General features: G+C 32.2%; 33 protein-coding genes, 6 long non-coding RNA genes and 2 pseudogenes across 52 annotated transcripts; 22 read left to right on the top strand and 19 right to left on the bottom strand.

The window, feature by feature from the left end:
• Positions 1 to 4,253: 4,253 nt before the first annotated feature.
• On the bottom strand, positions 4,254 to 7,483 carry LOC107361052 (uncharacterized). The gene is made up of 2 exons (XR_016201036.1): positions 5,875 to 7,483; positions 4,254 to 5,752 (listed from the first exon to the last, which is right to left on the bottom strand). It is a non-coding gene; the product is annotated as an uncharacterized LOC107361052 (long non-coding RNA).
• A 177-nt stretch (positions 7,484 to 7,660) lies between these two features.
• Positions 7,661 to 10,686, top strand: LOC107361051 (uncharacterized). 3 transcript variants are annotated; one of them, XR_001568442.3, is made up of 5 exons: positions 7,661 to 7,838; positions 8,065 to 8,195; positions 8,259 to 8,511; positions 9,088 to 9,513; positions 9,695 to 10,686. It is a non-coding gene; the product is annotated as an uncharacterized LOC107361051 (long non-coding RNA). The 3 variants fall into 3 exon arrangements; XR_003082041.2 differs by having other exon boundaries at positions 8,259 to 8,638; XR_003082040.2 differs by having other exon boundaries at positions 7,697 to 7,838; positions 8,259 to 8,531.
• Positions 10,687 to 76,039: 65,353 nt separating this feature from the next.
• On the bottom strand, positions 76,040 to 78,627 carry LOC107361046 (lamin). Its single transcript, XM_015927761.3, has 4 exons — positions 78,115 to 78,627; positions 76,779 to 78,039; positions 76,602 to 76,691; positions 76,040 to 76,332 (listed from the first exon to the last, which is right to left on the bottom strand). Exons 1-4 carry the CDS (start codon positions 78,486 to 78,488, stop codon positions 76,291 to 76,293), a joined length of 1,767 nt encoding a protein of 588 aa, XP_015783247.1. The 5' UTR covers positions 78,489 to 78,627; the 3' UTR covers positions 76,040 to 76,290.
• Positions 78,628 to 79,288: 661 nt separating this feature from the next.
• CalpC (calpain C) lies at positions 79,289 to 85,340 on the top strand. Of its 2 annotated transcripts, none has more exons than XM_015928159.3 (7): positions 79,289 to 80,249; positions 80,438 to 81,079; positions 82,601 to 83,098; positions 83,795 to 84,291; positions 84,382 to 84,498; positions 84,566 to 84,716; positions 84,783 to 85,340. In XM_015928159.3, the coding sequence occupies exons 2-7, from the start codon at positions 80,527 to 80,529 to the stop codon at positions 84,983 to 84,985; spliced, it is 2,019 nt and encodes a 672-aa protein (XP_015783645.1). In that variant the 5' UTR covers positions 79,289 to 80,249; positions 80,438 to 80,526; the 3' UTR covers positions 84,986 to 85,340. The 2 variants fall into 2 exon arrangements, with proteins under 2 accessions (XP_015783645.1, XP_089126410.1); XM_089270284.1 differs by having other exon boundaries at positions 79,425 to 79,554.
• Positions 80,395 to 82,602, bottom strand: LOC149094586 (uncharacterized). The gene is made up of 2 exons (XR_016201035.1): positions 81,488 to 82,602; positions 80,395 to 81,314 (listed from the first exon to the last, which is right to left on the bottom strand). It is a non-coding gene; the product is annotated as an uncharacterized LOC149094586 (long non-coding RNA).
• Positions 85,341 to 85,440: 100 nt separating the features above from the next.
• On the bottom strand, positions 85,441 to 87,264 carry LOC107361140 (peroxisomal reductase activating PPAR-gamma). The gene is made up of 4 exons (XM_015927890.2): positions 87,134 to 87,264; positions 86,851 to 87,016; positions 86,449 to 86,766; positions 85,441 to 86,179 (listed from the first exon to the last, which is right to left on the bottom strand). Exons 2-4 carry the CDS (start codon positions 87,005 to 87,007, stop codon positions 85,737 to 85,739), a joined length of 918 nt encoding a protein of 305 aa, XP_015783376.2. The 5' UTR covers positions 87,008 to 87,016; positions 87,134 to 87,264; the 3' UTR covers positions 85,441 to 85,736.
• Positions 87,265 to 89,631: 2,367 nt separating this feature from the next.
• LOC107361138 (uncharacterized) lies at positions 89,632 to 113,706 on the bottom strand. The gene is made up of 3 exons (XM_015927888.3): positions 107,594 to 113,706; positions 96,923 to 97,151; positions 89,632 to 90,400 (listed from the first exon to the last, which is right to left on the bottom strand). Exons 1-3 carry the CDS (start codon positions 112,148 to 112,150, stop codon positions 90,186 to 90,188), a joined length of 5,001 nt encoding a protein of 1,666 aa, XP_015783374.2. The 5' UTR covers positions 112,151 to 113,706; the 3' UTR covers positions 89,632 to 90,185.
• Positions 93,192 to 95,035, top strand: LOC107361139 (lambda-crystallin homolog). Its single transcript, XM_015927889.3, has 3 exons — positions 93,192 to 93,505; positions 93,577 to 93,811; positions 93,877 to 95,035. The coding sequence occupies exons 1-3, from the start codon at positions 93,471 to 93,473 to the stop codon at positions 94,546 to 94,548; spliced, it is 942 nt and encodes a 313-aa protein (XP_015783375.2). The 5' UTR covers positions 93,192 to 93,470; the 3' UTR covers positions 94,549 to 95,035.
• Positions 98,504 to 99,383, top strand: LOC107361141 (uncharacterized). Its single transcript, XM_015927891.3, has 2 exons — positions 98,504 to 98,582; positions 98,741 to 99,383. Exons 1-2 carry the CDS (start codon positions 98,565 to 98,567, stop codon positions 99,008 to 99,010), a joined length of 288 nt encoding a protein of 95 aa, XP_015783377.1. The 5' UTR covers positions 98,504 to 98,564; the 3' UTR covers positions 99,011 to 99,383.
• Positions 111,950 to 121,736, top strand: LOC107360998 (uncharacterized). Of its 4 annotated transcripts, none has more exons than XM_025160628.2 (6): positions 111,950 to 112,060; positions 119,544 to 119,603; positions 119,677 to 119,768; positions 120,311 to 120,584; positions 120,653 to 120,858; positions 121,255 to 121,736. In XM_025160628.2, coding segments are annotated over exons 1-6 (1,035 nt in total). In that variant the 5' UTR covers positions 111,950 to 112,059; the 3' UTR covers positions 121,657 to 121,736. The 4 variants fall into 4 exon arrangements, with proteins under 4 accessions (XP_025016396.1, XP_089126409.1, XP_025016397.1 ...); XM_089270283.1 differs by lacking the exon at positions 111,950 to 112,060 and adding an exon at positions 117,788 to 118,817 and having other exon boundaries at positions 121,165 to 121,275; XM_025160629.2 differs by lacking the exon at positions 111,950 to 112,060 and adding an exon at positions 117,817 to 118,817 and having other exon boundaries at positions 121,259 to 121,448.
• Positions 113,731 to 117,500, bottom strand: LOC107361357 (lysosomal alpha-glucosidase). Its single transcript, XM_015928177.3, has 7 exons — positions 117,076 to 117,500; positions 115,656 to 116,650; positions 115,137 to 115,561; positions 114,932 to 115,065; positions 114,759 to 114,863; positions 114,086 to 114,693; positions 113,731 to 114,008 (listed from the first exon to the last, which is right to left on the bottom strand). The coding sequence occupies exons 1-7, from the start codon at positions 117,491 to 117,493 to the stop codon at positions 113,790 to 113,792; spliced, it is 2,904 nt and encodes a 967-aa protein (XP_015783663.2). The 5' UTR covers positions 117,494 to 117,500; the 3' UTR covers positions 113,731 to 113,789.
• Positions 121,737 to 124,462: 2,726 nt separating the features above from the next.
• Positions 124,463 to 138,580, top strand: LOC107361010 (uncharacterized). Of its 2 annotated transcripts, XM_089266030.1 has the most exons (6): positions 124,531 to 124,700; positions 124,772 to 124,908; positions 124,972 to 124,987; positions 137,895 to 137,958; positions 138,086 to 138,184; positions 138,273 to 138,580. In XM_089266030.1, the coding sequence occupies exons 1-6, from the start codon at positions 124,599 to 124,601 to the stop codon at positions 138,389 to 138,391; spliced, it is 537 nt and encodes a 178-aa protein (XP_089122156.1). In that variant the 5' UTR covers positions 124,531 to 124,598; the 3' UTR covers positions 138,392 to 138,580. The 2 variants fall into 2 exon arrangements, with proteins under 2 accessions (XP_015783213.1, XP_089122156.1); XM_015927727.3 differs by lacking the exons at positions 137,895 to 137,958; positions 138,086 to 138,184; positions 138,273 to 138,580 and adding exons at positions 125,179 to 125,277; positions 125,367 to 125,779 and having other exon boundaries at positions 124,463 to 124,700; positions 124,972 to 125,051.
• LOC107361021 (uncharacterized) lies at positions 126,959 to 128,502 on the top strand. Its single transcript, XM_015927738.3, has 5 exons — positions 126,959 to 127,162; positions 127,264 to 127,381; positions 127,465 to 127,546; positions 127,655 to 127,868; positions 127,943 to 128,502. The coding sequence occupies exons 1-5, from the start codon at positions 127,084 to 127,086 to the stop codon at positions 128,128 to 128,130; spliced, it is 681 nt and encodes a 226-aa protein (XP_015783224.1). The 5' UTR covers positions 126,959 to 127,083; the 3' UTR covers positions 128,131 to 128,502.
• LOC107361474 (uncharacterized) lies at positions 129,642 to 134,608 on the top strand. 2 transcript variants are annotated; one of them, XM_089266027.1, is made up of 6 exons: positions 129,642 to 129,786; positions 131,567 to 131,626; positions 131,701 to 131,792; positions 132,252 to 132,531; positions 132,593 to 132,798; positions 134,020 to 134,608. In XM_089266027.1, exons 1-6 carry the CDS (start codon positions 129,699 to 129,701, stop codon positions 134,059 to 134,061), a joined length of 768 nt encoding a protein of 255 aa, XP_089122153.1. In that variant the 5' UTR covers positions 129,642 to 129,698; the 3' UTR covers positions 134,062 to 134,608. The 2 variants fall into 2 exon arrangements, with proteins under 2 accessions (XP_089122153.1, XP_015783796.2); XM_015928310.3 differs by having other exon boundaries at positions 134,016 to 134,608.
• Positions 138,581 to 140,297: 1,717 nt separating the features above from the next.
• Positions 140,298 to 141,935, top strand: LOC107360993 (legumain pseudogene; annotated as a pseudogene).
• Positions 141,936 to 143,410: 1,475 nt separating this feature from the next.
• LOC107361028 (cystatin-1-like) lies at positions 143,411 to 144,160 on the top strand. The gene is made up of 2 exons (XM_015927745.3): positions 143,411 to 143,791; positions 143,869 to 144,160. The coding sequence occupies exons 1-2, from the start codon at positions 143,480 to 143,482 to the stop codon at positions 143,959 to 143,961; spliced, it is 405 nt and encodes a 134-aa protein (XP_015783231.1). The 5' UTR covers positions 143,411 to 143,479; the 3' UTR covers positions 143,962 to 144,160.
• Positions 144,161 to 146,278: 2,118 nt separating this feature from the next.
• LOC107361014 (polyserase-2-like) lies at positions 146,279 to 147,442 on the top strand. Its single transcript, XM_015927731.3, has 4 exons — positions 146,279 to 146,449; positions 146,512 to 146,593; positions 146,672 to 147,015; positions 147,088 to 147,442. The coding sequence occupies exons 1-4, from the start codon at positions 146,389 to 146,391 to the stop codon at positions 147,339 to 147,341; spliced, it is 741 nt and encodes a 246-aa protein (XP_015783217.2). The 5' UTR covers positions 146,279 to 146,388; the 3' UTR covers positions 147,342 to 147,442.
• Positions 147,443 to 147,533: 91 nt separating this feature from the next.
• On the bottom strand, positions 147,534 to 148,615 carry LOC149094585 (L-cystatin-like). The gene is made up of 2 exons (XM_089270271.1): positions 148,242 to 148,615; positions 147,534 to 148,137 (listed from the first exon to the last, which is right to left on the bottom strand). Exons 1-2 carry the CDS (start codon positions 148,524 to 148,526, stop codon positions 148,045 to 148,047), a joined length of 378 nt encoding a protein of 125 aa, XP_089126397.1. The 5' UTR covers positions 148,527 to 148,615; the 3' UTR covers positions 147,534 to 148,044.
• A 1,082-nt stretch (positions 148,616 to 149,697) lies between these two features.
• On the bottom strand, positions 149,698 to 151,236 carry LOC149094584 (cathepsin B-like). Its single transcript, XM_089270154.1, has 4 exons — positions 150,883 to 151,236; positions 150,244 to 150,820; positions 150,033 to 150,161; positions 149,698 to 149,962 (listed from the first exon to the last, which is right to left on the bottom strand). The coding sequence occupies exons 1-4, from the start codon at positions 151,015 to 151,017 to the stop codon at positions 149,823 to 149,825; spliced, it is 981 nt and encodes a 326-aa protein (XP_089126280.1). The 5' UTR covers positions 151,018 to 151,236; the 3' UTR covers positions 149,698 to 149,822.
• Positions 151,237 to 153,383: 2,147 nt separating this feature from the next.
• LOC107361476 (cathepsin B-like) lies at positions 153,384 to 154,759 on the top strand (annotated as a pseudogene). The gene is made up of 4 exons (XR_016197955.1): positions 153,384 to 153,579; positions 153,640 to 154,216; positions 154,298 to 154,426; positions 154,501 to 154,759. The product of XR_016197955.1 is annotated as a cathepsin B-like (transcript).
• Positions 154,760 to 155,343: 584 nt separating this feature from the next.
• On the bottom strand, positions 155,344 to 156,396 carry LOC149094583 (uncharacterized). 2 transcript variants are annotated; one of them, XR_016197957.1, is made up of 3 exons: positions 156,255 to 156,396; positions 155,841 to 155,958; positions 155,344 to 155,480 (listed from the first exon to the last, which is right to left on the bottom strand). It is a non-coding gene; the product is annotated as an uncharacterized LOC149094583 (long non-coding RNA). The 2 variants fall into 2 exon arrangements; XR_016197956.1 differs by having other exon boundaries at positions 156,159 to 156,380.
• Positions 156,397 to 156,447: 51 nt separating this feature from the next.
• Positions 156,448 to 160,878, top strand: LOC107361428 (glucose dehydrogenase [FAD, quinone]-like). 3 transcript variants are annotated; one of them, XM_015928259.3, is made up of 3 exons: positions 156,448 to 156,811; positions 157,465 to 157,937; positions 158,706 to 160,878. In XM_015928259.3, exons 2-3 carry the CDS (start codon positions 157,802 to 157,804, stop codon positions 160,547 to 160,549), a joined length of 1,980 nt encoding a protein of 659 aa, XP_015783745.2. In that variant the 5' UTR covers positions 156,448 to 156,811; positions 157,465 to 157,801; the 3' UTR covers positions 160,550 to 160,878. The 3 variants fall into 3 exon arrangements, with proteins under 3 accessions (XP_015783745.2, XP_025016429.2, XP_015783746.2); XM_025160661.2 differs by having other exon boundaries at positions 157,370 to 157,937; XM_015928260.3 differs by having other exon boundaries at positions 156,464 to 156,811; positions 157,824 to 157,937.
• Positions 160,879 to 162,758: 1,880 nt separating this feature from the next.
• Positions 162,759 to 168,188, bottom strand: dtn (transmembrane protein 132C dtn). The gene has a single exon (XM_089266293.1). It carries the CDS (start codon positions 167,735 to 167,737, stop codon positions 163,748 to 163,750), a length of 3,990 nt encoding a protein of 1,329 aa, XP_089122419.1. The 5' UTR covers positions 167,738 to 168,188; the 3' UTR covers positions 162,759 to 163,747.
• A 924-nt stretch (positions 168,189 to 169,112) lies between these two features.
• Positions 169,113 to 171,893, bottom strand: LOC112538749 (XK-related protein 6-like). Its single transcript, XM_025160663.2, has one exon. It carries the CDS (start codon positions 171,548 to 171,550, stop codon positions 170,132 to 170,134), a length of 1,419 nt encoding a protein of 472 aa, XP_025016431.2. The 5' UTR covers positions 171,551 to 171,893; the 3' UTR covers positions 169,113 to 170,131.
• A 1,826-nt stretch (positions 171,894 to 173,719) lies between these two features.
• On the bottom strand, positions 173,720 to 174,480 carry LOC149094582 (uncharacterized). The gene is made up of 3 exons (XR_016197954.1): positions 174,404 to 174,480; positions 174,078 to 174,156; positions 173,720 to 173,993 (listed from the first exon to the last, which is right to left on the bottom strand). It is a non-coding gene; the product is annotated as an uncharacterized LOC149094582 (long non-coding RNA).
• A 2,737-nt stretch (positions 174,481 to 177,217) lies between these two features.
• LOC107361172 (XK-related protein 6) lies at positions 177,218 to 178,864 on the bottom strand. The gene has a single exon (XM_015927920.3). It carries the CDS (start codon positions 178,670 to 178,672, stop codon positions 177,515 to 177,517), a length of 1,158 nt encoding a protein of 385 aa, XP_015783406.1. The 5' UTR covers positions 178,673 to 178,864; the 3' UTR covers positions 177,218 to 177,514.
• An 8,361-nt stretch (positions 178,865 to 187,225) lies between these two features.
• LOC149094581 (protein kinase C-like 1B) lies at positions 187,226 to 188,573 on the top strand. Its single transcript, XM_089265876.1, has 4 exons — positions 187,226 to 187,386; positions 187,458 to 187,531; positions 187,649 to 187,784; positions 188,160 to 188,573. The coding sequence occupies exons 1-4, from the start codon at positions 187,260 to 187,262 to the stop codon at positions 188,225 to 188,227; spliced, it is 405 nt and encodes a 134-aa protein (XP_089122002.1). The 5' UTR covers positions 187,226 to 187,259; the 3' UTR covers positions 188,228 to 188,573.
• A 15,777-nt stretch (positions 188,574 to 204,350) lies between these two features.
• Positions 204,351 to 205,758, top strand: LOC107360957 (protein kinase C-like 1B). The gene is made up of 4 exons (XM_015927675.3): positions 204,351 to 204,571; positions 204,643 to 204,716; positions 204,834 to 204,969; positions 205,345 to 205,758. Exons 1-4 carry the CDS (start codon positions 204,445 to 204,447, stop codon positions 205,410 to 205,412), a joined length of 405 nt encoding a protein of 134 aa, XP_015783161.1. The 5' UTR covers positions 204,351 to 204,444; the 3' UTR covers positions 205,413 to 205,758.
• A 1,931-nt stretch (positions 205,759 to 207,689) lies between these two features.
• Positions 207,690 to 209,115, bottom strand: LOC107361423 (uncharacterized UDP-glucosyltransferase YdhE-like). The gene is made up of 2 exons (NM_001323116.1): positions 209,078 to 209,115; positions 207,690 to 208,968 (listed from the first exon to the last, which is right to left on the bottom strand). The coding sequence occupies exons 1-2, from the start codon at positions 209,113 to 209,115 to the stop codon at positions 207,690 to 207,692; spliced, it is 1,317 nt and encodes a 438-aa protein (NP_001310045.1).
• Positions 209,116 to 210,375: 1,260 nt separating this feature from the next.
• Positions 210,376 to 212,151, top strand: LOC107360956 (cytochrome P450 3A8-like). Its single transcript, XM_015927674.3, is given in 4 exon segments — positions 210,376 to 210,484; positions 210,544 to 210,687; positions 210,747 to 210,943; positions 210,946 to 212,151. Coding segments are annotated over 4 exon segments (1,470 nt in total). The 5' UTR covers positions 210,376 to 210,419; the 3' UTR covers positions 212,010 to 212,151.
• Positions 212,152 to 212,482: 331 nt separating this feature from the next.
• On the bottom strand, positions 212,483 to 214,208 carry LOC107360984 (uncharacterized). Its single transcript, XM_089266028.1, has 2 exons — positions 213,906 to 214,208; positions 212,483 to 213,795 (listed from the first exon to the last, which is right to left on the bottom strand). Exons 1-2 carry the CDS (start codon positions 213,941 to 213,943, stop codon positions 213,048 to 213,050), a joined length of 786 nt encoding a protein of 261 aa, XP_089122154.1. The 5' UTR covers positions 213,944 to 214,208; the 3' UTR covers positions 212,483 to 213,047.
• A 1,366-nt stretch (positions 214,209 to 215,574) lies between these two features.
• LOC107360960 (cytochrome P450 2J2-like) lies at positions 215,575 to 217,330 on the bottom strand. Its single transcript, XM_015927679.3, has one exon. The coding sequence runs from the start codon at positions 217,217 to 217,219 to the stop codon at positions 215,717 to 215,719; it is 1,503 nt and encodes a 500-aa protein (XP_015783165.1). The 5' UTR covers positions 217,220 to 217,330; the 3' UTR covers positions 215,575 to 215,716.
• A 3,147-nt stretch (positions 217,331 to 220,477) lies between these two features.
• On the top strand, positions 220,478 to 221,443 carry LOC149094580 (uncharacterized). Its single transcript, XM_089266031.1, has 4 exons — positions 220,478 to 220,534; positions 220,608 to 220,890; positions 220,954 to 221,183; positions 221,247 to 221,443. Exons 2-4 carry the CDS (start codon positions 220,707 to 220,709, stop codon positions 221,313 to 221,315), a joined length of 483 nt encoding a protein of 160 aa, XP_089122157.1. The 5' UTR covers positions 220,478 to 220,534; positions 220,608 to 220,706; the 3' UTR covers positions 221,316 to 221,443.
• A 1,109-nt stretch (positions 221,444 to 222,552) lies between these two features.
• LOC107361333 (calcium-dependent protein kinase C-like) lies at positions 222,553 to 224,424 on the top strand. The gene is made up of 4 exons (XM_015928149.3): positions 222,553 to 222,765; positions 222,838 to 222,911; positions 223,028 to 223,163; positions 224,105 to 224,424. Exons 1-4 carry the CDS (start codon positions 222,639 to 222,641, stop codon positions 224,170 to 224,172), a joined length of 405 nt encoding a protein of 134 aa, XP_015783635.1. The 5' UTR covers positions 222,553 to 222,638; the 3' UTR covers positions 224,173 to 224,424.
• A 1,398-nt stretch (positions 224,425 to 225,822) lies between these two features.
• On the bottom strand, positions 225,823 to 227,658 carry LOC107361334 (calcium-dependent protein kinase C-like). The gene is made up of 4 exons (XM_015928151.3): positions 227,444 to 227,658; positions 227,300 to 227,373; positions 226,502 to 226,625; positions 225,823 to 226,160 (listed from the first exon to the last, which is right to left on the bottom strand). Exons 1-4 carry the CDS (start codon positions 227,568 to 227,570, stop codon positions 226,105 to 226,107), a joined length of 381 nt encoding a protein of 126 aa, XP_015783637.1. The 5' UTR covers positions 227,571 to 227,658; the 3' UTR covers positions 225,823 to 226,104.
• A 2,904-nt stretch (positions 227,659 to 230,562) lies between these two features.
• On the top strand, positions 230,563 to 231,754 carry LOC107361332 (uncharacterized). The gene is made up of 2 exons (XM_089266029.1): positions 230,563 to 230,830; positions 231,095 to 231,754. The coding sequence occupies exons 1-2, from the start codon at positions 230,697 to 230,699 to the stop codon at positions 231,606 to 231,608; spliced, it is 648 nt and encodes a 215-aa protein (XP_089122155.1). The 5' UTR covers positions 230,563 to 230,696; the 3' UTR covers positions 231,609 to 231,754.
• Positions 231,755 to 231,998: 244 nt separating this feature from the next.
• LOC107361321 (uncharacterized) lies at positions 231,999 to 235,193 on the top strand. 2 transcript variants are annotated; one of them, XM_015928135.3, is made up of 5 exons: positions 231,999 to 232,364; positions 232,504 to 232,749; positions 232,836 to 232,955; positions 233,289 to 233,372; positions 234,039 to 235,193. In XM_015928135.3, exons 1-5 carry the CDS (start codon positions 232,338 to 232,340, stop codon positions 234,654 to 234,656), a joined length of 1,095 nt encoding a protein of 364 aa, XP_015783621.1. In that variant the 5' UTR covers positions 231,999 to 232,337; the 3' UTR covers positions 234,657 to 235,193. The 2 variants fall into 2 exon arrangements, with proteins under 2 accessions (XP_015783621.1, XP_015783622.1); XM_015928136.3 differs by lacking the exon at positions 233,289 to 233,372.
• A 680-nt stretch (positions 235,194 to 235,873) lies between these two features.
• LOC149094579 (otoferlin-like) lies at positions 235,874 to 237,122 on the bottom strand. Its single transcript, XM_089270247.1, has 3 exons — positions 236,808 to 237,122; positions 236,337 to 236,437; positions 235,874 to 236,258 (listed from the first exon to the last, which is right to left on the bottom strand). Exons 1-3 carry the CDS (start codon positions 237,120 to 237,122, stop codon positions 236,096 to 236,098), a joined length of 579 nt encoding a protein of 192 aa, XP_089126373.1. The 3' UTR covers positions 235,874 to 236,095.
• A 1,758-nt stretch (positions 237,123 to 238,880) lies between these two features.
• LOC107361322 (uncharacterized) lies at positions 238,881 to 240,950 on the top strand. Its single transcript, XM_015928137.3, has 4 exons — positions 238,881 to 239,019; positions 239,109 to 239,192; positions 239,276 to 240,314; positions 240,375 to 240,950. The coding sequence occupies exons 2-3, from the start codon at positions 239,115 to 239,117 to the stop codon at positions 240,044 to 240,046; spliced, it is 849 nt and encodes a 282-aa protein (XP_015783623.2). The 5' UTR covers positions 238,881 to 239,019; positions 239,109 to 239,114; the 3' UTR covers positions 240,047 to 240,314; positions 240,375 to 240,950.
• A 7,332-nt stretch (positions 240,951 to 248,282) lies between these two features.
• LOC112538729 (uncharacterized) lies at positions 248,283 to 249,828 on the top strand. The gene is made up of 2 exons (XM_089270081.1): positions 248,283 to 248,450; positions 249,533 to 249,828. Exons 1-2 carry the CDS (start codon positions 248,372 to 248,374, stop codon positions 249,811 to 249,813), a joined length of 360 nt encoding a protein of 119 aa, XP_089126207.1. The 5' UTR covers positions 248,283 to 248,371; the 3' UTR covers positions 249,814 to 249,828.
• A 476-nt stretch (positions 249,829 to 250,304) lies between these two features.
• On the bottom strand, positions 250,305 to 252,148 carry LOC107360980 (uncharacterized). Its single transcript, XR_001568424.3, has 2 exons — positions 251,389 to 252,148; positions 250,305 to 251,311 (listed from the first exon to the last, which is right to left on the bottom strand). It is a non-coding gene; the product is annotated as an uncharacterized LOC107360980 (long non-coding RNA).
• Positions 252,149 to 252,985: the final 837 nt, after the last annotated feature.

Below are 252,985 nucleotides of genomic sequence, written 5' to 3'. Positions count from 1 at the left end.
GTTGCAATTTATTCACAGTTTTTGCCTCTTTTTCAGCTTCTTTTATTTCAACCCAAACTTGCTCATTGCAACAATCACATTTGCTAATTGATTGAAGTAAAATGTTGATCACTATAATAGTGACAACACTGATCACGATTAATGTTGATTATTAGGTAAACAATGCTATTCCCTTTTCAAGGTAAAAATGAATCTCAGGGACAACAAGATAATGATAATGGTTGAAACAGAAATGATGATTATGAGGATGAGAAGAAAATGTTCATTTCTGTTATTTTCTTCACTTCTCTTCTCTTTTTCCCTTATACTTTAACCTTCTTTTTGGGCCATTACATGGTTTACCTTTCCTTTTCTTACCTTTACTTCTTATCCTTCTTGTTTCAACTCTCGAGTTACCTGTCAATCATTTAGATGTTGACTCCCTGCTGAGTCTTTTTTTATGGTGAAAAATTTTCATTCACCTTACGAGTCTCTTTACTTAACATTTAACTAACAAATTGGAGAGCAGAAAAATTCCAATGGTAAATTTGATTATCAATAATAATCACGATTCAAATCGTGATAAACGTTTCATGAGCTTAAAATGGTGAAAGCAAATGAAAAAAGTATCAATTTTAATTATCAAAGGAAAAATCAAAATGTTTACTTTTACAGACTAAATCAAAATGTATCGATGTTAACCTTTCAAGTCATCGGGTTATTTTGCATTATTATTGTGACAAATGATAGCACTTGAGACGCTAAAGATGAAAAGATAATGTCGATTCATTTGATTGCAACAAATTTTCATTTTACATCAAACCTTCCATCAACTTTCATTAGTCAATCTTGCTTCATTTAATGAACAAAAAATGCGTCATTTTCAGGGAAAAATTGAACTTGCAAACAACATCAAATGTTGCATCAAACTACATCGACTTTCAATTTTCAAGTAAAAAAAATCATCGGGTTATTTTGCATTATTACAAGAGATTGATAAACATTGCCAGGTTATTTCGGTTTCTTTAATGACCAAAGGCGATTTGATCTTAAACTTAGTTTTATCGTTTCTTGTTGAAGCTTTGCAGAGGTTTGATATGATTTGATTGGATTTAGACTTGGGATTCAAGTTATTTTGCTTTTTGAGACAAGGAACGGCACAACAATGTCGGTTGCTGAGGTTGAAGATGTAACCGAGAGTGAAGTGGATTCGGTTCACCAAAGCTTGTTTCATCATAAAGATACATGCATATCAACACGAAACATTTCAATCATTCATCAGGGGCTATCAAAACTCTTAATGGTGAACATGTTCCTAACCAGATAGATTAAGTTTTAACTTTGCATCTAAAGCAATCTATATCGTGATGATACCTAACAGACAATATATTCCGTCAGTAACCGAAAAACGAGCTTCTTTCGGTTCTTATTGATTGACTCGTGGCCTTTTCTTCGATCAGCCCTCTTCAAATTCAAAATAGAACTTTAGACTTTCGAAGAGCTCAGAGCCGAAGTAAGTAGACTTGCGTTAACTTTAATGATCAACACTTGAGTTCCTGTCGCCTGTTGATAAGGATTGGTTAAATGGTTTCATCAACTCTTTGTTCAAATGTTGGATTGATTGGACAACTAAAGCTGCTCTGAGTCTGATAAAGTTTCAATCAACATTGAAACAGATTTGGCTGTTGATCCAATTTATTAATAAACGCAGTAAATAACTGAACATTTATCATCTGGATGAGGAAAGGAGGATGAAGATTCTCCCACTTGCTCTCCCTATTAATCCATAAACATTAATGTTTACCTTTTACCATATTAAGGTGTGTTTGTGTTCTGTCAATTGATATTATCTTACCTTAATGATGATTGTACTTTAGGTAGCCTTAACTCATGACCAGTAGGAGAGCCCCTAGTAGACCAAGTCTTAGGTCACATTTCAAGTCAACTGTCCACCCACCTGAATGAACATCTGAGGTGCCCTTTTCATGATTAATTGGAAGACAAACAAAGAGGATAAAAAAGCTTTTGCCTGCTTGGTTTGCTTTTAATTAACAAATGAAATGTATAATAATCATTACAATAATGTTGTACTTTGATTTATGGGCAAAAATTTAAATGAATTTCAAATTATTCATAAGCAAACAAATGTGAAAAAACAAAAAGCACAACTTGAAGGAAAAATATTTCAAGGTTTCAATTGAACAACAACAAGCAAAAGTTGGGAGTGAAAGTTATCATTATTTTTTATTATTATTGTTATTACTCTTATTATGTTGTTTTTTTATTATCCTATTCACTAACCATTAATAGTAATATTATTGTTATTGTTATTGTTATCCATATGTATTTATGTATAGACTTGGTATTTGAATGGCATTGATTTACGGAAAGTGGTCAATGGTCAATTATATTGTTGCATCACAGGAAAGGTTAAAGTGAAAGAAGGCAAAAGTAAACTGAATATATTCATTATCAAATTTACTGATGGAGAGGGAAGATATTTAATAAAGATGGAGAGGAAAGAAAAAAAAAGTTGAAGATTTCAGTGAAAGATTGAAGATGAAAAAAAGACGAGGAGGTTATCATCATTAGAAGAGGGAAAATATCTTCACAGAAGGAGCCTTTCTGGATTGGGTTATCTTTTGCTTCTTCTTCAAGTCATATTCATTCTTTACATGGGTGAGGTACTGGTTATTTGATGAAGAAGATGTTAGATTGAAGACAAGACTGTGAAAAAATCCTTAGACTACTGCTGGTCGCACTTCATTAGTCTCTTTCCAGGGAATCTTTATTCATCATCATCTTCTTCACCATCATCTTAATCATCATCTCTTTGCATCTCTTCCAATGCAGTCACTGGTAGTATAGTGGTTAGCATCTTTCAATGCAATTGAACTCACATTTTCAGCCGCTTCTGATGCTTTACCATATCTTATCCTTGCCTTGGGCAACAATCATTAATTTCACTTCAACCTTTTTTTTCAAGAACAAGCAGAAAGAAAGATAACGAAAGAATCAAAGACAGATCAACATTTTGCTTCTTTTGGTTGTTCTTGAAAAATTGGCAAATAGGCGATACTCATAATGATAATACTGTGAGATGCTTTTATCATGATAACTTCATTGAGAAATGAACGCTAAAGAAACAAATAGACAACTAATATATGGTTAATTTATTTAATCCATTTATCAGTAATCATTTTCTTCCTTTCAACTTTCAACTATTTTAATCACTTGCTTATCATTACCATGATAATAATGATTAAATGGTTTAAATTTATCCAACATCTTGCAATAATCTCTGGCAGTATAGAGGTTAGCATCACACAAAATTCAATTGATACACTCAATGTTATTAACAAATTGCATATTTCAATTGATTAACTAAATCATTTGAGGAAAAAGAGAGTTGGAAAGAGGAAAGGTGGACAAATTCATTTGTCTCTTTCTTTAATGTTGTATATCAATTGCAATCAATTAAAGAGATGGGAGACTTTAATTAACTGCTTAATGATAACTTTGAGATATTAGATGCAGGCAAACCAGTGAATCAACAATTAACTTATTTCTTGACAGAGACAAGTTTCAGTTGCAATTTTATCTCTTCTTTGCTCGGCTGTTCAGACACACCTTAATCCCTTTAGGTTAACCTGATCATGTATTGAACTGATCAACACCAAGAACCATCAATTTGCAAGGTAAACCTGACAATGGACACAATTAATTGATCAAATTGAGTAGAAAGGGAGGAAAACAAAAAGCTGAGTTGAGACTGAATTATACTTGCATGTTTATCTCAACATCATTAATTGTCATCAAGGATCTTAATGAAGATGCAAGGTGTTGTTGATTGTGTTTCCAATTGTAATTGATTAACATGTTTGACAAGTTAACCAGTTGAAACCAGCAATGAAAAAAAACCAAGCAACAACAAAAAGGTAACTCACAGGCTATTAAATTACTTGATACACACCTTGAAAAGCGGATTCAAAATGAGAGTAAATTTTGTGATTTATCAATATTTACTATCAAATATTAATGATATGCAAAGGAACGAAAAAAATTGTTATTAAAAGTTAATTCCTTTTCCACTCCCAGCAATTGGTAAGAGCAGCAAAAATTAATAATCATGTTAATGTTGCGATTATTTTCAATGATAATATTGTTCAATGTTGAGGTAAACATAAACTCACTGTTGGTTATCATGACTGTTGCTAGATGTTGATCATCATCATCATAATACCTTCAATTGTTCAAAACCATAATAATCATCATTCAAGTTAACCATTTTTTTATTTATTCAACTTTATCAATTGTTATTAATTCAAAGCAAATTAGTACCAATTGAGCAAATAAAATGAAATGATTGGAAAGAAAACGTGATTTCTGGTGAATGGAAAGAAAAAATTTCTTCATTTTTTCTGCTTGTTGCTGGTGATCAACATGATTATGATGATGATAATGGTTATATTTATCTCACTCTTCATCCCTTTTCTGTAACCATCAATCTAAATGATTAGGTTTATCATCATTTGAATATTTGCAACCTTGACTTGCTATTTGATTGACAGGTTAAAAGGTATCACAGGTAAGCAAACAGAGGGTTGAAGGAACCTTTTAATGTCTTTGACAAACATCAGGATGCAAAATGATGAACCATTTTCTTCTCCACCAAATTTCCAAACTTTACTAATCACTTCTTCTAATTTCTTGTCTTTACAACAATGTAATCATTTACTTTGCTTATTAACCCTGGTTAATTAAGCCTTATGCCTAAATTAAGATTAAACATTGTCAATTAAAAGTTTAATCAAACAATAATATCAATGATAATGACAATAGAGTCTTATGTCTAAGTAAACAAGGAAAAAGTAAATTTAAGAATAGCTTGTGGCATCAATAAGATGATATTATTATATTATTACTATTATCATTATTATTGTTATGTCTTTTGGGTGAAACTAGGATGATAATGATGACAAAAGAAGAAGACAAGAAATTAGAGTTAATAAAGTAATTGTTGATGTAGAAATGAAAATATGCTCTGGGCTATTTTCCCTTTCATGATGATGATGATGATGATGATGATGATAAGAAATGATCTTGTGACCCTTTTTGTCTTCTTTTCTCCATCCCTTTCTTTTTTATTATAATTGTGAGTTTTCCTCATGGATCATGTTTATTCAAGTGGAAAGTTGGTTGTTAATATTTTCCATCCTCTTGTTACAGTTGCTGTTGTTGGTGAAATTGCAGTGGTGATGGTGATGATGATAGTGTGTCTGTGTTTAGAGATGTAAATTGTTGCATTTGTTTTGATAGTTTTGTGAATGATTTAGATTGATTTTTTACGGACTAACAAATCCAATTTGAATAATATGCTGTTGATGACTGAGAATCTCATTGAAACAGTGAATAACACAATTAAAGATGATAAGAAAGAGAATCAAAAGGATTTTCTCTTCAACTTTACGGGACATTTTTCGTTATCTTTCCTTTTTTCCCCTATTTTCTCATTATTAAACCATTTTTTTGAGTGATGATCAACCATGATTAAGATGAGGATGAGCAAAGGTGGGTAAGAGAGGCGTGGGCTGGATCAGTGTTGGATGCATTTGGCTGCGTTTTGAAGGGAGAATCAGGATGATCCGACTGATGATGATAATAGTTAATGATAATTTTTTGGTTGACAAAATGTTGTTTGCATAAAAAATGAGTATGAAATTGCTGGCAAAAGTGTGTGTGTGTGTGTGTGAGAGTGAATACAGCCATGAGTCTATGGAAGTGTGAGAGAGAGAAAAAGAGAAGAAAAGTTAATCATAAATTGTGTTCAGTTAGTTATTTGATAGTGTTTTTAATGGTAAACCACAAAATATTGAAAGATAACTTTCAACTTACACTTTTAGGCCTGGTGAAGTTGATAAAAAAAGGAGAAGACGGTGGAACAAAGAAGAAAAATTAGATCTTCTTTATTATCATTTCTCCTCATCGATTTCATTCCTCTTTCTCTTCATCATCTTTTTATGTTACTTTTGCCTTGTTGTGTTTAATATAAAGGGAAATGTATCACATTACAGTTAAATAGGAGATCAATAGGGATGAGGATTTTACCCATCGTTGAGCTAGAAAACGGTAAACGACGATGATACTGATTAAAGTGATAAAGTAAAAAAAAAGATGAAGTAAAGAAGTTTTCAACAAGAGCAACAAATACACATTTACCAACAAAAAAGGTCTAAAACTTGGTGATTGTATTTGGTAGGATGTATTTCTAGATTCGTTATTGTGAGTTAAACAAAAATCATTGATGCAATGAGGAGCAAAAAAATTGGGAAGGAATCAAACAAAAGATGATTTAAATTGTAACCTCAACTCTATTTAAAAGTAAAAGAGATGAAATTACGTTACGGAATAGTGACCAGGGGGTGAATCAATGACATATGGGAGGGAGGGTGGGTTAAGTAGGTGGGAAGATTAATGGATGGCAAAGAAGGACCAGAGATTATGCGAGATCAACGATCAAAAGAATTGGTTATAATCATTTTGATGTTTCATTATCCCTAACCAAACTCTAACAGAATACTATCAATTCCCCTCTTAATTTTAACTGTATTTTTTTGAAAAATAAGCTCCAAAAAAGAGGGGAAGCAAAAGTTAATGGTTTCAATTTTTTATAATGATTGGTGTTAAATTAACAAAGGCATATAATTTACATTATAACTTTGAAACCATTAGGTGTGGTGATGGTACAATCTCATTGAAAATTGGTAAAGCCAAAAAATGGGGCAATAATTATTGTAGCAAAGTTTCATTAATCAACGAGTGAATTTGATATTAACCTGTTTACACAATCCAAGTGAAAACAGTTTAATCAATAACAAGAGAAGCAAAAGTAACGAAAAAAAGAGAGAGAGGAAGAGAGAAAGACTGAACAATAGAGGAACAAAAATCAGGCTTTAACCATAAACTGGAAAACCAGATTGTCTCTGTGGAAAGATTAACTCTTTTGGAAAGAGATGATCGCATTGCAGCAACTCCATTGATCCTTAACTTTCAAAATTGAATCTCTCTCAATGGTTGATCATTAAGGCATTTATACCAGACATTCAGGACAATCAGGTCAATCAGAGATAACCAGAACAATGTTAACTGTAGCTTCTTTACCAAGTGAATTGGGTCCATTGACGAGGTATTAAACAGCATGTTCACCAGGATTCACATAATTGACCAGCAATTGAATAATATGGCTGATGAAATTAACCAACTAACATTAACCGTTGACCGAAAGATAATAAACATCACAAAATTAAATTAAAAACAATTCAAGGTAACAATTAAATTAATAGATTGAATGTAATGCGTAATAAAAACATAGCTTCCAACCGTTAATTTACAAAAGAGGGAAAAGTCATGTGATTGAATAAGAAAGGGAAAGGCTTAAGGTTACCAGATTTGTTTAAAAGGCGGTCAATTCAAAGAATAACCAGAAAAGCATAATTTGGTAAAAATGTGTTTAAAAATAACAAGATATTTGTTGTTGATTAAATTATTGTTTGTTATATTGTTTGTTTAGTTCAACTTTTTTTTGCTTCTTATCGGTTCAGCTTCATTTATTTGCGTTAATATCTGTTGATTCTTTTGGCACATTTGTTGTCACTTTGATGCTTTTCAACGCCTAACACAAAAGGCATAAAAGCATAAAATGGCAGCCATGTTGGCTTTCACTTGAAAGCAAAGCTTTAAGATCAATTGGCAATAAGGTCAAGGTGTTTCTTTTTTTTATGTTAGTTATTTGTTACCAAACCAACAAAACAAAATACTTTAACCCATTACTTGTTTCCTCTTTTTTTCTGGTTCCAAAGGTATGTTTATAAACACATGTACATTACATACATTTTTGATATATTATTTACAATTTGCCTTAAGACATTTACTTTAATGAAATATGCATTCCTGTAAACAGTGGCAAAAAAAGAGTAAATCTTGATGCATAATATTATATTTAATGCTTAATAGCAAACATATTAACCCCTTTTTTCAATCTCTTTTTTCCCGACCAATATTTACATTTTTAACCTTTTCTTCCAGATCAACCAATAGGGATTTAATTACCATTTAATCGATTGCAATTGACCATCATCCTATTCAACTGACCTTAACTTGAATCTTCTGCTGCCTTTTTTCATCACTTTACCTTTCTACTTATCCTCTTTTGTCAAGTAAGTAATTCTGTCTATTATTTTTTCTCCTTTTAATCTTTACAACCACTTCTTATCTTCTAGTTGTCTCTTTGGTCTTCATCATCTCTTCATACACATCAGCAGCAACATTAACCATTTTAATAGTGATTATCGTCAACAACAAAAATAAAGTCAACGATCCTTAAATATCTTTCCAATTTGGCTTCTCTTCACTAACAGCGAGGCAATTTAAAGCAATTTCCCAGTTTTTTATTTGAATGTAACTTTGGTGTAAACACTGTAAGAAAAATGAAAACATTTTTCTCCAACTTCTTTATCCATGGAAGATGAACAGGTACAAGATAAAGGGAAAAGGTGTGTGGGTCAATCTTGAAGCCCTTAAACCTCCTAAGACTCACCTTAACGTTAAAAATGACGGTGGTGGTGATGATCAAGAAGAGAAAAGAAGAAGAAGTAGAAAGGTAACTTTGAATAACATGTTTTATTTGGTTACTTATACAACAATCTATAAATCAAATGCAATTTCTTTATAACAAAAGGAATTGGGTTGAGCTAAAAAGGAGAAAAAGAAAGATGAAAAAAAACTCTCGTCATTCATAGAGACACATTATTATTCGGTGAAATGATTTTTTTCATCATCTTCAAGGAAACTTATTTTCTTATCATCATCATCATCATCATCATCATCCTTCGTTGTTGATGTCTTAAGAGTGTTGAGATTGGGAGGTAATCAGACGAAAGAAAATCCAAATGAAATATCAAAAGAAGAATGAAAAAATAACTGAAAACATTTAAGTTACCTTTCAAAAGTTGAGGTTAAAGTTGAGTATTAATAACCTCTCCAAGTTTTGGTCAACTTTTTGGTTTCCAACTTTTTTTTATAATCTAACAAAAGGAATTTCTTTTGCAGTTTCAAGAAAAGCAATAGAAAGCTATTGGCCAGCGGAAGAAAGCAAAGACTAACCCAAAATGGCCAATACTTTGACGGACAATACTAATCATTTTCAAACCAGAGAAATGTTGCTCAAATTGTGTCAAAGTTAATTTAAATGATGATTTGCTGTTGCTTTGGACAAAAATCGTAATGAAATTGAAATCAACTTACCCGATGGAATCGCTTTGTAGTTGACTTTTACCATAGATTGGGATAAACTGAGCGTTATCAGGAGACCATTAAAGATGGACAAAGCAAATGGAAAGTTGAAATTCATGTTTAAATCAATCCCTTTGGTCGCTTTTAAAACTGTCCTGTCACTTGTGATTAGCGTTTTTACTTTTTTTGCTGTGATCACTGATTTACCAGCCAAAGTAACAACAAAGTTTATCAATGTAAAAGGTAATTATTCATATTTTATAGTTGCTTGAATCCAAATTGCCAATTATTTTGATGAACAGTGAAAAAGATTAAGTTTTCAAGATTATTTTCATCGTCATAATCAATAAAACTGATTATCATTAAGCCTTTCAACCTTTTCTTTCTCTTTTTTTTGTATAATTTTCTTCTCTCGCTTTTACAGATTAACTGATTGTTAACCAAGTAACTTAAGGTCCAGTCAGCCGTATAATTTGATGTCCAAACTGGTTGACACGGGACAATAAACCTGTCAATCAATGAGCTTTTTATTTGTCACATGCACATTGATGATGTTTAACTAGATTTACTGTTGCATCTCAATTTTGGTATCATCAAAGATATCAAAATCATTCTCATCTTCATAAGGATCATCATCATCGCCATTATTGATCAAATGTTCATCTTGATGTTTCCCTTTAATTCACCAATCAAACCAATTTCATCGTCCACTGAATCCAAAATTAAGATTGTCTATTGTCTTAACCAGTCAAACCAATCTAGAAATAACAAGAGAAATGGAAGAAAGAAGAAAAAAGAACAAAGTTATCAATGATGAAAAGAATAACAATTATCATGAAAAATTGTTCACTTGACCATTCATCATGTAATCATGGACCCATTTGCATTACTAGACAAAATGCCCAGCCTAACAGATGATTGACCATTTGGAATGTGCAAAAGATGTAATTTTATTGGAACCATTGGAATCAAAATTAAACAAAATTGTTGGAAAATGGTGAAAAGGCAGAAAAAAGTGTTTGAAGTAACATGATATAAATCAGTTGTCAACGTTTTGTTTCAACGATTTTCTCACTCTCTTCCATCCCTCATCATCTTGATCTCATCTAGTTTAATCAGTTTCAACAATGCCTTTATTTGATTCAACAAATTATTTTTATTTTGACTGCAATGATAATAATAATAGTAATAATAACACATGAAATTACATTCAATTCACGTTTACACATTACTAAGTTACACTTGGCTAACAAACAGATAGCAAATGAATAATAATATTAATGGGAATGTTAATAATGATGATACAATTGTGTGTAATCAGTTTCTCCTTTTCTTGTTTAATAAGTTGCTCTCATATAAAATAAGGTGTTTTATAATAAATAAAAAAAAGAAAGTTATAACTCAAGAAACACAAAAGTGTCTTTTATTATAACTTTATTTTCACCTTTACCAGTTTATCAACTCACACACAGGTAACAATGAGCTCGTGAAAATAATTTATTATTATTGTCTTCACACTGAATAAGATGGCAAGGTTTTGTCATGAATTTTGTCTCTTTAACAGAAGCCAACAAATCGGAAGGATTTCACTTGTTCAACACTGCACTTGGATCATCTTCAGATTGAAAATTTCAAACTTGGAACAAGAAATGTTTTTAAAGATTCAAAAAGGATTGACGCAAAGATCGCTTCAAGTCATGGCAAGAATTTTATGGTTTTTGGAACCAAAAAAAGGAACCTTTTTCGAAGCTGAAATTTTCTTCTTTCCAGAAAACGTTTATTGAGTTGAGATTGAAGCAAATGTTATTTACAATCAATTGTCGAAGCTATATTTGATTAAAGTTAACGCTTTCAATGGTTAGTTTCAATTTATTAAGTTATCATCATTTCCGTTGCTATTAGAACCGTAATTATTATCATGATTATTGTGATTATTATTTATGAGAATGTAAAAATTCTGTAAACATATTATTGCATATTCTTTGGTTGATAATGATAATAGTAATAATAATGATTATAATAATAATAATAAATGAGCTTTATGTTGATTGTGAAAAAGGAAAAGGTAAAAGCTTCAGTAAACAGGTAAACATGATTCTTGATGAAGATATCATCTGCTAATGGAAAGTCAACCTATTATAATGATGATAATGAAGAGAGAAAAAAGGAAAAGAAGAAGAAGAAATATGATGATAATGATGAGAAGGAGACTGTGGTGTTGGAGCAAAGTGTGGCCAGAATAGTTTTTTTTTCATTCGCTGCGTTTTTCCTTACTGTGCCTAGAGGCCTTCGGGTGGGTTCAGAATATAATCGGTCTTGGGATCCATCTGCTTGGTAAGAGAGAGACTATTATGATGATGATGATGATGATGATGATACAGGCTATAGGAATGACAACTTCATCAACAGTTTACTTTGCCTTTATAACCACTTATCCACAATCTTTCTTAACCTATCATCATAACTTTCAAATAAGATGAAGAAGAAGACTAACCGGTCTTTCTCTTCGTTCTTTCTCTCTCTTTCATTGTTTCTCATCTTGTTTGGCCATTTTTTGCACTTATTAACCTTCATTTTCTCCTTCTTTATCATCGGTTTGGCCTTTCTTTCCATCCCAAGGAGGATCAATCTTCATCTTCATCATGACTTTACTTTTTTGTTTAAATTTATGCCTCCATCTGGTGGTACCCTTGAAACTCTTACCTTTGTTGCTCTCAACTAATCATATATTTTAAAATGTTTATTACATTCAAATCATTTTGCTTCGTCAAAATTGCTGTTAAAGCTTTAATTTTTCATGTCAAGTCAACGTAAATTTCAACGGAATTAACAGCTTGGTTTCGTTGAAAGTTAAACACTGAGTCAATGTCAATTCAGTTTAGTTTAACCACAGAAAGTGAATGCTAACCAGAAAGACTTCAGAAAACTACTTGAACTACTTCGGTCCGATTTTCAAGTAAAAACAAGACTTTGTTTCGGCTGATTATGGTTACTTTAAAGACCTAGTTCATTCACAAGACCCAGTCTCACCAAGTAAGAGTTAGAAGCTTACACATCGCTAGAAAATGCTCAAAACACAGTTGAACAACAAATTTCTCTGATAAATTTCTTTCGAGGTTTGGGTGAACCAACTCATTTCTGATTTATGAGTTGATTCGTTTGATTGTGGTTCATTGGCAGCTAGCGTCCTAAAGATTGATTGATTTATTTGACTCACTGTTAACCATTGAAACAACTAGTGCTAATAACCAAAAATATCAGTTGAAACTTCTTGCGGTTATCATCTACTGAGTTATGTAAAGTAGCACCAAAGACACATTTCAACCAGAAAAATCAAACCTAAATGAAAGTCAGTTGATTTTATCCAAAAATTTGACAAAATCTCTTCGATTCCCAGTCAAGATTCAATATTTTCATTCACAGCAAAATACAAAGCAATTCAAGACATTTTATCGCCTGCTGCTTTACATTCAATTTATCATTTATATTTTTGTCATTTAGTATTGAAGTTTCAAGTGTTGTCAATTCAAAGTCGATGTTGTTTTTGAATTGAAGCAATGCAAAATAATCTGATAATATCTTCATCAACTGAAATCTTAAATGGAAAAGTTTCAATTCAACTTTTCCTTCATGTTTCTTTTTTTCATTATAATCTGTTACTCACTTTATTAATCTATTTTTAATACTGAAACAAAGAAATGTGTTTCAAATGTGATTTACTTAAATTTCATTTTCATCCTTTCCATTGAATCAAAAGGCGAAACAAAAAGTTTTTCATTACCAGATTTTTCATTTTTCAATATGCTTTATTAGTTTAGCATCTTTATCATGATAGTTTCTCATCCTTTTTCATCATTTCTTTACTTTAATTTTGTTCACATTGGAAGCTTTATTTTTATTCACACAAAATACAAAATAACATAATGTCTAATAAAATATAATATTAGATTCGTTTCTCATTCAACTTTTTTTCTTCTTCCTTTTATTTCATCAATTCTTTTGTTCTCAAATTCAGTTTCGTATTTGCTTTTTTTCCATCACCCAAATTGAATCAAATTTTGTGTCAAAATGAACTGCGAAAAATGAAGAAAGTTAAACTCTGAAAGATAGAGAAAAGGTAAAAATGGTAAAAGAATGAAAAAAGAAGACAAAATGAATATGAAAAGAAGCTATTGTTATCAAGTTATCAGGTTGCCCTTCAGTCATGCTTATTATGCTAAACTATCCAAAACTAGGAACCAACAACAACAACAAAATAAACCTTTTTCTTCATCTTCATCTTCATCATCTTCTTTTTCCTGCCAAAGTCTATTTTATTGACAGTTTTTTTCTCTTCATCTTCTTTGTCTCCATTCAACTTGGGTTTCAACGTTTTTCGCATTTTCTTACCTTTTCTTTCCCATCAATTTCCTACAAATAGGCTTACAAAAGGTAACACTGATTTTACCTTGTCTTTACCAAGTCAACTTTACCTTTAACAGTTAACCTTTTCCCTTTCTCTATCCTCTGTCTGCGACAAAAAAAAAGAGGAAAGACAAGAAGAGAAGAGAGAAAGAAAAAAGAGATTTTCGTTCAATTTCCTCCACCTTATCATTCGCCATCTATTTTGTCAGTTAAACTAGTTTGCTTGTACAATGTGTACATTGGTGGCCAACCAGAGGACCTAAAGGTCGAAAGGTTGTAAGTCTTGTAAACTGGAATACAATAGGAGTGACTTTACACAGAGCGATTGTGTCCTGTCAAATCTGATCAACTTACAATTTGCATGGTGAATGCTGTTCAATCCATTGTAAGATATCGAGTCTTTCACACTCAAGTCCACCCCAACAGCCACAGTTAAACCCAAGCCAGTCAACTTGATCCCATCGGAGGTTAACCTCCTTCTGCCTCCTTTCATTGTCAACCAAAGGCACAATATATTTGATATTTACAAATGTATAAATAATGTGACAACAATGGAAACCAATGGAAGGAGCGTAAAGAAGTAAACCAAGCTCAAGAATTTTATTGTCAATATATTACTGATAATCTTACCTTTTTTTTGGCAAAAGAAGAAAAGTTTCTTATCTTTACTCTTTCATCATCTTTTACTTTCTTTTTTTTACTCTATTATTTACTCTTATCCTTCCTCAGAAGCAATAACAATAATAACAAGGAATGCTGGTGCAATTCATGGAAATGACCGAAAACCTTTGTTGATTGTAAAAAGGCAAAGAAGAGTTTGTTATTAAATTTGATTCTATCTCATGTGATATGATCAAGATTGCTATCAAATCCTATTTAGTCTCTTCAATCTGATCATCTTAAAGGTTAACAAGGCAACAAATGATCAACAGGAGTAAACAATAAGTTGATCTCAACTGTAAGATTAAAGGTTAAAGTACAAGATAACAAAGAAGAAGCAATAGAAAAAGGTAGAAAATTTGAAAACAAAATGTTGGCCAGCATGAACTAGAGGGTAATTCATGATGAATATCATGAAGAGAAGAAACTCATAACTTTCACTTGTTAATTTTCTCATCATTATCATTCTCCTTCTCATCAAAGTTTTTTCTTCTCATTTCTTTTATTCCTTCCCATTGATCAAGCTTACCTGATCAGGTAAACGATAATTTCCCTTCTCTCTCTCTCTCCTGGAGGTCTGACCAGTTTCACTTTGACCTCAATATTTAAATGACGAGAAATGAGAAGAAGCGAATAAAAGCGATTCCTAAAAAATTGTACTTTACACTTGGTCTAAGTAAACATCCATTAAAGTGTTAATCAGTAAAGGGATTGTTCATTTGATATGAAAATGCTGATCATTTATTGGCCTCACCTTTCCATCCTACACAGGTAAACTCATCACTAAATACATTTTTTTACCTTCTTCTTGTTGCAAATTCTTGTGAACAAAAGCGAATCAAAAGTTTCATTTGGAAACAATGAAAGTCTATGGTTATCATCATTCATCAGTAGGTGTACTTTATCATCATTTTCATCATCTTTTGTTTTCTTCGAGTTGATCTTTTCTTCTTTGACAGTAAAGGTAAACAGGTAAATAAAGATGATGAAAGTGTAGGAGGTAAACAGGGTTGAAATTGTTTAGATTATTTTGATACATGAAAAGATGTGAGAAGAAAAAAAATGATGGATAAAGGGCAAAGGCCATGGATAATGATAAAGTTGGATCAACAAAAGATGAACAGCAAATTATAGGTGTCATCGGAATCATTCATTTTATTCATTCATATATATCAATCAAATTGTTTGTCAACAAGGTTTGCGTTTTTTTCCTCTTCTTCTCATCGTTTGTGTTTGATGATGATAAGAGGAGTGAGAAGATGCTTTTTTTACTGTTGCTTTTGAATAATTTTGATGAAAGCAAAAAAAAAGTTAAACCATCAAGTCGATGAATTTTGTTGCGAGAAAAAAATGAAAACTTTTTTTTGCCATTTTGTGTCAGTCTTTTGTTTAGCATGGTTCATCGAGTTTACACATTTTTACAATTAAAATGTTCAATCAAATGTTATCAGTGTGTTATCATAGTGATTGGTCCTTGTTCACTCAGAAATTCATTGTAGAATGAAAATTTTGAGAGAAAAAAGGAAATTTCAAGGAAGCTTGACATTATGAAAATCAGATGGATTCATGATGAAAGAAAAAGATGAACGTCGATTTGAAATGAAATGAGAATTTAGATGATCAAAAAAGACATTTTTAGCAAGAAAAATTCTTGCACCTTTCGAGCTGACAAAGTTATCCAATTTCAAAGATAGAATAGCATTTTGGAAAAAAAGCTAAAAATCACGTTGCTTTAAAGTGACATTTGCAACTGAAAAGCACCAGAAAACTGTGAATAGCAAAGAATCGAAATCGAACAGATTAAATCTTTTCAAAGAAATTTTAGAATAAAATGAATTCGAAGATTGTGAATCGAAGGAAAACATTGAAATGTTTAAAATTAAACGAAAAACTTTCGTTGAATTCAATAGCATTCATTATTTCTGAGACTTTAAACATTTTCATCAACATTGCTCACAACATCAACTCTCTTTTCATGTTAAAAATGTCGAGCTTTTAGTGTTAAGATTAGGAAAATTTATGAAGATCTGACTTGGAAGAGCGAAATTTTGGCTTGAAATTCCAGGAAAAATGAATTGTTCGAAGTTGCAATAAATTCCAAAATCTGAATTTTCCGTTGGATATTCTTGAATTGTGATTTTGCGGATGAAACTTTGCAATATTCTCGATGATCCAATAAAGGTTCTGATTGAAAGATGAAGATTCTGATTGACACTTGGGTTATGAGAAAGATTTTGGATTAACTGTTGTTCCGGTAAGAAAATGATTCTTTTTTTTGATTAAATGGCTTTTCGCTGATGAAAATATATTGGATTAGAACGAAGCTGATTAAAAGTTGTTTTCTGTTCTCAACTTGCGTCCTTCCAAATGAAAATCACCATCGAAGTGATGAAAATTTCGATTCCCTTTTTATAGCCTAACCTACCTTCACCTTAACAGAATGAGTATTGAAATGTCAAAATTGTCAATTAACTTTGACATTAAATTAAATGTGATTCAATTTCATTTTCATCCATCTATTAACTCTCTTCTCCACCAACAAGAAAGGTAAATGTCAATTGATGATAAACTTCGTTATAATGTTCGAGTTAATCTTTACCTTTACTCAACTTGATTTCAACCATTCAACTTGATCATCTTTAAAACAGCCAATAATCTAATTTTACTTTTCAACTTTTCACTCAATTTAGCTGAACGAAACAAACTTGAAGAAGAAGAAAAAGTTTCAACTCACAATCTGAAAAGGTAAAAGCACCTTTAATCAAAAGTCTTGCAGTACTTATCAAAGAAAGCAAATGTCACTTGCAATTGTCGAGACAAAAAAGTAGTTTCTTAAGATTACATTTTCAAGAGAAAAGGAAAAGTTTTTTTTCTTCTCTCTACTTTTTCTGTCAAATTGATGATGATGATGATACAGAAACCATTAGGTCAAAACTGGACACAAGTAGCCCTAAGGGTGATCAAAGTATAAAGTCATTTTAGTCATCAACCTGAGTGAAAAGGATGACAATGATGAAGAGTAATTTCTCGTTTGGCTCATTTTCCTATTCATTGTCAACTTGTTTGAAGCTTTTCAAGTTGGCCAGTTTAAAGCCACACAGTCAATGAGGTTAATCATGATAATGATGGAAATGATTATGCTGTGTTCAAGTGATAATTTTCATTCCCTGATTAACATGAATGATGATGATGATGGAGGAGGAAAAGATGGTAAAGAATGTGCAGTGAAAATTGGCAAATTAATGGAACATTTGATTAGTTTGAATGAAAGATGAAGACAAGAAAATTGCATTTCGAGTTGTCATCTTTTCTCTTCTCTCTTTTTTTATTCCATCTTATTCAAGGTGAGAGAGTAAATAGCATTCATCATTTCTTTATTCACTCACCAAATCATCATGATGATCCTACAAGAACCTTACCAATCTATACTCTAATAGGACACTCAATGACTCAATTGATCTTCTTTTTTCAATTGGAATCCCGTGAAGAAAATTGTTCATCCTTATCATTGAAGATGATTAAGGTAAAAGCAAAGAGAGAGAGAGAGAAAAAACGTTTCTTTTTCTTCATCAGCCCAACTCTCATCTTCTTCCTCTGTTATCATCTTGAAGCTGGCAAGTTTACAAGGAACCAAAATTGGTATGTAAATGATTGAGAGTAAAAAGGATCCCCAAGGTGAATCCAAGAGGGCAACACACCTTATTACCTTAGAGTAAGATGAGCAATGAATAAGCCCTAAAGACACAGAGAAGTTAAAGTCCATGGAAGAAGATGATAATGAAGATAGTAAAGTTAAGACAGAGAGAAGAGAAGAAAAGAAGAAAAAAGTGCGAAAGTTTTCTTTCGCTTACAAGTAATGAAGATGAACAAGTTGGTGATGATGAGGATGAACATGATGAAGACCTTACCTAGGTGATTATAAATGTCTGACTGTTTATTACGGATCGGTTACATTATCATTTTGTTGACCAACTGAGGTCTGTTAATCAGGGTTTAACATGTTAATATTGTTAAACTTGAAAATCAACATTTTCTGGTAACAAACCAATTTAACCCAAGTTAACACTCCAAGCTCAACCTGACAGTGTGAGTGTAACAACATGAAAACAAATCAAATGATTGCCTTGGCTTGATGTTGCTCTGTCAATCTTTATACGCTTTAATAATTTACTTTTTTCTTAACTTTATTTTTTCGATTTACTTTCTTCCTTCTTATTATTATTGTTTGTTTCCATCATGTTGATTTGAGTTTCACTGGTTTCAACTGAAAAGGCGTGAAAAAAGCTCGTTACATGGACATCACACTGTGAGATTGATATTAATGGTCAACTTGTGAATTTAAACTTCACCATTGTCTATCCTATTATTACATTATCAGCTTGAAGTAAATTAACTTCTCGACATCAAGTTGAGGTTGAAAAATAGAGACAAATTGTCGATTATGATTATCATGATGATGATGAGAGGGAGGAAGATACTTACGCATAAATGCATAATTTATTAATGTTATTACATTCTAATTATAATTCATTCCCTTTAATCATTCTTCTCATCAGAATGCGTTGAGATTTAAGAACATGATTTACCGAGAAAGAAAAAGATGAGCTTCTAATAATTTGTTGATTAGTTTATTGTTGGTATTTTGTTTCTATTAATCTTTTACCTTTTCGTGATTTCACTTTGATTTGTATCAACTTTAATTGCAATTGTTTCAGCTAATAAAGTTATTAAACAATTTACATTTTAACTGTGATAACAATTTGGCAACAATTGTTTCAATTGTTCAACATTGAAAATTGTTCACTTTGCGTGACTCGACTAGTTTAACGTTGTTTCATTGTATTGGAAAAGATAAAAACTGAAATTCCTTTTTTTACGATTATTGGCAACAATCAATAGTGGACATTAAAGGTCTAATTAAGTTAATTAAAGTTAATAAACTGGGAAATGAAAGAGAGGAAAGAGTTTAATTAGAGAGAAGTAGGTTCTGATGAAAAGGAAAATGAAGTTTTGTTTTTCATTCGCCATTCCATTCAGTTTAATGATTATTATATGATTATTATTAGCCTGATTGGTGGGTTAAAACGGAAAAATGATTATATTATGTTGGTAATCACATTAATTAGTTGATGTAACCTATGAAAACATGAGTTGAACAATTTATGATTAAATAGTTTGCAAGTTTATCCCTTTTTGTTATGCACTTTAATAGTCTCATAATGGACATTTTAATGTTAGATTATGCCTTTACAAGATTAGGCTTTTTATGGTGTCATCAATAGCTTTTTTTACTTGTCATAATGAAACAGCTAATTGTTGATTTAGGCTTGGATTAGTTTTGATAATTATTGTTGTCAATGATTGTCATTTTATCGGGAAAGCTTTGTAGGATTCAACTAGAAATGTTGGTAGATATTTTCATGGGATTTGTAAGATTACATGTTAGCACTTTAAATTTGAACAAATATTCATTTAGTTGAAGATAAATGTTAGAGTCGGATTAGCTTGAGAAATTTAGCTTTTCATGGATTTATACAAGAATTATTTTATCATAAATGGAGTTTATCTTGAAAATGAATAGAAGAAGCTCAATAGTTAAGCTCAATTTATCATTTTAATAACTCGATATTACTAGACATGAAAGGTCGAAGGTGAATTGTCAAGTTTAATTAATAAAAGGGTTAGATGGTGATGTTAAGTTTCTTGCTTGTCTACGGATGCTAGCTTGAACCTTCATTCCTCTTTCCTGGTGGTTACATTCATAGTGTTTAGACAGAAAATTGCTCGATATTTGCTATCAATGCTCTTTACCGATTTCAGATTAAATCGATCTAGATTTTTACCTTGAAAAAATCAGGTGCAGGCTTCCAAAACCTCGCAATAAGTGACTTAAGCACAGACCAGTTTTGATCAGTTTTTCAACGTGAAGCAACCATACTTTTAGTACAAGTAACCGAATCTGTTATCACAGCAGTTTATAATTTATTGTTACAATGATGCGAAATAACCTGATGATGAAATGATCACTTAAAACGTTAAACTTAAAAGCTAACAGTTTGCTTTTGAACTTTGAGTCAAGTCTCTAAACAGTTGTGTTTTCGTATATTAAATGCTTATCAACAATCGTTACCAATCACCTCTGAGTCTCAACTCTTTGCAATATCAATAACATGACAAACTACTTTAAATTAATCACTTTTGTCATCCACTAATTGAGATGTTTATAAGGATCAAATCAACAGAGTGTTGGACCTTTCAAAGTAACGTTTGATTTATTTCCCGACTTGCAGTATTTACATCTATTGACGAAACACGGCAGCTGAATTTTGGTTAATAAACTTTTATAGCTAAGCCCACTTGGTGATAAACAGTTTAACAAAATGCATTACAGTTAAAAGCGGCTGTGCTATTAAGGTCAATCTTCGTAAAAAATTTATTCAACGCATCTTTAGTAGCATGTAACATCAACAGTTGCGTCTTTATAATGTTCATAGCTATCATCCATGCTACGCCTACGATAGTTTATAAGGTTAAATCATTGTTCATTACATTGTGACCTGAGCATTTCAATTGAAATTCATCAATAAATGTAAATAGCAATTGTGTGCAACTAAATTTTGAATAAATTATTTTTTCCACAGAAATTTTCTTTTCCTTCAACCAAATAACTTTTCCAGGTTAAAACACAATTCCCAATCTGGAGGCACATTTGAAGCCACAAGAAAAGTATCATCTTCAGTTTCACTGGAAATAATATATTGCTACATTAATTGAACAAAGTCTATCATGAAAAGGAAAATAACTTTCACTAATATCTTCTATTTTCTTCTCTCTTCCATCTTCTTGCCAACACCAACTTATCATCATTACGACTCTACTATCTTCATCATCTAGTCATCTTTAGCCTCACCGTTATACCCATTATCATTACTTTTCCGTGTGATCAAGTCCAATAAATAACAATCAAGTTAACCAACAACAACAAAAATAAAGCCATTATATTGTGATTACCATTTATCACAACTTTACCTTAAAGTTTCACGTAATTACCAATTAAATCAAATATTGATTCATGTTGATTAAATCAAATTGTTTCTCTTTACATTTCACTCTCTTCAATTCAAATAGTCCACAGATGTAAATGCAAGTTAATTAAAGTTGAAAATCATTGAATCGCCCTGAAAAAAAGAAACAAAATGAACTCAGTTGGTGGTGAAACCTGATTGTACAAAGCATTGGTCATTAAAGGTAAAAACTTGATTGTCAACTTTTCCAATGAAACCAACAACCAACTTTCGGTTGGAACGAAAAATAATTAAAAATTCTGTCCAATGTTCATTATTCTCTCATATCTTCATTTTTCATTTGATAAACATTATTACAATTATGATAATCATTGTTTGCTGTTTTCAGACTGTTTTGTATGGAAATGAAATAGTAATTTAAGTAAACCTCCACAAAATAAGACAAGTAGAAACAACTTATTAAAGTTGATTAAAATGATTATAATAATGTTATCCTAAATATCATTGTGAATACGATGTTGTTGATTAAACCCACCTTTTATCGCACCCAAATGTCATCGACTTTTTAGGTAAAGTTTAATCAGCAAAAGGCTATAATCTATGAGAATATAAATGCAACATTTATCCAACTTTTTTAATTCCACCTTTCAACAGTAATTATCTGGATAATGGAATGATGATTAGCATCGTTCGGTAACTTTAACAGTTATGAATGAAAAAAGTGCAAAAGTTGGGCCAAGACTCAAAGGGCGACCGATCAATTTGAACCATTAAAGGTTTGATCAACATCATTGGATTGTTTTGCATTATTGTAACAAAAAATGATAAGACTTTCATTATTGATAAATGATGAGCCAAGTTTACTTTAGTAGAGATTCAAGCTCGAAGTTTGCGGTTTCACTGTTCGCTTTGGCCACTAAAGTTTGTCTAATTGGTTTTATCCATCTTAGAAGTGAATCAAAGTCTAAATGATTCACTTGATTCCATTACGTGATGTAAATCGGGTTATTTTGTAGCATTATTGTGACAAGAAACCAAAATGTAAATATAAGCTTGAGGCCATCATTTTGACCGAATGTTACAACTACAATGAGTGACAAAAGTATAAGACCAGGAAACAAGAATATTTGGTACTCTATCGAGCCGGAATACTTGCAATCCCTTTTTGCTTCAATGAAAAATCGATTTCATGAATAAGACTAAATATTAAACATTAATAAGCCAAGTGGTCTTAAGATTCTGTCACAGATTTTTTATTTCTGATGTGACCTTTTTTGAATATTTTTTATTTTCAATTTTTGCTTGATGAAAAGATCATGAAAAATGGATTATTTGGACTCTTTCAGAACTTGCATCGCTTTTTATTGCATAAATATTTAAAAAAATCATGTGGTCTTATAATTTTGTCACTCACTCTAATATAAAGGGCGATTCAAGCTCACTCACTTCACGTTTAGTCCATTACATCAAATACTTTAAGGAATTGAATCTCTAGCCTAATTCAATCGCAAAAAGACTGTTTTGAAAACCAAGGGATTTGAATGGAATTGAATTTGGAGGAAAGCTTGAATCCGTGCGAAGAATGAGACTTTCCATTCGTAAAAGTCGACCGATTGGGAAAATTGCAGATCATCGGGTTAATTTGCATTATTATTGAGACAAGAAACCTAAATGTCAATACAAGCTTAAGTTGAAATGGATACTGACCATTTCAATTGGAATTGAATTTGAAAATTGCAGTTCTGATAAGGAAAGTGCTTTCATGTTGAGTCAACTTTCATCAAGATTTTAATTACTTTCCGTCTTGCTGTTCAACTAATTGGTTCTGTTAAGTAAAATTGTTCAAGATTAAAATCAGGGGAAAATTAAATGATTACAATCATATGGTAAATGTGGTTTACCATGAAAAAAGATAAGAATGAAAAGGCAAAGAAAAAAGTTGCTCAAACTTAATTTTAGGTTTAATAATTTCTCAATCATAAATTTAATGGTTAAACAATAGGATTGGCGGCCCCTTAATGGTTATCATAATAATAATGATAACATAAATAAAATAATAAAGATGATGATGAGGATGATGGTGAAGAAGAAGAAGAAGGTTGCCTTTGACTCTTCAATTGGCAAAAGAAGAACCGAACTTCACCTTAACACTCAATCAGGTGAGCATTAGAAGGTGCCCTGAGTGAGTGCCAAGGATTGGTTGTGCCATTCAGAAATGATGATGATGATGATTACTTGAAGAAGATGGAAAAGGAGAAGAGGGAGAACGAACGGGTGAGAATAGGAAAATTGGGAGAGAATTTTTTTCTTTCTCTTGGATCGTTCATTATAGCAAGTCACGAAGTTGATTGTACCTTTAGTTTCAGTTAAGGTGCGAGTCAACTTAGCCGTAAGGCATGATGAACAACTGAAAAACTAATGATGATGATGATGATGAGCGGGAGTTTGTTTAAACTTTTCTTCTTCTTCTTTCTTATTTTCTCTTGAAACTTGAAAATTATCAAGATAAAAGGTTGATTCATCAGTGTTTAAGCACGGTGTTGATGAAGTTGTCATTCCTTCGTGAGACTCTCCCTTCATTCCTGATCATCATCATCATTATCTTTCTCATCTCATTTTTTCTCCTTCTCCTCTTTTTCTATGGAAAAACATTCATCTTCTGAGAAAACTATTAACTAACCTGATTTACTTAATTAAAGGTATGCAAGTTAGTAAAATGTCATCACTATTATCACCCAAAGGGGAAACACTTGGATTCTGATAACACCAAAGGTTCACTTTACTCACCAAGTCAGTTGCTTTCCTCTTCACAAGTTTATCCATTAAATTGTGAGAAACTTTGCCCTCATTCATTGAAACATTTTGATTAATTTCAAACCAATTTATTAATAATCATTTTGAATGCAAAATCAAATCAGTTTTGATCACAACTTGAAACATTTCTTCACATTCAAATTATAAGAAAAAACATGATTGGCCATTATAATGTAATAATTATTGGTTAAACGTTTCCCTTTTAATTAAAGAGGAACCCAAAATTTGATGACTTAATTTAGAATTAAAAACTAGTCTCTGGTTGACTTGAGTCTAAGAAAAGGTTATCATTCGATTAACATAATCTTTTGGGTTTGCCGTTAATATTTTCAATGTTTATTATCCAATGAAACTTATCCCAACTCTAACCAGAATATTATAATGGCTGCCATTAAGCAACAATTAACAGTCTTTAACAAGTAAACAAGTGTCTTCATTTTAATCATGAATTCAACATTTAACTCAAGTGAATCCCATTCATTGGTCGAAGGATTCAGCCAAGCTCTATTAATAGTAACAGTTTCAGAACTGGGTGATAAAACATTCATAATAACTGCAATAATGGCAATGAAATATCCAAAACATTATATTCTTATTGGTGCATTATCGGCTGAATACATCATGGTAACATTTTCATGTAAGTATATTAATATTAATGCCAAGTAATGCTAATAATAATGTTAACTTGACATACTCAAGTATAGCAAGTTGGTGCAATAGAGAAGAAGGAAAAGGAAAAGAAGAAGAAGAAGAAAAAAACTTGAAAGTGACAAAGTTAACATGATAGTTATTGAGATAATAATCGGGCTAAAAAAACATGATGATTGTTCAGTGATGAATGAACATGTACATACCTTGTAAAAATAGTCAATGTTGATTCAGTAAAGGTTGAGAGAAGAAGAAGAAAAAGAAATGAAAAAGTGAACTTCTTTTTCCTTCCAATTTGCGTTGAGCTGAAATTAATTTGATGATAAATTATCTGAAACATGAAAAGCAATTGAAATTGCATTTAGAATGAGAAAAAAAAGAGATTTTGGTGTTTTTTTGTGCACAAATCGGAATTAATGATAATTTGTGGAATAATTTCAATTGGAATCATTTTTTTCTCCCTTTTCTGCATTTAAATATTATCCATAATAACTGGTAATAACTCATTGATAAATGCAAGGAAAAGTTGAGTAAATTCAGGGGAAAATGTTCAAGCTGTTATTTCATTTCAATCAATTCGTCTGAATTATTATCAGACTGGATTTAACAGGCTTACAGTTTGATATTGAAATTTTATTCAAATGAACAGTAAACTGAATGTTGCTTTCATGATGAATTGGATTGAAATGGAAAGAATACAAAATGACGATAATTTGAGTTAATCTTTTTTCTTCCTCTGATTAATCAGATTCCAAAGAAAATTGACCTTTTTTATTTATTTACCTTTTTGACATTTTCTGTCGTTTGAAAGGCAAACATTGGTAAAAGTCAAAAGGTGAAAATCATGATTAAATACTTTTCTTGTTTCATGATAAATGCATGATAATTTTGGTTTGTGTACTTGATTCAAATCTTTGATCAGACAGTAAAAGATGAACAGAAAATGGATAAACAGGAAAATGAATTCTCATGCAGATTCACAGAAGTCATCATCAATCTGTTCATCAATTTTGTTATCATGTTTTCTGTTTTTGTTTTTTTCTCTTCTTTTCCTTTTTCTTTTTCACTTTCTTCTTCTTCTTCCATGATAAATGATATTCTAATAATTGAGTATTCAACCAGTGCTTTTAGGCTTAGCAACTTCAATGGTTCCACAGACGATAATTCATTACATTTCCATTATCCTGTTCTTCATAATAGGAGTTACCATGATTTATGAAGGTACGAACTTGAGATGATTCTTATCATGATGAAAATCGTTTTCACCCCACTTTTCACCGTGCATTCTGTTCTCGGTGAGTCGCTTCAACTGAGAAAAGTTCATTTTTCAATTGATATTCTTTTTCACCTTTTTCCTTTGCAATTCTTTTCTTTTACTCGATACTTTTCTCGTTTTGTAAATCATTTGTTTAACCTTTATCCTTTGAACACTCAATGATAACATTTGTTTTCCAAGATGGATTATTTTCCATCATGTTTCATGTCAACCTTGCTCTGTTTTCTTGGTAACTTCAAAGACTTTCTGTTATTAATGGATTTTCACTTTTTGCTTGCAAATTTTCCGATTCTCTGATCATTCCATTTCAATCATTTCATCTCAACTTTTTGATTCTAAATTAATTTCTATTTAGCTTAAGGTTAATCTGTTTCATGGTTGTGTTTTTTCTTTGCTTTGCTCCAGATGAAAATGAAAAGAAAATATATTTATAATTTTTTCTTTTTTTCTTCTTCTTCTCTTCTCATTGGAAAACATGGCATTCCAGGAATAGCATGGAAAGACAATTCGGATCATAATGATAATATTATTAATAAAGATAATAATAGCAATGCTATTAATAATAGTAATAATAATGATAAGAATGATAATAATGTTGGAGTTTTGATGGAAAACAGATTGGCTTCAACTGCTGCTAATAATAATGCTCCTAATGAAACAAGGAAATTCTGGTTCAAGAATTCGATAGCAAAACATGAATCCTTCGTAATCATTGAAATGTTTACAATGGTTTTTATCGCTGAATGGGCAGATAAATCACAACTAGCGGTGATTATTTTAACGGCACAACAAGTAAGTTGGTTGAACATTTAAAATTAGTCAAATTGTTGTCACTCTTTAAGCAAAATCTCAGGTAAGTAAAGTGCATGATGAATTCAAAGTTTTCACTGAATGTCTCAAGGTGCAAAAGGCTTTAGTATTAGACTAAATTGTGCGATTGAAGTTTAACTTCAAATGATTTGATTTTTAATTCAAATTGACACAGAAAACTCAAAGTTAGAGTCATTGATAATTGTTGCTTCAAACTTTATTGAAGTCTGAGTTTGACTCAAAGCTCGATTTGTGTCACTACAAAAGTGATAAACATTATTGGATTATTTTTCATTATTGTAACAAAAACTGATAAGACTTGAGCAACATTATTGATGAATTGATGATTCAAGTTTAGCTTAAAGGTTCAAACTTAAGCTTACTTGAGCTTTACTGCTCCTTTTGATGACTGAAGTTTGTTTGGCTTTATCTGCTTAATTACATCCAATCTTATCTAACAAGTCAAAGTTCAACTGATTACTTTATTCATTATTAATTTGATAAGCATCATCGGGTTATTTCGCATTATTACTATGACAAGAAACTAGAGACTCGTGAATATTTGTTGACATTTTGTTAATATAATTTTATTAATAATTTGAATTTCTTGATGCAGATGAAACACTTGCAACCTAATCTAACCAAACCTAACCTAACTTAACCTAACTTTAACCGTTGGTAACATTACATTTTAATCTCTTCAAATCATAACACCAACAGAGTCACTGATTCATCTCGATTTATCGACTCGCTGGCAAGTTTTTACTTGCCATTAAAGTAAAGCAATAATCTAATTTATTTCTCTGTAAATTAATCTAGAATAAACTTGGCGTTGCTCTCGGTGCTTTTGTTGCTCAAACGTTTTGTATGATTGTTGCTGTTATTTCAGGTGCAATTATTTCCAATTACGTTTTACCCAAAACTGGTAATATTAATGGAAATTTAATAACAAGATGATAATTTTACTTTTATTTCTTCCTTTCTCTTCCTCTCCCAACAATAATAGCTTTAATTTTCGGAGGATTGACATTCATAGCATTTTCAATTTACACAACTTTAAGAGGAACCAATTAGTAGCAATCAATGATCAACTTTCATTTTGTCCAGAAACAAAAACAGAAAGTTATTAAACCATTAAAAAAATTGTCTCATCAATCAACCTTGACCTTAAGTTGACCAGCGAAAACCAGAAGACATCCATTTGAATGACCTTTACTAGATGGCGACACAATTAAAGACAAAAAATGTCACACTGATAATGATGAAACATTTTTTTTGCTTCTCAAGTTAAACTTGAATTCACTGTTTTTTCATCATTTGAGGCAAGAAGATGAAAAAAGGCAATCATTAATCAAGACAAGGTCAAGCCTACAACACATTCTTGAACAGTGTCAATTGAGGTTTTTCTGGTTGAGATTTTTATTGAAAAAAACAACTCCAAGTGATAACATCATTTACTATGTCAACTGATTTATTTTTTGTACTTTTTTTTGCTTACTTTTCCCTGATAAAGCTTCATGTTGGTTAACCAAGTTTAAGATTTATTTGTTGATCAGTTGAACAATTTCGTATCTTTACAGAACTTTTCAGTTTCTCACATTTTCTCGACTCTACTTTTTGGACAATCAATAAATCACTTTCAAAGTTATTCAATTGTTTTGCCTGAATGTGATGCAAGTCTTTTAATTTACTGATAAAAATCGGAAAACGGTTCAACTGATTAACTCTTGACAGCAAAAAAGTAGCAAAAAGATTCAATTTAAAACAATTCAATTTACTATTGAAATTTATTTCGCCAAACTCATTATCTGAAAAAGAAAGTTTCAACATTTAAATTTGATTCCTTTTTGTTCAATGTTTAAACCATTTCAACTGGCTTAAGGTTTGGATGGTTGGAATGATTATTGGAGAGAAAATGTTGAAAATGTTGTTGGCAAGAAGAGAAGATAAAAGTTCAACTGGAAACTCATGATTCTTGAGATTCGTCTTAATGTTCATCAATGGACATGTTATCCAGATAGACTCATCACTTAACAGAACCATATAATACTTTGATTGTTCAACAAGACAATGCCATTATTTGACCTTTTTATGTTTCTCATTTTACGATACTTTTTATCCTTTCTCCAACTCTCATCAACCTCTTAAAGAGTCTCTCAATGTGAATAACAAATATATTTGAAAACACCAACAAAAAAAATCAACTTCATCCTCTTTGAGCCATTATTTTTATTACTGGCTCATTAAAAACTTATAGAAACCTATTTGATGGCCTTTTTTGTTCACTTGTTTTTGGCCCATTCCATCATTTAACTTTAAATTGATGAAGAGAAACGAAAACTGCAAAGTTATTGCCATTATCTTATTCATCACCAGCTTTTGCTCATTTCATTGCCAACAATTTAATGATGATAATTATCTTGCAAAAATGATTCTGCAATTGTCGACAGATCTGTTGTTTTTTTCAACTCACATTTGCCGCCATCATTTCATTTTAATTTCAATTTTCACAAATCCCACCTATTTTAACACTTTCATCATGAAATTCATGTTGTTTCACAGCTCAGTGCCATTGGTTGTAAAAATTGACCTTTCAAATGATAAGATTCAGTAAGTTCAACTTTATATTGCAAGTCAATTTGGTTGAGCTACAGTCGCCCTCTATTGCTCGAAATATACACTAGCACGTGGTTAACATCTGATTCAGTTACAATTGCTCTTATCAACAAGTTTATCTTTATTGTAATTTCACATTGAAATATATGTAAGATTTTAAGGTCATTTAATAATATTTATTAATAATAATCATTTAGCGGACAATATTCCCATTGAATTAACTAAATTTAGTTAAACCAATAATTAAATAAATACTACGTCCAATCACTAGTTCCAGTCATTTCATGTTGCCACTTTGGAGTCATAATTACAACTCCACTCAATAATCCTTTAGTTAAAATAAAGAGTTAGTTTTGCCCTTCTGACCATTGTTAAGAATATGAAATAAGACAGGGAAATAGACAGAATAAAGAAAGAGGAGAATAATTTCGACCATTTCTCTTTCTCAATTTAAACACTTAATGTTTGAATGTTACATATATTCTGAAGATTGATAGAAAAAATTTATTGAATTCTTTCATTAGTGATTGACTCATCTACAGAGTCTGTAATTTTGAATCATTTAAAGGTTGGGTAAGAAAATTTTGATTTACACAAATCTAAATAATTTTGCAATGAAAATCAAAGATTGATGAAATTTGAATTTATTTGTTGATTAATTTTCAAAGAAATATCTATCTGATTTCTTTTGGAATCAGTAATTAAAAATTTCAAATCATTTGCTGAATTTTTATATATTTTTCAATCGAACATCTTTTTCAATGTAAACTATTCTACCGTCAACTTGCACTTGCAAGTTGAAAACACTAATAGATGCATCGATACCGATTTGTATAGTGCTCAAAACAAAAGGAGTAGCCCATGAGCACATATCATCATAGTACACGTATGGTTTTATAATTTGTTTATCGAGGTCAAATCGTTTATTACCATCTCCGATATAGCCTTCCACGTCTAGTTTACGAAACGAGCACCCAAATTGTAATACGATTCCATATTTGCTCGTCAGAGTTATAGTCAATTCATTTTTCATAATGTCTTTCCAATAATAAAGTCGATAAAGTATTTGTTTTTCGGTTTGGTCAAAAGCAAGCAGAAACGAATCATCGCCATGCACCTTATTACAGCACTTAACATATTGAGCGTGATAGATTGGAAGTTGACTAGTATCTCGAGCAACTGCGACTTCCCTTGAGTCGCTATGCAGTTTTACTGATTGTAAACTATCTTTCATCAGATCTATACCCAGAGGCCAGATGGAATCGCCAATATTGAAAGTCCAAGTACAGTTTAAAACATCATCCATGTAATCAGATGATCCAGTTGTTAAACTGTAGGCGCCTCGATCATACCTTGCTCCAGTTGACCCGTTAGACGATTTATAACAAGTGTATATATTTGAAGCAAAGCTTGGTTTGTCAATGCTCACTTTGATTGTTTTTGCGTCATCTGAGGCTACATTATAGCCTGTCAGGGTTATTTGAAGATAATCATATTTACCGAAGACTGGAATCACTGAGAATCGAGCTGTTACAAGATTATTTTCTGAGCAAACACCAGAACCATCATTTGATATACAATATGTTTTAGTTAAACACTCATCATTACATGAGTTTTTAGCTTCAACTTGAAAATTAATTAAGATGAAAATGAACAAAAACGAGAGACACATTTTAATCATTTTGCAAGAACTGAGAAGCTTTCTCACCTAGTCGACACTTTTATAGTCTTGGAATTGGCAAGCGAAAAATGGTAAAATTGAGGCGTAAATTTTCTCACATGTTCATCGATTTTATCGGCTATTTCTCTATTTTTCAATTACATTTATGATTTTGAATTATCATAGATGCTTAACGATTAAGCAGTGAATTGTCAATGTATTACAAATAATTCCGACTAAAATGTTTCTTGTTATTTATGTAACAATCTGTATCATTTCTGCGAAACCATCATGATCGTTAAATGATATGCTCTATCACATGAACAAAATTTCAATTCTATTGCAAAAACACAAAATTAACCAGAATTGTTGTGTTTCATTATAATTGTTTACCATCAATTGTATCATCATTAATGCTTTAAATGAAACAGTTTCTGAGTGGATGATCAAATTTCACGTTATATTTGACATGATATTGAATATAATCTTCAATTACTTCTCATGAAATTCACAAAAAACGCACTTATCTTTTTACCTTGTTCACTATTTATTATTCATTGTTTGAAATGTGTTATTGTTGACCGAGAGATTCATAGTAATTTATACAAAGCATTGTTTTTATCTTAGATTTTGTATTTCGATATTTAGATGATATTCTTCGATAAATTGAGTAAATGAAGAATTAAAAGTGATGATAAGCACATAAGCATCAGGAAATTAACAAGTTTCATGCAAAACATTCAATTCCTTGTTTTGTGCTGAACCATGTAAATGATCGCTACTCTCTTCCTTGTCTTTGCTTTCGCTTCTTCAGATTTTGGTAACTGTCCAGTCCCCCTGGTACTGAGATTAGCAAAGTAAGTTCATAATAACAAAATTTACGTAAATGCATAGATGTTTCATTGCTTAGTCGAAGGTAGTCGAACTTTTTTCAGAGCATCAAAGCCATGATTGAACTACAATTACGACAATTTCGGTAACATTGGCATTTAATTTACCCGCTCAGTTAACAATCAAACTAAAGAGCGTTTCAGCAATTTTTGTTAAAATCTGGCACAATATTAGAATATTTTTCAATACCATTCTCATGATTCATTTTCATTTGATTGTAAAAGCTAATTTCACCAACAATTTAAACAATATTACCATTAAATAATTCATACTATTTGCAACTCTTTTATGATTATTAGATAATTGGGTGCAAAATAAAATTAATACGATAATATCAAGTGAAACTCATTTATCTTTTTACAAATTACCATCAATTTTTATTTCATTTTCCTTGAATATCCATTCGTCCTTTTATTTCAATCTTTCACATTCAACTTAATGATTCAATTTATTTGCTCAACTACATTAACAAGACTAATTTCAAGATGAAAATGATGAAGAAAATGAAGTCAATATTAATGTAAACTGCAATAATATTGATAAAAGTAAACTTTTTAGAAAATGTGAATTTCTATTTGAAAAAGTCGTCTTTATCAACAGATAATTGATCAAATATTAACATGAAAAGATGGAAATGAAATTTTTGTTTCAAAATCTTTTCATTAAACCTTTTTATTCAAATGTTTATTCAATAAACTTCATAATGAATAAGCTTTGAAAATGTTTCCTATTAATCCAATTACCATGTTTTTGTTTAGAAAACTTTTTTTTAATTAAAAGTTAACCTTGATTGATGTGAATATTACTGACTAAGAATAAAAGAGAAGAAAAATTTTCTTTATCATTAATTCTCATCATGCTGAGCTGAGAAACTTACAGAATGGATGAAAAAAGACTGAAGAGAAAAGGTTGAAACTAAAGACAAATAATCAAGAAAGTTGTTCAATATTCATTCATTTTCATGTTTACCTGATTACCTTTGATTGAATCCAAATGTTAACCAATTTAGTAATTAATGACTTGTTAATAGATGGATTAATGTTCATTTTTTTCGACTTTGCTTTTTCTTCTCATGAAGAGAAAGAAAAATGGTGAAAATGATGAAGATTATTCATGGAATTTTCTTGTTCATTTTCTTGTTTATTATAACAGGGAATTTTAATTTAATAATATGATAATGATGCTCTGATTTCCGAGTGAATGAAAGATAAATCAAAAGTGTTTGACTTGAAGGTAACTCGAGTTTAGTCAGAGTCAACATTGAAACTTTTGAGTGTTAATCGATTCGATCATGATAAGAGTAAAAAAACGATTTAAACTCATTCAAGTGTAATTGAAACCTCATCAAGATTCGATTGTTGTCAAGTCTATCAATACATTTGACTGGTTCAACTTGCATCATCAACCGAACCATCAAGATTCCAAGATTTCTCATGAAACTTATCATGAATATTTCGTTACAAAATTAAACTCTTTTCGAGTTTTCATTTCAATTTGTTAACCACATTTGAGATGATTCAAGATAAAAATATTTCAATCAACGAACTAAGAAAAAGAACGAAATGAAGAAAAAAAAGAAAAATGAAAATACGATAATTTGGTTGTGAAAAAGAATATGAATGAAAGGAAGTTTTCTTCTGATCAGAATAAATAATTGAGGCTGAATTGAGGCTGAAAAAGTTCATGGAACCAGAAAAATGAATCATTTTCAGGGTTGAATAAACATTGAACAATTGTTTTCTTTTTGTTTTTACTGTTGATTCTGTTTGTATTTCAAATGTTTTCATTTCTTGTTCAACTCAGATTGACGATTGTGACAATTTGAAGCAAGAAATGTTCAGAATTTCAAATCTCGCTATTTTTATCAATTAAATATTTCTTTCTGGATAATAAAAGTTCGAAAAAAAATGTTCTTCATTTTGCATCTTTCATTAGCAATCAGAGTATATCATGATAAATGACTGGGAGTTTTTCTTCCTTCCATGAAATTAATAACTTGAATTGGAAACAGAATAAAGATTAACCAGATAATTTTACAAAAATTTCTCATTAATAAGATTCTTTCATTTCATGATAAACTGCAATAAAATGCTCTGGAAAATTGTTATCCACAGAAAAAAAGAAAAAATTTATTCTCTGTTTGAAAGAATAACTAATTTCGATTCTCTTTTCACTATAATTAAATTGAAATGAAACTTTTAATGATCTTGATTATTGAAACATTTCCATGTAAAGTTCAAATTTCATGATAAAAGTTTGATTGCAAAGTTGATCTCATTTACAAGAGAACTTTTCATGAATTCAATTCCAATTCATTAGTTGGGGAATATTCATGAATGCAATATTTCAGTTAAAACTCGATTCAATTTCGCAGTTGAATTTCAATACTTTTCTGATAATTCTTTTAATATGAATGATTAAGAGTTAATTTGATTTCCAATCAATCTAATTAAAACTTGTGATTCTTCATTTCGAGTTGAACTTTTTTCTCTCCTCGAGTTTTGCTGTTTTTGTCATTACGTTTAGTCAGAGTAAACATGTTGAATAATATTGTTATTTGATTGAACAATTGATTTATTTATGCAGATTTAGTGTGAAAAGTATCTTTATTTGTTCTCATCTCTATTGATTCGTTCCTATCAAAATAATCATCAAACTCATCTTCACCTTTTTTTTCTTCACTTCACTTTCCTCTTGCTTTTTCCATGAAACACCATCATCATCATTAACCGTTTCTCATGTTCACCATCATTTCCATCATCATGTTGATGATAACGATAATGAACGATCAACAGTGAGTCAATATTTGATTAGAGTAAATAAAAGTGAATGGAAAGAAGAGAAAACAAAGTGAAAAGAGAAAAGTGTGATTCAATGTTAATCAGTTTTAGAGACACAAGAGTGATTATCGTTGAAACAAATAATCAAGACTAATCAACATTTAATTATCATTCAATGTTAATGATTTTTTTCTTGAAGCAAGAAATGAAAACAACAACCTTAAATGCTCTTATAAAGTGAAAAGTTTGTTTTCTTCATGTCAGTCAATTTCAATCACAAAATTGAACAAAAATGAAGTATAACCAGCCCACTCTGCCTCAATAGTTTTGAGCCAGAATGCAAGTAGTTAAAGGTAAGCATGATCAATCGGAAAGTTTCTTGTTGTCTTTCTCAGAACTTTCGGGAAACAATAAATGAAACAACTGAGAGACAATCACTCAAATAAAGGCGCAAGGAGAAAAACGTCGATTCTAAAATTTTTCATTTTGAAACAATTTTTCGCATTTTGCATACCAGAACGATCGTCAGTAAAGGTTAGCACTCCAAGCATCTATTCAAAAGAAAACCGAAGAAAAGCTGTATATAATGAAAAAACGTTTTGAAATATCTCTATCGGTTCAAAAGTTATTCGCGAAAATATGCTAAAAATGACTTCTGCCACACCCGATATATTAAATACAATTATTCAGGAAGCCCACCAGACTATGCTGAGATTTAAACATACAATAATAGATTGAAGTGGATAAACATTGATAAGTTACACATTCATTGAAATGTTGATCAAGAAATGAACCGTGAAAATGATGTAAAATGCAACATTTATGAATTGAAAAATGTTTGCCATAAAAAATGTCAACTTGTTCATGAATACAGCTGAGAGAAGCTGAAAAGGAAGCAAATGTTCAATCTATAATGATAAGAGTAAAAAAGGACGCAAAGTGACCCAGGTAAAGTATATTAAAAGAAACATGATAATCTGATGAAAAATAAATTCATAAATTTTTGAAACCTTCATTTAAATACTAAAACAGATTCTTGAATAAAAAAGAGAAAAAGTTTTCCCAATTCCATCATGTAAGCCTACAGAAACAACGACGATATTAATAATGATAACTTTGAGCATAACATAAATAAAATTTGTTCAACATCATTGAAAAGCAATTTAATAAACCTTTCTTTTCGAACTCAATTTCTTTCTTCTTTTCCATCTGAACGAAAAGCAAAGAAAAGGCAAAAATTCATCGCTTAATTTCTTATTCATGAAGACAATAATCTTTGAAAGGAAAATGTTCAGACAAGAAAAGTAGAAGAAAAAATCTGCGAAATTGAAATGATAATACTTGCAATGCTCAGGTAAATACAGAGTAAATTCAAAGTCCAAATAATTTTCTCCATTTAATATTCAGTTCTGGGAATTGAGCGAAAGTTTGAGTCGTTATTTACATCAATTTCATAGCCACATCGAAGCGCATTCAATTAACCATTCTCAAAGTACAATTTTACCTTCATTTCGCTCTGTATTTGGACTTGAATTTAATGATCAAATATCAATCAGATTAAATGAAGTAAATGATTTTCAAATTGATGTGACTTTTAACGTTTAAACGAGTTTACCTCGAAATTTGTCTGGACATTTTTTCTCTCTCTTCTCATGAAATGATTTTGTTTCATGAAAAATGATTTCACTATTTACAGTTTTTCCTTACTCTCTTCAACTTGCTCTTGATATTATCTGAAAATTTTTCAACTCTAATAATGATAGTTTCACGATAAGTTTCAACTTTCAGATATAATAGTCTATCAAATTGTAGCGCTTTTATAAGATGAAAAAAAAAGCTTTACTTGCTTTTGTTTTCAAAGGAAGCAGAAAAAAAGATGAGTCGAAGAAGAAAAAATTTGCTAGAAAATGTTTTTTTTTTTTGCTTTTCTTTTTCTTGCTCAACGTCTTCATCAGTTTCATGAACTTTTCTCAACTGAACATCATTAAATTTAAAGCATTCCAATAACAAATGGTCAACTTGTTCATCGTTTAATACCACATATTCAACCATTTATCATGTTTCGAATCAACATTTCAATCTTTTCGCAAATCTCTAATTGTTCACTTTCGATCAGCTTGCGATAAACTCGAAAAATCTTTTTTTTTCGTCTCAAAATTTTTCTTTTCAATTTAGCCCCATTTCATCCAAACGAGTTGTTGAATCAATAAGTTTGAATAAACTTGAAACATTAATATTTCACGCTGATTCTAACTTGATTTGAATATCCTTTTGCTTTTTACCTTCAACTTCATGATAAAGATACAGATGAACATGATAAAACTGTTCAGCATGTAACAAGGTAAGAAAATTATTTCTTGTTGCAAGCCTTTCAAGATGCTTTTGCATGTTGAATTTTAAACCTTAAAAGCAAATTTAAAATGTTAATAAAGGTAAAAACGTTTTTCTCATTCAGATGATGAACCGAGTTCAAAATGAGTTTAAATTATTTTCGAATTTTTGATTTTCTTTTTTTCTCTTCTCCTTTCCAATCCAGAGCATTTCAATGTTATTCAAATTTTTAAAGTGAAATCTTTCTCTTTTACTTTACAAAGATTGAAATCAAAATTCTTGTTATGACAACGCATTAAATGCCAATTTGAATATCAAAATGTTTAGCCTTAGTTTTGCGTTTTCACTATACATGAAACTGATTAAAGCTAATTACAAATTTCGTCGAGATTAATTTTCATCTGAATTGGCAGAAAAAAAGTTAATCTTTTCAGTTCATTTTCAATTCTTTCATTTTTCATGTTATTAATAAACTCTTTTTTTCTCTCTCGAGTTTTAAAGGTTCAACGAAATTTTGAATCAACTTTCATCTCTTTCATGGGGCAAATTAATTATCATCAGGGAATCCAAATAATTTAATGTTCTTGTAACTTTATTGGATTAAAAAGTGAAACATGATAATTTTATTGTTAGGAAATTGAATTTTGGGCAGAAAAGTTTTACTCTTAAATGTTCATTACAAGACAATGGTGAATGGAAGGAAACATTCAACTAGAATAATGATATTGAAGTTGTAAAGTTGTTGATTTGTAAAAATGTTTTTTCTTCTGCTGTTCACAATAATTGAGCCTCAACATTTATTAAGAGAAACAAAAAAAGGTTCAGTTGGTAGGGAAAAAATTATCAATTGCAAAAGGAACCAAAAAGTTAGGAAGCTTATTTTATTTTTGGTCATCTTCAACTGGTCAATATAATTATAAAACTCAAGGTTGGCTGATCACAGAGTTGAAAATATAATAGCAACAACTCCCTCTAAATGAGAGTCGAGAGTTTACTCAAGCTAATAAAGCACATATTCGAGTATCCCACCAGCACACATCAGAGGGAAATTAATGGACATCGTCTTCATCATCTACAGCTTCATAATCTCCATCTTCCCTTTACTGACTAAATTGACCAAAATCCATGTAAACTTAACTAGGCCATAAGACACTAATTTTGATCCTAACAAGTCGCTCCTCTTCCGATCAAATAATGCATATTGAGGGCCTTTTATCGATCAAAATTTTTATTCCCTTCTTGTACATATTTTCCATATTTTCATCATTACATTTGATATCATCCTCATCATTAGCATCATCATCGTCTTCATCATCATTTCGCTCATTATTTTTTTCAAAATCCATGCAAGCATGACTAGGCCATAAGACTAATTTTTAACCTAATAAGTTACTCTTCTTCCCATCTACTAATGCGTATGACTCGACCTTTTCTCGATCAAACAATTATCATTCTGTTTTTACATAAGACTCATATTTTCATCATTATATTTGATAATATCATAATCTTCATCATCCTCATCATTGCGTTGATTGCATTATTCGAAATCCATGTAAACCTGGCTAGACCTTACATTAAGTTTGGACCTAAAAAATCATTCTTCCCATCAACTAATGCAGATCTTTTCTCGAGGAAACAATTTTCATTCCGTTCTTATAACTTGTTTTTGATCCTTACATTTTATACATTTTCAGGCATTAAAACTAGTCAGATAAGACTGTTAGTCATCTCTTTTCGAACCTAACAAATTTACCTTTTTACCCATAAAAAATGACCAAAACCCATCAAAGGTGCGCCTTTTGTCCTTTAAACAATATCCATTTGCAACTTGATTTTTGCCTGCATTCACATCATTTTCATCATCATCATTTTCTTAGCCCTTGTTATGCGACTTTAATGGTTTACTTGAATGGTAAAGAGGATCAAGACAATGTATGGTTATTTTAGTTGGTAAATTCAATGAGGCTTGGACAGCACACTGGGAGAGTTGAATAAGATGTGGATTGTGAGAAGTGAATTGGTAAGTTTATCATTTGGTAATATCATCATTGAAAAAGGAAAGAAAGACGCAAAAGAAGAAGAAAAGGTTTAATGATGAAAGGAAATATGATTCCAATTATGAAACACAATTTGGTCTTCCCTTTGCTTTCTCTTGATCAGTTTCTCTTTCATTGAGTTGACCCCGAAGGGTTTTCTGTACTCTCCGATTGATACCAATGATCACCTTCAGTAAATATTGTGACTCTAATGAAATGATATTGTTGTTATATGAACAGCCAATAATATTTCTCATGGTTAACCAACCAGATCAAACTTTTTTCTTCTCTGTGATCATCATCTTTCTACAAAAGCATCTTCATCCCCGATCATTGGTAACCAGCATTTGGGTTAACAGAGATCCAAGTCACCATGACTTTGCCCTTCATTTTGTGGATTATCATTATAATCATCATCCAATCTCCCCTCTCTCCTCGTCATTATTAACCCAAAATATCTTAATCACATTTTCACATTTTTCTCCGCTTCTCAATTCACCTTTTCATTTGTGGATATTATCACAGTTTTTACTCCCTTCGTTCATCTTTTATAATATTCACTTGGATAAACAATGTTTCAATCATTTTCTGTTTACTCTTCTTTACTCAATCTCTAAGTAACTGGATAACTCATTGAACCTGAAAAGGCACAAATTATAATTTATTATTATAATAAAGTGAATCAAAAGACGAGGAGAAGAAAAAAAATTGACAAAAGTCTTTTTCTTCTCACCCAATAGTACCAATTGTTTTCCAGTAATAATCATGAATTGACTTTTCATTCATCAACTTAACGATTCAACCAAATTCAATCAATCATCGATACTAAACGTTTAGTTATAATTAGTTACGATCTTTAAGTGACAAAATGATCGCTGTTTTCATGAGAATCCATTAAAGAACGATAAAAACTTCAACTTGCAAGTTGAGATAATGATTTAGAGAAAATTGTTTTTTCGATTTACGGTGAGAAGAATGTTCAATCTTTGAACTTTGGAGCGATTTTCTGATTTGCGTTTTTGAAAATTGAAAATTTGTTTTCGATCAGAAGTTTTCTCGAAGATGAGAAATCTCACTCAAATGTTTGATTCTTTTACCAATCCTTTAACTGATTGAATAATGATCAAGAGATTTGAACTGAATAACATTGAATCTAGCCTGAAGCTTTTTCGAACTAGATTGCAATAAAATAAAAATGACTTTTCCCAAACTCGAAAAGTTCAGAATCTATTTCCTTTTCACTCTTGTACACTTTCACAAACAACAACAAAGCCAACATCATTTTTATCACATCATCTTGATCATTCTCACCATCTTTAACATCAACATTAATGTTAAATGTTGTGTACAGTTTCATCATCATGCAAGATTACTTCGAGTTTCACAAATGAACAAAAATTTAATTCTCATCAACAACATTGAACAAATAATGAAACTAAAGTGAAAGAAGAGAGGGAAAACAGAGAAAAGAGCAAAAACGATTTTCTCGCCTAACAGTCGATTATTAATGGCAATTTTGGTTGACAGTTTCAACTTTACTTCCTGCTCATTGGGTTAAAGCTCATCCAATAACACGATAAACACTTCCAATTAATATGAAAACTTCAATCTCAAAACTCTCTAAACTGACAATCAACAGGCAATCAGAATCTTTTGACATTTGCAGGGAAGAAATGGAAAGATGGAAAAGTTGATAAAAGAGTCAAAAGTCACAGGTAAAAATGAGTTTCATCTTAACTGGCTTAGAAATATTCAATTCTGTAAATTGTTTGAAAGATTTTATCAACTCCAAGAACAAACATTTCAGACAAAACCTCGAAAGAATAGTTTTCAAGATTCGCTCTGAATGAAGGAAGAGTTTCAGATGAACCATCGTTCTGACGTTACTGTCGTTCCTAGTTCAGCATTTAGCCTCAGAACTTATCAGTCTCGAGTTCAATGGCAAAATCGGCAGTTTGTTGTATCCTTTCGAAGTTCGTGAAATTGATTTATAAACATTTGGTGCCATGCAAAAGATTGTGGTATTAATGAAGCCTTATGAATTGAAGAAGCTTTTGTTTTGACAAAAGGATGAAAAAGATTATCACTTTTATTATCAACTCAAGTTTCTTAAGGTTGCCAGTTGAAGCATCGATTTGAGGTGAAGCCATGTTGACCTCAGACATAATTTATTCAACTGTGAATAAGATGATGATGAGAAAAGTTTTGTTGTTATAACTTTCAATGTTCAACTTGAATGCTCAAAGAAAAATGATGAAAATAATTTCACTGTAAAACAAATGGAAAGCAAGAAGGAGAAGAGAAAAAAATAATAGGAAAAAGAAAATTTCTTTAGTCTTTTCATTTTCCTTCCTTCATCCCAACCATTTTACATCATCATCATCTTCTTCTTCTTGTTCTTCTTGCTCTTCCAAAGATGGATGACGAGTTGAGGGAAGATTAAACAGACGAAGAGAAAAAAAGTGAAGAGAAAAGAAGTAAAATCAATTTCAAGATGAACATTGAATTTGACATTATCAGTATCAAAATAAAGGCTTTTCAGTATTTCTTGCAACACAAACACAGATATTTATGTTGGCCTAGTGAGATTGTTCATGGATAACAATCTGATTACAATTGTGTTTTGTCAGTTCAATTGGTTCAACTTTCTTCTTCTTGTAAACACAGACAAATATAAATAGTCACCAAATGATGATATTAATGATAAATAAAATAACGAAAAAGTAAACTGAAGGAAGCTCTAAAAAAGAGACAAAAACGAAAGTAAAAAAAGGTAAAATATAAGCATAAATAGATACGAGAAAAGCAAACAGAAAAATAAGAAGATAAACACATTCTTGTTGGTAAACAGGGAATCCCTTGTTGTTATATTCAACTTGATTGAATATTGTATTCTGGTTTATGCAGTCGCTGGGTAAACACTTTTGACCACAAAAAGAGGTTCATTGTAATCTATCAGATTATCATTCATTACAAGTTATCCTTTTCATATTCAGTTGATGAAATTTTGCTTGCAATAAAATCCCTTCACTTTATAAGGTAAAGTAATAACGCAACAAGATAAACTGTCTAATCCAATCAAACCTGACTTGTGCAAACTTGCAGTTTAATCAATGAAAGTTGACCGTTTAAACTTAAAACTAACGAACAAGAATCTTGTTCGTTTCAATCATCCAACAACTTCATGAACATTCAGGTTCTCCAGTTTCTCGAGATTATCAAGATTTTGGTTTAATCTGAATTGATTTTGGCATTATTCTTGCAGCAAGAATGAGTGCTCTAAAGTTTCTTTGCGATTTGCAAGTAAAAGTAAAATAAGGAACTGATAGCTTGAAAGGCGAAGATTGAAAATTGGACGCAATAAACTTTCGATGTTCACAAATGTCTCTGCTGCCAAATGATTAGCAGTAAAACCGCTTATCCAAGTGATAGAAGTGACAAGAAGCAAACGTATTTAAATATGATATATTACAATAGCAACATTAGCGTTAATAACACTTAAAAACGGACAAGCATTGCATGCTAGCTACAATTAGAACTCAGAACAAAGATCAAGAGAAGTTTCGAGCATTACTATTCTTACCAGCTTGAACAATCCAGCTAGTAATTCTAACTGTTTCAAACGAAACGTTGAAAAGGTTGTCGAAGGAGTTGATCAACTTTTGAGTATTTAGAACAAAGAAACAATCTCGAAGAAAACGAATTCCAAGACTAAATGTTCTGAAAGGCGATTGCAAGCAAAGCAACTTTCAGTATTTTCCGTTACCAAGAATTGAGAAACTGAAAAATGGAGAAAGTCGACAGATTCTCATGTTTATACTTTCAAAGAATGAACTATTTAATTGTATAAGAATGAAAATTGTAAATAAAATATGAATAAAGGATTTTATAATAGAAGATATTATCTGTGAAAACATTGAAATGATCAAAACGATCGCAACTAATCTAAGATGAGACACAGAATAGCAAAGTTTTGGGATAACTTATTGCAAGCGAAATGCACTTTTGAAAGTTGTTTTAGTTGAATGAATTTTACAAAATAAAACCTGAAAACGATTAATATTTTTGGTTAGGGAATGTTTGAAAGGATGAAATCTCACCATCGACCTACAAATTAATCAATTGATGGTGATTTTTGATAAACTGTTTCAATAAAGGTTGATAACACTTTAGCCACCTGAAACCTCAAGTTTCTTGTTGGTTCAATTCATCAATTACAGATGTCAATTGTGATTGTAAAAACGGGAAAAGGAAAGCGAAAGGAAAACGAAAAGAGTGTTTTTATTAAATTATCATCATCATCATTATTAGTTATCTTGATAAATGACAAGTTTTTCAATTATACTTGACAGTAAACATTTTCACTCACTTTTCCTATTATTTATGTTACTCCAGCAAATTATTATCAAATATTATTTCACTGTTACCTGGAAATAAAAAAAAAGTTATTTACTATTTACTTTTATTCCGCATCTTTTCTCATCCCTTTACCTCAATCATAATTTACTAAATTGAATCAGTAAATGAGAATCATTGAACCATGTCATATTCAATTAGAACTATTTTTGATGAAAACTGATGGAAGAAGAAGAAGAAGAAGATGAAAGTAAATCAACAATTTCAATCAATCAAGAGAAGCAGCAAAATGTATTTCAATGTTTGATTGAAAAGTTGAAAGTAACATCAAAAGTAAACATTAACCAAATGAGATTAAAGTTTATTAAAAGGTAAAACAAGGATTATTAATCTCATAATGATGATCATGTAAGGTTTCAGGTTTGAATCACTAATAAAGATGTTGCCTTAAGGGTTCACAATTTGTCAGATTATTCTCAGATGATGATTGAAGAGAGAAAATATTATGTTTTTCGCTTCCCTGCTGGGAGTGAAAGTGCGATCATTGCGTGTTCTCATGTTCGCATGTCTTTTTTGTTTGGACAAAAAAATGTTTCATTTCGAGTTTCGAACAAAATCGATCTTGTTCATCTTTTACTTGGTTTCTTGTTCAATTGTTTCATTCATATGTTAAACTCAAAGGAATTGCATTCAAATTGTTGTCTCATTAATTAACTTGGTTAACAAGTTTTGACTTGTCAGTCTTTTCTTCGCCTTCTTTTGCTTTTCCATTTTAACGGTTTTTTTCGTCTCTATTTTTGTACTTTCTTTCTTCAGGGTGAAAGTCTGAGTTTATTTTAGCAAATGATACTGTCTAACGATGAGATTGGCACAAGAAAAGGTAAAGATAAACATGGCTTCGGGCATGAGTTTGGTTATGAATGATGATGCACAAGCAATTGGACAAAATGTCACAGATAACTGTGGTTTCCAAACAGAGAAAGAGAAACATTTATTGTTACATGATTATTCATTCATATCAATGATTCTTTTCAATAGACTGTTATTGTTGCACAGGGTTAAGAAACTGAATAAAATGATTTTCCATTTTCTATTCAATTGTTTTCTCCTTTAATCGTTTGTATAAATTATTGATATTATGTTTTGTCATGGAATAGTAAAGCAATATTTCATAAAAGATGATCTAAATGCTATTGAAGGTGTGAAACAATTGTTATGTTTTCATAGAAACATGTTTTTTGGCCATTTGAAGCATCTTTAAGCATAACAAATATGAAAACTGAAAGACTACATGAGCAAAGGCTTTAGCATGAGAAAACCCAAGATTGATTGGACTACATTGGAATAAAGTTATAAAGTCATTCCGATGAGCAATAGCAAGCAGATCAATCCACGAAGAAACTGATGATTGATCTTAATGAATGTCATGAATGCGTTCAAAGTAGAACTAAAGTTTTCAGTTGCGATCAATGTTACTCAGAAAGTGCTGAGCATAGCTTCAGTTTGACTGATTTACTGACCACTTTTGAACAGAGAATAAGCTTAATTGAAATTTGTTTACACGATAACTTAAAATGGATCAAATCGCATGAAAAGAATCTATTTAAACTCGAATTGATTAGCCATAGCTATTGATGAAAGTAAAGTTTATTATTTATTCCAACTATTTAACAAGCAAAGAACAGTTTTGCGAATTGATTAATATTGAATTTGATAGAATGCATTTTGCGAAAAACTGTTTGCATTTCAATGGAATCATGACATGTTTAAACTGTGGCCACATTTGTTTGCATTCATAAGTTGATACAAGAAATTATTCACAGTCGAATGAAAAGTCGGAAATAAAATGATTGGCAGAACAAATTATTTAGATGCTTTGAATGGACTAAATGAACCATTAATTGGGTTGATGGATAATTGGTCAGCCATCATTTCAATGAACAGTTGATGCAAGTCAAAGGGCAAAGCAACATAAAGTGTCAACTAAACAGAGATCAATTCGAGTCTAGTTTATTACCAAGTCAACATTTGAAACCTTTGCAATAAAATATGTCAATGCAAGTTATCAATTTTAACGAGAAGGAAACAATCGAAACAAAAAGGTAACGACTATTCGTTTCAAAAGGCATCTCTTTTGACTGGTAAATTAAATCCAGTTGACCATTTACCTGATGATATAACAATAACAATCTGTCAAACAACTGGAAAAAACATTGTAAACCAGGAAAAGAAGTAAACAGTTCACAAACAACCTCATTTCAACCTTTTATACGATCTGTTTGGTTAAACTGAAAACTTCAACTAATGAACATGAAGACAAACTAAACTCCCAACTGAGTAAAGTCTGAATATATTAATGTGAGTTCAACAACATTTGGTAAAAGTGTAAAAAAACAAATAAAAGACGAAAAAAAGGAAAAGAGTCGAAATGGTAAAAGGTGTTTCAATGAATAATTGAAGTTGAAAGGAAATTCATCAATAATTGAATGGAACCATTTTTATTCATTACCAAATGTCCGAACTTGGAATCAATTTTTCATTTGTTTAGTTAATCAATTGTCCAAGTCTTGAAGTCGTTTGATGATAATTTCAATGTTGACCTTAAAGCTGATCATGTGAAGGTGATGAAGTGAAACATTGAAATTGTCCGAGTAATAGAGTCCAGTTAATGATCAATTTCAATGTGAAGTGTTAATGTTTTAAGTTGCTTCTCATGTAATAGTTACTTTAATTTATCGCTCAATTCGTTTGCCATTCAATTGTTGATAAATCTAATGAACTGAATTTGCTTTACTTTCATTGCAACAATTCAATCATGATAACAGTTTCTTTATTTCTCTTTCGTCTGGATGATTCTATCAAGTGATGGAAACATGTGAAAAGAAGATGAAGAAAGATGTTGATGAGCGCGTTCAACCAAAATTCAAGTTGAATAAACTGACCATTCAAGTGAAAGTTCAGGAGCAACTTCAAGGGTCAACTGAAAACTGGAATTTCATGTTCAATCGAATGAAAGTTTATTAATTTTCTTCTTCAATCAGCATTTTCAACCTTCTTTTGATCTTTTTTCTTCTTCTCTAACAACTCGATTGAACATTAAATGATTGAACATTTGGATTCAAGATTTGCTAGAAATTAAAGTTTCATCTTTTCAGTTAAATTTACTTTTCCATTTGTTATTAATTTGAAATATTAATAACTAATACGCTTCAAGAAAGTATATTTATATTGATATAATATTAAAAGGGAAAATATATATTCTGATATTATTCTGATATAATAGTGAGGGAAGGCAAATCAAATGAAATGTTGACATATGATAATAAATAATAACTTGAATGTAAAGGGAAAAAATGAAGTTGAGTAAACAGAATATGAATTCACATTGTAAATCATATTGTTTACTTCATCAGTTCAGTTTTCTTTGCATTCATTTTCAGTTGTGTCGAAACTGTGTGTGTTGGGTGAAAATTTAACGTCTTAAATGGTTGAGGAGTGAAGAGGAATTGATTTGGACGCCTTTAGTTTGGATTTAATTTACTAATCAATTTTTGTTTTCATGTTTTACGATTTGTTTGTGTGTTTGGTTCAGGTTAAAAGAGTAATTTTACTCATTTGGATGTGAGTTGATTAGACTTGGTTCAACCTAGCAACTGATGTAATTCAATAACTATTTTTACTCATTGAACCCGAAGGCTAAAGTTTATTTCTGCTTCTCTTCTCTGGAGAACATTTTATTTCAACATTTTCCTGTTTCATGCACTTGAATTGGGTTTGGGTTAAATAGGGTTTAACAAGTCTTAAATGGTTAATCTTCTGGTTTCTTTCAACTTTGCTTTGCTTTTTTCATAACAATTGAAGGTAAAGATTCTTGAACCAAAGCTCAATGGCAGGTCAACATTCAAGGTTCAATTTAAAGTTAGATTTTCAGTCTAAATTGAAATGAATTGACAAAAGAAGGAATCAAGATCTTTTAATTTCTATTGCATTTCCATTGATTTGCAAATGAAAAGTACGAGTTGAGATTTGCAAAGATTCACAACCGAACCTGATGTTGTTAACCAACCTCAATCAAGTCCCATTCTCATCGAAACGTTATGATTTGTATTGATTGTTAATTCAACCAACATCATAGATGATTTAGTTGATTATTAGCTCATTTTAAGTCTTATTTAGATCGAGATAATTGTCATTAAATAGTGAAATGATTCCAATTGTAATTAAATTGCGAACTATCATTGTAATGACTTTTGAAGAGCAAAAGACTTGTCATAATTGTATGCAGAACTGAATGGAAATGAGATGAAATGGTCTGAACAGAAATGATGTAGTTTGAAGTAATATCATTAATGTTGTGCTGGTTTATTGTAACGGGAATTGGGTGAAAGATGGATAAATGAATAAGTAAAATACCTTTACATACCTTAAATAATATTATTATTCCCAGTGTTAATCAAGTTATCTCTTCTTTACCTTTCCTTTAGTTAAATGCAGCAATTCTGGTGGAAACAAGAAGCAAAGATGGATATAAAAGAAAGTAATATTATTAGTATTTTTAGTTGCATGAAATGCGTCAATTGTGTATCCACTTAGAAGATGGATAAGAATGTGTAATCATTAATATCACTTGGTGAACAAGGAATTATTCAATGATGAAATTCGCTAAATAACTTATTATCATTTTCCAGGTAACCTGTGATTATCAGACAAGATATTAATAACACCATTGAGGACGATAATATTCACGATAATCACAAGATTATCATGAAAAATTGATGACAGTTCAAATTCGCTCAACTGATCACTTTAAACACTTTCATTGTTTACTTGCATAAATTATAGCAAATGCTCAACAAAATATTGATATTCAATGAATCAGCAGAAAATGCATATTCATATTGAATCTAAATAATTCAATCAACATGAACATTGACAAGACAAAATTGCCTCTGAAATTTGCATCAACATGAGAAAGAAGATTCTGAATGCGATCAAAGTTTGAAGTTTTTCTTTTAGTCACTCTTCAAAGTGAAATACATCGATTCGAATCAACATCTCATAATAATCGAATCGCATCATTATAATTAGATCGCAGAATTATAATGCAAAATCGAAATGTAAACATCTTCTTTCACTCTGATTTTCAATGATTGGCTCAACATGATCATTTCTATCTAATGCAAAATATCGAACTTAAGTGCTTTTTATTGCGGAATGGAATGGAAATGAAAAATTTGCGAAAATTATTCTGTTAATGAGTCGACTATAAAAAAAGACAAGATTCACACTCGATTGTAAATGTTTAGTCTTTTCTAGATTATTTTAGACCAATCTTCTGTTCACAAAACTAAACAAAATAAAAATGATCGAAACCGATTTGATTGCTGATGAAATTTACAAAGTGAAATGAATCGATTCGAAATTTCATGATTTTCGAATTGCAATCATTCCATCTTCTAAGAATGCAAAATCGAAATGAAAAAATGTTCTCTGATTTTTGATAAATTCATTTTATTGTTGCAAAATAAAACAATACAAAACAAAATGAAATTACAAATTTCGAAATCTCTGCGTGATTGATTCGAAGATGAAATATTTTTAAAAAAGATTAAAATTTGAATGGAAAATCTGAGCCAATTCTAGATAACTCGAAAATAATGTTTCATCTTTAATTGGAAGACAAAACATGAAAATTGGAATGAACATGTGAATGAAGACAAGTCGAGCGATAAGTTTTACTTTCATTTGATTAGCAACATTTTCCAGTCAATTACGTTGGCAATAATTGATCTGTTGAAGAAGCTTCTTGTTATTCCGTTATCCTGACACTTTATTTACTCCTTTAAAGGAAACATTCACTCCCTTAACCCGTAAGGGAATTATTGCATTATGATAACAAAGATGAGATATTATTATAAATGATGTTAAAAGTTGAAGGAAAAGTTATCATGAAAACATTTAAAACAAGAAGAATGATGCAAAAAGAGTTTCACTTTTTTCTTCTTCTCTCTATTTGTATCTTGTTTCCTAATACAATTTCACGTTGTTTTACTATGAATATAATAATACATTTATTTTGCATTTTATTGTCTTGTCTCAAGCCTTATTACCTTTGTTCAACTGAATAACCTTAAAATGAAAATATCAAATATTGTTATGAAACCTTGAAAGTCTCATTTTTCAGAACAGCTAAAAGGGAATCAACAAAATTCTGTCAAAGTTTATCATTTTTTGTTTGAAAAAAAAGAAAAGTTCGATAATCACAAAGTTCCAATAAGAAGAGTTTCATTTGCATTTCGAAGAAAAAAATGAACAGTTTCATTGATTGACATTTAAAACTGTAATTAGTAAATGTTGTATGAAATTTAATCCTTAAGAAGGTGAATGTTTATTGAAATTTGCTCATTATTTCATGATAACAATGCTGATCTCGGCTGATTCTTTCCTCAACATTCTCATCTTTTTATCTCGAAAAACAAATTAAATCAGAACATGATAATAATTGAAGCTCATTTTTTTCTTCTTCTTCTCTTTGCTCTCTTTTTACAACTAATTAAGGTTTTGCTTTTCACGATAAAAAGCCAACAGAACCTTATTATTATCACTATTATGCTATTAGCCTGGGAGTGAAAGTTATTAACTTTTGAACAGCAAATTGATCTTTCAACTGACTGTTGCTTTATCTGAGGAAAAAGAGATTTAATCAGAATTTTGCATTTTTGTTTATTCTTTCCTCGTTTCATTCAATTTTCTTTGTTACAGATAAACTAGTCTTTTCTTTGTTTTCACCTTTTCACAGCTTTCTCCTTCTTCTCATCCTTTTAACCTGAAGTCAATATGGAAAAGGGTTTTTCGAAGAGTTTTCAGAATTTTTCCTGTTAATTGGAAACATGAACATTCTTGCGATTTCCTTCAATTTGTTTGCATAAAAAGTTCATAATTTGTGAAGTTAATGAGAAATTATCTTTTCTCTATTTACTCTTTTCAATGGACTGTTGATTCAAAGTCTGGGAATAACTTTAATCAGATGAGTCTTTGCATGATAAAGATAATTGCATTTCAAGTTGATTTTTTTCTCTTCTCTCCACTTTCATCTGATGAACTTTGAATTTTGAATAAAAATAATTGTATTCTCGGCTTATTATCACGATTATCACATGGGAAATCAAGTCAAGGGTTGATATGAGAAGGAAAATTTTCGAGATTTTCGATATTCTTTCATTTTCTGTGGATTGAAACAGTTTAATTTCAATCGCAAGATTAAAAAGGTTTACTGCAGGTTGATTGATGCACGAAATGGAAGTAAAATTTTCAAAACTGAAACTTTGATTGAAATTGAATTTTCACCGAAAAAAACCTTTTCTCTTTTTGTTAACCTTTTTTCATCTTCAAACATTACTTTTCATCTTTTAACATTGACCAAACAATAACCTCAAACAAAAAGCAGAATCGATCAAGATCAAGATAAACATAAAAATAGATTGAAAGAGAAGAAGAAAAGATTTTGTTTCTCTCTTCTTTTTGGCTCTGAAAAATGGATCCAAATTATTATTACAATTGGGAGTAAATTTCATGTTCAAAGTAACTCAGCATTTCGATGAAAGGCGAGAAGCTTCTCTCAATCATCATCTCTATCCTTCGTTTGTCTTTTGGCTTCTTTGCTTCATTCCAATTCTCAATGGACTCGAGACAAAATTTTCATTTCTCGTGAACTTTTCGACTTCTTTTCGGTGAAAAAAGAAAATGTTGAGAAAATATTTTGATCGCTTTTACTCGAGATAATCAGTGATCAACTTTTCAAAGTTCAATGCAAACGTGCAAACAATGGAAACTTATTTGCTCAATTGATTCAATTTCACTTTGATAAACAACCTTTCATTTGAATCAATTTATTTTCCACTTTGCTCTCATCATTCATTTTCACAAATTACATAAATCATAATCATTTCCTCTTCTCTTTTTCATGGAAACATTCAAATGTTTTTTTTGTTGAATCTTTTCTCTTCCCTTGGAATCGTGAAATGTTCACAAAAATGGTTTACTTTTACAGACTGAATCAAAATAAATAATAAATACAATTCAATTCCAGTGGTTCAATCGTAATCCTCTTCGTTAATCCAATGTGTCAACTTTGTTTGTTGTTTGGTTAATCAATGAAGGTAAAGTAGATTAACTTTCTATCTTTCTCTCTCTTTAATATCAATTCTGGTTAATACTATTATTAAAGTTGAGATTAAATGTTTCAAAAAAATATTATTATTCGCTTGACCAGTTATCCAATTTTGCTTTTAAACGCTAAGCCAACTTTTTTATCTTTTTGTCTCTTCATTCATTGTTATTATCAGATTTTGGAGTAAGCTTTTGAAAAATTTCAGACTTTATCTGTTTCTGGGAAAGAATGAAATTTTGTCGAAAAAAGTTGCAACTTTCCAGAAGCATTGGTAAACTGAGCTTTAATCTGACGCCAGAACTGAAATTCAATTTTCAAGGTTCGATTAGAGTTTCAATCGAGAAATTTCAAGTTTCACTTTAACCAGTCTGAAGTCAGAGTCAAAGATTTATGTGTTCGATGGATAAGTTTTTTTCTGTCAACGGAATCACAGGAAATGTTGGAAATGAAACATTTCAGCCCACAGAGGCTAGTGTCATGTCCAGGTCTGGTTTACATTGTTTCCATCTCTGGTCAATGATAAAAATAACTTTTTACTTCACAGAATGTCTCAGGACTTTTGGATTTCTCATTTCTTGTTTTATTGTTAACTAATGTTATTTTGAAAATAAACATCAGCAGAAAAGCGCTTGTTGTTATTTACAAAAATTGATTTTCTCAACGAATTTATTACATTCATCACACTTTAAAAGCATTTGGGCTGAATTCGGTCGCATCAACAGGTCCATAGTTTATATTCGCTAAAATATGCAAACACAAAGGCCAACTTCATGACAAGACAAGGGATAGTACTGTTGGAATCCAAAACATCTTACAATTGTTAGAATAATAATGGAAAGACGATGTAACCGATTTCACCCAAACACAGGTTTCCTCCTGTGATGCATAAAGCCAGTATATTGATGCACCTGTTACCGACTCGTGATTCCACCATGTTTCTATTCATAATGTTCGATGCAAGCATGTGTTACATGATCTAACTTCTTCGCAGTTTAGCATGAAAATAGTGTTAAGGGACATGTAGAAGCTCAGAAGATAAGGAAAATTATCTCAATGATCTGTCAAATTCTTCTAACGTTCGCTCAGAAACACGCTTGCGAATTCATAAATGAGATCAAAGATGTATTTGAGATCAGAACTGATAAATGAAACACCAATCATTCTGTTCGAATGCAACGCAATTCAAGAAGGAGACATCATATTGAAAGAAAGAATAGAATTCCAAACTTTATCTCCTGACTTTCTGGGAAAATCTTTCGAGATCTATGCTGTGCTTTGTTTTCCAAGTTCAAAACACTTTTGGACACCGTTCGATTCGATTTTCCATCTGAGAAAATTTTCAAGACAAAAACCCTTTTCCAATTTCACTTCATCTTTTCCCATTCTTGACTCGTTTGCAAAGCAACTTGTCGTACAACGTGACAATCTTTTGCATTAAGTGCAAATTGAAAGATAAAATGTTCACTTCTTTTATAACCACAGATCAGATAACAAATTTGATTCGATGAAATATAATATTATTCATATAATTGGCATGGAAAGAGAAAATAATTGATGTAAATGTGATTCTTTTATTCGCCAATGTTCAACTCTTGGCCATTGAATAAATTAATATCAGTTGATAAGTTGTCAGGATATTCCAATGTGAAATTCATTATCATTATTTACCTTCTTCATTTTTTTGCCTCCTTCAACCTCAACCTTATACCAACTAATAGTTTCGATATTTAATGAACACTAAAATCATCATGCAACACTCTGCTCCTGAAGTTTGAATCATTTGATGAAGAAGCGCAAAATTGTGGCCCAAAATGAAAAGTGAACAATCAAGATAAGTGGTTCTTCATTGTTAATAGTTGAGCTTTCATTTTTTGGTTCCTCTTATTTTCGTTTGTTACCGAAGAGAAAAGAAGGAGAAAAAAGAAGTACAAATGTTGATATTATATTTACACAAATGCACACACAGAATACTTGAATAGCCAATGATAATATCTTTTTGAGTTATGATAATTCAGCAAGAAAAGCAAAAAATGGATAACAAAATTCAATTAACCTTGAAATGCAACACTTGAAAAGATAAAAGAATCTCCAGAATATCAAGGAGAAGAAAAAAACTAATAAGAAAACGATATTAAATTAGGAAGAAAGAATATCACGAAAAGAAGAGGAAAAAAACCTAAAAATTGTGTGTAATTATCATTAATATATTTACTCAAACAATTTGTTCATTTGCATAACTTTTCTGTTCTTCATTTCACCATCATCTTAATAGCAATAAGGTTATCAAGTTTTAATCAGTGTCTAACAGAGTTATTTGGAAATGAAATGGAAAAGTTTTGCTCTCTATTCTCATTTTTATATTTGAAATGATATACAATAGTTATCTTCCATTTCAACTCCCAGTTGACTTTGGAGGGAAGATTATCAATATGTAAATGACAAAAAAGTATAAATAAATAAAAGTCTATAAACAGTATATTTGATGGAAAGGAATGGATAAAGAACAATGAAATTGATTCTGATAGAACTGAATATAAAAGGGAGAAAAACAAAGCTAAGAGTTAAATCACTGGGAGGTTATTTGCAGCAGCAAATGTTGCAACAATTGAAATTATGATAACTATAATAGGAGTCATGTTCGCGCAGCAATTGATAAAAAATATTATTCTTATTGAATAACAACCTCGTTTAAACACTATACTTAATCAGATTGGAAAGGTCAAAATTAGAAAGCACAAACAATGAAATTCTTGATAATGTTAATCAAAACAAGTTTGCAAGCTTCAGATCTTATCTAGATCAGTTTTTTTAATGATGAACTAAAATGAGATTCCAAAAGAGGAACCTTGTAACAGACATCAAACAGTCTGAAAATTTTCTAACTCTCAGCAAATAACCTCCAACTGTCGTTTAGAGGTCGAATAAAGAAGTGTCCTTGAATAAACTTGAGCGTTTCAACTTAAAGCTCTTCAATTTGTGGAACCTCATGGTTCGACTCTGAGATCTCTAACATCAACCGTTCGAAATTGAAAATCTGAAACATCTCATGTCTGAAAACCGTCGTAAAAGTTAGCTGAATAGCCCGGTACATTATCGTACGGTAATGTTGAGATTCCTTAAAATTTTAATTGAAAAATGGCGCTCGTTTATCAGAAAAGCATCCCCCAGTTGTTTCCTTTTCTTTTAACTGTTAAATTCCACCGTTTATGAGATTAGATTTTTAATGCCACATTGTCTTTCATAGTTAAAATTGACTATTCAAATTCCGAGTTAGAAATGCAAGTATTGTTAAATGGTTTGCCGAAAGTTTTCAATCTTGTAAGACAGCGTGTAGAAGTGTCTTATGCTATTTTACGGTATATAACTGACTGCTCTTGTGATAAACTTCACGAATCTGTGCTTACAAGTTTTAGAGTGAAATTATTACGTCTAGTTGAACTATTGAATTTAGACTTTTGCCGGTCATGTTGAAATATTCATACAATCAGATCAAAAGTATATCTGGAAAGATTAACAATATAAGTATCGAATGGAAAGATATGTAAACATTAATATCTTTTTTAGACTCTTATCGATTTGTTGTTACAAAAATAAAGCAAAATGAAACAGTTTGACTATTTAACTTGCACTGTTTAGGTAACCAACGGACATTGATTCATCATTCAAGTAAATAATTGAATAGCGACGAAAAAAGTGACTTCAAAGTAAAAATACAGATTTAACAACATGCTTATAAGTCAACATTGAGAGTAATCAGATTTAATGTTGACGTGTTGTTGAGAATGTCATTTATTTTGACATTTCATCTTGAAGTATCTGTACTTGAATCAGTCTCTAATTAATGATATTAGGGCAACAATAGCTCATGAGGGAGAGGAAAAAAAGGCAACAGAAAACAGTATCCTTAATCAACATGAACAACTGAAAATATCTGAAATGTTATCAAACATGAATAAAAGTTGCCAAATGGTGAAAAGGAATGAAAATATAAATCAGAAAAGGGCGAAAACTTTTTTTTATCTCAATAACATTTCCTTACTTTTGCCATTCAAATGATTCCAACATAACGTTATTCAAGTTTATTCAACTCTTTTAATACTTTTGCTTTTTCTCTTTCATCTTTCAGCTTTACTAATTAGCTGTAAATGCCTGAGCAACAGAATGAGAAGGAAAAAAAACTAACTGACTATTCGCTATTCAAATGATTGCCATTATTTCCTCTTATCATGAAAGTTTACTGGGAATAACAGGGAATGAGAATAAAAAGAAAACTTTGTTTAATTCTTTTTCCCTTTCTATTCATAACTTTTTTCTCTTCTTCTCATTGATTCATTCACCAAACAAAAATCTCTCCTTCTCATCATCATAATCATCATAATCATCATCATCCATAAAACTCTAGATAAGCTGCCAACCAATATTATTGTAATAATGATATTTGTTGTAAGCAAAAAGGTTAACTTTAAATTTCTTCATTTCTTGTTTCTTGAATTTTCCACTTTTTGCTAAAAAATTCTTTTCTTTTTTCAGGGAATAGATAAGACAGGAAAAGCAAAGATGATTCAATCTGATTCAAGAATCGAAATTATGATTTGATGAAAGACGAAAAAAGAACTTGGAAAGAATCTGAATCAATAAGGAATGGAAGAGGAAAAAAAGACTTTTCGTGGTTTCTCTTATTGATGTTGAGATGAAAAGAGAAAAAAGTAGCGAAAGAAAAATCGTTTTCTCATGTAAATTGAGTCCATTTCAGGGGAATCTTGCAATATATTCTTGCTTTTTGAACACTCACTTTACTCACACATTTATATATTAATCTGTTCAGTATCATTAAAGTAACAAAAAACTCAATGTGTTACCCATGTAAAAATGAAAAGTAAATCAGAATGAAAAAGAGAAAGAGAGAGAGAAAAAAGAAATTCTGAATATCAAGATTATTATTGAAATAATATCGATATAAATCTTTGCACCTGATTCTTTCCGTTTCAATCGATGAAACTGTTCAACTTATAATAGACTTGATATTGAAATGATTCAACTAGTTATTAGTTTTTGAGTTTCTTGGAAAATATTTATTTGTTCAGATTTTCTCTTTCAGTCAATTAATCTTTGTCAGGAAAAATAGAGTGAAAAATGATAAATGAAATATGAGTTTGTAATTGAAAGAAGCAAAAACACAAAAATTAAAGGGGAACATTGAACATGAATCGTACAAAACTGCATTGAATGTAAATGACTTTTTCATTTTCTGGCTGTTTGTGGTCATAACTCACTAATGGTTTGAGCTGAGAATCTCGGACTTAAATCAAAACTTCTTGTTCGAATTTTCAAGGCCAGTCGAAACAGACCTTTAACTGACATTCAAAGGCATCATGAAAATGGCAGCCTTTTGTTGTAGGGTTTAAATAAAATCGAGAATTAGTGAAACTTGAAAGCATAAATAACGTTCCTATCGAATGCGAAAGGACACTGCAAAACTGGAAATATGAATTATGAATAAAATTGACTTGTTAATGGTTCACCGCAAAAGCTATTCCATAAAATGACATTTCCGTGTCGTTTAGAGCACGAATCAACAAATGACATTGAATGACCTCGAGCCGAAGTGTAGATGCAACTTAAACTTAATAAGTTTCCCTACCCAAGTCTAAGCTCTCTAACATTAATAGTCCTCGAGTTGATACAAAAACTTGCTCAACACTCAACACTCATATCTTCTGCACTTGATGAGCTATCAACTTGTGATAAACATCAACCGATGTAATTTCAGAAAATGACCTTCGAATGTAATACAAAGGTCAAATAAACGAGTTACCTTGAATGGCCTTCAAAACTCAAACTTATTTTTGCAGTTCTCGCATGGTTTGCGACTGCATCATCATCATCGAGTTATGAAAACAGACATGAAATGAAAAAACGATCTCTTAATAAACTAATCATGAGAATAATCTCAACGTTTTTCATTTGATAATCAAATGAGATTAATTAGTTTTGATCAAGATTAAAGTACATAAATACACGATACTAAAAGGATGAATGATGAAGAGCCAGGAATGGACAAGTATTTGGTGAAAACAAGGGAAAAAAGGTAATAGAAAAAACGCAAACTTTTACTTTGATGGATTGACCTTAACATTTCTTTTTCTCTTCTTTTTTTCTTCTTCTAACCTTCCCTGTTAATCTGATGCTTCCACCTCAATAACACTCCCTGTTTATCAGATTTAATCTCAACTTTTCCCCTTTCCTTTGTGTTACAGTTACAGTTGTTATCTTTTACAAGTCAAGAGATGAGAAAAAGATTTTTTTCTCCTTCTTTTTCTCTCTTCCAATTTTCATCAGTTGAGGATAAATTGTCACGCAAAGAAGAAACACATTTACAGGAAAAGCCAAAAATTGTGACATTCTTTTCATTATTCAGAAGAATGGCAATTTTCAGAAGAAAAGGGCGAAAAAATGAAACAAAAGAACAAAGTGTGAAGTTATTCAATCTTATTCATCATGTAACATCAGATTCCACTTGAAATCTTATTTCAATTCATATTGAAATGTTTACCTGAAATAGTTCAACTTCCAATTTCACAGTTTCCACGAGATTCAACTTTTCCATTCTGTGTATCATGAAAGAAGTTTAAGAAGAGAAAAGAGTAAAAAACAAAAGTTGAACCTCACAAAAGGTGAATCAGATTCTATTTTTGGTTGAAAAAATCATGAAAACGAAAACTTTTCTTTTGTTTTTTCCTTTTCATCCAAAATTCTGTAAATTTGTATTAATATCATTTTCCTCTTGGAAAACACCAAATTCATCTTATTCTTTATTCCCATTCCAACTTATCTTCTCAGTTATTCATTATTATTTATTATCACTGGGAGTGAAAATCAGAAGATGGTAAAATTTGAAAATATTAAAGTCAATTTTGTTCACTTTTAATGTCTATTGATCGTCTCTTCATCTTTCACTGAAACTTTTTTTCTTCGCTCATCGATTTTGTTTTCATCATTTCCTTTTCACTTCAACATCTCACCTTGAGTAAGATGAATTAAAGAGGAAATTATCAAGCCTTGAGGTAAATTGTCAACAGAAAATGACCTGAAAAAAAGAAAATCTAAAGTTTATCGTTTTCATGGCAAACTATCAAAATGACATTTTGAAGAGTAAATGAAGTAAAGCAAGTCGACTCTTTTTCCTTGCAAATGTTATTAAATTGATTGACAGTAAATGATTGAAGATTAAGTGAAAGATAAAAGCAAAAGATTATCGGTAAATTAAGATGAATTAGCTGGAAACAATGGAAATGATATAATTCATGATAAGATAGAGAAAAGTTTTTTTCTCCTTCATTCATTCTGTGGTCAATAAATAGTCACTTTATTAACAGAATAACTTTGTTCTTCTTTTTACCATTACCATTGTTATTACCTTTAATCTGTATTTTTACTTTTCTTTTGCTTCATCATTTTTTATCTTGCTTGTCTTTCCCTTTACCATTCATTTCATTCAGCGGATTATCGCCAAATTTCATTGGTTAATTCCGTAAATCAGTGCAACATTAGATAAAGGATGATAAGAGATGAATTCAAGATGAATTTACTTTTCGTGTTTTCCCTTGTTTTCAATCTTGTCACACTTTGATTTATGAAACTACATTTCAGATAAGATTAACATTCTTAGTAAACTTTACGTTAAAATTGAAAAGTGAGGCTAAACTTTGTTGAAGGTTGATGCAGGATTGAGGTTCACTCACGGTTAAACAATAATCAGTTAAAGAGTCTGATTATGGATTGAATACAATTGTTGGAGAAGGAAAGTGGTTGAGCGGAAAAGGAAAGTCAAAGATGAAAGATAACTGAGGAGAGAAAATGATGACTTTTAGATGATGGAGATGTTTAGGTTGATGATGATGATGATGAGGAAAAAAGGACCCATGAAAAAGCTATTGTTTGGTTTGATGAGGAAGGGAAAATGAAATGATCATTAAGAGTTGGAAAGAAGGAAAAGGAAACAGAAAAGGAGAAAGTTATGTTTCTGATGATAATGATGATGGCGATGATGATGATGATGATGATGATTATCGAGAACAAAAAGCATGTAAAAGTATAGAATGTTTCATCATTTAGTAGACTGTATTAAGGTTGATTGTTGAGGTGGAAACTGATATTACAGTGTTTGGGCAATTCGGTTAAATTGGTTGAGGGTTGAAGATGAAAAGGAAAGGGAAAAAGGTTGGAAATTAACATTCAAAGTTGAATGAAAATTTGAAATCAATACAATCAATGGATAGACTTGTGAATAGTAAAGTGATTTCAACTCAGGTAAGGCAATGACAACTTTTATCCTTTGCTATTCTTACCTCATCTTCTGGTGCTACAAGTGAGGGACAAAAGATGATAAAGTTTACTTTTTTTTGTTCTTTTCACGATTTTCATCTGTTTTGCCAAGTGAAAAGATGAAAGGAGTAAAGTGTCACCTTTGATTGATTTAAAACTAATGATGGCCAAGATGAAAAAGAGATGAAAAGAGGTGAATGTTGATGTATTAAGTTATCTCATTGTGTCTCATCAGATTGACATACCTTGTCTCCAATCCTCAAAAGAGATTTGATTCTAGACAATCGACATACTCGACATTTCCATCTATCTTTGTATTCGATCAATATTTTGACACTTTTGTTTCTCACTCAATCAAACTGCAATCTCTTTATCAATTAGCCAATTGGCGAATTGATTCATCATTTGAAAATCTAAATCTAAATGTTGATGATAGAGTTGAGTTTAAAGGTTAGTCAATCTGATTGAATGCTTGAAGAGTCAATGTTTGTGGATAAAAAAAATGTTAATATTAATAAAAGGTAAATAGCCTAAAGACAGTGATCATGAATTGGTCAATAAAGTTGTTCCAATTTCTCTCATTCTAACCTCAACAATTGAACAATTTACCTCAGAATTTTTTCTTTTCCTTTTTCTTCTCTTTTCCAATTACGTTATTAATATCATGTAATTCAATTTCTTTGGCAACAACAATGTGAACCTCATTTTTACGTTACATCAATTAATACAGTTTTGTAAACCTTTTGCCTTGAAGCTTTTATCCAACAATATTGGGACTCAGGAAAAGGGACAGAAAATAATTAAAAAATGAATTTACCTTGAAGGTAACAAGCTCTTTGGTTGTTGAAACAATTACTTTTTAAACAGAAAATTGGGTTTTTCTTTGTTGTAATATCGATGAAAAGCTAAACATTTGTTAAATGATATTCAACTTGAACAGACAATTAAGTTGAATTTCATTTCAAATTGCTCAGCTAGTAATAAGATGATGATCAAGGTGAAACAAGGACCAAATTCAAGTAATCAAATGTGAACAAAAGGAAGAAAGGAGAAGACGAAAAGAATTGATTGCTGAGGTTGACTAAATTAGTAACTCTAATTGCCAATTAAATGGGGTTTTTTCAATGTGTAAGAGGATGAAGGAAGAATGAAGATGATGATGAAGGGGATGAGCATGAGGATGGAGAAGAATAAGAATAATAAGGCGAAAAGACAAAAGTGAAAAGGAAAATTACTTTTTCTCTTTTCTTTGACTTTTCTCTCTTTTTTTCTTGTTTCAAGAGTTTCTGTTGTTAAGTTAATTTGTAAATCAATTAGTAAATAAGTTTGCTCCAACAGTTTAGAGATTATTCATTTATCAATAAGTTATAATGACATTAACACCAAAAGTGGGTCCACAAAATGTTTATTATTGGATAAAAAATTTGGTTACCAACAAGGAAAACAAAACTGACCAAATGAAGGGAAAAAAGTTTTTCTTGTTAAACCAAAAAAGCCATGCTGGTCAACATTTAATTCAATCTGTTTGGTGATAGAATAGAGATGATTCAATGATTACCTGTTTGTTTTAACAATTGCAATTGTTGACTTTCTGTCTTTCTTTTCATCGATTCCAATCAGTTTGTAGACCTTGTTAGTCACTTGGTTGTTATGACTGATTGTTTCACTTGCGTAGCTTTGAAAAGGTTTTAAGATTAAACTCACAAGTCTGGCAGTCTTATTTTGATCATTGGATTATTTTGCATTATTATCGTTGCAAGCAAATAATAACACACAGAGTATAGATCAACCTACAATTTAATTTGTTTTGTGACAAGAGTTTACTCGATTCAAGGCATTTGAATTAAAATAATTTGAAGTCGCGTGGACTTGTTTACGATATCACAAAAGTCAAATTATTTCAAAAAGGTTTACTTTTGAGTAATCAGCAGGATGAATGTATATACAAGTTGAGCTCTCATTGAAACGATGAAAATAAAAGTTTTCGTGAATAAATCGCGTCAGTCCCGGCAAAATGCATTATTAATCCTGTATGTGCTATTACATTTTTGGTGCTGAAAGATAATCCAAAAAGCATTCGTGACCTATGGTGATGTAGAGCAAACAACAAAAATAGAAACCACTTGCTATGTCAGAAAATGGCCTTCAATTATCAATTAGACGTCAAATAACAGAATAATCGTAGCCCTTAAATAGTAGAAAATGAATGCTGTCCAACCTACCCATACTCGAATCCCAAGGATGTAACCTTTGAATCGAGAATATTTTTTGATACATTCGATTCAAAATCCTTCTCCTTTTTATTTAAATAGTAAACCAGTCAAGAATCAAGATAATTCAGAAGTTGCTTTCCGGAGAATGAAATCGTTTCATACATGTGTCCGGATTTCATAACGAGAGTAAATAAAAAACACAGAGTTCCAAAAAATCGAAACCATGACCGATCTGATTACAAGGCGCATACTTGAGCATGCCTAAGGATTCACGATAAACAGTGAGAAAACTTTAATGTTAAAATACTAGTGATGTTGACAAGACATAGTCTTCCTATTTGTGCATTAGCCGATGGAATATCCAGAATGCAAGCCGCTAGTCTGACTATTAAGTAATTTTTTGTCATAAGAGATAAACTATCATTCAGTATCTTAGAAAATTTTGTGTTTTGTCGCTTCCTTTTATCAAAATTAGGCTAAAAGATGATTATAAGTTATAAGTTATAACTTGACTAACTTGAAAAGTAAAGATAGAGAAAAACTAGAGAAATTTTCCTTTTCAATAATTTGCTGTTTTGTGTTCGGAGTTTAAAAATTGCTAAACAATTATTTATTTGGGAAAAATTAATATTATTGCCATTTTTGATTAATCAAACAATTTGATCAGTGTTTCATTCAATTTAATTTTAAGAGAATTAACTTGTAAAAGTTTGCAGATCATCAAAAATTTACATAAAACAAACAATCTGTATATGCACATCTGTGTATCGAGAAAAAGTATAAAAGTCGGGTTTTTAGACAGAAAGTATCAATCCAAGTTTCAAGTTTGACAAGTAAGTTAGTGATTCTTCAATATTATTTAATACACCCACTCATTCTACTAAAAACAACAAAAAATTCAGAATGCAATTGAGTAGAATTTTATGTATCTTTGTGACAGCAATCATTGCTATCTTTGGTAACATTACAGCTGACGTATCTCCAACTGATTCTGCCAATGAAGCAGCTAACACTGCTAAACTCGCGTCAGACGCTGCAGACAACACTGCTAAACTCGCGTCTAACGCTGCAGACAACACTGCTAAACTCGCATTCGACGCTGCAGCTAACGCTACTAAAATCGCAGCAGACGCTAGAGCTGGCACTGCTTAAATCACAGCTAGAGGCTAGACCAGTCTTCTATTGCCGTTTGATTCTTTGGATCTTTAATCAAACAATGCAAGTGACTGCTATAAAATGTAATCGTAAAATGTAATAGAATCTTTGTGAACATGAATTCATGTGCACAATAATTGTTTTCAAAATGAGAAATGTTAAAATTTGATCTAATAAAGTTTATTTATGAAACTTGAATTCTATTCTATTCTTAAAGTTTCTTGTTGAATTTGGAAGAAATTACTAACCTGAAATTGATTCACTTTTTCTGGAAAAATTTCATTTCTGCATTTAAACCTTTCCTTTCAATCATGAGATCACAAATTAAGGAACATGAGATTTAAATCCTTTTCAAAAATCCAGACTTCTTTTAACAAGCATCACTGTTTCTCATCATGTTTTCAGCCTATCATCATGATATCAATAATCTAACTTTATTCATGATTCTCATTATCTGATGCCGGTGAAGAATCATTTTGTTTTTTTCACTTTATTTTGCACGAAAAAGGTTGCTTCGAGAAAAAAGATTGTAATAAATTGGAATAAAATTGGAACACAAAATGTATCTGAAAGGTTGTTCAAGTTACCATGATACTAGAATGAAAAATGGACTTGACCAGTAGATAATAGGATGATAAGATGACCAAGTGTTGAGAAAATAATTGGCTTGAAAGAAGTAACAAGAAGTAGACAAAAAAGAAAGGATAAAAACAAATTCGTAGGAAGAGAAAAAACGACAAAATATTATCTTTCTTCGTCTTTCTGATAATGATGATGATAACGTTGAAGGGATGTGAAAGAGTAAAGATGATTTAACATTAATGATTATGAACCCAAACTGTGAAAACCCATAAAATGTGAATCCATCAAGAATGATGGTAAGTCCATCTTTTTTTGTCCATAAAAGACTAACTTTATCCGTTGAATAAAAAAGGCAAAATCAACATAACCATGTTTGTTCACTAAACCCAACTCTTTATCATGAAAAATCCTCTTGAACGATATTTTATATTCATCTTCTGTCTAATAGGATAAACAAGTTATTTTACCATTTTTTTGAAAATTGTCCTACAAATGTTAACATAAATTGATAATAAATTCATACTAATACAAATTGAGATAGTTGACAGTAGATGGTTGTTCAAAAAAAGTAGACAAAAAAGTAACCAGTAAAGGGATGATAACAAGCAGGGATGGTTCAATGAGTTGATGGGAAGACAGGTTTATCATACAAGACAGAGGCAACTCTCAGCATGGGCCTAGTCTACTTGCATTGAGTGAAAGTTGGATGAGTTTGTGAGGGAAAAAATGATGAGCAGATGAAGAAAAAAGATGATGATGAGGGATGAAGAGAGGAATAAAAATAGTAAATAGTCACGAACTCAAGTGACTAGAATCAACTAGATCGCATTAAATGAAAAAAACTATTAGTTTTTTAATTTCCCCTGCTCTCATCATCATACTCATCATGCATGTATTAATGTGTATCAAAATGATAACCAAGACTTAAGGCTAGTTAGGCTGAAGGTTGTAAGTGATCAACCTAGAAGAGTCACTGTCTTAGGATCAACAACATCAAATGAGGTACATAATGCGATCTTGTTCCCTTCATTTTCTATTCCACTTTGCATTTCAATTTCCACATCAACATCCAAATCATCATCAACCAAATTATCATCTCCATTATCGTTTTGATTCCATCTCCACTTTCACCCTAATATGCACCAGCAAGACTGACTAAAGATCATGAATCGACTTTAACTTTCTCATAAACAAAATACCAACCAAGACTTCCCAAGACTGGTTAGGCTTGAGTTCGAGCAAGGATCAACCTAGAAGAGCCACTTTCCCTGCATCAAGTTCAACATCAAATGGGCTACATAATGTGATGATGAACCTCATTCCGTTCATTATTTATTCCCTTTTTCATTTCAATTTCCACCATATGAATCATTATCACCAAGAACATTATCTTCTTCATTATCATCTTGAATTTTATTTCCAATTCTCGGTAATTTATCTACGGTTAAGACTGAATAAAAACCACGAATCGAAAAGGCTAAATATTTGTCTTTGGCCTCTTCACTTATCATTCTGTTGAGTACTTGCAATTTGAGCATTTTTCAATTTCAATCCATTGTTCACTTTTTACTCCCATCTCAACCATTCTTATCCTCCTACTCTCTTCTTTCCTCCGACAATCTCAGTTATTAAATTGATCTCAAGCGAGATTCTTAACCTTAATATTGAACAACCTTAGAAAAGATAAAATCAGCAATCAAACTTGTTCTTTTAAATCCAAGTTAAATTTTGTTTTCTGTTTCCTAATAAAACCGCTGATTGTGATTGTTTCATCAATAAATGATTTAACAAAACAAAGGCCAACAATTGAGTTAATCTGAACAATTCTGATATCTTTCTACTCGTTCCTTAATCAATATAATGCTTTTTTCACTCCAAGAAACGAAACTCCCAGAAAAAAATATTTCTAATCACAAATAACAAAATAATGAACAGTTTTTACCAGCAAAAAAAGCCAAAAAACCAAATATTCGATGATTTAGTAATAATTGGATAAAAAGAAAATTTTCATCTCAAATGAAGTTATCATGTTAGTTAATGAATAATATTTATATGAAGGAACAAAAAGTCTATCATTACTGGAAGAGCAATAAAAAAATTTAATAGTTTCTTTTTTTTCAACTTTGCAATAAATGTTATTGATATTTAGTTAAAAGGTATAAAAAAAGGATGATAAAGTTGATGATAATGATGATGATGATGAAAGCAGCAACAATTTTATTGTTATTTTATCTTTAAAAGATGATAATAATGACAGGGAATGAATTGGATAAGAGCAAAAAGAAGAGTAATTTTTTTGTTTAACATTTTGCTGTTGCTATTAAAATATAAATATTTCAGTTTCTTTACCTTTTCCAATGATAAATATTTAACCTGATAATATTATTTATACATAAATAAAGGTAAAATGAATGATTCTCAATGTTATCATTAGATTCTTGTTTCATCGTCATCATCATTGTCATGATTATCATCTTGAATGGATGTTACATGAATGTTAAATGGTAAAAGCAGAAAAGATGAATTGGATTAAATGGAAGGAATGAGGAAAAAAACGGAATTTCATTTTTGCCTTTCATTCTTTATTCCTTGATTATTAACTTATTAATCAAGATTAATGGAAGTGAAAATAATGATTGCAATTAGTTGATCAGAAAGTGTCTTGAATCGATTAAAGCTATAATTAATGTGAATTGATGAGAAAAGATAATCAAGATAATCCATTTGATTATTCACTTGCAAGATATTGATCACAATTGAGATTTTTTCAGTTCCAAAGGAAAGGGAAAGCAATTAAATGCAAATCAAAAGTAATCAAAAGAAATGAAAAGGTGATCAATTCGTTAATAAGCCTTTTAATCGAGTGATTAACTTTTGATTCAAACTCGAAAGATTTTAGGTGGAGAACAGGTTAAAGATAAGTTATTTGGAAAAATTTTTTGTTTCGCTTTTCAAGATTTTTTTGTGCTTTTAGTTTCAACAAATTGTTTGTGTTCTGCTAATTAGTTGATTAGATGAGTTTTTTGTCCCCTTGAAGCGCTATCAATGTTTTCAAGGGTTTTAATGAATCGGAAATGAACAATCGGAAGGAAACATTGAATTAAGTGGATCAACTCAATGTTTCAAAATGGCTACACAATGAGGTTCAACAAAATGCGCTTTTGTGCCAACTGAAGTTGAGTTCAAGTTAAATGATGAATAAAATGTTATAAAATGCACCAAAACGTGAAATGACCAGATGAAAAACGAAAGATGAAAATGAACCTTTCAACTAATCGTTGAATATTCCGTGAAATCGATAGTATAACCTTACAGTCGATACTTTCTTCTGCTCTCATCATAACCTTCATCAAAATGCCAACCAAGACTTGAGGCTTGAGGTCATGAATGATCAACCTAGAATAGTCACTTTCACAACATCAAATTCAACATTAAATGGGCTACATAATGTGATCTTCTTTCCTTCATTTATTCACTTTACATTTCAATTTCAACCAACCAAGTTACCATTATCATCATCATCAACATTATCGTCTTGATTTTTATCTCCCCTTTCACCCTAACCTTAACTTTGTCCGCCTAAAACTGACTAAAGATCATGAATCGACTTTTGCTTTCTCATAAAACAAAATGCCAACCAAGACTTTCCAAGACCTGTTAGGCTTGAGATTATGAATTATCAACTGAGAAGAGTCCCTTTCCCTGCATCAAGTTCAACATCAAATGGGCTTCATAATTACACACTTATATTGAGCCAAAACGCAAGTTTCACGAAAATGATTTTAATAATGAAAGTCAGCTTAATGAGTGCTAAAAGCTCACTGACAATCTACTATTAGATCAGGTTGACTTGCAAGGGAAAACATTAGCATTGGCTTACTGAGACAATCGATTGCTCCATTGTCAATAAATTGGCTCTTTGACTGTTGGGGTTTAATTCGAAGTGAAACTGTTTCGAAGTCAAAATCTCATAACATTTTCTTTAATGAAACTGAATGTTACTTCAATATTTCATTGAGTTTTTGTGTGCTTTTTTGCATTCCTAAACAGACTTTATAGCAGACTGAATATATTTTTTACTGGTTTGGAGATGAAACTCGTTCTTTTCAAGAATGACGAGTGATTCTATCAAAATGTTTTTTTTCATTAACTTCGATTCAACCAGTTCAATTGATAAATACATTCATGTTGAAGGAGAAGACAGGGACGTAAATAATGATGAACATGGTGATATTGAAGCTTGTGTTTGCCAAGGAAAATAATAAGTGAATCAGATTAATTGAAAAATGGTGTAAATGAAAATTCCCATTGGAAAATGTAGAAACAGGTTTCCCTTTTAACATGCTAATCAAAGTGACATTCAACTGAATACCTTGTTTATCTTATTACACCTTTTATCCTCTTCCATGATCATCCAGCGACTCACCAATTCCCAATCAATGACAGTAAACCACTTTTAAATCAACATACAAACTGGCTTCAATCCCTTTATTTTTCCCTTCATTACTCTTTCCATCAACATTGAGCAAATCAGGTAAACATGAGAAGAGATTAATCACGATTTACACAAAATTTTTGCTCATTTCTGGCAAACTTTTCCTTTCCATTATCACTATTAAACTGATTTATCGGATCAATTGTTGGTTGTTCAATCAATGAACGAAAAAAAGGAACAAAAATAATGATTCCTTTTTGAACTGTCCCAACTTCTTTTTGCCTTTCTCTTCTAATCTTTTCCCTCAAGCTCCATCTAAATAAAGCTTTAAAACTCAGTACTAAAATTTAGTACTAAAATCTAGCCCTGAAACTTAGTACTAGATTTAAGTACTAAAACTTAGTACTAAAATTTAGCTTTCAAATTGAGCTCTCACAATAAGTACTTAAAACCTATTTTCAATCTTCTTCTTCCTAATTAACTACCCTGGAGCCCAAATGGCTCTTACTCTACGAGGACCCAACTCAATTGTACCCAACGAGGACTCTTTGAGCCCTTAAAAGGTCAAACTGACCAATTGATCAAACAGAATGTGTTTTACTTTGTAACCATCTCATATTGGACTCTGCAATTAAACTCTTGTAGACGAAGTTTCTTTTTTACTTTCAATAAATTTTCTTTCTTCTTTAACTGAACTCTACAAAATTGGCGCAGTCGACAGGATTGCAGTATGTCCAACAAATTCAAATTTTACTTTGTGAAAGCTGAAAATCAGCAAATCAACCTCTTGAAATACAAACTAGCTACCGATGAAGAGTGGACCATGGTGGATGAACCACATCGCGGTGCTAGTTCTCATCAAACTTTGTTCTCCAAGCCCTCCGTAGCGTCCGCTTTGGAAAACTTTACTCATCATCGAACTTTAACAGTTCATTTAAGTGCTGAAGAATCATCTTCTTATGTCAACAATGACTATGGTAGTGTTCTCAGTGATGATACTGATGAAGCTACCGGTGCTCCATCAATTCAATCAACAACCACATCTCAAGATTCCTTAGTGTTACAGGCTGTCAGTGAAATGATAAAAGCCCAGCAAGAAATGTTCAACAATACTCTGCGTTGCTTCCAAGAATCTCTTCGACCTTTGGCTCATCAGAAAATTCATCGCATGGAAATTTCCAAATTTGATGGAAAAAGTGAGGACGCCAAAACTTGGATGTGTACCTATGAAAAAATGTGTGATCACAACAATTGGTTTGAAGACAAAGCCAAGATTAATGGTTTGAAATCTAATCTTGAAGGAAATGCTTTGAAATGGTTTAACAGCATGGTGCGCGATAATGTTAGTGAAGATTGGGAGCTTTGGAAAAATTCTTTCCTTCGATCATTTGGACATAATCGCGTTAGTTGTGCAAATCTTGCTTTAAAATGGGAATATCGCAGTGGTGACATTTTCGATTATTATTATGATAAGCAACGGCTTATTCAACTTGCCTTCCCAGAAATCGATGATTTCAACTTTGTAACTCTTGTACTCCTCGGACTACCAGATGAGATTCAAAACCAACTATCAACTCGTTCACTCGCAACCAAACAAGAATTACGAGACGCTTTGGAAACAATCAAACCATCACGTGTGGGTAAGTCTCAATCTTCTAATAGCAAGATCACATCAAAGCCCCCTTTCAAACACCAACACAATGTGAACAAAACAAAACCATCAACAGATGCATTTGTTTGTCAGGAAATGAATGATCGGGCTTCATTGGTTGCAATTAGTTCAGTTGATAATTCAAATGCAGAAATTAGTACTAAAAATCAGCACTCAAATCAAGTACTAGAAATTAGTACTAAAAATCAGTACTCAAATCAAGTACTAGAAATTAGTACTAAAAATCAGTACTCAAATCAAGCACTAGAATTTAGTACTAAAAATGAATGTTGTGAAAATCTATCTCTTTTTAACGCCAGAATTCGTGGTTTAGAGCCTAAGAACTTTGTAGTTGTTAATGGTAAATCTTATCAGTGTATTCTAGATTCAGGCTCTGACCAAAGCTATGTTAGGTCTTCCGTTGTTGTAGAAAATGGCTGGCCATACTCAGCTTACAAGCAATCTGCAAGGCAGATGAATGGAAGTACTTTTATTTCTGACGGTATTTGCGAAACAAATATCAGTCTTAATGGTCAATCATCTAAAATTAAATTATTGCTTCTTGACTCACTTCCTTTTCCAGTAGTTTTAGGACGTGATGATCTTTCACTTTTAGGAATAAAACTTTGTCAAGAAATTCCTCAAAATGCTTTCCTCTCTATTCCTCTCATTGATGATCATGATAAAGTCAAACAAATATTTCCAAATATTTGTTCAGACAAACTTCCAGACTCAAATAATTTCGTTGATTTCAAGCTTAAAGATTCTCATTCAATTGTTCGTCTTAAGCCATATTCAATGTCAAGCCATAAATTAAGCTATGCAAGAGAAAAGATAAAAGAGCTACTCAAACGAGGAATCATAACTAATTCTAACTCTAATTTTGCTTCTCCTGTTACGCTAGCACCAAAAGAAAATGGTGAGCTTAGATTTTGCATTGACTACAGGGAAATTAATAAACAAACTGAGTTAGATCCCTTTCCTTTCCCTCTTATCGATAACATTATATCCTTGTTTGGAGGATGCGAGTATTTCTCTAAAATAGATTTGAAAGATGGATTTTGGCAATTGCCTTTATCCCCTAACACACGCCAATACACAGCTTTTGTAACACCTTTTGGTCACTATGAATGGACTCGCCTTCCTTTTGGTTGGAAAAACAGTCCATCATTGTTTCAAAGACATATGAATAACATATTAGCTGACTTGCTAGAAACAGGAAAAGTTTGTGTTTATATAGACGATATTTGTATAGGTGCAAAATCTAAAGAGGAATGCTCAAATCTAACTTATCAAGTTTTGAACAAATTAAGTGAAGCTAACATGATAATAAATGTATCGAAATCTGAATTCTTGAAACCCTCAGTGAAGTTTCTGGGTAGAATTATTGATGGAAATACAAAAACAACTAAAGCTGAATCAATAGAAAAAGTGCGCAAAATGTCACCGCCACATGATTTACATTCTCTCAGACAATTTACCGGACTTACTGGTCACTTTCGTTGTTTTATTGAAAATTATGCATCCATAGTTAGACCTCTAGATAGATTGAAGAGGAAGAATGAACCATTCATTTGGAGTGAAGAGTGTCAAGAAGCCTTCGAAAAATTGAAAGTCATTATTACCTCTAATCCAATTTTAAATTTACCTGACTCAGAATTACCTTTTGAATTATGCACTGATGCGAGTGGTTTAGGTTCAGGTTCTGTACTTTATCAGCGAGATATCCGAAAGCCCAAGAATCAACAACTTAGAGTAATAGGATATCAATCCTACACATTTTCAAAACAAGAAATAAATTACTCTATTACTGAAAAGGAAGCTCTCGCAGTAATAAAAGCTGTTAAATACTTTAGATCATTTCTTGAAGGACGTTCTTTTGTGGTACACACTGATCATGCAGCTCTAGCATATCTAATGAATTTAAAAGAACCTAAAGGTCGACTAGCTCGATGGCAGCTATTTCTGATGTCCTACGACATAAAGATAGATCATAGACCAGGCAGATTACATTCAGATGCAGATGCGATATCAAGATTGTGTTTAGATGAGCCCGCTTATGCCTTTTTATCATCTAAACTAACAGACTTTAAAATAAGTACTAAAAATAAGAACTTAAAACAAGCACTAAAAACTAGTACTAAAAATGAGTACTTGAATTCAGCACTAAAAACTAGTACTAAAAATGAGTACTTAAATCCAGTACTGGAAATTAGTACTAAAAATGAGTGCTCAAATCAAGCTCTGCATTCTAGTACTGAAAATGGTAATAAAGTAGCATGTCTAGAAAAGACTCAGATTGCCAAAATTTTGAAAGCTTATCATGACGATAGGGACTCAGGTGGTCACGGTGGTTACTGGCGAACATACCATAAAATTAAAATGCGTTTCGCATGGCCAGGTATGAAAAGAGATATTTTAGAATACATTAAAACTTGCCATATTTGCCAACTGAACAAATCTAAACCAAAGTTTGATCCTCCTTTCCTTCCCAATCACTCAAAAATACCATTTCACACTGTTCATATTGATTTTGGTGAACTTGAAAAGAAATCAGACGTCAATAAAAAGACGAAATCATTTTTGCTATTAGTCGATGAGGCTACACGCATTGTTGCTGGTAAAGCCATGAAGGAATCAACTCAGGCTGTTTTAAACTTTCTCAATTCTTTTAGCAGAATAAACGACATAAAAGTCATTGTATCGGATAATGGAACAGCTTTCACTTCACGTGAAATGCAGAATTGGGCTAAAACAAGAGGAATAACTCTTAAGAATACTTCGCCTTATCATCCGGCAGCCAATGGATTAGTCGAAAGAAAGATGAGAGATGTCAAATCTTTTATTGGCCTCTACCGAGAATCCGGATTAGATTGGAAAAGCTTACTCGCATCAGCAATATGTTACTCTAACAGAAGCTATCACTCTGTAATTGGATGCACTCCTTGGTTCAAGTTGTATGGTGAAAGTCCATTGCTACCAGCAGATGAAAACTTTGGATTGAAGCATGATGATTTATCACCAGAAAAACGCAAAAGTGAAAACGAAATTTCTAAAATCCGTCAAAATAATGACAGAAGAAATTTCGGTGCTCTTAACCTCAAAGAAGGCGACAAAATCTTAGTTAAATTTGGATACCGTGGCAAAAAGCGAATTCAAAAAGGACCGTTTGTTGTTAATCAAGTAAAGAAATTCGGTAACAATCCTAAGACTGTAATTTACCTCGATGATCAAGGAAACAAGCAAGTCGCCCACGTATCTAACATTGCTATATACCACGAACGGACTCGTGAATTAAATCAGTAGGGGGAGATGAACTGTCCCAACTTCTTTTTGCCTTTCTCTTCTAATCTTTTCCCTCAAGCTCCATCTAAATAAAGCTTTAAAACTCAGTACTAAAATTTAGTACTAAAATCTAGCCCTGAAACTTAGTACTAGATTTAAGTACTAAAACTTAGTACTAAAATTTAGCTTTCAAATTGAGCTCTCACAATAAGTACTTAAAACCTATTTTCAATCTTCTTCTTCCTAATTAACTACCCTGGAGCCCAAATGGCTCTTACTCTACGAGGACCCAACTCAATTGTACCCAACGAGGACTCTTTGAGCCCTTAAAAGGTCAAACTGACCAATTGATCAAACAGAATGTGTTTTACTTTGTAACCATCTCATATTGGACTCTGCAATTAAACTCTTGTAGACGAAGTTTCTTTTTTACTTTCAATAAATTTTCTTTCTTCTTTAACTGAACTCTACACTTTTGGTTCAATGTTGTTACTTAGCTTACGGCAATTTTGGTAAATTAGTTTTTCAGATTTTTTTTTCATTCTTTTTCTGCTTTTCAATTTTTCTCACTTTTCTATTGATAATTTCATGGTGATAATAATTTGTGATTGCAAGTGTTTTTGTGACAGCAAATGTCGTTAAACAGTGGAAAGCAAAACTAAAACAAATGGATTGAATTGAGGAGAAAATGTTCAGAACGATAAACATGAGAAGAAAGGAAAATTGTCTTCCAATATCATCATCTTCATATGTTAATATCGTTTAAAGTAGTGAACAGTTTTTCAGTGAAAAGACTTTTCTTCATTTTTACCTTTTCTTTGCCAACAAGTAAATACTGTTTATGATTAAAGTGAAAAAACAACAATCAAGAATCCATTTTCAATGAATATCACTCTTTATCCTTCATCATTATCTCCATGTTAGTCTGAAACAGGAGAAGAAGAAAATTGTGTGAAACTTTTTAGATGAAGATTAATCCTCTTATATGCACTTCCTTTTTCCTCATCTTCATCATTCTCATTACAAGAGTTACTCATAAGTTACCGGTAAAAATGAGATAAATGTGTAGATATATTTAACAGGGAATTATGATGCCACTTGGAGTTGAAATGTTACAGAAAATTTTCTCCATTCATTTGGCGTTCGACTTTCTTTTAGCAAATATTCTCATGATTCAATTGTTAACAATTTGGCAATTGTGTGTTCTGGTTACCTTACATTTAGAGTTTAAAATTTCTGGTTCAATTTTTTACTTCGTGTTCAAACATATTTCGATTAATGTTTTGGCTTTTTTGTTGTTTTATTTTTTCTGTTGCTGTTTCTGGTGTAATACACAAACTTGCTGACAATTGATGTGAAACTGTCAGAAACAAGCATTCAGTTGACAAGATGTTGACAGTAAACAATAAATTTTCTCGGTAAGAAAATTATTCTAAGAAAAGTGTTCCAAGTGGTCAGTTTTGAGCTGAAATGAAACAAAATATCAAAAACAGCTTCTAATGCAGTTCTGTTTTCCTTGAATCATTTACTTCAATTTTTCATCATTTTCTTTATTCTCCAAGATTCATTTGGGTTTTACTTACCTTTAAACTGATGATGAGCTTACTGTTTAATCCACAAATAAATTGTCACTTGCACTAAACACACAATTGTTACAAATTGAAACACTTTTAGTTGATAATCAAAGGTTAAATACACTGCAAGTTTTAATAATCCAAATGTGTTTTCACGTAAAGTTTAAACGATCCACTCTTTGAGTGCAAGTCTTAAGAGACAATTATCGTGATGATTAACAATTTCCTCAATGATTATACAATTGTCACAATTGTCTGATACACAATTAAATATCTTTTTGTCTTTGTTTTCCTCGGTTACTGTTGATAAATTGGTGCCTTGTTATAACTTACTGATCAATGTTATCTCAGTAACTGGGAGTTTGAATGGATTTCATCATTTCCATGGAATGCGCCGAATCTTCTGTTGTCTCACTCACTCATCATCATCGTCATCATCATTGTCTTCTTTGCTTTTTTTAGTAGTTTTCTTGTTTCCTTTTTGCTGGATTAATTTCATGATTTAGTCAATGAAGATGCTGACCACTTTTCAGGTTTTTATTTTTCTATTCAACTTTTCCGTTGTTTTTTTTTGGGTATTCAATGTTATTAAGGTACAACTGTGAATTTAGGTGGATCAAGGGAAAGATAAAGATGATAAGAAAGAAAGAATTAACTAAATGTCTTTCTTAATCCTTGTCATTCCCTTAACAAACTTTGATCCTCTCGAGAGGCTTTACTTTCCCTATTCATGGCTAGTCTCAACTTTGTATACAGTTTCATTGATCAACACATCAAATTGCTTTTGTATCCTAATTTACAGGTAAAGGCCTCTTTTTTCTGTGTATTATCACCATCTTCAATTTGTCTTTCATCTCTCAACATCATCACCATCTTGATCTTCATCATCTTTATCCAGTCAATAATGAAACATTTACTTTTGGCTTAAGCTTGTTATTTTCAAGCTTTTCCCGTGTTTATATTGAAATTGTTTTTTTTCTGCGCAGTTTTGCTTTTCACAATTATTTTGATTAGCTTTTTTATTTTTGGGCAAAGTTAATCCCGTCCATTTAACATTTTACCCTTTGTTGGGTTAATTGAAAAATTGAAGATTTATTGCAATACAAATTCGAATCAAATTTAAATATAAGTGTCAATCTATTGAAAAGGCTTTGTTTTCGTGTTGTGTTGGTGCGAAGGTGAGACGGAAAAAAAGAGGAACATTTGAAGAGATGGTGAAAATAGTAAAAGCACTGGGTTCAATTTTTTATATGAAAAGATATGATGCTATGGATTAGTTGGGTAATTTCATGAGAAATGAAGCGATCCCAAAAAAATGGATGTCTACATCAGGATGCATTTCTCCTTATTATCTCCGCTATCAACCTGTAGGTAAAGAAAAGAGAATGGATATAAAAAGAAAGGTTAATGATGAGTTACAGATGGTCACAAATTATTGAAATGTACCAAAAATGGGCTTATTTTTTTACTAAAAGGTTTAGCTTTTTGTTTGAATAAAGCAACTTTCATTTAAATAAACTCTTTAAAAAGTGGGATTAGTGAAATTGAACTATTATTTACAGTTATAACCATTAGCTAATAGATTTATAAATTTCAAAATGATTAACTGTTCAACAAAGAAAATTTAAACTCACTTCAGAGTAGTTGTAATCCCCAAAAGAATCAGCAAGCCTCCGAAACTTATGAGATTTAATGACCTTGGTTGTGGATCGTATGGCAGCCTCCTATAGAAAGGTAAAATAACCAAATAAAGGGAACATTAATATCATATTAAAAGCTAATGACATGTTACGGAGTCACGCCCAACTTACCTCTCCATCAGGATTTAACAATGAGGTAGATATATCATCACCGGTTCCCCAATTGTTTTTCATCAATATATCTGATGGCGGGTTATGAGTCACTTTGCTATCAGAGCTCCAAACCGTTACTTCTGACCCGGCCTTGATAGTTGCGGTTCGAGGAAATTTGTAGGTGGTGACCACCTTTTCTCCAATTTTACGTTGCAATTGCCATCCGCTCAATGAGATGTCTTGGTCACTTTTATTGTGAAGCTTGACAAATTTTCCCTCTTGATCATAATCATTGATTTGAACTTCACCTCGACAGTCAGAGAAGGTTTTAAATTCAACTGTATTTTCATTGTCTTCAATGACAACCCGTTTGCGTTTTCTTGGCATGGCATAGACTCTGGGAGTTGCTAATCGGCCAGAGGTTGAGGAAGTTTCATCGGGTCCACCCTGACTCTTTCTAGGAGATAAGCTGAGTCGAGTTTCTTCTCCTTCCAACATTTTTCGATAGGCATTGATTTCGAGGTCCAAGGCAATTTTAAGATCCAATAAATCTTGATATTCTTTATGAATTTCTTTGAGATCATCTCTAAGTTTGCTCATTTCTTCATCCTTTTCCCGTAATGACAATGTTGCCCAGTTTCTTTCTTGCTCAATCAATTTTTCCAAGTCTTTGATACGAGACTTATATCCTTCATTGACTGCAGACAATTCTGAAACTTTAGCGGTAAGAGAGTCAACCTTATTTCTGAAAGTTTGCAAATCATTTTTGAGAGTAGTTTCTGAGCTGCTTTTACTAGTCAAACGCTTTTGTAGCTCTTTCAGTTGGGCTTCATAGGTTCGAGTTAACTCTTCACGGTTGAGACGAACTTGTTCCTCGCTTATCTGTCTCAATTCAGCAAGTTCATCAGCAAGTCTTTGCTCATACTGCTCTTTGATTTGCTCTTCAACAGCATGTTCAATTTGCGTTTCCCTCATGACTCTAGTTTCACTCAATTCTTGCTCATGTAAAGTTTCTTTGAAAATAAGCTCCTCCCGTAAACTTTGAATTTGATTTTCAAGGTTTACTCGAGAATATACTTCAGCCTCCAACTGTCGTTGGGCATCTTGAAGTTGTTTATTGGCCGATTGTAGATCATGGTTGAGCTCATTGATATTGTCTTCCAATCTTTTTCTCTCATTGTGAGATTGGTTAAGGCGAGATTTGGCATCATCCAACTGTGTCTCCAGTGATTCACATTTTTTCTGAACATTCAAGAACTCCTTTTGTTTTGCCTTGAGTCTAAAATTGAAACAAGGAGATGTGAAGAAGAGTTGATTAAATTTAAAAAAAACACTTAAAGATTGAGTAACTTACTTTTTATCAATCTCATCCTTTTCAGTTCTAAATCGGTTGGTATCCAATTCAAGTTTAGCTTTTTGAGTGGATACTTCGTCTAGAGCCAAACGAAGGTCTCTGATTTCTTTTTCGCAAACGGCTTTAGATTTATTAATTTCTCGTTGCCAACTTTCTTTCAGTGATTGTATCTCAGTGGCATAGTTGTTATTTTCATGCTGAAGTTCTCGGTTTCTTTGAATATATTGGGCAAGACGATCGTTTAAATTGGCAAGTTCATTTTTCTCTTGTTTTCTGGTCCTAATGGCAACACTAAGAGGGCTTGTCGCACGAGACTCAGATGAAGAAACCTCAACTATGGTAGTTGAACGCTTTGACTTTTCAGTTGAAGCCATGATTGGTGTTAAGTAGTATATAATTTCACAAATTCAATAGTAAAAAACTATATTTAATAATCAAACAACCAGAAATTAATATAAAACACCAAACAATTAAAGGGAGGCACCCACAAGTCTAACTTAAAACCAAATCGGAAACCTGAAAAGACCAGAAAAACCTCACTGCATTTTAAAAATGATTCTCTAAAGTGGTGACTTCACTCGGCGGTTAACAAAAGATTACCGGTATTTGTTATTGGTTACCTAAAAAACTAGCGGCAAATTTAAAATTACAGTTGAATAAACATTAAGCTTACTATTTTTAATTTACTTTAAACACGATTAGTTTACTTAAACCATTTACATTGATTGAATATTAATTAAATTTAGAGATAGAAAGCCACTTGAGTTAACAAAAAACAATTCAATGAGTAGCTTTCTGGAGCAAAAGATATCGCAAGCAAAAAAAAAGCTAAATCTAATGTAGTGACTAATTTAATGAGTACAGCTGTGTTTATTTCAATTGTTTATTTAACTGTTTTGATTAGTTTCATTATAAATTCCTTCTAAAATTGAATTACGATAAATATTCATAAGCCTCTACTTGAACATCAAACTGTCAAATTTTATCAACATCTGACATGGCCTTGTTTAAATGTAGCCATTGTTTTGAAAACAATGACCATTAGTTGCTGGTAAAGTGAATGTTGCCTACAAACCAAATTAACAATCAATGGAAATTGTTGAGTTGAAATAACGTCTAACAGTTGTGAAAATTGTTTGAAAAATGGCTAAATTGGGATATCGATATCACATGTGAAAGGTATCGATGTAACATTGTATAGCATTGCAATGATAAAATATGTAATATGAGCCATTGAATTGACGATCAACTTCTTCAACGTGATTCAAATTGATGAATAATCTACTTCAAGTGTTAACACAGTTAATTCTCGTTTCCCATCCTTAAATAATGTGTTATAATTACCAGTTGAACAAGAAAAACATGAAGTGTCCGTTAAGAAGTGCAGTAACAGTAAAGATGGACTTGATTTCTTTAAGGCCTCAACTTGTTTTTGAAGAAGTTATTTCTTTTTTTTTCTTCTCCTTTTTCTCGCTTATTATTATTTGTATCTTCCACAATCAACTTGTGATTAACTAATAGTGAATTGAGTGGAAGCAGTCAAAATAAATATATATAGAGATATATATATAATAAAAACAGGTCAACTTGTTCCCGGATAAGCAAAACCTATTCACGGTTGAAGAAGTCAACTTGCCCTTCAAGTTATATCATCTTCTTTCCTTTTTTTCACCAGTTTCTGCTGAACCTTCTTCTTCCTCTGAATAATTCTTAAATACCCAATTCTTCATCATCTTTTAGCCTGTCTCTCTCTCTCTCTCTCTTTCTTCCTCTTTCTTTCGCTCTTCTTTTTGTAAACCGACTTCTTCCAATCCCTCTTTCTGCTCTCCATTTACCTGGCAGAATGGCAACAAACATTCATACTGAGGGCCACTCTTTCGTCCCGGATCAATTCACTCCATGATCATCATCACCAAAACCATCATCATCATCATTTAGATTCCTTAGTCGTGTCTTCAGCTAGCCCTCAGAGTCCACTCTGACCCAACCTTCTTACTCGCTCTCACAACTCTTTACAAAAATATTTTGTTTACCGTTTATTTAATTAACCTTACCTAAAGAGACAAGTTACCTTCACATTTCACCTCAACTCCCACTGATTGTGTAAAAAGTGACTGATTATTCATTTTCTCAAAGTAATTTGTTTACATTTTTGTTCTCTCATTAAATCACCATCATCAGCACCATAATCTTCCCACTGATTGTTGACTACCCATTTACACTAATCTATTTTACTTATTGGTGCTACAACATTAAAGTGACAATTGATCAATCATAAACTTGTGATTTCTAATCCAACCAATTTATTGTTTTTGAATTTCAGCCATGAAAGATCAGAAGTAGTGCCATTAGCAGTTGAAACTTCTAGATAATTGTAAATTAATTTATCATCCATCAAAATATATCACAACAATGTTATCGTCCGATGATGAAAAGCTTCGCCGAAATTTACTCAAATCAGGCCAACTGTTTGAAGACCCTGATTTCCCTGCAACCCAATCATCTGTTTTTTACCACCAAACTCCACCATTTACGTTTACATGGAAACGTCCAAAGGAATTGACCAATTATCCAGTTTTCTTGGACGATGCAATTTTATTCAATTCCCACAACTTTTTTGATATTAATCCCGGTAAATTGGGTGATCGTTGGTTAGTCTCAACAATTGCCTCTTTAACCTTAACAAAAGGATTATTTTATCGCGTTGTACCAGCTGATCAATCATTCGATCCAGATAATTATTGTGGATTATTCAGATTTCGTCTCTGGTGGCATGATGAATGGAAAGAGGTTGTCATTGATGATCGTTTACCAACTGTAAATAATAAACTTGTTTTCATCCAATCAACTAAAGGTGATACTTTTTGGGCTTCGCTATTGGAAAAGGCTTATGCAAAGCTTCATGGTTCCTACGAAGCTCTCAAATATGGTTCAACCATTGAAGGATTATCTGATTTCACTGGAGGTTAGTTAATTTCAACCATTACTTCATAGTCATTCTACCCAGACAATTCGGGTTTATTTCCTTTTCCCTTCATTGTCTAGTCCATTTTCATTGAAAAAGAGTTGGTAATTATTTGACCACATCAACAATCAAGAAGCGTGGATCAAATTACTGTGATCATCATAGCTTGAAAATGTTCCAATTGAAAAAGCAGCATCAACATCAGAAAGTAAAACATCAGTTAACACGAAATTAGCTGCAAGAAAAAAATTGACAAGAAAAGCAAGTTAAGTAAAGTTTGCACTTTAAAATTATAGCTAAAGTTAATGGAAACGAAGAAGCACTCGAATATCTAATTAAAGAGTTAATAATACAATTATTTATAACAATTATCTGACAGTTAGCTGATCCTGCAAGATGTTTACTTACTTTGATAGACATTTAATTATTTAGATTAGAGATAATTTAAGAGCAAGATCAAATGCCATCCTGATGCCACAAATATAACACTTTAGCTCACATCAATAAGCAGCCTAAGGGTTCTAAAAAGGATTGAAATAATCTTTTAGCGATGAATGACAATGTTTTGTCATTTTGTTAGACATTAAAATTAATTAAGCAGATATGTGAGCAATTAAAATGTTTCGGATGTTCAAACATAAACCAAAACAAGTTGATAAAATAAATTACTATCAAGCTTTGGAACAGTGTCAAGTTGACTTGCTAATCACTTGTAATATTGAATCCAGCCATGAAAATATAGTTAGACGAGGTTGCTTCAACACTTGTTTAGTATGCATGTAAATCGCTAATCGATTAGTTAAGCGCAATTGGTAATTTTTATCATCTAATTTAGTAAACAGCTTATCGGTGAAAATCCGTGCGATTGATAATCGTCTATTGATTAGCGTCAAAAATTCAGGATTTCATGAGAATAGGTCCAACAGATAAATAAATTCCATCTTTATTAATGGCAAACACGAAAGGATGAAGCTTGTTATTTAGAGTTGGTTTCAATTCAATATTGAATTGAGTTTAATTTTGTTTGTTAATTCAGATTTGAGATCATTTTTGTGGATTGTAAATCTTTTCAAATCATCAGAGCTTCAGTGAAGATCCATTTTAGCTTCCATCATCATTAAAATTAGCTAAAGCCTCAGCTTCATCAGGAAATCAGGCAGTTTCTGGTTCATCAGAACAAATTTAAACAGGTACCATGACATAATAAAGTTTGGGTCAAAAGAGAAAAATTGAGTCTTTGTAAAGGCCATTATCAAATCCATGGGTTAGATCAGCACGAAACATTTACATTAAGATGTGAAGTTATAAAAGAAACAAACCAGAAATCAGGAGAAATGAGGTAATTTGAGGTTCTTTGAGACTGCTGGTTAAACCTGCTGACCAAATTGCTTCTGTTATTGTATTAAAACAGCAATCATGACTTGCTGGAATCTTGAAATTAATTTAACACTGAAATAATTTCTCATAATTTTCTCTCGCTTTAATGGGTCCAAAGTAACCAGTAACTTTTTTGCTTTACAGGTGTAGCTGAAAGTATTTCTTTGAGAGAGGAACCAACATCTTGTTCAACCTTGATAAACAAACTGCTCTCGATGACTTCAATAGTAACTGCTGTTGTTTCCAATGAAAATACTGCAATAACACCAATCAATGGAAGTCCAGTATCCAGCTCATATGAAAGGCTTGCCAATGGAATCTATTTAGCAACCAATTATCGGGTCATTGAAGTTCAAAGGTTAGATCATAAAGAATCTTGTCCAATATTGATTAAACTGAGGAATCCCCTGGGAACCAGTTCAGATTACATTGGCAGCTGGGGTAAAGATTCAATAGAATGGTCCAGATTAACAAATGATGAGAGGAAAACTCTATCTTGTGATGAGGGTGAATTTTGGATGTCCTATTATGATTTCATGAAAATCTTTACCTCACTTGAGGTGATCCATTTGGATGCAGAGACAAGTAAAGATGAACCAACGCTGAGGGGCAAATGTCCTTGGTGTATTAAATTTTGGCGAGGTAAGTTCAACATTATTGATAACAAGGCAAATAGCAGGGTTCATGGAGTGACTGGTTGATAACGAGTTTAATACTGGAAGCAATATCTCCATCCAGAAGTGAGACTTAATTAAAGATAATTAAGTGAAACACCAGCAAAATAAAAACAATGTACAGCTAAGGTAGCAAAGCTCCTGCCCACATTTAATGATCAACCTTTTCCAATATTTTGTTTCTGGTCAGTCCGAATTTTATAAATTGTTATTCAACAACAACAAAACAATTATCAGCTTTTGATCTCATTCAGCTTAGGTTAGTCTTTAGTCAAAGTTACACTTGAAAAATTTAATTAGATGCTAAAGGTGAGGCTTTTCACGATAAAATAGACTTGAAAAATCAGATAGGAGTAAATTTTAGACACTTGTGTGTATAAATGACTTAAGAAATAATTGTTGGATCTAAAACTGATTTAAGAGGTTCAAGAGGTTGATTAGAGACAATTAAATAAATCATTTAAAATCATTTATCACTGATTTTGCTTGAGTTTCATGCTTACGGTATTTTTCAAAAATAGCGCCTCAACTAAATGGCGGTTAATTGTGTTAATCATGCCATCTACTGTTTAATAATCTGAATATTGCATTTAAACTTTTTTTAACCATGAACTTGATAAAAGTAAATTAATTTTTCTTTTTATGAAATTATCTCTTTATCTAGGTATTTGGCGTAAAGGTGTAACTGCCGGTGGCTGCCGTAATCATGTACAGACCTTTCATACTAATCCTCAGCTTATGATAACTCTTAACAATCCTGATACTCTTGTCATTTGTTTAAATCAACATTCTGTCTTAGAGCCTAAAGTAATCGGATTTAGCCTCTATTCGTGTAGTAACATTGGCTATACAGGTGAAACTCGACTGGATAAAAGTTTTTTCAAGCGAAATCGTTCATTACACAATTCACTTTACACCAATACCAAGCAGATCTCATTGAGGTGCCAATTAGAAGAGGGTAAATTTGTGCTTATACCAACAAGCTTCGAACCAGGACAGGAAGGTCAATTTTCAATAAGAGTTTATTCGATCCATTCTATCAAATTATCATTTCTTGATTCATCACCTTCACTTATAAAATCACCCATAATCAAAGCTCCACCATCTTTTGACCTTAAATTTAGCCAATATGAAACCATGTTTCTACAACTTGCTGATGAGGTAACATTTTTTTTTCTTTAACAATCTAAAACAATTTACACTTGATTGTTCAAAATTTCTCATAAATCTCCTTTCATTACTTTAATTTAGCACAAAACCGTTAATGCATTCGAGTTACAGGAACTTCTTGAAAGCTGTTTACCCAATGATTATGTGAAAAGCTGTGCTACCTTGGAAGTTTGTAGACAAATTATAGCAACTTTAGACGTAAGTTCCTACTTGTAATTTTATCTTGCCTATTTAATTCATATTGTTTAATCTTACCATTTCACAGACAAGCAGCTCTTACGGCAGATTAAAGTTCACTGACTATAAGAACATTATGTGTTCTTTGCGATTCTGGCAAGCAATATTTAAAAATCACACCAAAGGTACTTCAGGTATTCTTAGAGCTGATAAATTGAAGGAGGCTTTACATGATGTCGGTATGTTAATTTAAAATTAAATTCATGTAAAGCTTTTCACTCATTATTGAACCTTTTTAATTTCAGGCTTTGAATTGAATGTGGAAATCCTTTCATACCTGGTTTTAAGATATATGAGGAAAGATGGAACCCTTAGATTCGGCGATTTTGTCCACAGTATACTTCATCTATGCATTGCGTTCACATTATTTGACAGAAAGGACCCAATGAAAACTGGAACAATCAAGATGAGCTTAACTGAATGGATCAAGGCATGTTTGCTGTCATGATTCAAAGACAATCTCAATTTATTATCCTTGTATCTCCGAAAAAGGTGAATGGTGAAACCATTTCGTTTAATTGTTGGCTCTTTGTAAGCTCAAAACCGATGCTGTGAGCTTTGTTAACTTGATTCTTGTAATCTCACTGAAAATGGTGTATATTATTTAAATTATTGAAGATATTAGTAACAATAACTTTATATCACATTTATAGATTATTTACTTACTCTTTTGTGTATAAATTGTAGTAAAAAAAGATTAATTTATCGCACAGAACGATTTGTTTGTTCAAGGAATTTGTAATTCATTATTGAAGCTATTTTTTTAAGCCGCAATAAAGTTGAATCTAATTTCGATTGAATCTTACACATAAAATCTCATTTATTAATAAATAGATAGATTTTAAATTTCACATTAATTCGACATGATTTTATTGTTAATCTTCATCAATTCAGAATATCATTGTAAATGAATTGAGCATTTTTATTGAATGTTATTTAATGTGTTATTTTATAACATTTTAAAAAGATTTATTATGTTTCTTAATTGAAGCAGTTATCATTGGGCTTTAAAACGATTGCATTGCAATCTATCAGACTTTCATAATATTTCTTAATTTCAAAATATTTTTACAATTCATAAATATATATTCCATTTGTTGCGCTAAAATGGACGGTTAATCAGTTAAAGCAAGTTAAAAAAATATTGAATAATATCTAAACCAACATTTGTATAACCTTTATAAATATACATTAAATATTTAAGCGAGTTTTTTGGCTCTTTTAGACATCAGAATGAAAAATAAACTAGGAAACAAGTAACGAAGTATTATGGCTAGTTTATGAGTAAATGTTGACAAGAATAATTCTTTCTTCTTCTGATATATTGCTAACGAGATTTCATCGGCAACAGTCTTTGGATCCATTCCTGATGCAGTTGTCTCATCTACTCGATTGTAAAGAGATCCATCGGATGAAAGTGCATTTAAAGATAAATTAGTTCTAATGTAACCAGGATTCACGGCTAGTACGTTGATACCTGGTTGGATGGAAGATAATTCAGCTCGAAGGCAATCCATGAAGGCTTGAAAGGCATGTTTGGAAGCTGAGTAGGCCGATCTATATGGTATACTTATTTGTGATTGAACACTGCCAATACCAACAATGGTTCCTTTACCAACCGCTAAAAAATGCTCTGTTATTGCTGAAAGATAAAATTAAATTTTAATTTTAAATTTTTCTAGAAATATTTCACTCAATACAATAGTATTTCTCTGTAGTAGTGCAATCAGAATAATTGATTTAGTTGAAATGAGGTGTGATCGACATAATATGATACTGAAATCAGTATACTTTAAAATTGCCTTGCAATTCATGTGAGGTCTATTTACAAACCTAATGATCTGAAAAAGCTAAATTAATGCACCGAAAAATCAAAGAAATACTAGACTATGAGTGAGTATGAAAGCTTACCTTTAATTACTTCAATTTGCCCAAAGTAATTTACTGCCATTAGGTTTTGATAAACCTTGATGTCGGTTGACATTATTGTTCCTCTATAGCCGATTCCAGCATTGTTGATCACAATATCAATTTTTCCATGTATGTTTATTGCTGACTCAGTGATTTGTCTAATATCATCAATTTTGGTCAAGTCTAATTTTAAAGATGTCGGTCGATATCCTTCTGGGTAAATCTCGACTAATTCATCACGAAGCTCATTAAGCCTCTCTATATCCCTTGCTGCAATGATTAGCTTAGCTCCAAATCTGTGTAAGACTCTAGTTAAAGCTTTAAAAGTAAAAGAACGATTGTATCAATGACTAATAATAATTAAAGATATTGTAAAACAGATTAAGACAAAATTAAACTTACCCTCTCCAAGGCCTGAAGAAGCTCCAGTAATAAATATTACTTGATTTTTGAAGCTATTTTTATACCTGAACTTGGTAATTTTCTGCATCAAGGCATAAATAAGCCAAGATATTGAAGAAACCGGTAGTAACCAATTTAATTGACATAATAATGACATTATAGTCACCTGAAAAATTACAGTTACCAGGTAAATGAAAGAAGATAAAATGAGTAAACTGTCAGACGAATAGTAAACATAAAATAGCTAGAATGTAAATCACGAGATATGATTTATTTTACATGCCTTTTGACTAATTGTTGTAGCGATTGCCGATTAGAGTTGATGGAAGAACATTGAAAAACAATAGTATCATCATCAGGACAGCTAAACACCTTTTAAGGTAAATTACTTTCAGAATGGGTAAAGTAGCAAAATGTCATCTTTGTTTACATGTTTGAGCAAAAACTAAACAGAACGAATCAGAACAGAATCGGAACAACAGATGGCGTCCCTGTTTCCCTTTAAATGGTCTCGAATTTCAGATTCAATTTAGTTTTTTAATGCTTACAATTTTTCAGCCAGTTGTTGATGGTTCTCGAGTTATTATGAAAACAGGTGCAAAGAAAGAATGCCTTGCATAGTGTAAGATTCGCCACTTAAGTTCTCAAAAATTAAACCTTATGAAGGCCGAAGAGTTTATCTCGATGCATTTAAAACCCAAAAATCAAAACATTTACTCAAAGATTTTCAGACATTTCAATTGATAGATTAATCTATCAATTGAAGGCGTCTTTTTAACAAATGATCAAATCACTTCACTTTTCTATCCAAGTTCAGAGCAAGATGAAATGATATAGTCACAGGGATTGCTGTTCCTTTACAGTTGCCAAAATAGAGAAGTATTACGATTTTAAAATTGTTTTGATCAACATCGAGATTGAAATTGCCTTCATTTTGAAAAAATGGCATTTCCAATAATCCAGATTCAAAAAACAGAATTTTCTCTATCTCAGAATCATTGAAATCTTAAACAATTTCATTGTTTTGCCATTTCACGCCGATTCGTTACCTAAAAATCTTTATTGAATAAAACACGCAACGTAAGGTAAACTCTGTAGACTAGAAGTCAGGGTTAAGTTAACAAAAAAAGTCACTTGGCTTAAGTTGCATGTTGACTGTAAACTGTGAAATGGATAAACCAGAGTTGACTGATCTGTTCGATTGGTTGTCATACAATTCTGATTGATTCAATGAGAGGACACAAGAACTGGTTAAAAATGCTCATCTATCAGCTGAAGGCGAACCATTTGTTGAACGAATCTAAGTTTCATAAAATCCAATGTTGGACTTATAAGGATTTGGAAAACTCTAATCAATTACAATCATTTGAATAAACAATAGGCAATCTAAAAGCATAATGAGGCACAAGTGATGAGATGAGCCTAAGTTCTGGAACAATCTCGGAAAGAAAACTGAAAAGAACTTTAATCATTTATTCAGATAACATTTACTTTCTTCTTCAAAGCTCCAATTCCGATTTCGCTGACCAATAAGGAATATAATAACTCACAGAACGAATCAAATCTAACCATTACAGCCACCATTGAGAAACTCAAGTTTAATTTATGATCTGACCATTAATCCAACTCCTTAAAAGATGTTGATTAAAATGATTCGCATCTAAAGTTGACCAAAAAGGGATCCGAAAAGGTAAAGCCAGTGAATCTCATCTAAACTTTCACCTTCTTTAAAATATTAATTCAATTCTCAACCTTACAAGTACTCTAATTGTTGAGAATGTGAATCAATTGGAAGCTTCCATTAACCAAATAATGTTGCATCTTTTAATCTAACCTGAAAACCCACCTTTTACTGGATCAACATGGAAAGTAATTAATCCTTTCCAAGTTAATCTTCAACCTTCACTTTTCAATAAACAAAATGAGGTTGATTAATCAAACCATATAATGTTCAAGTTGTGTCATCACTTAACATCTAGGATTTCATTGAGAATCCATTTAATCCAGTTTAATCAGAATAAATGATTGAAACATAAATGGCGTCTAATTAAATTGAACGCCTTCACAGTTTCAATTAAACCCATTTGGGTTACCGTAGCAAACTGTTTAAACAACAACAAAAACGCAAAGCCTACAAATGAACAAGTTAACTGTACAAATAAACCAGCAATTGTTTTTATTCACTCAGTCCAGTTGATGGAGCAAAGATGATAATGTAATAACAATTACAATCAACTTGACCCAACCACAAGTAAACATGAAAAAAGGCTGACAATCAGTGACTTTAAATACCAAACAATATGAATGGTTTGAGAGTAGCAATTGTTTCCAGTTTCATTTTTGTTTACATTGAAAATGGACAATAAAATGAAAGAAACAGTGATAAGTCAATAGCTATTAAAATGGACAAATGATTAACAAAACAACAATTAAAATGTTCATTTGTTGATCTATTCAATTAAATCCTTTCAATTGTTTAACAATTTTCATAATCAGGTTAAACTAAAAACACTGGAGACCCAAAAAATGGTTAAAGTCAAGTCTGGTTCTGGATCAAACCTTTGGTTAAAACTCTGGTAACCCAGAAAAGTAAAAAAGTCAACCAAAGTGAATCCGATTTTTCTGGTAAATACGGGTTCATCTTTATCGGAAAATAACCTCAAGTTTTACAATTAAAAGGTAAACAGATAATGTTTCGATTAAACATGATTATCATGTGAATTGTGGTGAAACTTTCCATTTCAATTTGTGGTTTTTGATATCAACTTGTAAACGATTACATTTGAAAATAAAAGGTTTACTTTGTTATCCATTGGTACAAGAGTGTTATTAATAGCGCACTTAAACATCCTTTTTTTAAATGGTGATCACATTAAATTTACAACAAATTGGTTCAGTGGTTTAATTAATTGTTACAAAACCTTATTTTTGCTTCATCTTTTTTTTTAAATCAATACATTAGTTTATCCATTCAACATTTGTAAGCAAAGTGTTTGGATAAAAGATTATTCAATCTTATACATTGAATTGTATCATTAAATCGACTAACATCAATGATTTTCACTTTTTTCCAGTTAACTCTTAATTTTAAATTATTTTTTTGTTACAATTGATAGTTAAATAGATTTCAAGAGAAAGTATAATTGAAGGATTGAAGGCGATAGATGAAAAAAGACGAATATAAAAGATATATTCAGTTCATTTTGCATTCATATTATGATGCTGGCTGGGATGAGAAGATAATGAGTTTTCATTGAAATTTGAGTTGACAAGTTGAAACTCTTTTCTGTTCATTGAAACATGTTTCACTTTTGTGTTCATCTTGCGTCTTTCAATCAGAACAGTAAATCAAGTGCAGTTGATGAGGTTGACCAAGAGCTTGTTTCACTGGGTTCAGCTGGCTTGAGCATATTGAACTTTCCACTTTCTTCATCTTCATCAGTCGATTTACAGATTTTATCATTTTCCTCTTTGATTACCCTGGAAACTCCTAATTGAAATGACGCTGATTCACCTGAAAGGAAAGTTGGTTTATACGAAGCAAGTCCACCTGAAAAGAAACAAAGAAAATGTTAAATTTATTTAAACAATTTAACGCAATTGCACAGAGTTAATTAACCAAAGTGAAACAATCAAAGTTTAAATTCATTTGACTTTAGCCTTGATTTGACCAAAAAAATCAAGACTCAAGGCTACTTTTTTGACGCCATATTCATCAAGATTCGCAATTTGATCCTCAAATTGCAAGTTATGAGTTAATTTTTTTACTTATTTTTCAAAACTACAAATGCTTATTCACATCTGAGGTAATAAAAAACGCCAGCACAAGGTGAACCTTGAAATGACCAGAGAAAAATGATTTGTGAATAAATGTAATCAATCAAAAAGTTGACTTTAGTCTTTACTCAAAGTCACCTACAGAATTAACTAATTGTACAATTTGTAATTCATACATTTTACTCGGTCAATAAGGTAAAACTTGAATAACAATGAAACTATTAATACACTTTTCTTGTCCCCTTCAAGGTAAGATTTTGAGGAATTAGATATTACAATGCAAATCGTTTGGAAAAGTAAACCAATTTTTTTGCTTTTCAAATGAAAAGATTATTTTTATGCCAATTCATGCTTTCAAATGCTGTTCATAAATTCAGTTCAAATAATCAAATAATAAATGAAAATTAAGAAGGAAAATGAAAACAGGTAAAAATGAGCCTAAAAAGCTAATAATATTACCAAAATAACCACCAAACCCAATTTTTTGTTTGTTACCTTTTTATTAAGGGAAAGTTTAAATTCTGTTTCTTTTCAACAAAGATCAGGTCGATTGGGAGTAAAAGGTAATAACATCAACAACGATAAGTAATAATGATGATAATGATAATAATAATCATAATAATCATAATGATAATACTGGTAATAATAATTATAGCCAAGAAAGGTCTATTGTGTGATCAACAAGGTCTTAATGGTGAAAGGCGTAATGATGTTGATGGATAAATGAGGATCATCATCATTCTATTAATTAGAAGCTTTTCATTTGTAAATATCATCAATAGTCAATTGTAATGATGATTAGCTGTTAATCAAACTTGATTGGGAACAAAATTATTGCCAAAATTGACTGAAAAGAAACTTAAAAATGATTCCAAGTTTAACGTCAATTTTTTTCATTATAATTGTACCACCGAATGAATGGTCGAGGGTTAAATTTTCAATTCTTGACCATTCATGGCTAATATGAGAATCAAAAGAAGCAAAATTAACATAAATTTCATTTAGATTGTTTGATTATCTCAAACTAGCTTATAATGCTTCTTCAACTTTCGATCAAATGATTGGAAAATTTGTCGATTACAATTTTAACCCAAACTAAATCAAGAATATGTTTAAAGATCAAATCGACTTAATAAACCTTATCAACCTTGTTATCGTTTATACATTTGTTTATGATGCTATCAGTTTCATGTAAACCCAAAACAACCCAAAGATTTATTTCAATTTTGAGTAAAATCTTGAAGCGAAGCCTTATTTTTTCACTTTTGGATCAACTCCAGTCATTGAATTACAATTGAGAGTTTTCTTGTTCTAATCACAATTTGTTTTTGTTAATAATAATGCAAATAAGCCGATGATGCACGTTAAACCTTGACTCAATCACTTGGTGCAAATGGACTTGGTTGAGTTTAAATGTCAAGCTTGGTCTGTCTGGTCATCGGAATGTGGCAAAGTTTGAACCGGTAAAACCGCTAATCGGTTAACGCATTTAAATAACTTGAAATTGAACAAATGAAACATTAGTTTTGACTAGAAAATGTTGCCTCATTTCAATTACATACAAAGCTTTTCAGTTGAATTAGAGCGAATCTAAGGTAATAAGGTTTTATTAACAATTTCATTCTATTCCTGGTTAGTAACCTCACACAATTCAATTACATTTTTCCTGTCATCATCATGATCATCCCACTTCATCTTCTATTCTCATCATAGTCAATATTTTTTCCCCTTTATATTTACAATTGTCTTCCTTTTCATTAATAAAAAAAATAATATAAATATAAAACCCGTTCATTGTTGAAACACGTCAAGTTCAACATTCTCACAATTTTAATAAATTTAACAGTTAATCAACAATTGTAAGTTTCAAAGGATAGAACTGAATAGACAAGAAGAAACAATTCATGTCAATGTTTACTCACCAATCGAGTATCAACACTGACAATGACATTTACCGCTTTAAATAGCTAAAATGATCTGAAAATGGACAATAAAAGTGTTTTCAATTCAATTATCATTCAACATTTCTCTGACAATGAACTTTGAATAAGTTTTCCCATTTTAGATGTAACTCTCAACCAATGTTGACAACTTGCAGCAATTGAGACTAGACATTGATATCAATTCATTTGAGATAAAATCATCAGAATCTTTGGCTCTCTTTTGCGATTTTTCAATTTTTCATATCAATGGAAAGACATGAGCTTCTGGAAGTGAATTTTGTGAATCTTCAAGATTCAGTTATTTTGTTTGTTGGATTGAATAGTGAAACAAGATGAAGATATTGAAATGAATCGAAATATTGATATCTTATGAAAATTGGCTTCAGTAACCTTTCATAATCCATTGTACTTCCAATAGCTAAAGTAAATTGAAAATCATAATTCAACATTATTTTCATGAGAAGCTGAACAGGCAATGGTTTGTAATTAGCAGTCGAAAGCTGGTTTTAACCTTGATCTATCATTTCAATTTTATTACACGTTGGCAACGTTGCTATGGTTAGAAGTGACAATCTGTTTGATTAACAATCTAGTTTATATTGCCAGTTAATCTTAAGTATCTTCACCATAAAAAGTTGTTTGTCCAACCTTTCTGTGTGAACATAAAATCGCTTTAAAATTGTAAAACATTTACTTTTAAAGTGTGCTTTGTTCAACAATTTTAAACCAGGCAAGATCAGCCATAAAAAGGAGATAATTAAATACTCAATTTGCTCATCTAATCAAATTAAGACTTGAATCTTCAACATTCATTGTGAACTTGATACATTTTTTCAGTTTTTAAGTTAAGGTTATTCAATTGAACAAGGATTCAAGCATCAAGAAGCTAATCAACTAGGAATGGCAAGTAAAGGTAAAGTTGCTGTTATTGGAAGGTGAGTATTGCTGAAATTACCGGTAAAAATGGAACCAAATGAGAATTTAATTTCAACCTTTTCATTCACAGCGGTCTTGTTGGTCAAAACTGGGCAATGATTTTTGCCTCAGTTGGCTATTCAGTTCAATTGTACGATGTGTCTGAGGATAAAATTAGTGGAGCTTTGGGTAAAATTAAGGAAACATTGAAGACCTACTCAGACAAGGGCATTTTAAGAGGTAATCTTGATTGGGAAAAGCAGTCACAATTGATTACGGGAACTTTGGATCTCGGTGAATGTCTTAAGGATGCCTTTTATGTTCAGGTAATGTTCATGTTCAACTTGTTATTGGAAACTGGTTTAACCATGTTTTTTGCTTTGACCAACAGGAATGTGTCTTTGAGGATATTTCGTTGAAGCAAAAGGTTTTCTCAGAGATCGACTCATTGGTAAGCGAGTCAACCATCATGGCAAGTTCAACGAGCAGGATTCCACCATCAGTCATCTTTGAAAAGTGTAAAAATCGATCCAATGGTTTAATCGTTCATCCCATAAACCCACCGTATTTCATTCCCTTGGTTGAGATCATAAAGAGTCCTTGGACCAGTGAAGAGGTTACCCTCAAAGCGCGCACTTTGATGGATGAGGTTGGACAGAAGCCGGTTGTTGCCAATAAAGAGGTTCTTGGTTTCATCGTCAATCGAATACAGTTTGCCATTTTTGCTGAATGTTATCGACTGATTGAGGACAAAGTAATCAGTCCAGAGGATGTTGAGACGGTCATGTCGGAAGGACTCGGTATGCGATATGCTTTTCTTGGTCCATGGGAAACAGCTCATCTCAATGCGGCCGGAGTTGAAGATTATTTCAAAAAGTTTGGTCCTGGAGTTGTTGATGTATTGAAGACTTTTGGTCCAAACCCAACTTCATTGGATGGTCAAGCTGCTCAGGATATAATTGAAGCGATCAATCGCAAGGTTCCTCTTGAACAACTTGAGGAGAGAAGAAAGTGGCGTGATAATATGTTAATTGCATTGTCTCAGGTTAAGAGACAATCTTAATCAACAATTTATCAAACTCATAAACAGAATAGCATTTCGAGAAAATTTAAATTCTTAATTTGAGAAAATTTCGCAAAATTGATATCAATATAAGCATCAGACTAACATTATTTTACAATTATTGATATTGATTGACTAAAATAAAATGAGAATCTGTTCACCTCATTCATTAATCAATTGGCGATTTGATTTTAAATTGTTATATACGGGTTGAACCTTAATTCCAGATTAAAGTTGTATTAATCAATATCAATTTGAGCTGAATTGCGTTCACTTGATTGATATTTAATGTTCATTTTTCAACTCATATCAAAGTTATTTACTAAATTTAGATTTGCGTTTTGGATCAACAATTAAATCCGTGAAGATTTTGTTTGCATCAATTTGTCTAAATCAATAAAATATGTAACCAGATTTGATTGTAAACTGTCTCGATTGAGATTTAAATTGCATTTGAATCAAATAAAAGTGGTTAATTCGATACTAATCACGATTATTGTTGATTGAGATTAAACAATTTATGAATTGTAATGAATAGTTATAATGAAAATGGGCAGTTTTAGTTGACTGTGTTCCTTACGATGTTACAGCTTGTTGTTGCTTCTGTTTTTCATGATGATGGTGATAAAAAAAGCGAAACAGATTAATGTATAACAATTGAATTAAGATTGAGTCAAGTTAAATGTGCAAAACTTCAATTGAATGAAACAGTTGTTAGTATGATGATGATGATGAAAAGCTAATAAACCAATTTAAACATTCATTAAATGATATCAACAGTTTACTGAACTGATTTGATTCACTTGCTTTTAAAATGGTTTTTGATATCAAACGATTGGCACAAACAGTTGCAAACATCTTCAAACATCTCTAAACAATTAATATTGGAAAGTTGATAAATGCATTTAGATGAGCATAAAATGATTAAACTGCAAACTTGGATCGAGTTGAATCAAGGAAATGACTAAGATTCCAATTAAAATGAACATGAATATGAAGATCCATCTAATCAAAGTGACTTCTTGGGAAGTCAAAATATCAGCAATCAATTATCATAATAAATGGATTGTTTTCAGTTGATGCAAAGTACAAAAAATTAAGATGAACATTTAAAACTGTTTCAACAGTAAAACCTAATGATGTTAGTTTTGAATTTAATTTTACCTTAAGATGAGATTAATGAGTCTAAACCATTCTCAAGACTCAGTTAATCATGGTGTCTAAATAGATCTTGTTAGTAGGCTAAAGTGTTGGACTTTACCTTTGGTAACTCAATTGTGGTTGGTTAACCTAAAGGCGAGCAAATTTTGCTTTTACTGTTGGTAAAGAAATGAGTTTAAAAATAACAACAATAAGGCAATTGATATTCCAGGCACAGTTTGACCTTTTTAAATTTCAACGACAACCTTACGTGATATTGCAATAGCTGGTTAGATTTGTGTGTGCTTCGAGTTATTACAAGTTGCTCATCATTATAGTGAATGAATCAAGATTAGGAGAGGAAGATGAGTGAGTCAACAGCCGCTGCTGCTTTGGCTTTTCAAGTTCAAAACTCCGTTGAAATTGTTGTTAAATATATAACAATAAATAGACGCTTTAATTGTACAGCGAAATGGTATCAAAGGAGGAAAAAAATTGTCAACTATTCAGATAAATAGGAAGTTAGATGAGCTTTGAAAGTTTATCACTTTTTTTTGCACCAGGAAAATATTACAAAACAAAACTGTTCAACTTCCACCTACTAAACAAGGTTGATGAAAAATTGAGTTGATTCAGATTATTCTTTTGTAATGATGGTAATGATGATTAAGGATAACTCTGTTGCCATGAATCTGTTTTTGTCTGCTTAAGGTGACCAGAAATGATACTTTTAATATTGAACAAAGCAACCAGAAAAAAGCAGACTTGAAATGCTTCCTCAAATTTTCATTTTACAAAAAAACTTGAGACTTGCATATAACCAGAAAATATTGTTAAACTAATGATTATCTTATTGTTATTAGCATCATTATTATCCTTATTATCATTAATAGCATTATAAGCCTCATGAAAAAATGGTAATAAAGGATTTGATATTGACTGAGAAAATATGCGAAAAATTCATTAATAATTGACTTTGTGGTTATTGTTGACGGAAATGTTCATGACTTTGGATTGAAAATCATTGAAAGTCTGAGTCTAAAGGGGAAAATGTATTTGATAAAAATGCTAATTTGTATTGAAATTATTTCGTTTCAAAGATTCTTCAAGATTTCAATAGAATCTTGAATATTGTGATTTTACTCTTTGTTCATTTAAATGTAGTCGTTAAGGATACTTTGATTGTCATTGGTTAACTAACTGAGTTTAAGTGTTAAGTAGAGTTAAAATTTACCAGAAAATGAACTTCCAAGTGTTGTGTTGTTTTTCAGACTTGATCCATTTGATTGTTGTTGTATCACAGATGATTCATCAGAACTGGTTGATGAAGTTGACTCACTTTTGATTGATGAATTGGATGAAGTTGATGAGATTGATGAAAAGCTCAATGGTTCATCAATAAATGATGCCTCGGATGGATATTCAAAAGTAGATGTTGCTTTATCATTGAATGTTAATGTCAACTGTAAAAGAGCAAAAAACGAATCGTTAGTAAGTTTCATAAAATAATTCAACATAAACTGATCACTCGACTACCGATTGAATGTTCATGTTAATAGTCGAGTTCAAATAAGAGTTCAAAGTTGCATCTAAAATGGCGCATAATTTAATATTCAAAATCTATTGTCATGAATAAACATGAATTTGACGAACTTTGAGCAATTTTCAGAATTGATTGATGGAAGTGATGAAAGGTGATAATCAATTTTTCCAGGTAAAATGAGTGAAACGAATGATGATGAAGCGATAGATCATCATGTAAATTTCATGTGACAATTTGCTTTGTAAACTTAATTCATTGACCTTGTTTCATTGGGTTAAATCATATGATTAACTTTAGTGATTTACTTTTTTTCTGTTAATTTAAATATTGAATTATCGGGTTACAAATTGTTGGTGATAATTAATTGTTGATTAACAAAATTGGTAATAATTTGAAAATTGATTTTAACTTTTGTTTTCTCTCTCAATCATTTATCACAAGTTTAATGTGAATTTAATGGTTAGTTTGGTTTAAACAAAATTAGTCGACAAAATTGTTGATAATGCTGTTCGGTAAAACCGTTTTTGGACCTTTAACGAACTCTACAAAATTGTGAATCAATTTAAATTAACCAAATTAAAGCGATTAATAAACGACTAGTTTAAATGTTTCACTCTGATTAACTTTGATTCATTCGCCTTCGACCTTATCAAGTGTACTTTTCAAACGCTTCAATGGATTTCATTCATTTGTCTATTTGTTTATCGTTTATAACCAGCATCTAAAATTAATAAATTATTCAACAATTTATAAATTGGATAAAGGGTAAAGATGATAAAGAGCAATTTGATTGCATTTTAAATGGATAAAATTGAATCGATTTAAAGACAATTTGAAAAGTTGGAAAAGACAATTGAATGACATTGAGAAATCATTAAAACTAGATTCACATCTAATCAAGGTGAATTTAAATGATGATGATTATCAAGATATTAATATAAATTGCAACTGTTAACTTTAAATTGTTAAATTGTCGTTGATCGTTCCAATCAAATAGACACGTTAAATTGTCGCCATTAATTTTGGGCGACGGAAAGAGTTTAAACTGACAAAAATTGTAGTTTAAATAATCAACTGGTTAGCAAAGCAATTGAGACAAAATCAAGACTTTTGTCTTTAATTGAAAATTTAGAGTTAAAATGATTAGCCGTAATAATTATGTCATGTCTAATCACTGTTAATAGTTTAATAATCTTGAAAAGGTTTGTCTGTCTGAATAATTAGTCGAGTATATAAACTGAAAATTTGATTCATTTTTGGCCAGAAAACTTTCAACAATCAACTAACAAACAACAACCAACAAGACAACAAAACAAAGACAAAACTCGCAAAAATGATTTCATTCAAATTGGTAAGCATCTTGACTCAACTTTTGTGGATTTATATTGTGACTTGACTTGTGATTTCATGTGGATATTAGTTAACTATTGTTGTATCAACTTGGATTTTATTTTCTGGTTCATTTCTGGTTCGTGTGTTTAAATTTTTGTTTTTTTTTCTTGTCAACAGATCCTTTGTATTGCTTTGATCGCAATGGCTTCAGCTCAAGACTATGATGGTGATAGCGGTGATTTTGACGGTGATGCTGGTGGACCTGATATGGGTGGATTCGACAGTGAGGCCGGTTTCACTGGTGGCATGAGTGGCTCATTTGGCGGTGACGCTGAGAGTGGAGCTTCCTTTGAAGGATCCCTTGGAGGTGGTGAGGCTGAAGAGTCACGGAAAGCTGCTGCTTCAGTTCCTTTAGTATACAAAATACTCGCTGCACCAAAAAACTAAACACAAATTAACTTAACTGAATCATCTCACAATCATTAGCAACTATCTTCCTACAATTAACGATTATCACTCATTAGCATTTTAATAAGTTTATAATCTGTCATAAATCAGCTCATAATCTGTTCATAATATGTTCATTGTCAATATCTTTTTGTTTTTAAAATGATCCTAATCTCGATTGATTAAAATCAATTTTTCCAAAAATTTATTATTGAATTAGATTTTTAAAAACAAAACAATTTTTTGGGTTTAAAAGGTAAAAAATTGAAAGAAATGAATGAAGCGAAAAAACAAAAGGATTAAATGTTGAAAAGCAATGAAAAGTAATAGCTTTTCAATGAATAAATTGCAATTTAAAGGTTTTCTTTTGAAACTTTTTCTTGATTCAGTTTTACTTTGTAAATCTATTCATTTGGTTTGTTTGCTTGTTTTGCTTTTGTGAGGATAAATTTGAATACAATAAGCCGAGATTATTCATTTAAGCAAATAGTAGCTTACCTGTTGATTGGTTAGGTAACTTGATAAATTGTTACCCGGAAGAAGATGATTGATGCTAAGTAAACTGAATTATGTTGAGATGAATTTTATGGTCCAATGAAACAAATATAATATTTCAAATCGTCAAGTTTGTATTCTGATTGATGATAATAATCATGTTAATAGTGCAAGAAGGAGAAAGAAAAATGGCGAAAAGAGTTTCTCACAAATGAATGCAAATTCAACGATTCATTTGGCAAAACTTTTTCTTGATATTAATGAAAAAAAGTGATTTTCTTGTTGCATTTCATTTCTACTGATCATCTAATTTCAATTTTGCTCAACTTGAATCGCGATGAATCAAGATAAATTTAGAAACATCAACACATCAAAATCTGGTCTTGGCGTTAATCTTTGATGTTAAGGTAAAGTGAACAACGATCAATGACCTACCTTTTTTTAAAGGTGCAAAAAAGGATGTGGGAAACAATCAATCAGAATTGATGAAATAATGGAATCAAGAATGTTGGTTAAGAATGGGAATGAAAAGTCTAAGAATAAACAGAAATGTGAATTTTCTCCATTTGAAACAATAACTACAATTGAAGTTGACTTTCACTTCATTAACCTGACCATCAAATGGATCACTGAAATGGTCAAACTCGATAAATAGTTGGTTTGTCAAAAGGTTAGGTAATGATCATCGAGTTAGGTTGAGCTAAAAATTGGATTCATTTTGAAAGCAAAGTAACAATGGAAGATGAAAATGTTTTCAATTTTTTTGGAGCAACATTTTTGCAACTATCAAACATTTAATAATCATTATTTTTATTTTTATCATTATCATGAAACACACACAAACAACCCACGTTTGTAAAGGTGAGTGTTTTTTGGTTAAAAGATAATCAAACAAAAGGCTAAAGTAATCAAAGTGATTATTCAGTGGACAGTGTCTTTTCATCGACAACAATATGATAATCATGATTACCTGAAACAAAAGTAAAAGTGCAAAAGGCAGAAAAAGAGATTCAGGGGGAATAAAAGCAGAATAATCTGCCAATTCAGTTGATATCAAGTTATTGATGTGATAAGCCAAAAGGCAAAGTCGCACAAAAAGGTTGCTCCAGCGTTTGACGCTTCATCAACATTGAAATTTGACCAACCTTAGCATTTGCTAAAAGGTTAACCAGAATAAATGATATTCAACTGTTTCAAGCTGAATAATTGAAATACAAAATGTTGCAACAAATGTTATTCAAAGTCAATTGCTCATCAAACTAAATAGTTTACTTGAAACTTTTATCAATTTGAGCAACAATAATCTGATGCTTTTTAAAGACAAGTTAGACTTTGAATGGAAAATGTTTGAAATAAATAATGAACAATTTATCAGAATCATGATTGTCAAAGTTGAAGCTAATTCATAAGCTGTTGGATATCGGAAAATTATCCCAACTTGGAAATGAAATATCAACTTGAATCATTTGACTAGCAAATTGTTTTAGGTTATCAATAACATACAATAACAAGTCAATGGTTTTTGCTTCTAAATGATTATCATTTTGAAGTTACTTTTTAATTGTTGGCTAATTGTTACATCTAGTTAAATCTAAATTCACGTTCTGATAGTAAAATCATGAAATGGGTTTACTTGGCAGATTCAAGGATTCATCAATCAAAGGCCATTTGACTGATGTTTGGAAGCTTGTGTTAAGTTATCACAAATTAGCACTCATCATGATCAACGAGCAACTTTTAATTCTGTTTTCATCCTGTGCTCATTTCAACCGGATAAATGATTGTTTCCACTCAAATTCAAGCTGATCATCATGTTTGATAAGATGTCTGGTAATCCGGTGCTCAATATAATTAAAAACTTGCAACTATGAGATTTTGTTTTTCAATGCGCCAACAATCATTTGATGAATATTGATGATAATGAATTGTATTATATTATTAGAAAAGGAAATGAATTTGTTGTTTTTATAAATTACTTTACATGTAATGTATACATTTCACCTCATAATATTGCGATATTAAATGTTATTTCATGTTAAACATGATTAACTCGAAACAATAAAAATTTCCAAATATGCTGTGATTACCAATGAATTTTCATATTAACTGACTCAAAGCAGAAGTGACTCACATGATCAAGGTTTGCCTTGCAATGGTTACAATTTATGGTTAAATAAAGATTGGAAAATAAATTTCCATTTTCTCGAAATGCAAAGTTTCAGATTTAGATTGTAACAATTCAAGGTTTACGATGTTTAAGCAAGGATCAATAGTCAACTATCATTAACCACAAATCGTCAAACAAAAGGTCCTCACGCGGCAAACACGTAGGTGTTCAACGTGTTGATGCAAATAACCAATCAAGTGAAATGTGCATTTCAAAGGTTTGACAATGAACATCTTTTTTTTGACAAAATTGTCTTTTACCTTTTGAACAAAAATAATGGCAAAAATCATAACCATGATAATGATTGCAAGACTCAAGTAACAGTTTTGAAGGTGAACCTTTAAGGTTTCGTAAAATGAAACCTTAAATGTTTAGATCAATAAGGATGAAGAGGCTGAGTTTCATTTATGCATATTATGATGAATAATGATGAGGATGTATGCGGATGAGGATGAGACTTGTATTAATTAACGGGTTATGATAGAGTTTCAGTGAAAAAGGATGTTGATTGTAATGATAAGTTTGTCTCAATAAAACAGGATTCGGGTTAAAGTTGTTTACCTTTTTTTCGCTTCTCTTTCCCAGCTCTTCTTCATTTACTTTGTTTCTCTACGGAAATTATGTTAATCATGATTGTGATGAGTTTTCATGATGATGATGATAACATGATGATCTTCATAATGGTGAGATGAGAGGGAACCAGAGACAAAATTACACTTTAATCAAGGTAAATATGGGAAACTGTTGCAAGGTTAACTAAATTATATTTAAGAAGTCAATGTTAATAATGATATTACATTGAGGAATTACTTGGATCACTGATTATTTCTCACGATCAACAATTTTGTCCATCATTTCATATTGTTGTTCAACAATTCTGGGTTAATAGCCCTTAACTTGCAACAACAGTTACAATTAATATGTTTATTAATTATCATTAGCATGGGAAATGCAGTTGATGTGATAAAGTTAATAAAAGAAAGCAATTAAAAGGTTTCAAAAGCACAAGTTCAACTCCATGTTAACATCTTTTTTTTAACTCGTCAGTTGAACGTTGAGATTTGTCCACTGAAAGCAAATTAATTTCATCGTCAAAGTGATTTTATTCAATTTTCGTAGTTAATGCAATTTGGTTCATTTGAAACTGTCACTTGGTTAACGTTGGCTGAGATAATTTAGTCAACTTCTAGCATCATTGAATTGATTTGGTTGATTAAAGTGAAATTACTTTTGAATTGCAATTAGACTGAGGTTTTGTCAAACATGGGTTGATTAGTGAAATAGTCAATACAATGGAAAAGGTGTTTTGTATAATTGAAATCATTGAATGAAACATTTTCTACCGTTTTGGGTTAATCAAGACCTTTGAGTTTGATTCTGAGACTCTCATGATTAAATTGAATAAAATGAGTTTCCAATAAAATTGCTGTTTCGTCAAAAATGATATTATCATTTTGTTGCTGTAATTGATCGTCAACTAATTGAAATAGCTATCAGTCTGGTGATAAAAATACTTGAGAATTGATTAAATGTGTTCAACATTAGTAATATTTCCTGATTCAGTTGATTCTCCAAATAATGTTAACACAATATGAAACTTTCATCTTTCAGGTAACAATCAATGAGGACAACGGTACAACCATTGAAACTATTCAAAAACAATAAACATTTGATTGGAAACACGCAATTAATACATTTGATGAAATTAATTTGATTTATTGTTGGAAAGTAAAAAATGGAAAAAAAGATTTCAACTCTTCTCAATCAATGAAAATCAAAGCCAACAAATGAATTACAATCAAGATACCAATCAAGTTATATTGCATGGTTACTGTACAATTGTTAATGAAAGGATAAAAAACTGAACAACTTTCATGATCAAGGTAACTGAATATTTAATGTTATTGTCAACCTGCAAATACCATCAAAGCAAGAAAAGTAAAGGAAGTGGAAACAAGGCAAGAAACTGAGTTTAGCGGTAAAATCCTTGGAAAATGGTGGAAATATTTTTCTTTAGTTTCTTCAGATTCTGAGGTCATCGAGTTAACCATAATGGTTACAATTAAAATGCAACTTTACAGTTGTTTTAAAAGAGCAACTTGCGTGATAATCAAGTTAAGGGTAAAATTTATAATTATCACAATTAACATAATAATCAAATATTGCTGCTAATTTAATACCAGATTATGTTCAATGGATTACGAGTTGTGATAAATAGTCATGATGATGGAAGTGATTACAAAAGGAAAATTGCAATTGAAACAATGAATGAATCAATTTTAAATCATCAAAATCGTGAAACGCGATTTAGACTTAAATGAGCAATTGATTAAACTTCATCAGATTATCAATTAAAGTTAATTCAAACAATGAGCAATGAATATTTTTACTTGCAATTGGCATAAAATGAACAGTTCATTTGATTGGAAATTTGACAGTTGATTTGGTTCTGGAATCAAAACAAACATTATTAATGATGGGAGTTTTTTTGCTTCAATTTGTTTACTTTGATGATTAAATAATTGAGTGAACTAATCAGAATAAGCAATCAATGATATCATCAAGTGTCACTCATTTGTAACAGAGATAAATTGTTTGCTTGAAAAGGAGATTTCAATTGATTCAGATAATGTGGTTGACGAACATGATGATGAAAGAGAAAGTTGAATGCGTTTTTTTTTCTTGCGCCACAAAAAAGGACAACAAATGATATTCAAGTTCAAGCAAGCCCTAAAGGGATGCAAAAAGCATGAACCGCAAAGTGAATGAAACCAGAAATGGTAAAAAAAGATGATTGAGAAGATGAAAGATGAAAAAAGGAAGCAACAGTCAAGTTTTGGTAATATTTCACTTTTTTGTGATATTTTTACAAATCGAGATCATCTCAGGTTCTTGTGGGATGAACTCGGCTTTAATTGAATTGTAACTGAATGATGGATTATTGTTGTGAATTTGTGTGTGAAAAATAATTTCATGTTAACACAAGTCTTTAGTGTTTTCAATCTTTAAGTTTCATCAGAAAATTTCAAACTATTTTAAATATTTCATGTTTTTGACCAGAGTTGGTCTTCAATATTTACTGTTGAAATGAGGTTACAATTGAAGGTTGGAAAAGAAAAGTAAATTTGAAACCAAAGTCAATCTTGATTCAGTTGTGATTTTGTGACATTGAAAGAGCCAAAATCAAAGTACTTTTTGCTGAAAATTATACTCTAGCCATGATGATGATAGAGGAAAAAAGGAAATCATCGATTAACAAATTCATTGGTCTATGCAACTCTAAGAACTCGTTTTTTTTGGAACATTTGGCTTTTTTGGAGAAAAACAAATTATCTTTAGTTGGTCTCTTCTTTTTCTCTGAGATTGATCAAAATTTCAGTCTGAAGTTTCGTCTTGAAAAGCTTTTTCAAATCATTTCAATGTGAAACATCAATTTAAAAGCAATTTTTCTCACTCCAATCAATGGGGAAATTTGTTGGCTAGTTATTAGTATTATGATTAAAGAGAAGCTCTTTTGGGTTGTTTAATTTATTCAATGAAGGAAACAAAATAGTTAGATTGAATCTGCGACTAGTTTGGAAAGGTAATATTATGTGAAACAATCAAAGGAAAGATAAAAGAAAACAAAAGACAGGTAAGGTTAGGTACCAGATGAAGAAGATGGAAAAAGATGGAGAACAGGCGAGATGAAAGAGAAGATGCAAAACCTGATTTGTATTTTTTTTGCTGCTCAAGTGCATGGAAGTTGTATAATCTCTGTTGACGTTACTCTTCAACCATAACCTTAAATCAAGAGGAAGAAGATGATGATGATGAAGATGCAAGATATCTTAACACGCTTCATGACTTTCTTTTTCATCATCTTGATTGGACCTTCTCATTTTAACGCACTTCTTTATTTGTCTATCAACCACCACAATCATCATCATTATCATCGTCATTCCCTCTTTGTACGGCAAAAATAATACAAAGACCATTAAGCCATTGACTGTTGATGCGAAGAAAAGTTTAACAATAATTCATTGGAAATTCAGTCGATAAACATTATTATTACCAAACAATTATTTGTTTTAACACTGAACACAGAACAATTTGAATAGCTCAGAGAATCAACTCCATAGAAGTCAAACTTTGGTGTTAACACGTTACTTGCTTGGGTGACTCTTGAATCTTGACTTCATTTTCACATTTTCACATTTTCAATTATCATTTTACCATTTCAATGAAATATCACAATAACTGGAAACATTAAATTTTTCATTAAAAATGTAAGCCTGAAAAGTTGAATGGTTTTCATTGAAATGGCAAGATCGAAGCCAGTGACCAAAAAGGCTTTTGGGTGAACTTGATTGTTGATTAAGTGAAACTAAAGCATTGTATTGATTAATAAATGGTTAACAATGAGATTGGTTAATTAAGTGAAGGGTTTACAGTTGTTGGAGGCTGTTAAATAGCAATAATTTAAAGTCAATTTATAAGGTAATTTTTTGTGCAAAGCAAAGTTAATTGTAACAGTTTTACTTGGCAACGATTTAAGACGCAACTATAAAAGGAAACGATGCATTAAACTTCCGCTTAAAACACTCCAACGAATCTTGAATTATGATTAATATTAACTCTTTTATTGTTCAACGTTATTATTGATAAATAGCTGATTTAAGGTGTAATGGTTAGAAATTTAAGTAACCATTAAACTTAAAGAATAATATTGATTGCATTATTTAAGGTGTTTAATTTAAAATCACAACTCTTCATGGAATCATAATCAATAATTAAGAGACTGTAATTACTGGTTATTGGTGTTTTTTCCTGAAAATAAAACTAAAAGATTTCAATCAATTGCTATCAGTTTATTGCTTCAATTGTAATTAAAGTTATCTGGAAATTATGGAAATTTTCATTCCTAGGAAATCGTTCATGAGTTGTCAGCTTACTTCTGTCATTATTTATAACAATTCGTGATTGATTCAAATTTAAGGTCAATCCTGGTTTTACAAGTTTGGTACAAGTTTGTATTTAAATTGTTCAAGTGAACATGTTGGTATCAAATTAAATGGCAGGTTAAACAATTACGAGACTGAGGACGGAAAAGGCAACAAAATTGATTGAATCACATGAAAATGGTTGGCAATAATTTGCTCTCATAGGTAAACCCTTTTTTACAATATTCATACAATGGTTAAGTGAAGACAATTTAAAGTTTAAAATTTGACTTTACCTTCAATATATCATTTTTGATTTGGTAAATTTAATTTTGCAATTTTTTTCCATCTTCTTCTCTAAATTGTAACTAATCAAAGAGATCGTGATTCTACGGTAAGATTGCCAGTAATGATTAATTTTCAAAGTTCACAGTAAACGGTGGTCTGATATGTTTCTATTCATGATTAACTTAATCACGATGAAATTTGTGAAAGGTGGTGAAAAGCAGACAACATTGGAAACCAGTGAATGGCAGAAATAAATTTCACTCCAACATTTTAAGCATCAAGATCATCTTTTTTCATCTTCTTCTTCATCATTATCTCAGTCTTGGCTTTTCTCAGTTTCATGAGAAACTTGAGAGGTTAAAATAAATTTAATGTGAAGCTTGATTCTAGTAAATATTTATGGAAAAATGCCTTTAAGGCAATCAATTGAGCCTGATGATTTAATTTGATTGCAAGAAGAAGAAGAAGAGAGAAGAAAAATTATCCTTCAATAAATGAACTCTCGATAATAACAAAACAAATGAATAATCAAGATTCTCTATTCAGTGAAACCTGATTTTCCTCCCAATAGAAGGGCAATTATGAACATTCAATCGGTATACAAACATTAATTAAAAATATAACTTTGTCAGAAGATGAAAATTAATTAATATTTGAGGTTTAATTTTTTTTTGTTTGCAAAAACCGGCAATGATATGATAAATGACATACCTTTTTATTACGTTTCACGAGCAATGATCCTCCATCAATGACTACATTTTCACCCTTGAATATAATTCCACTGGGCTGAGGAACTTCAGTTGATCCAGTGTAATTGAAGTCATCTTCATTATCATCTGACTTGGTTGTTGGTGGACGGACAACTGAAAAAGGTGGACTGTGGACGGCAACGTTTGCCTTGACATTTTTACCACGAAAGTCAAAGATCATGGTTGTTCCCGCGGTTGCTGGTGATTTGGTGGTTACAGAAGACGCAATTGGTGGAGATGTTGTTGATGAATAAGAGCGCGGCAATTTAGTGGATGATCCATTGGAAAGATTATCTTTATTGTTGCTGTTAAACGCTGCTTCTTTCGGTTTCTCATCAACTTCATTAATCCTTTTACTGGTAACTTGATTATCAGAGTTTATTTTATTCTTATCATTACATGTTACCCTAGATGGTAACTCGCTTTGATTATAATTTATATTGTGATTTGACTGATCCTTAATTATATTTGTGGTGGTTACACCCATTGAAGGAAATGATTTCTCATGTTTATTTGCTGCTGATTCACTTGATTCCTGAGGCAATGTTGATTTCTTGAGAGGTTTCCATCGATCTTCATGTGATTCTAATTGGATTGGTTTAATATTGGCAATTGGTTTATTTGTTAACATTGAGCTGGTTGATGTTGTTGTGGATGTTGTTGACACTGTTGTTGATGAAGTTGCTTTTTGATCTGTGATCATTTTACCACCATTCATTACAGTTTTATCAACCTCTTTACAATCCTCTTTGTTATTATCAAGTGAAGGCGAGAAATGGCCATTAATTTGGTATTCAGTTGAAGAAGAGATGATTGGACAGTCAACTGTATCACTGGCTGAATTGTCTTCAATAGATTTCTTGGAGACACCGGATAAAGGCGAGGGTGGGATGAAAGATGATGGTGATAGTAATGGTGAAGATGAAAGTGAGGATGATCTTGAGGTTGGTGATGATGGCTGTTCATCTGATTTGTTGATTAACTTTGGCTTTTGAGGTGAAGATGGCAATGGTTTACTTCGTACCAGATTATGCGATGAACCAGCCGCATTACCAGTTATCCTATCCTTTGATCCATTAATTGATTTGCCGTTGTTAATCTTGTTCTTGTTTGTTTCACTTGATACCAATTGTTGTTGCTTTCCCATAGGCTTTATGGCACTCAAATAGTTATTATTGACATTCACATGATTCAATTCACCATTTAAAGGTGATTTCTTGGTAATCAGGAAAGGTGGTTTCGGAGGAAGTGCAGGAGATGTAGGTGATGAGCTAGTTGTTGAACCATTAATCAATCGATTGTTATTGCTGTTATTGTTACTGTTTACTGTCACTTTATTCACTGTGTTGGTTATTTTCTTCTCGATGCTACTTAAAACTGGTGGTTTACGACGAATGGCACTGTTGGATGATCCATAGATTCCACCCTTTCGGTAAGCTTGACCATTGCGATTATCACTATCTTTATCATTGGGGGAACTTGAGTTACTCGAATCGTTCAGTTTTCCTGGACTTATGGCTGTTGTTGCTGTACTGGTTGGTGTTAGTGTTGCTGATGAAGGCGACATTGGTCCAGTTAAAGGAGTTGGTGAAACTGAATTGGTTTCAAAAATTTTCTTGTAATTCTTAACAGTATCCGGTTTAGGTAATTCATCTTGGACCAGTTTCCTGGGTCCATGATTAACAAGACCATTATTATTGTTGGTATTGTTAATTGTTGCAGATGCAATATGGTTATTGGTTAATCCTGGTGCAGTTACATCACCATTCATTTTCTTGTCCGAGGCTGAAATGGCAGATAACGGTGAGTAAATTGACGCTGATTTAGCCTTACATTCACTTGACGGTAAGACATCCGCAATATTATCGTCGTCCGAGGACATTTTTTTACAATTATTGGTGACTGTATCAACAAAATCTTGTTGCTTGGTCACAAGGTGGTTGCAAACTTGAGAGACACTGTTAACCTTGCTTGAGAAAACGTTGTTACTTGAATTAACACTGGCGGCAAGAGAAATATTATTATTATTAATGTTATTGTTGTTGTTGTTGGTTGATTGCCATCTCGATTGTTGATTTGAAAGTGGCGATAGCAAAGGTTCACAATTGTCAGATCCCGAGTTTGAGGTAGAGGTGGATGAAATGGTAGTATTAACAGTAGAGGCAGCAGTAGAAGTCAGGAAAGTTGAATTTAAATTTGAATTATTATTATTAACGGTATTATTAGCATTTGAATTGGTGAAAGTAGCTGATGATGATGTTGACGGTGCTGATTTACAGTTCCTTGATTCCAATAGAAGAGTTTCAACGCTTTGGGCTCTCTTCAACAGTCCATCACAATTATACCGATGATTGTGGTTATGGTAGATAGATGAATGTTGATTTAAATGATGGTAATGATTACCTTTAATTGGTTGTTGCTCGTATTTCCTATAGCTTCTCACTGATGATGATGATGATGATGATGTAAAACCATTTGGCGTCCGGGATGCTGTCAGGCAACCGTTGTTTCGATATTCTCCATGTAAAAGTTTCTCTGTTGAAGCAGTTGAAGTTACTGATTGAAATAACTTTCCATTAATCAAACCTCTGTTATTATTACTAATCACAACAGCAGCAGCACCACCACTACAATTGATATCGACATCATTAACAACACCATATTGGTTGTTACCTTTGGTATGATTAGATTGTTTAGAACAATGGTGAGAATTATGATTATTATTGTTGATATTTTGTTGCTGGTGATATTTAACATAAGTTGGACCTTTACGAATACCAAAATTGGATCCTTTACAAGTATGGTACAAAGGCGACGATGAAGGTGAATCTCTGTCGGCAAGGTTTTCCAAACTTGAACATCTTTTTACTACAGATCTATAGCCATTATTGCGAGATGTTTGGAGACTGTATTGCAAAAATTTGGACCTTAGTTTGTCAACAATACCGGGTCCATATTGAAGTTCATCGCCATGTGTATCATCGTTAGAACCAGATGGTGATGGTATGGCTCCTGATGATTCTGTTGTATTGCTTCCACTTGAATTTGATTCCAATGAGTAGCTATTTGCTGAGCTAGGACGGTCTTTGTGTAGATAAGAAACTGTATTCAAGGTTTTACCAATGGCCAATGGAAGATGGTGATTTGGATTGTGTGAATATGGATGATGTACATTTATATTTTCATAATGATGCCCATTGATATTATCTAGAAACATTGCCATCTCACGATTAGAATGATTGATAGTCATTTCCATGCCTTCACTATTAATTGAATGATTATCTGTTTCCGCAACCATCTTGGAAGATTTGTAACATTGGCTGTGTTGTTGGTGGTGGCGTTGGTATTTGTTTTTGTGTTTCTCTCTGTTGTTGTCTTCTACTGGATTAGATCTTGATAAAGATGGAGATGATTGTGTTGTTGAAGATGATGGAAGTTGAGTAGTTGGCTGTTGTTTCAACTTAAAATTTATATTGTGATGACGATCAGCGCTTTTAATTGTATTCTTTACCAGTTGACGGGTAAATACTTTCCTTTTATTGGCAACAATGCCGGAGAATAGAAACGAAGAATCATTATTGGATCCAACTGGAGAACACTTAACTAATTGATTAACGGTTAATTTATTGACATTCCTGGCTTCACCTTTAATACAATCACTTTTAACCACAAACGGAGAAGAAAAAGAAGATTTAGACTCAACAGATGATGGAAAAGAAGTATTGAGATTGGAAGAAGAGAAAGAAGCAGAAGTATGAAGGTTTAACCTATGATCACTATATCTTTTGGGTGTTTGTTGGAACTGACCACCGGTACAATCACAAGTATTTAGATTAACATTAGACAATTGTTGGTTGACTGTTGATTGTTGTTTATGATAAAGATGAAAATTAAATTGATTACAATTAATAAGTTGTCTTTTTAAAGTTGAAGAAGAAACAGAAGAAAACCGATGGTGGCAACCAGGAACACCAGAGCCAGTCAATGGGTAAACTGGTTGTTGATCTTTACATAAAACATGACAATAACAAGCAACTCTGGGTTGCTTAGGTTGCTGACTGGTTGTGTTGGATCTACTCTTGTGTTGTTTATGATGAACGGCTTCTTCTTCTTCTTTAAAGACGCTATCTTTAATTGTTGCTATTTCGCTAATAGTAAGGCCAACATCATCGCAATCATTACTCTCTCCTTTCCCCAGGTGAACACCCTCTTTCTCTCTTCTTGTCAAACCAGCTTTTATCAGCCTACCTCTATTCTCCCGAATCGACCAGAAACCAGACCTGATTCCATTCACCGTGTAACAACCAACCTCATCATCATTATCATCCACGGATTCTTTTTCTTCTTCTTTCACTTTACCTTCACCATCATCAGCTTTAACACCAGCTTTAGAACCAGCTTCAACTTTAGCTTCTTCGGGCAAATTATAGTAAGCTTCATCATCCGTTCCCTTTGACCGAATTGATGTAATTTTTGCAACTTGTTTACGGATGTCACTCTCTATAGGAATTACAATCATTTTGTTGGTAATCTGTTGATAGGACGTTGATTGTCACCAAAAACAAAACAAAAATACTTGAATAACACTCTCTACTAATGATAAAACCATAGGTTATCTGGTTCACTGATATTAACAAACCTCACCAAATCTCACCAAACCTCGCCATTACCAGATTTATTTTGATTGTCTCATTGGTCTGCTTATCACTTGTAAGCTTTCCTCGATCAGTTTGTTTACTTCTTCCTCTTTTTTTGCTTTGTTTTGCTGATTAACCTCTTCATCATCTTTTCTCTTTTCTCCTTTCTTCTCCCAATCCCCACAATAATTTTATCTGAATCATCATCCTCATTGTGAAGTTTCCATGATCGACCTCATTTATCGTTGAGTTTTATTGTTATCATTGATTACTGATGATTATCATTCTTGTCAATATGTACATTCACACCAACATAGAGAGAAGGAGAGAGAAAAAAAACAAAGTGAATCAAGATTCACATTTTCAGTTCGGTTGTATTACAAAATGAAGCGGCGAATGGAAAAGATTTGAAAAAAATAACGAATTAATATTATAGTTGTTTATAAAAAGACCGAAATCATTTTGTTGATTGTTACAAACGTTAACCGATTTGTGGGATAATTTTTAATACCAATTTTGATTCAACTCTCACAGTTTTATATAAAGTGAAAGTAAATGCCATAAAATTCATTCAAAATAACATTAAACTATGCAAAGATTAGCTTAATCACGTCACATTTTGAAAACAACTTCAATTCAATACCATTAATTGTGATCAATTTTATTAACCACGATTGGTTATGCTCGGTATCTAACTCAATTGTATGACCTGATTGTTGAACATTTATCTTTATCTTTCCAAATATCAGTATAAATCTCATCAGGTGACTGAGCTTTTCTCGTCTACAATTGTCTTCAACAATAAAAACATGAACGAATTAAAAGATTTAAGTATAATATCTAATGTGAATTAATAATCATTAGTAATTAGCGCTTGAATTATTTGTTCAATCAAATTTCAACACAAGTTCGAGGGTACTCATTCGCTAAGTTTGTATTCTTTCAACTCCAATTTAGCTTGAAATTGTTGTGATTCGATATCATGATTCCAACAATTCAGATCACCAAAAATTCCATCTTTATTAGATAAACTGTCCATAATATTATGAAGCTCAGTGCATTTTGTGGAATCAAATTTTGTACTCTTTCAGAGTTTGGTCAAAGAATCAATAGAGTTGACTAATCAGTTGATTACAAGTATCATTACTGATCTGAGTAAATGCAAACCCGAAAATATCAACAAATAGATGAACATAGTCATCTGCCTGAAAAACAATTTGATCAGACTTTGATTGTAGATGTTTTGAATTAAATTATCACACCTATTTAAAATGCATAAAGAGACCTAAATCTTATCTCAATCAAATTAAATAATGTATTTGAGTGTAAACCATTAATGAGATTAGTATGATTAGATTATCGGAAAATTCAATCCCGACGAGTTTGAATTAGCATTTGTTCAAGTAAAAATAAAAAACTGATTTTTAAGAATAATAGAAAAATGATTTGATTCGAAAAGATATAATAATTCAACTATTGGTCAATATTATCTTATAAGTTCTATAAGTTATCAACCAATTTTTAATAACTGAAGTCAATAGAAAATGATTGTAAAGAATTAAAGTCTTCAGGTAGCTCAATCGTGAGTATAGAATCGTCATGAGTAAAGCTGTCAGTGGATAAAGATTTTCCATTGAGATTTATCCTTTTAGGCTTTTCAGAGAGTCCCGAAATAGTAACACCTCCGATATTAAAATCATCAAATGTTGCCATATTCAAATAATTGCAGACGAGGTGATCCTAGAGATTCAAGATGAAAAAGAGGAAAATGAATTTCAAATTTATGAACTAATGAAATCAGCATATTTAGTACTTACTTTGTTAGCTTTACAATCTGCGTGAATGTAAATGCCACTTTCAATACTGTCAATTGATTTACCATCATCATGGTAAATTTCACCAACTGCATGTCCTGACTTGTCGAGATAGCCATTTAAATAGTATTTTTGTTTTCTGAGCTCAGTGGTTGTGTTTGCTGAAGATTGGTAAACAGGTACAATGGATCCTCCTCGCATAAAAAGACCAATTTTGTCATTATCAATTTGTATAGTCTTGCTTTCACCAGTACTGTTGAATGCCAGTTTTTTATCCTCAAAATTGTACCAAAGCTCATTTGGGAAGTAAGCATCAACTTGCGTTTTTTGAGGCTCCAGAACTGGAATAATGTACAAACTTGAACCCCAAAGGAAAGCGGTTTCAATTGAATAAGTATTTTTATCCAAAGGAAATTCGAAAAACAGCGATCTTACAACAGTATCTCCATTCATGTTAGCTTTAGCAAATAAGGTGTAAAGATATGGCAACATTTTATAACGAGCTTCTAAAGCATATTTAGCTGCAGCGACAACAGTTTCTCCTAAAATGGCTGGATCTTGCTCGAGTTTATTTTTATCATTATGGTTTCGTGAGAATGGGTAGAAAGCACCTAAACGGGAAAGAAATAATAAGTTGAATCAATCCAAGAAACATTCAAATTGATAAATCAATTACCTAAGGAAGACCATCTCATACAAAGTTCTACTTCAGTATTTCCAGAGAAACCACAGATGTCACTTCCAATCATTGGAATTCCATAAACATTGAACTCAAGCATATCTATAGAAAATAAAGTTAACCATGGATTAGTAAACTTGATAACTAAACAAGATTTTGATGAAAATTACTTGAGATTGAATATTTCATATGATCCCAAGATGATTCAATATCTCCAGACCAATGAGAAGCATAATGACCCTGCGATGGGTATGTTGAACGAGAAAGAATGAATGGCCGAGCTCCAAAAATATCGAGAGAAGCACTGTAAATTAAGAATAAGGAAATGAGAAATATTAATATTAGTACATGAAAGAGTAGCGAAAGACAACTTACTTATAAGTAACAACATTTTCGTATAGCCCGTAAAGACTATGAACATTGTAATGAATGCCAGCGTACTGTTTTGCATTCATACAAAGTGTTTTGGTTTTGAGATCAGTTCCACCCGGTACATAGGGAGGTTTTTCGTAAGGATCGTTCGGACATCCATCAATTTGACCATTGTAGAAGTTGGATGGTTCATTCATGTCAATCCAAATACCGTCAAAATCAATTTCCTTTCGCAAATTAACTAATTGGTTCTTCCAGTAATCAGTTGTAGCAGGATTAGTAAAATCAGGATAGACAGTGGACACAAGATTCCAAACCTTGCCGACAAAAATTTGATCGGTGCTATTTTTTACAAAAATATCAGCCTTAACTCCATCGTCATATGGCGGGTAAGTTCCAGCTGGCTCTGCAGCACTAACACCAGGATCCTAAATGAATGTAAAGATATGGACGAAAATGAAAAGTTACACCAATGAATGAAATGAGTTTTTTTCAAAATCAGTAGAAAATTAAGCTTCTTACCAAAATAATGACATAATGCATGTTCTTTGAATGTAGCTCTTTGACAAAATCGCCTAGACCGGCATAATTGACTTTATCATAAGTAAAATCGTTGAAACGGTCCATGTAATCAATATCATTCCACTGTGCTTCGATTGGAATTCCCACAGCTAAATTTCGTTCCAATGTTTCACGAGTTTTGTTCAAACTATCGTAACCGTAACGGCAAAGATGAAATCCGAAAGACCAGTAAGGTTGAAGTACGGGTCGACCGATAAGATTGATGTTCTGTCTAGCAACTTGTGATGCCGTTGGACCCAAGAAAAGGAAAAAGTCAAGAATACCACCAATAGTTCGATAGGTGATAGCTGGAGTAGATTGAGTTATAACATCCATAGCATTGCTATTAAGTAAAAATACTCCGTGAGCGTTCATTGAATCATCATCTTCAGGCATTATGTAAAATGGATAAGAACCATAGAGATTGACACCTTCTGTTGGACCAATATCACGGGCAAACATTGTATATCGATTCCAACCAGTCAAGTCTTTTTTGAAAGAAGCTTTATGTTCGCCAAGACCATAAAGATATTGAGAAGGAACACGGACTGACAATTGAATAAATTTATCAGAGTAAATTAAGGTTGAAAGATCAGCATTAAATATGACAGTTCCAGTTGATGTACGGCTGACCAGAAGTTTTCCATCCTGATTAATTGTAATTTTGTACAGAGTTGAGTTAAACTGCTCTGCTTCTGATACATTGAAAAAAGGCATTGGAACTTCAAAACGGTCCTTTTCAGCATCAACAAATCTAATTCGAAGCCTTTCATCATCGAGTCCAGTTATCTCAACGCTGACATTACTAATGTCTTGAGGGAAGCCAGAGGCGACTTTTCGAACAAGTTTGATCAATGCACTGTTTTTTTCTTGCTGCACATCAGCGATTTCATAGCCCTTGTAATCACTAGGATAGAAACATTGAGGTACATTGAGAGATTGCACATTACGTTTTTCTGGAAAAGAAGAGAAAGATCCATGAAAGAATTACAGTTTAAGATTTTTACATTAGAGCAAAATGAAGAGAATAATTTTATTGTTTTGTTATCTGAATTTGACAATTTTAAATTACTTAAATAGTGTTTTACAAGCATAAAATAAAATACTAATGCATGTTTTGACAGATCCAAAGCTTAAGCTTTATTAGAGTTTGGGTAAGTCATAAGAAGTCCTCGTCGGCTCAGACTAGAAACTAGCTGTCTAACGCTTTTAAAATCTGATCCTGGATTGAAAATTCATAAAAACACAAAACTGAAAGTCATATCAACTATATTTTAAGATAATATGGTGCTTCAATTACCACAAGAGAACATGAGAAATATGAGATATTCACCACAAGAAAACAAAAGCAAAGTTTATCGTATGATGTAATGATACTTACTTATTGTAACAGGAACCCAACAGCATCCTCTTGATTCACAAACTTGTTGGCTAACAGGTTCATCAGGATTACAATCAAATTTGTTTTCATCGGCCAAAGTACATTGTTTTGATGTTGAGTCAGTTTTACTAGGCGGAGGTGCCTTAAAAACTCCATTTGAATTTAAGCTTGAAGCGTAATAAGTTGCTATATAATGGGTTGAGTCGTCCCTTTGCCAATCGACAAAAGGCTTGTCAATTGTTGATTCTAACAACCGTTCATTGTACAAAACGTATCCAGTAATAATAGAAATGGTAACAAAATTCAAGAATAAAATTATTATTAAACATCGTCGTGAAGAAAAAACATTAGAAGAAGGTTCTTTACTGGGATATAAATAAGTTTGTGATTCACAACACTTTGGCTTCTTTTCTTGCATGTTTAAAGTTGTTCAATTGAATTATGGCATAGATTTGTCTCACTTTTAATAGCTTAGTTATAAATGATTAGGAACAAAATTCACCTGAATTGAGATCACTTGATCATCCAGTGTAATCATATCAATTATCACAGAAATTATCACAGACTTTTTCATTTACAGAGAGATCAAAGCCTCTGGTTCAGGGGCTCAGAACCAGAGGTAAAATTTTCCACTAGATGGTGTTTCTTAGTAAAAGCTGATTGGCTTAGAATTGTTAGGTCTAAGAGTTGCCATGGAAATTTTTGTTTCTCTTATTTTTAAATAAACCAATTCTCTGGAAAAAAGATCAGACTCTGATCATCAGAGTTTAAATGTAAAAGTGGTGACAGGTAATGAAGTCATGTTCAGCATCTATAAATCACGATGAAAGCATTCATTTTACCAATTTGATTTACTGTTCAAAATCGTCTGTTAGCTTCGAGGGGTTATGATTTCAAATAATCAATTATATGTTTCTTGTGATCTTCCCAGAATTACTGGGTGTATTTTCTGTGTCATTGTTACAGTGAGAAAAATGTTGAAATCGAATTGATAAAGTTATAAGTAACAAACGATGGAAAAAAGTGTTGCGGCGAAAACGTGCGAATACAAGAGAGAAGCAGAAGTATGGAATATCATTGCATAATATCATGGCATCTTGACGCAATATCTTTTGGGTATTTGTTGAAACTGACCAGTTGAATCAGTATTTAGATTATCATTAGATAGTTGGTTCATGGACTGCTGATAAAGATGAAAATGAAATTGTTTAAATGCAACAAGTTTACTTGTTACTTAAGACAGGCGAAAGGAACCAAAAACATCAGGGTTAGTGGGTTGTCTGGTAAATGCCTGTTTAATGGCATTTATTTTAAATTATCTTTCTTTTGAACATATCGATAATTGATTTTAGTCAGAGGCGATTTTCGACCCGCTCCTTTTCAAACTTCAAATTAAATTGTTGCATACAGCGACTTCATGTAAAACAAAATTAAAAATAGAAATGAAAATTATTCAGAATCTAACGATGAACCCTCAAAATTATCACAATCTACTGCTGACATCTATGTGAACTACAGGGGAAAACAATATTAAATGAATCCAACGATTATAATTGAGCAAATATTTTCACCATTAAATCTTTAACCATTTTACCATCTACAATCACCAGAATAAAGTTACAGCTGTAGTTAACATTACTGATTTTATTTAACAATGCTGATCAATGAACTTCCCGATGATTGTTTGCTCGCCATTTTTGGTTATATAAATAGTCTGAATGATTTAACAAACTGCTATAAAGGTAATTACCAAACATGTTTCTTTTGTAAATTATAAATCGTCCTCTTCAATTGGAAAGGTGTGTCTCGAAAAATTGACCCTTGTTAAATTGAAAATATGTATCAATTATATCTATTGCATGTATATTACTAGTACCAAGTTTGAGTCAGGGGTTATTGAAGCGATTGAGGATTTTTTTGTACCCTCGTAATATGTTAGTCTGAGCATAGCGAAGAATCTTCCCAAAGACTAAATAAAAAATCAGAGCTTATTAGGAGCAGATCTAACAGTATCATGGCCGGCTTGTGAGTAACCATTAAATTTGTTCAACTTTTGTGTGCAATTGTGACCGAACGCGGCATCCTAAACAACAGTTTTTCAATGCGTCTTTATGCGAATTAAGTTTATTTTGAATTTGACGAAGGTCTATTTTCTAGACACAAACCTTCAGCGATGGTCGCATTTTTTAAATCAACCTGAACGACAACTTACTGTATTGACCAGAGAGAGTCTTGCATTAGTCAACTAACTTTGAACACTGACTCAGAAATTCTGAGTATTATTATTAACATGAAAGTTGTATCTGAATGAAATAACTGTTGCTATCTTGCGATCATTACTCAATCATCTGACTGTTGTGGCGCAGTTTTTGAATATTTAAACAGATGTTAAGTCATGTGATGTTGGCTCTGAAGCAATTGAATAACAATTAAATTAATTTATCAATTCAATGACATTTTTATTGCAGTGTGCAACAAATGGAGCTATTTGATTGCTGAGAGAACTAAAAAAGTTAAATATTTGATGGGTAAGATTCAAGTTTCCATTAATGCTTATTCTCATTGTGATCAATATCTTAATCAAAGAAATTTATATTTCAGAGACTCGTGGTTATTCACTTGATTGCGTTTATTTTCAAGGAAGAGGTCAGATTGATGTATCCTGTCTGAGCAAATTATTTACAAATTTAATGGTTAATTGATATTATTGATCAAAGAATAAGAATCTTAGCGTCTTCTCTGATTATTTTGAAATTACCATGGTTCATGAAAAGATAGATTTCGATGAGAGCATTTCAATCAATTTTTCGTTCAGAGTTATAGATCAAAATATATCCAATTATTTAAAAAACCAATGTATGATGAACTTTAGGCATTTTTATGCATTTCCGTAAGTCTTTTTGCCATTTGTCAGAAAAGGCATAGCGATAGCCAAACCAGTATCAATCGCTAGAGAATAACAAATTATTATACATCGTAGAATAATCCTCTCATAGTCGCATTTAGGTTAAGGCCAAAAGTCGATATCGTTTTCTGTTGAGTGACAAAAAAGTATTTTATTTTTACAATCTTGATAGATTAAGCAATGCCAAATCTAAAAAACTTATTAAAATCAAAATCGAATCGGTCGGCCTCAAAATGGCTTGAAAATCGGCGAGGAGACAAATGCTCTATGTTCGCTCTCATCCTTTTCGATTTTTCATCAAATTTTAATTTTCTTATCTTTCCCACTTAGATTGTTGAATTGAACAATAGCTATTACGTAGGATCTGAAGAATTTGTTGCATTTGTACGAAATCAAGCATCTTTGAAAGGATTAATCTTAACCATTGATAAACCAGTAGAAAAATATCGTGATCAACTCGAAATGGTATCCTTTACTTATATTAGGCCAAACTTTCGATTAAATGGCTCCAGTATAAAACAATTGCACACCTGGCATTATCTGGATTTCAAAAGATATACTCATTATTTCCCAAATCTTGAAAAACTAAATATTATAGTAGATGGTAATTATGAAAATACATGTATATCGTTAAAAAATTTTTGCTAATGAAAATCTTTTGTTCATCCTTAGACAGTTACTATGACGGTCCAGCATTGGAAAAGCTTAAAATACTTGAAATATTTCCCCTTTCCCTCCTCAAAGACAGTTGTTATGCTTTCCAGTTCATGGATTCATGTCCAAATTTACAAAGTGCACATATGACCGTTCATACTAATGACTTTTTTGTTGACGAAACATTAAAACACAAATGTTTACGAGATTTAGTTATAATTTTTGTAAGTATTATTAATTTCTCTGTCAAAATTTCTCCACACTCAACGGCAAAGAGTAAAACAACTTATATTACAGTTATATTACTCTTTGCTCAACGGTCTATAATTTTTTTGTGAATCGCAAACGAAAGACCTGAATGTCGCCCCAAAAATGTACAAATTTTTCGAATTCACTCCGAAACTCACGACAAACCTAAACCCTTTTTTAAACATGTAAACAAACTGCTCAAAGGTTTAAGTTGTCTAGTTGAGTATTAATTTAATTTGAAAATATTTTCAGAATATCCAAATTTATTGGATCCATTTCAGATTAAAATCAACAAGATTAGGTTACGTCAAAATGAAAGGGTCGTCTGTTCAAAATTTATCCACATAAACTAATGGATTTTATATTGACAGTCAGCTGACCAAACCAACTGGAATAATTTGAAAAGATTGCTTATGAAATATCCAAATCTCAAACATCTTGCGCTGAGGACGAACCAGGACATGAAAGATGAACATATCGAGGAATTGGTTCGCATTTTACCCAATCTGGTTCTACTTGATGTTCGTGGATGTAATGGAGTCACTCAAAGTGCTTTTAATCATGTTCAAGATTATTGTAAACGATATGGAAGATCAACTAAATTTTACTTCAATGGGAATCAAAATGCAATCGAATCAGATTGGCCACATTTATCGTCTAAAGAAGAAAAAATTAGCCGTGGCTTTGATTTCATGAAACATTGCTTCCTTAAAAAATATCAGCAACTTCCATGTTTCTTGATTCCTGATGATTATTGGAACCCACATACTTAATTTATTTTTTAGCGAATGTGATTTATTGTCTAATCTAAAGAGATCTCTCTGTGACATAAAGCTCAGATCTTATTTTTAAATCCACTTTTCATGGAAAATGGTGCAATTTTTTACAATCAGAACAAGTATAAATGTATAGAACCTTCTTTAACAAATTAAGTTTCACATTAAAAATACATGTATGTATTACTGATGACTTGAATCAAGCCATTTGTGAACATGAAATCGATTAATTATAAATTAGAAATTATGAGAAGGCTCTGTTAATCCATAGTCTGGGATATGAGGATGTTGAGATTATCAGTTTTTTTGGCCGTGATGACATCTGACGAATATTTGAAGTCACCTATCGGTTCTTATGGACGATCGCAGCCTTGAAATACTGTAAAATATAATAATCGGTAAAAGAATGGGGATTTTAAGTGGTACCCTTGAGATATTGATGTTCTGAATGGGCTTTTTGAATAGTCAAATGTCTCACCCTGAAACACATCAAATTCAGTTTAAAATAGCCAACAATCAGGATTATTCATTATTTTAAATTTACCATGTGATTGTAAGCTCTGATATATTGAGTCATCGAGAGTTGGTTCATCAACAGAAACCGAACTCCATCCTATGGCAAAGACAACTCCAAAAAGACAAACTGCTTTTATGATGGATTTCATTTTGTATAGATTTCTTGAACGAGTGTTTAAAAGTCAATGAATAAAAGTAAACTGGTTCAATGTTGGATAGCAAGTGAATTTCAAGTGGAAGAGAGTCAATGTTTTATATTCAAAAGGAAGAAAAGATTTTATCACCCCTCAGTTTCACTGAATGATATTGAGCCTGGAAAAATTCAATTGCAATGATTGAATAGGAACAGACTGACGTGGAAATTGTAAACATGAATCGATGTGATGTTCAAAGATCAGCAGATAAATTTAGCTAATTGTTACGCAAAATTTTCTTTGTTTTTTCTTATTTTCCAACTAATTTGAAGCAATTCCTTTGTAAGGTCGATTATATTATCGCAAACAATCACCTATTTTTCAGGGAACTAACGAGGTGATAACTTTTTAACAAATGAATGACTAGCATTTAACTAGAAATGAATAAAGAAAAGAATGAAAGTTATAAAAATGCTGATCAATATTTCCATTTATGGCCTTGCTTGAAAAAAAAGATCTGTCTCTGAAAAGAACTGAAAAAGAACCAAAAAGAAACTGAAATGAGTTGGTAACTTTTCAACAGGTTAATGAATAATTGCGAATTAACTGGAAATGAACAAAGAGAAGAATCAAAGACCACAAAAATATGCTGGCAATAAGTCTAAATAAAAATAAGTTAGCAATACTTCGGCTGTGTCAAGTGTTAGGCTATTGACCAATTTTTGTTGAATTAATGAAACTTGAAAGCATTTCAATGTTTATTTTACGTCGTTTTAAGGTATCACCCACACCGCAGATCATGAGGAAACTTTACCAATAGAATCCTCGAGGGTTGAATTTTTCAGAAAGAAATTGTCCGCCATCTTTTGTATTTCCAAATCAGCTCAAATTGAAGCATCAATTTATTTGCATTTACATTTCAATAAGTGTATAAACATTTCGATTTGAAATTTTCTAAACAATATGATATTTCAGCGCTGCCAATTGGGTCATAGATCTTCTAGAAGATGATTTCAGATCAATATGCTTAAAAACTATTACAAATTATTATAATAACCGAGCTTGGTCTCGGTGGATGAATATTATTATTTGAACTTGGAACGACATCAACCAATAACAAATATTTAATTTGGTAGATCATATTGCTTATGGCATGTTAAAGCAAGTGATCCACGACACATCCATCCATCCATAGACATATCACCATGAATTCCAAAAAGTTATCAACTACAGTTGACAATATGGAATACAAAAGATGCTATTCTTGACGAAGGATCAATTATTTCAGGAGGAAAAATGTCTGATATTTACATCAAGGGTTGGATTCAAGATGCTAAGTTGGCGCAATCAACTGATGTACATTATCGCTCATTTACTGGTGATGGCGATTCCTGTTTAGATTTGATTTCCTTAACGCTGAGAATGTTATCATGGCTAGACATCGAGCTCGTTTGTATTCTCTTGATCCAACTCAGGGTGCATTGCCCTGTCGAATGGTTCTCCAAGTCTGAAGTTATTCATCTTCTGGTGATCCTTTGTAATCTTCATCTGAATCTATCGGAGTTTCCCAGAGGATCAAAATAGCTAGAGATTGTAATTTAGGTAATTTGCTGGATTTAAAGGAAACGAAAATTCAAAGACGGGATTAGGGAACAATATGAATAAAGGAAGGATTTAAAAAAGGCTCGAATCAATCTGTTTAAAGAGAGGAGAGTTCGAGGTTGGTGGCCTTTTCATGTAAAATTATCTGATGGTAAAGATTTATTAACAGTAAGTCAGCTTTTCGTCTATTTTCGCGTCCTTTGTTTCAATCTGGTAATTTTCAACAAGAGAAAGTGCCCAAATAATGCTGTCCAATGCAGTCCTATCATAATTTTCATTTTCTAACCTAAAAACACAAGATTAACTAGAATTCATTTGTTTCATTATAACTGTTTAACCAAGAATTGTACAGATTATTAATGAGATAGGTGAAATTATTTCTGACTAAATGATCAAATTCTAGTTAAATGAAGCATGATAAATACAATCTTCAAGCACTTCTCATGAAATCTGCAATTCACAAACTTATCTTTTTACTTTGATTTCATTATGTATTGTTTGAAAGGAGTTGATGAAATTATTCTTGATCATTAATTTTATAAGATTTTTTATTTCGATATTTAGATCATATTATTAGATAAACTGATGAAAAAATGTATATAAATTTATGACATTAAACACATTTACATCATTCAATCAACAAGTTTTAATGTAAAACATTTAATTTCTTCTTTTGTGCAAAAAACTATGAAAATGTTCGTCACTCTCTTCGTTGTCTTTGCTGTTGCTTCTTCAGCTCTTGGTGAATGTCCAGTTCCTCCAAATGTTCCTGGTGCTGATATTGGCAAAGTAAGTTTATAATGATTTAATGTGTTTACCCAATCCGTTTTACTTATCAATTTGGTGTTTGATTGATTTAGATTGCTGGTCGATGGTACAGAATTGGTGGAAAATCTATTATAACTGGTAACCCAAGAACTGATTTATACATTACAGATGATTTCATTCCTCTGGAGGATGGAAACTTCAATTATACAATCACTGAAGCTTATTCTGAGTAATTTAGCTGAATTGACTGATGTAAATGTGTTTTTAATGCGATTATTTATTCTTCGTCTAGAGATATAAAGTTTAGCGTATATAATTTGGCCGAACGCACTGATAGTCAAAATTCATTGAATGTCTACGATATTGAACGCAGTAAGTCATTTTTTCTTACTTTAATATTTTATGTGTCTTGTTTACTTGATTACTTGTTACCGATTAGTAAACAATCGATCAATATAAGAATGTTTTTTAAAAAATTTATCATTTTCTTTATTCACAGAGGTACCATATCACATGACCTACTATATAATCGATACTGATTACGATAACTATCTGGCTGCTTATGCTTGTTTAGAAACTCCTATTAGCACAAGCCCCGGTAAGAGTCGCTGAAACTTATTCACTAGATGTTTCTTCATGTAAATTGATTTTTATTGGTAATGATCCGGAATTTTTTTATTATCACAGTAACCAGCTTCATTTTATCCAGGACTAACAGTATGAGTGCTGCAAAATATGACGAACTGTCCAATTTGTTGGTTAATATATTCAAAAAATATAGCCCTGATTTTGACCCAGAGGACTAAATATTGTGGACTTAAGCAAACTTTTTTATGGAACACAAGGAATGGTTGCAACTACATCATGTAGTTAAGGTCAATTCTCTTGAAAGTAAAGATTCAAATTTTGCAATGGTCATTCTTCTGACAGTAAAATTTTGTAAGCTGACCTTTATGTTAGACAAAAATAAAAGATAAACTAAAATGAAGCAAATAATAACATTGAGCCATTAAGATAACTATGCACATTTTTGAAGCATAATGTAAAGGTTCAAGATTAAAGATTTACTTTACCTCGTGTATAATGTCATGGGGCTCTTATTCAGAATGCATTTGATTAACAGAGCGCGTATTAACTCGAACCAGAAAAATTTGTAAAAATCAAAATAATGGGCTAAGAAACAGAGAAAAAGTAGTGCAATGTAATTTCAAGTGGAAAAGAGTCAATGAGTGAGTTATATACACAAAAAGAAGGAGTGATTTCATCACAATCCAACTCCACTGAATGATACTGGAAGCTGAAAAAATTCAATTGCAATCGGGAATAGCAACAGACTTACGCGAAAATAGTAAACATGAATCGATATGATCGTCAAAGATCAGCAGATGAATTGCGCTAATTATTATTAAAATTTTCTCTTTTGTTTTTTGTTTTTTCCATTTAATTTAAAGCAATGATTTTGCCAGGTTGATTACCTTATCGAATCAATCGCCTATTTTCCAGGGAACTAACGAGTTGGTAACTTTCAAACAAATGAATATCTAAGATTTAACTAGAAATGAAAAAAGAGAAGAATAAAAGTTTATAAAAATGCGATCAATACATGTATTTCCATTTTTGGTGTTTTACCTGAAAGAAGGGATTTATCTTTCATAAGCAAGAGAAACACAATAAAATCAACTGATTCAGTTGAGTAGACCTATTGGCAACCGTTTTCAGGCGATAATAATTAATAATGATCGGAGCGAGTCTTACAATTTTAATACAATACAATTTTCAGCAAAAAGCAAAGAGATGCAAGGAAATATACATGTAGGACCCCATAAATCAGCATAATCAGGAAGATGAAGATATAGACAGGTATTTATCAAACTATCAATTGTTTGTGAATTATGTTTATTAGAAGCACGCAACAATTTGTACTATTATTGTACTTTTTCCATAAGTCCGCATAATAAGGAAAATGATGGAGACAAGATGAAAGTCAGTCAATTAAATGACACTAAAGATGCAACTGGTTAAAAGGGTCATTAATTTGGACTCCAGAAAAGGCAAGGTGAAGATATTTTTGGATGACCCTGTCTTTATTTTGTTTTGTCATCGCGATTGTTTAATTATGACATGTGGAAGTGTAGATATAAGTGGGTAAAACAAGAGTGGGCTAGTTAAGGTGAATTAATGGGATCGAGATGAGGACATTTTGGACGTCATCAAAATAATATTAATGAAATAGATGCAGGCTGTCCATTCAATCGCTAGATTGTACAAACAATTGACCATATTTGTTTATTAGACTCCTAAGAGCGATTTGATCAACATCTTTTCTCTAGTATTAAATATTTTTACACAATATATATATTGGTCAGTTATATCACAGCCAACAGTGTGTATCTTACCTTTAATCATGATTAGTCAAGTTAAAATTACAACTTTAGGAATTATCTTAGTGTCCATTATCCAAATTTGGCTTCCAAATGTAGCAGGTAAACAAATCTCTAAGTTTACTCTTAAATCTAATTTCTTTTAATCAGTGATTTGTAAAGTTAATTTTTTTACTTAATTTTTATTCCTATCGACTTCAAAGGTCATAAGATACATTTATCAGATGGTACACTTAAATTAATCATTCGTAGTTATGTAAACGATTTACTTACAAAATATCAGCCAGATCCAAATCTGCGATCCCATCTTCATAAAATGAGGTATGAAAATGTTCATGAAATTTTTGTTAAATTCTGGTTGTTATTCCTTCATCTTCTTTAATTAACTATAATTTAATTTACAGCTCTCATGTTGTTAATCATCCTGCATTGTATCAAAAACGTTTGTATATTGGATCTGAGCCTCCAACACATGATCCAGAAATAGTAAGTTAAATCCATTCATTTGATATAATTTTATTTTGGTGATATTTCCATTATTTACTTACTAAAGTTACTGCTGCATGCTTATTTTATTTGATTATTTACAATTAGGAAGATGATCAATCATCAATGATGGTGATGAAACGAAAAGTACCTAAAGAAGAAACTCCAACCGAACAGTTTCCATCTGAAGAAATATGTCCGACTAATAGACAATGGGAACAAATCAACAAGACTCATGATTTATATGATAATGAAGTTGAAGTTATTCAAGAAGAAGGAATGACTCAATTTATTTATACATATCGGTGTTCATCTAATAAAGGTAATTGTTACATATAAACAGTTAACATAACATCATTTAAGGCTTAATATGAATGAATTTGTTTGATATTTTAGCCTCATCGTGTGTTGGTATATCGCCATTGTACAATAGCGAATGTACAGAGCGTAATGGATGGGTTTACATGTTGCACAAGAAGCCTGGTGATGAAGCACCTCAATGGGGTTATGTTGCCGCTCCACATCATTGTGCTTGTAAAATACAACCCAAACTGGAAGTAACTGTACCATCAAGTGAACGTTGAAGTCTTTAATCATTGAATCAATTGTTCCAACTCAGTCTTGCTTCGATTCATCATCATTCTCAAATATATTTGATTCAATTCATCTGAATGATGCTGAATGATCATACATCTGAACTATACATCATTATTCTGGAGCTGAGACTCGGAAATTTTGCACAATTGAAACCAAATAAAAAAACAACTCAATTAAAGCCAAAGTTGCACCTGGACATATCCTTTTGCCTCCACTAAACGTCATGAAATTTTGTGATTTTACTACTTTTGTCCCATTTGTTTTGTTGTAATCAGAGCTGAATCGGGCAGCCAAGGAAACTAAAGAAGTTATTGAAGGCATAAATAAAAATTTATTGAAGTATTCAATATTTTCACTGACTTGCTTCGTATTGTGTATCATTTCAATCGCAATGGGATCATTATATTCAAATCGATGTCCAAACATAAGGATTGAGACGTTATTTGCAACACTCAATCCAATGAACTCATTGAAATCAACTTTTGCACCATGAGTTGATTTTATAGATTCAATAAAAAACCAATCTCTTCTTTGATCTTGCCTTCGAGTGTACTTTTTCCAAGACCAACATTGCGAAGTATTGTCAGAGCAACTCGTCTCTGCAGTCTCCAAGGTTCACCAGACATATCAAGAAATGAAGGTTCAAATTCTGGAATGAAAGATGTATTCGGACAAGCCAATTCATTCTTAAAAGCTTCTTCAATGGCTTTCACCTCATTGATCACAACCACATCGAATTGACCACATTTAAAGCTGAAAACTGATCCATAATTTTTAGCCAGTTCAGTCAGATGAATATAAGCAAATGAGTTCAGTTTCACTTGACTGTTTTATTGTCATTTCAACTGATTTTCAAATTATTATTAGATATCTTTTTCTTATTTAATCTGTGCACTTGCATTTGACGAGAAGCGATTGGATTAGCAAAATATTTCAAATGAAGATAATGATGAGTTCATTTATGATGCACTTCCTTTCAATTATCAGTACATCTGATATGTATACCAGGCGTTTTTTTCATTTCACGCCTGTTTGCGGTCATAACTCACGAGCCAAAGGTCATAGAACTTGCTTGTTAGTTTAATATCACAAAACAAATAGCGAAACCATTGATTGTTTAATATGCAGCAATTATTTGTACATGATTCTCCCAGGAATCTGAGTTAATAGAAAGCTGAATTATTTTTGGCTGCAGTCAAATCATGGTCATCATTTGATCGTAGAATTTCTTTGTCACCATTTTGTCTTAATGCTGAAAAAGGCATTTTTCTTAAATTATAATATATTTTTTAAAATGATAAACTTTCATATAAAATCAAAATTACAGATTGAAATGAAAATTATCCAGAATCTGACGAGAAGATGAATCCTTGAAATTACCCCAATCTACTGCTGACATCTATGTGAACTACAGAGGAAAACAATCTTGAATGAATCTAACGCTTTTAATCAAGCAAATCTAGTGATTTACCATTGAATCTTTTGCCATTTTAACATCTATAATCACCAGAATCAAGTGAAAATTTTAGTTAACATTACATTATTTTATTGAACAATGTTCATCAATGAACTTCCCGATGATTGTTTGCTCGCCATTTTTGGTTATATAAATAGCCTGTATGATTTAATAAACTGCTATAAAGGTAATTACCAAACCTGTTTCTTTTGTATATTATAAATCGTCCTCTGCCATTGGAAATGGCGTGTCTCTAGAAATTGACCCTCGTCAAATTGAAAATATGTCTCAATTATATCTATTATATTAACAAGTTTGAACGTACGGTTAGTGGTTCCTGAGACGATTGGGGATTTTTTGTATCCTCATTATATCTAACAAGTATTGCAAGTCTGAGCATAGACAAAAAAGCAAAACCTATCAGAAGCCGATCTAACAGTATCATGGCCGATTTGTGAGAAACCATCAAAATTTGTTTCAATTTTTAGGGGCAATTGTGACCGAACACGGCATCCTAAGCAACAGTTTCCAATGCGTCTTTCAAAAATTAAATCTATTTTCAATTTGACGAAAGTCTATTTTCTAGACACAAACCTGTTTGCGATGGTCGTAATTTTTAAATCACCTAATTGAGGATTTGCTGAAGTGACCAGAAAAAGTCTCGCTTAAGTCAATTAGCTATACCGACTTCTGACTCGAATCTCTGAGTTTATTATAAAAGTTGTATCTGACAAAGTTGTGAATCAAAGAGTAATAGTTGTTTTACTCTTTGGTGTGAATGAAACATTTATCTTGTGATCATTACTCAATCATCTGACTGTTTTGGCGCAGTTTTTGAATATTTGACAGATATTAAGTCATGTTATGTTGGTTCTGAAGCAAAGAGTAAAGGAAGAAGAGACAGCAATTCAATACAAAGTCTGAACCAAAATTTTTTTTGGTGTCAGAAGATGGCGCGAGAAAGAGACTCTTTCTTTTTACTTTCTTTACATATTTTTCACTCTCTTTTTCTCTTTCTTTTCTCTTTCTTTTCATCATCAAAAATTAAATTAAAACAATAAATGTCAACATTAGAAAAGGCTTTTTTGACAACTTTTCAATGTTTTCAATGTCATTTTAATTGATTTTAATGATTTTGATGCTATGATTTCTTATTTAATGATATATTTGTGATAATTGTGACAGAAGAATGTCTTTATAGCTAACAAAATCTAAATTGATCAAGCAAAAGTCTATCAAAAAGTTTTCATAGTCAATCAATTAAGGTTTACGACTAGTTTGGTTACTCTGCTAATAAATGAATATAAACTAGAATAAATTCTGAATTCATTGATTTTACGGGAATTCACCTTCACATAAAGCAAATGGTGAATGAATTGTCGTTAGTATAATGTTGGACATATCTATCGGTTAACGAATTTACCATTAAATTATGAATCTAACAGCTGTAAAGAATAAATTCAGAATTTATTGGCAGGGAAAGTTTATCGTAACCAAAATATTACCGAAACCTTAACACAATGACTATGAAAACGTTTTGATAGACTTTTGCTTGATCAATTTAGACTTTACTAGTTGAAATGGCATTTTTTCTGTTAAATCGTCATAAATTTGTCATTAATAAGAAATCTAAGCATCAAATCATCAAAATCAATTAAAAAAACATTAAAAACATTGAAAAACAATCAAAAAAGCTTTTTCCAAAGTTTATATCAATTGCATTACAATTGTAATTAAATTTTTAATTAAAAAAAGAAATAGAAAAGAAAGAGAAAAAGAGAGTGAAAAATATGTAAAGAAAGTAAAAAGAAAGAGTCTCTTTCTTGCGCCATCTTCTGACACCAAAAAAAAATTTTGGTTCAGACTTACTATTGAATTGCTCTCTCTTCTTCCTTTACTCTTTGTTCTGAAGGCAATTATTAATAAATAATTAGAAAAATAATTTATTGATTCAATTTTTATTGCAGTGTGCAACAAATGGAGCTATTTAATTGCTGAGAGAACTAAAAAAGTTAAATATTTGATGGGTAAGATTCAAGTTTCATTTAATGCTTATTCTCATTGTGATCAATATCTTAATCAAAGAAATTTATATTTTCAGAGGAACCAGATTATTCATCTGGCTCTGTTTATTATCAAGGATATGGTCGAATTGATGCAACCTGTCCAAGTGAATTATTCACAAATTTAATGGTTGGTTGATATTAATAATATAAGGATGAGAATCAAATTTGCCTCTTTTCCGATTATTTTGAAACTACTACATGAAAAGATAGATGAAAGCATTTCAATGATTCAATCAATTCGGGTTCATTGATCAAAAGATATCGAAAATCAAGAAAAAAATACTTAAAAGTCAGAAAAATTTTCCCAATCGTTAAAAAATTTAATGTATGATGCAAAATCGAATAAGTGGTTCGGTCTCGAAATGGCTTTAAAGTTTTTTCGATTGTTTTTCAATATCTCCTGATGTCTATAAGTCTGATCTAAAAATCTTTTTGGACAATATTGTAGACCCGAGTGTCCTCTATCAACACACAAATTTTCATAAAAATCGGCGAGGAGACAAATGCTCTAAAAAATCCGCTCTCATCATTTTCCTTTTGGATTTTTCATTCAATATTAATTTTCTTATGCATCTTTTCCTCTTAGATTGTTGAATTGAACATTAGATGGGAAACGTACTTAGGATCTGAAGAATTTGTTGCATTTGTACGAAATCAAGCATCTTTGAAAGGATTAATCTATTCCATTGATGAACCAATAGAAAAATATTGTGATCAACTCGAAATGCTATCCTTTAATTATATCTGGCCAGACTTTCGACTAAATGGTTCCAGTATAAAACAATTGCACACTTGGAATTATCAGGATTTCAAGAAATATACTTATTATTTCCCAAATCTTGAAAGACTAAATATTATAGTAACTGGTAAGCATGAAAATATTTCGCCAAAAATTTTTGCTTATGGAGATCTCTTGTTTATCCACAGACAGTTACTATGACGGTCCAGCATTGAAAAAGCTCAAAATACTTGAAATGTGCTTCTACTCTAATCGTCCAGACAATTGTTATGGGTTCCAGTTCATGGATTCATGTCCAAATTTACAAAGTGCACATATGACCGTCAATACTAATGGCTTGTTTGTTGATGAAAAATTAAAACACAAATGTTTACAAGATTTAGTTATACGTTTTGTAAGTATTCATTAATCTTCGATAATATTATTTACGTTTTGGTGATCTGTCAAAATTTCTCCGCACTCAATGGGTCTATATTTTTTTGTGAATCGCAAACTAAAGGTCTTTGTCTGAATGCCGCCCAAAGATCTACAAATTTTTAGAACTCAACTCCGAAATTCAGGAAAAGCTGATGAAATAGAAAAGAAAAAGGGAAGAAACCTAAAAGACAGAAAAATTGAATTTTTCATTATTTTGTACCTTTCATTAAATAATGACTGTAGCCTGACCATTTTTTTGTGCTTTCATAAGCTTCTTAAGACTATCTAATGAATAAGATTTAGTATTTTCAACAATACCTTTGCTGGTTTTGACAATTTACCGAGTTGACACTATTATTCATTCATAGCAATGTAATTACAGTTGTTCACCACTCTTTCAACCCGAATCTCGCCTTTCATTTGCAATTGTTACAAGTTTTTTAAACATGTAAACAAACTGCTCAAAAGTGTCTCTGAGTTATCTAGTTAAGTATTCAATTTGAAAACATTTTCGGAATATCCAAAGGAGGGTCTCTCATTTTTTTCACTTTTTTATCCTTTTGAGTTAAGATTTCAACTCTTTTTTGGATATAGATTTAGTAATGAGGATTACAAAAATCTTGACCATTTTTTTCTGAGATCATCGGTTTTCGAGATTTTAATATGCTTATCTTAATAGATAATTGAAATTTTTCCGATCATAATTGTGGACAATTATGAGCTCTTTATTATAACAAAGCAAGAGAGTGATCTTTTAAGAGCTGGCCTAAACTCACGGTTTTGTTTGAATTTTCTTCGAACTTGAATATCTCAGCCTACCTAGTGAAAAGAAAACTTTTTATAGCATTGATCAATTGTCCTAAATGTGTTCTACAAAAATCTCAAATATGATAATAAAATATGCTACAATATGGCCTACATCAGACTCGAAAGTTGCGCACTTTGACCTTAAAAATCTCGAAAACCGATGATCTCAGAAAAAAATGGTCAAGATTTTTGTAATCCTCATTACTAAATCTATATCCAAAAAAGAGTTGAAATCTTAACTCAAAAGAAACAAAAAAGTGAAAAAAATGAGAGACCCTCCTTTACTCAATCCATTTTAGATTAAAATGAACAAGACTAGGTTACGTCAAGGCCATCTTTTCAAAATTTAACCACATAAACTAATTGATTTTACATGTATATTGACAGTTAGATTTTGACTCAACCAACTGGAATAATTTGCGAAGATTGTTGAGGAAATATCCGAATCTCAAACATCTTTCGTTGAGGACGAACCGAGACATGAAAGATGAACATATCGAGGAATTGTTTCACATTTTACCCAAACTGGTTCTACTTGATGTTTCTGGATGTGATGGAGTCACTCAAAGGGCTGCTGATTATGTAAAAGATCATTGTGAACGGAATGGAAGATCAACTAAATTTTACTTCAATGAGAATCAAAATGCAATCGAATCAGATTGGCCTCACTTATCGTCTAAAAAAGAAAAAATTAGTCGTGGCTATGATTTCATGAAACATTGCTTCCTTAAAAAATATCAGGAACTTCCATGTTTCTTGATTCCTGATGATTATTGAAAACCGCATATTATTATTTTTTTAGCGATGTGATTTATTGTCTAATCTAAAGAGATCTCTCTGTGACCAAAACTTCAGATCTTATTTTTAAATCCATTTTGCATGGGAAATGGTGCAATTTTTTACAATCAGAACAAGAATAAATGTATAGAATCTTCTTTGACAAATTAAGTTTCACATTAAAAATTATGAGTCACATAATATGTATCACTGATGACGAGTCAAGCCATTTGTGAGCATGAAATTATGAAAAGGTTCTGTTTAATCATAGTCTGAGGATGTTGTAATTATCAGTTTGTTTTGACCGCGATTACATCTGACAAACATTCGAAGTCACTTATCGGTTCTTATGCATGATTTCCCACTTAAAATACTGTAAAATATAATAATTAATAAAAGAATGGTGATTTTAAGCGCTAATGGTTATAGTGTATAGATTGATAACAAATTAGTAATGATTGCGATTTCATTGAAATCACTTCAATATTTGGTTCTGAGTAAAGAGATTGTTTGGTCAACATTTGTTAGTTTTCCTTTAAAGTGTGAAAATTGAGTTTTACTGGTTTTTTCACCATTCGAAGGAAGATATAGTTTACTTCGGCAGATATTTCTTTCCCTTCTGGAGCTGAGACTCGGAAATTTCAAATCGATGTCCAAACATAAGGATTGAGACGTTATTTGCAACACTCGATCCAATGAACTCATTAAAATCAACTTTTGTACCATGAATCGATTTTAGAGATTCGATAAAAAAATCAATCTCTTCTTTGATCTTGTCTTCGAGTGTACTTTTCCCAAGACCAACATTGCGAAGTATTGTCAGAGCAACTCGTCTCTGCTGTCTCCAAGGTTCACCAGACATATCAAGAAATGAAGGTTCAAATCGAGAAGCATATTAAGTTCAGTTGTACTTGACTGTTTTATCGTCATTGCAACTGATTTCCAAATTATTATTAGCAGGGCTTTTCATTTTCTATGCAAGTCTATCTTTCGGTTATCAGCATAAAGATTATGCACTGCAATGAAATTTTTGGTTTACATAAAATGAATTAATCTTGCATAAAAGATCTTAAAGAATCATAAAAAAGTTTAAATCAAAACAAAACAAACATTCCTTTTCCTTTTCATTTTCATCTAATGATGAGCAAAGTCTTTAAATGACCGATTTTGACCAATAAAAATGAGATTTTCAATTTTTACTGAACAATTTTTGTTGAAGCAATCTTAGTGAATGATGAGAAATTCAATTCAATGCATAATTTGATGATGGAAAAACTAAATTTTTTGCAATTTCTGGGCTTCTAATTTTGAATTGATTCCTTTATAAGGCTTTGATTTGATTGTTTAATTCTCATTTACATTTTACCTATTTTGTTATTTGTTTCATTGCAATTTTCATTAAAATATTAAAATGGATGAAACTGATGATCAACTAATTGCAAGATTGAAAACTTACATTGCAAAGTTTGGTGAAGCTTTTTGTTTGATTGGCCAAAGTGTCAAATGTGTTTTTTGTAATAAGTTATTGAACATTAGTCGACCTTTCCAATTGTCTCAACATATCAAAACTGCGACTCATCAACGTGCTCTTTATGCTACTAATGCATTGAATTCAGATGAAATTGACCCTTCATCTGAACAGTTTCAATTCAATAAGGATTTATTCAATGCCCTGATTTCTGCTGATATTGCTCCATATAAAATTAACAATGAAATTTTTCGTAATTTCATGACTAAATGGACTGGTAAAACCTTACCATCTGAATCATCATTACGACGGCAACTCAATACTGAGTTTAATATGAACCTTGCCAAAGTTGTTGAACATTTTAGAGGAAGCAAAATTTGGGTTTCAATCGATGAAACGCAGGATCTAATAATTTATAATAAGGAAAAGACATCTAATAATTTATTAGATGTCTTTTCTTATTTAATCTGTGCACTTGCCTTTGACGAGAAGCGATTGGATTAGCAAAATATTTCAAATCAAGATGATGATGAGTTTATTTATGATGCACTTCCTTTCAATTATCAGTACATCTGATATGTATACCAGGCATTTTTTCATTTTACGCCTGTTTGCGGTCATAACTTCCGAGCCAAAGGTCATAGATACTTGCTAATTGGTATGATATCATAAAACAAATACCAAAAACATTGATTGTTCAATAGGATTGTGCAATAAAATGGTCTTTTTACTTGTTTTTCATGTCGTCAATGTTAAATTTAGTGAAATTCCCCGGTCAATTCTTAGTTAAAATTAGTGAAAAAACAATAATTGGATTAGTAGCTTAAGTTAAAGTTTTACAATTGTTTGCTCTAGTGGTCAAATGAGTCCAAACTCAGTTGAATCATCAACAGAAACCGAACTTCATCCTTCTTCTATGTCAAAGGCAAATCCAAAAAGACAAGCTGCTATAATGATGGATTTCATTTTGCATAGATTTCTTAAACCAGTGTTTAAAAGTTAGCGAATAAAAGTAAACTGGTTCAATGTTGAATTAGAAGTGAATTTCAAGGGGAAAAGAGTCAATGTTTAATACTCAAAAAGAAGAAGTGATTTTATCCCTCCTCAGTTTCACTCGATGATACCGAACCTGAAAAAATTCAATTGCGATAATTGAATAGCAACAGACGAGCTGAAAATAATTACTAATATTATTAATATAACTAATTTGAAGCAATGTCTTTGCCAGGTTGATTATATTATCACAAACAATCACCTATTTTTCAGGGAACTAACGAGGTGATAACTTTTTAACAAATGAATGACTAGGATTTAACTAGAAATGAATAAAAAGAAGAATCAAAGTTATAAAAATGCTGATAAATATTTCCATTTATGGGCCTTTCTTGAAAAAGATCTGTCTATGAAAAGAACTGAAAAAGAACCAAAAAGAAACTGAAACGAGGTGTTAACTTTTCAACAGATTAATGGCTGATTGTGAATTAACTGGAAATGAAGAAGAGAAGAATCAAAAACCACAAATACAATAAGCTGGCAATAAGTTGAAAAAAATAAGTTAGCAATACTTGGTTTGTGTCAAGTGTAAGGCTATTTTGTTGAATTAATTGAACTTGAAATGATTTCAATTTTTATTTTATGTATTACTTTACGGTAATACTTTTACGGTATCACCCACATTACAGGTCATTGTGAAACTTTATCAATAGAATCCTTGAGGGCTGAATATGTCAGAAAAAAATTGTCTGAATCTTTTGTTTTTTCAAATCAACTCAAATTGAAGCATCAATTTATTTGCGTCCTTTGTTTCAATCTGGTGATTTTCAACAAGAGAAAGTTCCCAAATAATGCTGTCGTATGCAGTCTTATTGCGCACAGTAACTAGTTATTAGATGAAATTCAATTTCTCGGATCGAGCTCATAACCAGTGAATCTTTATCATTGCAACTCGATGCATCGGCTCTTGTAGCTTTATTGTATTTAAACATGCACAGGCTGCAGCATTCACGCGATCATGATTTAGCATGTATTATACAGCCGAACGCACTGATAGTCAAAATTCATTGAATGTCTACGATATTGAACGCAGTAAGTCATTCTTTCTTACTTTAATTACATTAAGTTTCTTGTTTACTTGGCACTTTACCGATAAGTTAAACAATTGATCAATTTATGAATGTTTTTCAAAAAATTAATTATTCCCTATAATTCACAGTGGTACCATATCACATGACCTACTATATAATCGATACTGATTACGATAACTATCTGGTTGCTTATGCCTGTTTAGAAACTCCTATTAGCAACAGCCCCGGTAAGTATCTCTCAAGCTTATTAACTAGATGTTGCTTCATGTAAATTGATTTTTATTGATAATAATTCGAAATTTCTTATCATCACAGTAACCAGCCTCATTTTATCCAGGACTAACAGTATGAGTACTGGAAAATATGACGAACTGTCCAATTTGTTGGTTGATATATTAAAAAAATATAAACCTGATTTTGACCCAGAAGACTAATTACTGTGGACTTAAGCAAACTTTTTTATGGAACACAAGGAATGGTTGCAACTACATCATGACGTTATGGTCAATTCTCTTGAAAGTAACGATTCAAATTTTGTATTGGTCATTCTTCTGCCAATAAAATTTGTAAGATGACCTTTATGTTAGGCAAAAATAAAAGATGAACTAAAATGCAGTAAATAATAGCATTAAGCCTTTAAGGTAACTTTAAGACATTTTTGAAGCATAATGTAAAGGTTCAAGATTGAAAATTTACCTCGTGTGATGACCTAATGTCATGACGCTCTTATTCATTACATGAAGATTGAGAATGCATTTGATTAACAGAACTATTAAGTATTAACTTGAACCAGAAAAATTTGTAAAAATCGAAATAATGAACAGAGAAACAGAGAAAAGGTAGTGCAATCGAATTTGAAGTAAAAAGAGTCAATGTTATACAAAAATAAGAAGTGATTTCATCACAATCAAATTCCACTGAATGATACTGAAAAAAGTTACTAGTTTTAAGGATAAATAAATTTGTCTCCAAACTGTTCTGCCTTTAAGATCTCAAGAACGGCTGAGACAATCTAACCATATTTATATAAGGCCATTTCGAAGATCATTGTTATCTTTCATTATGTCAAGTGATTATCCGAAAATTTCTGAGAAAAATAAAGATAACTGAATGGTTTCAACAAACTGATAAAGGTGAATGCTTTATTAGGCGTTTGATTAAATAATATCTGTAATGGTTACTTCACAATTCAATGTTTAATTTGGATGATATAAAATTACTGAGAATTAAATACAATCAATATTGTTACGGTCAAACAATAGTATCAATGAATCTCTTGAAGAGGATGATATTTTGGGTAAAGGTGACAAAGTTGAATAGTTAATAGAGGAAAGCCATTCTATCTAACCAGCCATTTACAGAGCATTTTAATGTTGTCTACTTGTTGGTTTCATAACTCAATATATGGTTATATCAATTGTTTTCAATTAGCAAAATTATCATCATAAACAATTCTTGGAATACAAATTGTAATAAATGATTATTCGGAATTTTGTGGAGGAGAATATCTCAGATTATTGATGATTTTCACTATGTAAAGTATTTCATTTCGATCATTATCATTATTATTACAATTTTACTACTCTGAAGTAACAATAAATCGACTCAACATGAATTCAAAAATGTTATTTGCTTTTGTTTTAGCTGTTAACATCTGTGTCATCACTGTAACTGCTGAAGGTAAAGTTGTCGCCCAAGTTTTATTGTTTTCTGAGTCTCAAGAATTAATTGAATAATTAAAAATTACCAATACTCAGAGTTAATGAAACAGCCAAATACTCATCTCAACTCAACATTCGATTTATGGTGTTTCCCTTTCCCCAGATTATTTCCTTTTTCAGCAAGAACCCCGAAAATGTAAATGATTATTATCTTTAGTATTATTTCTTTCTTATCTTTATAAATTTTCAGTTAAATCTTGTCATTCATTTGTTTGAAAGTTACCACCTCGTTAGTTCTCTGGAAAAAAGGTGATTGCTTTCGATATGGTAACCAACTTGGCAAAGTTACTAAAAATTAGTTGTAAAAAAAACATGAAAATTTCCAATAAAAATTAGCTAAGTTAATCTGCTGATCCCTGAATATCATAGCGAATCATTTTCACGTTGGTCTGTTGCTTAATACCTCATTTCCATTGATTTTTTCCCAGCTTCCAGTATGATTAGGGAAACTTGCTTTTGATTTGGATTTGATTGATTGTGAAAAGAAATTATCGATAAATCATAATCAACAGCAGCCACTATTTTTATTCAAAATACAATCAATTCATTAGAAACTTATCATGACAATAAATTTCATTCGATAATAATGGGCTTTCTGTTTATAGTACATTTTCATAACATACAGTAAGATCAGTGTGAAGATTCAGACTGTATGATTCGATAAGCTATGAAATTCAATATAAAAAATGGCACAGATTCACTAATTCAATCAATTTGTTCATCAAACAGTTTCAAACGCCAGACCTGAATAATGTTTCCATTTTTAACCATTTTCCCAATACTTTTCACTCTTTCAGCTTCAACTCCTTTGGCTGAATTGTTGAGTTCTAAGTCGAATGCTGATTACAGTATCCAAGCTGTCCTGGTTGCTGGGTCAAATGAATACTTCAATTATCGTCATCAAGCCGATGTTTGCCATGCTTATCAAGTCTTGAGGAATCATGGAGTTCCTGCTGAAAACATTATTGTCATGATGTACGATGATATTGCCAATAACTCTGAGAATCCTTACCCTGGTAAAATATTCAATGCTCCTAATGGCTCTGATGTCTATGCTGGTGTATCAAAAGATTATACTGGTGAAGAAGTAACTCCTGAAAACTTCCTTGGTGTACTCAAAGGGGACAAAGCGCTTGCTGCCAAGGGCAAGAAAGTACTCACTTCTGGACCCAATGACCATGTTTTCATTTATTTCTCGGATCACGGAGGCACTGGCCTTGTTGCTTTCCCAAATGATACACTTTCATCAGATGATTTGAACAAAGCTTTAGTTTACATGCATGACCATGAAATGTACGGTAAACTTACATTTTACTTGGAAGCTTGTGAGTCTGGTTCAATGTTTGAAAACATTTTACCTGATAATATAAACATTTATGCTACTACTGCTTCCTCTTCTGAAGAATCAAGCTATGCATGTTATTGTGATGCGCCTAAATTTGGTACCTGTCTTGGCGATGAATATTCAGTTGCTTGGCTTGAAGACTCTGACTCTCATGACCTAACCAAAGAAACCTTGGCACAACAATTTCAAGATGTAGTGAAACAAACTACACAATCAACTCCACAACAATTTGGTCAAAAGTCTCTGGCTAGTCTAGAAGTTGGTCAATTCCAGGGTGTAAAGGCTTCGAGAAAGATCTACGCTGTAAGACACTCAAGTGATTCCGTAAACGCCAGAGATGTACCTTTAGTGATGCTTGACCGTAAAATAATATCTACAAATGATGCCGCTGAAGCTGCTGTTCTTGAAAAAAAATTACAAACTTTGATTGCTGGTCGAAGATTCCTTGAAGTAAGCATTAAGAAGATCATCTCTCAACTTTGTTCCAATGGTTATTGCTCAGATGCCCAACAAGTTCTGTCCACTCGACGACCATTATTTAATCATGCAACATACTCAAAAGTAACCAAAAAGTTCCAGTCAAGTTGCCTTAACTTGGGTATTCACGCTCATGGAATGAAATTCATGTATGCTTTTGCCAATATTGTTGAATCCAACAAATTTACTGAATCAACATTGAACCGTTTCCTGAAGGATTTGGAAAGAGCTTGTAATGATCACATTGTTTATCATGGATTCAAAGCTATTATCTAAGTCTATCTGAGATAAATGAATTAATAATGAGAGGCAATGGAGTGAACATTTAACAAAATCTATTTTTTGCTATCATGTTTCGGTGAGAGTAAAAATATCAAAATGTTTAAATGTTAACGTTCATTTTTATAACTAACGTAAGTCTTATTAAAAACATTTCAATTACTATTGACAATCAAGATTAATATTCACAAATTGAGTATCTAAAATCTTTCATACAAAAGTTATTGACAATTAAAACAATCGGGTAAGAAGCTTTGATAGCTATACCACACATGTTGCTACGTCTGCACAATCTGAAGTATTAATAACAATATGCCCGAACTGTTCTTGACAATCCAAGATGAAGTATCGTTTTGAAACCAGCTACGACATGAAATTTTTTAGTTTCTTCGGTCATTGGAAAAGTTCTTTTATAAACTTAAAATATTTTTTCAATTTGTCCTTTGTTCAGTAAATCTACAGAAAGATGACGATCTCAGGTTGACGTGGTTTTACATTGGTTTGAAATGCAACCGATATTTCCCATTCAGTAAAAAATTGATGAACTGATCGACCCTTCCGTTTTCCCAAAATATTAACGCCAGTAAGAACCATGGCCTATTATCACATTATCTTTGAGTGTTTGTTGCGACTGACCACCGGTTCGATCACCAACCGGTTGCTGGTTGTTGGAACCAACTGGTTCACGGACCGTTGTTTCTGATAAAGATGAATTGTTCATAAAGTTCATTTGTTACTGAAAAAACGGAAGGAATAGGAGAAAACTGTTGCAATTATAACAGGAACACCAGAGTCAACCAATGGTTATCTGGTAAATGCCTATTTAATGCTTACAGCTTGATTTGAACGAACCACAGGTTGCATCCAATAGTATTGCATATAAAAATTAGCTAATTCAAATTCAAACTACCCATAATTTGACCTTATCATAGTCTAAGGAAGGAATAGAAGGAATAAAATTAACTTATTGATAACTGTACATAAAGTGGGTGAATTCATTGTTGGCTAGACGTAATGTCAAGGTTTACTTACCGTATATTTAATATTTTTTCACTCTTTCAGTTTCTGTATATGTGAAAGTCACAAGTTTTGTCCAGAAACTATTAACTCAGAATTAAAGATGTCAAGAAGAGAAATCAAAGCAATTGTAAACTATTCAAAAATTTATTATCAAATTAAAGAATCAAGTCGACTCTACAATTTACATGAATGTCTGGCTCTAATGTGTCTTAGCGTACAAGAATTTTGTTTGAACTTCTTTGCTCAAAATATCCCAAATCTAATCAGATGACCAACAATTAATCATAAATTTCCCTGAAAACTTGGTTATAGCTCGACTCAAGTGAACCAGTTGAGTTTATTGTGTTTCTCTCTCTCAGAGATAAATCACTTTTCCCAGGTGTTAAGTAAGAAATGGAAATATGGATCAGCATTTTTGACACTTTTATTCTTCTCTCTGTTCATTTCTAGTTAATACACAATCATTTCTTTGTTGAAAAGTTACGTCAGTTCCGCGAAAAACAGGTGATTGTTTTCGATATGACAATCAATCTGGAGTGAAATCGGCTCGTGATTGACGGCTAAATGGGCTTCATTTGTGTATATAACATTGACTCTTTTCCATTAGGAACTCACATCTATTCAAACACTGAACCAGTTAATCTTGGCCTTTTACAATCGTTCAAGTAAGTCCCTGCAAAATGAAATTCCTCATGATAGCAGTTTGTCTTTTCGGAGCTGCTTGGAGCGCCGTGCCGTTCGAGCCAATTGAAGGAGCATGGAGCTCAAATTCTGTTGACGACCCACTTGTTGCTGAGTTGGCTGCTAAAGGTCTTGATTATGAAAACCGTTACGGCAACAGTTTTTATTACAAGAAACTGATTACCATTAAAGAAGCTAGAATTCAAGCTGCCAAGCCATATGGAGTAAATCATGAAGTTAAACTCTTGATTGGCCAGACTGACTGTGCTAAATGGAATGTCAATGCTACTTCATGTGAAGTGTCTCCTAATGTAAGTTTTAACTTCAGAGATAAACTCTTTGAAAATAATAGATTAATCTGATTCCTTGTGTCTTTCATTTTATACAGGCAATCCCTGAATTATGTACCTATGTTACCTGGGTATCACCAGATTTACATTGGAGAGAACTCACCCAAGCCTCTTGTGAATCTGCTGAATAATCTGACAGACAAACGAACTCTTCAACCGTTGCTTGTTTAAAAAATAAATTTCCCAGAAGTTCAGGTCAATGAAGCTATGGATGCTCTTGAAAACACAGCTAATCGACACTGAGTTTCTTTCTAACTATCTATTGTTTTGCCCATTCCTTTTATTTGACAAGATTAAAAGTAAAATTAATATCTAATTTTATTATTGCAATACTTTCAAGTTGAATTCATTTTGAAGAATCGGCAAATACCTAAATATTTGAAAAGAGCGTTAGTTCTTTGATGCAATAAGCAAAGGTGGAATGAAAATCCAATGCGGGTCCAATTAGAGGCAAAAGAACTCCGGTTAAGAAAAGAATTCTGATTAATTTGTCCAGAATAAGTCCAAAAAGGAAACTTGCGTTGCTTGTTACATTAAAAGTTAATCTATGCAAATACAATATATAAATTAAATGTATCAAAACTTTGCGTCAAGATTGTGGGCAAACTGAGTGGGTTCTATGAAAAATTGCATGAAAGACCTTATTCAACTACAACCTACTATATCGAGTTTAAAATGAAAACCATTTTTTTCTTTGATCAGCGATTTTTGATTTATTTGAGGCAATTTATGACCGAGCCATGGTGACAATTTTTTCAAGCTTTGTTAATCGGTAGATCTCAATAAGATCTAGCGAATGGTATATTGAAATCTACTTGTTCTAAATCTACTAGTTTCCTCTTGAAACTCAAATTCCTGAGAAAATCGTGTTCAGAGTGGTGCGGAGAAACAATTCTTATCCAAAATCATTGTGGAGGGAAGCAAATCGTTTTTTCAGTTTAATAAATTTATGGGTTTTTGAATGATTTTTATGTGATAAAACTTCGACTATCGAGTTAAAAGTTGCGACCTGATGACCTTTTAGAGACATAAGAACTCAATCATTAAATCGGATAGGAATGAACATCTTATAACTTAGTAGAGCTGACGAAACACCAATAAGCATACAGATGATTCGCAGTTTATCGTTGATGAATTTTTGTGTTTAACTGTAAAGTAGTAACTTCTAGAAAATGAAAAATCTGTTTCCAGCTGTCTCAAATCAATCATTCGTATTATTGAGCGAATCTTCAAGTGCATGAATTTTGATCCAAATCATTTGTCATGACTTCTGAAAATGAAAATAAACGCAAGAAATTATACAATTGAATTTGTCAATCAAATCATTATTGATTCACTTCCAGTAATTGTTCCTAAACAGTTGAGCCATTTGAAGGTTGTACGACATAACAATGATACGTTCATCAGATAAGTTAAACAAGATCAATTAACCAACTCTAGTTAATTCCAAGATTTCTCTCAAAAAATTGAACGCAACTAACAAACAGACTGAACTTAAAGGCACCATATCAATAAAGTTGTTATTTAACCAAAAAATATAACCATGAAAAACTGACCTTTGTTAATTTTAAAATAATTTTCTAGGAGACATCAAAAGTTCCGGAAGGTTTCACGTTCAGTCACAATCGTGCTCTAAAGTTAAGACGTTTTTTCAATGAACTCGCAAAGGAAACTCAATAGAAGCTGAAATTTTTTAGGATGATTAGACTTATTTCTTGATTCCTTCTATTGAATGACGAGAGAAATTTGCTTTATAAAACTTGGATCACACATGACTGTTAGGTTACTTAACTTAACCGATATTGGATGAGATTTGTGTCAATCAAATGTTTTTAATTAATGTCCATGTGTTTGCTATGTAAAAAAACAATGTAAAGAAATTCCCTTTATTCACTAATAAAATTTCAGTTGCAAAGGCCAATCTAGCTTGCCATATCTCTTTTTGGATCAGAAACATGTCTACAGTGCGCATTTAACAGTTAAGCTCGATCTTGTGATCTTAAAACTTTCTCGATGATTGAATGATCTCATTTAACTACTTCGCTAATTTTTGATGCTATCCAATATAATCCAAACAAGAGAGAAATAAACGATTAAACAAACAAATCTGCATCTCCAAAAGAAAATCGTTTTTGCAATTTTCAAATTTATCCTGAAAAATTTCATTCTTTTGTTGAATTTGCAGATGATGATGTTGATAATGATGAGATTGACAGTTGAATGGGTAAAATATGCATCTAAATTTGATTCGTCACATTTCTTTTTGTTAGCATTTGAGTGATTTGAAAAAGTCAATACAAAGTCTCCTTCAATTTGTAATGAAATGTTTATCAAAATTGTCAATCTTAATTGAAATTAAAGAATAAAGGGAATTCCCTTGCATTGTTACTTTACATAGCAAACACATGGACACTAATTAAGAATCATCTGTTTCCGACCGATCTTGACTATAAAAGAATCAACTATCACCAAATCTTAATCACTCTGGCAAAAGTAAAGGTATTATCAACAGTTCGATCTCAAGTACCAATAAAAATCCTAATCACTCAACTGTTACAATGAGTTTAACTTTGTTTGCTTCCATTTTGGCCCTTTTGATCAATCAGTCCTTCGCATGTGGTAAGTCACTGAAACAATTAAGCTAATGATAATATTGAAAATTAACTCATGATTTTGTACAGACTGTGGTCAGGCAATTGATTACATAGTGATGGACAGATCAAAAGGCTTGTTGACTCGGTTCCCTTGGTATGTGGTTATTGAGTAAGTATGACAATTTATATTTTACTCATTTTACTTTATTCACTTAATTTTATCGTGATTCTTTTCATTCGTTCTCAGAAATAAAAGTCAAAAACCTTGTGGTGCTTCATTGATTGATGATCAACATGTCGCTGTTGCTGCTCATTGCCTATCTGGTTCAAATGAAGCTTCACTCAGAGCTCGCTTGAACGATAACTCGACAAAATCAATCTCATCCGTTTGGATTGATGAGCGATATAACAACAAGACTGGTGCCTATGATTTTGCTGTATTGACTTTGGCTTCTCCAGTTGGCTCTCAATTTAAACCAATTTGCTTACGAGATTCAACTCGAGTGCCAACGCCTCCAATTCACCTTGTTAGTCCCAAAGCTGATAAAAATGTTGAAGGTTTCCCTTATAACTATCTTTATAACCATCCAGGTAAGTTGATTGAAAATAAAATTTCTGTTGCTTCATTTTTAATAATTGTTGATAAATGCATTTTCAATTCAGGTTCCAAGTGCCCTTCTCCTGCTACCCAGACTCATTTATGCATCATGAATCCTACTAAACTAGATAATACATGTTCTGAGGGACCATACATGGGTTATGAATCAAATGCAAGATTTTACCTTACTGGAGTTACTTCTCGTTGTTTTTCTACTGGAATGCCAGATCTATTCACTGATGTTAGTTTATACAAAAAACAGATTCGAAAATTGGCTCCAAAAGGTTGCTGGAAAGACACATGGGACTGGAGTCGATAATTTCAGCTTCATAAAATCAATTCTTTCGAAATTATGAGTAACATTAAGTTACTAAGTCTGAAAAAAATTGTTTCTTTTTGAATAAATGACTGCATATACGATATTTATTGAATGCAGATTGAGATTGAAACCAATCAGCTAAACAAGAAAGTCTGTGATAAAAATTTTCTTTAATGATTTCAGAGAAAAGAAAGAAAAATCTAATCACACCTGAAATTCTCTATGCTTACAACTCATCCATTAAAATGGTTCGGAGGGGATAAGAACAGGGCAATAATCACTTTATAGTTTTCGCTTCGCTCAGACAATTAATTGGGTTTGTGGGTTGTAGAGATGAACGGGTCTCACCAAAAAACCAAAATGACCAAAATATACCAAAACAAGGTAAATCTTTCGATTTAAGATTTGGGACTTTAAGGGCTTTGTAGGGACACAAAAACTGAGTCCATTAGTGCTATCAAAAAATTTCTGTGATGGACAGTTTTCGAGAAAATTGAAGTTGAAGTTGCAACCACGATAGCCTGTTGAACACTTATTTAACCAGATTTTTTCATCAAAATCATGTTATTTCACGAGTTTTATCGATAAAAAATGGTTTCAGACCTATTCTAAAACACTATTCTAATAACATGATTTTGATCAAAACATTGAAATTTGATTTTTTTAAACAGGAAACGGTTGAAGAGTTCATTTGTCTGTCTGATTATGAATCAGAAGCACAAGAGACTCGGATGATTTCTGCCTTGACAGATCCTGGTTGAGCCCAGAAAACATAGGTGCATAATTCAGGGATTACCTGTATAAAATGATTAGATAATTAATAAATTAATAATAATTAGATAAATTTACAATTTTCAAAGGGTTAATCTTTGTAGACATAAATCAAAAGGGAAAACTTACATCAGCAGAGACTTGACACGAAGCAGCATCGGCATCAGATTTAACACAATCAGTCTTTCCAATCATGAATTTAACTTCATAATTGACAATGACAATTTGACTTTTAGCTTCTTTAATGGTGATCAGTTTCTTGTAATACAAACTGTCGGCATTCGTGTTGTGATGTTCAACAGCTTTAGCAGCCAAGCGAGTAACAGTTGGATCGTCAACAGAAATTGAACTCCAGCCTCCTTCCATGGCAAAGACAGCTCCGAAAAGACAAACTGCAATTATGATGAATTTCATTTTGTAGGGAATTATTTGAAAAAGTGTAAATGGCTAAAGTTAACTGGTTCAGTGTTTGAATAGATGTGAATTTAAAGGGGAAACGAGTCAATGTTATTATACAGGGTGTAAATGTCAAATACGCGGTTTTGAATCGCTTATAACTTTTTTGTCCTTTGTCCGATTTCGAAATTTTTTTCGATTAAATGTAGTCAAATAGTAAAAATTTTGTTCATGATAGTTCGTAAATTTATATGATTACCTTTAGGCTGAGAAATTTCGCCCCAAAGTCGAAAAAGTTGATTTTTGCCGAAAACCACTAGAAAAATAGTCAAATTTTCACAATTTCATGAAAATTTTTGACCTAAAAGATTAAACAGAAAATTATCTATCGAATACTCTCCACTTTGTAGTTGTACGATTATGACTTGGAAAAATATCGAATCTTGAAGGTAGGCAAAACGCGCATTAAACATTCGCATTTTATTTTGGATTGGTCTAAATTTCTAATCATCGTATTTACGCCTGAAAAACCTAATCATTCGCTATTTTCAGGATAAGACTTGACTGATTTTTTAGTTTTTCTATCTTGAATCAGAGCATAAAAAGTTTTTAAATTAGACTATTTTCGGAGCGAAAATCAACTTTTTCGACTTTGGGGCGAAATTTCTCGGCCCAAAGGTAATCATATAAATTCACGAACTATCATGAACAAAATTTTTACTATTTGACTACATTTAATCGAAAAAAATTTCGAAATCGGACAAAGGACAAAAAAGTTATAAGCGATTCAAAACCGCGTATTTGACATTTACACCCTGTATAAACAGAAAGGAGGAGTGACTTTATCACAATCCAATTTCAATAATACTGGAAGCTGGAAGAATGCAATAGAAATGCGATGATAGCAGAACAAAATGAAAATCGCCAACATTAACATATTAATATATCATGTTCAAAGGTCAGTAGATCAATTGTGCTGATTGTTTCTAAAAATTTTCATTTCTTTTTTCTTTTTCCAACTAATTTGAAGCACCTTAGGTGCTTACAATACTAAAATCTTTAATCCAATTCTACTTTTGTAACCAATTATCCTTATACGATCTAACTAGGAATCAATGAAAAGGTTGATTCGCCAAAATTAGAAAGATTAGTTGAAAGTGTAAATTATTTTTAAAATTCTAGTATTGCATAACATGTAAATCAATTTATTTATCTCAATATCAATTACTACTGCATAAATACATCAATCTTGAATAAGATCTTCAAGAACCACTCCAAGTTGTTCATAAATGCTGTAGTTGGAAGACCAGAAGATCATTTAGCCAAGTAGAACAGTTGACCGTGAACATATGATTTGGGAATGTCTTGTTCGTTGTTTACGGGCTCCAATGAAGGGGAAATCGGAGCGGGTGCGCGACCTAATTGTTTTTTTCCTCGTTGGTATTTGAAGAAACCTGAAATGGCAAACAAACACGTTTGAATATTATTTTATGCAATTAAGTAAAATGAAGAGACTAAACTAACCTTCTTCACCCCATTCAGTTCCCCATGAATTAGTTGCCAAAAAGTAATCGACACCGTTTTCAGTTCCCCAACCGATTACTTTAACATTTTGAACTCCCAAACGGTTGTTTGAGAGACGTCTGTATACACCTGAAAATAAAATAATAACATTAGTAAACTAAGCTTCAGATAATAACTTTTGGCCTTTTGCTTAATAGATATTCAATTTTACCTGATTTGTAGCTGGGTAAATCTGTATAAACTTCCATGTAAGCCGATATCGGCCCATTCAGCATTAGGTAGCTCATCATTTTACTTTCAAAATCAAAGCCCTCATTGGTTACTTTGAAATATCTGCTTAGTTTGATTTCGTTTGGTTGACATTCTTGTGAAAAGGGTAAGCAGTTTGATTCCTCAACTGATTCAACTGTGAAGATTCCATTTTCAGCCCAATATTTTAAAGCTTGACCAATGTTTGCACTGTTATTAAAGCTGTTCGAACCAACATTCCATCTAGCCATTTTCTCTACGGTAGCTTCGACATCAATCTGAACACCATATTTGATGCAAAGGCGATCAGCAATTGTACCAACAGCCGTGTAGATCCATGAAGGATAACCTTTTGTTTGGTCATAGATCTTACCAATTGAAGTACAGTTAGGCCAAGCTTCACGAGCATCGAAGTTAACCGCAAATTTTGTCATTGGGTAAACGTTAGTTTGAGCATCAAGAGTGTAATTTAAATCGTTTAGAGTGGAAACCAAATCATTCATTCGGACTGAACTTGATCCATTGAAGTTTTTCCCTGCCTAATGAGATGATATATTGCAAATATTGAGATTTGTTATTAAATAAAATACCTTCCATTTACCTTCCATGTTGCGTCTGCAGCGTTGACTATGTTTATGATTTCATCTGATAATGGTTCCACATTGCTAGGCAAAAGATTGTACTTGTCAGCATTAACGGAATAAACAAAAAGAGTAACAATTAAAAAGAGTCGCATCTTCAAAGTTTATACGAAGTGTCGGTTCAGTGAAAGTGGAGATAACTTTGAATTATTGAAAATACTATCAATTGACAGAACCACAGCACTGTTTCAGCTTGAAGTGAATTAAAGTAAAAGTAATATTAACCGTTTTCGAACGAAAGCACAAGGAAATGATGAATAAACTTTATGAAGATGCTCGCTTTATAAAGGAGCAATTAATAAATTGTCAGCGAATAATCAATGTCAATCAATTGAACCCAAAAACATCAGTTCAACCAATTCTCATCAAATATGCCAAATGAACAATGGACAATCTTCATTAAATACTTAATTGACATTTGAATAGTCGAAACAGGATCTTATTATTACAGATATTTATCACATGGAACCATCATATGCAACCTGCTCGTTTAAGGTAACTTTTCACGACAATAAGAAGATGCATTTGATTTTATGCTAAATCGATGACAGATAAATCCTTTTTGACGGCGTAATAAATCTTGGCCACACGACTGCTATGAAGCAAAATTACTAGGCTGCGACCAAGAGAATAGTAGATCTTTTGAGCTTTTGCGTTTGAATGGTTCAAGTATTAATCGATGACAGAATTTCAAAGCTTGGCTTAGCTTCGAAACAAAATATCCTGAACACAAACTTTTCTGGTATAAACAGTCGCATAAACAAAATCATATAAAATAGTATTTGTAAAAATACAATTGATAGATTGTATGAAAGTCCGAAATAGATTAACTTGCTAAAGTTGACTTGCTTTTTTGCCCCTCTTTTTGCAAATTTGCTATCAATTCCATTAACAATAGCCAAATCTTAAATCGCTTCCACAGATCAACTGAATGACCATAAAAGCGAGTCCTTAAGTGATCTCTGCACCTCAACCTAATAATTTCACAGCTTCATAGCAATTGTATGATGACCGAGCTTGATCAACATCATCAACAAAGATTTAATTGTCATATATTTAGTATAAAATCAAAAACACCTTCTTACTGATGCACAAAGTTACCTTGAACGAGCAGGTTAAATGTGATATTAACTGTCAATACGATTGAAAAACAATGAGTATTCACATTGACATGTTGAGATTGACTTGCAAAATAACTTTTTTCGGTTGAATAACAGAAAATGAATTTCGCATCTTTGAAGACATCGAATTCAATTCAGCAAAACCTTTTCTTAATCCATGCTTGCAACGAAACGTCTAGTTTTTAACGAATAACTTATAATATGATCCTTTGAAATGGCACAGCTATGCTATTATATCTTATATAATACTTCAATTCAAATCTTATTATTTAATGGACAAAGGCGTCAAAATTTGATTTTACCTTTCGTAAAAAACCACATAAATTCCATTTATTTCCAATTAAAAAAAGAGTTTTCAAAAAAGGACTTAAATTTCGATACATTTCAATAGATTTTTCCCAAATAAAAGACCAGAACTTCATCAACAGAAGAAAAGTAGCCTTCTGCTCTTTTTATTTGGGAATAATCTTTTGAAATGTTCGAAATCTAAGTCCTTTTTTGAAAAACCTTATTTCGATTCGCGAAAAAAATTATTTTTTTATCGAATGTCCGTGAAATACGGTGCCAATTTTGACCTGAACCTTTCGATCGATTAATGTTGAGTTATATTAGGTGAATTACATATTTTAGAAAAAATTTTAGGCCAAATTTACCCATTTTTCGAATCTTCAGATCCCTGGTATTAAATTCAAAATATATGGTTTTTTACGAAAGGTAAAATCAGATTACGACGCCTTTGTTCATTTAAGGCCATAACTTGAAAAATTTTGCCCAAATTAATTAATTTTTTCACAGCACATTCTTGGCAAGTTCAGCTTTATTTTGGTGATTGAATGGTGCCTGTAAGTCTAGTCTAACTGCCGCAATTTAATTTTGCCAAATTAGTCCAAAACATTACTGTTGATACCTTATACAAAACAAAAAGCTCAAAAATTTGCTATTTTCTGCACCTCGACCTAATAATTTCACAGGTTTATAGCAATCGTGTAATGACCAAGCTTGATCAAAATCATCAACAAAGATTTAATTGTCATATATTCAGCATAAAATTAAATTCACCTTTTGATTTTGGCATGAAGTTACCTTGGACGAGCAAATTACATATGATATTAGTTTAATGTGATAAACATCTGTAATAATAAGATCCTGTTTCGACTATTCAAATGTCAATTAAGTAAAGAATCTGATCAAGATGCTCTATTGTGAATTTGGCATATTTAATGAGAATTGATTAAACTGGTGTTTTGGGGTTCGATTGATTGACATTGATGATTTACTGACAACTATCCATTTCTCCTTTATAAGCCGCGAATCTTCATCAAGCTTATTCATCATTTCTTTGTGCTTTCGTTCGAAAACGTTTAATATTACTTTTGCTCTAATTCACTGGAAACTGAAACAGTTAAAATGAAACTCTTTTTGATCGTTACTCTTTTTATTTATTCCGTTAATGCTGACGAGTATCTATCTTATGAAGTAGAACCATTCACAGATGAAATCGTTAATGGAATCAACGCTTTGAACACAACTTGGAAGGTAAATATTATATTCAATCTGTTTTATTTTACAGTAAACTTCAATATTTAATCATATTAGGCTGGTAAAAATTTCAATGGAAGTTCAGTCCAAATAGATACCCTGGTTCCCACTCATGAGAAACTTTGGTCTTATCCTAGAGATTTTCCTATTAGAAAGTATGGATCGTGCAAACTTCCCGTGAACTTCGATGCTCGTGTAGCTTGGCCTAACTGTACTTCAATTGGTAAGATCTATGACCAAACAAAAGGTTACCCTTCATGGATCTACACGGCTGTTGGTACAATTGCTGATCGCCTTTGCACCAAACATGGTGTTCAGATTGATGTTAAAGCTACAGTCGAGCATATGGTCAAAACAAATGTTGACTTCAAAAACTATTATAACAGTGCAAACATTGGTCAAGCTTTAAAATATTGGGCTAAAAATGGAATCTTCACAGTTGAATCAGTAAAAGAGTCAAGTTGCTTACCCTTATCACAAAAATGCCAATCAAATGAAATCAAATTAGACAAATATTTTAAAGTTACCAATGAGGTCTTAAAATATGAAAGTGAAGTAATGAAATCCATAAAGCTGTAGGGGCCGGTATCTGCTTACATGGAAGTTTATGCAGATTTTCTCAGCTACGTATCAGGTAAAATCAATATTCATTAATTGAAAGGCCAAAAGATATTAGCTGGATCTTTATTTAATAATGAAATAATTTTATTTTCAGGTGTTTACAAACGTTATTCTGAAAACTATGTTGGATATCATAATATAAAAATTATCGGTTGGGGAACGGAAAATGGTGTCGATTATTTGTTGGCAACTAATTCATGGGGAACTGAATGGGGTGAAGAAGGTTAGTTTTGATTGTCTCTTTATTTTCCCTCGTTACATAAAATATAATTCGAATATGTTGCTTTCTGGTTGCAGGTTTCTTTAAACTAAAACGAAATGCACAACAACTGGGTTTCGGAACCAATCCGATTTCCACTTCGTTAATGCCTGTAGACAACGAAAAAGATATTCCTAGATCATATGTTCACGGTCAACTGTTTTACTTGGCTAAATGATCTTCTGGTCTTCCAACTATAACATTGATGAAAAACTTGGAGCAGATACTGAAAAGCATCTCAAAGTTCAATGTATTTATGTAATAGTAATTGATATTGAATAAAAAATTTGCATTTGATCTAATATTGAATTTAAAAATCATTTTCATTCTCATTTTCAACTTAACCTTTTTGGTTTTGATTAAAACTAAAATGTAATGTAGCAAAAACTTTCAACTTTTTGATTCCCAATTAGATTAAGTGACGATGAGCTTAAATGGTTACAAAGTCTAATCCAAAAGCGAGCAACAGGAACACCAGAGTCAACCAATGGGTTAACTGGTAAATGCCTGTTTAATGCTTACAACTTGCTTTGAACGAACCACAGGTTGCGTCCAATTGTATTGCCTATAAAAATTAGCTAATCCAAATTCAAGCTACCCATAATTTTACCTTATCATAGTCTAGAAGGAATAAAATTAACTTATTAATAACTATACATAAAGTGGGAGAATACATTGTTGGCTAGACGTAATTTCAAACTTAACTTACCGTTTTATATAATTTGAGTGCCATTTAAATACAAAATGAAGCCATGAGTAGTTGAAAAACTTGGTTTTGTTTGTAAATATTGACAATTTATCTTGACTTGGCTATTTACTCGAGCTTAAAGCTTTTTCAAGTTTACTCCAAAATTGACCATTTATATCTGGTCCACACAAATATCAATAAATTAATGGAATCTAAACAGAAATCACTAAAAAAGGCATCTTTTGATGATCCAAAGTCAGGTATTTTCCAATGAATAATGATTTATGAAACCGTTTCCAAGAATTATTTTATCTTCCTTTAACCTGAAAACTGTTGTTTTGTGAAAAAATAATGAGAAAGAAAATGAGTAAAAAAGTTGAGTGGTCAGTTTGCATGATCAGTACATTGATTATTGTCAATTATATTTACATCTATTCACCATCAATCATCATCAACATCAACATCAATTTCATCTTTTTTGTTTTATTTATCCGGAAAAAAGGTCAAATTGTCGATGAATTAACTTTACCATCTTCACTTTCAACTGTTAAATGTCAAAATTTAGTTCTTCTTTTGAATATAATGTTGCCGTTAACAGCATTTTATTTTATTTGTTTATCTCGTTGAAATTGCTTAATTCACGGATAGATGAGCTAATTTAAGGTGAAAATCATTTATTGATGAGCTTACCTGTTTTTGATCAAGTTGATCAATTGTCTTCCAAACGATTAAACACAATAAAGATGGACACATGAAAACAAACCACTAAAAGCAACCCCGATGTGAAAAGGCAAACCAAAAAAGCACTCTGAACCAATTTATATTTTAATTATTGAAGTAAAATTAACTTTATCATGATCACAATTATTACCATTACTAATGTTATTGGAAATTCACAATTTATTAATAAGCTAATCTCATTGATTGGTTTATTTCAATTAACATAAATACATTTTGATTTTGAATGTAAAACATTTTTATTTTACGTTCTTGTCTTTTAACCCTTACCTTGTTCAATCTAACAATAGTTGATTAACCTTCACTCTTTAACTTACTTTTGACCTCAATCAATTTAATAATAATAATGGTAATAATGATAATTACAATTTAGGTTAGTTAATTTATATATTTGAAGGTAAAAGTTGTAACATTAATCAGTTAAAATAATGTATTAATACTAAATATAATTAACAGTATAAAAGGAAAGTGAATCCGTTAAAGTAAGATTGTAAAAATTTAAAAAAAAATGCGTTTGATTTAGATACAGATATCAAGTCATGAATCCATCAAGATCATTAAATAGATACTTTGAATATGAAGCGCCAATCAAAAGATTCAAATTACCAGATTTTACCAGATTTTATAAGACTGATTGTAATTGTATTTCATCAATAATAGGAACCAATTGTTGCTGCTGTTAACCGTTATCATCAATATTATTAATTAGTTACAATCCAAATAATAACGTGACTGTAAATTTTTACCAGTTATAAATATCCCAACACAGGACATAGGAAAACAACAACAACAGCAACTACAAATGATTGTGATGATGGGTCAATAGTAATGATGATGGGTCAATAGTAATGATGATTATACTAATAGTAATGATTTTAAAGAGGTGAAACTGTTTATCTATTTGAAATTGAAACCGTATCAAGGTGAGTAGTAATCAAATGTTATAATGAAGGTAGAAAAATGAAAATTAAGAAGAAGAAGAAGAAGAAGAAACAGATTGGGTTCTATTGACCCTTCACGATTAACTTGAATTATCAAAACAAAATAGAGATAAATTTGTAATAATATAAATGATAGTTTAGACAGAAGCAAGTAAGAGGAAAGAGAGAGGAGAGAGAGGAAAACAGAAGCCCTGAGGTTAATCAGTTTCCATCAAGATTCCGATTTCTTTCATCATCCTCATCTTTAACGGTATTTTGTACTTCAAATAACTTTCCAAATCCAATTCATTGATAAACCGCTTCTCCCTGTTTACCTGGTGACCTCCTCTTCCTATCATCATCATCATCTTCACCATTATTATCATCCTAACTTGGTAATGTTATCTGAGTCTCAAGGACTGCAAAGTTGAATGAGGAGGTGAGAGTGGAAGACTTTCTCTTGTCCATCTTTGTCTTCACAAACTTCACACTAACCATCTTTACCTTTATCCTTTTCATCATTGCATTCATCTTCATCTTTTTTATTCATCATCTTCATAGTCTGTAAAATACTTTTGTCTTCCATTGAGAAGTAAAAAAAAGTTATTCTTGGTCGTCCAACCATTCCAATGTTATCCTTTTTCACATTATCACAGTCAAGTCGTCTTCAACATTGACAATAACAATAACTATCTTAATCATTGGAGCTGCCAAACCGTTATAATCAACCATCCTCAATGGTTAACCTTAAATCCTGGATTAAATTTGTTCATGTTTCTACAGATTATTGCAAGTTGTTTGGTTAATCAATGAATCCAACGATATTTTACCGCTGTTCATTAAATCAATACTTTTACTTGTGTTTTTAGTCAAAGAAGCAACTTACACTGGAAATCATTTGATTTGAACTTTTCTTTGTTTCAACCGATTTACGTCGGATTTTTAGTTTTTGTTTTTTACTTTTTGTTTTTTTTATGGTCAATACTCAATATCATGTTTGATCATCATCATATAGTTGCCATTTTACCGGCTTTAATACCCTCAACGGTTATGTTTTGGCTTCACATGTGGCAAAGATCAATGCCATTCACCACGGAGGTTTTTCAAAAGGAGTATGATTATATTATTGGTAAGTGTTTACATTTTACATTTAAATGCTTTTATTAGCTTAAAATTGACATTAATCAGATTATTTGTATTCAGAAGTTATATCCATCAATCTTGATAAATGTATTAGCAATAGTAATAGTTGAATGAAACAATCCGTTTAAAAATTTTGAATGATGTCTAATTTCACGTCAGTCTAAAATGTTTCAATTTGAAACTGTTTATGCAGCCAATTGACATTGAAAATTCAAAATGAAATTTTCAGAACAAGAACGAATTATTCTTGTCAAGTTTTACTCATAAACTAGCCATAACACCTCGTTACTTGTTTCCTAGTTTATTTTTCATTCTAATGTCTAAGAGATTCAAGAGACTCATTATCATTTCAAGTCCAATTGTAACTGCTCCGACAATTAAGAAGCTTGATAACCTTTATAAAAATGTTATAACATAACCATAAAATGCAAAGTGTTTGCAATTGCTATAAATCTTGGAATGTAAAGATGCAAACCTGCCAAAAATGAAAATGATGAAGATGAGTACAGCAATTGGAATTGTAAAATAATGAAAATTCATTTATTAGTATTTTTCAATATTATGTGATAAAGTAAATCATGCTGTAACAGTTGAAAACTACAGATATTGATGTAACTCGATTGTTGGTTAATTGCTGTAGTTTCAACTTTACCAAATATCTGCAAATTGCAAGCTTACTTTTTCTCAAATGTTTTCTTGATTCTTTAATTTATAAATTGAAATTATTATTAACTCTACTTAACTTTAAATTTAGTTGGCGCTGGTTCAGCTGGAGCAGTTGTGGCCAGTAGACTTTCAGAAGATCCAAAGGTTCGTGTTTTACTGTTAGAAGCCGGTGGCTATGAGACATTTCAAAGTGAGATTCCAATGTTGGCTGCTCGTTTACAATTAAGTGAATGGGATTGGCAATATAAAACGGTTCCTCAAAAATATGCTTGTCAAGGCATGAAAAATCACGTCTCAAACTGGCCTCGAGGTAAAGTACTTGGAGGTTGTTCAACTCTCAATTATATGCTTTACATTCGAGGTAATGCTCGTGACTATGATCTTTGGGAAAGTCTCGGTAATCCAGGATGGGGTTGGTCCGATGTTTTTTATTATTTTGTCAAATCAGAGGACAATCGAGATCCTGATATAATTAAAAATGGTTATCATGGAACCGGTGGCAGGTTAACAGTGTCAACACCTCATTATACTACACCTATTGCTGGTGCTTTTCTTGAAGCTGGTAAAAACTTTGGTTATCCCAATCTTGACCTTAACGGACCTCAACAAACTGGGTTTGCTGTTCCCCAAGGAACCATTCGACGAGGTGCTCGATGCTCAACAGCCAAAGCTTACCTTCGTGATACAGCAGGTCGACCTAACCTAGATACAGTAGTTTATGCTCAAGTTACTCGAGTCTTATTTAATGCTGATAAACATGCCATTGGAGTGACCTTTGACAAAGGTGGATCTCGGCATGCAGTTTATGCTAGACGTGAAGTGATTCTCTCAGCTGGTGCCATTGGATCTCCTCATCTCCTTATGCTCTCAGGTATTGGTCCAAGAGATCATCTTGAATCACTTGGAATCCCCGTTGTTCATGATTCTCCTGGTGTTGGTCAAAACTTACAAGATCACATTGGAGCCGGTGGATTGAGTTTTCTAACTGATGCTCCAGTCACCGTGGTTCAACCTCGAGTTTTCGTTGCCAAATCTTTCACTCAATGGTCAACGCTAGGTATTGGTCCATTAACTATGCTTGGTGGTCTCGATGGTCTCGGATTTATCAACACAAAATATGCCAACAAATCAGATGACTGGCCAGATGTTGAGATTCATTTCATCCCTTCATGTCCTTCATCTGATGGTGGTGAATCAGTTCGTAAAAACATGAACCTTAAAGATGAGCTTTTCTTACAAGTTTATGGACCCAATCTATATAAAGATGCTTACTCTTACTATCCAGTTCTCCTCCGACCACGATCAGTCGGTTACATGAAATTGCGTTCTGCAAATCCCTACGACCATCCAATTATTGACCCAAAGTACTTGTCTGATCCTTACGATGTTGCAGTTCTCGTTGATTCCCTCAAAATATCAACAGCAATGGCCTTATCACCAGCCTTTGATAAATTCAAACCCAGAGTTTGGCCACAAGCATGGTACGGCTGTGAGAAACATAAACCTTATTCAGACCCATTTTTTGAATGTATAACCAGATCATTTACCGCAACAATCTATCATCCAGTTGGTACAGCCAAAATGGGTCCAGCCGATGATCCTCTGGCTGTAGTTGATCCTGAATTGAGAGTTCACGGAGTAAAGAGATTAAGAGTCATCGATGGATCAATAATGCCTAAAATTGTTTCTGGTAATACAAATGCTCCTATTATAATGATTGGAGAGAAAGGAGCTGATCTGATTAAGGGTATAAGAGGACCGCCACCAGTTAAACCTGGAAAAGTGCCGATTCCTAAATATCTTCAAGATAATGGCCATGGATCTATTAATACAGCGGCTGGACCATTATCTCAAATAGGAAAGCTGTTCAATAAATTTGGTGTGAGAAGTCTAACGAGAAGAATTGGCTTAACAAATTGGATTAATGGATAATTTACGTTAATTTGTTTCTTTTAATTTCCATCTTCACTACTGATTCAATTGTAAACCTTAATTTGGTTCAATTTGGACCAGTTAAAGTTGAATTGTTTCAAGCCCAATATTTTGTGTCCAAATTTAAATTTAAAAATCAAAAGACTCAATTTGTAAGTATTTTAAAATTATTACTTATTAATTATTATTGATGCTCAAAGTTTTAACTTGTTTCACGGTGATCAATCTAATGGCCAACAGTTGATCATTTATTCAAATTAATTTAATGTACAAACTTACCTTCTATCCTTTTTTTACCAAAAAAATTAAAGACTTGTTTTTAAACTTGATTTTCAAATGAAAAAATCTTCAACAAAAAGGTCGTAATTAATTCAAAGGCAAACTAAAATCATATTCATCTCTATTAATACTACCGTTAATCAGATGATAAATTAACTAATTTGTTTGCTGCTTTTAAATTCAATTGACTAATCCCATACAGTCTTGAAAATAAGTAACCACTAAATTAAAATGAACCAAAAAATAACCTTAAGGTTTCAGGTAATCAATCAATTTTAAATGACTATTACGTTAAACAATCAGATGTAAAATGCGACAAAAGCTGGTTAATGAAGCAATTTATTGAAGCTGACGGATAAATCATAAATGATTGATCTATAATTTATATGAGATTAAATTGGACATGATATCAAGATTCAGAGAGAAATGAAAATCTCATAAAGCTTCCAGTCAAAGTTGATCAAATTGAATGGCAGATGATTAACAGCTTAATCAGTTTCCAGATGAAAATAATTTAACCTGGAAACAACCTTTCAGTGTTTTAAAGTTCAATGTTATCAAAGTAAGAAAGGGTGAAAAAAGGTGGCGAAAGTAAAAACGGAAAAAAAGTGAAGTCAAATAACACGTTTTTTTGGTTACTTTTTCATAACCACTTATATTTAGCAGCTTTTTTCACTGTAATAACGTAAGCGTTTTAATTTTTTATGTTACATACAAAAAACGGTTAATGGCGTTCAACAGATAAACTGATAAACACCCGAACTATGATTTAGTTGAATCACTTGTGATGATTGCTGATGGACAAGAAAAGAAGCTGATGATTCAAGATGATGATCATGTTACTGTTTGCTGCTATTGATGATGATGATGATAGTGTTTAGATGTTGTCGGTCAATGAGGATAACGGGGTACCCGTGATGATTGGGGTCAATGGGCCAAGTATTAGTTCTAATTCTTTGGTAATATAAATAAACACACAAATAAACAAGTCTATTTAAAATGAATACTTGATAAGTTGTTTACAAGCTTAAGGGTAACCCTCAGGATTGCCTTCTACCTGTATCTCTCTATCAATCTACCTTTCAATTGCGCCTTTTTGAAACATCTTTTTACACTAATAATATTTCTGGGTTTTACCTTGCCTTTGTTGACTTCAATAACAATGATTAGAGTTAAATTAAATGCAATATTAGCTGTAATATTAGCTGTATTAACATCAATAATCAAATATATCAATCAACTTTTAGGTGAAATATCAGATGTAATGTGAGTTTGTAAATGTAATGATATCTTCACTTTATTTTTAGTCTACAAGTATCATTATATTCATTATCACTAGTAAATGGAAGAAAAGTATGGACGATTAAGTGTTGGAAGCTGGATGTGACTATTGTATCATTCAAACTCTGTAATGAATTGAAAAATGCCAAAGCTTTCATCAGTTTCTTTGTAACTGTTTTTCAGTTTACAAGTGGCTTTTTCAATCGAAAGTGCATTTTTTGAAATTAATGACTCTATTCATTTCACCAGCAGCAAAGTGACCTTCTGATCTTTTAAAACTAAGGAATAAACTCTTAAAATATTTGAAATCGAAGTCATTTTTTTCAGTATTTTATTTTAATTCACGAGAATCTTTTTAATTCATAATTCCTCATTTTATTGAGAAGTGTATCTGCACTTTAACGCGTTAAATGGTGCTTTAAGTCTAATCAAACTGTCTCAATTCAATTTTAAAAGATTATGACTGACCATAACTTTTGAGTAGTTGATCAAACTATATTACAATCAACATTCATGACTTGAATTATCTTGATATGCGCTTTTCCTAATGGGAAGTTGAGAAATTTAAACGCGATGAAACTTGCTACTTGGGAAATTGTATCAGCAATTGAAAGCCAAGCTAAGGTACAATAACATTTCAGATTTGATGTTCGCTTTTTATACACGTTGTTTTTATTCAAAATTACACGAGTCTAGATAATTTGGATAGAAATTAAAGAGTTTTAAATTAAATGATAATTTCAAAGCATGATAATTGACATGATAATTTTGGTTTCCTTGAAGGGAGTAAAGAAACAACAGAATTGTGGGAGTGATATATAAAGGTTAAACAGTCAAGTGAGTAAAAAATGAAATTAAATCTGCAGATATTGAGACGATATATACATTTGAAAATTTAATTTAAATTATGACCAAGGTAAATCTGTTTCGCACCAAGTCTCTTCTAATACGATAATCTACAGAGAGAAAGAGTTTAGTAAATATCTAAAAGTTAGCGAAACAATGAGGAAGAATAGTGTATTAGGAAGATAAACGAGGGAAAGAGAGAGAGAATTTTTCAAGCTCACTTAATGTTTGACTGAGTATGTTAAGTATTTCATTTAGTTTGAATGAAGATCTTTTTCGATCAATAATCAAGCTTTAAGTAAAGTGAAAGGAAGGTGGAGTTAATCTTTATGCACTAAATAACTCGTGTGGGAAATCAGTTTCCACCCTGAAAATATTCAATCCATGATTTAATTGTCCATCAACATTGTGATACTTTGTTAAACAGATGCAAACGGTGACGCCAAAAAGGTGAAAGGTTGAACCAAATTGATTGAATAACGATTGGGTGAAATCAAAGTGAGATTGTTGGTATCGGAACTGGTCCATGATTTTGTTTCAAGTTGAATCATTTTGAAATCCTTAATTTAAATATAATTGATTAATCTAGAAATGAGAAAGGCTTTACAATCGTTCAAACTATGGTTGGTGTTAGGATTAAGAAATGGGATCGTGAATTGATTGGTAATATGGCTTTCAATTTTTCACCTCTCAATCACGCAAATCCGATAGATTGATCAAAAGATGAGATTTTTGCAGATCAGGATAATGAGATGAGGATAATGAGATGAAGGAGAAAAGGATTGCAATTTATTATGCACTTGATTCTTTGAGATTTTGAAAGTATTCCATCAGTTGATTATAATTCATATCTTTGGTGACTTTATCTAGTTTATCTTGAGTCATCTCAGTTAATGCCGAGCTTGGATTGACAATGATTGAGTGGTTAACCTCTTTATTATATTTCCTATGATCTTTGGTATTCTTGAAACAGGTTGGGTTCATCTGTTCATTATCATTATTAATATTGCTCGTTGTAGATGATATTACCGGGCGTTTAGGTTTTGATGGCACCGTTCTGTGAGGAGGCAGTGGAGGTTTTTTGGTAGTTCGTGAAGTTACTGAATGAGGTGGAACAGGCGGTGGTCGAGGAGATTGAGATGAAAATGAAGATGAGGATGATGAAGAGTCAGCCACTTGGTCACAGCGAATGGATCGAGTGAGACGAGGAGGTATATGTGGAGGTTTATGATTTGGTATGATAATTGGTGCACAAGTGTCAAACAGAGGCTCCTTTTGTGGTGGTGTGATATGATGAGATGTTGGAGGGCCTTTAGTTCGTCGTGCTGGAACTGGAGGTGGAATTTGGTTTGATGTTGATGGAATTATTGGAGATAATGATCGATAAAATCTCTCAATTTCCATATTGATACCAAAAGGTGTTGAAGGTTTAGGTGTTGCCTCGTTTTCAAGACAAACCTCGTCAACTGGATTTGTTGTGATTCGTATACTTATTTCCGAACCTGGATGTGATATTGTGCTCATTCGATTTGAATCATTTTCTTTAGTTACATTAAGGTGATGGTTCTCAGGGTTTTTCAGGTCATTCAATGAAATCAATCCCTGAGAGGCTTCACTATCATTTTTAGTTGAGGATGGTGGTGAGCTGCGTTGAAGAGTTGCTTTACCTAACCAAATCCAATCATTAGCATTAGCAACAACCTTTTGATTTGATGATGATCCATGATGACCCATGGGTAAGGGTAATGTAGCAACCATCAGGTCAGATGTTTGTTTGCCTTTGATTCGGAAAACTAAACAGGAAATAATAAAAAGAGATACAGCTAAAGTGAAAACACCCAACATTGAGTACATTCCGACTTCTAGTGGAGTCAATTCACCGGTATTTATGGCACGATTGGAGCGAGCTTCAATTGAAGGAGCGTTGGGATGACTTTCGATGATGTTTGAGTGACCATATGCTATTGAAGAGTCTTCATCGTCAGGATGGTTGGGATGAAATGAATTTTGGTTGCGATTAACCAAAATGCCATTATATTTACGGAAATCAGCATCATTTTGAAGATGAACTGAAGGTAAGTTAAGGTCAACATTGGCATTTATGTAGCTCATAGCTAAAGGTTGAGTAAGTTTTCTTTGACACTGGTCTGAAACTTCCAGAGAAACGTGAAGTTGAGAATTACCTTGGCCTATGACAATCACTCTAGGGTAGGGTTGACCAATTAACGGAGCATAAGCTATGCCACCATTATCAAGTGTATTAATTGATAATTGATAATCAGAGTCATTTATATCAGCAAGAGATGTAACTGTATCATCAGAAAAATGTACTTTTATATTCAATAAGCCTTCTTGGTATTGATTAACCAGTTTACTTGAAATGTTTGCAGTGATCTTCCAAACATTGGTTAAACTACTTTCAGGTGTAATAGACAGGGACAAACCAGTAACCAAATTGACTTCCAATTGTGTAATCATTTCTTTATCATTACCAACATGGATTTCTGTTGAACCTAAAATTTGATTCGTGATGGGAGAAACAATTTGAATTTCGGTGCGTCCAGATGAAATGCCTTCAATTATGTTGCTTCGAATAATTGCGACACGGCTATCGGTAACACGTAAAAATGGTGTGACTAATTTCGTAACTTGAGCTAACACTTTACGATTTAATAAATAAGATTCACGGCCTGAGTTGTGATCCGTGCTGAAAAATCGACTGAATACTTGGATGTAAGCTTGTTGATGCCGTAATCTGCATCCAATATCATTATCAGTTGAACTATAATCAATTTTATCATTTGGTGAATTTTTTGCAGAAGATCGTCTTGATTTATGATTACTGTGACCGTAAATGCTATTTTGATTGTGATATGAACGACGCCCCTCTCTTTTCAAATGAGGTATCTTCCATCCTTTAATTTGACTCAATTTGCTATCTGAAACTCGAACTTCTAAAGGTAGTTTAGGCATCCAAACGACAAAATTGGCTTGACCTGTGTATGTTCCGTATTTAATCGAGATGGTTGCGTTTGAAGAACCACGTATTTCTGAACCATCAAGGTAAATTGAGGTACATGAGGGCGATACTTTGAGAACTGATTCATCAGTTGAGGTACAGCTTGCTTGAAGAGTAACATCACCAATTCGCCCTGCTTGGGATACTGCAAATACTCTTAAAGATTGAGCAACCTGTTTACCAGTTAAAATTGCAGTATTAATCATTGAAAGACTTTGAGTTATACCAATGACAGCTTGAATGTCATCCTTTTGAATATCCAAAATTGATGAAAGTTTAGAGGTGTCTCGTTCACTGTCCTTTCTGGATGTAGAAGAGGATGAATCTAAAGTTGCTGAGTCGAATCCAATATCAGTAACATACTCAAGCTGCCAAACAATTCGACCATTATCATTGAAATCAACATTCTCATTGACTTGTATAAGCCATGAATAAATTTCTTGAGAGAGTAAAAGATGCATCCCAGGATCTCCTGATTGTAAATCTTCAGAATCCATTAGATCATCTTTCAATTTAGCTGTAACGGTAGCAAGAGTTTGCTTACTGTTTAATTCAACTGATATTTTCCAAGGAGAAACAGGTGAAGGTTGAACACCTAGAATACGAAGACCACTTTTCACTCGGGCTCTCAATCGAAAAGCAGTCATTGGATAGTTTGGGTTATAACGAAAACAAACAGGTATGTATATTTTGTTGTTGGGATAGGTTATTTGCTGGGGAATCAGAATGCGTACAATATCATCGTTGGTAACCTCTTCGTAGCCGCCGGTAAAAGGAGAAAGAGTAACTATCCCAAGATGAGTGAAGGCATCGGTAAGGCTTTTAAGTCTTTTGATGTTATCGTTGAGAAGAGAGCCATTCTCAGTACATTGGTAGGTATGAAAAGTTTTATAATCAACAGATACTAGAGCTGGTTTCCTTGATTTAGGTGATGCTGAATCCAATTCTACCGGAGGCCACCAATAAGCAGGTAATGTAATCTCAACTAAACATGCTCCTTCCCGGTTATTAATTGGTGTACAAGATCCAATAAGGTTATCTCCATCTTTTGAGACTGATACAAATATACAGGGTGAGGCTTCGTTTGAAGGATTGCCTCCATGATTGACACCTTCACCGGAATTATTGCTTTTGCTATTGCTGTTACTGCCAGTTTCATCCTTTGTTGGTGAGGTTACAGTAGGTGAAGAATGAATTACAGCATGAGTTGTATAGAATAGCACTCTGATAACCGGACTGTTCCGATTAACTTGAGGTGTAATCAAATAGGCTATAGAATGTTTACCATGAGCTGGATTTATTTCGACTAGAGTTGAATCAGTGATTTTCTCACGAAGGGAAGCTCCATTCATGAAATTCTTAGGAAAAGCTTTGTTAGACTTATTTAATCCATTCGTTTTCAACTGGTTTTTGAGGTATGAATAAGTATCATGTGGTCCGACGTAAGGAAATACGGTCTCGGTAGTTGTTATAGTGCCAAAACTTGCCTTGACACTAATTGGTTGTGACGAAGAAAATGACGAATAGTAAGTAGTGATTGAGTTCGATGAAGAGATAGATGATAAGGAATCATTTTTATGACGATCAATGAGATTGACAGCCCCTGAGGTTACAGAGGCTGGCAACAGAAAGAGACCATTTTCAATATCACCAGCAACATCAATATCTATGGACTGTCCCGAGAAGAGAGATTGTCCTTGATGATTAACAAGAATGGCCTGAAGAAGAGCTGCTAAGAAGCAAAAGGATATGACAAAGCTCATACTTGTTCATTGGATTAAATCCTCTTGTTCAATCGTTTCATCACATTTGTTTACACTTTGAATTCCTTGATGATGCACCTTGTAAACAAAAAATTATGTCTACTTTAAGAGCAGGTGGTTACGTTGTGGATAGTTGAAAGGTTTTAAGAGACTAAAGACAGATTCAATAGGATGTCACATGAAATAGAAAATGAAAAACTCATTGATTAAAAAGTTAAATGATGGATACATGATAGTCAAAAAAATGAAAAACAAGCAGATGAGGAAAGAGGAGACAAGTGAATAAGAATGTTGATAAACAACTGTCAAAACAGCTTTAGATAACTTGTCAACAGAAAATGATGATATTGATACTATTGTATCAAAATGATTATGCTAATAAAAGGATAATCAAGTTATAACTTGTAATCAACTGGATCAAGTGAAAAGAAACCATAACCATAATTTGGGTCAATTACAGTGGAGTACCAGATAGTGTCAGTACCAGATAATGTCAGTAGATTATTCAATAGCCCCTCAAACCCTTTGTTTACATTCCCTATAAGGAAAGTTTTAATTGAAATTATAAAGAAATTATCAAAAAAGTTGAATATTTCTGAAAATTCAACTCAACTAACGATCCTCAGCACAATGACATTAATTTGTTAGACTTTTCCAGCAACTAACTTTAATTTTATTATTCATTGTAATTAATTTTAAAATTTAGCTCGATTAATAGACTTGCTGTGCATATAAGCTATTTCCAGTTACTGACAGTATCTGGTACTCCACTGTAATTTCAGTTTAACTGCGAAGCTTCTCCCTTTCTCTTTTCCTTTCTTTTTCCAGTAAGAAAGATCTTTTAAAGAACAGATCCACCTAAGGATCAGATACTTACCAATATCACTCATTCAAATTCAAACTTTTACAGATTTTAGATGAACAAACATCAGATTTTATATTAACCAATAACAGTTGGGTGAGAAATCAGATGTAATGAAGATTTAAGCTTATTAATCTATGAAATCTAAGTTCGGCAATCAAGTTTTTGTGTAAAATGTAATATCAACACACATTTGTGGTCTTAAGTATCGTTATACTCATTATTATTGGAAATGTTTCTTTAGCTCCAATCACTTGTTTTAATGTCATTAGTATTCTGTTGTTATTTACTGGTGCAATTTTAATTTACCTTGATTAACAATATATTTGAGTTAATATATTCATCTGTTGAGTTACATTTTTTACAACCAATTGTAACTTTAAAGTTCTCAAGATTGGTTAACTAAAGTCAATGAGTCCAAACTTCAGACTAATTTACCAGAAATCTCAAAATCTTAACACTATTAAACTAATTTTGGATGATGGTTAAACACTGAATAATGTAGAAAAGTTGTTCATCTTTTTCATCATTTTTATTCGATTGTTCTTTTATATAATTGTAAAATTATAGTTGATCTGAACTTGTTGGATATGCTAAAAAGTAAGGTGATATACAGGATGCCAATTGATTAGCATATTTGTCAACATGTCCAAGAATTATTAATAAGGAGGTAATTTTGAATGGAAACTTAAATAACAATTAAATGGACAAAATTTCTAATTTATATTGGCATGATGAATTTTTAGCGATTTAAGCGACGATTGTGATGATAATGATGATTTTCATGATGTCTCGAGGCAATTATTACTTTAATCTTTTATTCACTTTTTTATTTGCTCCAAATATTTTGTTTGATGACTTCCATGCTTGAAATTGAATTCAAGGATATTAATACACAGATTTTTTCCATGATTCAATTAATTGCCATCGGAATATTATGATAAATCATCTTAACATTAAGATATCAGGCTTGATGACGATAAGTATTAATATGTAGCTGTGCTTGAATTTGGTGCGATGCTGCTTTACAATTGTTGTAGTGATGAAGTTAGTTTGACTGGTTAACTAATATCGTTCAACTAAAGTATTGATGCTTCAAATAGTGTTTGTGACAATTGTGTGATGAGAAATTTGTAATTTGGTAGATTGTGAATTATCCATCAGAATCAAAGAGCCAATAATAATCATCATTATTACCAAAATTCTTTCATCCTTCATGTGTATTGCTCGATATAAAATCAAATATAAACATAATTCAGATACGTCATGATTCTGCTTCTTTCCCAATAATTTTGAACCATTGTTTAAATAAGTCATGTGGACCAATGAGTGTTTTTACCATGTTTATTAGATGGTAATCCTTTGAGTTGATAGACATCTGTTGATTCAATGGTTTGTCATGGTAAAAATAATTTTTGAGACCAATAAGTATGTGATGTATTTTTGATTAGGAACGTCAAAATAGTGTTGAACGTTGAGTTAAAATTATCTTTGTCTTTGTTTTAAATTTTAAAATTATAAATTAAGTAATGTCAAACACAAGTTCCTTTGGAAGTACTCGAGTCATCTTTATCGTTCGGCTGTTGATGTAAGTTAATTATTGATTCTTTTGTTTTATTTAGTTTATTATCACTATATGTAGAAGAGCAAGCAATGGGCACAGCAGGTCTTGGATGTAAAACACGTCCTTGCGTTGTCCATAAGCCATTATGAATTTGTCTTTTATAACCCCCTCTTCGGGCATGCTTTTGACGGTCAGTTTCATCTTGGTCCGTTTCTCGGTTACGACACACTTTAATACTTTCAGAAGGATGATACAAAAGATAGTAAGCTACCATGAAAAGAAGACCAATAAAGAAGCTCATGTAGTGACCCACAAAGGCTGGTATACGATACCAAAGATGTGGTTCAGCTTTGGTAAACCATAGAGTCATAAGAAGAGTATTTTCACAAAACATAAAGGTATAATAAATAGCGTAGCGATAACGAGTTGGACTATCCACCGGGTTAAAGTAACAGAAAATATACATAACGGCAAGAACAGCATTGTAACCCAATTCTTCGCAACGATTTTCGCAAAATGATGTTTTCATTGAAACAATCCATGCAAACATGATGATACAATGAACGCCACAAACAATACTGATGTACCAGTTATAGATGGCTGCGAATAATGCTAAAGCTAATACTCGAGCTGCGATCACATAGAACCTCCAAAGGAATTGAACAGCAATACCTTGCCATGTGAGGGAAACTTTATTTGGTAAGGAAAGTCTTAAAGAGCGTTGGTAAGACACCAAAGACCAGGAAAGAGAGACAAGCGATGCTAAACAGGCAGCTATTTGAGTGAATAACATGAAATGGTCATCTCCATAGGGTGATTTAAGAACGGCAAGTATATATATTTGTAATACCAATTGAGGTGCTGCTTCCATAAAACATTCAAATAACCTTAACATTGTTGCATCTGTGTCTTCATAAACCATATAATGGTAGTATTTTTTCTGCTCCAAAGTATCTTTGTTCTGGAGAAATTTGATGCCATAAATAAGTGAATCAATATATCTTAAAATTGGTCCCAATTGTAGGAGGAGAAAAATAACTCTTAGAGTCCATTGGGCAGTGGAAACTTTCGGAGACCCTTCTTCACGAGCATCCAAAACATACCAACGTAAACTTATGCCGGTCATCACCAGAGTTGGAATCAATATGAAAGTTAATGTTAAGCCAAAATACCAATAATCTTTATTTGAATAATGAATGACAGCAACTGCAATATCAGTTCCAATGTCAAAAAGGAAACTTCCAATGGAAAACAGTATGGCCAAAGCATCAAGCCAGGTAAATTTCATGTCAGCTGGAAGAGCATCAACCTTGTCATATCCATCTTCGGTTAAAGACAATTTGTGACTTGAAATTAAAGACGGTAAACAATCAACATCTTCACTCATAGTTGACCGGATGATTTAAACAAGATGAAAATTAATAAAAAATAAACGATTGAATTTATAACTTCAAAATAATAGTCAACACTGAATGGTTAAACAAAAAACAACAAAATGAAATAAACAGTAAAACTGATTCAACATATGATTTTGTTATAACTCAAACATATCAAGATGATGGTTAATATTAATCATCTTTCCATAAATTGACACAAAGATGACATGAGAAATTCAAATTTGAACCATACAAATTAAAAAATTACATTATATAAAAACACTAATATTTAAATACAAATAATAAACAAAATCAACAAGCTTCACTGTTTACTTATCATTGCTAGACTTTGTCTCTGTCTTCAAGAAATCTTGAAATAACCTTCACTTGTTATTTTCACTAACCAGAGACAGAGCAAATTACGTGTAAATAAGCAAGTTTCTTCAATCGCTAACCTAGATTTGTCTTAATATTAGGAACACATTTTTCAATAAAATAAATTTATTGTCCAATTTAAATAAAATTCAGGGAAATAGACAAATCGTAATCAATTTAAAATAACAATTAACCTTGTTGTTTGTCTCTTTATTAGCTAAAATATGTTATTAATCTGATCAACGTCAATGATTTCCCAGATTTAATCCGATGTTGACGACCAGAAACTGAAATATTCAGTAATATAAATATTTGAATTCAGCCAGATCCTTGACATTCACCCAAAGTTAACCCAGACACATGAATACTTTTCAAGACTAATTCCTTAACACTTTGATGCAGTCAATCCATCACATCATCTAATACCACGCTTTGGAAGCTCATCAGTTATCAATCCTGAATCGATGATACACTGCTTGTCAAAAGTATAAGGCCACATGGATTTCTTCGGATTTTCGGAATTCTAAGTAATCCTTTGAACTTTTTCTGATTGGATTATCTTAAGCATAGTGCGGCATGTATATTTGTATGATTGAAGTTGATTTCAGACTCAAAAGATGTATTAGGTATTCAGAAAATTCGGTTTTATTCAGTTAACCTCAACTGATAATTTTCGCGTTAAGTGCAGCTACCAGTGTAATCAATTTATAACATAACCTGTAAAATTTAAATTACAAAAATTACTCTAGACTATCGGCTGCCTAACGCAATTGATTTTTTTCAAATTTTTATCGTTTTGATTGATTATTTGTTGATTTCATTAAATGTTGACCACTGAGAGAATTGAAGCTCAATTTTCAATGATCAGGAAAAATTCTAAGTGAAACTTGACTTCATAAAACCGAAACTTATCAAATCCCGAAAAATCAATATTATTAACCTAATTAATGTAGCTGTCACTAGCTAATAAATCTGAATTTTTGCTCGGTCTTTTTCAATGATGATTCTTATGACTCCAACTTAATTTTGGTAGAATAGGTTCTGAGCTAATTCTTTAAATAATGAAAATCCTTCTAACGCGTCAGATGATTTTTGTTTAAGTAACCATTTACCTTTATAAATCAATAATCAAATCTGACAGCGTAAGTAATACAATGATAAAAATCTTTAATTTTCAATAAATTTTTAAACTTGATTTTCAAATGAAAAAATCTACAACAAAAAGGTCGTTATTAATTCAAAGGCAAACTAAAATCATATTCATCTCTATTAATACCACCGTTAATCAGATGATAAATTATGGTCCAACTAGTCAAAGTTAATCAAATTGAATGGCAGATTATCAACACCAAATGTGGGAAAAGCTGGCTAAAGAAGCAATTCATTGAAACTGATAGATAATAAACACTCAAATATTAGTTAATGATTTTGCTGAAGCGTTAAAGCAAATATTCAAAAGGCAACAAACAGAGAAGGTTATTGGAATGAATTCTGTTTCAATTTCAATTATTTTGGTGTAGAGTCACTCGGAATGAGGTTCAAAAGATGTGCGACTTGCGTTTCTCCTATTATCTTAGTCCTTTGTGTCGGCAAATACAGCAAAAGAGAATGTCGAAAGTGTCAATCGACATGAAGTTATAATAGAAACATGGAAGTAACATAAACATGTGTTATAATTTTGACGTCTATGTGGCAACAAAAGAGGCATATATTAATTGCTCAGTCTTTGCCCGTAAAACGATACTGTTAACCTTTTCACGAAGAAATTAAAGTTTGTAAATATATTAATAATATACGTACTTATATTAAGGATCGATATTTTGCATTTATTTCAATTTAATATCTTGTAATTACAGAAATTGATTTTCTGATAACAATTATTGTAATTTCCAAGATGTTGGCCATTCCTTCATGGTGTTGAGGTTGGTGTAACTGTGGTTGGTTCTTTTGAGGCTATACATTGGTTCCGAATGCATTTTCCTCCTTGACAAGGGCAAGCTGCTCCGCATAAACCACCAATACTTTGCGGGGGAAGACAAGACCCGATAACATTTAAATTGGTTGTTTCCAAAGGACCGCCTAATTCAAAAGAAAGTTAAGTTTAGTGTTTCATTGGCGTCAATTGAAAGATATTAATCTTTGTGTGAAAAGGATTTTACTTACCGAAAAAACAGCAATTCGATGCACAATCGATGCTAAAACGACAAAACGGTGGATCCCTGGATTCATATCTGGAAAGGAGCTAATTCAATGAAAAAAAGCATTTTTACTTTGATCTATTAATATATTAAACCTGAAAAATGGCAATTAAAAGTTTTAAAAAGTTTCTAATAAGGGGTAAAAGATTTTGTTGAAATTGATTACTTCAATAATATATTAGGTTATATTATAGAATCCGTTACTGTGTAAAACTGTGTTAAGACACAAACTGATAATACAACAAAATCTTTTTCTTAATGAATTTTTATTCATATTTTACTGATACTTACGAGGATGAAGGTTAACAAAAGGAGATGAATTGAAACAGATTTCATTTTTTTGATAGTTGTTCGGTTCGATATAAACTATTTTGTGATAAACTATTGTCTCGATCATCCCTTTAAATACTGAAGATTGTTAATTTTTCACAACCTGTTCAAAGATGCGCTGTACCTTCTGAGCTGGAACATTTAGTTCAAAGATAAATACTGGGTAAAGATAAGTAAAGGGTGGAACAAAGGTAGGATGCACATGCATAGACTTTCAGAAAACTTTGTTATTGTCTATTGATTGAACTTTTTCTAAAAATTTTGTCTTGAGTCATGGTTAAATTTTACTCAATTAAAATCACTTCACAAATGATAGAAATTTCTTTTATTAATCGAAGCTGAATATTTCTCAAAACGTTTGTGCTTTCTGGATTTTTCAATTCATAATAATTTTTCGATTTAATTCAAATTTTTGTGTTGGTACTTTTGAATCACCCTTTCCAACAGACTATGTTAACTAAACAAGTTTCTCAACACCTAAAAGGTGATATGCAAATTCATCTCGTCAAGACTAGATCAAACAAAAATGAAACTAATATTCTTGATTCAACTAAGATACAGATCATTTGATCTCAATTATTTCCAATCAGACGAAATGAGATTAAACAGTAACAAAAAACGATTTTCATGAACAGAATTATTACTCAATTATTACAGATTTGTGCCAGAAAAAATGAACTAATGGCGCTTTTCAATGAGTAATGATAAGATACGTGGAGCTCTCTCTTTGTTTGATTTCTAGTTTTCTATTAGAGATAAAGGAGGACCTGCAAATGAATAGGGAAAATCTCCTCTTAGAATATTTTTAAGAAATGAACTTTTTTAAATGTAATTTTTTATGCTGATTCCGAATATTTGTTTCGTTTTTTGAAAAAACAACGCATTCGGAAGAAAAGTTCATATTATGATTCGAGAGTTGCATTTTTTAGCACGTTAAAACAGGACGCTAAGCCAGTCGATTCTATTCGTGATCTATGTTATCAAGGGTACTGAATAATATAGTGAAGGTTTGATCACTGAGAAAATCGCCAAACAGGGTCAAAATTGCAAAAAACAGATTAAAATATCGATTTATTAGTAACCTTTTAAGCATGATGAAGATGGCGTCTAAACCAGCTAAATGTTGACATAATCAATGTAATCAAGTATGCTGAATAATATAGTGAAGGTTTAATTCCTGAAAAAATAGCCAAACAGGGTTAAAATTGTAAAAAACTGAATTTGAACAGGGATTTATAAGCGTCTTTTTGAAAACAATGGTGAAGCCGTCTAAACCAGCTAAGTCTTGGCATAATCAATGTAACAGAGTATTCTTAATAATCTAGTGGTGATTGAAGCTTTGAAAAAATAGCCAAACACATTGAAAATTTCAGAAAACTGGATTTCGGTAAATTCTGCTAAATGTCAATGCAACACCCTGTTTGGCTATTTTTTCAGGTCCCAAACCATCGCCATATTATTTGCTATGCTCGATTACATTGATTATACCAAGACTTAGCTGGTTTAGACGGCATCTTCATTATTTTCAAAAGACGCTCATTAATCCCTGTTCAAATTCAGATTTTACAATTTTAACCCTGTTTGGCTATTTTTTCAGGAACCAAACCTTCACTATATTATTCAGCATACTTGATTACATTGATTATGTCAACATTTAGCTGGTTTAGACGCCATCTTAATTATGTTTAAAAGGTCACTAATATTATGTGATATTTAAATATTTTAGCCAATATCTCAAAAACTATGCTTGCTATAAAAAAATAGATTTGATTTATGAAATCAACATTAAATTTTGTGTCAGAAAAGTAACATTTAAAAAAAATCGAAAACAGGCGATTTTGCAGGTCCTCCTTTGCATTTTATTTGTTTTAAATGTAGTAAACTCCTTTTAATTGAACAGAATCTACTGAATTCACAATAGAAATTGAACAAAATTTTTGTTTTTGTTTTTGAAATGATGGGGCTAAATCTTGTTGTTCTGGTTATAGCTTGAATTTATATTTAAAAGTTTTATCCAAAATATTATGTTCAGCCTTTGATCACAATTAGAATCACTTCACAAATGATCAAAATTTCTTTTATTAATCGAAGCTGAAAATTTCTCAAAACGTTTATGCTTTCTGGATTTTTCAATTAATAATAGTTTTTCGATTAACTTCAAATTTTTGTGTTCTTACTCTCGTACTATTGTGAATTCAGTAGATTCTGTTCAATTAAAAGGAGTTTACTACATTTAAAACAAATAAAATGCAAATTTATCTCTAATAGAAAACTAGAAATCAAACAAAGAGAGAGCTCCACGTATCTTATCATTACTCATTGAAAAGCGCCATTAGTTCATTTTTTCTGGCACAAATCTGTAATAATTGAGTAATAATTCTGTTCATGAAAATCGTTTTTTGTTACTGTTTAATCTCATTTCGTCTGATTGGAAATAATTGAGATCAAATGATCTGTATCTTAGTTGAATCAAGAATATTAGTTTCATTTTTGTTTGATCTAGTCTTGACGAGATGAATTTGCATATCACCTTTTAGGTGTTGAGAAACTTGTTTAGTTAACATAGTCTGTTGTAAAGGGTGATTCAAAAGTACCAACACAAAAATTTGAAGGAAATGAATTAAACGAGAGTTTGCACAGCATTAAACGAATAAACAAAATTTTAACACAAAATACAACATTAGATCGTATTATTGATAACTAACGTAATTTAATTTCGCTCTAATACATACCAGAAATTAGCATAGAAATAGTTATAAATTCGATTCAATTGGATGCGATGTATCAACATATTTTTATTGAGCAAAATGAAAACTGATGAATGAAATAGAACTATTTCAAACTACAATTATCGTTATCAATGGTTACCGCAACAGTATAATGACAAGAATAACTTATATCAATGTTATCTGGTGATAAGAGAAGCTATTAGTAATAGCTTCTGTTATTCACTCGAGCTACAATATTCAACTCAGTCCTTTTCGTGGTTGATTCTCTACATCAAAGAGAGTTTTTTCAATTGCCTGAGTCTTCGATACGCTCAGTCTTTGGGCTGTTGACGGTCAGTTGAATCTAGATTTCTAGGGTACAACTTTTAGAAGGATGATACACGAGATAATAAACTAACATATATAGAAGACCAATGAAGAAGCTCATGTAGTGACCCACAAAGGCTGGTATACGATACCAAAGATGTGGTTCAGCTTTGGTAAACCATAGAGTCATAAGAAGAGTATTTTCACAAAACATAAAAGTATAATAAATAGCGTAGCGATAACGAGTTGGACTATCCACCGGGTTAAAGTAACAGAAAATATACATAACGGCAAGAACAGCATTGTAACCCAATTCTTCGCAACGATTTTCGCAAAATGATGTTTTCATTGAAACAATCCATGCAAACATGATGATACAATGAACGCCACAAACAATACTGATGTACCAGTTATAGATGGCTGCGAATAATGCTAAAGCTAATACTCGAGCTGCGATCACAGAGAATCTCCATAGGAATTGAACAGCAATACCTTGCCATGTGAGGGAAACTTTATTTGGTAAGGAAAGTCTTAAAGAGCGTTGGTAAGACACCAAAGACCAGGAAAGAGAGACAAGCGATGCTAAACAGGAATTTATCTGAGTGAATAACATGAAACGGTTATCTCCATAGAGTGGATTTTGTAAGGCAAGTATATATATTTGTAACACCAATTGAGGTGCTGATCCCATTAAACATCCAAAAAACCTTAATTTGTTTGCAATTGTGTCAGCATAAACCACAAACGTGTAACATTCTTTCTTCTCTGAAGTGTCTTTTGCGATGATAAAGTAGATTGTAAGAAAAATTGACTCAAGATATCTTGAAAATAGTCCCAATCGTTGGAGGATAAAAATTAATTTTAAATTTTTGTATTGGACAATTTCCTGTTTACGAGCATCCAAAACATACCAACGCCAACTTATGCCGGTCATCACCAGAGTTGGAATCAATATGAAAGTTAATGTTAAACCAAAATACCAATAATCTTTATTTGAATAATGAAAGACAGCAACTGCAATATTATATCCAATGTCGTATACGTAAATGCTGAGGGAAATAAATGGGAGAAAAGCATGAAGCCATGTAATTTTCATATAGGCTGGAAGAGCATCAACCTTATCATGTCCATTCTCGGTTAGAGACAATTTACGACTCGAAGTTGCAGAAGGTAAACAATCAACATCTTCACTCATGATTAACAGGAGAAACTAAACAAGATGAAAATTAATCAAAAATAAACAATTTAATTTAAAACTTGAAAAGCAACAGAAATTAAATTAACAACTTATTTAACACATGATTTTGGGGTAAGGCATGGTTAAGCAAAGAGTAAAGGAAGTAACTGTAATGTGGTTGATCGTCCGAGGATGGATCCGATCCTCAAGAAGATACAAAATGTATCTATCTTCAAAAGGGTAAAGCACCTTTAGTAAAGATAACCGAGAACCTGTCAACTCATTTACTTATCTTACAAGTCTCAGCTAGCTGAGTTGATCCTCGATCTGATCAAGAAAATCCCTTCTAATTGGCTAAATGTTTAACACTCACTAATTTATCTAAAATAACTATCAAAATGCATCATAAGTGAATCGTAAATGAATTGAATAGGAATTGCAGTTTGCAAAGCATTAAACAACATTACAGAATCATATAAACAACAGTAACTTTTGTTACTCAAAGTTTTGTCAAGAGTTTTTATGTTATTTTATTCGGTGACTTCGTCAAAATTTTTCGTATCAATCTGAATTATTGCTCAATTCTTTCTTTTTCAATGACGATTCTTATGACTCCGAAACTTTTCAAACGACCTTAATTGTGGTAGAATAGGTTATGAGCTAATTCTTTAAATAATGAAAATCCTTCTAACACGTCAGATGATTTTTGTTTATGTAACCATTTACCTTTATAAATCAATAATCAAATTTGACAGCCTAAGTAGTACAATGATAAAAATCTTTATAACTCTTTTTTAGGATCTTGACTCACCTAAAATTTAGTTATATTATAGCCCACAGTAAAATCTAATGATTGGTCAAGAATGATGATTTTAATTGCTACCATTCTCGAAATTTTTGTGCTCAAAATTTCAAGCCAATAGCCAAAATCAAGAGGACTGTCGATGAATTGAAAAAATTACAATAATTATAAGTTTAATAAGTTAATAATAAGTTTCAGCTCTAACTCTTACGCCAACTCAACAGACTAGGTTTAACCGAAGATCGAACTGATATGTTCGACATAAACAGAAAATTTTCAATAACATTCAAATTCATTTTTTTCCTTACAAGCTAACAAAATTCCAACTCTTAGCTCGAAAGTCAAATTTTTTACAATTACTCCTTAGCCTAAAACCGTGAACCCGGGAACTGATCGGAAACATATTGAAAAAATTTCCAAAATTGTAAATACGTTTGAACCGATGCAATTAGATGAAAATGAATATGATTTAGTTCAATTGAATTCATTTAAATTTGCTCCATTAAGTAGTTCAGATATCGAAGGAACTTTTTCTCAATATAAAACTATCCTCAGACCAAACAGATTAAACTTTACTGACGAAAACCTGAAAATGTATTTGATAATCCATTGCAATAAATCACAATTTTGAAATTGCTAAAAACTATTGAATTATTAAGCTTTCATCAAACAAATAAATTAAGTATATTTAACCAACGATTGTGAGGTGATATGATGGTTAGATGCACGAGGGCGAAGCCCGAGTGTATTCACTATCATATCACCGAGCAAGAGTATTAAACTATTTAGAATCATAGTTTAATTTAATTTAATGATAACTTTGAGTAAAATGTCTCCCGGGTTCACTAAAAGGCCAAAATTTCACCAAAGGAGGATGTCAAAAGTTGCCTATTTTCAGATCACTTTCAAAACACTTTTTTCTTGTGTATTTTTTTGTGCTGTTTCTAAAAATATAAATCATAGATCCAAGGTACCATTCTTGAGATATTCACGAAAAAAACAAATAAAATTGAGGATGAAGAAAGGGTAGAGATTTGCTAGAAGAAGTCAGTGATTCACAATTATTTTTTCATAGCATTGTAACAAAATGATGCAAAACTCATATTTAACATTTTTTGTGGAAGAAAAAAGTAAGAAGTAAGTCAATCATCACAAGAACTCACTTAATAGCGTTAAGACGTATATTAGTCCAACTTCCAGTTCTTTGCACATCATGAAACTTTTGTGGTATACATAATGAGCAATGCTGAATTCATAAATGAAATAATCTCAAATCTAAAATGGGGCAAAGCTAGTCATATATTGGAAAAACTGTCTGAATCGTGTTTTGGACTTATTCAGTTCATGATCCAGGTCTTTGCACCTCATGAAACTTATACGGTATACATAATAGCCGGTGCTGATTACATATATGAAATAATCTTGCATCTAAAATGGGGCAAAGCTAGTCATATATTGGAAAAACTCGTCAAAACACGACCTAGATATTTTTGCCTCATTCGAGATTCAATATTGATGCATATAATCAATCAACATCGGCTATTATGTATACCATAAAAGTTTCATTTGGTGCAACCTTTCGGATAATGGACTAAAAAGGCCAAAACGCGATTTTTCAAGGTTTATCAATGTATGACTAGTTTTGCCCCATTTTAGATTCAGAATTGCTTCATATATGTAATCAGCATTGGCTACAATGTATACCGTATAAGTTTCATGAGGTGCAAAGACCTGGATCATGAACTAAATAAGTCCAAAACACGATTCAGACAGTTTTTCCAATATATGACTAGCTTTGCCCCATTTTAGATTTGAGATTATTTTATTTATGAATTCAGCATTGCTCATTATGTATACCACAAAAGTTTCATGATGTGCAAAGAACTGGAAGTTGGACTAATATACGTCTTAACGCTATTAAGTGAGTTCTTGTGATGATTGACTTACTTCTTACTTTTTTCTTCCACAAAAAATGTTAAATATGAGTTTTGCATCATTTTGTTACAATGCTATGAAAAAATAATTGTGAATCACTGACTTCTTCTAGCAAATCTCTACCCTTTCTTCATCCTCAATTTTATTTGTTTTTTTTCGTGAATATCTCAAGAATGGTACCTTGGATCAAAATATGATTTATATTTTTAGAAACAGCACAAAAAAATACACAAGAAAAAAGTGTTTTGAAAGTGATCTGAAAATAGGCAACTTTTGACATCCTCCTTTGGTGAAATTTTGGCCTTTTAGTGAACCCGGGAGACATTTTACTCAAAGTTATCATTAAATTAAATTAAACTATGATTCTAAATAGTTTAATAACGATGAAACAAACGAAGAGTTGATTTGATAGCACCACTAGATGGCTGGAGCTGTTATGATCTTGAAGGCTGAGTTTCCAAAAGCTGTTTATTAAGCAATAAAAGTTGAGCAGACAGTTAAGTTATCTTCTGCAAGTTTTACACATTCACTTAAATAGCTTACTTCAATATAATACAGTAATTTATTCATTAACGTGTGACCGTTCACAACTGTTAACAGTCAAAAGAGGAAGATTTAACTTACTTTTCTATGGAGATGAACCAAAAGTGAAAAGTAAGAGAGAAAGGGGAGGGATCTTACTATTCTAAAACCTCTCGGTTTCGAGTGAAGAGTAAGAAGGAGAGAGGGCAGCACAAGGGATTGAAGAGGCAAAGTTGAAAGTTGAAGTCAAACTTTATTGATAATGTTAGAGAAAAGTTCGGAGTATATATGTCTCCCATGGGACATAGAGATGTCAGGGTACAAATGGTTTAGTTAAATTCAGCATAAAAAATAATCATTATAAACATATAAATATCATGGGTAAAATAAGCGTAGTTAAAAGTACAATATTTCGCGTTTACATTTACCGCTAGGGTTACCTGCTTTTGATTGGAAAGATACATTTGTAATGCATTAAGTTATATTGAAAAAGCCCTAGTGGCGAAGGTTGAAAGAGAGAGAGTCATATGTTTTAAGTTTGTGCTTTGGTTTTGTTTTTATTCCAAGTTAATTATCATCACATTCGCCCACTGTAATTTGAGTTTGTTGTCTATCAACAAACTGCTTGAGCTGGGATGAATGAGCTTGAATTGGTGTTCCTGAAAGTGATTCCGAGATGATGTAGGTTACGTCCGTGATCTTCTTGATGACATAGTATGGACCTGTATACTTAGCTGTGACTTTAGTTTTGGATGGATGGTTAAATGGTACTTCCTTGAGTACTTTGGATCCAATCTCAAAGTTTGCGACGGGATGTTTAGCGTCATGTCTTTGTTTCCTTCTTTCTTGTTCCGTACGTGTCCTGGTCCGGGCTAATTCTCGTGCTTCCTGGAGATTGTTGGTTTGACCGGAGAAAGTCGGAGTTGGATCGGTTCCAAAGAAGAGATATGCAGGAGCATAACCAGTGATATCGTGTGGAGTGTTGTTGTAATCTGTGACAATCTTTGGTAAGAGCGTTGTCCATTTACGATGAGGATGATCTTGTAAAGCAGCTCTTACTTTGACCATCAAAGTTCCATTGATACGTTCGACAATACCGTTGGTTTGTGGATGATATGGAGTACTAAAGATATGCTTTATGTTGTGGCGTTTGAAAGCTTGTTTCAAGACTGTACTTTGGAAATTCTTGTGACAGTCAGTTAGAATAGCTTTGATACGAATACCAGCTTGGATAAGTTTGTCCAAGAGGGTTACTATGGATGCTGATGTGTTGGTGGTTGTGGGAAAGGCCCAAACATAACGTGAAAAGTGGTCTATGAAGACTTGAATGTACTTATGTCGAGTACTACCAGCTGCAGGTCCCATGACTATAGTATCGAGGCCGACGAGATCACCAGGTTCGAGATCAACTGAAGGGAGGATCATTTGACCAATACTTGGACGATGGGTTTGCTTGACAAGCTGGCATGAACGGCATGAATCGACATAAGCTTTGATGTCTGAGATCATATGAGGCCACCAATAGAAACGAGTAATAAGTTTTACAGTCTTGTTTTTCCCAGGGTGACTGTAATCGTCGTGAAAATGCTGCAAGACTTTATTACGGAGTGTTGGTGGAATGATTGCTCGAGTGGAACCACGAGTTTTCACGGTGACGATGCCATCCACTTTGAAAGATTGTTGGATATGAGAGAAGTCAGTGGTGGCTTGATGTTGTTTGATTTCATCAGCATCGATGAGGAAAGTAACTGGGGCTCTTGATAAGGCATCAACGTGTTGTTGAGAGACGCCAGCTCGATGAAATAGCTCATAGGATCGAGTAGAGAGCTTGATACTCCAGCGATAGAGTCTTCCTTTGGGTTTCTTGAGCGTGAGGAGCCATTTCAATGCACTATGATCGGTGATGACTTTGAATGGTAGGCTGAGATAAGCTTCGAAGTGATCCACAGCTTCTACAACTGCGAGGCATTCAAGTTCAAATGCGGTATAGTTGCCTTGGTGTTCGTTGAGTGCTTTGGAAAAATAAGCGATTGGATGTTCAAGACCATGTTTGTCGGTTTGAACTAGCGTAGCTCCAATACCAATCTTTGAAGCGTCAGTGTAAAGGGTACACGGTTCATCTTTGTTGTAAATAGCGAGAACTGGTTCATTGATTAACTTGTTTTTGAGGATTTGAAAAGCGGTTTGATGTTCATCCTTCCAGTGGAAAGCGATGTTTTTACAAAGGAGTCTGGTTAATGGTTTAGAGATGGTTGAGAACTTGTCTATGAAGCGACGGTAATAGTTTGCAAGTCCTAAGAATTGACGAACTTCCTTGACATTACTTGGAACAGGGAAATGTTCAACAGCTTTGACCTTTTGTTTGGATGGTCTAACCCCTTCTTCACTGATGATGTATCCAAGATAGTCAACTTCATTTTGCGCGAAGTTGCACTTAGACAGCTTCAGTTTGATGTTGTTATCCTTGCAAAGAGTGAAGATCTTCTCTAAGAGTTGAAGATGTTCAGAGAAGGTTTTGCTGTAAATGATGATGTCGTCTAAGTAATTTATTGCGCCGTTGTAGAGTAGAGAACCAAGTACTCTTTGGAGAATTCTTTGAAAAGTTGCTGGGGCGTTTTTAAGACCAAATGGCATGACGAGCCATTCATAGTGTCCTTCATGAGTTACGAAAGCAGTTTTCTCGATGCTTTCTGGGTCCATCTCAATATGCCAATATCCCCATTTGACGTCAAGTGTCGAGAAGTACTTACTACCTTGAAGACGATCAATGACATCATTGATCCGTGGCAGCGGCATCTTGTCATCTATGGTGAGGGCATTGAGACGACGGAAATCTATGCAAAGTCGTGTACCACCATCTTTCTTTGGTACACATGTGACTGGGAAGGCCCAAGGACTTTCACTATCACGAACCAATCCTTTTTCTTTGTATTCCTTGACTTGACGACTTATTTCATCAAGTTCGGCTTGAGGACGACGATAGGCTCTAAGTTGAATTGGAGGATGGTTTATAGTGGTTATCCGATGTTTGGCAACAGTGATGCGGCCAATGTCTGTTTCATTTTGGGCGAAGGCAGATTTATGTTTTTCGATGAGAGCGGCAAGTTGATCTTTCTCATGTGTCTCTCCTAACAGGGTTACTAATTCTTGAGTCTCTGGAGATCGAATACTGACAGTCTTATCTTCTAGGTTAAGGTGAAGACCGAATTCGATACTGGTGTTGAGACCGATTAAGATTGGATAGCGGAAGTTGGAGATTATGTGATACTTGATCGTCTTGGTTGTTTTGTGGATGGTAGTTGAGGCGAGAGTGTATCCAACACTCTTTGTTGAACCTTCTAATTGGTTGATGGTTATCTGTTGTTTATTGTTGATAGGAAGGTTGAGTCTTCTACATGTCTTTAGACTCATTATACTGATTGTACTACCGGTGTCAATGAAGGCTTCGACGGAAATACCTTCGATTGTTAGCGGGATATCGATGAATTTCAGTATTGGGGATATGTTTTTAGCGAAACATACGTCTCCGTGGTCATCTGGATGGAGTTCTTCCTCGGCAGTGTGGGTCGATGGTCGAGGTTGACTGGTTTGAGAACGATTAGGACATTCACGATGCCAATGGTTTTCCTTTTTACCAAGTCTTTCACAGTACCTACAGACTGGAGGACGGCGTTCAGCAGATTGACGAGGGCGGCTATTGTTATGTGGAGGTGCGGCGACCAATGTTTTAGCAGCGGGTTTCTTTGGTTGTTGCTTTGTTAGGAATTTTTCCTTTTGTTTGTAACGCATTTCGGTTTCAGTGGCTATTTCGAGCCAATCAGAGAGTGTACGAGGGCGTCCAGAGCTCATATGGAGAGTCCAAGCAAAGGGTAAACCAGAAGTTAGTTGAGAGATGACTTGATGTTCAGCCAATTTTGCTTCACGGAGGAGTTTTATCTTGCGGCGATAATACTCAGTCACTGTCTCTGTACGCTCAAGACGGATACGTTGAGCTTCGAGAAGTGGGTCCTTAAATTCAGAACCGAAGCGAGTGATCATTAAAGATTTGACAGCGTTCCAATCAACATGCTCTTCAGATGCGATTTCCTCGGCGTACCAACTTAGAGCTTCTTTGTCTAGGCTGTAGACTAAGTCTCTGATAAGGGTGTATGGATCGTTGGTGTTGATATGTCTTTCGTACAGGACTAACCAAGTTTGGATGCGGATGCCAGATGGTTCGCCCGTGTAACATTTGAGAACCTTCTTCTGTGGTAAGGTTATGTACTGCGTTGGTTGGTCGATAGTCGTGTCTAGTTGTGATGTAGTGGATAAACGGTTCCTATTTTGGTCTTGGAATCGAACTGCTGGTGTAGGCGGGAGGTATGGATTACGGATTAATGTTGGTAGACGACCATTTGGTTGGTTACCCAAGGGTGGATGGGTTGGTTGATTTGGATTTGTGATTGGGTTCGAGTCGAGGTTGTCTCTTTGGGCATCTGGATCTGTGGATATTTGATCAGAGAGGTTAGTATCCATATGATCATATGCCATTTTGTTCTCGGCTAAAGTTAAATGTTACCAGGTTAAATTAGACCACTAGATGGAGCAGAAGGACCAGCGGGAGTTTCAACAGCTTGAACTTGAGGAGTTATCAAAGAACGGAGGAAGCTGGGTCGGCAAACTGGTTTTAGGGGGGTTCTGTTCCACCAAAGGACAATTAGGCTGGAAAAGTCGGCTGATAGATGGAGACAAGAGATACGTCTGATGAAAAACAGGAGAAGAGATCCTGTCGACTGCGCCAAATGTGACCGTTCACAACTGTTAACAGTCAAAAGAGGAAGATTTAACTTACTTTTCTATGGAGATGAACCAAAAGTGAAAAGTAAGAGAGAAAGGGGAGGGATCTTACTATTCTAAAACCTCTCGGTTTCGAGTGAAGAGTAAGAAGGAGAGAGGGCAGCACAAGGGATTGAAGAGGCAAAGTTGAAAGTTGAAGTCAAACTTTATTGATAATGTTAGAGAAAAGTTCGGAGTATATATGTCTCCCATGGGACATAGAGATGTCAGGGTACAAATGGTTTAGTTAAATTCAGCATAAAAAATAATCATTATAAACATATAAATATCATGGGTAAAATAAGCGTAGTTAAAAGTACAATATTTCGCGTTTACATTTACCGCTAGGGTTACCTGCTTTTGATTGGAAAGATACATTTGTAATGCATTAAGTTATATTGAAAAAGCCCTAGTGGCGAAGGTTGAAAGAGAGAGAGTCATATGTTTTAAGTTTGTGCTTTGGTTTTGTTTTTATTCCAAGTTAATTATCATCACAAACGAACAAGTGTTTGTCTAATAGTCAAGTTAATCATGCCAAGTAAAATCCATTCAGTTGCTGGTCATCAATTTAAAGCTACTTTGCTGATTTCACCAACTTACTGTTGCCATTGTGATGGATTCATTTTCGGTCTTGGTAAACAAGGATATCAATGTAAAGGTAAGATATTGGGATAAATTAATCTAATTAATAAGTGAATTTATTAATTTTTATATTTTTTTCAATTAAAGGCTGTGTCCGTTTTGTACACAAAAGATGTCACAATGCTGTGAAAAATCAATGTGAATTTGGAGAAACTAATCAGGTAAATTGAATTCCTAACATCAAATGTTTATTTTTTACATGACAAGTTTTTTGTGAGTTTATCATCTGAAAATTGATCTTTTATAACAATAATAATAAGATTAATTATCTTAACCAGGATTTGCCTAATGAGGATCAACAAGATGCTGGTGAATCTCATACATTGAAAGTTCGCACCTACTATTCACCAACTTTCTGTAATCATTGTGGTTCCCTATTGACTGGAATTATCCAGCAAGGCCTCAAATGCAAAGGTAAGCTACCATCAAAAACTGTTTGTAAATAAATCGGAAAAAGATGGTTGACAGATGAAATAGCTCTTATCTAATATTTTTAAACTAGCTTGGCGTCAGTGAAAGTATTACGTCAGATAATTGAACAAATTGAAGACAGAAGTTCTGTCAGAGCAGCCATAACTACAAGTTATACGCATGATTCCGTCCTACCAACAATATCTCTCTAAATAAAATATCCTGTTCATCAACAAGTAAACAGTTCAAGGACTTATTTCGTGACTTTGCTTACAACTTGTTTAGCTTTGAAAGAATTGATAAAAAAGAAATTGAAATTGGCTCCATTAAACTTGTTTGGAGATTCATGCTAATTTTCCTTCATCTTATTTCTTTCAGATTGTGGGAAAAATGTTCACAGAAAATGCAGCAAATATTTTTCCATGAAATGTGAACATAATGCTTGATATTGCTGGCTACTTCAACGCTGTTTATGTATGGCCAATTTGCGCTGAAAAAAACCTTTATTCATTGTGTCATCAATTGGTGTCAAACTTTTCTTTTCAAAGTATTCAGATAAAAATCAGTATCAACACATTATATTGTTTAGAAATTGAATTAAACGAGAGTTTGCACAGCATTAAACGAATCTCCATTGCAGAATTGGAACGTATAATAACAATATTAAATCAATGTAATTTTCAAAAATTAAGCGTTTAAATTTTCGAAAGAGAAATGGTCCAAATCATTCTCCTCTTTCTTTATTCTGTCTATTTCCCTGTCTTAACAAATAAAATTTCTTATTCTCAACAATGGTCAGAAGGGTAAAACAAACTCTTAGTTTAACAAATTGATTATTAAGGGGAGTGCAAATTATGACTGCAAAGTGATAACTTGAAAAATGAATGGAAATGGTGCTTCTCGTCAATTGGACGATTAATTAATCATTATTTAACTAAATGTTAGTTAATTCAATGGGAAATATTGCCCATCAAATGATTATTATTATTAAATGTTATAAAATGGTTCAGAATGTTACATCTAAATAATTAACGTAATTTAATTTCCACTCTTACATATTAGAGATTCCCATGGAAATATAATAGCTTAAAATAACAATTTAATTGAATTGGGTGTATTAACATATTTTTATTGAACAAAATAATAACTTATGAACGAAATGAACTATTTCCAACTACAAGTACTGTTATCAATGGTGACTGCACCAAGTATAATGGCAAGAATAAAGATAACTTGAACTTATATTAATGTTATCTTGTTGCAAGAGAAGCTATTATAATGATGAAGATTGACGATAATGATTAACAAAATAGTAAAAACGATTTTTATCAGCAACTCTCCAATTGAATCAGATTGAATATTCCTAAATTTTTTATTCTGAACTTGGAGACGATTTAAAAAGTTATTTGCTCGTCTTGCAAATATATTTAAATTAACTCTTTACTTAACTCGAATCAAGCCGAAAGCAGTAAATGAATAATTTGTGAGATAATAGTTAATAGTTTTATTTTGATTTTGTACAATTAAATGCGATAATTATCAAGGCAAAAAAATTAAGTTTACATTTCTGAAAGCTCTGCGAATTGTCTATCATCAAATTAACTCACATTATTCGTTATTACTCAGACCAACATATTAATTTTCATTAATTCTTCCACTTCTCAAAAAATAATGAAAAAATACAAGGCCAGAATTTTCATTTAAACTATTGCGTCTGGTTATTTTTCAAATTTTTCAATTTGTTTTTCAATCATTTTGATGGCTTCAGTTAGACTCTTTGAATTTCTCATCTTTTGTGAAATGGCTTTGATTCTATTCTTCAAATCTTGGTCCTTAATTGCTTTCTCAATACAATCAAGAAGATGCTCTTCCTCAATTTCATATGAATTGACACGGAAACCAATATTTTTATCAACAACTCACAGCAATAAATCACAATTTTGAAATTGCTAAAAACTATTGAATTATTAAGCTTTCATCAAACAAATAAATTAAGTATATTTAAACCACTACGTTTAGGGTAACCAGTATTTAATCAAATGGTTATATTGTATAATCTGACGCTATTTTGAAATTGGTTAACTTGATGGTTAACTAACACTGTTAACTAAATATGCACAGTTTGGTCTAAGACAGAGATAAAGAGAGTGATTAGACCTGATAAAAAAAGTCAAAATGAAAAATGAAAATGATAAGAAACCTAAAATGAAAATAGGAAAACCCATTGAAAGCAATGGAAAATCAAGACAAAAATGTGTCTTGAAAATTAAAAAAAAGTGTTGAGATTAGATTACATAGTGGTTTAAATCAGTTAAACCACAATATCTCGAAGCTATGAGATAAAACACTCGGGCTTCGCCCTCGTAGTTTATATCTCATAACTTCTCGATGCAGTGGTTTAACTATCACTTAACCAACGATTGTGAGGTGATATGATGGTTAGATGCACGAGGGCGAAGCCCGAGTGTATTCACTATCATATCACCGAGCAAGAGTATTAAACTATTTAGAATCATAGTTTAATTTAATTTAATGATAACTTTGAGTAAAATGTCTCCCGGGTTCACTAAAAGGCCAAAATTTCACCAAAGGAGGATGTCAAAAGTTGCCTATTTTCAGATCACTTTCAAAACACTTTTTTCTTGTGTATTTTTTTGTGCTGTTTCTAAAAATATAAATCATAGATCCAAGGTACCATTCTTGAGATATTCACGAAAAAAACAAATAAAATTGAGGATGAAGAAAGGGTAGAGATTGCTAGAAGAAGTCAGTGATTCACAATTATTTTTTCATAGCATTGTAACAAAATGATGCAAAACTCATATTTAACATTTTTTGTGGAAGAAAAAAGTAAGAAGTAAGTCAATCATCACAAGAACTCACTTAATAGCGTTAAGACGTATATTAGTCCAACTTCCAGTTCTTTGCACATTGTAACACACCCTTATATTTTACATTAATTAGATAAAATATGTCTTGAATGTCTACACCCTTATCGATCCAAGCAAATGTACGATCGATAAGGGTGAATTGTAAAGGAATAAATGAAAAGGCTGAAGAATAATAAAAGTTAGTTCAGTTAGGAACTCTCATGAAGCAAGTTAAATTTTCTTCATTTGGTGCCCCAAGTGAGGCCGATGTTTAGAGGCCCAAACTTTTTTCCTTTGCAACAATTTCATCTAAAATATAACAAATTACAATATGTGGAACAACAATAATTATTCTTATTGTGTATCAACTTACTAGTCATCATTTAATTATCATAACTTAAAAATTTTGGTTTTTTGTGATTGAAATACAATTTACAAGTGACTAACTACAGTGTCCAACATACAGTGAATCGAAAGATAGTTTAAAATTTCTTTCATTGACAATCATCATATTTACATCATATTTACAATCATATTACCACCATATTAACAATCATATTTACACCATATTGACAATCATATTTACACCATATTGACAATCATATTTACACCATATTGACAATCATATTTACACCATATTGACATTCAATCATCGTGTGAATCACAATATTTTCCCTTTTTCTTCAAAAATAAATAAGTAAAAACTTTTCTCATTATACTAGTTATTATTGAGACAACACAATTGTCCTTACATTTTGATCGAATATTACCTATACCAAAATTAATAAATGTTTCGAATTCTGTGAGTGCACAAGTAATTTCAATTAAACGTTATCTAATCTTGCCAAAGTGAACTCTAAATGTGAAAAGTGATGTTGTTTTGGTCGCAGCTTTAAATAATCATCGCTATAACTGTTGCAATTAAACAAAGAAGAATTATTGAACGGTACCCAATGGCATGAAACCAAGAGTTGTTTTGGTGTATAACAAGCAAAACCTTCAATAAAGTCACCATCGTTTTCTCTTAAATCTATCTGTCATATATGTGTAAAATTATCAAATCTCTGAACGTTAATCATTCATCCAATCGATCTTCATCACCAACATAATCATCATCATCAATCCATATTCTCCTTATATCCTAGCCTTACATTCACTTGAATTAAGTAAGTAATATAACAAATTTTAGATAAAACGCATGTTAGATTATTTGGAATCTGTAAAAAAAAAATATATTATAAATAGATAGCACCTAATTACTAGTACCTAATCTAAAATATATCATTCTGGCTAGTCGGATAAATACTTTTACGCTCAAATTAATACCTATATTTGTCTTCATTAATTTTTTCAAAGTGTATTGATTCATGGTTTAAGGACTTTTAGTTCGCCATCTTTCATACACTTCCAATCGATATTCCTAATTAACCTCCAAATAATCTCATCTTAATATCTGAACAACTGTATCGATTCATGGTTTAAGAGCTTCCAGCTCGCCATCTTTCATACATTTCCAATCTATATTCCCAATTTACCTAAAACTATTTTATCTTAGTACCTAAATTGTATCGATTCATGGTTTAAGAACTTTCAGTTCGCCATCTTTCATACATTTCACAATCTATATTCCTAATTTGCCTGATAATAATTCCATCTTAATACCTAAATTGTATCGATTCATGGTTTAAGAGCTTTCAGTTCGCCATCTTTCATACATTTCGATTAATTCACTATTGAAATTCTAATTCTAATTAATTCTAAAACTTATCAATTGATTACATTTATTACTTGCATCATTGAGAATATATACATTTACTTAAACGAATTCTTGATTTAATTCTGAATAGCCCTGTACAATTACGATTAACCGAAGATAATCTTTACGTATCCAAGATATAAAAACAATTAACCAATAATCTAGCTAATTATCGATAAAATATTTGGATCTAATCCTAATACCACTTACAAAAAAAAAATCAATAAAAATAATTTGTGTGCTTGTCTAAATAAATCAAGTTTAAAGAGATAAATTAAATCTAACAAAATCACATAAGTCAACTTTTGAAGATTGATCATTACCTAAATAAATTAATTCTACATATAGACTACACCCAGACTAACAAAATTAAATTCTTCACAAAAAAATTACATCTAAATTAATAGATTGCAGCTAATATCATAATAGCTAATAGATTACTTTCAGAAGAACCGCACCTCACTTAATTAGATTTATAAGAGTATTGTTGCTAAATCTTGAACTATTACATACAAGAAGGAAGATTACAATTTAATCAGATAAAAAGCAATCCCTTAGATAAAACTTTTCACACCTATTTCGTGATCAAGATAAATCAAATATTTTAATCAAAAATCCACAATCTTGCGTGCTTGCTAATAGTTTAATTATAAAAATTACAAAAAAAACACTTTACTTATTAATTGATGAATTGGTTTTTCTATTGTTATCTTTTCAACTTAATTTTCCTTGAATTCTGTAATAACCTCATCAATTACATAAGGCGTTGGTTTCTAGAAGAGTTTATTCTGTCGACAGTTTGTTTCTTGACACTGATAACATTCATCACTATTATAATAGTAAAAGTAAATATCATTAACTAAATTCATATGTCACAAATAAATTACAATCTATTTGATGTAGTGCAGGGTAAACCCTAAAATATTGAAAAACAAATCTTTTGTTGTGAATCATTAATTTAATGCATCATCGCATGCAAGATATAAATTAAATGACTAAACCTAATCAAAATATAAAGATTAAAGCAATAAGTACTGCATTAAGAATCCACCCTTGGTTTGTTAACCATCAACCGATAGTAATGTTTTATCATCACGCTGACAAGACAGTAATAGATTATGGTCTTATATGTTTCGAATCAAACGACACAATTAGACGTAGAAATTAGAAAAAGCTATCAATCTTAAAAACATATTAATAAATACATAATAAATAATACTAAAATGGCTCAGCCTAATGTGACAAGTAATGAGGAAACTCGTACCAATAACTTAGTGCCACCCCTTACTACAGCTAATGTTACCTTTCCGAATGTTCCAGTCAATATCAACTTCTTCTCGGGTGACGATGATGAAAATGTTATTGATTGGTTCGATTCATTTGAGTTTGCAGCTGCAGCTTTAGGCTGGTCAAAAACAGATATGTTTAATGTACTCCCAGCTTATTTGCAGGGCACTGCTAGAAGGTGGTATTATGCCATAACTTCACCTATACCTAATGTAGCTAATGTACCTGATACACAAAACGGTATGGTGGCGCCATCACAAAATTCACCCCAAGATTATCATGATCTTAAAACTAGAATGATTGCAGATTTGTGTCCTGCAGACTACAGGTCTTACCTTTCACAGGAACTTTACAAATCTAAACAAAAGATTGGTCAATCAGCCATCGCTTTCATTTACGAAATTCATGAATTATGCAGAAGAATTCATGAACAGACACCTGAAGTTTTTATCATTAGCATGATAAAAGAGAAATTGTTACCACAAATTAAATACGGGATTGCTCTCCAAAACCCGAAAACTTTGCATGAACTGGTTGAAGCGGCTAGATTGGCTGAACGAGCCATGCATAGTTGCTCAACACCGTTCGATGCACCCAGTAAAGAAGTAACTCAACTGCAAACACAAGTACAACAAATGAAGGAAAAATTAGAATCTCTCAAGAGATGTAATATTTGTAAGAGATTAGGGCATACTGAAGAAAGATGCTATTTTGCTAAAAAACCTGAAAACGAAATAAGTCAAAATAATTATGGCAATCGTAATCAAGGGTTAAATAATTATCAGACTACTAGTTATAATCCAAACATGGCACAATATAACCAGGACTATCAACGAGTGATTTCACAAGCCAATCAAAATTATCAGACAGCGGCCAGAAACTTTATTCCAGGTAATCCAGGTGTTAGTAATCAAACTTTTGCAAAGCGAACTTTCCCTAGAAATAATGCTGATCCTGATAATTGGAGAAATCGACCTTCAATATCTATTAAAGAACCTGAAGTTAAAATGGATCCACCTAAAGGCTCTGAATACAAAAGTAAAACAAAGGAGAGATCCCCCTCACCTAAACGTAGAGGTAGACCACCTAGTAAAGACAGAGGTAGAGGTCGAGGTCGTGGTAAAGCTCCACAAGTAAGAATTACTACTTATCGAGACGATAAATCTGAAGAAGAGGTAGACTCTGACTATTGCATTGAATCAGATGAAGCTACATTTGTTAATCCGGTTGTTCACCTTCTCAACCAAAATCTTATTCAACAATTTGTAAAAGTTAATGGCTGCAAAGTAGATTCAATGCTAGATACAGGATCAGAAATATCTCTCATTACTAAAGACTTAGTCCATGAACTTAACCTAAATGTGAGTAAATATAAAGGTCCTACACCATTTGCTGCAAATAATAAGCCATTACCAATTTTGAGAAAACTGAAAGTCCAGTTAAAAATTACAGACGGCCGCAAAATAGCTATAATAGATACAAAGATGCAAGTAGTAAATAACTTGCCACGCAAATTCAAAGTCCTAATAGGACAAGATTTACTGACGAGAGCCCAAGTAAACATTGATTGTGCAAATAGAAAGATAAAAATAGGTAGAGTAGAACCAGTTGTGGAAATAGTTACTACCGAAGAAGAGTCATCAGACAGTGAACCAATAGTAGATACTTCAACTGAATCTGAGGATCTAAATGACTTACTAAACGACTTGAATGATTTCGTGTCTTCTGATGTAGATCAGTTACCAGAATTGACCGAAGATGTCGAATTAGAAATTGAACCGATCACAACATTTGTTGACAAATCAAAAATTCCAGAATTAGAATTAAATATTGAGAAAGATGTTCCAGGTGGTGTAGAGCAAGCATTGTATCAATTATGCAATAACTATAGAGAAGTTTTTGCTGTTACACCACAAGAATTAGGTAGAACCAATCTTTTCATGCATCGAATTGAGACAGGTCACCATGCCCCGATCTCACAGTCTCCCTACTCGCAAAGTGCACAGAAAAGGGAGATAACGAAACAAATTATTAATGAACTCTTAAGAGATGGTATTATAGTCGACTCTTTTTCCCCCTGGTGTTCACCAGTTGTTCTAGTGAGCAAAAAGACAGGTGATTGGAGAATGTGTGTTGATTATCGTAAATTAAATGCTATAACTGTAAAAGACTCATATCCAATTCCAAATATAAATGTTTCACTGAATGCTTTGCAAGGTTCTGAATATTTTAGTCTTTTAGATCTAAGATCAGGTTATCATCAAGTAGAACTTGCACCTGAGGACAGACAAAAAAGTGCTTTTGTGACTAGTTTTGGCATGTACGAGTATGTAACAATGCCCTTTGGACTTTGTAATGCACCCGCAACCTTCCAAAGACTGATGAACTGTTGTCTTGGAGGACTTAAGTACAAGTGTTGTCTTGTATACATAGAAGACATAATAGTTTTTAGCAAAACAATTAAAGAACATTTAGAACGATTAGAAGCTGTCTTTGATAGTTTGCGAAGAGCTGGTTTGACTTTAAAACCAGATAAATGTTTTTTCTTTAAAAAGAAAATTTTGTATCTTGGACACATTATTAGTGCAGCTGGCCAAGAGCCCGATCCAGAAAAAATCAGAGCAGTAAAAAATTTCCCTGTCCCTGTTACTTTGAAAGATATTAGAGCTTTCGTCGCTCTTTGCTCTTATTATAGCAAATTTATCAAGGATTTTGCTAAAATTGCACAACCACTAACCCAATTAACGAAGAAGGAAGTTCCTTTTATTTGGGGACCAACTCAAATAGAAGCTTTTGAATACCTGAAAAATTGTCTAGTCAAAGCACCTGTTTTGGCGCATTATAATCACATGTTAGAAACACAGTTGAGAACAGATGCTTCTGATATAGGTTTAGGAGCGATTCTGCTACAAAAACACGAAAATAAATTGAAACCTGTCGCTTTTGCAAGTAGACAAATAAGAGGTGCAGAAATTAACTATCCTATTTCGGACAAGGAATGTCTTGCTATAATCTATGCTTTTGAGAAGTTTAGACATTATCTCGAAGGCATCACATTCGAAGTTGTAACTGATCATTGTGCATTATGCTTCTTAAAATCCAAAACTAAACTACCCCCAAGACTAATGCGTTATGCCATGACGCTACAAGCTTTCGAATTTAAAATAACTTATAAATCTGGGAAAATACACGCCGATGCCGATTGTTTAAGTCGCTATCCGACCAATGATCCTCAGTTCAACAAAATAGATGATGATGATAAAGAACAAGGCGATGATATTTTCGCACTTTTAATTAGTGAACAGGATGAGGAAAATATTAACCTTATCGAGGAACAGAGAAATGACCCAACAACACAAGCTTAAATACAACAACTAAATGATATTGACAAATTAGAACCTAGAGTAAAAAATAGAATTATTCGTAGTTTTAGAATAAAAGATGGAATTCTTGAGAAAAAGATCGTAACAGATATAGGGACTAACTGGGTTCCAGTTTTACCTGCACCTTTAGTCAAAAAGGTTTTACAATCTTATCATAATGACGCTACTTCAGGTCATTGTGGTCTCTACCAGACATACGCAAAGCTTAAGACTAAGCATTATTGGGCAAGAATGACTAAAGATATTGCTAAGTACATTAACTCTTGTGCGGAAAGCCAACTTAAGAAAAAAGGGATAGGGAACGCAGTTCCACCATTAAAACCAATCTATGTCACAGTTCCATTTGAGAAAGTTGGCATTGACATTCTTGGCCCTTTGCCTCCTTCTTCAGGAAAGGAATACATCATTGTGGCCACTGATTATTTTACTCGGTGGGTAGAGATGAAAGCTTTAGCAAAGAAGGATGCAATCAGCACTGCAAAATTTTTAATTGAAAACATTTTATCACGCCACGGTTGTCCTAAAACGATCGTTAGTGACCAAGGACGTAATTTTATTGCAGACACAATAAAAGAAATTGCAGATTTCATGAACACAAAATGGCAACTGTCAACTACCTATCATCCTCCGACTAACAAATTGACAGAAAGAGTGAATCGAACGATTGTTCAGATGTTATCTCATTACTGTCAAGAAACCAATCGTTTGAGATGGACTCAGATACTACCATTGATAAATTTAGCTTACAATAGCGCCGCAAATCAGAGTACCCAGTACTCACCATTTTATCTTTTATATGGTAGAGAGCCCAACTTACCAATAGATCTAAAACTAAACCCAGAAAATAAAGAAGTCAATTTCACTGAATATGTAGAGTTCATCAATAATGAATGGGCATCAGTGAAAGAATTAGCAAGAATAAATTCAGATGAATCAAAGGAAAAGCAAACTAAGAATTATGAAAAAAGACACAGACTTAGGACCTTCAATGTAGGAGATCTAGTATTGTATGAAAAACAAGTGCGAAACAATAAGTTAGAATCAAAATATGAAGGCCCATTTAAAATTATAGAGAACATAGGAGAAACTACCTATCTTTTACAGCAGGACGAAGGTTACGAACCCAAACGAGTACATGGATCCCAGATCAAACCATATATTGTTAAGGAGACTAGATCTTCTTCTGGTGGTCAAAAGACTAGTAAATTATCAACTAGTTTACTGTTTTTACTTTTCCTGCCTTTAATGACAAATATTTGTGAATCAATCAACATTGCTGACTCACTAATATGGAAATCTACTCATAATAAATACTTGAGAGGGTATATTCGAGTCAACCATACCATTGCTCTTGTAAATCCATGCAAGAAAATTCCTGAATATGAAAGTTACTTTGACGAAGTGAATATTGATTGGAAAGACACTCAAAATAATGCAACAGACTGTGAAATAGTGTGGGAAACTAAACCACGTTACATTTGGGATAGTTCACCACTAACTATGGGAGCTTCACTTAAACCACTTAAAACTTATCGAGGCTGTAAAGAATTCATCAAAAAGGGAAATCGTACTCAATGTTATAATAAAGCGGATGAGATTTGCTTTCAATATACGCATGTGAATGATATTTTCTACATCGCAAGACAAACTTGTTTAAAATACATCAAAGAAAAGATGCAAACAGTTGAAAAGCTATGTAGTCAAAATGAAGTTTCGTCGAGACACAAAAGAGACGGTGGTTTGATGGCCGTGATTTTTATCTCTTCTATCATGATTGTTGGTACAAGTGCATTGATCAATAGCTTCAGTGGAGGTTCAAAAACAGTAGATCAGATTACCAACGATGCTCTCACCGAAATCTCAAATGCTCTTAAGGCGCATCAAGCAAAAATGATGCATATGTCAAGCGAATTAGCAGACTTAAAGATAAGAGTCGCCCAGCTAGAGCATAGTGCCTACGAGAATTCATTCCGAGCAGCTGACATATCCTTTCAAGTGAATAGATTAATCTCAGTCATGCAAGAAACTATTAAGGCCATTCAGACGAATAAAACTATTCCGATTTCAACGTTTGACTTTTTCAACGTTACTTTGCCATGTGGAAAAACATGCCTATTGACGAAAGTGTCAGATGCAAAATGTCGAGTTATTAAGAAAGAAAATCAAACATCAGAAGAGACTTATTTGCAATTCACATTTAGAGTTGCAAAAATAGCCACTGATTTGATTGTTAAGAAAGCAGACCCGTTCACGTTACTTGAGAAAAATAATGGTTCAGTATGTTTGTTGAAGTACAAAGGACCTCAGTATGTCACTGTTAATTTAACTTCAAAAGAAATGTGTAGTATTGAAGCGGACGAATTAAAAGAAGAATACTTAATTCACTTCCCCAATTATTGTGACGTATCGAAAGGAGTGGAACTCTGGGAGAAGGAGAACTGTATTGAAGCAACTAAATTCAAAATAAGGAAACCCCAGATTAAGATTGTTAATGATTATTATTATGTCTATTGTGTTGGTCATAATTTGACTCAATATGGAAGTACTGGGCCGTGTTCGAATGAGATTACTAAAGTTTCAATGGATCAGAACTTTTCCATCGATGGTCAACTTTATCCATTTAGTGAGCTTGCCACGTTGGAACATTTTGAAATGACACCTATTTCTAATTTGATTAACTGGAAGTTAACAAATATTAGACCGGTTGTCGAGGAAAAACCCTATGATCTTGGACTGTTGGAAGAACTGATAATACAACATAAAACAGAAATTCAACGCGATGAATCATGGTTATCTTGGATTAAAAGAAGCCTAATAACAGTTTTATTGGGTGTCATAACCGTATGCATAATGCTACTAATAATATCGAAGTTGTTCAACACGATATTATTTTGCATTAAAAAACCCGTTATAGCAGTAAATATGGTTCCAGATTCGAACTAACAAGATTATAAAACGCAGTTAGCACCTATATCGATTCCACTGAGCTCTCTGTATTAGTTGAATAATGAGCTCTTTGCTGTTATACTATAATATTAATTATAACTTAGACCTAATGGATTTAGCATCTAATTTAGATTACATTAGCTGTTATTCAAATATCTAATTATATTATAAATTCTATCCAAATCTAGATTATTCGACATGTATCAAGATCGTCTACGACCACGACAACAAAGTCCAGTATTTGTTGACCTAAGTTCAGATCCAGATCCAGGTCCAGTTCCATCCACCTCCCGTGATAATCCAGATCCAGCTCCATCCACCTCCCGTCATAATTCAGATCCAGTCCCATCCACTTCTCGTTACAATCCGATGGATTGGCAAGGTCACGCTATTGGTAGAGGTAGACGTATTAATGTTAGAAATACTTCTTCCAATCGAAATTCTGGTCCGCTTCCATCCACTTCTCGCTTCAATTCATCGAACTGGCAAAGAAGATTTCATCGTGGGCTGAATTGGTCTAATTGGAATCCTCCAACTTCCGACGCTAACACTGACTCCGACACTGAGGCTGACGCTGACATTGACGCATTGTACAATAGACCACCAACACCACCAAATCCAGCAATATTATCCATTATGGAACAAGCTCCTGAACCTCAAGTTATGAGAGATTTTGTAGATTCAGAAGCATACAAGGACTTCACTTGCATCATATGCTCAGAATTAATTTCCGATCATTCTAGTGACCATACCTGTAACTTTTGTAGAGTTTGCATGTGCCCCAATACCTGCTTAAGGGCTTATAATCTTACCAAAAAGGCTGGTGAAAAGTTTAAGCCATGTCCGAATTGTAGGAAGCCACTTAGATGTATACAGAGGCCCAAGTCGGGTCCTAGATCAATAGCCGAATGGAATAAATTAAAAGTATATTGTGGATTCCCTACATGTAGAGAAATCATAGACAACGAAAAGTTCGATTCACACACAAATACTTGTCCCCATAATGTTAAAAATTGCACGAGATGCACTTCCAAAAATTGGAATCAAGAAATACATTCAAGTTATTGCATGGAGGAACTCATTTCTAACCAAGCAGAGCTTAAATCTAAAGATGAAGAAATTAAAAAATTAACTTTAGAAAATACCCTCAGAAAACAAATTACAGCAGGAGCAGAAACAAGGATAAAAGAATTAGAAAATAAAGTAATTCAATTAGAATTAGCCAGACCACATAGTGATTCCATGATACCAATACCATCTACATCCAATCCCATGAACAGTGTTAATAACCCGCATGGAAAGTACACTAAATTTACCATTAAATATCTAGATAAAACATTTCAAATTAATAACCTGTCCTTACTTCAGTCCGGTGCAGTTTTGAGACAAAAGATCGAGGAAACTATTGGTTGTAAAGTTGGTGCGATCTTGAGGTTAGACCATACTCTGTTAGATGATACTAAATTCCTCAGACAGCACCAATATTGTTTTAAACCAACTGTTATTACCGTATTACCTATAGATATCCCTGTAAACCAAAAGTCAAAAATTAAGCTAAATATTCTAGGTATTGAATCATCTGAATAATATTGTAACTGAACATTGGTTGTTCAGAATGGCGGCTGGTATATTGTATTAGATCCTTAGAACATAGTTTTATTCCTAAAAATTGTAATACTATAAATGTAACTCTATTGAACATAATGATAATTGTAATTCCCTTATCCTAAATCCAATTAACAAAACCTCTTTATCTTACAATAAAGGCCCCGAGATGAATGACAAATCTTACAAGGCATTCATTCCATTCTGCAGCCGAAGTAGACAAAGCGTAATATTCTGGCAATATATAATACATTATGCTAGTGACTTGGGTTTCAAAAATACAGTTTGGGACGGAACCATCCAGTATGTTGGCATTATTGGAGGTGCCTCCTATTCCTTCTGTTGTCCTTTTCAAGGTGGACTCAAGAAAATTTCTTATGAAGAATTTGCAGATAATGCGGACTACGCTGCTTTAGGACTCTTTGTCAGTATGGACCATGCAATCGACGGCTCATTCCATGATGCTAATGAGTCTGCATTTGTCTCAGTCGGTCAAATCCCAATGCCAAGTTAGACATGCACATGTCGAGCCCGAGTATGATTATCTTGAAGATTGTAGCGATCCACCAGAACCTTATGATTTTGCTTTCGTCGATGTTGTTCCTTTCTCTCCGGTCAGCAGATTTGAAAAATCTTGGATACAGTCTTCCATGACGAAAATTCCTTGCCATAGAGGTACTCCAATAGATCATACCCAAAAACAGTTTATCTTGGCCAGCGATGCAAAGATAAGCGAGTTCTATAAACACTACTCCGAACTTGCTCGTACTGCTCTCTCAATTCCCCCTTTGGATTTCGAAAAATATCCCACAAGATTTGAACTAGATGATAGTCCATTTAATCGTCTTCGTAGTCAATTTGTAATCATTTGTAAATGGTGTTGCGAAGAGTACGACACTAAATACGACTGTATATCAATCCACAAGTCCGATTACAAGGGATGTTGTAAGAAATTTCGACCAGATAATCCAACAAAAAATAAAGGATGCTGTCTTGGTCCTCCCCTAACAGAGGCAGAAACTTATCAACCTGAATTCTGCACAGTTGGACCTAATTGTTGTCGCAATTGTGGAAGCGAAGGTCCTACAAGTTTAAATAAAATCATAATCCGTAGCAAAGCTTCTGAAGGTGAAATTTCATACACTGTAGGAGCAGAAATAAACTCCCCTCTCATAGAACTCGAAGGATGGCATTTATCTTCAAAAATTAGAAACAATCCACAAACAATAGATTAACATTCCAAGACCCCACGCTATCATTGTAACTGAACAGTGGCTGTTCAGAATGGCGGCCGGTATATGTAACACACCCTTATATTTTACATTAATTAGATAAAATATGTCTTGAATGTCTACACCCTTATCGATCCAAGCAAATGTACGATCGATAAGGGTGAATTGTAAAGGAATAAATGAAAAGGCTGAAGAATAATAAAAGTTAGTTCAGTTAGGAACTCTCATGAAGCAAGTTAAATTTTCTTCACACATCATGAAACTTTTGTGGTATACATAATGAGCAATGCTGAATTCATAAATAAAATAATCTCAAATCTAAAATGGGGCAAAGCTAGTCATATATTGGAAAAACTGTCTGAATCGTGTTTTGGACTTATTTAGTTCATGATCCAGGTCTTTGCACCTCATGAAACTTATACAGTATACATAATAGCCGGTGCTGATTACATATATGAAATAATCTTGCATCTAAAATGGGGCAAAGCTAGTCATATATTGGAAAAACTCGTCAAAACACGACCTAGATATTTTTGCCTCATTCGAGATTCAATATTGATGCATATAATCAATCAACATCGGCTATTATGTATACCATAAAAGTTTCATTTGGTGCAACCTTTCGGATAATGGACTAAAAAGGCCAAAACGCGATTTTTCAAGGTTTATCAATGTATGACTAGTTTTGCCCCATTTTAGATTCAGAATTGCTTCATATATGTAATCAGCATTGGCTACAATGTATACCGTATAAGTTTCATGAGGTGCAAAGACCTGGATCATGAACTAAATAAGTCCAAAACACGATTCAGACAGTTTTTCCAATATATGACTAGCTTTGCCCCATTTTAGATTTGAGATTATTTTATTTATGAATTCAGCATTGCTCATTATGTATACCACAAAAGTTTCATGATGTGCAAAGAACTGGAAGTTGGACTAATATACGTCTTAACGCTATTAAGTGAGTTCTTGTGATGATTGACTTACTTCTTACTTTTTTCTTCCACAAAAAATGTTAAATATGAGTTTTGCATCATTTTGTTACAATGCTATGAAAAAATAATTGTGAATCACTGACTTCTTCTAGCAAATCTCTACCCTTTCTTCATCCTCAATTTTATTTGTTTTTTTTCGTGAATATCTCAAGAATGGTACCTTGGATCAAAATATGATTTATATTTTTAGAAACAGCACAAAAAAATACACAAGAAAAAAGTGTTTTGAAAGTGATCTGAAAATAGGCAACTTTTGACATCCTCCTTTGGTGAAATTTTGGCCTTTTAGTGAACCCGGGAGACATTTTACTCAAAGTTATCATTAAATTAAATTAAACTATGATTCTAAATAGTTTAATAACGATGAAACAAACGAAGAGTTGATTTGATAGCACCACTAGATGGCTGGAGCTGTTATGATCTTGAAGGCTGAGTTTCCAAAAGCTGTTTATTAAGCAATAAAAGTTGAGCAGACAGTTAAGTTATCTTCTGCAAGTTTTACACATTCACTTAAATAGCTTACTTCAATATAATACAGTAATTTATTCATTAACGAACAAGTGTTTGTCTAATAGTCAAGTTAATCATGCCAAGTAAAATCCATTCAGTTGCTGGTCATCAATTTAAAGCTACTTTGCTGATTTCACCAACTTACTGTTGCCATTGTGATGGATTCATTTTCGGTCTTGGTAAACAAGGATATCAATGTAAAGGTAAGATATTGGGATAAATTAATCTAATTAATAAGTGAATTTATTAATTTTTATATTTTTTTCAATTAAAGGCTGTGTCCGTTTTGTACACAAAAGATGTCACAATGCTGTGAAAAATCAATGTGAATTTGGAGAAACTAATCAGGTAAATTGAATTCCTAACATCAAATGTTTATTTTTTACATGACAAGTTTTTTGTGAGTTTATCATCTGAAAATTGATCTTTTATAACAATAATAATAAGATTAATTATCTTAACCAGGATTTGCCTAATGAGGATCAACAAGATGCTGGTGAATCTCATACATTGAAAGTTCGCACCTACTATTCACCAACTTTCTGTAATCATTGTGGTTCCCTATTGACTGGAATTATCCAGCAAGGCCTCAAATGCAAAGGTAAGCTACCATCAAAAACTGTTTGTAAATAAATCGGAAAAAGATGGTTGACAGATGAAATAGCTCTTATCTAATATTTTTAAACTAGCTTGGCGTCAGTGAAAGTATTACGTCAGATAATTGAACAAATTGAAGACAGAAGTTCTGTCAGAGCAGCCATAACTACAAGTTATACGCATGATTCCGTCCTACCAACAATATCTCTCTAAATAAAATATCCTGTTCATCAACAAGTAAACAGTTCAAGGACTTATTTCGTGACTTTGCTTACAACTTGTTTAGCTTTGAAAGAATTGATAAAAAAGAAATTGAAATTGGCTCCATTAAACTTGTTTGGAGATTCATGCTAATTTTCCTTCATCTTATTTCTTTCAGATTGTGGGAAAAATGTTCACAGAAAATGCAGCAAATATTTTTCCATGAAATGTGAACATAATGCTTGATATTGCTGGCTACTTCAACGCTGTTTATGTATGGCCAATTTGCGCTGAAAAAAACCTTTATTCATTGTGTCATCAATTGGTGTCAAACTTTTCTTTTCAAAGTATTCAGATAAAAATCAGTATCAACACATTATATTGTTTAGAAATTGAATTAAACGAGAGTTTGCACAGCATTAAACGAATCTCCATTGCAGAATTGGAACGTATAATAACAATATTAAATCAATGTAATTTTCAAAAATTAAGCGTTTAAATTTTCGAAAGAGAAATGGTCCAAATCATTCTCCTCTTTCTTTATTCTGTCTATTTCCCTGTCTTAACAAATAAAATTTCTTATTCTCAACAATGGTCAGAAGGGTAAAACAAACTCTTAGTTTAACAAATTGATTATTAAGGGGAGTGCAAATTATGACTGCAAAGTGATAACTTGAAAAATGAATGGAAATGGTGCTTCTCGTCAATTGGACGATTAATTAATCATTATTTAACTAAATGTTAGTTAATTCAATGGGAAATATTGCCCATCAAATGATTATTATTATTAAATGTTATAAAATGGTTCAGAATGTTACATCTAAATAATTAACGTAATTTAATTTCCACTCTTACATATTAGAGATTCCCATGGAAATATAATAGCTTAAAATAACAATTTAATTGAATTGGGTGTATTAACATATTTTTATTGAACAAAATAATAACTTATGAACGAAATGAACTATTTCCAACTACAAGTACTGTTATCAATGGTGACTGCACCAAGTATAATGGCAAGAATAAAGATAACTTGAACTTATATTAATGTTATCTTGTTGCAAGAGAAGCTATTATAACCCTCCGTTGCTACTCTTAGACTTTTTTGTCCAAAATAATTTTTGAATGTTAATAAAATCAAAACCTTATGAGTTAGAAACTTTTGACTCCGGAACATTGTCAATCATAGATATGAGTGTGTACATCTCGAAAACAAAGAGTATGGACATTATAGTTTACCTGTAATATTGATATAAAGAGTGACTAGCACGGTCAAAGACAAAAAAGTCACAAGAGTAGCTTTGCGTAAATGCACTGCCAAAGCTACGGAGCAATAAAATTCTCTTTTATTTTTTTGACCACTTTATTGCTTTTTTGTAACAACTCACAAAAAGAGTCATCAATAGCTTATACAAGCCTTTCCGTAAGAAAAAGCGAAGATAATTAGCAAAGAGAGGGCAAAGGTCAAATCAACTTTTTTGGTTTTATGATGGTAACAACTATCTCAGTTTTTGATTTTGAAAATTTTGAGATCGGGCTGAATATGTTTTACGAGAAAGAAGCATTTGAATTGAATGTAAAATCAATGAAGATACCAATATAGTTTTATCAATAAAAGCAATTAAAGTCAAAGGTGCATTAAATAATGAACAACCATTGATCAAAATTTATTAAATGTCACTAACTTTTGATTATGGATTTCAATAGATTAAAATATGCTCTAGAAGATACATTTAGTGGCATCTCAATATCTATTGCGGTTTTTTGATACGAAAATGAGAAAATTCTAGGATTAAAATGAGTTAGACTGCCATAGCAAGATTTCAAGCAAAACTCAAAATTTCAATAGATTTGAGAAAAGTCAAAAAAGTCAAAAAAGTCAAACATAAGACACAGAAACCAAAAAAGCAATAAAAAAGAGAACTGACAAAATTTTGGTCAAAAGTTAGGGTCAGGGTCAACGCTACCCCCATTTTACAACTTTTGCCTCTCATTTACTTCTTACTGCTGTTAAGGCTACGGACAGTTTTGTCCAAAGAGTAGCATATTTGTGACTTTTTTTAAGAGTAGCAACGGAGGGATAATGATGAAGATTGACGATAATGATTAACAAAATAGTAAAAACGATTTTTATCAGCAACTCTCCAATTGAATCAGATTGAATATTCCTAAATTTTTTATTCTGAACTTGGAGACGATTTAAAAAGTTATTTGCTCGTCTTGCAAATATATTTAAATTAACTCTTTACTTAACTCGAATCAAGCCGAAAGCAGTAAATGAATAATTTGTGAGATAATAGTTAATAGTTTTATTTTGATTTTGTACAATTAAATGCGATAATTATCAAGGCAAAAAAATTAAGTTTACATTTCTGAAAGCTCTGCGAATTGTCTATCATCAAATTAACTCACATTATTCGTTATTACTCAGACCAACATATTAATTTTCATTAATTCTTCCACTTCTCAAAAAATAATGAAAAAATACAAGGCCAGAATTTTCATTTAAACTATTGCGTCTGGTTATTTTTCAAATTTTTCAATTTGTTTTTCAATCATTTTGATGGCTTCAGTTAGACTCTTTGAATTTCTCATCTTTTGTGAAATGGCTTTGATTCTATTCTTCAAATCTTGGTCCTTAATTGCTTTCTCAATACAATCAAGAAGATGCTCTTCCTCAATTTCATATGAATTGACACGGAAACCAATATTTTTATCAACAACTCGTTGTGCATTATCATATTGGTCACCAAAGTAGGGAATGACAATCATGGGTTTTCCATAATAAAGTGTTTCCATAAAAGTATTGTTACCTCCGTGAGTTATCACCAGATCAACCTGTTCAATTATCTTGATTTGATTAACATAATTTTCACCCCACATGTTGTCAGCTAATTCAAGTGCATCACCTCGAGGTCCTTTAGAGACGATAAATCTATGTGGCGATTTGGCTAGAATAGCAATCAGCTTTTTCATCATGGATGTATCAACAGATGCTAATGTTCCTAACGAAAAGTAGATTAGTTTACCTGGTTTATCTTGTAGTTTTTCTGGTATTACGAATTCGGTATCAACATCTGGCTTACGAACCCAACAATCAATTCTATGCCAATTAGGTCGGATTGGAGCACATTCAGTAAAGTCCAAATCAGCAGGATAATGGTAAAAACCAAAAGACTGTACCTTACCAAGAAACTCTTCTATATCAAATGCATCAGGATCGAATTCCGGGAATCCCATGGCTTCCGAAATATGACTGGGCATCTTGAATAGCATTGCATTGGCTTTGTTAAAAACATCTTTGAACTCGCTCCATTTAGATTTATCACTGTTCACTGAATATCCAGAGCTGCATGGAGGACCGGATGGATACAATACTAGTGGAGCGGTTGAGATAAGCGGAAAACAAGGGATCAAATGGTTGTACAGGTTGAGTATTGGACCTGGCATGTCAGCAATAATGGCATCGAACTCGTTGATTCTTTCAGTTATGATTTTATTCAAAGGCTCAAAGAAGGCCATCATTTGAGCACCAGTATCCCCAAGACCTGCATCAGCAAACTTGGCCATTTCACGGAGACATTCCAATGGCTCTTTACGAAATTTATCGGCAAAGGTTTCAATTAAATTGATCATTAGTTGCTCTACATTAGCATCAACAAAATCTTCACCAAAAGGAATGAATGACACTCCTCTCTTTTCAGCTAAAGATCTGTACCTCTCACGATGAGTGAACCAAACTTCATGACCGGCAGCTTTTAGAGCTTCAGCAAATCCCAAAATTGAATGCACATGTCCAGAGCTAAAAAAGAGGCGAAATAAAAATCTATTAGTACATTGAATACTATCGAGTTTTATGCAACAATTAATGAAAGTTGACTGAAAATCAAATGATTACTGGCAATACTTACGCATCCAATGCAATGGCTAAGAAACGATAAGTTGGCATTTCAAGTTGTAAATGAATCAGTTTCACAGGGTTTTTGAATCGTTGGTGAATGTTTGTTATGAATTAATGAGCTGTAAAGAGTGAAGCTTAAATAGTTTTAACACTTTTCATTGAAGAACTGATTTTGCGCGTTTATCCTTCACTTTCATTTCTTTTTGCCGCAATCATGTGAGATTAATTTGAACGATTACGCTTTAGATCCGGGAATAGTAAGAGAGATAAGAGTCTCGTTGAGAAAAGTATACATTACACTACCTTATCTTAATACATTAATAAACTTACACAGATAAAGTTTGAGGGGTTCGAATAAAAATACTTTTGAAATGGAATCAGTAGATGAGATTAGATTCCCTAGTTTTCACCGTTCATCAATTGAACCGGATCTATATTGGACAAAATAACGAATAATCACATGATTTAATAACTTCAGATGATTAAATGGATTCTGATCAAATGATTGTTCACAAAGCATATCTATTTGCAATACTTAATTCATTGAGCATCAAGGTTAGCCAATTCATAATCATGTCATGATACTATGATAATATCTAGATTAAATTTAAGCTATTTCAAGAGAGCCTCATTATCTCAGCCTTTTCTGACATGTCATAGCCTTGAAAGCAAAGTCTACAAAGGTGTTTCTCAATATTTACAACTGACCCACTGACTACGTCGACTAACTTTGGCAACTTTCTTTTGCTCATCTCTCTATCAAATTTCGGGGGTTCCACTCGTCACTTTAATTTCAACATTGCATCCTGATTTCGAAGAGTGAATGCAATCGGAAACTCTGAGCGTATCTTTCAACCCATCAACTCATTATTTTACATTTAGGTTCAATCGGTTAAGAAATTTCAAGGTAAACAAGGAAAAGCTTTTCACAAGAAATCTATTAATAACATTCATCTCTCTTTTTCTGGTTTCAGTTGAAATGGTATTATGGTATTATTTGCATACGATAGTAAACATCCTGATCACTATCATATCTGTGATGCAATTGTTCATGCTGGATAATGTTTTCATTTCGCTTATCATGCTCATTTGAACATTGCTTTCAACATACTCGTATCTTGTATCACTTAATACCTTGAAGTCTGGTCCCCGAAGGAGTATGATAGAGAAGATCCTGATCGTTATCGACTGCTATTTCATTCGCCCTTGAACCTATCGTAACATGTGAATTGGATTCCAATCTTTACCCCTTTGAACCTATTCGCTTAATAAATAGAACTAATAACAGTTTATGCTTCCATTCAACCTTAGACCTTCCATAGCAAACACATTTTCCTCTCTTGGACCTCAAAATGTTTGACTTATTAAATCAATGGTTTGTAGTTGCTTTAATTAGTGTCATAAGCTGGATATTCATGTAAGTATGCTTTTTTATTGACAACTTTCATTTTTGATAATAACATTCTTTATTGATAGTTACACCAAGAAAAATCACTCGTACTGGGAAAAACAAGGTGTTAAAGGGCCGAAACCCCTTTTCCTTATTGGAAACACTGCATTTTCAAAGTCAATAACGGACGACTTGGTCGATAATTATACTAAATATGGGAAAATTTACGGGTAAATATACAATGAAAACAAATTCCTTTCAATATGTTTATTTTTTTGTTGGTATCCAGGACTTATCAAGGAACCAGCCCTCATCTGCATGTAGGGGAACCTGAACTTATCCGGCAAATATGTTACAAAGATTTTCACATTTTCCCTCAAGGATTTGAGCAGAACATTCTTGGTTCAATCGAGCGCAATTTTTTGACCGCCTTGTATGGAGAGAAGTGGAAGCGTATGAGAAGCACATTGTCACCTACTTTTACCACTGAAAGATGAAGAAAATGTTTGAGTTGATTAAAATTTGTAACCAAGAAGCTCAAAAAAAACTGGTTAAATTGACTTCTTCAAAGGAACCCGATTTTGATCCCAAATATTTCTGGGGTCGATACAATTTGGACGTCATAACCAAGTGCTTTTTTGCTACGAGTTTTGATGTTTACAACAGTTCAGATGATGAAGTATTACGACATTTCGTGAAAGCATTTGAACCCAATTGGATTAAAATTGTGTTTCTGGTGACAGCGCCTAAATGGTTCCTTAGGATGATTAAAATGAGTGGAGGTTCAGCCGAGAGTCTGAATTATCTTAAACAATTGGCTCTTCCAATAATTGAACAGCGTAAAAAAGGCAACAATAAAGGGAATGACTTTCTTCAGCTATTGATTGACGCTGAAGTTGTGAGTAAAGAAGGGGAAGAGCTCAAAGGAGAAGCTAAAAAATTGTCTTCAGATGAAATTATCAGCTCAACTATTATCTTTCTTTTAGCTGGATATGAGACGACATCAACCCTGTTGACTTGGGCTTGTTATAGACTCTCTACCAATCCAGATATTCAAGAAAAATTGCATCAAGAGGTTTCACAGGCCAACATTGAAGATTATGAAGTTTTACAAGATCTTCCCTACTTGGAGGCTGTTATTTCGGAAACTCTAAGAATCGATCCTCCAATTTTATTATTTCAACGTGTCTCTCATTCTGATTATGTTTTACCAGGCACAGAAATTAAGATTAAAAAAGGAACCGTAGTTACTTTCCCAGTTTATGCTATGCATCATGATCCAGAAAATTATCCTGACCCAGAAGTTTTTGATCCAAATAGATTTTTGGAAGGTTCACCGAAACCATTTACATTCTTACCATTTGGTGCTGGACCTCGAACCTGTATCGGAATGAGGTTTGCTCTGATTAATGCAAAGCTTTCACTGGCATCGTTAGTTCGTAACTATCAGCTGTTCCCTAATGATAAGACTCCAAGTGAAATTGAACACGTTACAGGGACATTCATAAAGACAGCCAAGACGTTGACATTGGGCATCAAACCAAGATATTGAATCATTTACAGTTTGGTATTTTTTTGTGTAAAACTTTCACAAAACTAGCCAACATTGAAAGCTTCATTCATTAAAATTTTGTTTACAATCAGAAATTCAAAAATAAATACAAAAATATGATTATTAAACATTTTATTGTCAATGATACAAGAAGAAATGTTGAATTGAGGAAATTAAGACTTATAGTTTACGAGATCTGAGAGGAATTTTGTGTGCGAAGTGGTTAAAAACGAAGTCGTAATAATCGCGAAAGTTTGAAATTGAAAAGGAAAATTCATGTTATGTTTGGGAACTTGAATAAAATAACTAATAAAGGCATAAATCAATAAAGTTTACATTCCTCGAAGCGCTTCGCGCTAAACTCCATTTCACACCAAATACACTTACATGTGATGTTAATATTTGCACTAGATTATTGCTTTTCATAAATCTTTCACTTCTCAAACCAAAATAAAATTAATACAAGTCCAGAATGATAATTGAAACAATTTTAATATCGATTATTCTGTTTAGTTATTTTTGAAACTTTTCAATGTGTGTTTCAATCGTTTTTATGGCCTCATTTAGACTCTTTGAATTTCTCATCTTTTGAGAAATCGCTTTGATTCTATTCTTCAATTCTTGGTCATTAACTGCTTTTTCAATGCAATCGAGAAGATAATCTTCCTTAATTTCGTATGGATTGATACGGAAACCAATCTTCTTATCAACAACTCGCTGTGCATTATCATATTGATCATAAAAATAGGGAATGACAATCATGGGTTTTCCATAATAAAGTGTTTTCATAAACGTATTGTTACCTCCATGAGTTATCACCAGATCAACCTGTTCAATTATCTTGATTTGATTGACATAATTTTCACCCCACATGTTGTCAGCCAATTCAAGTGCATCACCTCGAGGTCCTTTAGAGACGATAAATTTGTGCGGTGATTTGGCTAGAACCACAATCAGCTTTTTCATCACAGGTATATCAGCAGAGCCTAATGTTCCCAACGAAAAGTAGACTAGTTTACCTGGTTTATTTTGTAATCTTTATGGTATAACGAATTCGGTATCGAAATCTGGCTTACGAATCCAACAATCGATTCTATGCCACTTAGGTCGGATTGGAGCACATTCAGTATAGTCCAAATCAGCAGGATAATGGTAAAAGCCAAAAGATTGTACACTACTTGAGTACTTTCCCAGGTCAAATTCATCAGCATTGAATTCCGGAACTCTCATGGCTTCCGACAGTTGACTTGGCAATTTGAGAAATATCGAATTAGCTCTGTTGGAAACATCTTTGAACTGGCTCCATTTAGATTTATCACTGTTGACTGAATAACCAGAGCTACATGGAGGACCAGATGGGTACAATACCAGTGGGTTTGTAGAGACGAGTGGAAAGCAAGGGATCAAATGGTAGTACATGCGAAGTAATGGACCTGGAAAGTCTGAAATAATTGCATCGAACTCGTTGCTTCTCTCAGTTATTATTTTGTTCAAAGGCTCAAAGAAGGCCATAAATTGAGCTTCTGCATCTTCAAGCCCTAGACCAGCAAACTTGGCCATTTCAAGAAAACATTCCATTGGATCTTTACGAAATTTATCGGCAAATTCATCAATCAATTTAATCATTAGCTCTTCTCCATCAGCATCAACCATTTGCAATGGAATGAATGATACTCCTATCTTTTCAGCTAAATGTCTGTACTTCTCACGATGAGTGAAACACACTTCATGACCAGCAGCCTTTAGAGCTTTAGCAAATCCCAAAATTGAATGCACATGTCCAGAGCTAAAAAAAGAAGCGAAATAAAAATCTATAAGTACATTGGATACTATCGAGTTTTATGCAACAATCAATGAAAGTTGACTGAAAATCAAATGATTGCTGGCAATACTTACGCATCCAATGCAATGGCTAAGAAACGATAAGTTGGCATTTCAAGTTGTAAGCGAATCAGTTTCACAGGGTTTTTGAATCGTTGGTTTGTTATGAATTAATGAGCTGAAAAGAGTGAAGCTTAAATAGTTTTAACACTTTTCATTGAAGAAATGATTTGCGTAACTATGATACTTTTTGCTTTTCGCCTCAATCATGTGAGATTGATTTCAATGATTGCGCTTTAGATCCGGGAATGGTAAAGAATCATTGAAAGAGGTAACATTACATTATCTCAATACAATAATACAGAGATGTAAACTTAAATAGATAAAGTTTGAGGGACTCGAATAGTGGTACTTTGGAAATGGAATCACTGAATGAGATTAGATTCACTTCTTTCACTGTCCCTCAATTGAACCGGATCCATGTTGGCCGAAATAGAAGAATAATTACTTGACATAATAACTTCTAACTTTTCCTCCTATCCAACTTTAATACAGTAATACTTTAATAATGTATTTGGCAATAAAAAGACACAATCAACGCAATTTACAAATGGGCAAAAACTAATTTCTTTCGGATTGAGACTCTATGGGTTTGTAGGGACATGCAAAATGAATCAATTCGTGTGATTCAAAGATTTCTTTGATAAACAGTTCTCGAGAAAATTGGGTTCGAAGTTGAAACTTGCAAAGCTTTTTGTACAATTATGGAAGCATACTTTTTCATGAAACTCATAGTACTGATGTAACTTTTAATGACCAACCAGGAAATGTATTTATTCTGAGAAATAGAATTTTAATATTTTCAGTTAAAACGACCGCATTCAGTGACTGTGAGAATAAGCAAGCTGAAACTTATTATTTGTACATATTATAAAAACTGTTTTTTCTTATCATAGATTTAATAATTTTATCGACTTAACAACAGTTCTCTTGATTTTGGCCATTGGCCTTAAAACTTTAAGCCTCAATATTTCGAGAATGGTATCACCTACAATCAGCATTTTTATACCAATTCAATTCTCTACTAACTAATAATTAAATCAACTTTCCATTAGCGCATTTGGGTTATGATGTTCGGAATTGGGTCGTTTTAACTGAAAATCGAAAATCAAATTGAAAAGAAGCTGAACCCAGAACTAATTCATGATTGCAAGCAATTGTGAAATCGACTCTTCACGCTTCAACTATTAAATTCTCATTGACAATATCCTGTTCATCAACAAGCAAACATCTCAAGGACTTGAATTATTGAGTTAAATGAGTGAAGCTCAAATAGCTTTCCTTTTAATCAAAGAAACCATTTTGTGCAGTTATTATTCATTTTCTTTCTTGTTGCCTCGATCATGTGAGATTAATTTCGATGATCATGCTTTGGATCCGGGAATGGTGAAGATCTATTGAGAATTACATTGCCTTATTTTAATACATTGATTAACTTACAGAGATGCAGGGGGTTAGGTTAGGTTAGGTTAGGTTAGGTTAGGTTCGATTAGTGATGCTTTTGGGATGGAATCACTATCAATAGACGAGATTAGACTCACTAGTTTTCAATGTTGATCCATTGTACCGGATCGATGTTATGCAAAATAACGGAATAATCTTGCCAGGTAAATGGTTTGCCATTGATTGCAATTATGAATCAAAAGCACTTTAGATTGAAACAAAATGAACAATAACAAACCAGTGAAAAGTATATAAAGAATCTTATTTTATTACAATATATTATTAGACGGCATTAGATTAGCGTTGGCATAAACCTCCAGCGTCTTAACGAGGATTATTTCATTTATTATTTACAATAATAGAGCTCTTTTCAGGCAAATAATTCAATCAATATTTTTAAAAATAAAATCGGGTAGAATTTTTGGTCTTATAAGGAATTTTTGCACCCTTTCTAATGAAATATCTTTCCCTGTTTCAGCTGATATCTCAAATGGCTGTAAAATTGAAACAAGATACAAGAATAACTGAAGATAAGCAAAACTCTCTCCAGGACAAACTCTTTTTCCACCACTGAATGAAACCAAATAAGGTGGTTTAATGGCTTTAGATTTATCTTCATTGAGGAACCGTTCAGGCTTGAATAGCTCAGGATTATCCCATAAATTTGGATCATGATGGACTGACCAGAAGTTAAATGTAACAAGGCTGTCTTTAGGTATTGAATATTCTCCCACTTTGGTATCTTCAGTTGCTCTTCTCAATAAATTAAGTGGAACCAACGAATTGAATCGCAGGGATTCGTAAAGGAAGGCCATTGTGAAGGGCATTTCTTTTCGGTCCACATTTTCAGGTTGTCTATTTAATCCAATCGTCTGTTTGATTTCATCGCGTATCCTTTCCTGGTATTCAGGGTATTTAACTAGATATATCATAATCCATTCGAGTGTATTTGCAATTGTGTCAGAGCCAGCACCGTAAAACGTAGCTGCATTTCGTTTCAGAGTATTTATATTGAAGGTTGAATCCTTTTCGTTCTGTCTTTTGGACATTTCATTGAGGAATCCATCGATGTAATCATTTATTTCATAACCATTGTTATCCTTTTTACGGTGCTCATCAATCTCATCATCCAAATGAGATTCAAATTTTTTGAATAGTTCCTTAAAATTTGATAAACTGAAAAGGTTTAATTTGATTATTAAACTTACGATGGTCGGCAGGAATGCGGCTACATTAAAATATCGCAGCGTATCATTCGTTAGGACGCGCAACTTTTCCAAAACAAGAATAACAGGATCATCATAAGCGTATTTGTGTCCAAATATGAGCGTTGATATATTGTTTGATACACTCAAGGATAGTTTATTAGATATTGATATTGGTTCGCCTTCATAAGATTTGATTACTTCAATGAATGATTTAATTTCGTCGCTAATCGAATCTTCCATTTCACTTTTTCCTAAACCAACATCTCGAAGTGTAGTTAAAGCAATTCGTCTCTGTTGCTTCCAAGGTTCACCTGACATTTCGGCAAATGAGCTGTGTTCCATTACACCTGGTATAAAAGTCGCTTTAGGTCGACCAAGTAAGTGTTCATTCGCCAAAGCTTCTTTAATAAACTTCCATTGGTTAATAACAATAACGTCAAACTGGCCACACTTGAAACTGAAAACTGGTCCATATTTTGCAGCCAACTGTGTCACATGGTTATACTCATCTTGTCTAATGAAAGGTAAGTAGCCAACAAAGGGTAGTCCCCATGGTCCAGGAGGCAATTTACGGACTCTTTGCACAAATTTGATAACATAATTGCCCAAGAATAGAGCCACTAATCCATAGAAAAATTTAATTAAAAACGAATTTACTTTAGAAAAAGTGGAAAACATTTAACTTATGAGAGACTAACGCATCTCTAGTGATTGTAATTGTTTTCATAACAAGTTTTTATATCTTACTCGATAAATACAGTAAATCTCGGTCAAAGAGTAAAGGAAGAAGAGAGAGATCTCCTATGGACAAGCTGAAGGCAAGCTTGGCGCACCTCCGATGGTGGCGTACCAGTCAGTCTCTTTCTTTTTTCTCTTACTTTTTCTTGAGGTTTCCTCTTTCTTTTCAATTTTATTCTCTTACTTTTTCTCTTTCTTTTCTCTTTCTTTTTGAAACAATTTTATTAAGTTTCTCAATGCGAATCAAGTTAAATTAATTGTTTTTTAAGTTTAATAATGATTTTTTAATCACTTTTACATCATATTTACAATTTTTAATGCACTTTTGGTTAACTTATTCAGTAAAATGAATTTTTGATTGGGAATTCTGAAGCAATTTTACTAAGCAAGAACATAATTCGAACTAATAAATGATAATCCCATTCATATGAGGATTGAATGGATTGAATATATGTCAATTAGCAACTAGTTAATAAGAAATAAGGTTTTTATTCAAACTACATAAGATATAATCAACGTATGATTGATGTCTACTATTGAGCTCATTTTTGGGCTTATTCGAAAAACTAAATTATCATATTTACCATACTCAGTTTATCCAGAAAATTACGAAGTACATGATGAAGTTCTTGAAAAATCAAAAACAGTGAGGTTAAATTGTCAATGAAAGATGTTTTATCCGAATTTGATAGCATTCAATACTAATTCTTCATGTTAATCAATTGAATTAATAAATAAATGAAAGTATCAACCACATTATTCATTATTCAATATTCATTGTCAGATTAATTCATATTCAATATTGATACATTGCTTTAAAGTTACTGAAAATGCAATTCATTTTATGTTCAAATATAATAAAAATGCATAAATAATCATTATTAAACCATTAAACAACAAATAAACAATTAATTAAACTTAAGTCTTTTGCAGCAAACTTAGAAAAATTGCTTAAAAAAGTTAGAGAAAAGTAAGAGAAAAGTAAGAGGAAAAGAAAGAGAAAAAATGAAAAAGAAAGTAAAAAGAAAGAGCTCTTACTTCTGGCGCCCCCAATAGAGTCGCTTCTCAACAATTAAAAAATTGTATTGAGAGGAGTCTCTTCTCCTCTACTCTTTGATCTCGGTTAAAAGCTCCATCTAACGTTAATTAGATTGAGATAACGCTTATCACTAGAGCCAAACGTAGTCAGAAGTCAATTGTTGCCTTTCAAAAAATAGTCATTAAAACAACTCCTTCTGTTGAAATCTTATGCTACTTGAACCCACATTTTGCTACGAGTTTTGATGTTCACAACAGTTCAGATGATGAAATATAACGACATTTCGTGAAAGCATTTGAACCCAATTGGCTTAAATTTTAATTCTGGTGACAGCACCTAAATGGTTCCTTAGGATGATTAAAATAAGTGGAGGCTCAGCTATTATCTTTCTTATAGCTGAGACGACATCAACACTATTGACTTGGGCTTGTTATGAGACTCGCTACCAAACCAGATATTCAAGAAAAATTGCATCAAGAGGTTTCACAGGCCAACATTGAAGATTAATTTGTTTGCAATGACATGAATTTAGTACAATCATTGAATTAAACAGAAAGGAAAGGACAGACAGAACAAAATGACCGGAGTGATGATTCCTTCCTTTACTCTGTGATACCCATACTATTTAATTCTGGAAACAAAAATTTTCTTCTACAGATAGGACAAGAACAAGAACATTTCTTCCCACTTTTGGACGGAATCAAGGCTGTCTCAGCTCCAACAAAAGTTTTAAAAACGATAAACTTAATCAAGCATTGTTGACCCTGTGGCCTCAGCCTGAAAACCATAAGTCAAAAATTAACTTATGGATGCAACTAGTGAATCAAGCATATTTCAAATCTTTATTGCATTAATGAAATTATTGAATTAAGTCTTTTTTGACTCAGTCATATATTAATATCAAACATGTAATAAGATACTTTCGCTGATTACCCTTTAGATCCGGGAATAGTAAAGAAGCACTGAAAAAAGTAAACATTACATTGCCTCATCTTAACACATTGATTTTCAGAGATAAAGTTTGAGGGGTTCGAATAGTGATACTTTTGAAATGGAATCATTATCAATGGATGAGATTAGATTCATTAGCTTTCACTGTTGATCAACTGTACTGGATTGATGTTGTGCAAAATAACACAATAATCACTTGACTTATTAATAACTTCAGAAGATTAAATGCTTCAATGTGTTTCATTGTTTAATTCACAACAAACTTTCATCACTAAACGAGTGTTTTATATTTTGCTTTTTATAATTTCAAGCTTTGTTTTTGATTTCATTGTGTCATTGTCTTTTGAAGTTGCTTAAATGAATATCGATAAATTGCCTGATGACTGCTTATTATACATTTTCAATCTTTTCTATGAATTTAAGACTCTTCTGAATAGCTTTCGAGGTGAGTATAGTTTAGAGTTGTTCCGAAATATCATTATGCTTAAAAAATGGTTGCAGTCCTTGTATTTTGAAAACCCTATTAAGTGTCTTTTATACATCAACAGTCTATCAAAGATGGAAACAGTTCGAAAGATAACACAATGTTAAATACTTAAAAAGTAAGTTTAGATTTAATGCCAACACAACATTATTATGTCAATATAAACCAAGAAGGATGACAGCAATAAATACCTGAATTTTCAATCAAAATGCGGATAAGAATGGTTATCCTGCCGGTACGATATTTCGAGTCAATACTTTTTATTTTATTAATTCCAGAACGAATAACTACTTTTTTCGACAATTTCACCCAACTTTTTTTAGAATCAGAGATATTCGATGCTAGATTTTTTACTTCGACCTTTTCAGCGCAACACAACACTCAGAACCTCTCAATAGAACGAGTTTGGCGCAAATTTTGACATTTTTCCTCTTTTCTAACTAATGTGAGGCCATTTTCCGCAACCAGTAAAAATAAAGTAAAAATTAGCTTTGAGTAATGCACTATTTTTCCCATAGGGTGAAATTCCTCTTTTTGAGAGCGAATCGCGTTTGGCCTTATTTAGCATGTTTACTTCACGAAATTAAGTCTAATTTTGGTATTTAATTAAACAGCAGAGTGCAGTCTTTCATTTTATAACTTTGTTTTTACAATATCCCTGTTAAAAACCGTTAATTTTTGCATTTGAATCTATTAACACTTATTCTTAGGAACCCTTTATTACAGGAATGAGGACCGATTAGAGCGATTTGAAATATCAAAATGGTTCCCTAAACTGAAGGTTGGTTCATTGGATGAGGGTCGATGTAAATGAAGACAAAGGATTAGTTTTTAGTGAATGAATTTAATTTAAGATTCTAGACGGGCGTGGACACCTTCGATTGGATGCCCTTTCTGATTTGCCAGTCAAAGGATTGCTAACAAGTTGCGGCTATGGAGCAGTGACGGATTACATGACATTGGATATTCCATTCATTGAAATGTTAGCTGATTCAGATTTTTATGATTATTTTGCAAATGATGTACAAGGACCAACGCTAAAACAGTTATTCATTTCCGATTCCAATGTTTCAAAGTTTGCCAGTTATGCTAAATATTTTCCAAATTTAAGGCGACTTCATATCCAGGATTTTCCTTGTAAGTCATTCTTTTATTTTTATTGTGAGATACGCTATAATATTCGTATGTACATTCGAACAGTGTACCCTTTCGAAGACAAATTATATACCGGACCTGTTCTTGAAAAGCTAGAGATTTTGGAGATTTGTTTCCATGCACAAGCGGAAGTATTAGATCATTATCATGGCTTCAGCCTTGCAGATCATTGTCCAATTTTGAAAAGTGCCTTTCATTTTATACAAACTGGTGAACAATTTTTTGTCAACACTGGAATCAAAAATCATTTCTTAAAAGATTTAATTATCGAATTTGTTAGTATTTCTTTTAAAACTCACATTTTACATAATTTAGTGTTTCTTTTCGTAATATTGCAGGATAAAGGTCAAGATTGGTCAGTTATAAATATTGAGCAAGTATCCAAATTTGAAGCATTTAGCTATTAGAAAAGGCAAGAGCATATCTGATGAGATTATTCCTGAACTTTTGGGACTACTTCCTCGTATTATTCTTATTGACATTAGAAACTCAAAAATAATAACGCAAAAGTCGACTGATTATATTGATTGGTACTGCAGACAACATAATCGTTCAATTTCATTCTATTACAAAAATAGACCTAAAATATCAAAGAAATGGCCTCATTTATCAACCAAACGCGTTTTTATTGGTCGAGGATTTGATTTCATGAAATACTGTTTTCTCAGACGTTTAAATGAACTGCCACCTTTACTTGATCCTGAGGAATCAATCACGTCTATCGAGATGCTACCTACCTGTCTGGATTACATCGCGAAAATTGATGTGAAAAATTTGCATTTACGGTTCAATTTCAGCTATTGGAGTACATAAGTTATTTGAATTAACAACATCTAGTTTTTTGATTACCAAAGATCGAAATAAGATTTAACTACAGTTATAATATTCAAGAAAACTCCTATTAATGGACCGACTTCATCGTGTTCCTGATTTTCATCGATGTAACCATGTAGATCCAAAAAGGCTGTTGAAGTAATTTCAATTTACGGTTCAAGGTTCATCTGAAGCAATAAAATCAGACTCAAATTTTACTTCTTTTATTATGCTATTATAGTATCCGAATCATTAGCCGATTCCAATGGTGCATCATTAAAAATGAATTTATGATACTTGAACAGATGAAAATGCATTCGCTTTAACATTGGATAATAGCAATTCAATTCATCTAATTTTCAAGTTAACAATGCCAAGTCAATATTAAATTGTTCATCAAAAACAGTTTTATCTGAAAATAAATCCGAAAATTGAAAATTGAAAGTTGAAAGATGACAGATGAAAAACAACGTTTGAAGATGTTTTCAAACTAAGGTGGCGCAAGAGATTGCGCCAGTAAATTGACTGAAATGAAGCTGAGTCTATGACTACATCATGTGAGAATGAATCAATCCCACAGACAAAATACTGTTAATCAACAAGTAAAAAGCTCAAGGACTTAGGTTGACTTCATAGAGAGCAATTCGCACCATTTTGTGAGTTCTGTTGCTTGTTATTGCTTGGAATTTTACTCAAAATTTCATGTAATTGAATTATGTAACGTGACTCCAAATGATTTAATAACCATATAACAGTTGGTGCCTAATTAAGGAGGAGTTAAGGCTGTTTATAAAATAAAGTAATAAAATTTGAGCAGACAGTTGAACTATCTTCTTCAAGTTTTACACATTCATTTAAATAACTTACTGTAATTTACTTATTAAGGAACAAGAGTCTGTCTAATTGTCAAGTTAATCATGCCAAGTAAAATTCATTCAGTTGCTGGTCATCAATTTAAAGCTACTTTGCTTACTTCACCAACTTTCTGCTCCCATTGTGATGGATTCATTTTTGGTTTTGGGAAACAAGGATATCAATGTAAAGGTAAGATATTGAAATGAATCAATTCAATTTATAAGTGAATTTAATAATTTTTTATATTTCTTGCAATTTAAGGCTGCGTCTGTGTTGTACACAAAAGATGTCACAATGCTGTGAAAAATCAATGTAAAGTTGGAGAAAATGATCAGGTAAATTGAATTCTGAACATCAAATGTTCAGTTTATTGTATAATATATGACAAGTTTCTTGTGATCAGAAAATTGATCTTATACAACATTACTATTGTCTTTATCATCTGTATCAGGATTTGCTTAATGAGGATCAACAAGATGTTGGTGAATCTCATACATTTGAAGTTCGCACCTACTTGTCACCAACCTTCTGTAATCATTGTGGTTCAATATTGACTGGACTTGTCCATCAAGGCCTCAAATGCAAAGGTAAGTTGCCATCAAAAACAGTTTCACTTTAAAAATAAATCCAAAAATAGATAGTTGACAGATGAAATAGCTCTTATCTAATATCTGTAAACCAGCTCGGCATCAGTGGAAGGATTACGTCAGTAGATTATGTAACCTGTGGTGAAAAATTATGTTACAAATATTTTGATTGGAATTTATATTAAGTTTTATAGCTAAAAGCCTGAAATTTTCAGGAAATAGGGATCAGATTTGCGTCAATACTGGATTTAAATCTGAGATCGATCCGTATTATGGTTCAAAAGTTATCCAACATTTACGATTTTCGGAAATGATCGAAAATGCTCGTAAAATTCAACAAAAATTTCCAATAATTTTTCAAACTTACCCTGCGGGGCGTTTTAAAAGCATGAAGTTCTAAAATTAACAAAAATTGAAACTTTAAGGGTCGATCAAATAATTGTGTTAATTTTGGTCGATTTGTCATTCAGAATTCCGAGCAATTAACAAAAGAATGAAAAATAATCTCAAAAAATTCAATGCTAGCTATTTTGAAAGCCTCATGGTTAAGCTCAAATTTCAAATGAACGAGGCGGATTAGAAAGGATTATCTTACATACGAAAGAGCCTCTGATCCCTGGCTATCAATAGAGACCAACTTTGAAAATATTGATCAATTATATATTAAATAAACAAAGAATGAACAATTTGTAACATAATTTTTAACCACAGGTTAAATTGAAGTTCTGCCAGAACAGCCATAATTACATAATATACGCATGATTTAATCTCAACTGTAATATACAGTTCATAAAAAAAATAACAGCTCAAGGACTAAAATTTTGACTATTTTTACAACTTGCTAAGTTTTGAAAGAATTGATAAGAAATAAATTGAGCATTTGCTGTTCCATTGAGCTTGTTTAGAGATTCAGCTAATTTTCCTTTTTCTTATTTTTTCAGATTGTGGGGTGAATGTTCACAGAAAATGCAGCAAATATTTTCCCGTGAAATGTGAACATAATGCTTGATATTTCTGGCTACTTCAATGTGGTTTGTTAATGGCCAATTTGCGATATAAAACCTTTATAAATTATGCTGCATAAATGGTCAACCAATAATCCTCAATCAAAATTTTCTTTTGGATGTATTCAGAGAAAAATCAGTAAAACAGATTATACTGTTGGAAAATTGCATTTAACATTGATTTGTGCCATGTTACAAGAATTATCATTGAATTGTATTAATCGACTATTGATAAAAATAAAATTGCTTCAAGATAACTTCACAAAATACAATCTACTTTTTTGTATCAACACCTTTAACTAATCTTGAACTTGAAAAATCTCAGATCGTGAAATAATCGTGAAAAAATTTTGCTTTTGAAATTATTCGAATAAATATTAGTTTATCCTGTTTGCATAGCCTGAAAAGACTCTCCAGTGCAGAATTATAACAAAAAATAACATTAGATTTAATTAACTGACGTAATTTAATTTCCGCGCTGACAATACATACTGGGTGACAATTAAATGGTTAATTAAAGTAAGAGGCTGTAAAAATCGTATTTTCTATTCGATTTTCACCAAATTTTCAGGAATTGAAATTAAGCAAAAAGGAATTTAATTGGTCAAATTTTCCAAGTTGAAACCTTTACGAGCGACAACATGATGCAATAGGGGCTACAATGGGGATTTTTTTCACGGGGCTATTTCAACAATAACGTCTAGTGAAATAGATCAAATTCAATAGAGGAGTTCAAATTTTTTATCAGATAGCAAATCCGATGCATAACCGATGAGATGTGAATGAAAACGCGTTTCAGCACTTCAATTCAGATTCTAGCAAATTATTAATACTTCACAGATAGTGTCATGTGATAGCCCGTCAAATTTTGATCAATTGAATTCCTTTTGCCTTAATTTTAATTCTCAAAATTTGGTGAAAATCGAATAATAAATACGATTTTTACAGCCTCTTACTTTAGTTAACCATTTAATTGTCACCCAGTACCAGAAATTACCATAGAAATATCCTAAAATAACAACTTAACTGAATTCGCTGTACCAACATATTTTTATTGAACAAAATAAAACATGACAAGTCCATGTTTATCAATATTTCTTCACTTGTCCAGAATGGAATAGGTAGCATCTGATTTCGAATTCTGGAAAGGTGAGCTTTTTATCCTTTTGTGGCAGCGATCTCAAAATAAGCAGTGAACTTGCCAGGATTCCAATTCGAATTCAATCTATTGCAGAAATCTTGTATTGCACGCAAATATCGAGGTGCATGCAGGTTGTGACATTAGTGCATGATCAAAATTGTCAAAAAATGAGATTTTTCAGGTTTGTCGACAACAATCTACCTTCCGCGACAACGACAGTTAAAAGTTAAGTCAAAAGTTAGCAAACTCATAGACTATTCAACTTCAGAATCACTAGAAAAATTTGGATGGTATTCCGTAAGGTACTGCCAGTGCATTTACATTTCGCATTTCACGAATACCGAGCCCCTATAACCACGACGCAATACTTTACAACTTTATTTGTGTTCCAGTGTAATAATTTTAACATATTAAATTATTTTATTGATCACTCTTTGATTTTAAAGCTCTTTCCAATCATATTAGGTATTAGGTATGTACATTGTGATACGTTGTGATAATACCTAAAGAAGAATAAAGAATATATTGAGCTTTAATCTATTAATAGAATAATTTTCATGATGACCATAATCAAAATAAAATAAGAATTAACAATTTAAATCGATCAACTTTTTACCAATTGGGTTGAACATGATTTAATATTATTATCATATGGCTATTTTCAAACTAAAATTTCGATCAAGGAATTCATTTTTTCGAAGATTTAAATAAATTTTCGAAATTATTAGTTGATAGTTGGTTAACCGTCTGCAGTTAATAATAAAGGTTTGACAAGCCAGCAATATAAAGCATTATGTCAACATTTTATGGGAAAATATTTTCTGCCTTTTCTGCGAACATTTGCCCCACAATCTGGAAAAATAAGAAAAAGGAAAATTAGCTGAGTCTCTAAACAAGTTCTATGGAATAGCAAAAACCTCAAATTTCTTTCTTGTAAATTCTTTCAAATTCACAGAATAAGTTTTGGGTTGTTACTTGGTGAACAGGATATTATCGGTGGTACTGAACTACTTGTTTATTGTGTAGTAATTGGCGATCTGAAAGCAACTTGCGTCTTCAATGCGCTCAATCTACTGTTTTAATCTTTTCATTCACACCAGGCATTGTTTTCATGCGGATAAGAGTTATTTCATCGGTCAACTTTCAATTCTGGAATTTATTTTTCAATCTTACTGTTCTTGATGGAAAATTACCTTTGCATTTGAAGCCTTGATGAACAATTCCGCCCAATATTGAACCACAATTACAGACAATTGGTAACATGTAGGTGCGAGTATGAGATTTACCAATATCTTGTTGATCCTCATTAGGCAAATCCTGGCAAAGATAATTAAGCATATTATTAGGTTGTCCGGGCCAAAGTGGCGAAAGTTTGACCAAGATATTTTTGAATAGGAATTTCGTAGCTAACTCAAATTTCAGAATTTTATTAACAAATACCACAAAATTAATTTTGTGAAATTTCAGGCTGAAATTAACAATAATTAAAAAGTAATTAGAAAATTAGTGAAAAAATCAAAAATTGAAAATTTCACCTCATTGATCGAGTCTGTAGACTAAACCTCAAATGATAGATGCACGAAATTAACCCAAATTATTTGCCTAGCCTTCTTTCATCGAATTGTAATTTAATTTTCTCAACAAAACCAAACACTTTTATTTAATCATCAAAAAATATCAAAAATAGTAGACCCTTTGATTTTTTGGTATTTTCGTCAGCATAAAAAACGAATTTTTGATTTAAATTGTTCTAATTTTTTAACCAAATCATATAATTCTATTCTGTTAATTGTAAAATAATTAGCTATTCAGCTATCACTAACCGGAAATTAAGGAAAAAAATCATACCAATGCGAAATTAACAAAAATTTAGTTCCGCCATTTTTGCCCGGACAACCTAATAGTAATGTGTTTTCCGGTCATACACTCGCGAAACTTGTAATATTATACATCAATAAAAATAAACATTTAATGCTAGGAATTCAATTTACCTGATTAGTTTCTCCAAATTTACATCGACTTTTCACAGCAATGTGACACCTTTTGTGTACAACACAGAAACAACCTTCAATGAAAAGAAATAAAAAATTATTAAATTCACTTATAAAATGAATTTATTAATTCCCATATCTTACCTTTACATTGATATCCTTGTTTCCCAAGACCATAAATGAATCCATGACAATGAGAACAGAAGGTTGGTGAAGTAAGCAAAGTAGCTTTAAATTGATGACCAGCAACTGAATGAATTTTACTTGGCATGATTAACTTGACAATTAGATAGACCCTTGTTTGTTAATAAAGTGAATTACAATAGATTGAAAGGTTGTGTAAAACTAGAATAAGATGTGATTTGAAGCAGGAGCAACTGTCTGCTCAACTTTTATTGCTTAATAAACAGCTTTTGCAGACTCTGATTTCAGACTATAACAGGCTCAGCCATCTAGTGATGTTACAGTAAGAGCTGATATAATGAAACTCTCTTGGAATAGCTTAAATTTAGTCTAGATAATATCATGACATGATAATTGGCTAACCTTGATGCTCACTTGGTGAAGTTTATTGCGTTGTTATCAAATCACACATTGAATCCTATTTTATCGTCTGCAGTTATTAAATAATAGGATTATTCGTTATTTCGTCCAATATAGATCCGGTTCATTTAATTAACGGTGAAAACTAGTGAATCTCATCTCATCTATTGATTCCATTTCAAAAGTATTATTATTCGAACTTTATCTCTTTAGCTTTATCAATGTATTAAGATAAGGCAAAGTAATTACACTTTTCTAAACGAGTCTTTTCCATTCCCGGATCTAAAGTGTAATCATTGAAACCAATCTCTCATAATTGAGACAAAAAGAAAAAGGATTATAATCATGCAAAATCAGTTCGTCAATAAAACTATATGAGTTTCACTTCTTTCAGCTCATAGCTTCAACATCAACAACTCGACTATCCTGGGAAAGCAACTAATCGTTTCTTAGCCATTGCATTGGATGCGTAAGTAGTGCCAGTAATCACCAACTGCTTGAGTCTATTGTTTGCTTTCATTGATCGTTGCATAAACCTTTACATCTTTACTTCTTTTTTTCAGCTCTGGACATATGCATTCGATTTTGGGATTTCTGAGACTCTAATGGCTGCCGGTCATCAAGTGTATCCGGCTCATCGTGAACGGTACAGTTCTTTAGCTGAAAAAGGAGGAGTATCATTCATTCCGTTAGATGGAGATTTATTGCTGCTAGTATAGAGGAACTAATGATTATGTTTATTGATTGGCGTCACAACAGGCAAAATCTGTCACTGTCCTTTTGTCAATGATTTTTCATCAGAGAAACTTACCAACATAACTTATGCCGGTCATCACCAGAGTTGGAATCAATATGAAACTCATTTTCAAAATAACTAAATTCATAAATGTGGTCTCGAACTCGGGACAGGCCAGCGTTATCTCAACTCTACCCTTAACCCGCTGCTTTACACCAAATAATGCAAAAAATGACAACATCATCTATATAATAATACCACGCTTTGGAAGCTCATCAGTTATCAATCCTGAATCGGTGATATTTGGTATTCAAGAAAATTCGGTTTTATGCAGTTAAGTTCAACTGATAATTTTCGCGTTAAGTGCAGCTACCAGTGTAATCAATTTATAACATAACCTGTAAAATTGAAATTACAAAAATTACAATGTAATAACAGATACTCTAGACTATCGACTGCCAAATGGACTTGATTTTTTCAAATTTTTATCGTTTTGATTGATTATTTGTTGATTTCATTAAATGTTGATCACCAAGAAAATTATATCAAATTAAAGCTGAATTTTAACACATTAGGAAAAATCATAAGTTGAACTCAACTGCATAAAAACCGAACCTTATCAATTCCTGAAAAATCAATATTTCTAACCTTATTGATTGTCTCTTCATTTGCTTGTTAATCTGATCAACCTCAATGATTTCCCAGATTTGACCTGATGTTGATGACCAGAAACTGGGAAATCAACCAACATAAATATCCAGATCAGCCAGATCATTGACATTCACCTAAAGTTAATGGACAAATTAATTAAATTTACTGGTCAATCCATGTTAATTTCAGCATCGGGAATGGCATGGCTGCAACCAGCTGTTAATAGCCAATGATTTCAGGCACCTATTGACATTTAAAAATATGAAAGATTAATTGATTGATCAATAGTAGATGCAAATTGCATCAAAATTTATCAAAACTGTTTGCATAATAATAATCAATGAAACTGCCAATATTTGGTAATTTGCTTGTTTGCTTACTCAATTAACTGAATTTGAAAGTTATAACACTAATGTATTGCTGTTGATCAATAGTCTGACATTAGTAAAGGAGGTTTGATGTTATTAATTAAAACTACACTTAGAAGAGGATCAAATAGCTGTTGAAAGTGGATAATTAGCAATTTTCAATGCAATCAATAATGTTCAATAGCTTAAGCGCAAACAGATACAAGGACGGTAAAGAAAGGGTGAAAATGATTCAATGAAGAGTCAATTCAAGGTTAAGATGATTAATAGTGTTAAATTTGAATAGTACAAACTTTACTACATAACTCAACACGTAACTAAACTGTTTGCTTAACAATTAACCTGGTAATGACATTTACCTTGGTAATAACAATAACAAAATAATAAAAATAATAATACTGTTGATACTTGATGAAAAAAAACTGGAACTCATTTGAACATCGAAAGGAAAATTGATATTTCCTTTAACCTTTTTCTTCTTCTTCTTCCAATCATCACCTTATTTATCAACTTAACTCTCCCACCTTCATTGCTAGGCTCAAAATAAACTACCAGCAACAAAAAAGTTGTTTGTTGAACAAGAACCAGAAAAGAGCAAAACCCAAAATAAAACCAGAATTTATCGATAAATTTGGTCAGCTCAAAATGATTATTTCCAGGGTTAGATAAAATTAGAATAACTTACCCAGTAGATTCACTCAGATTTATAGTCGCCAGTTGTTCATTTTGATTAGTTCATTGTCCACTTGGTTAAGATTTAAGATCATTCAATCAAACGTCTGAAAATGTTTCAAATCAACATTTGTTTGCAGCCTTTAACAATAAACCTGTCGTCTTCATTTGAAGTATTATAAAATGTTTGAAAAAAGTGTTCTTTGTTACAAAGTGAACTCTGACATCAAAGATTAACTGATAAGATAGTAGCATTGGCAACCGATGTAACAAACTTAACCAAAGAGTAAAGTAAGCTACTCTTTGAAACTTGACGCAACTTTGTGTCTCTGATTCAACCAACACTCATCATAATCATCGAAATTTTTAACCGTTTTTGTACAAAAATTGATCGACTGTTCAGCTGTTTTGCTATGTTTAAATAACCATGATTGGTGGAGCGTTTGCATTGAAACGTAAACGTAAACGTGAATTGGAAGAAAAGCGAAATGGATCGGTTCAGGATTCAATTTTACCTGGTATTTTATCGTTTGGTCAACAATTTTATCCATCTGAAAACAGGTTAGAATCTGCCATTGTTTATTATGATAATCGCGGCATTGACAGTGCAAATTGTCGACGCAGAGAGGTTGGCAAAAACAACCGAGACTATGGATTAACCGTTGTGGCAATTTTCATTCTTGGAGCTGGCTTGTTGATTTTGCTGATCAGTTCAATCCTTTCTGGTTCTGTGACAACACCGATAACAACCATTGGTCTGACTTTAACTTCATTTGGCCTCTTCATTTTCATCATCAAATGTTTACTTTCCTCTTTTCTCGACAGACCAACTCACCAAAAGCTAAGTCCAGAGCAAAGTGAGGACGATTTGCACAAACCATCATCACCTTCATGGATTCAGATTCCCATCAACAGTGATTTACAGCATGAAAATTACAATCACCGTCACCACCAACATCATCATCATCACCTTCATCATAATCAAGTTCATAAACATGATAAAAATGGAAATGCAAAGCATAGTAAAGAGCCGAAATATCAATTGAGTGGAAGATTGACTGAGACCATGTCATCAATAATCCTCGACCCAAGCAAACTTAACAAGCAATCGCCAGGTTTAAATGCTGAGCAACCACCCTTTTTAATTAATCAACAATTAATTACTTCCCTGGCATCCTCTATTGATTCAACTTGTGAGGAGAATTATCATGATTCAGTTAATAAAAATTTGTCTCTCGGTGAATTGAAACAGACTGGTTCAGATGATATAAAACAAAGATCGAACAATACTTCGCCATCTTTCCAGCTTTTAACCCCAATCTCAATCAACGATGTTTAATTAAGAACTGTACATTAGATTTTAATCATGAAATGTGCCAACAAATATTTTCTTTAATTATAATGGTATAATTTTTTTGTTTTTAATACCGTGTGATTTGCCCAAGGATGAAATTATCTCAATAAAATCAACTTTTAGCGTTGCAATCTATGTCCTAATTTATTGAATCTCTCATGCATAATAAGAGATCATGGTTTAATTGATTTATTGAAATCTTAAAGACCATCTTAATTAAAATTTTAAATTTGTATCCTCTAGATGGCAGTGTTCAATTTCATTTAATTTCAAGTTAAAATGTGAAAATCTGACGAAAAGTAAATGCCACCAGATGGAGACGGTAAAAAATTGTACATAAGTTATTTGATGATTACAAGCAAGTTAGCTTACATAAGTTAGAGTTAAGAGGATGTTCTTTTTCTTTATTAAATCATTTTGGTCAACTATTAGTTGGCTTGATTTGGGTGTTTTGGCTAATATTTAAGCTTTTGTAGCTGTTTCGTTTTGTCATCTGGTCATATTGTTCATCATAAAGTGATCCACACTGGATTAACCGTTAATTATGTTCTCGTCACTCTAAATCAACATAAATATTGAATATTGACTATTAGATATTGCCTTGTGTTCAAACGGAAATATTCTTTAAATTTTTTACTGTGTTTTTCCTTCAAAGTTTATTTTCACCGCTCTCTCCTCTTTCTTCTAGCCAGACTTATTTTAAAATTTAACATCATGAATGACCAGGTTAATGATCAAAAAGTAAGTATCAATCATAATCTTATGAATATCGTTTATTAGCTGATCCCTTTTTTATATTTGTAATGTGAATCTTTGTTATTTTTACCGTTATGAAAAAAGCCTTGCAACTAATTGAATATCTCATTGTATCTTTTGATAGCCTGGAGATCACAGCTACCAGGAAAGGAATGGAGACCAATTTCACGAATCTCAGCAAAATGGTACAGAGCAACTATTCCCACAAATTTCGGAAACTCACGACGATCAACTTATTGACCAAAATCAATCAAAATCCGAAGAAGAACAACAAATATCACGCCAACAGTCATCTCAATTATCCTCATCATCTTCACCAATCTCATCATCAAGCACCGAGCAAAATAATACTAATCACCATTTTGCTCCAGTAAGTAGACTGTCATAGTTAATTATTATCAGTCTAACAACGACTCGAATCAAATGTCTAATGTTTATCTCTCTTTAAATTTTCAGAGAGCAAAACTTTTCGTAGGCCGTTTACCTGAAAACTGCTCCTCTAAGCATCTTGAAGATTTATTTTGCAAATACGGAACCGTAACTGAATGTGATGTTGTCGGTAGATACGGGTTTGTGGTAAGTATCCTCATGACAGGCTGTCAAATAACTTTCTTACACCCCCTCTCCTTCTCTCACTTTATGCATCAAATGTCACGCCTGTTTTTGGAACATTTTCTTCCTTCGAGAAATTCGTTTCCTCCATCTTATTTTCCCTTGAACCTCTCGTAATCATGAATCAGATTGATCACTTGATTTTCTCACCGTTTTTCTTTCCTTTCTCTTGCCTTCTATTTTCCCATTTTGAACCTTACCACTCTCTTATTTTTCTCTTTCGCTGAAAAAAACCCATTGCTGCTTTACCACCAACATCAAAAAACATCATCATCATTTTTGCACTGATGTTTAAAGCATATGAGCAAGCCTGAGGAAGCTGAAGAGTGTGTCAAAAAACTGAACAGATATTCTTTCATGGGATCCTTATTAACTGTGGAGGTACAAATTGTTTTTCTTTTTCATTTACATATTTCTTTCACTCTTAACGCCAAGAGAATTACTAGAATACTCCCTCTACCACTGAAAAACCACTACGCCACCATCATCATCCTCTTCACCTAATCACTCTTTCTTATCCTTTAATGAGATTATCCGATATTTGAACAAAAATTCACCGTCTTAATATGCGTATTTGATTACCCGGAAAGATATTTTCATCTTAGCGTTACCAAAAAATTATAAAAATGTCTATTCCCTCCTCACATTGGCATAAATCTGACCGTTAGAAAGGTTTGCGCCAAAAATAGACAAAAAAAGCTTGTTTACACCAATTCGTCCTAACATTTATCTTCTTCATCCATGGTCCCCTCCTCCGCAACAAACTAGAAAAAAATATATAACAGGGGGAAAGAAAGGTGTCGTATTTCCTCTTTACTTTCTCATCGTCTCTTTCATTTTTATCTTCTTAAATCATCCTTTTGCATTTTTCTATCTTCATCACTTTTTTTGCTCCTTCAACTTATATTTAAATACTTATTTCCCCCTTTTTTCTGGTTGCGTTGTGAAAAGAAGAGTGACTTACTTGATTAGTTTTCTCTAATATGTTTTTACTCTCCTAACCAATGCTTTATCCACTTCTTCTCTCCCTCCTTTTGCTATTTTTAGTTCTCCACGAGCAAAGTTCATCCTGAACCGGGAACATTAGGCCGAGCCAAAGGTATTTCTCGCATGAGTAAAGGTATCCGACCTCGAATCCATAATCACACTCCGTACCACCGTGAGCTTTACAATAACCATAGAGCAAGTGTCGGTCCACCACATTCAGTACCATTGCCACCACCGCATTCACATCCAGCACCAGTTGCACCACCTGGACGCTTATATGTAGGCTATTCTCAACCTTACTGCCCAGATAGTTATAGACCCTATGAAAGAGATATCTATTATGATTCAGATTATTATGGTAGAGACAGAGAGCGACATTACCCACCTATTGACCACAGAGCAACCGGAGTGGGTGGAAGTGTAACAGCAAATTATGATTTCGACAGTAGAGGATATTCACCACCTCCACCATCTCCCCTTGGACATCATCCAACCCCACATCATGCGCCTTATCCTATTTACTCTAGTCATCGAAGTTTACCAATTCGAGCTTATGAACGACCAGTAATCGACGAATCAATGCCCATGTATTCCGCCAGAGGCTCACCGATGACAACTCATAAGTGTCATTATCATAAATGTCATTATGATATGCACGTTAAACCATATCTAAATTGAAAACAAATTTTCACGAATAAATCACCAAACAAATGATAAGTATTTCATATCTGCCGATAAATGTCGCACAAACTACTGCTCGACGAAAAAAATGTAATTTATTTCATCGAATCAGCAAAACGAAATTGCATCTCACCAAGTCATTTTTTCAATCATAGTGTCAATCAACAAACCCTGTTAGATTGAATGTCATTAGTTAACTTTCAACAATTTACACAAACCCATTTAATTCTTGTGTATATCCTTCTCACCAAAATAATGCCAATCAATCAAGGTTTATTTTCTTTCTTCTACTCTTTCTCCTAAATCAACTCAACTTAAATGTTGACACTAATTCACCATGATTGTGATGAATCTCAATGGTTCCACCTCAATATAAACTTATAAATATATAAATACCGTTATATACAAATTAATATATATGCAAAAACAAAATTAACAGTTGTAAATGTAAGATCAATAATCACTGTCAGATCTTACTTTTTCAATTTACTTATTGGATAAATTTTCATTAAATATTTAATTAATGAGTAAAAAGCAATTCTTTTCTGTAAGCCTTCAAATTTTATTGTTTTGGGATTCTTCCAGAAGTTAACATTTTCTAGGTGACAAAGAAGTTGATTTTTTCAAAACAACAATCAACACATTCTCCAACAATTTATTCATATCAACATAATATGAATTTAATTGAGATTGACAACTTGACTCACATTTAGACTCTAATGAAAAAGTAATCCAAAACAATCAGACAAATTACTAATTAAACACAATCCTGTCATGAGATTATTAACCTCGAAATTATGACTGATAGAACTGTAATCAAATCAAACTATTTCTCTAATAGCCAATTTCGATGATTATGAGCTATTAACGACCTCCTGTCTCTTATTCAAAGAACTGTCTGAATTTTATTATAATGATTCCCTTAAAGTGCTTAACTTGAATGTTTATTTTCAAATAATTAGACAAGTTTTGACAATTTGATTTACAATTTTCAAAATGAGATCATTTCTGTTTATTGCAATTGTGACTATTGAAAGTGTTTTGAGAGATTATCATGAGGAAATCTGAATGTTTATTTGTTCTGTTCGGCTGCAAATAATTACAATGGGAATGATTACATTTCGTCTGTTTATGAAGTTAATTTTGATCATTGAGCATGTAAAAGTTGTAAAGGTTAAGCAAGCAATTTTTCCGTTAAATGATGATTTATGAAATTCAAGTTATTGAGCATTTATTTTTAGTCTAGCAGATAATCACTCATCTTATGTTTGAGTTAATTGAAAACGGCAATTCCATTGAATAGATGGAATTTTACAGAAAACTTCTTTACAGGAAAAAAAATGAGAAATAAATTCTTTCTAATTTTCTCTGTTAATTGCTCATCCATTATGAAACGGTTATTTATTGAAGATAAACGTGCAAATATCAAGCTCCGATTATTTTCTTAACAGTTTAACCAGGTGTAGAATAGAAGAAAAGAATAAGAATAAGAAAAGCGAAATGAGCATTTTACAAATGAACCATTTCTTGCGAGACCAAACAACATAACGAAATGATTTCCATGGATTAGACAGGCAAAAGAATGAATTTTCAGAACGTCTGTGAATAGATTAAGAGAGTAATTAATTAAAGTCAAAATAAGATCAATCAACACTTGAGTTGAACAGCAATACTTACTGAGGTTTATCAAGTGGATGAGGAGCTTCACGAGCTAATCCTACGGGATTAACATCAGCTTCTTCGCTGGTTAACAGTTCAAATTCAGCTTCCATTTTACCCTGAAAAAGGCAGAAAAATAGAGAGGTTAATAAATCATTGATCGATATAACATGAAGATTCACCAAATTGCCAAAAACCACAAAAACATCATTAGCTTTCAAAGTGTTTCTGAAAACGCTTAAAGAATGATTACAATCCATTAATAGTGAGGTAGAAAATAGCAGCTGAAGTATCGATAGTAATTTGAATGTTGTCAAAATGAAACAAAAAATCTATAAACATTGAGTAAAAAATTGTCAAAATTTAGTGTTAACTCTTCATCACATAATGTTGACAATTTGCAGATAAACAAATAACGATTAATTTTCAATTATTGTAATATACTTGGCAATAACAAATGAACAGAAAACAGACGAAAAGCTGACTTACTGTCAATTCATCTTTACCATCAGATAATTTTGCATAAAAAGGCCACCAACCTCGAACTCTCTTCTCTTTAAACAGATTGATTCGAGCCTTTTTTAAATCCTTTTGAAGTTCCGTTTCCTTTGACTCAAGCAAATTACCTAAATTACAATCTCTAGCTGTTCTTGATCCTCTGGGAAACTCCAATAGATTTAGATGAAGATACCCTAACAAATGATCACCAGAAGATGAATAACTCCAGACTTCCAGATTCAATCGACATGGCAATTTCACTTGAGTTGGATTAAGAGAATAAAAACGATCTCGATGTCTAGCCATGATAACACCATGATTGAAGGAAATCAAATCTAAACAGGAATCGCCAATTGAAATTGCCTTCACTAGTGAATGAGCGATAATGTACATCAGTTGATTGCGCCAACTTCGCATCTTGAATCCAACCCTTGATGTAAATATCAGACATTTTTTCTCCTGAAATACCTCGTGGTGATATATCCAGTGGACCAGGTCGGGGATCACTTGCTCTAAACAAGTCAACCCACATTTCAAGTTTTCCTTGAGCAACACCTGGTTTATCTGGTCGACATAGGGAACGAGTTTCAATATGTTCAGGGACAAGTTTGTAACCAAAAATTTCTCTCCGTGAATTAAGTACTCCTCATGCTAATTGTTCATCTTTATGAGGAATGTCATTTGAAGCTTGTTGATCATCTTGTTTACGAGTAAACAACACTTTACCAATCTTTATGTGCTTCTTTGCTATCACAAGATTAGTTATTTTCAAGTCACGACTTAATCTCGATAGTATTTGACTTTGTTCCAGTGATTCACGCAATTTACCTGGGCCAAAGTATTAATCAATGAATGAGTATAAATATTTGACATATTTACAAGTATTTCAAGTAACCTGATATTTGGTATGATCTCGATAAGCCACATGATGCTCTGTAAATGGAATAAAATCTATCTTCGAGATCAATTTTTGTCCGCCCAATCAGTTGACCAGATGAGAAAACATCGCGATCTTTCTTTGTTATCGTCAGTGTGGATTCATGAGGAAAAGTTGCTTCGAACTCATACAATCGTCCAAGTATTGGATCCAAAGAATTGGCCACAAATTTATCGAAATCGTTTATCTTTTTTGAACCAAGATTCAGGGTAAGATAAAGATCAGCTTTTTATTTGCATTTTGAGGCACAACATCATAAACACGCACGATATAAACACGAACAAGAACCTTTATCGGATCATTGTTAGTTAAATGTTCAACCAGTTGACATCTGTTTTTCCAAGGATACCACTGAGAGAAAAAATCTATTAGAATCTAATATTCGGAAAAATAGCATTTATATTGAACTCATCGTCGCTGATCAACAATTTTTGTGAGATGATATTACCTGTATAATCTGAAATCTCCTTTAAATATTCCCTTGCTGTTAAAGGAACCATAAACAACTTTACTTTTAATCTTCCCTTTTCTAGGAGTAATAATGGCTTCAGGTTGATTCCGTGCTGATTGAAATTTTTATGGATAATGGTGGACAGTAAAATTCTTGATCAGGCAAACTCAGTTCAATCTCTTTTTGAAAATTGGGAAAATTAGGATTCTTGGAGTAATTGGAGATAGCAGATGACGATATTATGATGCCACGAACCTCTAATTGGCTTTAGGTTTATCAACAGACAAAAATTTAACTCGTCCTAAATTGCGTACGCCCCAGAAGATTACTTGTAATTTATATTTAGGCAAGGCGGCCTTATCTATGGAGGAATTGAGATTATCTCAGTATTGCCACCAACATTGACAGAACCAGACGGGATCTTGGATAATCCTCTGTGCTATCGGTTTCACTGATTTGAATCGACTCAAGAGCCATCAGCAATTGTCCACCTTCATGGCCATTCAACCAAACATCATACCAATTAAGTCTAGGATATTTGTAGATTTTATCAGAAAATCGTACATAGTCAAAGGTTACTCGACCAATGAAGTCATCTCCACCAATGATATCACGATCATAAACTTCGACGAGAGCAGTTAATCCATCAGCTTTGATATCATCTCTAGAACCAATTAAACTTATTTGAGGTGCTATAATTAATTGGTCGCAACATATTTTTATTTTTCAAATTGACCCCCAGCTTTGTGCGCATCATCATCAAACTTATCATTACAAAATCATTATTTCATCAGCCATTTCAAAGTGCCACAATTGTAAAGTTGTCGTTTAATTACTTCTAAAGTTTAGTTCAATTTTATTATCTTGTAATTACTTTTCGATTCTTTTACTGTTCCAATCTCAGGTCAATATGGCGCGAATTAATACCAGCCAGAATCTGAGAATCATCAAAAGAGAAGATGCAAGTTCATCTTCTTATTCCTCTCAAGTAAGCCTTCATGCCTTATTGCATTTCTCAATATTTAGTATTTAATTTTTAATAATTTACTTGTTTTTCAATTTTTAATTTAGCGATCGAAACGTCCACGATTGGGTGCATTCGAGGTTGGAAAAGTACCCTCACAACGAGGACCATCATTTATCGAGTCTCCAACATCAGCAGTTCAAACTCCAACAACTGTTTCAGTACCTTCAGTACAACAAGGGCTATCATCTTCGGTTCATGAGGAAAGGGCAACAAATATTGGAACATCCATGGGTCGCGAATCACCTCGATCATTGGCATCAACAACCGTGCTTCATGGAGAAGTGATGCGTGAATACGGTGAAAATGAGCTTCTTGGTTTTTCACTCGACCAATCTTCTCTTTTCATCCAAATTATTAGCCTTTTAAATGGCAAAGTATTTGAAACTTTCCGAAATATGGAAAATGGCTTCATAACTCTCCAGAAAGTATGGAGCTTCGCAAAATATCACATTATCAAAACTGAACATGGTTACAGCCAATATTTTACCAACAAATCTGAATTTCCTGCCGCAGATACTGAAATCGAAGATGAGTTAAAAAGAAACATTGTTTGTGTTGAGCAATCCATCCGTTGTGCCTATCCAGGATGCATGTGCAAAGGAAAGATTTGGCCATCTCGAAATGCTGCACAACAACATTTACAAAATCTTAATGTTATTTATTTTTGTGCTGCGTGTGGACAAAATTTCAATGCTCGAACCACGGCTCTTTCGCACCACAGAACAAATTGTAGCATTTTAAAAAATGAAGGCTTAGAATATGTGAAAATGTTAAAATTAATGGAAAAAAAACTTAAAAAACCAATCAAAAACTAAGTGATGACGAAAAAGACATTGATGATGATGATTCCGCCCAAGATGCTGCCGCTGAAATGAATTATTCGGATTTTGAGTCACCAATCTCATTTGATGAATTTTTAAAATATTGTTTGCAGTTGGGGATAGCTCGAAAAGTGCTCGAGCCAGAGACAACAATCGAATCCATAAAACAAAAAACTTCTCTTGAAGAGAAATACATTCTTTTATCATTTTTGAAAACTTTCCAGGACTTGGTCCTTAATCAAAGAAATTTAAAAATTAAACCGTAAGTTATCCGTATTATTATAACAATAATACTAATCATAATTCTTACCGTTTTTTACAGGACCTCAAAAGACTACAAAATATTTTATTCAAAAAAATACGCATTCCAAATAGTGGAAAGATTGAGTGCCACACCAATATCTCAATGGGACCTGGATTGGATTACTGGCAAGTCCCTGCGAAAACTAGAAATTGATGAGCAAATAGATCGTTTCTATTGTATTTATCCGATTTGCCCATGTGGTGGAAAATTCTATTCAATTACTTTTCATGACATAATTCGCCATATTCAAATCAGAAACTTCACCTTGGTTTGTCTTGTTTGTCATCACGCCTTCAACAAGCAAAAACAACTCGATGAACACTACACACTAGATTGCGAACTTCCGTTAGCAATGCAGCCGGAAACACTGAAAAATGAATATCTGGCCGCTTACAGAAAAAAGCACAACTTGTAATAATTTGACATTTATCTATTTATTATTTTTTTACTTATCATTCATTTTGATTGTTTAACAAACCCCATCCCAAATACGGCATCTTGACAGTACTGTCAAGTTGCCGTATTTCTTTTTACTTAAATGATTACATTTATTCTGTTCTTAGTTCATAATAAAAGAAATTAATTAGTAAAGAACTTATCGCAACTGTTCAGGATAATTTAACCTAAAAAGTACTGCAATAAAGTTCATGGTAATAATGCGTTTCTGGTCACTTTTGGCCAGTCGAAGTGTCTAAAGCATAAAGTCCAAAAACGAGACTTGGATCTTTTGTTACACCAAAAGTTAGTTAAATAAAAGCAATTCATGGCTATTAATAGTTTTGATCACAGATCTTGATTACCTGTGCCCAAATTAAAACTCTTCTGAACATTCAACTACATGAATCAGATTACTGTTTTTCCAATGCAATATGGGAGTTTCAAACGTAAATTAGATTTGATTCATTAAACAATAGCCGATAAAATCAATCAATATTTTATCAATATCGATCAATTTTGCATCATTTATTAGTCAATTCAAAAGCTTTAAAATCGTCAAACTAGGTGAGAAAACTTGTCAGTTCTTGCGAAATGATTAAAATGTATTCCTCGTTTTTGTTCATTTTCATCTTAATTAATTTTCAAGTTGAAGCTAAAAACTCATGTAATGATGAGTGTTCAACTAAAAAGTATTGTATATCAAGTGATGGTTCTGGTGTTTGCTCAAACAATAATTTGGCAACAGCTAAATTCGCAGTGGTTCCAGACTTTGGTACTTATGATTATCTCCAATTAACCCTGACAGGCTATAATGTAACATCAGATGCCGAAAAAACAATCACATTGAGCTTTGATCGATTTGGCTCTCCCATAAATAGATACACTTGTTATAAATCGTCTAATGGGTCATTTGGTGCAAGGTTTGATCGAAGTTCCCTCAGTTTAACAACTGGATCATCTTATTACACGGATGGTATTTTAAACTGTACTTGGACTTTCAATCGTTATGATCTTATCTGGCCAATGGGTGTAGATCTGTTTAAAGATGACATAACACAATCAATATCGCTCTATCACGACTCACAGAAAGTTTTAGTTGCTCCAAACATTACCCAACTCCCAATCTATCACGCTCAATATCTCAAGTGCTGCAATAAGGTTCATGGTAATGGTGCCTTTTCGCTCACTTTTGACCAAACTGATAAACAAATACGTTATCGACTTTACAATTGGGAATACATTAAAGAAATGACTATAACTCTAACGCGACAAGATGGAATCGGATTGAAATTTGTAGTTCATCTTTATGAAAATGTAATATATGCCTACATTATCAATGTCTATCAATATAACAATGACCAACTCATGAAACCATTCGTGCACGCGGGCGAAATGTGTTCATGGACTACTCCTCTTATTATGGGCGATACATCGATCAGTTTTGATGCATCTACCAGTGTCTTTGACCTACAAGTTGAAGTTAACGATGTCATAGTTTACGATGAAAAAGGTGTTGAATTGAAAAGTTAATAAAATTTACAACGAAATCAAATCAATGTTTATACGAAAACTTAATCAAGAAATAAATTGAACTTTTATTATTATAATTTTGGCTTTTCATTTCATTATTATTAGTGAGAGAGATCTGTATGTCTCAAGATTTGCATTAAGATCCAACCTTAAAATGAATCATAATCATGAAAATAAATCTAGGCCATTCGATATTCGTTTGGTTCCTTTTTATTGAAAAATTATTGGTGTTGATTAATTTCATCTCATTTTTCATATATTTTAAGATTCATGATGAATAAACAGGAGTTTAAAGGACAATATACTCTATTAAGTAGATATAGATAAAGGATTAACTTACCAATCCTTCAGTTCGTAATACTTGTCAGTATTTATGATGTTGATCATGGATAAAATCAAAGGGATACTTTGATAATAAGTTGAATCATTATTATTAATTAATTATTTACGTTAATGTTTCATCTATCAGAATGAACATTAACCCTTTGAAACCATATGTAATAATAAGATATGAATAGCTATAAAAATCAGAATCATTGACCCTTTTCAATAAATTCATATTATTGAACAATGATATTAAAGATACACGGAGATCAATTGAGTTTTATACTTTGAGTTTGACTTGCAAATATTGTCTTTGTAAGTTTCTATGAATTCCGGTGGATCATCTGGGACTACCGCTACTAGTGACTCCTTCGACCAGCTCTGCTAAGAGCTTGCCTGCTTCAAAACAAACAAAAAATACAAGCTCGTCAGTGATTTGAGGTTTCGATTGAATAACTAGGAAAGCAAAGAAGTGTCAAGTTATTGACTGATTTTCTGAAATTGGTTGAACTCTGAAGCATTCCAATAATGAAATTACACATTTGTTTTTCTTTCAATATTCTTTGATAACGGACATACGAAAATCAATGGATAGTTGAAAGAAACGCAGTGTCGATTAGATGTGTGTTTTTCAATAGCATCTATATCTTCATCAACGAAGATTCCTTGGAAATTTATGTTTAAAAACAAAAATCTTGAAGAAGTCTTTGTCTTTGAATGGTAATCAGTTTCTTGTAATACAGACTGTCGACATTCTTGTTGTGGTGCTCAACACTTTAGCAGCCAACAGAGTAACAGTTGAATCGTCAACAGGAATTGAATCCCATCTTCTTACAAGAACCTCCGAAAAGAAAACTGCTTTTATGATGGATTGAATTTTGTAACGATTTCTTTGAACGAGTATTTAAGACCAAAGTGAAAATTGTAAAAATGAATCGATATGATGTCCAAAGATCAATGTAGAGTTCAGTTACAGAAAAGTATTTTTTATGAAAGAAAGAAAAGAAGAAAACTTACAAAACTTAGAAACTTTGTTAATCTAAAAGTTTTTATAATTGCAGACTCCGAATCGAGGTGGCCATGAAAAAAACACATTCTTATTAACCAACTGGTCAGTTTGACCTTTGAAGACTCATAGAGTCTTCGTTGAGTTCAGTTACCTTGGGTCCTCGTATGAGTTATTTGGGCTCAAGGGTGGATAATCAGAAATAAAAGTATGGATGAGGGTTCTAAGTTCTCATTCTGAGAGCTTTATTTGAGTACTAAATTTGTGTACTGATGAGTACTAATTTTTAGTAAGGTATGACCGATAAAGTTTGTCACTAATTTTTTAGAATTGAATTGCGTCAGTTAGACTAGACTTACAGGCACCATTTAACCGTTGAAATAAAGGTACACTTCTCAAGCACATTTTGTGCAAAAATGAATTAATTTTGACCATAAATTGCCAAGTTATGACCTTAAATGGACAAAGGCGTCAAAATCTGATTTTAACTTTACCCAAAAACCATAAATTTTTCAACTTCATACTAGGGCTTCGAAGAATGGAAAAATGGTGCAATTTGGCCTCAAAGTTATTGAAAAAGATGTAGTTCTCTTAATATAACCCAACATAGATCAATTGAAAGGTCCAGGCCATCGCCAAAACTAAATTTCATGGACATTCGGTAAAAAAAAACGGGTTGTCAAGCTTTTTTAAAAAGACTTTTTAAAAAATGACCTCGATTTCGAATATTTCGAGCAATATTTTGAAATAAAAATGCCATAAGGTCAACTTACTGTTGTCTATGAGATGCTGATGTTTTTATTTCAAAATATTGCTCGAAATATTCGAAATCGAGGTCATTTTTTAAAAAGTCTTTTTAAAAAAGCTTGACAACCCGTTTTTTTTTACCGAATGTCCATGAAATTTAGTTTTGGCGATGGCCTGGACCTTTCAATTGATCTATGTTGGGTTATATTAAGAGAACTACATCTTTTTCAATAACTTTGAGGCCAAATTGCACCATTTTTCCATTCTTCGAAGCCCTAGTATGAAGTTGAAAAATTTATGGTTTTTGGGTAAAGTTAAAATCAGATTTTGACGCCTTTGTCCATTTAAGGTCATAACTTGGCAATTTATGGTCAAAATTAATTCATTTTTGCACAAAATGTGCTTGAGAAGTGTACCTTTATTTCAACGGTTAAATGGTGCCTGTAAGTCTAGTCTAACTGACGCAATTCAATTCTAAAAAATTAGTGACAAACTTTATCGGTCATACCTTACTAGGTTTATTGATTATCTCATCGAAAACAATCACTTTTTTACAGGGAACAAACGAGGTGATAACTCGTCAACAAATGAATAACTGATTGCGAATTAACAAGATATGAACAAAGAGAAGAATTGAAATTCACAAGGCTGATCAATATTTCCATTGGTTCTTATCTGGAAAAGGGATTTATCTCTGAAAAGAACTGAAGCAGAACTAAAAAGAACCAAAAGTAACTAGTTAATTCTTTGATGAAGATTATCAGTTAGTACAAAATATCATTTACTGATTATATTGGCGCCGATGGAATAACATTAATTGTTAATATAATAGAAAACGTTTGCTGAAAAAGATTTGAAATGTAGCGAAATCTCTTTAATCAAAAATAGTATCAATATGATATTCAACTCATGACAGTCAATTTCGTTTGAAAAGACCCAAATTCAATTTTTCAATGTCAATAGTCGAAAAATTATTCATAAAGAAATCGTAATTTACAAATTGTCAAAGTGAGCTATCATAATGGATGTCTTATTGCATTTATTTTCAGCGAAAACGAAATCGATGATTGTATTCTGGATAATCGGAGAAGTTGTTTGACTGATTTAAATGGCTCTTGGCGACTAAACGATTTAAATAATGTTGAACTGAATTTGTCAGATGAAGAGACTCTGTTCAAAATGATGAGCTACAACATCGTTAAAGAATTGAAGATCAACAAATCAAATAAGGAAGAAAATGACGAAAATATAACTCTAAATGCAGCCGAGATACTAAAGTCAGCTCTTAAATTGTCTAATAGGAAGAATGATCATTTTGATGATATAAATGGTCTTGATAACCAAGAAAAGGTTAGTCCATTTCTATGTAAACTCAAGTATCGAGTACATCAAAGCATTAGTTATAGCAATAGATGGGTTGTTTGTGTCTTTTTAGCAGCAACAAAGACTTTAGGTTTACCTGAAAACAACACATTAACACAATTGTGTTCACTTTCAACACAAATGCAGAATTTATACACAAAGTGATACAAATTGACACAAAAAACGGGTAAAAATAGATTTCATTCAAATTTTGGCTTTGTAGGTTTGTAGGGACATGAAAACAGATCCTTTTGATGCGCTTTAAAAGTTTCGCTCATCAATAGTTTTCAAGAAAATCAAGTTCGAAGTTGAAACTTTGTCCGCTTTTTGTACAATTATGGAAGCAAATTTTTCATAAAATTTCATTTACCTGATGCGAATTTAAATAAGCAATTAGAAAATGGACTTTACTAAATGAAATAAAACTTTAATTTTCCGTAAAATCGATAAGTTCGATTTCTAATTAAAGCGACTTATTTCTTTGACCATGTAAGTTAGAGTACTGAAACTTGGTATTCGCTCATAAAATTTGTCATTAAATATCATGAGTTGAACGATTTTTTCAATGCATTGGTAGTTCTCATGATTTTGACCATTGGCCTTAAAATTTTGAACCTCAATATTTCGCGAATGGCATTACCTACAGTTATCGTTCTCAGACCAAACATTAGGTATTATGGCAGGCTATACAATAATGTGACTGAATGTCGAAGAAATCAAAGCTAAGCCATTGAAAATGAATATTATTACTGCTCATAAGTAAATATTTATCTTTATTAATCTGGTTTAAAATCTGACAATCCAGGTAATGAGTTTCCAGGTATCCAGTTTCTTGAACTACCTGATAGCATCAAAATATCATAGCCCATAATAAGATCTAATGTTCAGTCTGAGAATGATAACTGTAGGTGGTGTCATTCGCGAAATATTTAGGTTCAAATTTTTAAGGCCAATGGTGAAAATCATGAGAACTGACAATAAATTGAAAAAATTGTTTGACTCATGATGTTCAATGACAAATTTTATGAGCGAATACTAAGCTTCAGTGCTCTAACTTACACGGTCAAAGAAATAAGTCGCTTTAATTAGAAATCGAACTTATCGATTTTACGGAAAATTAAAGTTTTATTTCATTTAGTAAAGTCCATTTTCTAATTATCCATTAAAATTCACATCAGGGAAATCAAGTTTCATATTAAAATTTGCCTCCATGATTGTACAAAAAGCGATACAAGTTTCAACTTCGAACTTGATTTTATCGAAAGTTATTGCTGAGAGAAACTTTTAAACCACATAAAAGGGATCGGTTTTCATGTCCCTACAAACCTACAGAGTCTAAATATGAATGAAACTTATTTTTACCCGTTTTTTCGTGTCAATTTGTATCATTTTATGCATAAATGTTACTATTGTGTTAAATGTTTCTTTTTGCTAACAACCCAATACAAAACTAGGTATCTGAAGCTAGGAAAGGTTTACAATATTGAAATAGCGTTGATTCAATGTAGTATCTTTAAGGCTAACCATGTAGATTGGCCACTAGGGCCACTAGTTTGGTCGGCCAGTCTATTTTGTTTCCGAATCATGCGATTCCTTCCAGTCTAAACTATTTGATTTTTAACTGTTTTGTCTTCAGGTTAAATTGTTACCAGTTAAGTTGCGCGAAATGATTGATAATATGTTAGCAAAGCAGGCCAATATATCAGATGTTTCGGATATCGATGAGAAGGAAATACAAACGATTTATACTAAATGACAATTAAAATTAATTTAGTTACAATTAAATTTTTGGGACTTTCAAGGGAACTCATTATACTTTCTAATAAACTGTTATCAAAGTTGATCAATCTAATTTACTCTCTTCATTCATTCAGTAACTTGTAACAGTCCATTTTTCATGACTAATTAAAAGACAGACATTTGAAACAAAAATGAGTTTACACTCACAACTTGGCAATATAATAATAGTCTGATTTGCTCAAGAAAGGATTTCCGATCGATTGTGCATTTAAAATACTTTCCTATTGACTGTTTAACAATCAGCGATTCGCAAATTAATGAGATTAGATCGGCTGTCGATGAGATTGTGTTGCAGCAAAAGTTGATTGACCATGATATACCTTATTCGTGTACCTTGAGCAAATTATCGAGAGACTGGTTCGAAAGGGAATCCATTTTGTTGACATTAATCAAATTTACGAGTTAACCAAAGTACACATTAGTGATGTCAAGGCAATAGACGTTCGTCAAGCGATCCTCCAATTTTATCATCTTTCAGGACGTCTCTACCTTTTCAAGTCAAGCTATTCGACCTCAAATGACATGCTAATTGTTTTGGATCCCGTTTGGTTCGCCAATTGTTTCTATCAATTGTGTCAAGTTGCCTCGTCCTATGATTCAGTTGATTGTGGACGATTGTCTGGTATCTTGACTGATGATACAATTACCCAAGCATGGATGGAATACATGATGGAAGGAATACATTTTAACTGTAGTATTATACATTCGAGTCATCATAGCTTGTTTAACTCCTCATTATGCTTCTTCAAGGATTTGTGCACGTGAAGTTACTCTTGCCGATGTCCTGAGGAAGCCCATTTTACCAGTAATGCTTGAACCAACTCCTTGGCCACCTCCAGGACCAATGGCTGTAGTTATGAGCTCTCTTGTTTTCGTCGATTTGTGCGGTATGTAACGAGCTACTCTTTCCCGTCTTGATAATGCAGTGAGATCTTTGCATCAGTAAATCAATAAAAAGTACTAAAGCAATAATTTCAATTAAACGAATTGCATTTGTACACTTTTATTGAATATAAATATTTCTATTAGTACAAGCTTAAAGTAATAGCTCTAGTAATAGTTAATGAGTTTACACTTGCAACTTTGCAATATAATAATAGTCTGTTGAGTGATTTATTTGTTCAAATATTGTCATTTTCCGAAAATTGTTGTTTCTTTCAAATATTCAACAAATTATGGACGAATCTAAAAATGCAACCTAATTTAATTCATCGGATTGTAATGGCTGTTGTTGATCGTCAAGAAAATTGTCCTTTCCTAGACTACAGTACATGTAGATAACTGTTTCATCGCTTTTCGGATTCATTGTGAATCCATTTTGTTGACTTTAATCAAATTTACGAGTTAACCAAAGGACACATTGGTGGTGTTAAGTCAATGGACGTTCTTCAAGCAATCCTTCAATTTTACCATCTCTCAGGACGTCTCTACCTTTTCAAGTCAAGCTATTCGAACTCAAACGACATGCTAATTGTTTTGGTGAACTCGATTACATCCGATTTCAATATTTTAGATAAACCTAAATTTTATTTATGATTCTATTTTTTCAATGTTACTAAGTCGAAAAATGATTTATAAAGAAATCGTGCATGATTTGTCCGAGAATATTTTCCTGTTTTGCATATTATGCATTATATTAAATAATAATAATACATAAACCCAATAACGCCTGAAATTTAACTTTGTTGTTTTTGCTGTCTCTTAGCTTCTGCCATTATTGCTTGTTTAACTCCTCGTTATGCTTCTTCAAGGATCTGCGCGCGTAAAGTGACTCTTGCCGATGTCCTAAGAAAACCCATTTTACCAGTAATGCTTGAACCAACTCCTTGGCCACCTCCAGGGCCTCCTTATTGAATAAAAATAAGTCTATTAACAGTAGTTAGTACAAGTGTTTATTGTGAAAATTAAAGGAGTTTTATCAAAAGTTTATTTTGATTTGAAAGTAAAATATTTATTTTGTTTTTTCTAGGTGTTGGTGGTCATGGAGGGATTGGTAAAAGTGGTGATTCTGAAACTCGATTTCGTGATATCCTTAACACCATTTCTCGATGCATTGCTGGTAATCCTGATGCAGCGATTCCTTCTCGTAATCAAACTTTACAACATCTATTCTACCCAAGATCAGGCGACCCAAGGCTCAGTTTAACTACAATTACACCCGATTTGAGGTCAGATAGCCCACCTTTGCCACAAGAAAGACCCACAACTTCGGGTGAAGCAGAAGAGGTAATTTTAAATGAAATTAGTTAAACATTTAATAGACAAATTCATTTTTCATTTCATTCCCGATAGTTGATTATTATGCCATGGAAAGAGCGGTCGAACAAGTCGGTCGTTTCTCGGTCTTACAAATAATCCAAACAATAACAACAATAGGATAACAAACTGTTCAATTTGTAATAGCGTTTAAATAATGTTCATTCAATTTTGTAAACAAAAATGCCATCCATGCCAAAATTGAAAGCCATCAACCTTTCAGTTATTAATGAAATTTTTATTTGTTAAAATCTATACCAACAGATGGAGTAATATCTCAGAGCAAGATGAATGATCAAGTTTGCTGATGAATTCATTGTTTTGTACATTGTATTGTACATGTTTTGCCTTACGCGAAGTTGTTGTATTTTTCTGATCTTATAATCAACATTACTTCTTCATTCTTGAATAGATAAATTGAAGTCGTTTATACGAAATGTAACCGCATTTGTAACCCATTTTTAGACTCTATTGGTGTCTCTCGATACTTTTCAATACATTTAATTAAAAAGTTGTATTAAAATAAGCTTGGAATTAAAATAATACTTGGTTAATCGTCTTCGCGTCTCAAGTGCATTTAGTCTGAACATTGATTCGTACAATGAAGAAACATTAAGAAGATTAACTGTTTCATCACTTGTAGACGAGGAAATCTGTGAAGGTTGAGTCAAGAAAAGTTCTGAAACTGATGTGATGACAGGAAAGTAAATCAGCAATTTGAAATAACCCAAAGAATGCTGAATTGGATGTAAAGAGATAAAACAAAACAACTTTTTGATCAAGGAAAAGGTTGATACAGCAAACAAAAAGTTGTCATTAACATTCACATAGACGTGAGGCAAGCAAGAAAAGCAAGAAAAGACGAAAGGAAAAAACAAGGTAAAAACGTATTTCTAATCAACGTACAAGTATTATAATTTGACGAAATCAAAATCAAAATAACTCTTTTTTTGGGTTTAGGAAAATCTTGCACTTTATTTCCAAACTAGAGACATTCCATTGGAATTTAACGTAAATTGTTGCAATACGAAAGTTAATTGACTCAATGATGTCAGTTAAATAGCTGTAAAGTTCACTTATTACCTACGGCTGTTTACCCAATGAATTAACCACTAGCCTCTGTAAATGTTTTTTTAGCAACAGTTTTTTGTTACTTTTTCATTTCGTCATTCAGATATTCATAAATAGATTGAACCACCAAAAGGCAAATCTATTTATACATGTTTAGGAATGGAGTTGAAATCGGCATTCTATTGCTTCACAGCGAAGATCCATTGTTATTTGGATATTGTTGTCCATAATGGCACCAATTGTAAATAGTCTTCGAGTTGTTGGTTATCGTCTTCATCTTGTAATTGATCCTATCCAAATCATGATCAACACGATTATTTAAATGAACAAGATTGGTATCTAACTGATTTGGTTCCGGTTTTTTGTTACCACCATTCAACATGCAAAGTGAATATCAATATGCAGTCAACCAAATTAATACCTGGAAAGCACATCAAGAAAAGATGAAAAAAATGAAAAATCAAAATGTAAACAAGTTAAAAATCATTTCCCCATTACCTGATTACCTTCAACTGATTATCATCTTTGGTAATTAAGATTATCCGGTCTGATTAGATGTAAAATTTTAAAAGAAAGATGGTTAACCCCTTTTGAGGATCCATTAATAAACATCTGATTTGTTGCTGTTACTCATTTCCAGCAAGTAACATTTGTCTTCTCGTCCTTGACCTTGTTCAATTTGGTTGATTATCAGTTTGATGATTGATCAATTAAACACTAATCTATTGACAGTTAAATTAACAGGTAATCGTGTTAATAAACCTGTAAACACAAAAAGAAACGATAAGATAAAACACAGAACAAAAGGATTCATTGAATGAATCAACGTTGGTTACAGCTGAGCAAAGAAACCGCTCTTTTCAATAACTCACTGTGACTCATTTCCAATGGCGCAATTATTTAATTGTCGTCTTGTTTTAATCTTTAATCACTATTGTGACTCTCATTATAAGCTGTTTAACATTGAAACAATTAATGTGTCAGTGTAAGATGGTAACACAATTTATTATTTTAACACTCATATTTCCTGGTATTTAGCGTTGTAATGGATTACAATAGCTTCACAACAGATAGCATTTTACAGCAAGAATTTATATTCAGTTGACTGTTTAGACCAAACATTGAAATTATTGCGTTTCATCATCACAAACATGATATGATGATCAATAACAAGAGTTGAAACCATCATGGAAGCTGAAAGTTGAAGCTGAAAGGTCAAGAAATCAGCAAAAGGAGGAAAAGCTTAAAACTCTTTAGGTCAAGCTAACTTTCATTTTCATGAGATTACAAACAAACAAACAAGCTACAAATTTTCAATGCAATTAACCTGTAATCCAAACTAATTAAATGTTTTCTCCTTTCTATTTCCACTGTCTATTTAGACCTTAATAATAACCTTTACAATGACCTTTACAAAGTGTTTTCAAAATGAACCATTCACTATCTGAAATCCGAATAAATCTAAATGTAAGGTTTGAAGAGCTAAATTAAACCTTAATCAATATGATTTTAGCAAGAAAATTAACATTATTTGATGAATTTAGATTTAATGTTTAACTTTGAAAAACACAGTTTCATTGATTTCATGAAATCACCTGAATTTAACCCAAAGATTGAATGAAAAAAACCGTTTTAATTGTTGACAGAAAAAAAGGATTACACCGAATTTAGTAATCAATATTGAAATTGTTGATTTAATTGATGCTAAAATAGCAGTTATGACGCTTTGATTACTGTAACTCGAAGGGACAATTTAACGATTCTTGCTATTTTAATGTTGATGATTGATGAAGAACCTGAAATGTCCAGAAAAAGAGCAACATTTTTCGTTACTTCAATGCTGTAATCATTTGAATCGGGAAATGTGATTAAAATGGGCAAAGTTAACAATTTAACTTCCTTTGATTAACTGACTGACAAGATTGCATTATTGTTATTTCAATGAAAATATAAACATTATTTTACCTGGAAATGAAAGTTAAAAATGAAAGTTTAAAATACTTTTAGGCTGATCATGATGATGATATGGAAAGGCTTGAGGCTTGAAGGATGAGGAAGAGATGAAGATGAATATTAACATTAATGATGATGTTAC

This window comes from Tetranychus urticae, chromosome 1 (assembly GCF_039701765.1).
Source record: "Tetranychus urticae isolate SD_2017Ah chromosome 1, NJAU_TeUrti_SD_1.0, whole genome shotgun sequence".
In the NCBI taxonomy this organism is placed as follows: Eukaryota; Metazoa; Arthropoda; class Arachnida; order Trombidiformes; family Tetranychidae; genus Tetranychus; species Tetranychus urticae.
Note: the sequence above shows the minus strand (reverse complement) of the source record. Positions and strands in the feature narration are given on the sequence as shown.

Bases quoted from the DNA above. Each gene is read 5' to 3' on its own strand.
- LOC107361046 (XM_015927761.3), bottom strand. From the start codon at position 78,488: ATGGCTTCAACTGAAAAGTCAAAGCGTTCAACTACCATAGTTGAGGTT. The intron at 76,692-76,778 runs GTAAGTTGGGCG...ACCTTTCTATAG, and splicing joins TGTTAAATCCTGATGGAGAG to GAGGCTGCCATACGATCCAC. The intron at 76,333-76,601 runs GTGAGTTTAAAT...CTTTACCTACAG, and splicing joins GGGATTACAACTACTCTGAA to GTTGATAGCGGAGATAATAA.
- CalpC (XM_015928159.3), top strand. From the start codon at position 80,527: ATGTTATCGTCCGATGATGAAAAGCTTCGCCGAAATTTACTCAAATCA. The intron at 81,080-82,600 runs GTTAGTTAATTT...TTTGCTTTACAG, and splicing joins ATTATCTGATTTCACTGGAG to GTGTAGCTGAAAGTATTTCT. The intron at 84,292-84,381 runs GTAACATTTTTT...ACTTTAATTTAG, and splicing joins TTCTACAACTTGCTGATGAG to CACAAAACCGTTAATGCATT.
- LOC107361140 (XM_015927890.2), bottom strand. From the start codon at position 87,007: ATGTCATTATTATGTCAATTAAATTGGTTACTACCGGTTTCTTCAATA. The intron at 86,767-86,850 runs GTAAGTTTAATT...TTACTTTTAAAG, and splicing joins TTCTTCAGGCCTTGGAGAGG to CTTTAACTAGAGTCTTACAC. The intron at 86,180-86,448 runs GTAAGCTTTCAT...TTTATCTTTCAG, and splicing joins GCAAATTGAAGTAATTAAAG to CAATAACAGAGCATTTTTTA.
- LOC107361139 (XM_015927889.3), top strand. From the start codon at position 93,471: ATGGCAAGTAAAGGTAAAGTTGCTGTTATTGGAAG. The intron at 93,506-93,576 runs GTGAGTATTGCT...TTTCATTCACAG, and splicing joins AAAGTTGCTGTTATTGGAAG to CGGTCTTGTTGGTCAAAACT. The intron at 93,812-93,876 runs GTAATGTTCATG...TTTGACCAACAG, and splicing joins AGGATGCCTTTTATGTTCAG to GAATGTGTCTTTGAGGATAT.
- LOC107361138 (XM_015927888.3), bottom strand. From the start codon at position 112,150: ATGATTGTAATTCCTATAGAGAGTGACATCCGTAAACAAGTTGCAAAA. The intron at 97,152-107,593 runs GTATGTCATTTA...GCTCTTTTACAG, and splicing joins TCGTGAAACGTAATAAAAAG to TTGACATTAACATTCAATGA. The intron at 90,401-96,922 runs GTAAATTTTAAC...GTTTCTTTTCAG, and splicing joins ACTTGGAAGTTCATTTTCTG to GTGGACTTGCTTCGTATAAA.
- LOC107361357 (XM_015928177.3), bottom strand. From the start codon at position 117,493: ATGCAAGAAAAGAAGCCAAAGTGTTGTGAATCACAAACTTATTTATAT. The intron at 115,562-115,655 runs GTAAGAAGCTTA...ACATTCATTTAG, and splicing joins TGCATTATGTCATTATTTTG to GATCCTGGTGTTAGTGCTGC. The intron at 114,864-114,931 runs GTAATTTTCATC...TATTTTCTATAG, and splicing joins TATGAAATATTCAATCTCAA to ATATGCTTGAGTTCAATGTT.
- LOC107360998 (XM_015927715.3), top strand. From the start codon at position 118,730: ATGCTGATCAATGAACTTCCCGATGATTGTTTGCTCGCCATTTTTGGT. The intron at 120,585-120,652 runs GTAATTATGAAA...GTTCATCCTTAG, and splicing joins ACTAAATATTATAGTAGATG to ACAGTTACTATGACGGTCCA. The intron at 120,859-121,254 runs GTAAGTATTATT...TTATATTGACAG, and splicing joins GAGATTTAGTTATAATTTTT to TCAGCTGACCAAACCAACTG.
- LOC107361010 (XM_089266030.1), top strand. From the start codon at position 124,599: ATGAAAATGTTCGTCACTCTCTTCGTTGTCTTTGCTGTTGCTTCTTCA. The intron at 124,701-124,771 runs GTAAGTTTATAA...TGATTGATTTAG, and splicing joins CTGGTGCTGATATTGGCAAA to ATTGCTGGTCGATGGTACAG. The intron at 137,959-138,085 runs GTAAGTCATTCT...TATAATTCACAG, and splicing joins TGTCTACGATATTGAACGCA to TGGTACCATATCACATGACC.
- LOC107361021 (XM_015927738.3), top strand. From the start codon at position 127,084: ATGATTAGTCAAGTTAAAATTACAACTTTAGGAATTATCTTAGTGTCC. The intron at 127,163-127,263 runs GTAAACAAATCT...TCGACTTCAAAG, and splicing joins TTGGCTTCCAAATGTAGCAG to GTCATAAGATACATTTATCA. The intron at 127,547-127,654 runs GTAAGTTAAATC...ATTTACAATTAG, and splicing joins CAACACATGATCCAGAAATA to GAAGATGATCAATCATCAAT.
- LOC107361474 (XM_015928310.3), top strand. From the start codon at position 129,699: ATGTTCATCAATGAACTTCCCGATGATTGTTTGCTCGCCATTTTTGGT. The intron at 131,627-131,700 runs GTAAGATTCAAG...TTATATTTTCAG, and splicing joins AAAAGTTAAATATTTGATGG to AGGAACCAGATTATTCATCT. The intron at 132,799-134,015 runs GTAAGTATTCAT...GTATATTGACAG, and splicing joins AAGATTTAGTTATACGTTTT to TTAGATTTTGACTCAACCAA.
- LOC107361028 (XM_015927745.3), top strand. From the start codon at position 143,480: ATGAAATTCCTCATGATAGCAGTTTGTCTTTTCGGAGCTGCTTGGAGC. The intron at 143,792-143,868 runs GTAAGTTTTAAC...CATTTTATACAG, and splicing joins CATGTGAAGTGTCTCCTAAT to GCAATCCCTGAATTATGTAC.
- LOC107361014 (XM_015927731.3), top strand. From the start codon at position 146,389: ATGAGTTTAACTTTGTTTGCTTCCATTTTGGCCCTTTTGATCAATCAG. The intron at 146,450-146,511 runs GTAAGTCACTGA...GATTTTGTACAG, and splicing joins CAATCAGTCCTTCGCATGTG to ACTGTGGTCAGGCAATTGAT. The intron at 147,016-147,087 runs GTAAGTTGATTG...TTTTCAATTCAG, and splicing joins CTATCTTTATAACCATCCAG to GTTCCAAGTGCCCTTCTCCT.
- LOC149094585 (XM_089270271.1), bottom strand. From the start codon at position 148,526: ATGAAATTCATCATAATTGCAGTTTGTCTTTTCGGAGCTGTCTTTGCC. The intron at 148,138-148,241 runs GTAAGTTTTCCC...CATTTTATACAG, and splicing joins CGTGTCAAGTCTCTGCTGAT to GTAATCCCTGAATTATGCAC.
- LOC149094584 (XM_089270154.1), bottom strand. From the start codon at position 151,017: ATGCGACTCTTTTTAATTGTTACTCTTTTTGTTTATTCCGTTAATGCT. The intron at 150,821-150,882 runs GTAAATGGAAGG...TCATCTCATTAG, and splicing joins CTGCAGACGCAACATGGAAG to GCAGGGAAAAACTTCAATGG. The intron at 150,162-150,243 runs GTAAAATTGAAT...TTTTATTTTCAG, and splicing joins TTTACCCAGCTACAAATCAG to GTGTATACAGACGTCTCTCA.
- LOC107361428 (XM_015928259.3), top strand. From the start codon at position 157,802: ATGTTTGATCATCATCATATAGTTGCCATTTTACCGGCTTTAATACCC. The intron at 157,938-158,705 runs GTAAGTGTTTAC...CTTTAAATTTAG, and splicing joins GGAGTATGATTATATTATTG to TTGGCGCTGGTTCAGCTGGA.
- dtn (XM_089266293.1), bottom strand. From the start codon at position 167,737: ATGAGCTTTGTCATATCCTTTTGCTTCTTAGCAGCTCTTCTTCAGGCC.
- LOC112538749 (XM_025160663.2), bottom strand. From the start codon at position 171,550: ATGAGTGAAGATGTTGATTGTTTACCGTCTTTAATTTCAAGTCACAAA.
- LOC107361172 (XM_015927920.3), bottom strand. From the start codon at position 178,672: ATGAGTGAAGATGTTGATTGTTTACCTTCTGCAACTTCGAGTCGTAAA.
- LOC149094581 (XM_089265876.1), top strand. From the start codon at position 187,260: ATGCCAAGTAAAATCCATTCAGTTGCTGGTCATCAATTTAAAGCTACT. The intron at 187,387-187,457 runs GTAAGATATTGG...TTTCAATTAAAG, and splicing joins ACAAGGATATCAATGTAAAG to GCTGTGTCCGTTTTGTACAC. The intron at 187,532-187,648 runs GTAAATTGAATT...TATCTTAACCAG, and splicing joins AATTTGGAGAAACTAATCAG to GATTTGCCTAATGAGGATCA.
- LOC107360957 (XM_015927675.3), top strand. From the start codon at position 204,445: ATGCCAAGTAAAATCCATTCAGTTGCTGGTCATCAATTTAAAGCTACT. The intron at 204,717-204,833 runs GTAAATTGAATT...TATCTTAACCAG, and splicing joins AATTTGGAGAAACTAATCAG to GATTTGCCTAATGAGGATCA. The intron at 204,970-205,344 runs GTAAGCTACCAT...TATTTCTTTCAG, and splicing joins GCAAGGCCTCAAATGCAAAG to ATTGTGGGAAAAATGTTCAC.
- LOC107361423 (NM_001323116.1), bottom strand. From the start codon at position 209,115: ATGCCAACTTATCGTTTCTTAGCCATTGCATTGGATGC. The intron at 208,969-209,077 runs GTAAGTATTGCC...CCTCTTTTTTAG, and splicing joins TTAGCCATTGCATTGGATGC to CTCTGGACATGTGCATTCAA.
- LOC107360984 (XM_089266028.1), bottom strand. From the start codon at position 213,943: ATGCCAACTTATCGTTTCTTAGCCATTGCATTGGATGC. The intron at 213,796-213,905 runs GTAAGTATTGCC...TTCTTTTTTTAG, and splicing joins TTAGCCATTGCATTGGATGC to CTCTGGACATGTGCATTCAA.
- LOC107360960 (XM_015927679.3), bottom strand. From the start codon at position 217,219: ATGTTTTCCACTTTTTCTAAAGTAAATTCGTTTTTAATTAAATTTTTC.
- LOC149094580 (XM_089266031.1), top strand. From the start codon at position 220,707: ATGACATTGGATATTCCATTCATTGAAATGTTAGCTGATTCAGATTTT. The intron at 220,891-220,953 runs GTAAGTCATTCT...ACATTCGAACAG, and splicing joins TCATATCCAGGATTTTCCTT to TGTACCCTTTCGAAGACAAA. The intron at 221,184-221,246 runs GTTAGTATTTCT...GTAATATTGCAG, and splicing joins AAGATTTAATTATCGAATTT to GATAAAGGTCAAGATTGGTC.
- LOC107361333 (XM_015928149.3), top strand. From the start codon at position 222,639: ATGCCAAGTAAAATTCATTCAGTTGCTGGTCATCAATTTAAAGCTACT. The intron at 222,766-222,837 runs GTAAGATATTGA...TTGCAATTTAAG, and splicing joins ACAAGGATATCAATGTAAAG to GCTGCGTCTGTGTTGTACAC. The intron at 223,164-224,104 runs GTAAGTTGCCAT...TTATTTTTTCAG, and splicing joins TCAAGGCCTCAAATGCAAAG to ATTGTGGGGTGAATGTTCAC.
- LOC107361334 (XM_015928151.3), bottom strand. From the start codon at position 227,570: ATGCCAAGTAAAATTCATTCAGTTGCTGGTCATCAATTTAAAGCTACT. The intron at 226,626-227,299 runs GTAAATTGAATT...TATCTTTGCCAG, and splicing joins AATTTGGAGAAACTAATCAG to GATTTGCCTAATGAGGATCA. The intron at 226,161-226,501 runs GTAATTTTCCAT...TTATTTTTCCAG, and splicing joins TCAAGGCTTCAAATGCAAAG to ATTGTGGGGCAAATGTTCGC.
- LOC107361332 (XM_089266029.1), top strand. From the start codon at position 230,697: ATGATTGGTGGAGCGTTTGCATTGAAACGTAAACGTAAACGTGAATTG. The intron at 230,831-231,094 runs GTTAGAATCTGC...TTTTCTCGACAG, and splicing joins TTTTATCCATCTGAAAACAG to ACCAACTCACCAAAAGCTAA.
- LOC107361321 (XM_015928135.3), top strand. From the start codon at position 232,338: ATGAATGACCAGGTTAATGATCAAAAA. The intron at 232,956-233,288 runs GTAAGTATCCTC...TGATGTTTAAAG, and splicing joins TCGGTAGATACGGGTTTGTG to CATATGAGCAAGCCTGAGGA. The intron at 233,373-234,038 runs GTACAAATTGTT...TGCTATTTTTAG, and splicing joins GATCCTTATTAACTGTGGAG to TTCTCCACGAGCAAAGTTCA.
- LOC149094579 (XM_089270247.1), bottom strand. From the start codon at position 237,122: ATGGCTAGACATCGAGATCGTTTTTATTCTCTTAATCCAACTCAAGTG. The intron at 236,438-236,807 runs GTAAGTCAGCTT...TGCCTTTTTCAG, and splicing joins ATGGTAAAGATGAATTGACA to GGTAAAATGGAAGCTGAATT. The intron at 236,259-236,336 runs GTAAGTATTGCT...ATCTATTCACAG, and splicing joins CATCCACTTGATAAACCTCA to ACGTTCTGAAAATTCATTCT.
- LOC107361322 (XM_015928137.3), top strand. From the start codon at position 239,115: ATGGCGCGAATTAATACCAGCCAGAATCTGAGAATCATCAAAAGAGAA. The intron at 239,193-239,275 runs GTAAGCCTTCAT...TTTTTAATTTAG, and splicing joins CATCTTCTTATTCCTCTCAA to CGATCGAAACGTCCACGATT.
- LOC112538729 (XM_089270081.1), top strand. From the start codon at position 248,372: ATGCTTGAACCAACTCCTTGGCCACCTCCAGGACCAATGGCTGTAGTT. The intron at 248,451-249,532 runs GTATGTAACGAG...TGTTTTTTCTAG, and splicing joins TGTTTTCGTCGATTTGTGCG to GTGTTGGTGGTCATGGAGGG.